This window comes from Lissotriton helveticus, chromosome 11 (genome assembly GCF_964261635.1).
Source record: "Lissotriton helveticus chromosome 11, aLisHel1.1, whole genome shotgun sequence".
Lineage (NCBI taxonomy): Eukaryota > Metazoa > Chordata > Amphibia > Caudata > Salamandridae > Lissotriton > Lissotriton helveticus.
Window position 1 is genome coordinate 158,702,019 of NC_136072.1, and position 243,793 is coordinate 158,945,811.

At 44.6% G+C, this 243,793-nt stretch overlaps 3 protein-coding genes across 4 annotated transcripts; 1 reads left to right on the forward strand and 2 right to left on the reverse strand.

Moving 5' to 3' along the window:
* Positions 1 to 3,649: 3,649 nt before the first annotated feature.
* Positions 3,650 to 4,777, reverse strand: LOC144791232 (actin-1-like). The gene has a single exon (XM_078665883.1). The coding sequence runs from the start codon at positions 4,775 to 4,777 to the stop codon at positions 3,650 to 3,652; it is 1,128 nt and encodes a 375-aa protein (XP_078522009.1).
* A 64,788-nt stretch (positions 4,778 to 69,565) lies between these two features.
* LOC144791134 (actin, alpha skeletal muscle-like) lies at positions 69,566 to 70,693 on the reverse strand. The gene has a single exon (XM_078665794.1). It carries the CDS (start codon positions 70,691 to 70,693, stop codon positions 69,566 to 69,568), a length of 1,128 nt encoding a protein of 375 aa, XP_078521920.1.
* A 48,266-nt stretch (positions 70,694 to 118,959) lies between these two features.
* MYNN (myoneurin) lies at positions 118,960 to 236,610 on the forward strand. 2 transcript variants are annotated; one of them, XM_078666013.1, is made up of 8 exons: positions 118,960 to 119,066; positions 156,119 to 156,415; positions 173,431 to 174,230; positions 176,873 to 177,032; positions 187,807 to 187,985; positions 206,804 to 206,887; positions 225,058 to 225,144; positions 236,099 to 236,610. In XM_078666013.1, the coding sequence occupies exons 2-8, from the start codon at positions 156,150 to 156,152 to the stop codon at positions 236,359 to 236,361; spliced, it is 1,839 nt and encodes a 612-aa protein (XP_078522139.1). In that variant the 5' UTR covers positions 118,960 to 119,066; positions 156,119 to 156,149; the 3' UTR covers positions 236,362 to 236,610. The 2 variants fall into 2 exon arrangements, with proteins under 2 accessions (XP_078522139.1, XP_078522140.1); XM_078666014.1 differs by lacking the exon at positions 156,119 to 156,415 and having other exon boundaries at positions 118,972 to 119,066.
* The last annotated feature ends 7,183 nt before the right edge of the window (positions 236,611 to 243,793 follow it).

The window sequence follows — 243,793 nt, forward strand, 5'->3', positions numbered from 1 at the left end:
TGGGACTTATGGTGGGCCGCTGCTTGCTCCCGCTTCGTTGGATTCGAACTTTTGTCCTGGAGGGGTACCTTTGTATTGTCGAACTGCGCACCTGGACTCCGGCCTGCCTTTGCTTGCCCTGTCGTTGCTGCTACAATTGACTTGCTTTATTGATTTTTTGTATTCCCTCCGTACGAAGGCTCTCCCTGATTTATATCACTGCCGTGACTCTGGACAACATTACGATTATTTTGTGCTGGGTGGTCCGCTCCACATTATCCTTTATTGGGTTGGTTTCGTGGTTAGGAAGGGTTGGGGGTGAGTTGTACGACATGATAATTTGCTGGTTTACCTGCCCGTTGCACTGATGTTTGTACTTCCGACCCGGTGAAACGTTACAATCTCCTCCTCCTCCCCCTCCCTGTGGTTTTTGCTGTATGTGAAGGTGTAGTATTGATTTGATACTTATTCATTCGTTGGTCGGGGGAGGGTCGTAGCCGAATTTGTTTGCTCATGTCCTCTGGCTCCTCCCTCACATTTTATTTTTGTTTCGTATTTCTTCTCCTCCTCTTTTTGTCTTCTTTCTCTACTTTCTTTTTCACTATATTTCGGGTTTCGGATTAGGGCGACAGGCACGCTGTTTGGAGGGTAGGCCGTAGCCTTCTGCAGGGGTGCGGGGTGGGACGGGTGGGCGGGGTCTTTCAGATGTTTTCTTTTGGTTCTATGGCCCTTTTCTATCCCTTAATAGCGGTGCCGCTTCTGTCCTCGCTTCTCTGGCATGAGTGGGTTGGGGTCTATTGCTGTGCCACTTTTATTGGTTTCGATGCTTTGTCGCGACTGCCATCCCCTTCTTTTCGCCAGCTCTTCACTTTCTTCTGTATTATTAGCCGCGGGTTGCCTGGCCCGGGGTGGCGCCCATCTTGCACGATTGTGTTTTTCCTTTTCTATTTCTTTTTTGCTCTTTCTTCTTTCCTTTCCCCCCCTTCTTTGTCCCTTCTTGGTTTCCTCCCCTCTGTTTCCCCCCCTATTTTTCCCCCTTTCCCTTCCCCCTTCCCCTTTCCCCTCCCCCCCCTTCCCCCTCCCCTCCCCCCTTTTTCCCAGGCTCGTATTGAGAGAGGGTGTTTCGGTTCGTACAGTTTATCCGCTCCCCTTGCCTCTGTTAGCGTGTTATTGGGTGGCGGTCATGAGATCTTGGTAGCACTTGTATGCTTCTTCACTATATTTTGCGTTTGTTTTGTGCTACGGTCGACTCGTGCCCTTACGACCTCCTCCTCTCATTTTGGCATGGGCGTATTCCTGTTTCTGGGGTTTCCCGTATTTGTGAGTCAACCATGAGCCTTGTCCCCATATTATAAAATAGACCTCATTGATCCTGATATTGGGCCGTTATTGCCGCTTATTCCATTTCTGGCTTTATTTAACTATTTTTGCTTGCCTGCCAACTGGCCTTGTGTCGCCTATTTTGACTCTTGATCGTCTTTGACTTGTGGCCGGCCAGATTGGTTGTAGGCCCACGCATGTATATCCTAATGATGCAAATAAAGGTCTTCAAAAAAAAAAAAAAAAAAAACCAATACAGCAATGGCATTACATTTGAGTATATTATTTCTTCCATTTTCACACTGGGTGATACTTCCTTGGCTAGAGGTGCAATAGCTAGAGAGTACTTTGGATGTAAGCTGCAAATTCTATCCAATACTAATGTAGCAGCTTTACGTGACATCACCACTCAGTTGGAAAGTATGCGAATATATTCGGAGCAGACCAGATATACAGTGGATTTTATTCTGGCTAAGAGTGGTGGTGTATACGCGGTAGTTGGCGATCAGTGTGTAGTTGGGATAACAAATATGGAAAAGAAAATCACCCAGCATATTTTGGATATCCTTGAGAATGTCAAGGGAATGGAAAGTAGGAATTGGAGTTGGTCACTCTTTGGAAGCTGGGGTTGGATTTTCGAAAAATGTATTTATCTTGGTGCGATGTTAGCACTCTGTTGTGTTTAATTCAGTGTCTCCCCCTCTGTTGTTCTTATTGTACCACTGTTCTCACCCCTAAAAGAAAAATATCGATTAATGATACAAATGCTGCTATTATGGTGCAGAAAGAAATTGAGGATCTTATGGATATAGACAAGGGTATTTTTTAGACTTCTTCCCTCCTCACTGTTTCCCTTCCTGATGCTGATAATACAAAATGGCCGTAATTGTTTATTTGTATAATTATACCCTATTATTTGTAGTTTTATTTGCTATTAGAAAATGCTTAGCTCATGCTCAAAGGAGGGTCTGTTAGAATAGAAACATTTATGTTTACGTATTGCTTTATGTAGGTTAGCATTCGCTGCACCATTTTCATTGTGGGCACCATTTCAGGCTGGTCAAAACTGATCTAGTTCACTTCTTAGAAATGCTCCACCATAGGTTTAATTTCTCCACATTAGACTTGTTTTGTAATGAGTGCGCTGTTCTTATTAGTGCATACCTTTCATTCTAGAGAGAGGCCCTCTCCCGCTTCTCTGGTGGCAGGAGCAGGGTGAAACGAGCTTGAGCTGTATTAGGTGGTGTGGAATATGAGAATCAAAACTTATTTTTTGTATTTCACTGTCCAGTTGCATCTGCTTGGAAAATTCCACTGTGGGTGAGCCTTCGCCCGGTTGTGAAATGTACATATGTATCTTTATGCTTGTTGATTTCAGTCCCCTCTGCAGCACTCCTAGAAACTGGGTAGATGGGACTCCACTCTGAGTGAATCTGAATAAACAATTATTAGCTTGTATTCTCTACTGGCTGACCGACTCTTCATTTAGTACCGAAGGCTGTGAGTAGACCTGGGTGTCCCGATATCTGGTCACTTCCTTCATGAGTACAAAACCCTAAACACAAGACTATATTTTAGTCAGGTTTTATATGTGTAGGTGTAATGGTATGATCATTGCCAATGGAGGTATGGACTATGCAAAACACGTCTGTTTATGAGCAATGAGAGAGAAAATCTTCCTTCTTGAACGTTGGTACTCATTGCACAGGACGATTAAAGGCAAATCAATTTCTTTGCATGGTGGCCAATAAGCAAGTGTCATGTGTGATACTTTGATGCAGTCACGGCCCACAGCCCAAGCAGGAAGAAGTCCCTTGAAGGGAGTAAAAACTGCTATATACAATTCATTTAATATAACCTAACACTGCATGAATGCAATCGGCCACACAGCCAGGACTTGGTAAAGGTGTCATGTGTCATGCAGAGGCACTTAGCAGCCTTTCAGAGACTTTGGAGCCAAGTCCATTTCACTGTCTAGGGCTGCAGTCAACAAATGGCAAATCATTAATAGTATTTTAATGATGGTTGTGGATAATATTTCAGGTTATTTGTCACCAGTGATCATTCCATTCTGCCTGCCATCAGTCACCTCATGGATAGAGCCTGTTTGGAAGTCGAATATAACCTCACAACATAACAATTCATATATTTTGTGGAGAAAAAACACACCTCAAAGTTTTCACTCATTGTATGTACATGTGCACTTTCAAAACATTTTCCCTGAAGACCAATTTGTAGACCTAAAGCTCCACTGCCTTTTTTGGTCAATAAACAGGACTTTAAGATTCTAAGTAAAACTATGATGTTTTATTTTCCACAATTCATTTTTAAATGTATTAACAACTGGAGTTTAGAAACACTTTCTATGGACTATGTTGGGTCCCACCTCTTTGTATTCGAAGGCTGTCACCCACATTTGCTGGAAGGCTGAAAGAGAGGAAAGGATGGACGCTCCCATCCACACGGACAGCTTCCGGTCAACTGGAGCAAACACCTTGACAGTGGTGTCACATGGTACGAGATTGCAGACCTCCTTGGTCAGTCGTTCATGCATGCCGGGAAAGAGGCTACTGCCACCAGAGAGGATAATATTACAGTACAAACATTGTCTAAGGTCGATGTCGCACCGCTGGATAGTGTTGTTGCATAACTCGTGAATGCCTGGTGTGCCCTGGCCAGTGTTCGCTGGACTGAAGAGGATCTCTGGGCAGCGATACCTCTGGTTGTACACCATAATCACATTGCCGTCTGGCAGCCGATAGTCCTTTTCAATTTCGCAGGGCCTCTTACACATCTCCATACCTATGTCCACAGCCACATAGCAGAGTCTTTCCTTTATGTCCTGGACAATCTCCCGCTCAGATGTGCTGACCAAAGACACCCCGATTTCAGACAGAATGTGCATCAGGTAGTCAGTGAGGTCATGTCCTGCCACATCCTGCCTGAGGACAGCCCGGGGCATGCAGTAGCCTTCAAAAATGGGCACAGTGTTCGTGACCCCAGCTCCACAATCCACCACACAGCCCGTGGTGCGGCCAGAAGCGTAGAGTGCCAGCACTGATTGGATGGCAACATACATGGCAGGCACCCTGAAACATTCAAAAAGTACCTGTGTCATGGCCTCCCGATTGCAGAGAGGGTTCAGGGGCACCTCGGTGACCAAGACGGGCCTCTCAGATGGCTGGATCCTCAGGTCGCACTCATACACATTCCTCCAGATGAGCTCCATATCAGGCCAGCTGGTCACTACCCCATGCTCCACTGGATACTTGATGGAGAGGATTCCCCTTTTGGCTTGGGCCTCATCCCCAATGTAGTACTCCTTTTGCCCGGCTCCAATCATCACAGACATGGCTCTAGCTCTACCTATGATATTGCTGTAAACAAAGCGTGGTAGCTTCTCCCCTGAAAGACCAGTTTTGATCAAACCTGACCCGTTGTCTATGACCACAGCGCTTTTCTGGGTTTGAGCAAACATATCGCTGGGCGTAGTTTCAGCTCTCCTTGACTTGAACAATTACTTGTACTACTTGTGTTTCCTATGCCCATTACTCTGTATGCAGTCCCACAGTTGTGTGTCCTTAATGCCCTAAACTAGTAAGCCTCCTCAAGGATGTAAAGAGATGAGGCTCCTCAATGCAAGAAAGTTATGAACTGGTTGCACAGTGACATGGTTACTTTGAGGTAACAATCCAATTGAGTGATGCAGTAAGTCTGACCCTCTTGGCAGATACTGGTTTTGTGTGAAAGATGAGTACAATTCAGTGCCATACATCTGACACCTTGCTATTAACGCATTCATTAGAAAGTCCAAACCGGTCTCTTTTGAGCACATAAGCATTTAGGAACCTTTTTGAGATCTGCCCAAGAATAACCTGGAAGTATGCCTGGGCCCTTTCAAGGTGAGTAATCACCACTTCCTCTTTCACATTGGCTCTACCTTGCAGAGGCAAAATAAATGAATATCTCACAAATTTAGATCTAGAGTGGAAAACAAAAATGGTCCAGTATTGAAACCCAAAGTATTGACACATCAATCCATCCCTACTAATGAAAGTGTCAGGCAGGCATAACACTTTAATGACCAAAACTAATCTCAAACTAATTTATCAAAGGGAACCAGGCATAAAATAAAGACGCTCTGGTTTACCTACCAGACCAGAGGAGATCATGGTATATCCAGCAAAGTTTATCCATGCCAAATGTTCGGGACAACTGCTAACTATGTAAATTAGTTTCATTTAGATCAGCAGTGTGTATGGTTATTTTGCTGGATATCCTAAAAAAATGTCATTAATATAGCCCTCCTTGACTTACATCAGATACCTCTCCTCTAGACCATCATGATGTATTTTATGATCTTATGGGGTCTCGGGTGAAAACACTGGTTTGGGAATTTTGTGCTGCACACACATCAGTCAGTCTTGTCCAATCAGACATGTCCTGGCATAAAAGCTAGTCCAAAAAAGAAAAATTATTATGGTCTTGAGGAGAATAGACATCTTGGGGGAATAATGTTTTTCCCCCAGAAGTTCCCCTTTTATAAAATAAATACCCCCGACAATCAGAAAAATGTCAAAAAACAAAAGTAGTACCTTTCAGATGAAAGAGAGCCAAAGTTCAAGTGCTCCTTCTGTTGGTGAACTACTTAGTAGGCAGAGTTCTAAATGGGGATTCTATTCTTTTATGATGCAGTGTACAGGCTGTCTTGTCGTGAGTTCATGACTGATGTTGAAGTAAAGTGAAATATAAAAGAAATCCTGCATTCTCAGGGCCATGTCATAACATCATCTGTCACAGGGAAAACCTTGGGTAAGCTATAAGACAGCTCACTGTCAGGGCTGGATGAGCATAGGGACCTCATCCCACCCACACCCTAAATCAACAATAAAGGACAGATTTATTAGAGACACATACAACATTAGCTACCATGATCCAGAAAATTGATAGCTTTCTACTTGGAAAAAATGTATGTAAAAAGAATGCTTGACTCCATTTAATTGCCCCTTACAGTATCTCATCTGGAGATGCTGACAACACCCTGCTCTTGACTTCCAAAACCCCTTAAGAGCATCCTACATTCCACTGTGTAGTAACCTATGTTGTATGTATCTGGTTACTTACTCCCTAGCTGCTCAGCCAGTGTGAATGTGATGCATGGAATGTTGGTGTGAGAGTCTTGAATGGAATGCTTGGGTGCCTGGATGTTTGAGTGTGTCAGTTGGAGTATGGGCTGAGCAGAAGGAAGACTGCTCCAGGTGGAGCTGTATCTCTACTACCTATCTCCATGTAACTGGTCTCAATAACTCTACGCAAAACTACATCCTGGCTGTGGACCTCGTTACTACAGATTTTTAGCAACGATTCTCGAAACGAAACTACGCTTGTTTTTAAAAAGGCCTCTGAAACAAGAAATCTCTTCAGGAAACCTACAGAAACTAAGAAGAAAACCTCCATTCTGAAGTTCAAGGCATGTCAGCCCCACCAGTCTCCTTTTCACCGGACAGCCCTTGCCTGCTTGTCCTTCTTTGAGCTAAAGGATTGCCTATTCCTGCTTCTGTGACGTCTTGTGTGATCCTGAGCATGTATCAACGAACAGCCCAGCATGGACAAGCTTTATTGGTCTACTTAAATGACTTTTCCAAGTGGATAGATTGTGTAATCCTGAGCACTGTCTACTGTGCACTTTCTTTTGTGAGAACTTGTGTGATCTTGAGCATTTCCCCTGCTCTTCGCCGGTCTTCCTCACACTGTGTGACCCCAGCACAAGTGTTGATTGCTCACAAGGAAATCCTGAAACCGCGACATGAGTCTTCATTCTACATTCCTGCTACTATGACAACTTGTGTGGTCCTCAGCATGACAGCTTGTGTGATCCTGAGCACTACGGGAAACATCCTTTACAACGTAACTGGTAAGACGCGGTCCCGTTACAACGCAGCTTTAACAACTAAAGTCGTTACAACGACTTTCGCTGGAGGGCGCTCTAGGCTAGGGGATAGTTTAATTTACTATCCAACACCTTCCCTACTATCCACGGGGATTGGTGTTGGAATAGTAAATTAAACTATTCACTATCAGTGCCCCCCAACGCAAGTCGTTGTAACGACTTGCGTTGTTAAAACTGCGTCGTAAAGGGACGCGTTGTAACGGTACGCGTTGTACCGTCATACATCCGAGCACTACACCAGACAGCCCCAGCCTGTGCATACTTTACTGGGGTAAAGGATTGGGAATGATTATTGTACATTGTGTTTTCGTGTTTCTGGTAATCTAGATCTGGAAAAGTTTACAGAGAAAGTTTTGTTTGCTGCGAGTTGGTGCAAGACAATTGTTGTGTACTCTCTCGCGGGAAGGTGTAAACGGGTGGCATCTTTGTCCATCAATGATGTTTGTGGTTTTCAATACCATCAAAAGTACAATCGTGAGGCACCCTTCATTGTATTGTACAGCTTTTGACCGGTGCATAGAGAAACATTTAGTCTTAAAGCTATCCGGCTTAAGGAATTCCAGCCTGTTTGGATTTGGGAGAGTTGTGTGGTCGGAGGTATTTTAGACAACGTGAGCAGATGGTAACTTTATTATTTATTTTTGCCTATCTAGCAAAATGACGTTACTTCTGTGAAGCTATTTAAACCTTTTTTGATGTGATTTCATGTACGAACTGTGCGCGTGCACCTTACCTGGTTTGTGTTCTCACGCTGTGCAGCAGTTTTCTTCAGTGATGTCTTGGTGATGTGATCAACTTTTGCTGCTGTGGGACTCGCCAAGCTGCACAGACATGCCATGAGCCATCCGGGCCAGCATCGTCAACGTGCCGCCATCTTTTTGTGGTGGTAAGCATGGATAGTGCGGACATCTTCAATGTTTGTCATGTTTCCTAAGGAACGCCGGTGCATCCGCTACCCAGGATTTCTTTTTTAAAGCAGCACAGATGACAATTCGGCATGCAACATCATGGCACAAGTCTGGGAAGCATGTTCATCCAGCGCTTCTAGTTTTTTTCTTCAAGAAGCTTTTCAAACTTATACCAGCGCGCTGCTACCTCTCATGTTTGGATAACCTACTGCTATAACTAAAATTGTGCCTTCCATGTACATCACCAAACACACCATCCTTAGGGAAACAGAGCGTGTCATCTCTCCTACTGATCCATGGTGACCCGCACACCGGTTGAATCTATTACATGTATATTAGGGCCTGGTGTGTTTTGTCTAGTTGACACACATACACGTTATTATTATGTTCTTGTCTCTGCAAATATTGAAAGGTGCTTATGTTCATCTTCACTTGTCCACAATGTATGTCTTATTTTTTGACACATGCAAGTGGTTGTTTTTTTTTGGTCATGCACTGTTCTTTCAAACAGAAATGTTTTAGGTTGTTCAGGTCCTCTGTCCTTATAGCTCTCTTTATTGGTTGTTTCCATAAAGTGCATGTTACATTAGGGGCAGTTAGTTGGGCTTCAGTCCCATGATTTGTTTTGCTCACACTACTAACCTCCACATAAGGTTTTCTAATGGGTACAAGTCCCATGTTTTTATAAGGGGTTTTAGTCCCATCTACGCAGTTTGTAGTGAGTTTTAGTCCCATCTACGCGATTCCAATTGGTACAAGTCCTATGTGTTACATTGAGGGTTTTAATCCCATCTACGCAGTTTATAGTGGGTTTTAGTTCCATCTACGTGGTTCCAATGCGTATGAATCCCATGTGTTACATTGGACTGGGCAAGTATCTAACCTTCAGACAAGGGGTTATTTCGGGTACAAGTCCCATGTTTTTTTGTGTTCTGTGCACGTAGCTAACCTCCACACAGGGGTTCTATTGGGTACGAGTCCCATGTGTTCAATGGTATGTTAACACTAACCTCCACATAGGGGTTCTAATGGGTATTTAGTCCTATGTGTTTTATTGTTCCTTACACTTTTCAAACCTTCATTTAGAGGTTCTAATGGGTTTGAGTCCCATGTGTATCATTGTATGTGTGTATTTGTGCACACTCTTTGATTGTCTGCTCCTAGGCCTGTTCAGCTGTATGCTTAGTAGTCAAAATGTATTTCCTCTTAACCATTTCATTTGTTGTTCTTGTTTGGTGTAGATGTTCCATGTTTCTGGTTCATTTATTCACCTGTATGTTGGGGAAAGTCAGTTTGGGTGTTCTTCACCCATTTCTATTGTTTTCTTTTAAACATTTATTGGAGGATGATGGGTGGGTAATTTATATATTATGTATATATATCTTTGCATCTCCTCTACATTGTTTATTCTTATTGCATGTACTTTTTGTACATCACATGTATATTGTATCTGTATTTTCCTTCCATTTCTCTTGTACTTCCATCTTAACCTTTTATTTCACTTACTCTTGCTTACTCTCTGGTGCTTTTTCTTCCTTGCTCACGCTTGATTTTCTTGGTATCTTTGCTATGATCCCTTTACGTTTGGGTTCACATTCTTCTTACTTTTTCTCTGCTTTTCCATTTTTCTATTTCCTGGGTTTCTCCTTGTTTGAACCTTCCTCTTCTTGGAGGTTGCTATTTTTTGTATTGTAGAAGAAGGGAAGGTATGTAGTAACCTGTGTTGTATGTATCTGGTTACTTACTCCCTAGCTGCTGAGCCAGTGTGAATGTGATGCATGGAATGTTGGTGTGAGAGCCTTGAATGGAATGCTTGGGTGTCTGGATGCTTGAGTGTGTCAATTGGAGTACGGGCTGAGCAGTAGGAAGACTGCTCCTGGTGGGGCTGTATCTCTACTACCTATCTGCATGCGACTGGTCCCAATAAATCTACGTAAAACTACATCCTGGCTGTGGACCTTGTTACTACACACTGCATATCTCATCCAGGGCCTGAAGAAACATGATCACATCACCCTTACGGAACTCCATAAGCTCGCCTTGCCGACCCACACCATCTTCAAAACCAGCTAGATCATTTATAAAGCCATCATGACCATCGACCCATGCTCATCTCTTGTGGTTCTCAGCACACCTGTAGTCGGGTTTCCATCAGATAACACATTAAGAAGTATAATAAAGAAAAAAAACAAGGTAATAGGGCATTTCCATCTATGCATGCAGGATCTGAAACAACATCCCCATATCCATCAGGACAGCCTCAATGCTGGTAAAACGTAAGAAAAATTTAAGACACGCCTCTTCAAAGAACACAACATCATAATGCATTAAAAGTCCAGAAACTTCTCCTATCATTTGTTGACATTATGCTTGCTTTTGACTCTGGACAGCGCTCCTCTGCATTTTGGTTAGGTTCACGCTATAGAATTACTATGTACATGCATATAGACGTGACCAGATCTTAACATTGCTCAATAGGTCCATATCTTGTAAAACGGGTTGCGCCTACATGTGGTCCTGCCAGATTTGCAGGGGGGGTTGACAGAGTTTAGGATTCTGAACACACCTGACACTATTTGACAGATGGAGGTAGCGGGCTGCAATCAATTGGTGCTGGATCATAGCATGGTAAGTAGGCCACTAGCACTCTGCTCTGCTTCAGCCTCTCAATCGGGGTGGGGGGGGGGGGGTGGATGCTTGGCAACATTTGCCCGGGTGCATTCATGAAGGCCAAAGGAACTTTGCCTAGCCATGATTTGGCTCACAATTTCAGAGACAAGCATAATTTTTAAGCGCCCTGGACAATGCTGGACTTAAATTAGTGGCAGAGCAAGGGGGGGCAGTCTGCCCTGGTTGGCACAAGTTTTGGAGGTAGCGGCCAACACGGGGGGCACACACAGGAAATGCCAGCACCCCACCCACTCTTGCATTCAGCCGCCACGGGCGGCAAAACCAGGGGCTGACACGGGCGGCAAAAGCCCTAGCTACGCCACTGCCTTAAATTATTCGGTCTGGGTGAATTAAGGGGCCGACTTGTCGGTGTTTTTCTCTAAATAATTACTTTGGCCAGAAATCTATAGAAATGTGTTCTGTGTGTTGCACTGACTAATTTTAAGAGATAGGAACAAGGAGTACAGAGCTAGAATGGAGTTTCTTTTTGTCATCGATTTCAAGACCTCTAACTAACAGGGCCATAGCTATGGGAGGGCATTTGAGGGAGAGGCCAGCACAGATTAATCTTTGGCTGCACCAAACGACAGAGTCTGCTGGCATAGTATTTATCTAATTGGAAAAATACATAGGCGCTGGAAGTAGAGGTATGGAGGTGGTGGTTGCTGCAGCAAAAAACTAAAATAACCATGCCAGAGTTCGGAAGGTGAATGAGCAATGAAAATGCCTTTACATTTTTTTTTTTATCTTGTTACATTTGTTGCGGGTTCCAAAGCAGATTAAATGTTGGGCTATGTCTTCTGATAAATTGTTGCTTATTCTTTTAATGTTGGAGACGTTGTTTACTTTTTTCTGTGACTGCAAAGTGAAAGGATTTTGTAAAGTCAACAATGTGACAATCTCACTGGGGCACTGGCAGGCCAACTGGAATTATGTGGCTTGGAAGGCCCAAATTAAGTGGCAAAGTTGGCTAAATTATGTAAGAAGAAAACACAAATTATGTGGCTCAATGCAGCACATTTTGTGATAGTTTTATTTCATTATTTTGTCATTTTTACACATTAACACTGTCTGGGCAAAGTTTCCACTTCATTAGTATCAGTTCAACACGAAAATACAGCTATAAGTAACTGAAAGGCGGCCAGTTAATCTTAGCTACTCCTAGGTGTGGCACCCCTGTGTGCACTTACCTACATGGGCAGCAAGCTATGCTAGATAGGGTGAGGTGTGGTTGGAAGGGTGTTGTCTTTGTTTTTTGATCCTATGTGGGAGGTGTTTCCTTGTTGTGCGTAATGGGTGAGGTTATCCTGTTAATAGTCGCATAGCGTAGCAGTGTGGTGGATGAGGAAGGATGGAGACACAGATGTGCTGTTTATGGTATGCTGGCAGTTTTGAACAGCTCTGCAGGTCCCTAAATTGTATTTCTTACGATTATAGTCTGATTGGCTGGTTACTGCAGTGGGTTGTCCAATCAGAAATTTTGTGTAACGTTATGAGCCAGAGTTGTCTCCTATTGCTGGCGCACGGTGTACTGCCTAGTGGCAGCGCCATTCACTCTTGTACCATTGTGAAAGGGTGACTGTAGTATGGGCAAGAATGTTTTTGTGCAGGTAGGTCCTCTTCCTGCAAACAAACAATCCTTACAGACATATTCCACTTTCTATGTGTCCTGTAGAATGCAGCACACATAGAAGAAGGGAGTAACAAGGAGAAATAAAGATATTTCTCCTCCTTACACCTCAATAGAAAAAGGCATATCATTTTCATGTGGTTTACTAGCTTTAGTAAATCTGTGAATGGGCCAAAATCCATGGGTGGAAGCATGAGAACACCCATACTCCACCCTTGGAACGCCTCCCGAATGCAAGGTAACGATTTGTAATGCCTTGATTTACTTTGTATTTACTAAACTATGCAAAGCCATGGGAAGTGACTTTGCTTGGTAAATACCAAAAATGATTTCACTTTGCGGATGTGCCACAAACGTGAAGCACCCTGATGCAAAATCTTAGTAACTCTGCCGCCTAATGTATCGTTCTGGGCCAGAGCTGACATTGCGGAGGGAGAGAAAAGTGGAGAGACCTGCTTGGATGAACATAGTTACTATGAACTCATATCTGAGTGTCATTGTGAGATGTAAAGAAGCAGCCATAGTGTATAGATATTTGAAGCTTGCAGTCATGGCCTAGATAAAAGTCCTCCAATTGGACTCCAGTGTGTGACATATCTCTTCAGTTATTCCATGCCTTTTCATTTACTGATGGCTTGTTTGTTGGCTCGTGATGGGTAACATTTGTAGTGGATATGTTTTAAGTGAATGTAAGGGGTGTAAGTTAGAGTTGGCTGCTAAACCGCTCAGTGTTATGGTCTTAGTATTAGTGTGGGCCAGATATGTTATGTGTAAAATTACATAACTAGAAAATACCCTGCCGAACCATAACTTACCTGCCTATCAAAAGTAGTTTGCTGCTTTGGTTATTTCAAATTTGTGGATTTTAAACTGAGGATTGCGCGTGAAGGTGCAAATGTTTTCTAGGGTCTCTTGCCAGGGGTGGGGGTGCAGTTATCTAGGAAATAGCCACATTTTCAACGGTCTTCGTATGTGCATATGGGTGCTTCTAATGTTGGCTGGTAGTGAGTTCCAGAGCTTGGTGGATGTTACTGAGAATGCAGTTCCTCCTACGGATTTCTTATGGTAAGGTATCATGATGATAAGTGGTGCATGCCTGGAGTGCTGTGTCCTGCTTTTTTTTTTACGTCTTGGATTTTACTTGTAGGTATGGCAGTCCTTTTCCTTAGGAGATTCTGTGGGAAATGCAGAGTGCCTTGAACATTGCCCTTATAACTATAGGTAGTCAGTGGTGTGATTGCAAGACTGGAGTCATGTGTCCTCCCGGGTGAGGGCCGAGAAGAAGTCTTGCAGGAGCATTTTGGATGAGTTGTATTTCACGCATAATGAATGAGGATGTGCTAAGTTATAGGCTGTTATAAGTCTGAAAATTACGAGTGTGAGGTTGGCTTGCAGTTTCTGTTGGTATCCAAGGTATGGGAAAATGCAACACAGTGTTTTTATTCTGTAAAAGGTCAAAGATAACATTGTATGATGTTGTATCAAATGTATATCTGAGTCCATGGTTACCCCAAGGTTTCTGGCTTCTCTTGATATTGTTTGAGGAGTTTCATGTTCCTGAGGGCATATGGCAGTAGGCTGGCATTTTTGTCATTGTCCGCATGTCATAAGCTCTCTCTTTGTAGAAAGAAGATTTATAAGGTTATTCATCATCCATCTGTTTATGGCCCAAAGACAGTTATCTAGTCATAGAGGTCTTCCATCTCATCTATTATTAAAAATGATTTGATTTGGGTGTCATCAACATAGTTGTAATGGGCAATGTTGATGGATTTAATCAGGTTTGGTAAGGGGGTTAGGAGGATGTTGAATAATAGTCGGCAATATGATGGGCCCCTGAGGTACTGTGTGAGGAGCTGGTATGAAAGGTGGGGCCAATGCTAGTTAACACTCACAGCTGAGATGCCAAGAATTCAATGGCCATTAGCTTAACTTTGTTCTCACGTTTCACATATGGTATGTCTAACAAGAGTTTGCTGTGTGAAAATTTGGCACAACTGTACAGGACATTGAGTCAAGTTGTTCTCACGCAAGCAACTTTCATGACATTTCCTATTTCTGATACATGAGTGATTGTCACTACTTAAACTGACAAGCCATTTAGAAGCAATGTCCAATTAAGAAACCCCAGATTCCAGTATGGTATGGTGCTTTGATTATCTTATTGTGCTGGGGCCGATATCACAAGTGAGGTACAACTTACATTTCCGTAACATTGCTGTAGCCTACACTGGCCTGTTGTTAAATATAGCCTGGTGAGATAATGTATCTTGTCTAGAGATCTTTATTTTGATTGCAGGAGCCAAATAGCTTGCTAGGTTAACGTACCTGCTACAGAGTGCTACAAGTAGATTAACTTGAAGTAGTGTGAATCTGGCTGCTATAACAGACTATCTATCTCTCAAAAATGGTTTAATATCCAGATAACCCTACCAGGGTCAACACACTAAGCTTTTATCTCCTTCAAACAAATATTGGGGAAACCATAATCTGAACATCTGAGGCTGAAAGCATTTGTATTATAATCAACCTCTCTAGACATCTCTGCAGAACATTGACTAACATTTTTTGATTTTGTATTTTGTAATTTAGTATCTTTGTAGTACTAATCTGCTTTTTGAAATGTGTTGAATCTTTTGGAAGTCTGCTTTATATTTAACCGATTTATGGTAATTGCAAACAAATTGCTGTTATGAGGTCCAATGCAATTAATGTACTAAATGCATAATAATTGGTAAACATTTGGGGTAGTGTTTTTATTGGCAGAGTCTGGGAACACTGAGTCGTAGAAATTGTATGGATCGTCTTCAGCCCGGCTTGCTTGAATCCAGTGACAAAGTGAGCAAGGGACTCACGTCTGAGCATGCTGGGTGTGAGTGTTTGATTGGTTCAGATGCTCCGTCCATCACCACCCCCTTTTGTACCGCTTTTGGCCGCCATAAGTGTGGCAGGGTATGCTCAGACGTGAGTCCCTTGCTCACTTTGCCACTGGATTCAAGCAAGCCGGGCTGAAGACGGCTGTAATGCCAGAAACCGGTCCTCGAAGCTTGTTTCCGGTCCAGGGAAGGCATGGCTTGGCAGTTCGGGCTGGACTGTTCCCATGAGGCACAGGGTCAGACTTATTTGCATATAGCCATGTCTGAACTGGGGTGGCAGAGTGGGCTAAAGAACGGTGATGGATTAAACCCAGATCTTTTGACTGGGTGTGAGTGTTTGATTGGTTCAGATGCTCCGTCCATCACCACCCCCTTTTGTACCGCTTTTGGCCGCCATAAGTGTGGCAGGGTATGCTCAGACGTGAGTCCCTTGCTCACTTTGCCACTGGATTCAAGCAAGCCGGGCTGAAGACGGCTGTAATGCCAGAAACCGGTCCTCGGAAGCCTGTTTCCGGTCCAGGGAAGGAATGGCCTGGCAGTTCGGGCTGGACTGTTCCCATGAGGCACAGGGTCAGACTGATTTGCATATAGCCATGTCTGAACTGGAGTGGCAGAGTGGGCTAAAGAACGGTGATGGATTAAACCCAGATCTTTTGACTGGGTGTGAGTGTTTGATTGGTTCAGATGCTCCGTCCATCACCACCCCCTTTTGTACCGCAGACCCACTAGCAGCATTTGATTTACAGGCCCTGGGCACACACGGTGAATGGTACTAGGGACTGACTAGTAAATCAAAAATGCCAATCATGGAAGCACCAATCCATAACACAATTTACAACAGGAGCACTTGCACTTAAACACTAAACAGCAGTGAGAAAGTGCCGGAGACACTGTGGAGAAGTGTGGCTCAGGGGTTAGAGGCAGCAGACCCGGAAGCTGAGATCGGTCCTGGACCAGGGTTCAATTCCCTGCCTCGGCGGGTCTTGGACTAAAAATTCCACGGACTCGATAATTCTCGCCCCGGTGCCTCCTCGACTCACGGGTTCACACTCTGCGACTCTGGGCAATAGCTTGCTTAATCTCCACAACGGCCCCTCGCGGCGGGATGCCTTACTTTCACCTTGTGGATACCCTGCTATCTCACAGGGGAATATCAGGAAGGGTTCCCTAAGCAAGCGCCGGGAAACCCACTGCGGGTAGCTGTGCGCTATATAAGCCCAACTACAACAACAACACTAAACCAGCAAAAACAGAGTCAAAACCAGGAGGTCAGAAAGCAAAAAGACGGGGGAAGCACGCCAAAAGATGCCAAGTCTAACACATGCCTACCTGTCTTGCTGGTCAATGTCTAACAAAAGGTCTCCTTTTGTACAACACTTTTCGCACAATCTACCAGTGACTATGAGGGGTGTTTGCGAATGTCAGTGCCTGCTTCAGGTCCATGCAGTTTGGACTGGTGCTTTTGCTCAAATGTAATTGAACTATACACCTTTTGTCAGAAACATAGAGTGACATTTATTGTAGGACCATACCAATTTCCCCAGTAAAATGGCTTTGAAATTCTATTTAGCTCTCACCATTGTTGCAGCCCTAAAATGTTTAAAACACACTGTTCACCAGTAATTTCCCAAAGTGTTCACGATGGATATGCTCTAAGCTCTTTGTAAAGTTGTTTTAAATTAGTGGCGAGGTAAATTAAAACTTCGCTTATGATCTTTTGAGGCGCCACGCTAGCAACCAAGATGGCCGCGTAGGCTCCCGGCTCCGCCGACCTCTTACTCCCGCCGGAATATCCTGATATTTATCCTGTTCTTGCACCCAGCCACAGTGTGTATGAACCTGCCGTGAGATTAATGGTGCTTTCCCGAGATCTCTAAATGCTCGGCTGACGAAGATATGTCGAGTGGAAGTTTGCGGCCTAGATTTGCCCAGAAGCCGCGGTCTCGAGTACTGGCCCATCCGGGTTTCAGTTCAACAACATCGGCTGTGGTGGTGTGATTGGGTCCGGTCTTACGAAGTGGGGGAAAGAAAAAATTTTCCTCGCTTTTTCGGATTGATGTGATGACGATTGGCTGCCTTGCTGAAAGTCGGAGGAGGGGTGAAAATCAATGCTTGCAGCTGTGGACGGGGGCCCTGCCCGGTGACCCGGTAACGGGCCCGCTTGTGTTCGCTGGGTTGGATCTCCACCAGCGTTGGCGGCCCTACGATATCATCGAAACAACCGATAAGTCTCCCTCTGCAATCGACCGTTCCCTATTCGCCCGTCCCCCTCTGAGACATGGAGCCTGCCGGAGGAAGCGATCATGATTGACACCGATCGAAGAGTGGTGGGACGGAATGTGGGTGATCCGTCGCTACGAACTGTGTTGGCAGCCATTGAATCAATTCATGTGTACGTTGAAGACCGCATTCAGACGATGATGGCGCGCTTGGCTGAGATGGAACGGACTGGACCTGACCCTACTCCACTACAAGAAACAGCGACAACCGAGACACCCAATATGGCCACTCTGATGAAGGAAATAGACCCCCTATCATGTGAGGTGTCGGAGCCTTTGACCAGTGTTTTCGACGATGTACACAAGCTTGATGCAACCAAGGGATTGTTTAACCTACGATCGTTGCCGACTATGGAAGTACTAATTGATGTTCCCACTCCAGAAACTTTTGACGAGAATTGTTATCGGAATGAAACTGCGCAACTTCCCTATGCATCTGAGCCGCTAAGATGGCGGACGATTCAACGCTGGGAGTTCATAACGGGGAAGGGAGTCTCTGGACCTGACGATGTTCACGGCACTATCATTCTACTACTTTGTCTTGCATTGAGTTCTATCACAGTCTTTTCATACTCGGACTGTCCTGTGGAAGAGGTGGTTTATCCAGAGGGGACTCATGTGTCTGATCGGGTGGGGCAAGGATGAGATCGAAGGACTGGGTTTGACTCAAGTATCGATGGGCACGAGATCTGCTAAACTTATGCAATAGTAAGGCTGGGTGGTGTTTGAAGATCCCCTTGTTGAGATACATATTTGCTATCTGATAGATTTCTTGACTTCACTTTGGGGATCCTTGGTTCTGGCGGGGGGAGGGGCGACCGGGAGCCTGTACGAACATGCCCTCCTCCATTTCTCTTCTCTACTTCGGTAGAGTCTTCTTTTAGAACCTTGTTAGTTGGGGCGACAGGCACGCTGCTACTGGGGGTTAGACGATAGCCGTTTGCAGGGGTGCAGGGTGGGGAGATGGGTTTATTGTTTTCTTTTTGTTATCGCCCATATGGTTTTTTCTCCTTTTTTTTCTCTTTCCTTGACTCGTACTATTGGCGAAATATTCTGACTTTGATCCTTAACCTCTAATATCTGGTTGCCATGATTCTCCTGCCGTTTCGATTTTATGGGTGGGAAGGTATTGAGGACCTGCAACTAAACTGTTAACCGATTATACTGATGCACATGTTGTTTTGTGCTTAATTGTGCGAGCCTCTCGAGTATATTTGTTGATCTACGTCTATCCTGTTTTTTTTGGTACCAATTCACCCTGTCATTATTGGATGTACGTATGGCACCGGATATGTCTGTTTATTTTTTATTTTTTTGCTTTAAAATAATAAAATGATTTATAATTTTTTTTTTTTTAATAAAAAAAACTTCACTTATGAAGCTGGGCAGAATTAAGAGACTGCACACTTTACGAAGCACATGAAGTTTCTAAAATTTACATGAGGCAAGGTAATCCTTTCTGGACCTCTAGTTGTGAGGATTTCTAAAAGCAAAATATCCCAGGTAGGACATCCTCCAGCAAAATAATTGTGTGTGTGGAGTCCGGGCATCCACCACCTGAGGTAAGAGGTGTGGGATGGAGGGCATGAGCTTGATATTTTTTGCATTTCACACAGCTTGAACAGTTTAGAAAATACACAAGCTGCAAGTCAGACTGCTTTACAACTTTATACCCTTCTACATCAAACCACAACTAATTGATTTAAATTTGGATTGTGAAAAGTTGCTTTAGTGTGCTTTAATATGTACCTTAGAAATATCCACATATTCCTCACCATAGAATCCCACGGTGTACACCTGAATGCCGAAACCTGAATATGGAAGGCACACAGCATCGAGGACAGAATATCAAATCCAATATATCAACAGGTAAGTAAGTATATATTTTCTCTATATTACCCCTTGTATATATACCTAAGCGATAAATATATCCTCAGGGTATGTAGATGTAGAGTTAGGAATTGTAAATCTGTACTTCTTTATATGCACTTACCTTTTCATACTTTGTCTTCGATATTCTTGTACCATGATATTCTGGTGGTCGATATTTAGTAGTATAAGTGGTTTGGGGAAATTATGCACCGATAGAGCACAGCTTTAATGTTTGCGGTAGCTGATGGACATGCCCACTAAAAATATACTTCGGGCTACGTGCCTGGGTATAAACCCATCCAAGAGGCAGGAAAGGATGATGGGGAGAGGCAGAAAGAAACAGGGGTAGGGTAAACCCCCCCCCCCCTTAAAAGTAAAAGCTGACAGCCTGGCAATGTTTCATCAGAATGGATCTTACAATGAGAAGCATGGTTTACAGTGCGTTTACTTCAGATTGGCTTAATCAGATTAGATTTATCAGAAGGAGGATCTCTATGTGATGCTGTTTGTCAGCTTAACATACAAACATGTTGTAGAAAAACATTGATCACACATGAGGCATGTAATCATAAGTGAGCTCTTATGAGCCTCTGATTCCTTCATTCCAGAGTTGGTCACTGTTGCTGTATTCCATTGATACTGCCCTCCCCCTAATTTCCAGAGTCTCCTTGTTGTCTTGTCCTGCAGCTTCTGCATTTCATCTTTGTTTCCTGAACTGGACCTTCCTTGTTTCCTGGACAAGCACCATTTAGTAGTGTACCCCAGTTTTCTAAACCACCTCTGTTTAATAATGGACCCAATAAATTAGCCCTATTTTAATAGTACATTTTTGTTCCCATAAATTCACCCCTGCATGTCCACTTCTGGAACCTCAATGCTGCAGGACCAGACCTCTCTAGCATACATCCATTTCATAGCACTATTTGGCAGTGTAACTCTTTGTCTTAAGATCCCACCCCTTACAGTTGATTCCTATTGACAGGCTTCAACATCCTTTTCCTACTTCCTTGTTTCCTAGTGGCTTTGTGTGCTTTGTTTGACTGCTTGCCGAAGAGTGTTTGTCAGTTTTGTCGCATCTTTCCTGCTCAACAATATTCCTTCCTTGTTCCTTGTCTGTTGTAGCTTTGTGTAAAGTTCTCCACCCATTCCTACTGCTGCCTTCCAAGTTCATTTGTGAGTGCCAGGATATGATTTCTCAGATGTGAATTTATTCTTTAATGTACTTTTTATATTCACACAAGCTCGCATACATATGTCATGTCCACAGATGTTTTGCTGGCAGTATCTTTAACAATAATATTGCAGGTGAAGATCTCATTGAGCTTGAGTTTGACCATGAAGACTTTTATAGCACGTTCCTTTCGGTATGAATCTTCTCGTCTCTATCTTGCATGTCATGAATGCCAGATGTTCTCTTTTCTAAATTGCCTATCAAGTGGCCCTCCCTAGTTTCAGTTGTTTTCTTGTCCAGGCATTCTTTGTTAAGTTTATGGTAACCTCTGACCATCTGTGTGATCCTGAGCAGCATTTACTTGTCAGAATTATTTTCCGCACGACTCCTATTATCCAAAACCTTTCTCAGTCTGTGGCAGGCACAACCGGTACAGGTAGGAGCGGTGGGGCAGGGGCAAAATTGACAGATGACGGAATAGGGAAAGCAAAATAAAGAAAACTCAGTGAGTGTAAGGTAAGTGTTTTTATTTTTTTTTATTTTACTTTCCCTATTCCATCGTCAGTTGACTCCCCCCACCCCCCGCCAGCCCCTGGCCCACCCCACCGCCTCACCACTCTTACCTGTATCAGCTACGGCTGGTCCCTGGACAGACCCCAACTCTCTCCTAAGCCTTCGCAAGTCAGATTCAAGACTTTTAAACTCGCCTTTTTTCTGGTTTGTTCTTTTTGCTCTGAAGCTCAACGCAGTAACCTCAAAACACACACATTAAAAGCATCCAAAATGATCATGTGGATGGCAATGCTTTGACTGAAGGTACAAGAAATAGTTGCATTTTTCTGCAAAAACCTCTCAGAATTTCTTGTGTAGTTCCAACCCATTGTCCATTTCTCACTATTGTGAACATTCAATAGTGTCAACCTTCAGAGAAGTAACGGAATGGTCCTCCAGGAGGTGGGCACTATGCTATGTAAGTAAAATATGAGATAGAATAGTCACAGCCTAACAGTTTATTGGAATGGGAAAGTCTTCTACATGGTAAGAGATGTGTACCCCTGCCCTGAGTGCTCAACTGTACTGTTGTCTCTATCCCTCGTGCTATTTTTTTGTCATAGGCAAACACAGATCATGTGTGGGCGCATGATAAAGGCCAGTCTCATGGATTGTGGTGTTGTTGGATCAGGAGGGGCACCCAAGGCGCTACCCTCATATTGGTGGAAGGCCTTTTACCAGGAGTTAAGCAGCACAAGCGTGGTAGTGGTAGCATACAGGTTCACTCACCTTTTTAAAGGTTCTACTGCTGTGTGCTTATCTCATGCTTGGCCTACATCAGGTTGATGTGGAGTGCTGCACAGTGCAGGAGTAGTGGCTCTGCACTTGATATATGTGTGTCTGGCAAGGGTACAGTACAGGGATAGACAGCGCTTAATTGGAGCTGGTGGGTTCTGGAGCTCGGCACCGGCACTTAATTGTCAACGCCGGCACTTATGACAGTCTGCCACATGGTGGTGATGTCTGTCTAATTTAGAAATGAGCAGAACAACGGATGTTTATTAATTCATACATTAAAAAGGACTAATACCTGCCACCCCCAAGCCATCCTTATAGTGTTGGGGCAACTGGAATTGTCTGAATTGTCACACGTATAGGGGTGTGATGGTTTGTAGTTGTGTGTGTACTGTCACAATGGGGGTGCAAGCTGCAGTGGCCTTCTGGAATGCGCCCTGGCACTTTTTTTTTTACAAACTAAACACTGAGAATAGAGCAGTACTGTGCAGTATATGTGTGGTTAATGCATGTACTGAATGTATATATCCCTTTTGGGAATACATTACATGAGAGATGTAATGCTGGGCAGTGCGTGCACAATGAAAGCATGTGCTGGGTGTATGTGTGCTTGCGTGAAGTACAATATATGAAGACTCAAACCCTAAATCATATTTGGTGTCTGGAAAAGGACTATAAGAAGGGGAGGTTGAGACCCCAAAATTGGACAGCTGCCTAGCAGCCAGATGGGGTTTGTGAGAAGGGGAAGCTCTGCAAGCCTTCTGCCTGTGACCAGGACTGGGGGCCCAAGGCCTGCTAGTCTCTCTGCTGAGAGAGGGGACATCACCCAGGGAAAACACAGATCACTTGCCCTGAAGCCTGGAGCACCAGCATCAGCCTGCTTGCCAAGACCATTGTGCCCTGTGAGGAAGATGAGAGCATTGGAGTGAGTGAGCCCTGAGGGAGCCCTACGGAGAGAATTCCATGAGTGAGGTGTGAGGAGAACAGCTGCGCACTGATAATGTCATTGTCCGTGTGCAGGAACGGTTCGGTGATCCCTGTTTCCCAAGAGAGGGCCGCTGTTACGTCAGCCAGATGAAGAGTGCCATGCGGGAAGCACCGGGCCCAAACCACCACATCGTGCTAATCCTGTATGCTAGAGGGGACCACCATTTGGATCAGGAGTATGACATTTGTGTCCACCAAGATTGGTGATCCTGTAATGCCAGGTAGGGCCGCCGTAGTGAGTGCGATTGTACTGCAAGAGTCTTCACCTGATTGTGAGTAACGTGGCAACCCCATACACCAGGAGGGGTTGCCGGTACTCCTGTGGCAAGTGTTCGGGTCGTGGCATTGACAAAGAGATTACTACTGTGACCGGTGGGTCAAGCTTGACAACCACACCTGACTGCTTCTCAGAAGATCCCAGGGCACAGACAAAGATGTTGCACCCTCGCCAGAGCTCCAGTCGTGAGCCAGAAGCCCTGCGCCACCCTGTTAGGGGACGAGTGACTCACCTCGTGTTGGCCGAACGGGGAGCTGCTCCAATTGCTGGACAAGCAGGCATCGCAGTTCAAAGGAGACAGCCTGCACCTGTGGGGGCTGCCAAGTGAACCGTACGTGCCTCCATCTTCGCCGAACAGGATCTAGACTCAAGAACGCCCATAGAACGGGTACTCAATGCACCACTGAACACTTCCATATCGCCGGAGCAGCTAAGACTGGAATTGGGCAAGTGGGGCTCCAGAGGACTCACTGGTAACGGTGCTGCTGCACCATAGACAGTTTTGACTATTAACTACAGATTCAAAGGGGAACTCTTGAGTACGGCCAGCTTGTATGCTTTCCCTGGATGCGGCCACTAGTGAATGAGGAATAACCCAGAACACATTACATGGTAGACGGTGGGACAGGGATTTGCCTGACAACTACTAGAGCCCCGACCTCAAGGGAAGTGTGTTATTGCATTCGAGTATTTATATTCCTTTACATGTGTACAGTTCAAAATAAAATACTTATTTTTCATATAAAAGTAGGTATTTGAGTGGACATTGGACATTGGTTTATTGTTCATATTGTGTGCACTTTGAGATATGAGGCATGCTCACTTATCTGTATCTACACTTTAACACACCCTCCCGAGGGCGCCTTTGACTGTTTGTCTAAATCTACCACTGAGAGTCAAGTGCAGAAGGGGTACTTGTCAAAGTTGCGCAGGATCCATAGTAGGTCGGACCCTGGAATATCTGGACTAAAAGGCCTCAACCACCACAGTGGGACAGAGTTAAACAATTTTTATATTTTCTGCTGAGTGCTCCGACTTTGTTCTCTTAAAAGTCCAATGAATCCATCCCATTTGAGTACCATTCTAAAAACCAAAATTGGGATTCCAATCTAGGTGGCCATAACATGAGAAGAGAGTACATTGGGGAAGGGGATTAACCAGTGTTTTGGAGTAGAAAATTATGGTCAAGGGAGAGATTTTAAGGTGCAGTCAGTTTTTTGGGGAAGAGAAGTTTCTTCATTTGCTTGATGGAGAAGAGAGATATCCTGAATCCTGCGTTGCAGCAGGAGAAGGCTTGCTTTCTTGGTTTTCAATCTTCCAGTGGTGCTGCTTCGGTAGATGCATGTGCTGCTCTGGTGCTGGAGATCAGGTAAACAGGAGTCTTCATGCAAAGTAATTTATAAATTACTCACTCTATCTTGAAGGAAACCCAGGCTGGCATTGCATCTTGGAAGGCATGTGGGATCCTGTCACTCACTCCGATTCCCTCGATCAGATGAGCTGCTGCAGGGGCCACGCGTTTTAGAGGGGCGAGGTGGAATTTTTGCGCTCATGTCTTCAGGATCCTGCTTTTATCATGATGTGATGGGACCAGAGTTTGAACACTAGATCTACCCTGCTTCGATTTGATTGATTTGATTTTGATATTTATATAGCGCAACAGTCACCCGAGGGCATCATGGCGCAATAGAGAGACTGCAAATAGTACATGTCCAGATGAAGAATGAGGGAGCTACAGCTCACCATTTGCCAGCGAAAAGCCAGGTCTTAATGGCTTTTCTAAACGGGAGCAGAAGAGGGAAGGAAAGGTTCAATTTGTGAAGCAGCAATAGTACTATTCAGCTTTCCTTGTCTAAGCAATGTGGGATTTGAAGCTGAGAGAAGTAACAATGTGCAAGTCAGGAACAGCCGGGTCTGGTGGCTCAGTGGACTAATGCATCTATTGCAGGGGCCTGTGTTCGACCTCATGGTCACAGGTTCAAATCCCGGTGGGTCCACTCAACTTTTCATCCATCTGAGGTCGATAAAATTAGTACCATTGAGTTGAGTAACAACAAACATCTGTTATTTAGCGCCAAGATACCCGTAGTGGTGAACGTGCGCTTTACAAATACACGTTATGTTGTCAGTGGAGTGGAACAGCTATTTAGGTGAGTTGATGGAACCAAACGTGAATTCCCTGTTTAGTCTCGAGCGAGAGGAGGGTGACTTCAGTTTTCACTGGACTGAGTAAGCTGTAGACATCTGGGATTTGATGCTGATGATGAAACTGCTGTTTAGATGGTCCAACAATGTCCAAGGATGACATTCTCAGGTAGAATTGTGTGTCAATCCCCTCTCAACACATCTGAATGTCCTTGTCAGCCAGTTGGGCTCAGAGGGGCTACACGTAAAGGTTGCAGAAACCTGGAGAGAGGACTGAGGCAGCCACAGATCCACAGAATTGGATCCATTCTACAGGTATCCAGGTGACTGAAGTGGACCCCCTTCAGTTGGTATTAACCTCTTCCGTGCTCATGACGACCCCCGGCCGTTATGAATGACAGTGGGCATGTGCACACAACGGCCGGGGGCCGTTCGAGCCCCTCCCGATATTGGAATGTCTCAGCACAGTGGCGGAATACGCGCCACAGCGAAGCGGTTAATATAACTACTACAGTGAAGTCAGTGGCAGCTCTCCTGTTGTGGTGGAGGAGCGTCGCCCCACTGCTTTCAAGCAGTATGAGACGAGAAGTAGAAACATAAAATAATAATAACTTTCAGTTATTATCATTTTATGTTTGTGCTGCTTTGCGGGTGGGTGGGGCTGCTCTGCTCTCGGACAGGGCAGGGGAGGAGTGGTTTGCCCACTCCTAAGTGCCCAGTGACATTTTAGTCGGCCCTCGGGAGCCGCCCAAACCCGTCATGCGTACTTTCCCCGTTCTCCACGCAGGCTGCATTACAGCCCATGTGAAGAACATGCCCAGGCCCCCATTCCCTGTTTGAGAGTCGAACCAGACCGCACAAAACCAATCACATTGCTGTATTGCAGCATTGTGATTGGTCAGGGGAGCCTGGGTGCCTACCAATCACAACACTGCATTCAGCGTTGTGATTGGTCAGTGGGGCCTGGCTGTGCTCCTGTTCCTCGAGGAGAGCAGGAGCAGAGACGCGGAAAGTTAATTTTTTATTTTTATTTATTATGCGCCCCCTCGCGCACCCCCGTGAGCCATGCCGGCTGCCACTGAATAAAGTCCATTTTGTTGGAGAAGGGCTTGTGCACAACAACAGTACAAAGGGTGTGGTGATGGACCTTCCCACCACCCCCTTTTGTACGGCTTTGTTCGCCATAAGTTGGCAGGGTATGCTCAGACGTGAGACCCTTGCTCACTTTGCCACTGGATTCAAGCAAGCATGGCTGAAGATGGCTGTAATGCCAGAAACCGGTCCTAGGAAGCTTGAATCCGGTCCAGGGAAGGCATGGCTTGGCAGTTCGGGCTGGGCTGTTCCCATGAGGCACAGGGTCAGACTGATTTGCATATGACCATGTCTGAACTGGGGTGGCAGAGTGGGCTGGAGAACAGTGATGGATTAAACACAGATCTGTTGACTGGGTGTGAGTGTTTGATTGGTTCAGATGCTCCGTCCATCACCACCCCCTTTTGTACCGCTTTGTGCACAACAACGTCAAAGGCTCCTGAAAGATAAAGATGAATGAGAAACTAGGGTTGCTTTTGTCTATAATCTGGAGAGTATCACTAACCACACCCACACAGATTGTGGGTGCCTCCCTGCAACACAATGACCTGAATCCCTGGTATTCATGTAGGTGGATGTTTGTCAAAAGAAGGGAAAGTGAGCAACTGAGTCCTCTTCAGCTAAATCATTTGGGTTCAGATTTAATTTCTTCAATAGAGGCAGAATTATCTCAGTACTGAGGGAGTCCAAGAAGATGCTTTGGGCTAGAGAGGTGTTTATGAAGTTGTGAAGAGAGGCCAGGTCATCATTTTATTTGGTTCTTCAAGGATGCAGGGCTGGTGATGCAGGTTCTGGAAATATTGGCTTTCAGAGGTTGGAGACAGGTGGTTAGGTCATCTGAGGAGAAGGAGGAATGTGTACGTTGTGAGGTAGGAATAAGGTTGAGTGGATTAGAGGCTTTAGCACCGCAAAAAAAAAAACAGTTGTGATGTACAAAATTCACATTGCGAGCCAGAAATGTCACTCTGCCTTTCAATGTGCACATTGCGACGCATAAGAAACCAATAAGGAATGTATTAATACTTTGGAGCCTCAATTGTGGTCCTAAACCAGTGATCTGATTCACCAGGCACAGTGAGTCACACCCTGCTCAATGTAGAAAACCCACCCTTGAAAATACATGCATTCCTGCCTGGAGGGAAAGCGTGTATTTTCAACATTTGTGAATATGTTTTAGATGTCGACGGTTAATACGTTCACGTAACAGTGTGAAGAGATGTGCATCTAATCGTTGTTCTCAAGTTTTGTTTCTTTTGCGATTGGCCTCAAAAGCGTGTAGCCAAGTGACGTCAGCACAAATTCTTCAAACTACAAGCATTTGCAATGCAATAGGTCTCGCAGCATTAAAGTTTGAGTTACTGGCATTGTAAATGACAATGCTTTGCATATTTTTTTTCTTTAATTTGCAATTGGTATATAAACATTGTTTGTGAATGGTTAGCTGTTGCTTATGCGAGTTAGTGTTAGTGTTTTCTGACTCTAGAGCAAGCTGTGATGGCGGACCCATTACCGTGCGCTGTCACTGTGCCCCTGTTCCATCCTCCCTGTACGTATATCAGGGTGTCTTTGCGTCTGCCAGAGCATGTCGGTATATCAACATGAGTGTCCGTTAGCGTCTCCTGTGTCGCTATCTACGGTCTCTGAATGAGCCTATCTCTTCCCTATAGTGTGCTGTCTCCCGACTCCCTGTAGTGTGCTGTCTCCCTGTAGTGTGCTGTCTCCCTGTAGTGTGCTGTCTCTAGTGTGCTGTCTCTAGTGTGCTGTCTCTAGTGTGCTGTCTCCCTGTAGTGTGCTGTCTCCCTGTAGTGTGCTGTCTCCCTGTAGTGTGCTGTCTCTAGTGTGCTGTCTCTAGTGTGCTGTCTCTAGTGTGCTGTCTCTCTGTAGTGTGCTGTCTCTAGTGTGCTGTCTCTAGTGTGCTGTCTCTAGTGTGCTGTCTCCCTATAGTGTGCTGTCTCTAGTGTGCTGTCTCTAGTGTGCTGTCTCTCTGTAGTGTGCTGTCTCCCTATAGTGTGCTGTCTCTAGTGTGCTGTCTCTAGTGTGCTGTCTCTCTGTAGTGTGCTGTCTCTCTGTAGTGTGCTGTCCCTAGTGTGCTGTCTCTCTGTAGTGTGCTGTCTCCCTGTAGTGTGCTGTCTCCCTGTAGTGTGCTGTCTCCCTGTAGTGTGCTGTCTCCCTGTAGTGTGCTGTCTCCCTGTAGTGTGCTGTCTCTAGTGTGCTGTCTCCCTGTAGTGTGCTGTCTCCCTGTAGTGTGCTGTCTCTAGTGTGCTGTCTCCCTGTAGTGTGCTGTCTCTAGTGTGCTGTCTCCCTGTAGTGTGCTGTCTCCCTGTAGTGTGCTGTCTCCCTGTAGTGTGCTGTCTCCCTGTAGTGTGCTGTCTCTAGTGTGCTGTCTCTCTGTAGTGTGCTGTCTCTAGTGTGCTGTCTCTAGTGTGCTGTCTCTCTGTAGTGTGCTGTCTCCCTATAGTGTGCTGTCTCTAGTGTGCTGTCTCTAGTGTGCTGTCTCTAGTGTGCTGTCTCTCTGTAGTGTGCTGTCTCTCTGTAGTGTGCTGTCTCTAGTGTGCTGTCTCTCTGTAGTGTGATGTCTCTCTGTAGTGTGCTGTCTCTCTGTAGTGTGCTGGTTCTAGTGTGCTGTCTCTCTGTAGTGTGCTGTCTCTCTGTAGCGTGCTGTCTCCCTGTAGTGTGCTGTCTCTCTGTAGTGTGCTGTCTCCCTATAGTGTGCTGTCTCTAGTGTGCTGTCTCTAGTGTGCTGTCTCTCTGTAGTGTGCTGTCTCCCTATAGTGTGCTGTCTCTAGTGTGCTGTCTCTAGTGTGCTGTCTCCCTGTAGTGTGCTGTCTCCCTGTAGTGTGCTGTCTCCCTATAGTGTGCTGTCTCTAGTGTGCTGTCTCTAGTGTGCTGTCTCTCTGTAGTGTGCTGTCTCTCTGTAGTGTGCTGTCTCTCTGTAGTGTGCTGTCTCTAGTGTGCTGTCTCTCTGTAGTGTGCTGTCTCTCTGTAGTGTGCTGTCTCCCTGTAGTGTGCTGTCTCCCTGTAGTGTGCTGTCTCCCTGTAGTGTGCTGTCTCTAGTGTGCTGTCTCTCTCTAGTGTGCTGTCTCTAGTGTGCTGTCTCTAGTGTGCTGTCTCTCTGTAGTGTGCTGTCTCTCTGTAGTGTGCTGTCTCTAGTGTGCTGTCTCCCTGTAGTGTGCTGTCTCCCTGTAGTGTGCTGTCTCCCTGTAGTGTGCTGTCTCTAGTGTGCTGTCTCTAGTGTGCTGTCTCTAGTGTGCTGTCTCCCTGTAGTGTGCTGTCTCCCTGTAGTGTGCTGTCTCCCTGTAGTGTGCTGTCTCTAGTGTGCTGTCTCCCTGTAGTGTGCTGTCTCTAGTGTGCTGTCTCCCTGTAGTGTGCTGTCTCCCTATAGTGTGCTGTCTCTAGTGTGCTGTCTCCCTGTAGTGTGCTGTCTCTAGTGTGCTGTCTCTCTGTAGTGTGCTGTCTCCCTATAGTGTGCTGTCTCTAGTGTGCTGTCTCTAGTGTGCTGTCTCCCTGTAGTGTGCTGTCTCCCTGTAGTGTGCTGTCTCTAGTGTGCTGTCTCTCTGTAGTGTGCTGTCTCCCTGTAGTGTGCTGTCTCCCTGTAGTGTGCTGTCTCTAGTGTGCTGTCTCCCTGTAGTGTGCTGTCTCCCTGTAGTGTGCTGTCTCTAGTGTGCTGTCTCTAGTGTGCTGTCTCTCTGTAGTGTGCTGTCTCCCTATAGTGTGCTGTCTCTAGTGTGCTGTCTCTCTGTAGTGTGCTGTCTCTCTGTAGTGTGCTGTCTCCCTGTAGTGTGCTGTCTCCCTGTAGTGTGCTGTCTCCCTGTAGTGTGCTGTCTCTAGTGTGCTGTCTCTAGTGTGCTGTCTCCCTGTAGTGTGCTGTCTCCCTGTAGTGTGCTGTCTCTAGTGTGCTGTCTCTAGTGTGCTGTCTCCCTGTAGTGTGCTGTCTCCCTGTAGTGTGCTGTCTCCCTGTATTGTGCTGTCTCTAGTGTGCTGTCTCCCTGTAGTGTGCTGTCTCCCTGTAGTGTGCTGTCTCTAGTGTGCTGTCTCCCTGTAGTGTGCTGTCTCTCTGTAGTGTGCTGTCTCTCTGTAGTGTGCTGTCTCCCTGTAGTGTGCTGTCTCTAGTGTGCTGTCTCCCTGTAGTGTGCTGTCTCCCTGTAGTGTGCTGTCTCTCTGTAGTGTGCTGTCTCCCTGTAGTGTGCTGTCTCTAGTGTGCTGTCTCTAGTGTGCTGTCTCTAGTGTGCTGTCTCCCTGTAGTGTGCTGTCTCCCTGTAGTGTGCTGTCTCTAGTGTGCTGTCTCCCTGTAGTGTGCTGTCTCCCTGTAGTGTGCTGTCTCTAGTGTGATGTCTCTCTGTAGTGTGCTGTCTCCCTGTAGTGTGCTGTCTCTCTGTAGTGTGCTGTCTCCCTGTAGTGTGCTGTCTCTAGTGTGCTGTCTCCCTGTAGTGTGCTGTCTCCCTGTAGTGTGCTGTCTCCCTCTAGTGTGCTGTCTCTAGTGTGCTGTCTCTAGTGTGCTGTCTCTAGTGTGCTGTCTCTCTGTAGTGTGCTGTCTCCCTATAGTGTGCTGTCTCTAGTGTGCTGTCTCCCTGTAGTGTGCTGTCTCCCTATAGTGTGCTGTCTCTAGTGTGCTGTCTCCCTGTAGTGTGCTGTCTCCCTGTAGTGTGCTGTCTCCCTCTAGTGTGCTGTCTCTAGTGTGCTGTCTCCCTATAGTGTGCTGTCTCTAGTGTGCTGTCTCTAGTGTGCTGTCTCTCTGTAGTGTGCTGTCTCCCTATAGTGTGCTGTCTCTAGTGTGCTGTCTCCCTGTAGTGTGCTGTCTCCCTATAGTGTGCTGTCTCTAGTGTGCTGTCTCTCTGTAGTGTGCTATCTCCCTGTAGTGTGCTGTCTCTCTGTAGTGTGCTGTCTCCCTGTAGTGTGCTGTCTCTAGTGTGCTGTCTCCCTGTAGTGTGCTGTCTCTAGTGTGCTGTCTCCCTTTAGTGTGCTGTCTCCCTGTAGTGTGCTGTCTCTAGTGTGCTGTCTCCCTATAGTGTGCTGTCTCTAGTGTGCTGTCTCTAGTGTGCTGTCTCTCTGTAGTGTGCTGTCTCTCTGTAGTGTGCTGTCTCTCTGTAGTAAGCTGTCTCTAGTGTGCTGTCTCCCTGTAGTGTGCTGTCTCCCTGTAGTGTGCTGTCTCCCTATAGTGTGCTGTCTGTAGTGTGCTGTCTCCCTGTAGTGTGCTGTCTCCCTGTAGTGTGCTGTCTCCCTGTAGTGTGCTGTCTCCCTGTAGTGTGCTGTCTCTAGTGTGCTGTCTCCCTGTAGTGTGCTGTCTCATTGTAGTGTGCTGTCTCTAGTGTGCTGTCTCCCTGTAGTGTGCTGTCTCCCTGTAGTGTGCTGTCTCTCTGTAGTGTGCTGTCTCTCTGTAGTGTGCTGTCTCCCTGTAGTGTGCTGTCTCTCTGTAGTGTGCTGTCTCTAGTGTGCTGTCTCTAGTGGGCTGTCTCCCTGTAGTGTGCTGTCTCCCTATAGTGTGCTGTCTCTAGTGTGCTGTCTCTCTGTAGTGTGCTGTCTCCCTGTAGTGTGCTGTCTCCCTGTAGTGTGCTGTCTCTAGTGTGCTGTCTCTAGTGTGCTGTCTCCCTGTAGTGTGCTGTCTCCCTGTAGTGTGCTGTCTCCCTGTAGTGTGCTGTCTCTCTGTAGTGTGCTGTCTCCCTGTAGTGTGCTGTCTCTCTGCAGTGTGCTGTCTCTAGTGTGCTGTCTCTAGTGTGCTGTCTCTAGTGTGCTGTCTCCCTGTAGTGTGCTGTCTCCCTGTAGTGTGCTGTCTCTAGTGTGTTGTCTCTAGTGTGCTGTCTCCCTGTAGTGTGCTGTCTCCCTGTAGTGTGCTGTCTCTAGTGTGCTGTCTCTAGTGTGCTGTCTCTAGTGTGCTGTCTCCCTGTAGTGTGCTGTCTCCCTGTAGTGTGCTGTCTCCCTGCAGTGTGCTGTCTCTAGTGTGCTGTATCTAGTGTGCTGTCTCCCTGTAGTGTGCTGTCTCCCTGTAGTGTGCTGTCTCTCTGTAGTGTGCTGTCTCCCTATAGTGTGCTGTCTCTAGTGTGCTGTCTCTAGTGTGATGTCTCTCTGTAGTGTGCTGTCTCCCTATAGTGTGCTGTCTCTAGTGTGCTGTCTCTCTGTAGTGTGCTGTCTCTAGTGTGCTGTCTCCCTGTAGTGTGCTGTCTCTCTGTAGTGTGCTGTCTCTAGTGTGCTGTCTCTAGTGTGCTGTCTCTAGTGTGCTGTCTCCCTGTAGTGTGCTGTCTCCCTGTAGTGTGCTGTCTCTAGTGTGCTGTCTCTAGTGTGCTGTCTCCCTGTAGTGTGCTGTCTCCCTGTAGTGTGCTGTCTCTAGTGTGCTGTCTCTCGTGTGCTGTCTCTAGTGTGCTGTCTCTAGTGTGCTGTCTCCCTGTAGTGTGCTGTCTCCCTGTAGTGTGCTGTCTCTAGTGTGCTGTCTCTAGTGTGCTGTCTCCCTGTAGTGTGCTGTCTCCCTGTAGTGTGCTGTCTCTCTGTAGTGTGCTGTCTCCCTATAGTGTGCTGTCTCTAGTGTGCTGTCTCTAGTGTGCTGTCTCTCTGTAGTGTGCTGTCTCCCTATAGTGTGCTGTCTCTAGTGTGCTGTCTCTCTGTAGTGTGCTGTCTCCCTGTAGTGTGCTGTCTCCCTGTAGTGTGCTGTCTCTAGTGTGCTGTCTCCCTGTAGTGTGCTGTCTCCCTGTAGTGTGCTGTCTCCCTGTAGTGTGCTGTCTCTAGTGTGCTGTCTCTAGTGTGCTGTCTCCCTGTAGTGTGCTGTCTCCCTGTAGTGTGCTGTCTCTCTGTAGTGTGCTGTCTCCCTGTAGTGTGCTGTCTCTAGTGTGCTGTCTCTAGTGTGCTGTCTCTAGTGTGCTGTCTCCCTGTAGTGTGCTGTCTCCCTGTAGTGTGCTGTCTCTAGTATGCTGTCTCTAGTGTGCTGTCTCTAGTGTGCTGTCTCCCTGTAGTGTGCTGTCTCTAGTGTGCTGTCTCCCTTTAGTGTGCTGTCTCCCTGTAGTGTGCTGTCTCTAGTGTGCTGTCTCCCTGTAGTGTGCTGTCTCTAGTGTGCTGTCTCTAGTGTGCTGTCTCTCTGTAGTGTGCTGTCTCCCTGTAGTGTGCTGTCTCTCTGTAGTGTGCTGTCTCTAGTGTGCTGTCTCTAGTGTGCTGTCTCCCTGTAGTGTGCTGTCTCTAGTGTGCTGTCTCCCTGTAGTGTGCTGTCTCCCTGTAGTGTGCTGTCTCTCTGTAGTGTGCTGTCTCCCTGTAGTGTGCTGTCTCTAGTGTGCTGTCTCTAGTGTGCTGTCTCTAGTGTGCTGTCTCCCTGTAGTGTGCTGTCTCCCTGTAGTGTGCTGTCTCTAGTGTGCTGTCTCCCTGTAGAGTGCTGTCTCCCTGTAGTGTGCTGTCTCTAGTGTGCTGTCTCTCTGTAGTGTGCTGTCTCCCTGTAGTGTGCTGTCTCTCTGTAGTGTGCTGTCTCCCTGTATTGTGCTGTCTCTAGTGTGCTGTCTCCCTGTAGTGTGCTGTCTCCCTGTAGTGTGCTGTCTCCCTCTAGTGTGCTGTCTCTAGTGTGCTGTCTCTAGTGTGCTGTCTCTCTGTAGTGTGCTGTCTCCCTATAGTGTGCTGTCTCTAGTGTGCTGTCTCCCTGTAGTGTGCTGTCTCCCTATAGTGTGCTGTCTCTAGTGTGCTGTCTCCCTGTAGTGTGCTGTCTCCCTGTAGTGTGCTGTCTCCCTCTAGTGTGCTGTCTCTAGTGTGCTGTCTCCCTATAGTGTGCTGTCTCTAGTGTGCTGTCTCTAGTGTGCTGTCTCTCTGTAGTGTGCTGTCTCCCTATAGTGTGCTGTCTCTAGTGTGCTGTCTCCCTGTAGTGTGCTGTCTCCCTATAGTGTGCTGTCTCTAGTGTGCTGTCTCTCTGTAGTGTGCTATCTCCCTGTAGTGTGCTGTCTCTCTGTAGTGTGCTGTCTCCCTGTAGTGTGCTGTCTCTAGTGTGCTGTCTCCCTGTAGTGTGCTGTCTCTAGTGTGCTGTCTCCCTTTAGTGTGCTGTCTCCCTGTAGTGTGCTGTCTCTAGTGTGCTGTCTCCCTGTAGTGTGCTGTCTCTAGTGTGCTGTCTCTAGTGTGCTGTCTCTCTGTAGTGTGCTGTCTCTCTGTAGTGTGCTGTCTCTCTGTAGTAAGCTGTCTCTAGTGTGCTGTCTCCCTGTAGTGTGCTGTCTCCCTGTAGTGTGCTGTCTCCCTCTAGTGTGCTGTCTCTAGTGTGCTGTCTCCCTATAGTGTGCTGTCTCTAGTGTGCTGTCTCTAGTGTGCTGTCTCTCTGTAGTGTGCTGTCTCCCTATAGTGTGCTGTCTCTAGTGTGCTGTCTCCCTGTAGTGTGCTGTCTCCCTATAGTGTGCTGTCTCTAGTGTGCTGTCTCTCTGTAGTGTGCTATCTCCCTGTAGTGTGCTGTCTCTCTGTAGTGTGCTGTCTCCCTGTAGTGTGCTGTCTCTAGTGTGCTGTCTCCCTGTAGTGTGCTGTCTCTAGTGTGCTGTCTCCCTTTAGTGTGCTGTCTCCCTGTAGTGTGCTGTCTCTAGTGTGCTGTCTCCCTGTAGTGTGCTGTCTCTAGTGTGCTGTCTCTAGTGTGCTGTCTCTCTGTAGTGTGCTGTCTCTCTGTAGTGTGCTGTCTCTCTGTAGTGTGCTGTCTCTCTGTAGTAAGCTGTCTCTAGTGTGCTGTCTCCCTGTAGTGTGCTGTCTCCCTGTAGTGTGCTGTCTCCCTATAGTGTGCTGTCTCTAGTGTGCTGTCTCCCTGTAGTGTGCTGTCTCTCTGTAGTGTGCTGTCTCCCTGTAGTGTGCTGTCTCCCTGTAGTGTGCTGTCTCTAGTGTGCTGTCTCCCTGTAGTGTGCTGTCTCCCTGTAGTGTGCTGTCTCTAGTGTGCTGTCTCCCTGTAGTGTGCTGTCTCCCTGTAGTGTGCTGTCTCTCTGTAGTGTGCTGTCTCTCTGTAGTGTGCTGTCTCCCTGTAGTGTGCTGTCTCTCTGTAGTGTGCTGTCTCTAGTGTGCTGTCTCTAGTGTGCTGTCTCCCTGTAGTGTGCTGTCTCCCTATAGTGTGCTGTCTCTAGTGTGCTGTCTCTCTGTAGTGTGCTGTCTCCCTGTAGTGTGCTGTCTCCCTGTAGTGTGCTGTCTCTAGTGTGCTGTCTCTAGTGTGCTGTCTCCCTGTAGTGTGCTGTCTCCCTGTAGTGTGCTGTCTCCCTGTAGTGTGCTGTCTCTCTGTAGTGTGCTGTCTCCCTGTAGTGTGCTGTCTCTCTGCAGTGTGCTGTCTCTAGTGTGCTGTCTCTAGTGTGCTGTCTCTAGTGTGCTGACTCCCTGTAGTGTGCTGTCTCCCTGTAGTGTGCTGTCTCGTGTGTGTTGTCTCTAGTGTGCTGTCTCCCTGTAGTGTGCTGTCTCCCTGTAGTGTGCTGTCTCTAGTGTGCTGTCTCTAGTGTGCTGTCTCTAGTGTGCTGTCTCTAGTGTGCTGTCTCCCTGTAGTGTGCTGTCTCCCTGTAGTGTGCTGTCTCCCTGCAGTGTGCTGTCTCTAGTGTGCTGTATCTAGTGTGCTGTCTCCCTGTAGTGTGCTGTCTCCCTGTAGTGTGCTGTCTCTCTGTAGTGTGCTGTCTCCCTATAGTGTGCTGTCTCTAGTGTGCTGTCTCTAGTGTGATGTCTCTCTGTAGTGTGCTGTCTCCCTATAGTGTGCTGTCTCTAGTGTGCTGTCTCTCTGTAGTGTGCTGTCTCTAGTGTGCTGTCTCCCTGTAGTGTGCTGTCTCTCTGTAGTGTGCTGTCTCTAGTGTGCTGTCTCTAGTGTGCTGTCTCTAGTGTGCTGTCTCCCTGTAGTGTGCTGTCTCCCTGTAGTGTGCTGTCTCTAGTGTGCTGTCTCTAGTGTGCTGTCTCCCTGTAGTGTGCTGTCTCCCTGTAGTGTGCTGTCTCTAGTGTGCTGTCTCTCGTGTGCTGTCTCTAGTGTGCTGTCTCTAGTGTGCTGTCTCCCTGTAGTGTGCTGTCTCCCTGTAGTGTGCTGTCTCCCTGTAGTGTGCTGTCTCTAGTGTGCTGTCTCTAGTGTGCTGTCTCCCTGTAGTGTGCTGTCTCCCTGTAGTGTGCTGTGTCTCTGTAGTGTGCTGTCTCCCTATAGTGTGCTGTCTCTAGTGTGCTGTCTCTAGTGTGCTGTCTCTCTGTAGTGTGCTGTCTCCCTATAGTGTGCTGTCTCTAGTGTGCTGTCTCTCTGTAGTGTGCTGTCTCCCTGTAGTGTGCTGTCTCCCTGTAGTGTGCTGTCTCTAGTGTGCTGTCTCCCTGTAGTGTGCTGTCTCCCTGTAGTGTGCTGTCTCCCTGTAGTGTGCTGTCTCTAGTGTGCTGTCTCTAGTGTGCTGTCTCCCTGTAGTGTGCTGTCTCCCTGTAGTGTGCTGTCTCTCTGTAGTGTGCTGTCTCCCTGTAGTGTGCTGTCTCTAGTGTGCTGTCTCTAGTGTGCTGTCTCTAGTGTGCTGTCTCCCTGTAGTGTGCTGTCTCCCTGTAGTGTGCTGTCTCTAGTATGCTGTCTCTAGTGTGCTGTCTCTAGTGTGCTGTCTCCCTGTAGTGTGCTGTCTCTAGTGTGCTGTCTCCCTGTAGTGTGCTGTCTCTAGTGTGCTGTCTCTAGTGTGCTGTCTCCCTGTAGTGTGCTGTCTCTAGTGTGCTGTCTCTAGTGTGCTGTCTCTCTGTAGTGTGCTGTCTCTCTGTAGTGTGCTGTCTCTCTGTAGTGTGCTGTCTCTAGTGTGCTGTCTCTAGTGTGCTGTCTCTCTGTAGTGTGCTGTCTCCCTGTAGTGTGCTGTCTCTCTGTAGTGTGCTGTCTCTAGTGTGCTGTCTCTCTGTAGTGTGCTGTCTCCCTATAGTGTGCTGTCTCTAGTGTGCTGTCTCTCTGTAGTGTGCTGTCTCCCTGTAGTGTGCTGTCTCCCTGTAGTGTGCTGTCTCTAGTGTGCTGTCTCTAGTGTGCTGTCTCTCTGTAGTGTGCTGTCTCCCTGTAGTGTGCTGTCTCTCTGTAGTGTGCTGTCTCTAGTGTGCTGTCTCTAGTGTGCTGTCTCTCTGTAGTGTGCTGTCTCCCTATAGTGTGCTGTCTCTAGTGTGCTGTCTCTCTGTAGTGTGCTGTCTCCCTGTAGTGTGCTGTCTCTCTGTAGTGTGCTGTCTCTAGTGTGCTGTCTCTAGTGTGCTGTCTCTAGTGTGCTGTCTCTCTGTAGTGTGCTGTCTCCCTGTAGTGTGCTGTCTCTCTGTAGTGTGCTGTCTCTAGTGTGCTGTCTCCCTATAGTGTGCTGTCTCCCTATAGTGTGCTGTCTCCCTATAGTGTGCTGTCTCCCTATAGTGTGCTGTCTCCTCTCCTAGAGTGTAGTCAGTCTTCCGTGCCCAAGTGTAAGTGAATGTCGGCCACTTGACTCAATGCCTTGCCATCCTAATGCACATAAGTGTCTCCCTAATTGAACATGTCAGTGTCTCATCTCCATTCTGTCCGTTTCCAATGTCCCAGTGTACTGCATGCGACTCCTGTCCTAGCGGTCACCGTCTCTTGTTCCAGTGTACAATGGTGTCTTATTTTCAAATGCTCGCACCAGACCTAAACAAGGAATGAAAGCAGATAGCTTTCTGTCTTGGAGTAAAATAATTGGACAGCCAGGCGCCTTATATTTCTTGACAGTACCCCAGTTATTTGTTCTGCGAAGCGCAGCCGGGGATTGGTGCAATATCCAAGCAGTAAATGACCTGTCAGTTAACAGAACACCCCAATGACTATTCCTCCCTAGGGCGGGTCCTCTAGTGAGGGCTTTGCTCCCCCAGTTTGGTTGTTTGAGCTGTGTCACAAAGTATCCCTAGATGAAATAGGTTTACTAAATATTCCCACCCGAGGAAAGACACACAACCTGAAAATGCGAGGATAGGGCACCTGTTCAGCAGCCCAGGGACTGCTGAAACAATGTCTCTCACCTGGTTCTCGCACGACAAATAACACAAGTAAATCATGAAATGATAGAAACCCCTATGAACTGCATTTAATACTGCTTCCTGCAGTGGGAAAATAACGATAATTTAGTACAACACCTACGAGGAAAAATAAATTATATATTTACTAAGTAAGCTTTACACACTAATCAGTACATAAGATGTGCATCTAGTATTTGTATACATTCTTGTTCATCAGTAAACTAGAGCCCAGTGAAAAGTGCAGTTCCGAGGTAGTGTCCCAAAGTTCCCTGTCCCCATTGTGCACCCCGGATGCAATACGTTGAAAGTTTGGACCTGTTGTTGCACTTACTACCTGATAGTGGAAGGTGCTGTAAAGTCTGCAGCAGAGCTAGCTCCCACAATGCAGGTTGGATGCATGGTTTGTAAAAGCTGCACTCTCCCAAGTAATGATGCTGTCTGCAGCGCACATAAAGCGACAATTTTACAGGCTGCAGCTTAGCACAGCAGTCACCTGCCAGACTATACCGCTTTTATCTGCATGATATCGCTGAACATACTGGGGGTGGCAGATTTCATTGGGGTAGAATTGGACGAACTGGGCATTGGTCAATGAAAATGTGAATGACCTCCATTATAGAATGAGTGTAGCTCTGATCAACATTGCTGGTCCTTCGTAAATAATAAGAAATTGTTTTATAAGTGTTACAAAAGAGAGCGGAGAGCATCTTTAGGCCGGGCATTCCTTCTGGCCGTGCTAGCGGTTCGATTCTGTTGACTGGAGATCAGAATCAGTCATAACGTTTGAGTTTTCAGTATATTTGTATTTCCGAAGGGGCAGTAGGTCCGTGGTTTCCTGTTGCTGTGGGCTGGAGTGCTGAAATGAGGTCTGCTGCTGACACGGAGGACGCTACTGCGCGCGCACTCCTAAAAACAAAACCTATGGTGGGGACGGGACTTCCGTTTTGTGAAGCCCGCGCCCACGGAGTGCCTGGAGGAGCAGTGTTGACGCGGGGCTCCCATGCCCAAGGGAGAGCCCCGCGGTCGGAGGCTGCACAAGTCCGGAGTGCCGGTGAGCGGGGAAGGGGGGATGCCTGTATGTGTGCGTGTGCGTGTGTCTGTGTGTGCGACGGCGGAGGCGTGGGGGGGTGTCTCTCCGTGCGTGTATGTGTGCTTGTGTATGTGTGTGCGCATGCGTGCAGGGGGAGGTGTGCCTGTGTATGTTTGCGCTTCCCAGGAGACAGCCACAGCGAGCGCGTTCGCGCGCGCATGGCCTGCGCCGATCGCCTTTTGCGAGATGCGCGCAGCCAGGTGCTGTCTCCTGGGAAGCACAGTCAGCAACAAAAGATCTCCTGGCGGACACCAGCGCTGACGCGCTGGTTACGCCACGAGACCTAAAAAAGCAGTATTGAAGAAACTTTAGCAAACACTTGTTTTTCCCCTTCGTGTGAGAATACTACCACCTTGTGGACAACATAAGAACTTATGCTTTGATTGGCATCTACCTTCCCATTCAGTGGATGTTGCAAATTTCTATACAAAGATGTAAGGATGGGCCTCGTATACACATGGTTTTAAGGCACTCCGAATATGTAAATTAGTGTTTTTGGGAATGCTAGAACCCTTTTTTAAATGCACTAAACCCATTTAACAATAGCTTAGGAAAACCCTTGGGAATCGGTATTTGAAAGGGGTGTGTTAAGGGCGTCCCTCATTCCTTATAGTATGTATTAATGTTTTGCAACTGAAATCCAGCCTCAGAACATTCATATTTTACCACCAACTCAAAGGAAGTGGTAACCCATTGGCAGATGGAAAGGGGTCTCCAAATGACCCCTTTCCATTTGTGAATGTTTACATGAACATTTTTGAAAGAGTAAGCAGTGGCCCACAGGACCACCCCTTGTAGTGTCTTGCGAGTTTTTATACCCTTTTGGTTAATCCCAGACTCTGTAGAGCTGTAATGTGGGTGTCAGAGGGAAATGCACTTAAAGCTTGGTTTAGAATATTGATTTTGGGGTTACAAGTAAAAGAATTAAAACATGTAATACTAAGCTCCGTGTGTATCATAGTCATTGGCGGGTATCCAAGCAGAGGCAAATTCTACAACTGGGGACAAGATAGGGAATAAGTATCCTGAAGAACGACCATGCTCTTTCACAGAGTTTTCCAGCCAGACTGCTTGTGCGTGTCATGTGTGTCGCTATGGAAGTATGGAATTGATGCTTCATGCATGTGTAGTCAAAGCATAGCTCTAGCCGAAGTGTAGCAGTTGAAGACTAGGAAAACAGTGTAAAGAATCTACACATCATTGGCCGTGAACCTGTTGGTCAAACCTTACATAAAGGTACTGCGCTGCCATGCAAGTCGAATTGTACATTTTATGGAGTGATACTTCTAAAGGGGATGTATGACGGTACGACACGTACCGTCACAACGCGTGCTTTAACAACGCGTCCCTTACAACGCAAGTCGTTACCACGACTTGCGTTGGGGGCGCGGATTGAGAATAGTATAATTTACTATTCTAACACCAGTCCCCGTGGACACTAGGGAAGGTGTTGGAATAGTAAATATACTATTCTTAATCCTCTAGCGCCCTCCAGCGCAAGTCGTGGTTACGACTTGCGTTGTAATAGACGCGTTGTTAATGCCTTGCGGAGTAAAATCCATCACCGTGGTAAAGGATGTTTCCCTTCTAAAGGTGGTTATATACCAACAGAGAAAAGAAGCGCTAAAGACTGTTGTAGTCAAATACTGACAAAATATGTAAGAGCGCTGGCTGACAAAGTAAGTAAGGAACAGGCACATGGTTATTGCACTCACCAGGGTCTCTGTAAGTGGAGCTTGCGACCTCAGCACAGCGTGAGGAGACCCCAGAAGAAGCCTGCGGTTGTGCTTACTGAGCCATCTGATACCTGAAGCAGCCCACCACCAAAGCTGCCAGTTGACGGCTCTGAACAACTCCAGATGTCTCTAAAACATAAAAGGGCTCTGATGGTGACCAAGGAGGAGGTCAGTGTCCAAGGGATTGCCCATGATGATGCTGAAGCTGGTCCATCACAAGGCTTCAGAAATAGAGCGAATGACTCCGGCTCTAATGGACAGCAAAATGTATAGGAAAGAGCTCCAACCTAAATGTCAGCCACTCCCATAATTATTTACAATGCTTCTGCCTTCCTAAAACCACCACCAACTTTTGATACCGCCAAAAAGCAAAATGTTGGCAATAGACGGACTTCTTTTATAGAGACATTTGATTATTTTCTCAATGCCCTAGAAGAAACTAATCATAAAAAGATTATCAAGTACTCAAAATCTGTCTGGGGATGGTGTGAAAGAAGTCATAAAGAAAATGTCACAGACTGACGAAGTAAGCACATATCATCAGATTAAAGAAACGTTGAATCTCAAATTTAATCCAGTACAAAATGTTGATTACAAAAGATATATTTTCAGTCAACAACGACAAAGGGTTGGTGAGAATCGGGTCGGCTTTGTTGTATATATAAGTAGTTTTGATTGTTGTGGCTGCAATAATTGTTCTACAGCAGGGGTTTGGTGCTTATGGCCCAAGTATCGGGATTCAAAAATCTCTTAACGTGCTCCGTTCGCCTCATCTTGAGGAGAACGGAGCATCTACGGAATCTACTTATATGTACAACAAAGCCAACCCGATTTTTAGAGAATAAAGAGCGTGTGATCCTTCTACCAAGAACACCGCCATCGGGCGGTTTATACATTATTTTCCCGCATGTCATCAATGGACACATCCCCTCACATGAGTTAGGAGTGAAGGGAAGTGCAGGAACATGTTGTGAAACCAATCAGTTGTCACAACATTTGATCGTATAGGAGTGGAGATTTGTCCCCTTTAATACATTTTCTATAGCTTAACACTTTTGAAGAACAGTGTCAGGAGGAAAATATTCCAGTGAAGAAAGCCTACCTGCTTAATTTGTGACAAAAGTGCTGGGAGATATTAGTAGTAAAGCCTGAAGAAGGAGGTTGGACCTGTGTATACCTCCGAAACGCATCACTTCTTGGTCTACTTGTAATAAAAGTTCTTGTGTACCATATGGATTATTGTGGAATATATCATAAGGATAACAAACAAGATGAAATGCTGAGTTGCTGTTTATGATCTTCCTTGTAATTGCACAGATCGATTTGCACTTTTTTCTTTATATGTGATGTGATTTTATATTGTGTATTTTTTTGGATATTGTTTTTTAGGTCTCGCCTACGCAGCACACCTACGCAGTGCGCATGCGCTGCTTGAAAAAAGACTTTTAGCCATCCATTCCTTGCTTCAGGCAAAAATGTGCATGCGTTGCATTGCTTTGAATGGCAAAGCGTGCACGTTTGGCGATTCCCTTGCGGGAGCGAGCTTTGAAACCATATGTTTGTAATTAACTTTCAAGATTCAAGATTCAAAATACTTTATTCGGTTAAAAAAGAAGAATAACCATAAAAGTAGCATGAAAGGTACAATTTACAAGGGGTTAAGTAAACATTTTTTAAAATCACAAAGAAAAAGAAGACACCAAAATTAAGTACATGTGTTCAACATAGAAAATTAATCCATTTGAATTGATTTTCGACACTTAAAAACTGATTTTAAAAATTCGGCAAGTGAGACTACCATAAAAACAGTTTCCATTTTCTGGCATTCTAAAAACGCTAGGCGGCATCTATATACATTTAAATCTTTAAGAATAGGGATGATAAGTTTCCTTCGGAAAAAAGTATAACATTTACAGAAAAATAATATATGTATATCAGATTGTGGGGATACATCATCACATGGACAAAAACATAGGTCTTTCGACCAACAATTCATCACAGGGAAAGATAATGTCCTAAAAACAATGTTAAGTCTAAACCGGGTCAAAAGGAAGCGTTCATGGTTGGGCATATGCAATGATAAATATGGCTGTAATTTCTCTCCACATAAAATATCCTGATGGGCAGAAACAGTCTTTTTTCTCGCCTCCACTATATGACTTTTTTCCCTGAGGAACGACATACACAAATTTTTCAACTCTCTTCTAGATATGTGTGACATTGAAGGTGGATCCTCAAAGTATTGGGGGCAACTTAATTCTTCAAAAAAGTTTCTGACATAGCATATCCATTTAAAATCATTAATATTGTCCAATGCTAAAATATCCTTTAAAATAGCCCGGTTTACCACACATTCATCATTTGTCCAAACCCTGTGCCAAAGAAGAATTGGCTGAATTTTGATGGTTTCAGTAACATACGGTACTCCCAATTCAGCGTGGCATATCATCGTTGCAGTACTTTCGGGCACGGACAAAATGTGACGTAAAAACTTATTTTCCATGGTTTGAATTGAACTAATATTTGAGTAACCCCACAATCCTGATCCGTAGGTAACTACAGATAAACAAGTCGCATTGTAAACAGTTAAAATCTCCTTTATGGGTTTTTTTCCTAGTTTTTTCATGCAACATTTTAGGGCCATAATAGTCTTAGAAAATAGCAAAGATCTAGCGTGAATTGCAGTAGTCCATGAGCCACTTTCATGGAACAATATCCCCAGATATGGGAAGGTGGAGGTCCTTTCTAAGGGATTGGAATTTATAAAAATTGGCTTCAGATGCTTGTTTGTTCTTGACCCACAATAAATAGACAAAGTTTTAGAACAATTGATTTTCAGATCTAAACCAAGCATGAAGCTGTTAAAAGATGTAACCAAAGTTTGTAAAGCCATTGGGGTGCGTGCCATCAAAACAGCATCATCAGCGTACATCAGGGCAGGGACCGGCCTACCACCCACCATAGGCATGTCCCTACCCTCCTGCACGAGGTGCTTCTCCATTCCATTTATATATAACAAAAATAAAAAGGGGGCTAAAACGCACCCTTGGCGGACACCCCGACCAATCCCGAATTGTCTACTGCATTCACCATTTTTCCCATATCGGACACTTAGCATTGTCTACCCCCAATTCAGCCATAATTGACCACAATTTATTATGTGACACACAGTCAAAAGCTGATGATAAATCAACAAATGTGAGGTATAGACGTTGTTTTTTCACCTTTATATACTTCTGTTGCAAGGTAAACAAATTCAATCCTTGCTCTATAGTCCCTAGACCCTTTTGAAACCCAAATTGGAAATCACTTAACACCCCATTATCTTCAGCCCAGCTTTGTAATTTAACTAAAACCACTCTCCCCAAAATTTTTATAGAAGAGTCCAATAAAGAAATTGGCCTATAGCAAGTGCAGTTTAGCCTGTCCCCTTTCTTGAAAATTGGGACAATTACCGATGTAAACCAAGTAGAAATTAGACTATTTGCCAAGGCAACATTAAAAAGCTGGACTAGCAGTGGCCCCCATAATTCGATGTTAGCCTTATAGAGGTCAGCTGGTATGCCGTCTGGTCCAGCCGCCTTACCCCCCTTGGTCGCCTTCAAGCTCGCAAGAACTTCAGGAAGGGTTACAACCAGGTCTTTAGATGTATCTAAATTTAACAGCGCAAGGTCCTGGCCTGTATCAAGGACTGGTTCCACGGCCCTATAAAGGGAGGAAAAATGAGCCACCCACTCATCTTCTGAAACGGCAATTTCCATGCGTGGTTTTTGTTCGTATAGGAGGGGGGTGTTAATAACCTTCCAAAAAGCAGCCGGATCCTTTGATTGTGACGCCGCACATAAGTTGTCCCATGCCTCCCTTTTTATCAAGGCCTTCCTGTCCTTTAATACAATATTATAATCCCTCCTTAAATTTCTAATTAAGATTACATCCCGTGGTCTTTTATGAATCGCTTGTCTAAGCTTTGTTAAAGCTTTAGTGCACTTGTTATCGAACCATTTCCTATTTGACTTTAGGGAATTTTTCCTTGCAACCCACAGTGCTTCCTTAATTGTAGTAGAGATGATATTAAAATGGGTTATTATTTCGCTACTCTCGGCATGTTCATCTAAGCAGATCAAAAAACTACTCATGCACTTATTCAATAATTTAAACAAAAAATCAACCGGGACCACTTTACTCCATTTAAGGGTATAACCATTTTGGGCACCCAACGTCACATCCTGAACCATTTGGTTGGGACATACTCTTTTATCGGGTACAACAAATAGGTTCTCCATTTTTAATACCTGTGGAAGGTGGTCACTCAGTGGTAAGTCCATGATACTCGAGCTAATCAATCTACCCGCAGAGCTGTGCGTACACAAACTAAAATCAATAATAGATGAGGCCCCCCGCCCAACAAAAGTTGGAACGAAAGACATTGTGTGATGGGCTAACTCATTAGAAAACCCAAAATCAAAATTAAAAATCATCTCATTTAATAAGTCACCTAGTAGGGTATGTTCAAAATGCGTCAGGTTTATATCCTGTTCCAGCATTAAACCGCAAATGCCCTTCTGACCCTTTTTACAGAGAGTACAATTAAAATCACCCCCCCATAATAACATAACTTCGCCCCTTTTACTCATATCAAGTTCATACTGCATATCTAAGGTTAGAGTAGCAAGTACGTCCTTAATCATGCTACCTGGACAGGTATTATAAAAGTTAAAAAGAACCATCTTTGGACCCTTCCTTGTGTCTATCGCTATTTTTTGATAGTAGCTGGATCCAGGGGAAAAGGAGATTTTATCATAAACTAGCAGATTGGATATATACACAGTCAACCCTCCCTTGGGTCTTCCGTGTACTCCCCCCACCGCAGGGGTAAAAAAAGTTTTATAGCCATTAAGATGTATCGGCGCGGTAGCCCAAGTTTCTTGAAGGGCTAATATACCCACGTCGGTAATGGCGTCATCCCAGGATGGATTGGAAATCTTCTGCTTTAACCCTGCCACGTTCCAAAAGATCACCTTGCAATAATCTTCTGTAGGTGGAGTGTCTATAATGACACCAGCTTGTCTAACCTGGCTCCCTTGTGTAGTCTCATCCCCCACTCGTGTTTCTTGTGTCTCTTCAAACCCGGAAAGGTTTATCAAACCCAAGTCCACAGATTTAGTTGTCTTCAACTGTTGTTGTAATTAACTTGCAAACATATGGTGCCCCTGCTCACTCCTGCCAGGGAAACTGGCGCAGGCCTCCTCCTCTCTCCCCTCCCCCGGCTGCCTCCTCCTCTCCTCATCCATGTGCACTTGTTTTAAACTTTATTGAAGTGCTCTCGGGCTCTGAAGAGAGACATGCAAAGCAAGAGAAGTCGCCAATTTCCCATGCACTGCGATGTTCTTTGCTGGAGATGCAGCGCTCAGCCCTGCCTGTCTTTCTACTTGGTTTCATGCATGAGATAGCTGGGTTAGTCTCCTGTTAAAGGTCTTAAATGGTGTCCGTAAAAAAAATGTATATGCGCCAGCCAAGGGTCCCCATTTGTTGTCCGATGTTAAAAATCGTTCAACATTGGTAGCTTACACACTTGTACTTTGGTGTGTTGATTTTTGTTTTGTCTTAAACAAATTAGGTTATGAACTGTGCGGTGTGTAGTCATAAGTGACCAATGTCGAAAGAAATCTAGACAAGAAGATGATGTTCATTGAAGCAGATCGAAAAAGAGTCACCCAAAAACAGGCTGTAGCTTAAACAATAGTGGGACTTCAAGGCAGCGCATTTCCAAGGGGAGCAATAAAGACAATAACAGAATGGTGTGTGCTTGGTAGGTGACGTGAGAGTGTCGGAGGTGCTTGGTTCAATGCCTGAAAGCTGGGCCACTCAGGCGGAATACTTTGAGTGGGAAGCTCGTGAGTTGAACAGGATTCGTGCTGTAACTGGGAGCAGTGACAACTGTTTGTCACCATGCAGATGAATTTATGTACCCACCAGCGATAACGAAATAGTATTTGCCAATTTTCTGAAGGGAAGATACTATTAAGAATCTCAGTGGTACACCTTTGTTTTTGAACTTGGAAGCCTGAATCCGCCTGTGATTTGAATGTGCGCACATTTTACTTATCTTTGAAAAGGTGACGGTCACTATAGTCTACTGACCTGATGTATCACACAGTGTGCGGGGCACCATGCCGGGATTAGCGCTCAAGTTTCCCAATTCATCTGTCAACAGTCCCTATCCGGCATCTAATTCCAGTGCCTACAGCCAGGCAGGACAAGCACTTAGTGAACCCCAGCCGTTTCCCACTAGGCTCAGCACAGAAAAGGGTCCAAACACCGCCCACCTCTCTTATAACTGCACTACTCACCGATAATCCACTATGTGTCTGCAAACTGGTCTTAACTTGAGGAAGCCGGTTTCAGGGTAATGGAAAGAAGTCCCATATACCATAATATAAACTCTTTTACAGCCAAAATTAAACCTAAAGTATTAACTGATCACCTTGTCATTAGGACCCCTGCACTCCAAGCTGAAGAAGAGGACGCATAATATGTGGCCATCAATGCCCACCCTTACTCTCACCCAAACACAGTTGTACAAACAGGGAATCTGTCCCATCTGCTCGATACCTGACCTATATACTTTCATGGAACATAAAATCGCAGGCAAACAAGAGTAGTGAGCGCCATCACCCCGACTGTCCTGACCAATCACAGCATTCGGTTCAGCGGAAGTGCCGAGGGATGATGCTACCTAAATTAATGCTTCTTGTGACATCAACTTTTAAATAAAGTATGGCCAAGTCATCTGAGTGTGCTGATTATCATTACTAACCAGCTCAGAGGTCCTCCTTTCATCATCCGGTAATTATAGACATTCTGAATCTACTCAGAGTGCTAAGGAGAACTGCTACTCGACTCCTGGTGCTAATTTTAGCAACAGGTAAATAACAAATGCCGAGTTGATTCAGCATGCTGATGACCGTTACTAGCCAGCTCAATGGTTCTCATTTCACTAACCTGTAAATAAAGATTGAGCCGGTTTAGCATGCAGATGAGCTTTAAAACCAGGCCCAGTGGTCCTCCTTTCATCAACCTGTAATAAAGATTGAGCCGGTTTAGCGTGCTGGTGAGCTTTAAAACCCGGCTCAATGGTCCTCATTTCATCAACCTGTAAATGAAGATTGAGCAGGTTCGGCGTGCTGATGAGCTTTAAAACCCGGCCTAGTGGTCCTCATTTCATCAACTTGTAAATGAAGATTGAGCAGGTTCGGCGTGCTGATGAGCTTTAAAACCCGGCTCAATGGTCCTCATTTCATCAACTTGTAAATGAAGGTTGAGCCGGTTCAGCGTGCTGATGAGCTTTAAAACCCGGCTCAATGGTCCTCATTTCATCAACTTGTAAATGAAGATTGAGTTGGTTCGGCGTGCTGATGAGCTTTAACACCCGGCCTAGTGGTCCTCATTTCATCAACTTGTAAATGAAGGTTGAGCCGGTTCAGCGTGCTGATAAGCTTTAAAACCCGGCTCAATGGTCCTCATTTCATCAACTTGTAAATGAAGATTGAGTTGGTTCGGCGTGCTGATGAGCTTTAAAACCCGGCTCAATGGTCCTCATTTCATCAACTTGTAAATGAAGATTGAGTTGGTTCGGCGTGCTGATGAGCTTTAACACCCGGCCTAGTGGTCCTCATTTCATCAACTTGTAAATGAAGGTTGAGCCGGTTCAGCGTGCTGATAAGCTTTAAAACCCGGCTCAATGGTCCTCATTTCATCAACTTGTAAATGAAGATTGAGTTGGTTCGGCGTGCTGATAAGCTTTAAAACCCGGCTCAATGGTCCTCATTTCATCAACTTGTAAATGAAGATTGAGTTGGTTCGGCGTGCTGATGAGCTTTAAAACCCGGCCTAGTGGTCCTCATTTCATCAACTTGTAAATGAAGGTTGAGCCGGTTCAGCGTGCTGATAAGCTTTAAAACCCGGCTCAATGGTCCTCATTTCATCAACTTGTAAATGAAGATTGAGTTGGTTCGGCGTGCTGATAAGCTTTAAAACCCGGCTCAATGGTCCTCATTTCATCAACTTGTAAATGAAGATTGAGTTGGTTCGGCGTGCTGGTGAGCTTTAAAACCCGGCTCAATGGTCCTCATTTCATCAACCTGTAAATGAAGATTGAGCCGGTTGGGCGTGCAGATGAGCTTTAAAACTCTGCCCAGTGGTCCTCATTTCATTAACCTGTAAATGAAGATTGAGCCGGTTGGGCGTGCTGGTGAGCTTAAAAACCCAGCCCAGTGGTCCTCCTTTCATCAACCTGTAAATGAAGATTGAGCAGGTTCGGCGTGCTGATGAGCTTTAAAACCCGGCCTAGTGGTCCTCATTTCATCAACTTGTAAATGAAGATTGAGCAGGTTCGGCGTGCTGATGAGCTTTAAAACCCGGCTCAATGGTCCTCATTTCATCAACTTGTAAATGAAGGTTGAGCCGGTTCAGCGTGCTGATGAGCTTTAAAACCCGGCTCAATGGTCCTCATTTCATCAACTTGTAAATGAAGATTGAGTTGGTTCGGCGTGCTGATGAGCTTTAACACCCGGCCTAGTGGTCCTCATTTCATCAACTTGTAAATGAAGGTTGAGCCGGTTCAGCGTGCTGATAAGCTTTAAAACCCGGCTCAATGGTCCTCATTTCATCAACTTGTAAATGAAGATTGAGTTGGTTCGGCGTGCTGATGAGCTTTAAAACCCGGCTCAATGGTCCTCATTTCATCAACTTGTAAATGAAGATTGAGTTGGTTCGGCGTGCTGATGAGCTTTAAAACCCGGCTCAATGGTCCTCATTTCATCAACTTGTAAATGAAGATTGAGTTGGTTCGGCGTGCTGATGAGCTTTAACACCCGGCCTAGTGGTCCTCATTTCATCAACTTGTAAATGAAGGTTGAGCCGGTTCAGCGTGCTGATAAGCTTTAAAACCCGGCTCAATGGTCCTCATTTCATCAACTTGTAAATGAAGATTGAGTTGGTTCGGCGTGCTGATAAGCTTTAAAACCCGGCTCAATGGTCCTCATTTCATCAACTTGTAAATGAAGATTGAGTTGGTTCGGCGTGCTGATGAGCTTTAAAACCCGGCCTAGTGGTCCTCATTTCATCAACTTGTAAATGAAGGTTGAGCCGGTTCAGCGTGCTGATAAGCTTTAAAACCCGGCTCAATGGTCCTCATTTCATCAACTTGTAAATGAAGATTGAGTTGGTTCGGCGTGCTGATGAGCTTTAAAACCCGGCTCAATGGTCCTCATTTCATCAACTTGTAAATGAAGATTGAGTTGGTTCGGCGTGCTGATGAGCTTTAAAACCCGGCCTAGTGGTCCTCATTTCATCAACTTGTAAATGAAGGTTGAGCCGGTTCAGCGTGCTGATAAGCTTTAAAACCCGGCTCAATGGTCCTCATTTCATCAACTTGTAAATGAAGATTGAGTTGGTTCGGCGTGCTGATGAGCTTTAAAACCCGGCTCAATGGTCCTCATTTCATCAACTTGTAAATGAAGATTGAGTTGGTTCGGCGTGCTGATGAGCTTTAAAACCCGGCCTAGTGGTCCTCATTTCATCAACTTGTAAATGAAGGTTGAGCCGGTTCAGCGTGCTGACGGGCGTTACTAGCCAAATGAATGGCTCTCATTTCCAGGGTTGTCAGCATTGGAACTGGGGAGCCAGACTGGAGTCCCGGCTTCGGGTCACGATCCTGTGATTCGGGGAAAATTATTTAGTCTCATCGTGCCCAAAAACGTGTACGGAATCTGGTTCTAGTGTAGAGCGCACTAAAGCCATTGAGCAGAGTTTGAGCTATAGTAAACTGCCAAAAAAAACATAATAATAATAAAAAGCAAATAAGGAAAGGCTGGGCCAATTAAGGGTGCTAATGGGAAGTACCGCCCTCCTCAGTGGTACTCATTTCATCAACCGTGAATAAAGAAAGGCTGAGTTCAGTTCACGCTGCTGGAGGACATTACTACCCAGCTCTGTGTTATGAGTTGCAGGGAGGTTAAGCCTATAACATCCGGGTCGTCCATAGCTCTCTTTAGTGGGAGCTCAGCACACTGAGGGTCTCATTTATAAGGCCCCTTGCGCCATTGGAACGTCACTTTTTGTGGCGTTCCGTGGCGCAGAAGCCTGCGTGATATTTATCAGGCAGCACTAAGCCACTTTTTTTGGCTTAATGCTGCCCCATAAATATCAGTCCCTTTAACGTAGTGTTCTGCGTTAAAGGGGTGCGCAATGGGTGTTGCTGAGGGCATTCCCAGCAACATCCATGGCCTTTTGACCCTGCCCCAGATTTACGAGAAATCGTAAATCCAAGGCAGTGCCAAAAGCTTACGCCTCCCCAGGGTAGGCGTGAGGGAGGCGCAATAGGGAGAAATATTTTTATTTCTCCTTGTTTTTCCTTTTTCTATGTGTGCTGCATTCTGCAGCACAAGTAGAAAGAGGAAAAGCCTCTTTGTTTATTTTGTACAGAGAGGTTTCCCTTCCTGTACAAAAATAATCATCCCCGCAAGGCAGGCACCCGTGCACCATTGTGCAAAGGTGCCTGCGCTGTGCGCCGGCACAGGGGAAAAGGACAGCAATGCGCCGTATCTTATATATGTGGTAAATAAATAAATTACCGGTACTATTTTTCTATGCATTAAATGAAAAGGATAGCTCAATAAATAAGAGGCAGAGTCCGTGGTATCTGAGTCATACGGGCTTTAATTAAGTGGCTCGAGCCAATGGACATCGTGTTCCATCACCTACTAAGGTTCAGGAAGGGACATTCTCGACCTCGATCTCAACATTTCATTAACAGCATACAATATATATAGTAAAACCATACAGTTGCATTGAATACAGTGGGCGTAACAAGTGACAAACGAAAGATAAGAACATATGGGCATGAAAAGAAGGCGTGCACAGGGCGTGCACGGAGGCATGTGATGTAGACGTCACAGAAGTGTCATAAGTAGGTGGACACATGGAGGGGGCTTCATGGGCAGCTGGAACCTTTAACCTACTGGTGCGCGCAAAACGAGACATGACGTGTAACTGGAGAGAGCTGGGGGGCGCTGACTCCTAGCACTAGTAGAGGAGACTGAAGTCTGGGATGTCAGAACGACCTGTACCTATAGCATATCTGATATCTTGTGTTTAGAGTACATGTTGCTTGATTCTAAAAGTCATCAGGACAAAGGCTACTTGTCACTAAAAGCTAGTGCATGCATATATTTCTTCATGTATTGCATGGACTATGGATCTTCTATGGATACTAGTTCAGTAGATCACTTGCATGGAGACAGAAAGACTAGACTGTAGATGGATATGTTTATGCTGTTCGTAAGCCAGGAATGTGAAGCCGGGGAGCTGAACTGATAACTATAGGCATAACATATTCTTGGCAGGCAGGCCAGGCCGAGCCGGGCACCGCGTTGCTTGGCAGGAAGTAAGGGAAGGGTCAGGGATGCGGGCGGGGCTGCATCTCTCGGAGTGTTTCAGGAGATTTGAGGCCTAGATCTGGTGTCCAGGCCCTGTGGGGCCTTAGAAACGGGTGTATCTTGATGATTTAACGTGCACCATGTAAATACGTTGGCAACATAGGCCTGAAAGCCTAATTCACGTTGCTTTCACGGAGGACTGGATAACTGACATACTAACGTTGGACGTAACTGTAAATGCGTCTTTATTTTCGGTCATGGAAGGAAATGCATAGAAATCATGCATATATATTACATGTTGGGGAACACGTAGGGACACATAACAGGGCAAAATTCAATTTTCCTCATTCCCTCCTTGTTCCCTACGTTCCCTTCAGGAAACATCAATATTCATGAGACCATCTATCTGTTCATACAGCATCATTTGCTCGTCTTTTTTCATTTGGGAATGGGATCGTGGACGTGGAATACAAGATGTAGCGCACAAGCCGCAAATCGCTGGGCCACATTGTAAACAGAGACAACAACTGAATATGATCATTACTACTACTCCTAGGAATGACAGTACTTTCCATCCCCAGGCAGATATTACACTCCAGAGCCAACCGGACCATGTCCAGGTGCCTGGATTCTGGTGTAGCTGATGGGCTATTTTATGAAGTCTTGTTATTGCTGAATATACAGACGGTGCGTTATTAGGAATGAAAACGCAACAACTAGATCCGATGACTCTACAAGCTCCGCCCCTATCGGCCAGGATGATGTCAAGGACAAGGCGGTTCTGAAGAACAACAAATCTCATAGCAGACTGCTCTTCTGTTAAGTTACCTAGGGCGGAAGTAGTCTCATTCACTACTGCTTCAAGGGTTCTGGTTAACCTGCGTATTAATTTACTATTCTGGACAGGACCTATGAAGAAAAAGAAACCTTTATTGAAATCCGTATACTGTTCCAATGCAGTTTCAGTCTGATCGACAATTGGGGACTCAATCTCCCTTCTATGTCTAATGTGTACTAGATGGGTATTTCGGTGATAATCGGATGGGGCTAGGAAAACTGGTGGCAGTAAGAATGCAATGTAACAGGTTCCATCCCAATCTAGGGGCAAACGTACATAAGCGGTCTGACCACATATAAAATAGGAATGACGTGAAGCTTTGAAAGTAGACTTCCCACTATCACTGTACTCGACCACAGTAGTACAATCACTGTGTCCTAGATGTACTGAACCATTCTTTCTGACACATAATTCGCCTTTCACTGGTAGAACTGTTATGGAAGGCAAGTCTGGAGTAGTCTCGGACTGAACATTCAAAACCATGCAGTTGGAGGAGAAATTACCTAGATCATATACTTCATTTTCTAGATCTAACCCTGTCCTATGGGAAAGACCTTCCTTGTCTGGGAAACAGGATTCATTCATAACTGTATTCAGAAGGGACTTATCGTCTAAAGATGACGCCAATGTAAACCATGCTCCACACGAACCATTGTGTGAAAACGGATAGGGAAAGAGTGGCAGAACTCCCTTCACTGTCTGGTAAGGGGGGAGTCGACCACATACCCAGCAATTAGTGGCATTGCTGGTTTGGTGCGAATAGTGTAACATACGAATAAAAGTATTGTTGCGCATTGCAAGTCGATGGGATAACTCGTGAGGGGGTAGTTCACTAAATGTGTGCTCTACAGTATCATTAGAGGAAAAGTATGAATGTGAACCAAGAGGAGGAAAAAATACATATAACATATAACTTATACATGTGATCGTAAGACTCAGAAATAACATAAACAATAACGTAACAATGCATCTGCTTCGCAGACTTTTACAGTATTTCATTTTCTTGAAGTTTCGTCTATCTCTCTCACTATGTGGGTCTATCTCATACATGTCAGGAACCTGTCTAACCGCTTCACCCGAGGGGGACTTAAACAATTAAACGCTGTCTGACTTACTAGACCTTAATTTCAGTTTATACTCCTGCTGCGGAGTTTTCTCTAACAGGGGAAGTTTAGAGTCAGTATCGGGGCAGTCCTTGAAAAAAATCTGTGGACACAGTCCATGGAACTGCTTGATGTGACTGGAATGGAGCCAGCCTTTTCTTCCTTCTAGCTTTACGGCGGTCCTTGTGGTCATCAGAACGAGTTTTGGCTCCTTCCAGCGGGGCTCCAGAGGGCTTGAACGATCAAAATTCCGGACCAGAACTAGATCTCCTGGAACGACCTCGTGCGGTTTCACCTGGGTGTTGTCTGGAAAGGCAGCCGCGACCTGTGAACGACAAGAGAGTAGTGCAGACATCAAGGAAGCTAGGTAATCTGTCAGCATGTTACTGTCAACATCGGTGATTTTACGAGGCATAGGTGTACCCCACATGTTTGGGGGACGACCGAAAACTACTTCGTAAGGTGACAAACCAGATCTGGAGTGAGCCACCATTCTCATATAGAAGAGGGCAACCGGCAGGGCTACCATCCAATCTACACCTTTTTCTGCACAGACCTTCGCTAATCGTATTTTCAGAGTTTGATTGTGTCGCTCGACGAGGCCAGCTGCCTCGGGGTGTCGCACACAGTGGAACTTCCACTGGTACCCTAACAAAAGTGATACTTGTTTCATGAGTTCGGACGAGAATGGCTGTCCATTATCTGAATACACGACACGGGGCAAACCATATCGAGGGAAAAACTCACGAACCAGCTGCTTGGCAGTGGTCACGGCAGTATAATCTGAGACTGGATATGCTTCTGTCCATCTGGACAAAGCGCATACAACTACGAGGACATACTTGAATCCTCGACATCGATCCATCTGGATATAATCCATCTGGAGGACTTCAAAAGGATGGTCAGGAGGATGAAATCCACCTTGTTCCACGGGAACACCTTTACCTGGATTGAACTGACAACAGATCATGCAGGTACGCACTTTCTGCTTCGCTGCTGCTCGTAAATGCTTGTTAAACCAGAGGTTCTGGATGCTGTCTAACATGGCTTTTTCTCCTAAATGTGCTGGACTATGTGTTGTATTAATAATGACTTGAACCATAGAGTCGGGGAGAAACCATGTGGCTTTTCCCTTCGTCAACCATCCCTGATCTGTCTGGACCCCTCCTTGTTCAGACCATCTCTTGATTTCGTCTGGGGTAGCATGTGTCTGTATGTCTAGTACATCTTGTGTAGGGTCCTTAACTGTCATACAAGTCGTCTGATCTGGAACATCTGTCTTTGTCGTGTTAACTGGGATGTCTGGAGTCTGAGCTGTAAGCTTGGCTGTTCGATCTGCTAGATCGCTACCCTGGGAAATGGTGTCAGTGACTCTTGTATGTGCCTTGCACTTCATAATCGCTATAGCTGTAGGTAAATGTATTGCTTCTAACAGAGCTTGAATGAGGGGGCCATGCTGAATCTTGGCTCCATGAGAGGTCATGAAACCTCTTTCTTGCCAGAGGACTCCAAAGTCGTGAACGACTCCGAATGCATAACGTGAATCTGTATATATGTTTACTTTCAGGTTCTTAGCTCGTATGCAGGCTTGGGTCAGAGCGATGAGCTCTGCTGCTTGAGCAGACAGGGTGTCAATACGATGTGTTTCTATAACTTCAGTTTCAGTAGTCACTGCATATGCGGCTACTAACTCTCCTGTACTCGTTCTCATACATGAACCATCCACGTAAAGTGTCAGGTCTGGGTCAGGTAATGCAATGTCCGTCAAGTCTTGTCTTGTCTTTGTCATGGTGGTAATAACTTCCACACAGTCATGTGTGGCAGGGTTTGATGTAATCGAGGGCAACAGTGTAGCAGGATTTAATATGTTGCAGCGTCTGATTTCTATGTGTGGCTGAAACAGTGTCAGTTCATACCCTGTTAATCGTGCAATTGTCAAGTGCTGAGTCTGTGTTCGGTTTAAAAGAACTTCCACGGAGTGTGGAACTTGTACTGTCAGGGAGTGTCCTAACACTATGGAATCACTTTGTCTGATAGCTAGAGCTGTGGCTGCAACTGATTTGAGGCACGCAGGCAAAGCCTGGGCTACTGGATCTAATGTGCTAGAAAAATAAGCACAAGGCTTGTGTTGTCCTGCTTGATCTTGCGTGAGAACAGATAATGCTGTACCATCACGTTCAGTGACAAAAAGTGTAAAAGGTTTACTATAGTTTGGTGTCGCTAAAACAGGTGCTTGACATAAAGCTTTCTTTAACTCATTGAAAACAAGTGTATGTTCCTGGGTCCAAGGGAGGACAGTCGATGTCGATGCCTCCTGTGTTGTCAACTGTATCAGTGGCTTGGCTAGATATGCGTACTGAGGGATCCATTGTCTGCAGTAAGAAGTGAGGCCGATAAAAGCTCGTACCTCCTTCTGTGTCTTGGGCTGTGGAAGATGTGCTATTAACCGGATACGGTCAGGTGTCAACTGTCTACCCCTCTTGGACAGCAAGTGTCCAAGGTATACCACTTGCTGGACACAGAATTGCAGTTTCGAAGGGGACACCTTGTGCCCCATCTCTGCCAGAAAATACAAGACGGTCAGTGATGCACATTCGCAGTCACGTTCTGTACGGGCTGTAATTAATAGGTCATCGACATACTGAAGCAGGGCAGTGTCAGTTGGCATGTGAATACTATCTAGCTGTCGTTTCAGTGCTTGACTGTAAATACTAGGACTTTCTGTGAAACCTTGAGGTGCACGTGTGAATTTATAGCTTCTTCCATTTAAACAGAATCCGAAAAGGAACTGGCTGTCTGGATGAATGGGGACACTAAAGAAGGCGTTCTTGAGATCGATGACAGTAAAGAACGCTGCTTCGGAATCAATGGCAGTCAATAAGGAAGAGATGTCTGGAACCACTGGGTACTGGGGTATGATACATTTATTAAGTTCTCGAAGGTCAATCACTAGTCGATAGACTGGAGGTGCATTTGGGTCAGTACGTTTAAGGATCGGAATGATAGGAGAATTACATACATTGGAGTCAGTTTCTACAACCACTCCTTGAGCAATGAGCTCGTCAATGATTTTTGATAAGGCTGCTACAGCCTCAGGTGGCAGCTTGTATTGTCTGATTCGTGGTAGTACAACTCCTTGTTTCAGAGTAACACGATATGGTGTAATGTGCATACAACCTACATCAGTTGGACCTTGCGCCCATAAATGCTGTGGTACATTCAGTAATCTTGGATCAAAATCTCTTAACACATAATGTCCTTTAAAATCACGTAAAAACAATCTCACTCCTTCCGGAGAACAGCAAATCACTGCACCTAGTTCTTTCAATGTTTTAATACCAAGTAAGTTTTCTGGACATGATTTCGTAAGTAACAAGTCTGTAGTTCGGGACAATGGACCAACTTCTAGGGAAACTGGTTTCGATATTTCATTAACAATAGGCTTTCCTGAAAATCCCAGGGAAACATTTCTTGAGCCTGAGAGAGGAGCCCCTGGAACCTCGTCATGACTGATGGTAGTCCTACTTGCCCCTGTATCAATCAGAAATTTTCTGTCTTTCCCTAATACCTGACTGTGTACATAGGGACCCTCTTGATCTACAGGAACTTCGATGAGAGGCAAGCCAACCTCCCTCTCTAGGCTGTTTCATGAATACTGCTGATATTCTGGATAATCTGACTGTGCGTACTGGTACATCTGCTGTGTAACGTGTTGTGTGGCAGCTATAGGCTGCGGTACTGTTACTGTCTGTTGTGTGTTCTGCGGCGGTTGCGTATTTTGCGGAACATGTTCCTGTCTAGGAGGACGCGGTCTTTCTTTCGTCTTACCAGTAGCTATGTTGTGTTTCAGAACTGCACATTCGTTTATATAGTGACCTGGCTGTTTACAGTAATTGCATGTCCCTTTAACGGGAGCCGCAGAATGAGTAGTCTGATTCGTACCCCTCTTTTGACTATCTGCTGGAACAGACTGTGCAACTAGTACTTTCATTTTCGTGTCTTTCATACGTCTCCTTTCGTGTTCTTGTTCTTCCCTGATTCGGTTCTGGTGGTACTGTAACATCTGTAGCATTTGGGACGGGGTATTAGCTTGCCAGGTACTCTCCACTTTCAATACTCGATTTTTAACTTGTGGTAAAGAATTCTCAACTAGTTTGGTAACAAAAAGATGTGGATACGACTCACTACTTGTTTTCAAACCGCTATTAATAATGAAACATTTCTCAAATCTGGAATAAAAATCACTAGTGTCTTCGTCTTGTTTCTGTTTACAGGCTGAGATGGCATCCCAGTCTTCCTTTTTCGTGGTTAGTAATCTTGGCAAGACTTGTATTAACAACTCGGGCAATGCTTTGGCTTTTTCCCCGAGACCAGTACCAGGAACTCGTGTGTTATCTTCGTTCTCTAATTCTGCCCAATCAACCTTTTTCTCTCCCACCTCCCATTCTTTTTCTTTGAGTTTTTCATATATGCCCGCAGGCAACAGGACCTTTAACATTTTAATGATATCGGGATACGTGTATTCTCCCATACGGAGCATGTCTTTTAATTCACGGTGGAACCCTGCTGGATCTTTATCGTGCCAGGGAACTAACTTTTTCATTTCCAGTAGTTCTATTTTCGTTAAAGGGGTGTAAACAAATACTCGTTCGAGCGTACCTCCCGTTCCCTTAACAGGATGGACTTCTCGCAAGGGATTCTGTCTGTCTATGTAAAATGTCTTCCTTACTTGGGGTGGAACAGGAACAAAATGTGGAGTCAGGAACGTTCTGTACTTGTGGCGTTGTTCTAAAATGACATTAATCAAATCGGTACCTAGGCCTTTCCATCTGTTTAGGAGTAACTCGTCCAATACATTATATAGGGGACCTGGATCAGAATGCTGACTTTCGTACAGTGTAATGAGGTGCTGGATCATGTACATACCCACCAGTCGCTGTTCGTCTGGGGATAGTTTCAGAAATGTTTGGGCCACTACTTCGTCGGAAAATGTGCTAGAATCACTAGTCCATTGAACTGCTGATCGGGCTAGTTCCTGTTCATGCATGGTACTAAGCTCACTGTAACCTATTCGTAGTTTCAGAACTCTATCGGTAGCTTGGAATAAATGCTCAAGAGAACACTGTTCTGGTACGGGAGGAGAAAAAGCTTTCTTGTAGTCTGAGCGTGTGTGTCTGTCAAATGGTCTCGTCCTACCTACATACGCTATTCTGGTGGGATTCTCGGTGTCTACATCTTCGTCTGAAGAGTCATTCTCTTTCTCGGCTACTCTCATTGCTTTCTCCCTTTCGTGTATGCTTATAATTTCTTTACGAATCTTTCTGTACATGGTTTCTATACAATTTTGTGTCTTGTGTTTTCCTTCTGCTATGTTGTCACTCCATCTTGTCAGGACTTTCATCTCATCTTTGTCTTTATCAGGATGATCCTGTTCTCTTATTAAACAATTTATTAAAAATTGCAAAATCATGCCTTGAATCTCAACTTTCCTGTGTGCCATAGCCTCGTGAATACTTTCTGGTTTCTCCCCTGTTCGGATGAAATGATATATACTGTCTAAATGTTCTTTCATATCTGATATGGTAATCAAAAAGTTTGCAACTCGTCGTAAACGTACGGAATATAATATCATGTGATCTTCGCCTGGCACTGGGTCATATCTACAATCCGTAAGGTATTGTTTGAGGGCTGCGTATGTAGCCATTTTTGGCGTACGTTGTAATGCTGCGTCTCTCAGCGTCATTCGTTTTACTTGAGGCGGGGTGATAGGGATACCTCCCCCTGCTCCTCCTGAACTTGAATCATCAACTAATACTGTGTGCGACGTTGCTGGTAATGTGACTGGTAAAGTAGGCAAACGTAATGTGGGTTGGTCCTGGGTTACTGGCGGATTAAAAGGATTCCCGGGACCAGTGGCTGGAGGAACAGTAATCGCGTTATTACCAGGGTTGTGAGGTTGAGCAGGCGGAGGAGGATTCGGATTTGTATATTCTGGGACAGTGTTGTCTAAATAGGAAGAAAGGAAAATTTCAGCTGCGGTCGGTTTATGACGTAGCTTAGTCGGGACCAATGGTGGCGGTAAATTACAGGGTGCTTCCGGGGTCGCCTTAGGCAGGCCCTCGGCGAGAAGGGGATACATGCCTTTAATAAGGGCATTTCTTTGTCTGTCTAACTGTTCTGCTTTAACTCGTTCACCTTCTTCTAGTAGTTCCCGTTCTTGGGCTTTTTCTGATGATTCCCTACTTAGTTCTGCTTTCCTGAATTCTTTTTCTGTTCTTCTATGCGATTCTTTACGCCACAATTCTATGGCATCTTTCTGGGATTGTCTGGCTTTCTTTTTCCATAATGCTTCCTCTACTCTCATGATGCATTCAGTATCCCAAGTTCCTGAAACAGGCCATCTATATTTCTCTTCTAGATTTTTGGTATAATCTACCCATAAGTCTAAGTACAGTATGGCATCTAAGCCATGTTTATGATACATGAAATGTCCAGGACTGTCCCTAGGAGGGACAGGAACTGATTCCTCGAGTATCCCTTTTCTGGTTCCTATCTGACGTAACTTTGAAAACAGAGGCATATTTGAACGTACTTGAACTTGAACACAATGAACACAGTAATGAATAGCAAAACAAATCATTCATACCACGACATCAAAAAAAACACATTAAAAACAGTTCGGACAGATACTACCTAGTACATTGAAAACATAATACATCGAAAACATAATACTGGAAATCTCGAGAGACTATACTAGAAAACAGAATTACTGGATGCACTGCTAAAACAGTACAGAACATACCGGTCTCTTAAAGAGACACGTCATACCGTATCCACCTAGGTGAACACGTCGGACCGGATCTGTGTACCCAGACCCGTCTGGACCGGGCACAAATTAATAGATGCGTTCCCAGCAATGGTACTCACCGGGAAGCAAAACTGAAGGCCTCGGAAACTGGACTGGACTGGACTGCTACGACGTCTGGTTACTGCTACGCACTACGCATGCGCTTCACAGGTGGACCTCAGGATACCTCGGACCTTGCTCTCTTGGCTTGGGCTCTGGTCGGGACTCGCCGCATTCCTCACCGCCTCGTCTGGATGCTGGACCGCAGTCTCTGTCTCCTCCGTGGGCCTGAGGGAGATTAAGCAGGAAAACCTGCAGGTGCGCTGAAGGGGTCCGTCACGGCTGTAGAAGGGTCAGGGGCCTGCGTTACATCGCCGGCGCGTGGGGAAGGGGCTCGTCCCTATTCGGGCGCCATTATGTGGTAAATAAATAAATTACCGGTACTATTTTTCTATGCATTAAATGAAAAGGATAGCTCAATAAATAAGAGGCAGAGTCCGTGGTATCTGAGTCATACGGGCTTTAATTAAGTGGCTCGAGCCAATGGACATCGTGTTCCATCACCTACTAAGGTTCAGGAAGGGACATTCTCGACCTCGATCTCAACATTTCATTAACAGCATACAATATATATAGTAAAACCATACAGTTGCATTGAATACAGTAGGCGTAACAAGTGACAAACGAAAGATAAGAACATATGGGCGTGAAAAGAAGGCGTGCACAGGGCGTGCACGGAGGCATGTGATGTAGACGTCACAGAAGTGTCATAAGTAGGTGGACACATGGAGGGGGCTTCATGGGCAGCTGGAACCTTTAACCTACTGGTGCGCGCAAAACGAGACATGACGTGTAACTGGAGAGAGCTGGGGGGCGCTGACTCCTAGCACTAGTAGAGGAGACTGAAGTCTGGGATGTCAGAACAACCTGTACCTATAGCATATCTGATATCTTGTGTTTAGAGTACATGTTGCTTGATTCTAAAAGTCATCAGGACAAAGGCTACTTGTCACTAAAAGCTAGTGCATGCATATATTTCTTCATGTATTGCATGGACTATGGATCTTCTATGGATACTAGTTCAGTAGATCACTTGCATGGAGACAGAAAGACTAGACTGTAGATGGATATGTTTATGCTGTTCGTAAGCCAGGAATGTGAAGCCGGGGAGCTGAACTGATAACTATAGGCATAACATATTCTTGGCAGGCAGGCCAGGCCGAGCCGGGCACCGCGTTGCTTGGCAGGAAGTAAGGGAAGGGTCAGGGATGCGGGCGGGGCTGCATCTCTCGGAGTGTTTCAGGAGATTTGAGGCCTAGATCTGGTGTCCAGGCCCTGTGGGGCCTTAGAAACGGGTGTATCTTGATGATTTAACGTGCACCATGTAAATACGTTGGCAACATAGGCCTGAAAGCCTAATTCACGTTGCTTTCACGGAGGACTGGATAACTGACATACTAACGTTGGACGTAACTGTAAATGCGTCTTTATTTTCGGTCATGGAAGGAAATGCATAGAAATCATGCATATATATTACATGTTGGGGAACACGTAGGGACACATAACAGGGCAAAATTCAATTTTCCTCAGTTTGAGCTATAGTAAACTGCCAAAAAAAACATAATAATAATAAAAAGCAAATAAGGAAAGGCTGGGCCAATTAAGGGTGCTAATGGGAAGTACCGCCCTCCTCAGTGGTACTCATTTCATCAACCGTGAATAAAGAAAGGCTGAGTTCAGTTCACGCTGCTGGAGGACATTACTACCCAGCTCTGTGTTATGAGTTGCAGGGAGGTTAAGCCTATAACATCCGGGTCGTCCATAGCTCTCTTTAGTGGGAGCTCAGCACACTGAGGGTCTCATTTATAAGGCCCCTTGCGCCATTGGAACGTCACTTTTTGTGGCGTTCCGTGGCGCAGAAGCCTGCGTGATATTTATCAGGCAGCACTAAGCCACTTTTTTTGGCTTAATGCTGCCCCATAAATATCAGTCCCTTTAACGTAGTGTTCTGCGTTAAAGGGGTGCGCAATGGGTGTTGCTGAGGGCATTCCCAGCAACATCCATGGCCTTTTGACCCTGCCCCAGATTTACGAGAAATCGTAAATCCAAGGCAGTGCCAAAAGCTTACGCCTCCCCAGGGTAGGCGTGAGGGAGGCGCAATAGGGAGAAATATTTTTATTTCTCCTTGTTTTTCCTTTTTCTATGTGTGCTGCATTCTGCAGCACAAGTAGAAAGAGGAAAAGCCTCTTTGTTTATTTTGTACAGAGAGGTTTCCCTTCCTGTACAAAAATAATCATCCCCGCAAGGCAGGCACCCGTGCACCATTGTGCAGAGGTGCCTGCGCTGTGCGCCGGCACAGGGGAAAAGGACAGCAATGCGCCGTATCTTATAGATGGCCCTTTTCTATTGCCATAGGGAAGGGCAGCAGGAAGGCCTGTTGCGCTTCCATACGGCATAACCTCATAAATGAGGCCCCCGCTTCTTACTGGTGCAACTACAGCTGTTCATGAACACTAAAACATAGGGGGGGCTCATTTACAAGCCCCTTGTGCTGCCGGTACATCACATTTTTCCATATTAACAGTGACGCACCGGCGGCACAATGGGCTTGTAAATAAGTCCCAGGGTCTTCAAAATTGACAAATGCCATTTTCCAAACTATCAATAAACATGCTGATGCAAACAGATGCATCACTTCCCTCCACTGCTTTACATTCCATACCTCAACAGAACATAAACACTAGTTTACAAGCAGCACAGCCCCCCTACCAAATAAGCCCCGGAGGTGCAGGGCTGTGCCAACGATAAAACTCGGACACTTAGAGAACCTGTGGCAAAAGAACCTAGCTCAGAGGTGCCCCGGGTCTGTGTGCGCGTCTTACACCGCAGGTTCAATTTACAGCCAAAACAGCCTGGATTTAGGTGTGCAGTGCAGAGTCACTAATTTTGGGGCAGATGTACAAGCCTCCTGCGACACCAGTACGTCACTTTTCGGGACGTACTGGTGGCGCAGGGGGATCCTCCATATTTACAAGGACATAAAAATCCACCCTGCGTGACTTTTCCTCTCCTTTTAAATACGACCCCTTCACACGCAGCAGTTTGCGTTGAAGGGGCGTTCCATGGGTGTTGCTGTGGGTGTTCCCACGCAACACCCATGGAACAAGACACATCTCCAGATTTACGAGAAATCGTAAATCTGGAGATGTGTCTGAATGCTACGCCACCCTAGAGGTGGCGTAGGGAGTCGCAACGAGGAGAAATGTTTTCATTTCTCCCCTTTTTTTCCTTCTTTCAATGCGTGCTGCATTCTACAGCACGCATTGAAAGAGGAAAAAGCCTTCAGTGATTGTTTTTGTGCAGGAAGGTGCCCCTTTCTGCACAAATACAATCTCCCCATGACACACGGCATCCTTGCACCACGGTGCAAGGGTGGCTGTGCCAGCGCATGGCAGCTGTTTGTGCGCCAGCGCAGGGGAGAGCACAGGAATGCGACATATTCTTGTAAATATGTTGCATCCCTGTGCTTCGGAAGTGCCGCAGCGTGGCGCAGCTAAAGGGCTTGCGGTGCCGTGCTGCGGCACTTCCTCATAGATCTGCCCCTAAAAGTGAGAACTTTGCACTGTCCAACCGCAAATTCCACTTCCAACCTTGAAATCGGTTCCCTATAGGATAACCCACCGACTTATTTCTATGCATTACATACTGCATATATCCACATGAACATCTCCAAGAAGCTTCTACCTGTTTAATGCTACAATCCAGTCCCAGTCAGTTTTGTTTGCTTTTGGTTGCGACTTGGAACTTACTATTCTCTGTAAAGTAACCGCAATGCCTCACATCAAACTCTTCTCAGTGCAGATAATCTGCGCAAAATAATAAGTGAAAGGAAGTCACAATGAGACAGCAAATAAAGCGGTTCATTTCGAAAGTTTGGGCCATATTATCAAGGAAGCTGCGGTAGTTTATCGCCGCTTTACCGGCAGGAAACTGCAGATAAAGCGGCGATATTGGGCTTGATAATATGCGATTCGAATTTCAATCGAAGCCAAGGTTAGATGTTCACACATCTAACCTGGGCTTCGATTGAAATTCGAATCGCGTAGTATCAAGCCCATTATCGCCGCTTTATCTGCAGTTTCCTGCCGGTAAAGCGGCGATAAACTACCGCAGCTTCCTTGATAATATGGCCCTATGCTTTTAAGTTTCTACAGCTCTATCCAAACATGCTGGAAGTATTGGTAAATCTGTGACGCAAAGATTTCATCATTTTTTTCTGAAACAGACCGTGGATAAATTATAAATAATTTTACAGCGGTGAGAGATGCCTGCATCCTGAGCATATCAAATATCCAGAAGACAAATAAAAACACAAGGGAACATATTTGCAAGTATATCATTAAAATGCCTAGTAGCACTTCTTTCAGATGCACTTTCATGCACGGAGCAGCAGATGAATTACCCAGTACTGCTTTCTTTGACTTCAGAAACAAGCATTGGCATCGTCAATAGGTCTCGCCTTTGGGACCGTATAAGTTTTTAGTTATGCAGCACAATATCCCTGGTGCAACTGTTGCACGGCTAAACACTTATAAGGTCCCAAAGGCGAGACCTATTGGCTATGCCACTGCTTGTTAACATTGTAAGTGATTGTCAAAATATATGTACACATTTTTTTTTATATATGAAAGAAGAAAAAAGTTATTAAACCAAGCAAATAAACATTCTTATACTGGATTTTTTGGGCTTCTGTGATATTAACTTGGTGATAGTTGAATGTTGAATGTGGTGTGACATGACACCAGCATGCATATATAATTTGCTACCTCATGATTTCTTGCTGCAATGTGGTGGGTTTGTTTGCAATTTTTAAAACCTCAATGAAATGCATTTTTTATCTGTGGTCATTGATAAATTATGAAAGATTTTCTTCTTCTCATTAATGTTTTTTTTTCAATCATTTTACCCAAATCTTTTTAATTGTTGACATGAAATGCTCTCTTTTATGGTTTCATAACCGAAATAAAGATTTTCAAGAATGTGGTGAGGGGTGAGGTATTACCATTGTTTGCTATTGAAGTATCCCAAAGGGAGTTTATTTTAGACCTAGTGTACGATTAAAGCGCCAAAAAGAGGTAGGTATATATATATATATATATATATATATATATATATATATATATATATATAAGTGTGTGTGTGTGTGTGTATATATATATATATATACTGATCTGTAAAGAAGAACATTTTACGTTTTTATTTAACAGAGGGGAGATGTAGTGTCTAGCGAATTTTTATCACGGAACCCTCGCACTGTCATCAAGTTTATTATGATATGGAACTCCTACGGAGGTCCACGAAATTACACACTACAGATAAAAGAAGAAATGCATTTCATTCAATAAATAGCCCTTCCTTTGAATGAAGAGGCCTCCTTAACATCTAATATCATACATACTGTGCGAAATGCAGAGGACGATAAAACAGTCATAAGAAACAACAAAGTGCAAAGTATCACATACAAGGAGCGAAATAGAACAAAGTACTCCTATAAAGCAAGAAAATAAATATTAAGACACATATACAACCAAATAAACAACCATGAAAATATTACAGCGTGAGAAATAGCATTAGAATTACCTAATAAACAGCCCAGAAAGTTTGAAAAATTGATAAATCCTATTACAGACCATTTCATTTGGTGGGGACAAGAAAAATAGACGGGCCTCATGGGCTGAATGAATGTTGAATTTGATGTATGAAGATCTTAAAAAAATACGCCTAGCCTTTTGTAATCCCGGACACACAAATAACACGATTAAAATCTTGAACTTGCAAACAACACATTTCACAAATTCCTCCTCCTATCATGAAACCCTTTTGGTTACTCCCGGACTCTATAGAGCTGTGACGTAGGTGTCAGGGCAAAATGCACTGAAAGCTTGGTTTAGAATGTTGAGTTCACGGTTGCACGCGGAAGAATAAAGCTGTGTAATACTAAGCTCCGTGTGTAGCATAGTCATTGGTGGGTACCCCGCCTGAGGTAGGCGCTACACCCCTTACTATTAAAAAGATATGCCACACTTTTCTTTGCAGAACTCAGCCCCTGTAGTGCAGTTAACTGTCAAAGCAAAAACAAGAGCTATGTGAGAGACAGAATTTGGCTACTTCTAGCAACCAAGAGCCCTTGGCCATGACCGTCTAGTGGCAGATGATACCAACCTCATTTCTGCTCTCCCAGAAACCCTGGGAAGAAATCCTAGATGACGCACTATACACAGTTCTAAAAGACCTTATATTTTGAAGAAAGGTTGGGCTTGACTAGTCCTGGCTTCCCATCAGAGAGCCTCTAAGGCAGTAGTTTTACTTTTTTAGCTATCGATGTACAGCAGCTCAGGGGTATGTTTGCCAAGAACTGTTTGCTGAAGGCCGGGATCAGATTTAGCACTCTCGAAGAGGCCATGCTGCTCAGCCTGGTTGGAAGAAGAAGTTGTGCTGCACTTTATGTTTGGACAAACAGGCCCTTGATCAGGAGGGTCTAACAGCAAACCCGATTGATTGACACCCACTTGGAGGTCAACTTAAGGATGTGAGTCACTCAGGAGCAATAAGAACCTTGTAACCCAACTGGCAAAAACTTGAACATCTTGTGTGACAGAGTGCCGGGGACCTGCGCGGAGCGTTCCACAGCTGCAAGTTTGATGCGCACCTACTGTATCCAAACTGCTCCAGAACATCCCTTACTCTGTGGCAGTCGCTACTTGCCCATTTGCGGATAGAAAGAGACGTGAAGGGTTTTTGCATCACCATATATTGAAGGGTAATACCCCATTGGGTGTGGTTAGTCGTCCTGATTGAAATTTAAGATCTTTCTTCTCATCTGCAGTTTTGCAGATCACAGTTTGAAGTCATGGTTTCATCCTGAACATAAAACCCTGAACCCCAGCATCTGCAGGTGACCCTCTAGACGCCCTGAAATCTTTTACTGCCCCACTTAATTGTAAAGCCTAATTGTGATTGCCAGTGTTTTTAAATAGGCCCATTATCTTTAGTAACCCTAGGGGGTGAATTTATGGTTCTACTAAATGAATATGCATGTTTACTTTTAGTGTTTTGTAAAGCGCCAAATGTCTACTAGTGGTCACTTCATAGTGCTAGCCTGTCATGCAATGGCTAAACAAGTGGGGGACTAGTCCTGAACCAAAAGATTATTCTCTGATTGCTAGAGCTTAATTCATCACAGATGAGAGTGACTGTTCCCAGGATGGCTGTCTAGGAAGTGGAGATCTGTTTATGAGAGCATGGAATGCTAGCAGGCTAAACCCTAGTATAGGATCAAGCAAGTGGAAAACTGGCTTTTTTCCTACTAGAAATTGGCAGACATAAGTAATGTTGGTCCTTTCCTTCCCATGTTCTCCATCATGCCTACTGTGTTCATACTCTAAACGCTCCTATACCTCCTGATGTGCTGTGCTTCAAAGTCCAAGAAATCCACAAATACCCAGACTCAGTAGATTCCTTGGGGAATGGGATTAGGGACACCCAGTAAGGTTGAAAGGCCTCAGTCTGTGTGGTCTTTGAGTACAAAGCCCTACAACAATGCAATCTTTTATTTATGTTTTTGATGTGTTTGTGTAATGTTATGAGCATTGTCAATGGAGGTATGGATTTAGCAAAACACAGTTATGTATGTGGCATGAGAGAGAGAGAAAACCTGCCATCATGCAACTCGGTAATCATTGCACAGGCCGAATACAGGCCCATTTGACTGTCCTGAGCCTAGCGCTGCAGGCAGCAAAAGGCGAACTGGCAATAATATTTTAATTACTGAAAAAAAAGGAATGTTGGGTGTTTGTGGATAATCATTCGAGTTATTATTTCTCATTGGTGACCATTGCATTATCTCTGCCATCAGTGGATAAAGCCTGTTTTGTAGTTGAACATAACCTCACAACAATTACATAACATGACAATTTATGCATATAAAAAAAAATACAGTGAGGACTGTACTCATACTATTTACATGTGTACTTTCTAGTCTTTTTCAGTGTGGACCAATCTTTAGCTGTAAACCCGCACTGCCTTTTTGGGGTCAATAAACAGGACTTTAAAATTCTAAGTATAACTATGATGTTTTATTTTTTACAACTCTTTTTTAAAATTTGTTAAAACCGGAACTTAAAAACACTTTCTATGGACTATGTTGGGTCCCACCTCTTGGTATTCGGAGGAAGTCACCCACATTTGCTGGAAGGCTGAGAGAGAGGCGAGGATGGATGCTCCTGTCCACACGGACAGCTTCCGGTCAACTGGAGCGAACACCTTGACAGCAGTGTCACATGGCACTAGTCTGCAGATCTCCTTGGTCAGTCTCTCATGCATACCAGGGAAGAGGCTGCTGCCCCCCGAGAGGATGATATTGCTGTATAAACACTGCCTAAGGTCGATGTCGCATCTCGTGATGGTGGTGTTGCTCAACTCATGGATGCCTGGTATGCTCAGGCCGATGTTGGAAGGGCTGAAGAGAGTCTCTGGGCAGCGATACCTCTGGTTGTACACCATAACCACCCTGCCATCGGGTAGCCGGTAGGCCTTTTCAACGTCGCCAGGCTGCTTACACATCTCCACATCTAGGTCTATAGCCACATAGCAGAGCTTTTCCTTCATGTCCCGGACAATCTCCCGCTCAGATGTGCTGACCAATGACAGACCGATTTCGGACAGAATGCGCATCAGGTAGTCGGTGAGGTCATGTCCTGCGACATCCAGCCTGAGGACGGCATGGGGCATGCAGTATCCTTCGAAAATGGGCACAGTGTGTGTGACCCCCGCTCCACAGTCCACCACACAGCCCGTGGTGCGGCCAGAAGCGTAGAGTGCCAGCACTGATTGGATGGCAACATACATGGCAGGCACCCTGAAACGCTCAAAAAGTATCTGTGTCATAGCCTCGCGGTTGCAGAGAGGGTTTAATGGCACCTCGGTGACCAAGACAGGCCTTTCCTCTGGCCTGGTGCTCAGGTCGCACTCATACACATTCCTCCAGATCAGCTCCATGTCAGGCCAGCTGGTCACTACCCCATGCTCCACTGGATACTTGATGGAGAGGATTCCCCTTTTGGCTTGGGCCTCCTCACCGATGTAGTACTCCTTTTGCCCGGCTCCAATCATCACGGACTTGGCTCTAGCTCTACCTATGATATTGCTGTAAACAAAGCGTGGCAGCTTTTCCCCTGACAGACCAGCTTTGATCAAGCCTGACCCGTTGTCTATGACCACAGCGCTTTTCAGTTGATGATAGAACATATCGCCAGTAGTTCCAGCGCTCCTTGATGGAGACCAATTACTTCCACTGCCTGTGTTTCCTCTACTCAGTGCTCTGAAAGCAGTCCCACAGCCGTGTGCCCTCACTGCCTGCAACTGCTAATCCTCCTCACTGCTAGAAAGTCATGAACTGGCTGCACGGTGACATGGTTACTCTGAGGTAACAATCAAATTGAGTGATGCAGTAAGCCAGACCCCCTTTGGCAGGGGCCACTTTTGTATCTAGAATGAATATACAGCAGTGCCATTCATCTAAAACCTTGCCATTTACACTTTCATTAGAAAGTCCAAACCATTCTCTTTGAACACATCAGCATTTAAGAACATTTTTGAGATTTACCCACAGATGACCTGGGAGTGTACCTGGGTCCTTTCAAGGTGAGTAATCATCACTTCCCTTTTCACCTTGGCTCTACCTTACAAATGAATACCTCACAAATTGCAATCCAGAGAGGAAAACAAAAATTGTCCAGTATTCTTACACAACGTATTGGGTCAGTTTATTAAAATTCACCCCTACTAACAAAAGTGTCATGCAGGAATAGCACTTTAATGGCCAACACTAATCGCACTGTAATTTTGAAAAGGAAAACAGGTGTAATAAAAAGAAGCTCAGGTTTACATAGTAGACCAGCAGTGTCCAAGGTAGAATGAGAAAGGTTTATCCTTGACAATTTTTCAGGATAACTGCTAACTATGTACATTTATTTTATGTAGATGTGTACTGTTGACATATATTTTATTGGATATCCTAATATATGCTGTGAATACGGCCCTCCTGGACCCAACATCAGATACGTTGTCTAGACCATCATGGCGTATTTTAGCAACTTGAAGTCTAGGGATGAAGAAACTGGCTTGAGAATAGCGATTCTCCCAATTACCATGCAGAGAGAATCTAGATTTCATTAAAGACACAGAGGCTAACATTATGCATTAGCCAATCGGCCATATCCTGAAACGACTAGCCTGGAAGGAGTGTTCGTCCACAGAAGAAAAATTATTATGGCTTTGTAGAGGTCAGGCCTGGAAGTATGGAAAATATCTTTCCCTTGGAAGTTCCCTCTTTATCATATAAAATAGCTTCACCACTCAGAAATATGAGAAACTCAAAATGAGTACCTTTCAGATGAAAGAGTGCCAAGGTTCAAGTGTTCCCTTTGTTGGTGAACTAGTTAGTGGGTGGAGTTCTAAATGTAGATTCTATTCTTTTATGATGCAGTGTACAGGCTGTGTTGTGATGCGGTCATGACAGATGCTGAAGTAAAGTGAAATATAAAAGACATCCTGCACACTCAGGGCCATGCCATAAAATCCTGTGTCACAGGGAAAACTCCAGGTAAATTAAAAGACAGCTTACTGTCAGGGCTGGATGAGACGAGGGACCTTAACCCACCCACACCCTAATGCAAAAATGAAGGACAGTATACAGATTGCTTAGAGGCAAATACACCATTTGGAGCCATGAGCCGGAAAAATATATAACAAGGGCTTCTACTAAGAACTGAAAGGAAAACCGATAGCTTTTTAGTTGGAAAATTGTATGAAAAAGGAATAGTTTGACCCCATTGAAAACAACATTTGAGAAGGGGCTCCCATGCACCTCCTAGCATCTCCTGTCTGTCAGCACCCTCTGTTTCCCAGAGATGGGAGTCGTGCTTTTCTGCTGGTGCTTATCAGCCTTGATCTACTACACTTCTTTCTGTTATGATAGTGATGTAGCCTCATCTTTCTATCTATCACCTTATGCTATCAATGTCCTTATGTCTCTGGGATGAAGACTCAGGACAGCAACAGTGGCATGGGGGGGTTTTGTGGGAAGGAGGTCAGAGGAAGGTACTGATGGAGAACAGCACGGAAGAAAGAGAGAGATGGGGTTGGGGTGAAGGTAATCCCCTGTCTTGATCTGCACCGAGGGGAGGCCAGAGAGAGGATGTGACACATAGAAGAACAGTGGTGAAAGGGAGAAAACTTAATGCACAGTGATGAAACTTGAGGAAACTAGAAGGGACAGGAGTGGGTCCACAGCTGGAGAGCCCTGAAGATGCACATTAGATAGCACCCAGAGCAAAGATAGCATTCCTGTAATTTGCCAAGAACAACAAACAAGAAAAAGTTACGAACCTGGATCAATAACATGAGCCTTGATGGCTTTGAAACCGAACATTCACTGAATGCCAAGTCACTTTCGCTCACCCTGGGCACAAACCTCACCCTCAAGGAACACGTTTCCAAAATACTCAATGACGACCTGGTACAAGTTCTTGCTTCTAAGTAAAGTGGAACCGTTTCTTCCCGAAAGCGACTTCAGAAGTGCTGTTCAGTACTTTTTACTTTCTCATCTGGATGGTGCTAATGCCCTGCTCCATTACCTCCCAAACTCCACACTGACACCCCTTACAAGCATCCTACAAGCCACAGCATGACTAATCCAGGGTGTCACGAAATATGATCCCAGTACCCCATCCTAATGGAGCTCCATTAGCTCCCTTTGCCACCCCACACCATCTTCTATAAAGACACCACCGATTACCCCCTCCCCTTATCTTGTTGCCAAGTTCACAATGTCTGGTGGTTCTCAGCACACCCGTAACCAGGACACCATCAGACTGCAGACTAAGAACTGTCAGGAAACAATATCAAGCAGTAGGCCTTTCTACCTATGCACCCAGGATCTGGAACACCATCCGTATATCCATCAGGACAACCCCAACTCTGCACACATTTAGGAAAGAGTTGAATACACACCTCTCTAAATAAAACTACATCACAATTCATTAACAGTCCACAAACCAACTACCTCTTCTAACACTCATTTACTTCATGCTTCTCTTTGACCCTGTACAGCACTCTGCTCCCTTTTGGATAGGTTCACACTATGGAACTACCACATAAGTAGATTCATAAAGCAGAGAGAATATCTTACTATTGCTCAACAGGCCCATGTCTTGCAGAATGGGCAGGTCTACATATTGTCTTGCTGGTTTTGGGGCGTGGAAGGTGATAGAGTGTAGTACGCTGAGGACACCTGGCACTATTTGACGGTGTAGGAGGAGGGCTGCAAGCACTTGGTGCTGGTCAATGTCACAGGATGTAGGCCACTAGCACTTGTCTCTTTGATCACTGAAGGCATCTGGTCTCAGTATTGGCAGGTGGACAGTAGGCATCACTTGCCAAGGTGTGCGTGCGAAGGGATATAGGGCTTTGCCTGGGCCTGATTTTGCTTGCCAGTTCAAGCAAAAACTCGCAATTTCAAGCCCTGAAAAATGTTAACCATAGATTATTCAGTCTGGTTGAATCAAGGGGTCAAATTATCTCAGTCTTGCTCTAATACAATGACTTTAGGTAGAACTCTATTGAAATATGTGTGGTGCACTGACTACCTAGGTGATAGGAATAAGGATTATGGCACAGCAATGGAGTTCCTTTTTGTCATCGATGTCAAGACCTCTAGGTAATATGCTTAGTAGACTATCCCAACAAAAAAATCTACTAGAAGAGCAGAGTGATGAGAGAGTGGAATGAACCACATAGGAATATAACAATATCTCTCTAGAGCCCTATACAGGCAAGCCTGCACAGTGGCGCCACAGTAATGGAGATTCAGAAAACATGTCTGTGGTGCGAGGGACAACTTAGGGAGTAGAAGATCTTGCTGAGTAACAGTCCAGAGGAGGTGATTCCCCCTTGTCTCGATAGGCTGACTTGTGCGAAACTTAACCAAAAAGAGCACAGAGCTCACAGATCCTACAACTCGGCAAAATCAGTGCTACGGGTTTGTATTTCTCACCACCAGTGCACTTAGGCCACAATCTGAAGTTGAATCAGAAATAGGGAGTGGATCAGGCCTGGCAGTGAGAATAGATATAGAAAATGGAAGAAAGCCACAAAACTGAAGCCAGTATAGTGGAACAATGGTCCCAGAAAACAGTTTATCAAAACATAAAATGCATAAATAAGAGAACATTATTTAGAAGACACGTATTATAGTAAACATACAGTGTTATTTAATCACACTGAACATCCATTGATTTGTAGGGTTGTTGTAACAATGCCAAATATATAAAGTGCCCCTGGGAAGGAAAGGGGAGCGCGGGGAGATGGAAGTGTTTGTGATTAAAGAGAGTAGGTGAGTAGAAAGTAGAGTGTGAATCACAAAATGTGTTTCTTAAAATACATAAGGCTCCTATTATAAGCCAAGAGATTCACAGTGTATCAAAACAATAAATAGCCATTGTTTGAAACAATAACATAGTGATTAATCGCTGTTGGTCAAGCTGGCTAATAAAACAGATGTCGACGTTTCGACCACTAGAAAAGTAGGTTGTTTTGTCCCTTATGTCGGGGACTTCCTTGGGACAGGAGTGGAAGGAAGGGGGTGGTTTACCATGAAAGGGCCCTTCACTGTGGGCTGGGGGAAGAGTGTGGGCGCGTAGGCTCCAAAACGACAGAGAGCGAAGGTAGTCACTTTTACTGATCTCAATCCAAAGAAAAACCTCCGGAATGGAGATGATAACTACTAGCAGTTACTGTGAACAAATATGGAGCACCTCTGCCCGCCATTAAAAGTCCATCAGAACAGAACATAATGCAAGGCCCAGCAGATTAATGCAGCTTGGTTTTTCTTTGGATTGAGATCTGTAAAGGTGACTGCCTTCGCTCTCGTCGTTTTGGAGCCTACGCAACCACACCCTTCCCCCAGCCCACAGTGAAGGGCCCTTTCATGGTAAACCAAACCACCCTCCCCCTTCCTTCCACTCCTGCCCTGAGGAATACCCCGGTGTAAGGAACAAAACAACCTACTTTTATTGGGGTCGAAACGTTGTCATATGTTTTATTAGCCAGCTTGACCAACAGCGATTAATCACCTTGTTTTTGTTTCAAACCATGGCTATTCATTGTTTTGATGCACTGTGAATCTCTTGGCTTTTACTAGGAGCCTTATGTCTCTTAAGAAACTAATTTTGTGATTCGCACCCTACTTTCTACTCACCTCCTCACTTTAATCACAAACACTTCCATCTCCCCGTTCTCCCCATTTCTTCCTAGGGGCACTGTAAATATTTGGCATTGTTACAACAAAGCTACAAATCAATGTATGTTCAGTGTAATTAAATAACACTGTATGTTTACTATAATACGTGTCTTCTAAATAATTTTCTCTGATTCATGCATTTTATGTGTTTATAAATTGTTTACTAGGACAATTGTTCCAATGTACTGTTCGACACCCAGGTCCCGGTGATGTATTTTGGGTTTACCCTTTTAGGTAACCAACAAAACTGAAGGCAGCCATCATTGTGGCGCGTGGAAAAACCATGTACTAGGCACATTGGATCCTAAACTGGAAAGCAAGGTATGTGATCTGGTCTAACGGCAACCTTTATATAATACAATACATTTTCAATGCGACGGGAAAGTAAGCATGCTGGTTGTGCATCCATTTCATAGGAAAGTGTCAATAAAAATGTATGAGAAAGAAGCAAAACCAGTCCTCATTTCAGCACTGAAGCGCCCCTGTCACCTCTTTAGAGGGCCCCCTAGTTTGTTTGTAAACCCATAAATGACAGCTTCTTCTTTGCCTTTTTTTTAATACCCATATTTAGTTTTTGTTACAATCATGGTGTTCTTGGGTAGCTAAGCCGTCCAACTTGGGAATTATTTTAGATAAAATAACTCTACGTTATTCAGAGTTTATGCTTGCATTAGCGTCACCTACCAAGATCAGAGCCCTTTGGCTCCAACCCCTAAGGAGAGGGACGTCTACTGGATGTTGGTTCAGGTGGTATTCTTCAGCCATGTCGATGATCCTAGCTAGGGGCCAATTAGGTCGAGGAGAAGGTCTTGGCACGCCTTTAGAGACCTCTCCATACGCTTTCTAGGGTCTCTGCCCATTTTGAATAGGAATGTTATCAGTTCTGGGTCAATGTTATGGGTTAGGCATACTTTATCCAGAATGACAGGTCTAGAGCATTTAGTTCATAGGCGATTGCATGTTTCTCTTTCCAGTGGGTTCCTTAACCACTTTTTAATAAATGTGCCCACATAGTCTTGGGGGTCACCATTCCGCACTTCTAGTGTTTTTAATGTTATTGGGCGAGAAAATTTCTTGACCTAGAGGGTCCAGTATTAGGTCCTTAGATGTGGAGGGGATCTCTTTGTTAAGGAGACCGTCATCATCCAGGTCCCGCTGTTCTAGATCGAATATGTATCAGTGCAGTAGCTCCTCTTTTGAGAGTTGGTTTCTTCCAGTGCATTTTCTCGAGCCTTTCTTAGGCTAGTGCTAGTAACCGTGAGGCTTTGTGCACTCATTAGGTTTGTGTCGCGTAGGACATCAATCATATTTGAGGGGCTTAGACCTCCACTGTTTCTTGAGGTGCTTAGACCTCCTTTTAAATTTGAGGTGCTTAGACCTGATCCAGCGGGTTACCAGCAACAAGTAATCTAACACCACATACTCACCTGGGCCCATAAATTCATTCGCATCGCACTGGGAATAACCACTGGGGTAAAGTTTTGTAATTCTCTAGATTAGTTATCTCTAGTCCCTAACTAATCTTTCACTGATCAGAGTTCTTTCCTCTTGTCAATGGACCAAACTAGTTGATGGCGAAATTACATAAAGATTTCAAATATACCTACACATTCAAAATGATCACAGAGTCAGGATGTAGTTTAAATTTTATCTCAGATTTATTCATGTGAAGCACTTACACAGTACAGTACAAACTCCATTTCTCAAAAGAAGGAAGATTCAAATAAACAATTAAAATGCATTCATTTATACTTTGTAATGACAATGCATGAAAGGGAGAGGATAGAGAGAAAATTACCTAAGCGCATACACAGATATATTTATAGTTACCTAGAATGGTGTGAAAGCCAACTCCCAGGCCTAGGAATTGGAAGGGGTTCCCCAGGAAGTATCTGGCGAACAAAGACTTCAGGACAGGAATTAGGACAGGAATCTGGGACAGGACAGACGACCTCTTTATCACCGACGCTTGCGTAGCACCTCTCTCTGACACTCTCTTCCTCCTCGAGATTCTTCCGAGATCTTCTTCTAAATTAATTTGCTTATGATAATTGGTTCAGCAATTCGATTCTTCTTCAGCATCACTCGTCACTCCGACAGCATCCCGGTCTCAATGCTCTGTGCTTCTCAATGCCCCTTCTCACTAATAACTAGTTCTACCACAATTATACCTTTCTGTATGCTGGTACCACCCATTAATGTTTCAAACTTATGAAAATACTAACTCTGATTGGTCAGTTAAGATAGGGGTTCATCACACCATGCTTACAGGGAGGGGGGGGTCAGGAAAAGGGCCGGAGACCATAGATTGGAAGCCTTTGTCCTTCTACACTTTAAAGGGAACCTGAAATATGTTAACACCAAAGGAAATTTAAAACCAGTTAATACAATACAGGATTGAATCAGGTATACTAATATTATATGAAAAATAAGAGATAAGTTGAATTATATATTGTTAGAGTTAAAGGTCTGTTACTTAGGCAAAGATAAGTGTAGGTACTCATCTGTGTGGAGCTGCATTTAAAAGAGGAAGTTTGTACTGAATGCATGCCTATTATAACCTAGCTGGACTATGTTCTAGAACAAATCTATATTGTGATGTAATACTTTAAAGTGGCTGTGGGGAGTTGGCATTAAAGGATTAATGCATATGGGTAGCCGCCGGTCTTGTAATGAATCCTAACCACTAACTTCAATGAGAAGTGATGGAGCGAGGTTCAGAATAATATTTTGTTCTGACTCGCGAAGTTAAACTTCCATAATATAATAGTATTAATCAGTGTGTGTTGAAATGTACTAATCAACCTAGTTTAAAATGCATTACATGACACAAGGGATTAACATATGTGCTTTATGTTGCAACTGCAAGTTCGTAAAAAAATAATGAATTAACTTTGTCTATTGTCTTTGTCAGTATTAAATGCGGCTGTTTAAATATTAGCATGTACTTATTTTGTGTGCCTATGTAAAGTCTTTTTGTCTTATATGTGGCATGAGTTTGTAAACTCTATGTGCTTCAGCTTATGCTAGGTAACTTTGATTAATGGGTTAATGATTAGTAAAGGGGGTGGGTAACAGAAGGGTTATCAATACTCTAATTAATTGATGTCTTGTGTTTCTTTGAATACTAGTTTTCCCTGAGAGGGGCCTAAGGCCTGAGGCCTAGTGTTTTGAAAATGGGTGTTTGGAATCCTATCGTGAAGAGCTGAGCACAGTGAAACAAATAAATAAATTGGTTGTGCAAGATGAGCTCTGCAAGTGACAAAATCAAGGACACACAGGATGAGACAGACCTGCCAAGCCAAGGAAGCAACGGACTGTTTCAAATTATTGTTGCATTTCCGAGAAAGTTAATGCTCCCATGAGAAAGTGGACAATGGTGTCTTAGAAAAGTTTAACTTTGGATTGAAAAGGAGGTGACCTCATCTGGACTGACATCTGTCAGCCAATCCGAACTCTGGATGGTTGAGAAAGAAATACTTTTCGGTGAGATTAGCTAGTTAGAAAGGTATAAAAACTTAGCCATAACATGGGTGGGGGCTGCTCACTTACCGAATCCAGAAGGGCGTGACGTGCTGACGGACATTTGGCGCACGTAAGAATAATAGGCTTAAATGACTTTAACTTTTAGATGGAGTGAGTTTAGACAGGGAAAAATAAAACTTAGGGTTTGAGAAACTGATCATTTACTTTAACTCATGCTGATTAATGATTCTTTAATTGTCGGTCTAATATGCTTTTCCTCTTTTAATGCTGCTTTATTGTTAATAAAATTGTGATTTATTAAAGAAGATGCTTATTCTTGAAAAACAGAATTAATAAATTAGATTTTGAAACGACAAGCTGGTCTTGTTTATTCATGGTCTAGTTACCATCAGATTGATCCATTTACCTAAGTGACTTAATTAAAATGTTATTTGCATAAAATCCATGGTAAAAGATGATAAACTGCAGATGTATATAAACGTGTAAATAGTTTTTGAATAGGTTCTGTTTAATTAGGTCACATGATTCAGCTGCCCAAAGTTTGTCTCAGTAGTTTATGGGCCTTGTGAGAGTTTTAAAAATAATGGTGAGTATTATGGTGAAGGGTAATGTTGTTGAGACAGATTTTCTTTAGGGGCGCTGCATCAATTTCTTGGTAGCAGAGGATGGTTACTATGGTAACAGACATGCTACATGGTAATTACATAGGATAGATATTTGGATGGATAATTGGATGGATTATACCAAAGATGATGGTGTTTTAGCATGGCCGGAAGACGGATCATTTAATATGAAGGTTTTGAAAAACTTGAGAGAAAAAATGATGCCTCTTGTGCCAAAGCCTAGACCTACTCAATTTGAAGCTTTAGTTGAATGGGAGGATGAGATGTTTGAACTTGTACGAGAAAACAGTGGTATAACAAGAAGTCCAAAGTTAGACATTAATAGGGAAACCCATGAAGATAGAATGCGTTGTTGGAGACAAGCGGACATGTGTGATGGTTTGTACCCAGTAAGAGAGATGGTTACTGAAGTACAAGGTCAAAAGAATACCCAAAAGAAAAATAATAATGTTGAAGAAAGTGATTTAGAAAATTCTGTTTTAGAAAAGATTTTAATTACAAATCGGAAAAAGCCTCCTCCTTATCAACCAGCTTGTTCATGGTCTTCCCCAATGATTCCTCCAAGAATTACTCCAAGTGCACCACCTAGAGAAGTTAGTAATGAAGGATCTCCTAGATTATACCCGAATAATGCAAATACTCCTGAAAGAGTAGAAACCAGAACTAATTCTAGCATATCTGGTGAAAATAGTAATATTGCTGAAACTCCAGTTCGCAGAAATGAAAACCCAAGAAAGGTAATAAGTACGGAAGGTTTTGGGGAAATGCCAAATACTTCAGAATATTTACGAGCAAAAGAAGAATTAATACAGCAGTTAACTAAAAGTATGGAAGCAGTAACAGTTCCAGTAACAATTGGTCCTGTTCAGCCAGTGTTTGATCAAAGAGAAGTTAGACACTCAGCTTTAACTATTTCATTAAATGCAGAAATTCAGAAAGTGGCTGGAAAATTTTATTCAGATTTGTCAGAAATTCACCGAGACAGGACAATGATGATGCCTGATTTAACTTTTAATCAAAGTCCGTTATGTAGAACACCAACTGGTGCAGAATCTGATGCAGAGTCACCTGAAAAGAGTATAAATAAAATAGATTTAACGCATACCCCAAAGACTCCAGAAACTAAATTACTTGATGTTGCAAAATTAACAGCAGATTTGGAGGAATTCATTATTGGCACAATTGGACCTGACAATTTAAAGCAATATCAGGATGATGAATTGTTGTTTATTTGCAAAAGCATACAGTGGAAAACGAAAACAAAGTATGATCAATTAGAAGAATTAGCTGTTGAGTTGGAGATTGATTTGAGTAGACAGAAAGAGTTATAGAGTGGATTTCTCTGAAAAAGACATTGAAAGCATGAATACCAATGGAAGAATAATTCATATAAAAGAATTAATTGTGTATTTAAAAAGATTAGGAGATTTAAGCAAATGGAGAGTAAAATGGACAAAGAAAAGAGAGGAAGAAAGAAGAGAAAGAGGGGAAATAGCAAATCAGTTCCCGATGAGAGAAATAGCAGGAGGTGGGTATGTGCATGTCCCTTGGACAAGACAGGACATTTTATTATTCACTAATGATTTCCCTCGGTTGAGAGAAAAGCCTGTAGAATGGTATCAACAGGTGGATAGATTTATCAAAGTTTCTAAGGTTCTGTGGATTGATCTTGATGGATTCTTTGACATTGTTGTCCCATCAGATCTATGGACAGAATGTAAAGTTTCTGTAAGTTGACCAAAAGTGGAACCTGCACGAGATAGTGTAACAGGTGCACCATCATGAGATGTTATGGAGTTGTATGATAAAGTAATTTATTGGTTGAAAAACAAGATTCCCCCGAAAGAAGTTGAATGGGTTAAAATAGATAGAACAAATCAGGAACCAAAAGAAACAGTACATTCATTTTATGAAAGGTTACTGTTGGTTTTTAAACAGTACAGTGGCTATGACAAATTAAGTGAAAAGGACATGAGCCACTTTATATACAGGTTTGTTTATGGTTTAGGACCTGAAATTGGTGATATGATTAGAAACGGTATAGTTGGTTGGCAATCACTTTCAGTTGATGACATTTTGAGAAAAGCAAAATACTGTAGTGATGAGATAGATGCGAAGCAAAAGAAGTTAAAAGAAAAGGCTATGTGGGCACAAGTAAAGGTAGCTGAACAGCAGATTGCAAATTCAGAAAATAATAATGTTAATCAGAATCAAGGTAAATTTAAAGGTAATTATAATAAACCAAAGTTTAATGTGAACATTGAAGAGCTCAAGCAGAAATTACCATGTTTTAATTGCGGCGAAATTGGACACTGGAAGCGTGAATGTAAAAATCTGCCCAGAAATTTTAAAAATGCATCATTGAATCCACAGATGCAGAATGAGATAAAACTGCAGCAACAGCTACAGCAACAGCTACAGCGCAGGTTGTGAATCAGCAGAGTCAGATTCCACAACCACCACTTCCAAATTGTGTGAATGTGCAGAGATACAATACAGAGACGGGATTCTGAGATGGTGATCAGGTAAACAGGTCGCAAAGAGTGAATGTGCAAAATGTTTCTCAACAATATTTGCTGAATGATAATGGAGGGAGTGATTTTGAAGATTACTTATGACGGTGCCTGAGAGAGGAGGAAGAGTGTGTGCTTGGAGCCACTCTTGAGGTAGATCAGTCTGGTCCATTTGTAAATGGGAAAGTGAATGATGTAGAAATCACTTTTCTTGTGGACACAGGTGCTACCCGTTCTACTGTTAGATCAGTGGAAATAGAAAACCTGCCTCTCTCTGGGGACACCATCCAAGTAGTTGGTGTAGCTAATCAGCAAATTAAAACAGATTTAACAGAACCTGTAAAAATTGAAATTGGTAAATTTAAAGACAAGCATAGATTTGTAGTTTGTAACAGCAGTCCTGTAAACCTGTTAGGGAGGGATATTTTGTGTAAAATGAATTGCAAAATATATTGCTCACCGGATGGTATAGAGCTACAAACACTTGAAGAAGATGGGTTATACACGTTAACAATGTTAATGGTTGAAGCAGAGGAAAGTAAATTATTTCCTGCATTTGATAAAGATAATCTTCCAGAAGAGTTAAAAGAAACAGTTAATGCTAAAATTTGGGATTTGACAGGATGTGAAATGGGTTTGATGAAAAATGTAAACCCAGTAAAAATTACAGTAAAACAAGGAGTAGATTTTCCAAACATTCCTGAGTATAAAATGAAGGCAGAGACTATTGAAGGTGTCATACCTGTGATTGACAAGTTCATAAATCAGGGTGTTTTAAAAGAGATTGAAAGCAGTCCATGTAATTCACCGATTATGGGGATTAAAAAGCCAAATGGAACTTTCAGGATTGTTCAAGACCTGAGAAAGGTTAATCAAATAGTTGTTCCATGTTGCCCAGTTGTTCCAAACCCTGCAGTAATTCTTTATCAGATTCCGCATGATGCAGAATGGTATACAGTCATTGACCTTTGCAATGCGTTCTTTACTGTTCCATTGCAGCCAGATAGCCAGCAAATTTTAGCGTTTAGTTTTCAGGATAACATATTAGCATGGTGTCATATCCCACAAGGGTATACAGAGAGTCCATCTATCTTTAATCAGTTGCTAAAGAAATCCCTGGAAAATCTAGATTTACCTGGAAAATCAACATTGGTTCAATACATTGATGACCTGCTAGTAGCAGCAAAAACACGAGATAACTGTGTGACAGATACCATTACTCTTTTGAATCATCTGGCAGATGAGGGTCATAAAGTATCCCCTGCAAAATTACAGTTTTGCAAACAAGAAGTGAAATATCTTGATCACAGGATTGCAAAAGGAATCAGGCAGGTGACAATTGAGAGAATTAAAACGATTCAGGGAATGCAACCACCAAAAACACAGAGACAGATGAGAATGTTTTTGGGAATGATTGGTTATTGTCGCCAATGGATTAGTGGGTTTTTAGTAATTGCAAAACCACTTCAGAGACTGACAAAGGCAGACATAAAAGATCCAATTATTCTGACACAAACTGAGTTAGAAACTTTCGAAAAGCTAAAAAGAAGTCTGTGTGAAGCTCCAGCTTTGGGTATGCCAGATTATGAGAAGGGATTTGAGCTGTATTGCAGTGAAAGAGAAGGTTGTGCATTGTCAGTTTTAATTCAGAGACATGGAAAACTGGGAAAAATTGCCTATTTCTCAGCAGTTCTTGATCCAGTTGCAAAAGCATTACCAGACTGCTTAAAAGCAGTGGCTGCAACCAGTGTAAGTCTTGAGCAAAGTGAAGGAATCATAATGGGATTTCCTGTGAAAGTCTATGTATCTCATTCGGTTGAAATTCTCCTTACTAGAAGCAAAACACAGCACCTGACAAGTAACAGGTTAACTAAATATGAAAAAACTATTCTGGGATCAGATAATGTCTCAATAGCAAGGTGTATAAATTTAAATCCTTCCACATTGTTGCCTGATGGAACTGTAACAGAAATTAGAAATGAAAATGACATTGATCATGAGTGATTGGATGTTTTAGAATATTGTACTAAACCCAGGCAGGATATTAAAGATGTTCCATTGCCAGAGTCAGATTTTATTTACTTTGTTGATGGATCGTGTTTAAGAACTGAAGAATGTGTTTTGAGAGCAGCATATTTTGTCTGCACAGTTGCAGATGTAGTTGAGGCTTCCTGTCTCGAAGGAATTCGTTCAGCTCAAGAGGCAGAATTGATTGCTTTGATTCGTGCTTGTGAAAGAGCAAAAGGAATAAGAATCACCATAGTGACTGATAGTCAGTATGGATATGGTGTAGTTCATGACTATGGCCAGCTTTGGTCACAAAGAGGTTATCTAACTTCTGCGGGATCTCCAATAAGAAATGCAAAATTGATCAAAAGATTGATCGATGGCATTCAGTTACCAGAAAAAATTGCTGTCGTGAAATGTGTTGCACACAAAAAAGGAAATGCTTATATAACGAAAGTAAATGCTTATGCAGATATAATTGCTAAACACTGTGCAATACACAATTATTCAATCAAGCGGGAACAAATGATGAACATGTTTTGAATTCACTTATGCTAACATCTGTAGTTGAGACATGGCAAGGAGTTAAAGAATTGCAAGATGAGGCAGACGATGAGGAGAAAAACTCATAGTTAAGAGCAGGTTGCAGACAGCGAGAGGAAGATGAGATTTGGGTTTACAAAGATGACAGGCCAGTTATGCCAAATAGCATGATTGCTGACATGGCTAGAATGTATCATGGTCCAGGACATATTGGAAGGGATTCTATGATCAGGTTATTTAGGCAGACATGGTTCACCCCAAAATTCAGAATAATTGCAGAATCTTTTTGTCAAAGATGCTTAGTTTGTCAACAAATGAACCCAAACAGAAAAATGGTTGTGAGCATGGGAACCATAAGACGGGAGAGTGGTCCTTTTACCAGGTTGCAAATGGATTTCATTGACATGCCACCCCACAACAAGCTGAGGTATGTACTTGTAATAGTCTGTTTGTTTTCAAGATGGGTGGAAGTGTTCCCAACACGTCACAATGATTCAGTGACAGTTGCAAAATTGCTTTTAAGGGAGATCATACCAAGGTACGGTTTTCCAGTGACTGTTGAAAGTGATCGTGGGACGCATTTTGAAAACAGATTGTTACAAATGATTTGTGAAGCATTGAATATAAAACAGAAGTTACACTGTGCCTACAGACCGGAAGCATCAGGAGTGGTTGAGCAAGTGAATGGTACTATCAAGAATAGAATAGCAAAAATGTGCTTAGCTACAGGAGTAAAGTGGACTGATGCACTCCCACTTGTTTTGATGTCTTTGAGAAGTACTCCTGATAAAAAGACAGGTTTGAGTCCTCATGACATTGTCATGAGTAGAGTCATGAGACAAGCATTTGTACCTGTTGGAAAGCTAATGAGTATAAATGATAGCGTCATCTTGGAATATTGTAAGAACCTTTCTGACGTAGTGACTTCTGTGTTCCACCAGGTGGGAACTGATGTAACTGCAAGAGACAAAGTAAAAGCTCATGATCTGTTACCAGGAGACTGGGTGAGGACAAAAATACACCAGAGAAGAAATTGTCTGGTACCCTGGTGGCAAAAAGCAAGACAGGTGATTCTTGTCACAACAAATGCAGTAAAGTGCAAAGGATTGAAGAGGTGGATTCACGCTAGTCACACCATTCGTGTGCCAACACCTGAAAATCCTGATGAAGGTGATACTACAACTGATTCAGATTCTGAAGAAGAACATGAAAGAAATCCAGATCCTGAAGATTGACAAGAAGGTCGACATCTGGAAAGTTCATCTGCGAATGAAGCATTAAATGAAAATTATGTAGAAATAGTGATACTAGACTTGGATGATGAAGAAAATCTGCTAGAAAAAGAAGCAGAAGAGTCTGATCAAGTGGAAATTCAAAATCAGGAGAGTATTGAAAAGCAGATTGGAAACTCTGAATGCAGGAACGGAATTCCTGAACCTGGGAAGTTGGAAGACATTGCAGAAGAAGAAGAAGACGAAGTTCCGAGTACCAGCTATAAGGATGATGTTCCTAACAGAGTGAAGCTGCCGAGTAAAGAAGAGCCTAGATTTGGAATTGAAATATCGGAAACAGATTCAGATGAGAGTGATGAAGATTCTCAAATAAGAAACTTTAGAAAAAGAGCTTGGAGAACAGAGTGTAACACATCTGAACCAAAGAAGAAATTACCAAGAAAAGGTGATAATTGGCCTAATGAAAATGAGGGCCTAAAATTCAAATTTGTGAACAGATCAAAAGAGCAGGTGAATGAAGTCACTAGTCAGAAAAGTGATTCTGATTAGAAAATTCAAACAGGAAAGAAAATAGAAGTGATCAATAGTAGAGTAAAAAGTTTGTAAAGCCAAATCAGAAGTACAAGTCCCCTGAGTGGACTTATATAATCATCCCACCTGTGGTGGAGGTGAATAGTAGTAGTCAGGAAGATTTAGATGACACGAGTGGGAATGATTAAAGTAATCTCTGTAAAATTTTGAGGATTTGTTTTTGGCATAAGGCTGAAGAAATTGTGTTAGGTGACACAAGGTCGATGAAATTGTGTTAGTTGAAAAAATACATTTGATGTAAGACGCAAGGTCGAAGAAGAGCTGTTAGAAAGTAGGGTTTTCTTTTAAAAAAATTAAATAAAATCAAAAATAGGGGGGTGTTGTAGAAATATTTAGAAAATTTTGAAATTAAAAATTTTTGATTTTTGTTTTCTTTGAAAGGCTCTTATTCTGAGTAAATAATAACTCAAGATGTTCTATTTTGAGAAGATGTTGCAAGATGTCTTTCATTTGTGTGGTTTTATTAATCCTGGTCTGGTTAGTTTTAGCTGTCATTTTCCCTTTTGGAATTGACAAGGAAGTGTATAAAGTTAATATGACAAGCAAAGCTAAGGCTAAACAAGATAATCATGGTACAGCAAGGACAACTAACAGAGTTATTTATCACAAGCCAGAGATCCACCAAGATAGATCTGTTGGTGATTTTTCCAGTAATACTTTCTCAAGACTTCTTTCTGAATATGTTAGAGTAATGGATGTTAAGGATTGCTACAATTGTGTGAAACTACCTGCTTCTGTTTCGGAGGGGGTGCCTTATAACATGCTTCCCCTTACTTATGGCATCACATGCAGTGTAATACCTAGTCTATTTTATCAAACAGGTAGTTTAGAGTACTATTATTCCAATTACGATGAGATTTTTGCAAATTTGAAAGTTGCCAAAAGTTTGAATAAGCATAAACAAGCTAAGTAGATAAGGGAATTTTTCATTGTTACAAATGAACTAACATATGAATATGCTTTTAGAAACAATTTAACTTGTAAGTTGAGAACTGAAGAAAAGTCTTTCTTGAATTTGGTTGAAGAGAGAAGAGCAATTTATAAAAGAAATGAAATGTTGAAGCAAACCAAATCAAAGTTTTGGCAAGTTGAGGATGAAAAACTTAATGATAGATCATCAGAAAATGTTGCTATTCATATAGATAAACCAGTTAGTGGAAAGCTTTGCATTAGAAGAGACAATACGCTCTTTGACAATTACTTTGTGGGTGCAAGTCAGTGTGAGGATACTTTTGGGTGGATGGGGATTCAAAGGTGGCAAAAATCCAATTTTTCCTGGAATTTATTTTGTATGTGGAGACAAGGCTTACTACAATCTCCCAGACCACTGGTATGGGACTTGCTTTGTTGGTTTAGTCTTCCCAAAACATTTTCATGTAGACTGAAATGAAAAGGGTTCATTTGAGATAAGCAATGATCTGAGTAGATACAAAAGAGAAAGTTTCTCAGAAATTTTGGGAGATATTTTTGGTGCAGTAATACCTTTTGTGGGTATAACCCTGAATGCAGTTAAAATCAGAAAATTATCCACAATTGTTGACAGACTGTCCACTGATACTGCTGGTGGTTTTCAGTTGGTGGATACTGAGATTATTGCCATGAGAACGATGGTTATGCAGAATCGTCTTGCTTTAGACATTCTCCTAGCAAAAGAGGGAGGAGTCTGTGGAATTTTACATGTCCAGCATTGCTGCACATATATTCCAGATAAGAGTCAGAATATTGAGATGTACATTAAGAACATTACAGAGCTTCATTCAGAGATAGTTCCTTCAGAAGATGAGGATTTTTCAGAACGCCTGAGCAAAAGATTTGCAGCAATCAAAACCTGGTTTCAGGAGATAGGTAGTTCAATTTTAGGCAAAATACTGACCTTTATTAGTCATAGTCTTTGTGATACTTTTGTTGAAAATCAGTTGCATGTTACACAAGAGAAAGAAATATCTAAGGGAAAAGAAGAGGATTTACAAGCTCAGAAAGGAACAAGAAACGGAGATTGAATTAGAGGAGTTTTTCAGATCACAGTATGAGAGTTACAAGCAGAAGCAGAATCAAGACTCTAGAGATACTAATACAGTGAAATTCAAAACATGTTTTGGGATTAAAAAAAAATTGAAATTTTGGGTGTAGTTTGGTGATTTTGAAATCACCAGATGAGGGAGTTGATGGAGCGAGGTTCAGAATAATATTTTGTTCTGACTCGCGAAGTTAAACTTCCATAATATAATAGTATTAATCAGTGTGTGTTGAAATGTACTAATCAACCTAGTTTAAAATGCATTACATGACACAAGGGATTAACATATGTGCTTTATGTTGCAACTGCAAGTTCGTAAAAAAATTATGAATTAACTTTGTCTATTGTCTTTGTCAGTATTAAATGCGGCTGTTTAAATAATGGCATGTGCTAATTTTGTGTGCTTATGTTAAGTCTTTTTGTCTTATATGTGGCATGAGTTTGTAAACTCTAAGTGCTTCAGCTTATTCTAGGTAACTTCGATTAATGGGTTAATGATTAGTAAAGGGGGTGGGTAACAGAAGGGTTATCAATACTCTAATTATTTGATGTCTTGTGTTTCTTTGAATACTATTTTTCCACGAGAGGGGCCTAAGGCCTGAGGCCTTGTGTTTTGAAAATGGGTGTTTGGAATCCTGTCGTGAAGAGCTGAGCACAGTGAAACAAATAAAATAAATTGGTTGTGCAAGATGAGCTCTGCAAGTGACAAAATCAAGGACACACAGGATGTGGCAGACCTGCCAAGGAAGCAACGGACTGTTTCAAATTATTGTTGCATTTACGAGGAAGTTAATGCTCCCATGAGAAAGTGGACAATGGTGTCTTAGAAAAGTTTAACTTTGGATTGAAAAGGAGGTGACCTCATATGGACTGACATCTGTCAGCCAATCCGAACTCTGGATGGTTGAGAAAGAAATACTTTTCGGTGAGATTAGCTAGTTAGAAAGGTATAAAAACTTAGCCCTAACATGGGTGGGGGCTGCTCACTTACCGAATCCAGAAGGGCGTGACGTGCTGACGGACATTTGGCACACGTAAGAATAATAGGCTTAAATGACTTTAACTTTTAGATGGAGTGAGTTTAGACAGGGAAAAATAGAACTTAGGGTTTGAGAAACTGATCATTTACTTTAACTCATGCTGATTAATGATTCTTTGAATTGTCGGTCTAATATGCTTTTCCGCTTTTAATGCTGCTTTATTGTACTGGGGTGAATGTATGACATTGTTCTGCATTTTGTCCATCAATTGTTCTTTTTGGAATGCTTGTCAAATTTGATTTTTTTCCGGAAAATAAAATGCCAACTCAAAATGTTTTCATTTTCTTTTTTTTTATTATATTTTCTTCAAAGGTAATTACTTGTTTTTACTTATGCAAATCTCTTGGCAGATCCTAATCTTAAATAATAAAAATGTTTAAATGTGCATTATAATGGCCGTTGGAAGCCAAAAAGTGCATGACAAACGAATTTATCTAGAAAAACTATGGCAACATAATAAATATTGTGTACACTACATAAAGGAAATACTTACTGTGTATAGATGGAACTAGGTGCTAAATAAGCACCATAGGATTGCCATATTCAGCCAATGCTCACAGAGGATTACAAATAATAGGAACAAACCATAGAGGATCAGAAGAGCAGCAGCCATATTACACAAATAAAACAAAATCCTACCTGTGTGTTTGAGCAGCGCATCGGCATAAAAGCTAAACTGACTAGAGAAACTCAGAATGCATCTAAAAATTGCCAAATCTCACAACAGTTTTCACAAACTTGTAAGTTAGGGAAGGAAACAGAGGATGATTTCAACAGCAGCGATGCCCCACCTGTTTTAAGGTGGCAGGTGTATACCACTGTAAACACTGGCAGTGTCAGGGCCTGCAGGCTTTGCTCCTCCATTAGGGAGGTTACCCTGGAGCTCCTTGGCTCGAGTCACACGCTATGGGAGCCTGTAGAGTTAGAATGCAGAAGGGAAGCTAAAGGTAGGCAGGAGAGTAAGCAATGGGAGCAACACATCTGGGTGAGACAACAGGTCTGTCAAAAGACAGCTGAGACCCCTAAAAGAAAGCTGCAATATCACTGAGATATTTTTCAACCCAAAATCCACCTTTAAATGTTTCATCAAATGTACGTAAAGTCTGAGTAATGATAACGAGCTGAGTAAACACAAAACAGGTGATAAGTGCTTTGGAAGGCCAAGGGGGAGAGCAATAACCTTGAATACTTTCCCTTCACCCATCTCTTTTCTCTTGAAATGCGGGGGGTTGAAAAAGTATATTATTTAAAACAATGGTTGACCTCATCCCTTGCTGCAGTTCAGTGGTGGACAACAGCAACAAACCTTTTGATGCTAAATCCCACGAGGAGGTGGGGTGAAGTAGAGACAGACCCCACTTCCTCAACCAGGAAAAATATTGAATGCCCTCTCCACAGGGGGTATTCTGCCAGGACCTTCTAAAATGGTTTGAAATGTATGTATTCTTATCGCTGAACATTTGTTTCAAACACCAATTAGCCACAGTTGAACGTCCTTGCGTTGTCCCACCATTTCTGGATCTGAAATATATTCTGGGGTCAATGCAATTATCCAATCGAGAATGGATCATAGTAATTGAGTCAACTTAGGTACACCAGAAATAACTCATTCACAGCCATACTAACTAATGGATAGAAAAAGTGGGTACATATTTTCATCACTATCAACTTCACTTGTTACTTATCAGCAACAGAATTGTGTTTGAACATCGTATTCTAGCTGTAAAATCCAAATGGTATTCACATATATGAAACATATCATCAAACTTATTTCTGTTAGTCATCCTTCACCTGAGTAATGTAAGGTCAGGGACCAAGGCATTTTCTGTGGAAGCACTCAGACCCTGGAATTCTATTCTATTTCAACTATGCTAACAGCCATTGCTGATCACTTTTAAGGAAAAACAAAAAGGCTGGCGGTTCCAGCTATGGTGTAGCAGTGTGATCAAAGGGTTGTGTGATGTTCCTTTTTCGTCGGAGTTTTATCTAGCGCAAACTTGATCCAAAGGTATGAGAGCTCTTTACATAAGCACCAGTTGCGATTCATTTTTGTTGGGCATGGAAAGTAAAGTGTTGTATAGCGTTTAAGGACCCTAGTGTAATTTTCCCGATTCATGCCCTTATATAGGTATAAAATACCGTATCCTTATATAGGCATAGAAATCATAACCATATTAAGACATAGCTCAAGTAGTCCTAATACGGCTTGGCTACTTTCACTAGTTCCGAAAGTCTACAATGAATTCTTGGAAAAACCCACCTTTAGCAGTCAGGGACTTCCCCCTGCATGAATATTAAGTTATCCAAGAAATCATGGAGTTTTCAGAGAATTAAGTCTCTGCTGACGTTTTTATGCCCAATCTTACGTCAAACTCGGCACCTTCAAGGTATAAATATGCCCACACTTGTCCAAACAAACTAACGGTGGTTTGGAGCAGTTCGACTATCTACTTGCCCGACACACCCTGCTGCAGCAAGTGCCGAAGGAAGCCGACCCTCCAGCTGACGCACTGAGAGACACTGTACTTTCTCCTGCCGAAAAATCCAGCTCCAGTGTTTCCAGGCTACACTTGCGGGTTTATTTATTTATTTATTGCATTTATACAGCGCAACAGCTACCCATAGGTTTCCCGGCGCTAGGGAACGCAAAAGAACTGAAAAAACTAAAGGAATTATTGATTAAACAACCACGTTTTTACATCTTTACGAAATTTGAGGTAGTGTTGTTGAGTGCGTAAGTGATCGGAAAGAGAATTCCAAAGTGAAGGTGCCAAACAAGAAAAGGAGTGTCCACCCATTCTGACTCGTCTAATCCTAGGGATTTTAAATTGGCACTGATTAGATGATCGAAGTAGGCGGGAGGGTCGATAATGATGTACCAAGGCCTATAGGTAATGAGGAGCTTAGCCAGAATTAATTTTGTGCATATAGCATAATGCTTTGAATTTGGCACGGTTGTTGGTCCGAAGCCAGCGAAGATCACGCAATGAGGCTGAGATGGAAGTTCTGGCAGGGAGTTTACAAAGCAGTCGGGCAGCAGAGTTTTGAACAGTCTGTAACCTATGTAATACTTCCTTGCTTGCACCCAGATATAACACATTCCCATAGTCCAATCTTGATGATATAAGAGCATGGACTACAGTTTTCTTGCTGGGAAATCGAGTCCTGAGAGAGAGATACAAGACCTCCTACATTCTACAACCAAGGTACGGAGCTGGTTAGATCCTAAGAAAATTCTTGGAATAGATTCTTGGGAAATAATACTAAAACTAGGCTACACCCTACTTACTTCTTCCCTTGTACTAGACCTTGGTTAGGTACACCGGGGTAGGCGGATTTTAGAAGCACCAGTTGAGTACTTTTAGTCCTTATTTATCACTGTATGTATTTTATGCATTGTAGGTATCTTATGGCTTAGAAACCATATCATGCTTTTACAATATTATTTTATAATACTCTTCGTACTGTACACTTTGTACTTTACCGCAAGTATTACGATCGCAGCAGTTCATTTCTTATGCTTGAGAAAGAAGACTGTTCAATAAATACCCTTTTATTGAAAACGCCCGTCTCTCTATTTCTCTGCACCCCATGTGAAACGAAGCATGCACGATTGACTGAGTGAAATAACTATCTATTGTTTCCGCGACTCTAGAGATATATTTCTTATTCTTGGGGAACAAAGTTGTCATGTTTTAAGCAGTTGTCAGAAACTAATCCCTTCTTGTTGATTCGAGAAAGTTTCTAGTGACCTCTGAGCTAGCTGGCACACACACAATTAAGTTGAGTATATTCAGTAGAGACCTAGTCGACTTCAGTCCTACGTCTAAACTACAGGATACACTATTCCAATGTGCAGAGCCTATTGGGATCATAGGAACTACACTACAAAAGTGATTTGCCAAGAATCACAGGATGATGAGCGTCCCTGCTGATACTGGTACCTGGTTCTCCAGCTTCGAGGGCGACAGCTCTAGGCGCAAGGCCACATCCTGCGTAAACCATTGACCATCACCAGGTATAAAGATCCTGCAGGAAATTAGGCAGTCAATGGAAAAACCTCTGCCTATATGGGAGTTACCGTACACAGTAAAAATAGAATATTTTGAAATCAGCAACATCCTCTACTGAACAGAATAGGCCGTTACCAGCCAGAGGTCATCACCCCTAAGAAAGTTGCTATTATACATAATTGAACAAATCACTTCATCTTCCCTGCCTTAAAAATAAAAATGTATGTGAAGTTGTGTAATATAACTGGTTCTCAAGTAAAGTGGACATAACTTCCAGTCGGGTCTAATTCATGCTATTTAAAAATGCAAAAGAAAAGGAAATTGTACCTCAATCACATCAAGAGGCGCAGAAAGAGACTAATTAAGTTAAATTAATCTGTACTTGGGCCATGATCCACACTGAGACAAGGAAGTGACAGCATCCCAAGGGCTGCCGAATTAGAAGGCAGACAACAAGAGTGATAATAGTACTAAAAAATAGTAAGTGATGGGCCCCTTTTTATATAGTTTTTATTTTTTCAGATACAATAGATTGTCGCCATAGCACGCTGCCTGCAGGCTAGACTAAATGGACTACCAACCCCCCCTTAAAACGTATTCCAAATAAAACTGAATTTCTTCTAAATCTCTCCAAAAAAGTCCAACCTCCCTATACAAGAGTGGCTGGTATCTGTCTCATCCCTGAACTGCAATCAGCCATTGTGTTGTATGCCAAATTAATGGCTTCTATCCTTGACCACCATCTAGACCTCCACATGCAAACCTCAACAATAGTCAAAAGCGCAAGCATCATCTAAGACTGCTCTGGATCCCTGAGCAGTTAATTCCTGAGCAAGTCATGAAACCAGTGTTCCAGGCACTTGTTCTTTCTAAACTAGATTATGGTATATCACTCTTCTCTGGTCTCCCTAAAGTGCATCTAGCGCCTGTGAGAGCAGTGTTGCACACATCTACCCATTTTGTGAAATTCAACCACATCTCTCTTATTCTGTGCACCCCGCAATGGCTCCCCTTAATGCAAGAACCCTCATTTAAAACTACATGCATTACTCAAAGTCCTCCACAACTCCACTCCCTCCTACTTGGTTAGAAAAATTAAATTCTTTGAAGCTAATTGAGAACCAAGAAACACTGAGTCCTTTCTACTTGACTCTCCAATATGTAGGCAATAATGTTACCAGAGACAAGCACTCTCTGGTGTAAAACAAGACTGGAACTCCCTCCCACCAGCCATTTGCACAACCTACTGTTTGTCTACATTCAAAAGTGAACTCAAAATCCTCCTATTTAGGAAACATATTGGTTAAAGTGTAGATCATTGCCCGCATCTTCTATACTGGCTTGATATCTCTTTCCAGTTACATAATATTTGCTCTCCTGCTCACTTGGTTACTTGTTGCTGACTTACTGTGAAGGTAACCTACTTCTGATCCTTTAACATCCCTGCTGGTATGAGCTGTTTGTACCTTGCTTTTCTTGTGTTAATACGTTGTTTTATGATGTTTGTTAACCAGAACTCTCTTGTACAGCTTTAATGCCTTTGGGTGCTATAGAAAAAACACAAAAATTAATAACATAGCAATTCACTGTGAATAAATGTGAAAGGATGTTTTTCCATATTAAATGTTTCTATTTCATTGACATTAATAAGTAAACAAGCAAATGCTATTAATTGTATATTAGTAATGTTTAGATTGAATATAGTTCATGTAGGCCTATGCTTAGTATGGCTAATGTCTGGGTGCCACCTTGTTTCATGTCATGTGTATTCTAGCTCTAGATTAAGCTGAAATCCAAATTAACAAACGTGATCAGTCTTTAGTTTCTTTCCCATGTGAATTGTTTTTGTTTACATGATAACTGTAGAATGTCCTAATTAATTGCAACAGAACACATACACTGACTGGTCTGATGTAACCCGTTTTGTTGCAGATAACTGTAACTTGAAGTATGCTTAGAAAAGCTGTAATGGCAGAAGTCATAAATCCGTTGGCGAACCCAATTTTGAACCTTTCGTTGAGTCAGGGAGTGGTCCCGCAGGCCTGGAAGCAAGCAATGGTCATTCCTTTGCTTAAGAAGCCTGGGCTTGACCCGGAGGTCTTGGCCAACTACAGGCCTATTTCTCTCCTCCCTGCGCTCACAAAGATTCTGGAGAAGCATGTACACATGGAGCTCTCTAATTATTTAGAATCCCATAATGTACTACACCCTACTCAATCTGGCTTCCGCCCTAACCTAAGTACCGAGACGGCGCTCTTGGAGGTATCGGAAGCCATAAAGGAGGTTCTTGATTCAGGGGGCAAAGCCATGCTTGTCATGTTGGACCTGTCGGCGGCCTTTGACACCGTCCCCCATGAGGGTCTTCTCGCCAGACTTCACGAGATCGGTCTGAGGGGGACGGGGCTCAGCTGGTTTAGATCATTTTTGGCTGGCCGTCGACAAACGGTCTGGGCCTCATCCAGCTCGGCCGTGATGCCGTCTTTGGGAGTCGGAGTTCCGCAGGGTTCTGTGTTGAGCCCGACTCTTTTTAACATCTTTATGACCCCTTTGGCGGCATTGGCAGAGTCTTTTGGGGCCCAGATCGTTTCCTACGCCGATGACACCCAACTCCTCTTTTCTTGTAAGAAAGGAGGGGATTTCGATGGAGAGAGTATCCGGGAGTGCCTTGGGGCTGTTTTCAAATGGTTCCAGCTGAACAGCCTCAAGTGCAACTCAGACAAATCTGAGGTACTCTTCTTCGGTTGTCTATCGGATCCGGACTGGCAGGCATGGTGGCCTGCTAATATGTTCCCTCCGTCTTGTTCGTCCCAGATGGCTAAAAACTTGGGGATCAGGATGGACAAGGGTCTTACGTTAAGATCCCAGATCCTTGGCTTAACGGGAACATGTTTTGGCCTTCTCAAGATGCTCCGGACGTTCTTGCCTCTACTTTCGGAGGAGCACAGGAAGCTGACAGTGCAGGCCATGATTGGCTCAAGACTGGACTACTCCAACGTCCTTTATTTGGGCCTGCCGGAATATCTATTGCGCGGCTGCAAGTCGTCCAGAACTCGGCTGCGAGGGCCATTTATGGCCTAAATAGGCGAGCCAGGGCTGCTGGTCTTCTGCAGTCGCTCCATTGGCTGCCCATCCGGAAGCGGATAGCATTCAAGGCCTTGACCTTGGCCTACAAGGCTCTTCATGCTGTGGGAGCAAAGTATCTCCAGAGGAGACTTGTCTTCTACCGCCCGGTTCGATCTCTAAGATCTGAATCTCTGCTTCTTGCGGTGGTTCCGCGGGTAAAAAAGGCTCGTATTGGAGGCCGCTCCTTCAGCCTGTTGGCGCCACAGCTGTGGAATACTCTGCCGTTGGCGTTGCGAGGCGCCACTAGTTTGTTTACTTTCAGGAAGGACCTTAAAACCTGGCTTTTTGCCCTTTAGCCTTTCTACTTTGTTTTTCTCTGCTTTTTTCTCTGTTTTTATATTACTGTGTTGTGTTCACTCTGCCTAGGTTCTTAATAAAAGCGCCGGGACACTCTTTTTGAGTAGCCGTGCGCTATATAAAACAACGTATAACATAACATAACATAATGTAAAGAATATTGGGAAACTAATGTGCTCTAAAACGTATCTTAATGGTTAAACCTGACTGGAGCTTTTTGTGGGAAATACACGTAGGTGCAGCAATGCTAGAATTGTGTGATTTATGCTAGTGCATTATAGACAGAGTTAAGAACCTTTTCAGAACACATTTAAAATACTTATTGAGCATAGTAGGAGATTTGGGTTGCTGTCTTTATGGGAGAACTTATTTATTTGACTGTTCCTTTTGCGGCGACTTTATATTTCGTCTTCTTACTTATATAACTTTTATTCAAACTTCATAATTAGAAATGTATTCATGTATTGATTATTGAGCAACACTAATTTGAGGATGTTTAATATGTAAATATTTTAACCTTTTATTAAACCTTTATCGTTTGACAACGTAACCACTCTCTGTCTTTCTTGTGGAGCCTAAAGTGCTTCATTTTATTTGAATTCATTGATTTGATAACTAGTCTTAGTTAAGAACTTCTATTCATCAGATAATACTGTATGGGCCCATGCTTTACAGACCCAAAATGTGTATTAGCGAAAGCACTAACAAATGAAGAAATACCACATGTGCCTTAGTCACCTACCGGCAGAGACGTGTTAAGGCATGGACAAAGTAGGTAACTTCCAAAGGGCCCATGCTTGAGTGGGACTGTTGAAATTCCTGCCAAAACTTTGCTGACAAAAAGCAGCTTCATTTTCTAATTTGAGACTCGAATATACTTAGTAGAACCGTAGGGTCCGATTTTCTAAGGGTTTGAGCAGCAAAAAGTCAACCAAAGTTACAGCACAAACAAGGTGGGGAAAGGGTTTTGCACTACTTTACTTCAAAAGGCTGGGAGCATTACTTGGCTGTTAATTGGTCTGATTAGCACAAGCCCCTTTAGATTTTGATGCACAGCCCAATCTACTGTTATGGCTTTGTAAAAATAACAGATGATGGACAGAATGATAAACACAACAAACATTCATCCCCAGTCACAGATCTGGGTTTAATCCATCATTTGTTTGCTCACCACGCCACCCTAGTTTGGGCCCAGCCATATGCAAATCAGTCTTGACGCTGCTCCTCATGGGTACAGTCCAGCCCGAACGGCCAGGCCAAGTCCTCCCAGGACCAGAAACAAGCATTTTGGGACCGGCTTTGTGTCAGAAACATTACACATACTTGACATAGGCGCCAACATGGAAACAGGTTTTTATTTCTATAAACATTCCACACATCTGCATCATGATGCAAAGATTGTACTTGGCTCTAGGCAAACTATCTGTGCACCAGTATACAAGAAAAAGGATAACAATGGTGGTCAAGATGCTAGCACTTACATAAATTCAGGGAGGTTTTAACATTCAAAGTAAACAAGGCGTGCTCAATGAAAGCAAGGATACTATGTCATCCTAATAGTGTCACATGTAGGGGGGAAGCCATACACATGAATTAGAAGTACCACCACAAGAAGGCAGTGCCAAGCCGTGGCTCTAGCGGGTCCTTTCAATTGCATTCAGCAGCATGCAGCAAAGAGTACATAAAGACAAAAGGATGGTTCCATATTGTTTATTCCCAATGTTCAATAAGGCTATTGGAGCCATCCTTTTGTCTTTATGTACACTTTGCTCCATGCTGCTGAATGCAATTGATAGGACCCACTAGAGCCACAGGCCTTGACACTGCCTTCTTGAGTTGTGCTCTGAAAATCTTTTCTAATATCTGTGCACCAGCACAGGGATATTGAGCATCAGCAGACCACTATTAATAATTACTGCTCTACAATGCTTTGTCTCCATTATGTGATACAGCACACCACATTTTAAGTTTTTGCAAACAGGAGGCCACTGAAATATATCTTGGCAGGAGCCCCACAAAAGCTTAAGATGTCACTGTTTCTTCTGGGTCACAGCTAGGGGTGCCACCTTTCACAGGAAAAAATAGTGCCATTTGTTGTTGTTGTTTTAAGAGTCTGCAAAAGGCCAGAGTGTTACTAAATAGGACTTTAGACAAAATCGCATGTATTAATTTGTAGCATAACTTTTCTGTCCTTGCGTACTTAAATAATTGCCATGGATCATTAACTGGTTCCATGTTGAAGAATGGTTCCGTCCCCAACTACAGTGGTCGTGTGCTAGGGACGGAATGATTCCATCCTCTGCACACACCCAAGAAATCCCTCTGCTGTTTACAGCAGAGGTGTTTTCCTTTTTATTTTTCAGCCTCAGGAGGTGGGGAAGAGCTTGCCCAGCCACCAAGGCATTTTTTTCTCAATGTAATGGCAATGCCACGCACCGCGCGCTGACCTTATTACACTGAAAGTGAAATGAGACAATCGGCTCATTTCACTTTCATAACTTCAGTGCTTGCGGGGCTATCTCAGCCCCCCGAGCACAGAAACACACAGAAGAGGTATCACTGGACTGGGGAGAATCCCTTTGCTAGTGGATCCTTGCCGCAGAAAGGCAATCCCCAAGCAGGGATCTATCATTAGACACCAGGGAGGAGGGAGTGGCCCCTTGGGCAACAGCCTTTGGTCCCCTCAAATGTTTATGGGCATATTCAGTCTTTCTGCCCCCCAAAGGGGGCAGAAAGCACACTAGGCACCATGGATTTCTTTTAATATGTAGGGGTGGGGCAGCCCAAAATGGGCATACTAAGGCCCCCACTCCTCCAAACACAAAAAAGAGTCTTTCTGCCCCGTTGGATGGCAGATGGGGGTTATTACCCCCGATCTGTCCCCTGTGGTGCAGAAAGTCCACTAGACAACAGGGATTAAAAATATTTTTTATAAGAGGGGTGGGTGGTGCCCACCCACCCCTCTTTGTATCGCTTTGTTCGCCCACAATGGGCAAGACCATGCCCACTCTCAGAATAAATTGAAACTAAAGTCTTTCTGCCCCCTGTGGGGTGGGGGGGAGGCAGAAAGCCCATTAGCCACCAGGGATTTTTATTTTAATATGTAAGGATAGGAGCTGCCCAAAATGGGCATGCCAATGCCTCTACCCCCAAACACAAACAGTAGTCTTTTTGCCCCTCCCCTCGAGGGGCAGATGTGTGTTGTTACCCCTGGGGGGAGGCAGAAAGCCCATTAGCCACCAGGGATTTTTATTTTAATATGTAAGGATAGGAGCTGCCCAAAATGGGCATGCCAATGCCTCTACCCCCAAACACAAACAGGAGTCTTTTTGCCCCTCCCCTCGAGGGGCAGATGTGTGTTATTGCCCCTGATCTGCTCCCTGGATGGGCAGAAAGCCCACCGGACAAGATAATTTTTTTTTATATAACAGGGGTTGGGGGCTGCCCACAATGGGAATGGCCATGCCCTCACCCCACATAAATGGGGATTGAAGTCTTTCTATCTCCCCTACGGGGCAGATGAGCAATATCCCCAATATGCCCCCAGAAAGCCTACTAGACACCAGGGATTATGTTTTCTTACTGTAGGGGCGTGGCTACCCACAATGGGCCGGCAATGTCCTCAACACCCCCCCCCCCAAAAAAAATGGGCAGCCTTTTTGCTCCACTTGGGGCATATGGAAGTAATAGCCCCCGATTATCCCCCTGGAGGGTGGGGGCAGAAACCCACTAGGCACCAGGGCCATATTTTTTTTTCTTGCGTGGGTGGGCCAAGTGCCTGTGACAGGGAAGGGCAAAAATGTTTTGACACTGAGGAGATATCACAGCGTGTTGATAACTGCAATTTCTTTTTTTATATGTTTTTAGTCTGACTCTGCTTTGGGCACCCACACAGGTGAGGTATTATTTTTATCTGTAGAACTCGGGGAACGCTGGGTGGTAGGAAAATTGTTTCGGCACAGTTATCCCACAACTTTCCCACACAGAAATGTGAGGAAAATTCTGATATCTCTGCAATACATTTTGGGTCCTTCCCTGTCATGGGTACTTGGCCTACCCACACAAGTGAGGTACCATTTTTATCAGCAGACCTGCGGAAACGCTGGGTGGTAGGATATTTGTGTCGGCCCAGGTGTTAGACCTGGCATCTTTGGCGTGGTTTCCCCTACCTTTTTGCCTCTACCTCCTGTATTTTTGATGCTGTGCTGGATTTCGTTTTTGCTGGTTTAGATGCTTTGGACACTCTGCCACTGCTGATCAGTGCCAGAGTGTAAGTGCTCCCTGTGTAAATTGTTATTCTGATTGAATATACATGTTTGGCATATTTGTATCACCATGAAGTCCCTAGTAAAGTGCACTGGGTGTGCCAGGGCTGGTGATGACAAATGCTACTAGTGGGCCTGCAGCACTGATTGTGCCACCCACAGGAGTAGCTCTAAAATGGTGTCTCAGGCCTGCCACTGCAGTGCCTATGGGCAGTTTAGAACTGCCATGTCCTCCTGGTCAGTGTCCCCACTGATCAGGCCTAACCCTTCCCTTTTCGTGCACATCAGCCACCCCTATGGAAGGCCCAAGGTACCCCCCTGGGCAGGGTGCAGTATATGTGAAAGGTAGAGCATGTACTGGTGCAGGTCACATGTTCTGGTAGTGAATTACAGCCATTTTCGTTTTTCACTATTGTAAGGCTATCTTGCTCCATAGGTTAACATGAGGGATGCTGGCTACAGTGGTTAACAGCATTTCTTCTCATAGGAACAAGATAGAACATAAGTATCTAGTATCCCTGAACTCAGAATTTAATAACACATCTTTTAGGAAAGATTGTTTTTAGATCCTGTGTTTGAGAACAGCACTTTTAGAAAGTTGCTGTTCTCTTGTCTAACCCTTCTGTGTGCCTGGGCCTGTTTGTGTATTGACTGTCTGGTTTGTGAGTGACAGGGGCTGGGGAATTCCCCAGCAGGATGGATGAGTCAGCACTAGGCTGAATGACTGCAGTTGCAACTGGAGTGGTGGGAGGAGTTAGCACCTGGGCTGAATAGGGCTGTGCCTGCCTTCCACAATGCTGGCTCCACCCCCCTGCTGGGCGGCTGAGGACCCTGCCCTCACTCTGAAAGGAAAGATGCAGCCAGCAAAACAAAGTGCTCAGGATCCACCCAGAACTGGTTCAGACCGGGCTCAGGGCCCACATGCACAGAGAGAACAAAGACTTTTGGGGTATAAGTACAGGACCCCTGACCACAGAAAATTAGATCATCCTGGAAATCAAGAAGGAACCTCTGCCAAGGAGAAAGCTGAAACTGAAGAAGGAAGATTGTCCTGCTGTTGCTCTGCTGGACTGACCTGTTGCTTTGCTGCCAAGGAGAGGGGAAGGACTTTGCTGTGTCCCCTGTCTTGAAGGAATCTCCAAGGGCCTGAGAAGAGCTGGCTCCCTGTTTTGAAGTCCCAGGAACAAAAGGACTTCACCCCCAGCTTCCCTGAACTCTGCTGAGAGAGTTCTGTCCTTCCTAGAGTGCTTGATCAAGTTGTGGGGCCTCTGGAAGTTGTACCTGAGCTGGGAAGCTTGAAACTGAGCTTGAGTGACTTTTGAATCTGAAAAGTGTCGCATCGCTAGCTTGCGGAGCGCATCCCCGACAGTGCGAGAAGTTTCCCGCCGCTACGGAGGTCGAGATCGTCGCAGCGCCTGACGCCGCTGCCAGAGCCGTCGCATCCTTCGTTTGCGGGACGCACCAGACCGGTGCGGGAGAATCGAACATCGCTGCGAGTATCGTCGCAGAGCCTGTTGTCGCTGGGTGAGATCGCCGCACCGCTTGCTTGCGGGTCGCATCACGTCGCTGCGAGTGTCGTCGCAGAATCAACGCATCAAGGAGCTGCGAGAGAGAGGATCCCCGCTGGACCGCGCATCGTCGCCCCGGAGATCGTCGCAACCCCTACGAGATCGTCGCATCGTGCCTTTGCGAGAACAGACTTCCTACGGAACCTACGCACCGGAATCCATACAAGTGGCCTTCCTCCCCATACAGACCGGATTCGTCGCAACACGCCCGCTACTGCAGCGGGGCTGTCGCATCGCCTCCCCAGGGTCTCAGGAGCAACGCATCGCTTGTTTTCCACCGCACCAGCTTCTGCTTTTGGAACTTTGTTGCAACTAAAGGTACTGTGAGTAAATGTGACGCAACTGTGAACTTTTCACGCATCAGTAGAGAATTCTATCGCAACGTAGAGAATTCTATCGCAACCTAAGAATTTTAACGCAACCTTAAGAACTCTTTTTGAAACCATATTCTTGAACTGTGTATGTTGGATTTTTGTCGTTTTGGTCTTGTGTAGTTTAGATTAAAAATACCTTTATTTTTCTAAACTGTTGTGGAGTCAGTTTGTGGTGTTTTCACTGTGTTACTGTGAGTGTTGGTACAAATACTTTACGCATTGCCTCTGGTTAGCCTAGACTGCTCGCGCCAAGCTACCTAGAGGGTGAGCGAAGGTTATCTCAGAGGGTTATCTCCTTGCCCTGACTAGAAGCAAGGGTCCCTATTTGGACAGTGGTACCTACCTCTGCCAACTAGAGACCCCCAGATCTAACATTGGTGGCAGCGGTGGGATTTGAACTTGTATTTGTACTTGACCCACAGTAATTGGTGTACATCACTAGTGAGTGCAGACCACTACGCCACCGCATACTACTGGTTTTTGGTTTTGATTTTTCTATTTTTGAGTAACTCTTCAAAGCATCATGTCTGCAAAAGGAAAGGCACTCAGTGAGGGGGCAGAAGCAGAATTAGAGTTTTGCATTGAGGATTTGTGTTCATACAAAGTTGAGCAACTGAGGAAATTCTGCCTTGAGTTTGAGTGCCCCATAAAAAGCGCCTACAGAAAGGAGGAGCTGCAGAGAATCTTGAGAGCCCATTGGGAGGCACAAGAGGGAAATGATGTGGATGTAGAAAATGGTTTTCAAAGCGCAGATCTGCCAGTGGGCAGAGTAGGCTCAGGAGCTGGCAGCAACCACTCCGGTAGGGGCCTCTCCCCAGAAGAGTTACAAGAAAATCAGAGAGTAAGAGAGTATGACTTGGAAGTCATGAAAATGAAACGGAGGCAATTGGAATTGGAGAAAGAAAGGGCAGCGGAAGAAAAGAGAGAGGCTCGTGCCCTAGAGGAAAAGAAATTGCTTTTGGCTCATGAGTTGAGCATGAAAGAACTGGATCTTGAAGCCAGGAAGGTGGATGCCAGTTCAAATGGTGGCAGCGCGCAGCCAGTGCATGGGGGTAAAGTATATATTCCCAAGGACCTGGTACAGAATTACCATAGGGGTGAGGATATTTATGCCTGGTTCACTTCGTATGAAATTGCATTGAAGATGAATGGTGTGCCTGATAAGCATTGGGGGGCGGGCCTGTGGAAACATTTTGAGGCTTCTGGGAGGAGTGCTCTAGAGCCCTTAGAATTAGCAGGTGCCATGACCTACCCCAATATGAAGGAGGCCTTATGTCTCAGGTATGACCTTACCCCAGAGCAGTACAGACTGCAGTTTAGGAACTCCAAGAAGAGAGAGTCTGAGACTTGGATGGAGTGTGTGAATTTGTACTTGCGTGCACTGGAAGGTTGGAGGAAGGGCAGTAAAGTAACTGATTTTAAGGGGTTGTTGCATTTAATCAGTTGGGAGCACTTGAGTAGTCTTTGTGTTCCAGAGCTGCGCCAGCATCTTTTAGACAGCAAGCTGACAGACCCCATTGAGCTTGCTAACGAGGCGGACCGCTGGACCAGTACCAGGGTCCACAGAGGAATTGTGGGTACCACAGCCAAAGGTGGGCAGGGTCCCCAGCAGAAGAGTGGGGGGGGACAAGGGTAATCAAAAGGAGTTCTCAGAAGGGCCCCAAAATAGTTCCCAGGGAAAGGAATCCCAACCCCCCAAACCTAAACAGCCATGGCCCTCTAAGGGCAGGCGGGACAATAAAGACAACAGGGGCCCACCTACCTGCTATCACTGCAATGAGGTGGGCCACATAGCTCCAAAGTGTCCCAAGAAGAAGCAAGCACCCACTGGTGTCCCCGCCCCAGCGTTAACTAGTGTAGCTTTGGGAGGGGATTTGGTTTCTAGTGATTGGGGGGAGCTAGCAGTCATGACCCTTGTCTCTCTAGGAGACCAAGAGATGGTCCAGGAAACCTTACTGCCCTCTAACACTAAGAAATATGGGCAGAAGGTGACCATCAATGGGAGGGAGATTGAGGCTCTGAGAGACACGGGAGCCAGCGTGACATCCGTGAGGTGCCAGTGGGTGTCTGAAGACCAAATCATCCCTGGTGTACTCCGCCCTGTAGTGGCAGCTGACAGCTCAGTGCGCCTCTGCAAGCTGGCGAAGGTTCCCTTTGAATGGGGAGGGGTCTCTGGTCTTTTGGAGGTAGTTGTCAGTGATGCCTTGCCTGTAGACTGTCTGTTAGGCAACGACCTGGAGAGTTCTCCATGGAAGGATGTAGAACACAGAACTCACTTGGAGATGTTGGGTCTGCCTGCGTGGATCTGTGTGACCACGCGTGCTATGGCAGCCAGTAAGGGTGATTCAGCAGAACTGGAGCCTGAAACAGTGGCCCAGAGACCTGCCAGGAGGGGAAGAGGCAGAGGGCGCGGGAAACCAGCCCCCGCCGTTCCCACGGTCCAGGAGGGAGCAGAACCCGAGGGGGATGCCCTGGAACCTACAGGGGAACAGGTAGCCGACTGGGAGACTTGCCTGAGCTGACCCATTGGCAGCAAGAAGGTGGTCCCTCCAGGGAGGAATTCTGCCAGGCGCAGAAAGAATGCCCTTCCCTCGAGGGTCTGCGGCAACAGGCTGTAGACCAGGCAGCAGGTGGAGCAGCCAGAGATCACTTTATCTACTGGGAAGATGACTTGTTGTATAGTGAGCCTAAGTTTGCTGAGCCCGGTGCAGCCCGTGTGCTGGTGGTACCCGAGCGCTTCAGAAACTTCCTAATGGGTCTGGCTCATGACGTGCCTCTTGCAGGACATCTGGGGCAAGACAAGACCCTAAACCGGCTTGTCACCCACTTTCACTGGCCCCAGATGAGAAAGCACGTTGGTTCCTTTTGCAGATCTTGCCAAACCTGTCAAGCCAGTGGCAAGACTGGAATGAAGCTGAAGGCCCCCCTTCAGCCCTTCCCAGTGGTGAGCACCCCTTTCGAGCGGGTGGGCATAGACATCGTAGGGCCCCTGGACCCCAAGACGGCCTTAGGCAACAGGTTCATCCTGGTCTTGGTGGACCATGCCACTCGGTACCCGGAGGCAGTCCCTCTCAGGACAATCACAGCACCCGTGGTGGGCCGTGCATTGATGGGGATCTTTTCCCGTGTGGGGTTCCCCAGAGAGGTGGTCTCCGACCAGGGTACCAACTTCATCTCTAAGTACATGAAGTCTCTGTGGGAGGAGTGTGGGGTAACTTATAAGTTCACCACTCCTTACCACCCTCAAGGAAATGGGTTGGTTGAAAGGTTCAACCGGACCCTGAAAGGTATGATTATGGGACTAGCGGAGCCCATGAGACGCAAGTGGGACGTCTTGTTACCATGCCTGTTGTTTGCCTACAGGGAGGTGCCTCAGAAGTCCTTAGGGTTCAGTCCCTTTGAACTCCTGTATGGCCACCCTGTTAGAGGACCTCTCTCACTGGTGAAGGAGGGTTGGGAAAAGTCCCGTGGGAAAAACCCCCAGGATGTGTTCAGCTATGTGCTGGCCATCCGCAACCAGACACAACGCTTCAGGAAGCTCGCTCAGGCGAACCTGGAAGCAAGCCAGGAAGAAATGAAAAGATGGTATGACCAGAATACCACTCTGGTCGAATTTCAACCTGGGCAGGAAGTGTGGGTGATGGCGCCAGTGGAGCCTTGTGCGCTCCAAGACAAGTGGACTGGGCCATATGAGGTGGTGGAAAGGAAGAGTGAGGTAACCTACCTGGTTAACCTGAAGACTCCCAGGCAGCCCCTGAGAGTCTTGCATGTGAACCGCCTCAAACCACACTTTAAGAGGTCTGAAGTAACCATGCTCCTGACTACAGATGCAGGTATAGAAGAGGATAGTGATCCTCTCCCTGACCTCCTGGCAGTTAAGGAGCAAGATGGGTCAGTGGATGGTGTGGTCCTCTCGCCCACCCTGACCCCAGAACAGCAGAGTGACAGTCGCCAAGTGTTGGGTCAGTTCTCCTCCCTGTTCTCCCTGACCCCAGGAGTCACCAACTGGTGCGTCCATGATGTGGACACTGGAGACAGTCTGCCTGTGAAACAGAAATTTTACAGGGTAGCTGACAAGGTCAGGGCCAGCATCAAGGAAGAGGTTTCCAAGATGTTGGCGCTAGGGGTGATTGAGCCCTCCAGCAGCCCCTGGGCTAGCCCAGTGGTCTTGGTACCCAAGAAAGCTGCTACCCCCGGTGGCCCTCCAGAACTCCGGTTTTGCGTGGACTACCGTGGGCTCAATGCGGTCACGAAGACTGACGCACACCCCATCCCCAGAGCTGATGAGCTCGTGGATCGGTTGGGAGCTGCCCAGTACCTCAGTACATTTGATTTGACTTCGGGGTACTGGCAGATTGCCTTAACCGATGGGGCCAAAGAGAGGTCTGCATTTTCAACGCCAGAGGGGCACTTCCAGTTCCGTGTCATGCCCTTTGGGTTGAAGAATGCCCCTGCCACATTCCAGAGGCTGGTTAACCAGGTACTGACCGAGCTGGAGGAATTCAGCGCCGCATACCTGGATGACATTGCTGTGTTCAGCTCCACGTGGGAGGAACACCTGCAACACCTCTGCGACGTGTTGAAGGCTCTGCAAAGGGCAGGCCTCACTATCAAGGCCAGCAAGTGCCAGATAGGGCAGGGATCTGTGGTGTATTTGGGACACCAGGTGGGGAGCGGCCAGGTGGCGCCCCTACAGGCCAAGATTGATACCATTCTGGCTTGGGAGCCCCCCAAGACCCAGACAGAGGTGAGGGCCTTCTTAGGACTCACCGGGTATTACCGACGGTTTGTCAAGGGATATGGCACCATTGTCGCCCACTTGACAGAACTCACTTCCAAAAAGTTACCCAAAAGAGTTGACTGGACTGACGCCTGCCAAACTGCTTTTGAAACCCTGAAAACTGCTATGTGCACAGCGCCGGTGCTTAAGGCACCTGACTTTTCCAGTGAGTTCATAGTTCAGACAGACGCTTCAGAGCATGGTGTGGGAGCAGTACTCTCACAAATCACTGAGGAGGGAGGAGACCAGCCGGTAGCCTTCATTAGCAGGAGACTACTCCCCAGGGAACAGAGGTGGAGTGCGATTGAGAGAGAATCATTTGCTGTGGTCTGGGCTCTGAAAAAGTTGAGGCCCTACCTGTTTGGGACTCACTTCCGTGTTCAGACCGACCACAGGCCCCTCAGATGGTTAATGCAGATGAGGGGTGAGAATCCAAAGCTGTTGAGGTGGTCCATCTCCCTACAGGGAATGGACTTTACGGTGGAACACCGCCCTGGTACAGAACACGCCAACGCTGATGGTCTGTCCAGGTTTTTCCGCCTTAGTGAAGAGAACTCCCAAGAGGGTGGGTAGTTCTCCCCACTTTCAGCTGGAGGGGACACGTGTTAGACCTGGCATCTTTGGCCTGGTTTCCCCTATCTTTTTGCCTCTACCTCCTGTATTTTTGATGCTGTGCTGGATTTCGTTTTTGCTGGTTTAGATGCTTTGGACACTCTGCCACTGCTGATCAGTGCCAGAGTGTAAGTGCTCCCTGTGTAAATTGTTATTCTGATTGAATATACATGTTTGGCATATTTGTATCACCATGAAGTCCCTAGTAAAGTGCACTGGGTGTGCCAGGGCTGGTGATGACAAATGCTACTAGTGGGCCTGCAGCACTGATTGTGCCACCCACAGGAGTAGCTCTAAAATGGTGTCTCAGGCCTGCCACTGCAGTGCCTATGGGCAGTTTAGAACGGCCATGTCCTCCTGGTCAGTGTCCCCACTGATCAGGCCTAACCCTTCCCTTTTCGTGCACATCAGCCACCCCTATGGAAGGCCCAAGGTACCCCCCTGGGCAGGGTGCAGTGTATGTGAAAGGTAGAGCATGTACTGGTGCAGGTCACATGTTCTGGTAGTGAATTACAGCCATTTTCGTTTTTCACTATTGTAAGGCTATCTTGCTCCATAGGTTAACATGAGGGATGCTGGCTACAGTGGTTAACAGCATTTCTTCTCATAGGAACAAGATAGAACATAAGTATCTAGTATCCCTGAACTCAGAATTTAATGACACATCTTTTAGGAAAGATTGTTTTTAGATCCTGTGTTTGAGAACAGCACTTTTAGAAAGTTGCTGTTCTCTTGTCTAACCCTTCTGTGTGCCTGGGCCTGTTTGTGTATTGACTGTCTGGTTTGTGAGTGACAGGGGCTGGGGAATTCCCCAGCAGGATGGATGAGTCAGCACTAGGCTGAATGACTGCAGTTGCAACTGGAGTGGTGGGAGGAGTTAGCACCTGGGCTGAATAGGGCTGTGCCTGCCTTCCACAATGCTGGCTCCACCCCCCTGCTGGGCGGCTGAGGACCCTGCCCTCACTCTGAAAGGAAAGATGCAGCCAGCAAAACAAAGTGCTCAGGATCCACCCAGAACTGGTTCAGACCGGGCTCAGGGCCCACATGCACAGAGAGAACAAAGACTTTTGGGGTATAAGTACAGGACCCCTGACAACAGAAAATTAGATCATCCTGGAAATCAAGAAGGAACCTCTGCCAAGGAGAAAGCTGAAACTGAAGAAGGAAGATTGTCCTGCTGTTGCTCTGCTGGACTGACCTGTTGCTTTGCTGCCAAGGAGAGGGGAAGGACTTTGCTGTGTGCTGTGTCCCCTGTCTTGAAGGAATCTCCAAGGGCCTGAGAAGAGCTGGCTCCCTGTTTTGAAGTCCCAGGAACAAAAGGACTTCACCCCCAGCTTCCCTGAACTCTGCTGAGAGAGTTCTGTCCTTCCTAGAGTGCTTGATCCAGTTGTGGGGCCTCTGGAAGTTGTACCTGAGCTGGGAAGCTTGAAACTGAGCTTGAGTGACTTTTGAATCTGAAAAGTGTCGCATCGCTCGCTTGCGGAGCGCATCCCCGACAGTGCGAGAAGTTTCCCGCCGCTACGGAGGTCGAGATCGTCGCAGCGCCTGACGCCGCTGCCAGAGCCGTCGCATCCTTCGTTTGCGGGACGCACCAGACCGGTGCGGGAGAATCGAACATCGCTGCGAGTATCGTCGCAGAGCCTGTCGTCGCTGGGTGAGATCGCCGCACCGCTTGCTTGCGGGTCGCATCACGTCGCTGCGAGTGTCGTCGCAGAATCAACGCATCGAGGAGCTGCGAGAGAGAGGATCCCCGCTGGACCGCGCATCGTCGCCCCGGAGATCATCGCAACCCCTACGAGATCGTCGCATCGTGCCTTTGCGAGAACAGACTTCCTACGGAACCTACGCACCGGAATCCATACAAGTGGCCTTCCTCCCCATACAGACTGGATTCGTCGCAACACGCCCGCTGCTGCAGCGGGGCTGTCGCATCGCCTCCCCAGGGTCTCAGGAGCAACGCATCGCTTGTTTTCCACCGCACCAGCTTCTGCTTTTGGAACTTTGTTGCAACTAAAGGTACTGTGAGTAAACGTGACGCAACTGTGAACTTTTCACGCATCAGTAGAGAATTCTATCGCAACGTAGAGAATTCTATCGCAACCTAAGAATTTTAACGCAACCTTAAGAACTCTTTTTGAAACCATATTCTTGAACTGTGTATGTTGGATTTTTGTCGTTTTGGTCTTGTGTAGTTTAGATTAAAAATACCTTTATTTTTCTAAACTGTTGTGGAGTCAGTTTGTGGTGTTTTCACTGTGTTACTGTGAGTGTTGGTACAAATACTTTACGCATTGCCTCTGGTTAGCCTAGACTGCTCGCGCCAAGCTACCTAGAGGGTGAGCGAAGGTTATCTCAGAGGGTTATCTCCTTGCCCTGACTAGAAGCAAGGGTCCCTATTTGGACAGTGGTACCTACCTCTGCCAACTAGAGACCCCCAGATCTAACACCAGTGATCCTACAACTTTCCCACCCAGAAATGTTGGGGGATCCTCGCAAGCCACGCCTCCCTGGACTCCCCCGGGTGTCTACTATTCAGTAATCCCATGTTTAGTAGGTTTCCCTAGATGTCCGCCAAGCCCGGTACTAAAAACGCAGGTTACTCCCTTACAAAACCAGGTTTTTTTTTAATAGATAATTTTGATGTCTCTACGGTACATTTTGGGCTGTTTCCAGTCACAGGCAATAGGTCTACTCACACAAGTGAGGTACCACTTTTATCGGGAAACTTAAGGGAAAATTGGGTAGGTGAAATTTTGTGCCTCCCCACTGACTCCAGAACCTTCCATCACATTAATTTAAGGAAAATGTGTTTTTTAGACAAATTGTGAGGTTTGCAAGGGATTCTGGTTAACAGAACCTGGTGAGAGCCACACAAGTCACTTAAGCCTGGATTCCCCTGGGTGTGTAGTTTTAAAAAATGTACAGGTTTGCTAGGTTTCCATAGGTGCCGGCTGAGCTAGGGACAAAAATCCTCAGCTAGGCACCTGGCAAAAAAAAAGGGTCAGTTTTCCATGGAAAAATGTGATGTGTCCACATTGCATTTTGGGACGTTTCCTGTTGCAGGCACTAGGCCTACGCAAACAAGTGAGGTACCATTTTTATCGGGAGACTGGGGGGAATGCTGGGTGGGCGAAAGTTTGTGGATTCCACAGATTCCAGAACTTTCCATCACAGAAATAGGAGGAAATTATATTTTTTAAGACACATTTTGAGGTTTGGAAGGGATTCTGGATAACAGAACCTGGTGAGAGCCGTACAAATCATCCCACCCTGGATCGTTTAGTTTTCAGAAATGTACAGGTTTTTTAGGTTTCCCTAGGTGCCGGCTGACCTAGGGCCCAAAATCAACAGCTAGGCACCTTGGAAAAAAGGTCTGTTTTCAGTGGAAAAATGTGGTGTCTCCATGATGCGTTTTGGGCCATTTCCCTGTCACGTGAACTAGGCCTACCCACTCAGGGATGTGGAATTCTTATAGTCCGATGCCCAGGACATATTGTTTGGGGTCAAAGGCAACAAGAGTTTTCATGTGTATTTTGTCCTTGGGACAAGTAGGCCCAGCCCCCACAGCACAAACCCTTTGGCTGCCAGTTTGCAGTACCACATTGTGGATCAGGGAAGGTCATTGTCTGCAGTTAAGGTAATATTTTTGTCGATATGTTAATGCTGTTCAAACTTGTGTTTATGGTTCATTAATTGAAAGCCTTTATCATAAAGGTGAGCGCTCTAAGTAAATGTAAGCTCTGACTGCACTAGTGGCAGTGGTTCAAGTATAACAAGCATTGGCATAGCCAATAGGTCTCACCTTTGGGAACTTAAAAGTGTTTAGCCAGAGATATTGACTTTACCTATGTCTTTAAGCTGTGCTGAACAGAAGTTTGCAGCATGCTGAAAAGTTATAATAAAGAAGTGTCAGAAGCATTTTTGTTACCTTAGATATGACCAAAAAAGGACTATGTACAACTAAACGACCATATTAAAAAAGTATTAAAAATAATGTTTTGAGGTTTTTTTGTCCTTTGAATGACGGCAACTTGCATATGCCTGTCCCAAAGGTTGCTTGTTGTGGTTTTTTTGTTATGAGGGGCCTAAATAACAGGAGGGTGAGGGTCAGTCAGTGAGAGTGAGTGAGAGAGTTAGTCAGTCAGTGAGAGTGAGTTAGTCAGTCAGTGAGAGAGTGAGAGTCAGTGACAGAGTGAGAGTCAGTCAGTCAGAGAGAGTGAGTCAGTTAGTGAGTGAAAGAGTGAGTCAGTGAGATAGTCAGTCAGTGAGAGTGAGTCAATCTTTCAGCGAGTTAGTCTTTTAGCGAGAGTCAGACTTTTGGCGAGAGTCAGACTTTTGGCGAGAGTCAGACTTTTGGCGAGAGTCAGACTTTTGGCGAGAGTCAGACTTTTGGCGAGAGTCAGACTTTTAGCGAGAGTCAGACTTTTAGCGAGAGTCAGACTTTTAGCGAGAGTCAGACTTTTAGCGAGAGTCAGACTTTTAGCGAGAGTCAGTCTTTTAGCGAGAGTCAGTCTTTTAGCGAGAGTCAGTCTTTTAGCGAGAGTCAGTCTTTTAGCGAGAGTCAGTCTTTTAGCAAGAGTCAGTCAGTCAGTCAGTGAGAGAGAGCGTCAGTCAGTGAGAGAGAGTCAGTCAGTGAGAGAGAGTCAGTCAGTGAGAGAGAGTCAGTGAGAGAGAGTCCATCAGTGAGAGAGAGAGAGTGAGTCAGTCAGTGAGAGAGGAGTGAGTCAGTCAGTGAGAGAGAGTCAGTCAGTGGGAGAGTGAGTGATTCTGTGAGAGGGAGTCTGTGAGAGTGTGAGAGTGTGTGTGAGAGACATAGAGTGTCTGTGAGCGAGTGTCTGTGAGAGTCTGTGAGAGTGTCTGTGAGAGTCTGTGAGTGAGTGTCTGTGAAAGTGTCTGTGAGAGTGTGAGAGTCTGTGAGAGAGTATCCGTGAGAGTGTCTGTGAGAGTATGTGAGAGTGTCTGTGAGAGTATGTGAGAGTGTCTGTGAGAGATTGTCTGTGAGAGAGTGCCTGTGAGAGAGTGTCTGTGAGAGAGTGCCTGTGAGAGAGTGTCTGTGAGAGAGTGTCTGTGAGAGAGTGAGAGGCTCTTTAGTGGCGAGTAGGGTCAGGATTCAATTAACAGTAATGGATGGAAAGCCTGAGTGCAATATGACAATGCCCAAAAGCAGGTAGCGCTCAAGATTGCTATTGATAACTCAATTAGCAAAAAACACCAAGTAATCACTCAAAAACAATCACTGAAGTTGCATAAATAATTAAAGATTATATGTCTTTCGGTAATATATGCTAAGTGACATCATAAACCATGAAAGACCCATCAATTCATGACATCACAACAGAAAAACATATATTATAATTGAGGAGATAGGAAGGCGATGTGCGCCTGCAGGAGCTTTATTGGGAATCATACATGGCTAAGCTCGGTCAGCCGAGAAGCGCTGGAAGGGAGGCAGATGACGGCTGCTCGCGTGAACGCAAGCGCTAGGCCACCAAAAGCCTGCTGTGGCAGCACTTTGAAAACCCCCGATACTAAATGCCTAAGGGCACGCATGCGCTGGCTCAGCGAGACCTAAAAATGTGTACACACGTTTCAAAGTTTAGCAATATGAGGCTATGTATAATGCTCCCAAAAGGCTCTCTGATTTGATGCAAATATTTGCAGACACTTGAAAGCAAGATTAAGGACTCTTTGCTTTCAAAATAAAATGTTCATAGATAAATAAAGGCAGGAAAAAAAAAACATTCTGCTAAATTTCTGTAAAATGTCAGGTACCATTTCTTTGCAGCATCATTTAGTAACACATGTTGATGCATGCTAGTATTTCCCAAAAATATTCATAATGGAAAATCAGTGTAACCAGTTTTAATAAGATTATGGGAAACTAAAATAAACAAGCATTGGCAAAGCCAGTAAGTCTGAATAGGTAGTCAGCTTTTTAGTCTTGTCAATGTGAACTTGTTTTGGCATGGTTTTTGTAAAACCTTATTGGTATGGGAGTTGCTGGGCCCTCACCATTATAACAAAAATTGGCAAACACAAAAATTGTTTTTGATCTAAAAAAACACACACTGCCACAGTAGTTCCTGGCACTGAACAAAACTAAGTTGTTGCCGAGATGCTCCTTGTGAAAGAGCAGAATGCTGTCACTCACAGTGAAGCCAGCCAATACAGAGAAACAGAATTTTAATAAACGCAAAAGGTCATGGTCAACGCCAGACCAAATTAGGGGCCCAATTATTAAAGAAAGTCTCAAAAGTGCACCCATGGTATATGTCCTTGCATTAAGTGCAGCTATACGGCTTCGTAAATTCCCAAGAATTTACAGAAGTAGGACAAAAAATAGTACTCCTAGAAAATATTTGTGAACTGCATTTTAGCATGAGCAAATATGCATGTGTAGATTTGCTCATGGTAAAATCTGTTTGCAAGTTCACTTTCCCTCCAACCACTTTTTTACCCAACTCTGTAAGACGGTTTATATCTGTCATTGTCAGGAGTAAATTTCTAACATTTCTCAGTATGGGAAAAGATTAGAAAAAGAATTGATGACAACCCTTAAAACATGCAAGTTAGTAGGTTTGCACAGACTCAAAAGGGTATCCTAACCCCGGAACTATTGCTTACCACTACCTTCAGCCCCAGTATGTAGATCTGCGGAAACGTGGCAACATAAGGGGATTGCAAGTATTGAAACACTACTATAGTATAAGCCCTAGCATAATCAGAGAGGCTACATCAGAGCTCTTGATGTGAGATTGCTGCCATAATTTGTCACCGCATTACATGGCACCAACGGGACAAGTGGATTTTGTTACAGGAAAAGTAGATTTATGAAGCACCTTGCCCCATGGACAAGTATATATTTTATTAAATTCCACACCCCTGCCACACAAGTGAGGTACAATTTTTAGGTCTCGGCCTGCGTAGGCTGCGCTTGCGCAGTCTTGCCCTGAGACTTTATGTCTTCGAGATTGGGGCTTGAACCCGCCCCTCTTCTCCATTGGCTGGCTTCCTAAACGGAGGCCAGACATTGGAGAAGAGGCCCAAGTGATGTCATTCTTTTTATCTAAACCCCGTCCTTTTGCGATTGGGGGTGTGTTTTTTGACTTTCTTTCTCGTCTATAAACAACAGTCAAAAACACGCCCCCCCCCCAGTCTGAAAAGGACGGGGCTTAGATAGAAAGAACCATTTGTCTGTAAGCCCCGTCCTTTTCAGACTGGAAGGCGTGTTTTTGACTGTTGTTTACAGCCAAGAAAGAAAGTAAAAAAACACGCCCGCCAATAGCAAAAAGATGGGCTTAGATACAAATGGCAGTGCTTGTTCATACAGCAGAGACCCAAACGAGTTGCAAAAATCCTCCCTAGTTTATCCTAAAACCAAGAGAAACAAGTTTTACACATTCAACAATGACACTAGGAAAAAATAATAATCCATGGATGTTTTATAACCTGTGCCTGGCTTCCTAGAGTCTGGAAATGCCAACTCATTCTTCCTGCGTCTGTAAAATAGGCACTTTTTGAGTGGCTAATAGAAGTATCATTTTACGGCGCTTAGACACTCTAAATGTGAGTCAAGAGGCACTACATTAGAAAATAGATTGCTCCTCATCCTGCTGTGACCCTGTGGCTAACCTCTTCATTCCGCTGCCTAGTTTTGTATTGCTCGTCGGTGTGGCCCGTCTCCCGCACCTCATTACTGTCCCTGTTACGCAATGCACCGGGCGGCTATCCGTGCTTGCTGCAGCAGGCCTCTGTAGAGGTGCATTGACAGAGCCGCTTGTACAGTCAAGTACTAGAACAGACAGCTTGTTGCTGCAGATTATAGAGATGTCCTAGTAATGGAACAGTTTGGGTGTAGGTTTCAGAGCAGAAATGGCAGAAGCAAAAGCAGATTGAGGTGCGTTGGAAGAGCAGAGTTCAGGTGTCAGGCAGAGTAGCAAAGGATGCTGGAATTTATGTGTGTTACATCGGCACCGCTGTGCTCTGATTGCGGGGCAGGAAGAGATGCCAATAGACCGGCTTTGGCTGGAGAGTCACGGGTTTAGGAGAGGATGTGGCACAACAGCTAGAGTGGCCGACCTTGAAGCTGAGGAACAGGGTTTGAGTCTGCTGGGAGGCTGAAGCATCTTGTAATTCTGGGCAAATAACTTCATCTCTCCGTGCCTAAAAAATGGCTTAATTTTAGAAGTCTCCAACCTGAAATAGCCCCTGTTTCGATAGAAGTCAATGGGAAAAATATATTTCCCCCGATTACTTTTCACCACCTCCCACCTTTCTGTTCTTAAATGCTGGCATATATGGGAATAGCTCGGGTCGTGTAAAACCTAATCGAGGTGTCTTGGCAAAGCTATGAGAAGAACACAGTGGTTTACAGTCTTCTAAGCCACCATCTCATAACATGGGGAAAATGAAGCATACAAATAAGAAATGATAATCTGCAACAGACACCCCGGATTCGAACGAACCCGTCCTTGAGGTCTCCAGACCGCTGGCACGAGACAACCCGAGCTGTGAAAGTGGATCTCTCAGAAGCTCTGATGACTGTTTAAATGAGGCCTTCAAGTCTCCAGTGGTCAGTGCGCAGTGGAATGAGTTACTCCACGAAAAATCCCCGGGGTGTACTAAGTTTCATGACCTATGTGTGTGTGCGGCTCTGTGTGTGTGTGGCTCTCTGTGTGTGTGTGTGTGTGTGTGTGTGTCTGTGTGTGTTTGTGTGCAAATGCAATAGGTCTCGCATTTGCGAGAGATTAAGCTATTGGTATTGTAAATGACAATGCCATTTATGTATCTGTTTTCGAAACCAAGACATAAATAAAAAGTTTGTCATTTACAATGCCAATAACTCTAACTTTTGCAAGGCGAGACCGTTGCATTGTAAATACTTGTTATCAGGAGACTTAGGGTAATGCTAGGCGGGTGGGAGTTTGTCGCTTCCCATAGATTTCAGAAACTTCCATCACAGAAATGCGAGGAAAATGTGTTTTTCAGACCAATGTTAACGATTGCAAGAGATTCTGGGTAGCATAACCTGGCTAGAACCACACAAGCCACCCGATCCTGGTATTCCCTTTGGTGTCTAGTTTTAACAAATGTACAGGTTTGCTAGGTTTCCTTAAATGCAGGCTGAGCTAATGCCCAAAATAGACTTTTATTCGTTTATTTAATGTGATTTTATATAGCCCGAACATTACCCGAAGGTGCGAAGGTGTCAGAGCGCTTTACATAAGAACCAGCAGGGGCGGCCTTAGGCATGTGCAAGCTGTACACCTGCACAGGGCCACCAAACCCCAGGGGCCACCACACCAATATATATCCTTAATATAATAATCCTCTGAGGATGGATACATATTTGCGTGGCGGCCCCTGGCAGGGATTTGGCGGCCTCCGGCTCTATACCACTTCTAAACACCGTGACCCCCCTCTTTACTGGCCTCTGCGCTCCGCCCCGCCCGGACCCCCTCTTCTGGGGCCCCCTACCTACGCTCTCTGCCCAGGGCCACCATGAGCCTAGAGCCGCCCCTGGAACCAGTTGCAATACATGGGGACTTGATGATTGCATTGAAAAGAAGGTTTTCTGTAGAAAAAATGTTGATGTCCAGGTTGCAGGAATTAGGCCCGATGTGTACTTCGTCATCCATAGTATTCCATTGAAGTCGCCGAGCGCCTTGGAGTCCGAAGGTGGTCGCAAAAGTTCTATCCGGCTGCCAACATTCTTCAGAAGGACAGATCCAACCACTGCTCGGTTTCCTTGCCTGGAGTCCTATTCTCCGCTACTCGCTTTCTCCTCCCGTCCTTTTCTTTCTTCCTAACCATAACGGGAAGCAAGGTAATTCAGCCAGTCCACCCTACCCGAGAAAGGATAGGACCGTCTCAGACAGACCGCTGCACAAGTCCAGCTCAGCTGATTTGAACGATAAGCTGCATTCTAGTACCGACTGAGTAAGTGGGCGGACGGGACAAATGCAAGACAGCCTCCACAGCCAATCACCGCGTAGGAATTCTTCATTGTGAGCTAGGAGAGGCCGAGGGAGGTGGACAGGTATTCACTCAAGCTCCAATCCTAGGTGGCTTTACACATTTGCAGTACCGCCCAATCGCAGACGACTCTCAAAATATGTTTGGCCATGGCATTGGTTGTTATGCAACCCGGAAGTGCTAGAATTACAACAAATGCCCATCCGTTAAAAAGCTCAGCTACGGACGACGAACATTAGGCTGAATTCACAGGAGGGCCGTGTAAGTAGCGGACAGTTGGCCTTCGTACTGCTCTTGTATGCCTAACATTTTTTCTGCCTGTGAAGAAATTGTAGTTGGTGCGAGGGCCACTGTTGAAAGGTTCCTACGTCTTTTTACAATCAATGCAGGCAGCGTCCAAGGCAGATGACCCCCTTTTCCCTTCCATATGTTGCCCATTTTTATAAAATCATACCAAGCATTTTACCTATGTCTTCATACATATACTCCAATGTTGCAATTATTTTTTCAAACGGTACACCTACTGGTATGTTAAAGGGGGAACGTATATGAGCTGTACTATTCTATATTTTTTCCAAGTTTATGGCTCTCTATCCCTCACTCTCAGATTTTTACATATCCTCGTGTCTACTAGAGGCACTCCATATGATGTTCTAACGTGCATGCATAGTTGCAAAAGCTTCTGGAGAACCCTACAAGTTGAATCCTACCTTTACTGTGATATACCACTACCTACCGAGTTTCCCAGGTCCAAGTGTGGTGTTCTGCTGCAGTCCGGGTTTTTTCTTTGAATTCTGGAACCTACAGTCCCGTTTTTTCCGTTTTACAACGGGACTACAAATCCCAGAACTCAAAAAAAAATCTGGAAACGAGCCGCACATCACAGATGGCCCCGGGTCCTTACCAGGCAATAAGGTCATTGACTGTTAGTGGAAGTGCTATGTAGGCTACAGCTACATGCTTTTTCACCAACGCCTAATAAACCAGCTCCTGATCAATCCCGTGGTGCCATTTGTAGAATGAAGCCTTGTTCTGTCCGGCAGCCTCACGTCTTTGTAAAGGATTTCTGTGCTCTGAAGTTCAATCTGCCGCCGGACATTCTCTCACTCGCCCTCTCTTACTATACAAAGCACAATAAAGCAACTTCTACAATGACCCTGTTCTTAATTTACCGAGGAGTACAAGCCTTAAATTGGCATATCTTTTTTTTTTTTTGGACACTGGCTTCCTATCAGCATCCCAAATGCTGCCCTCGTATATAACTGACTTGAGTAAGACCATGGGAGGGCTCTGTTGTAATTTACCATGGAGGCACTTTACTTTGAGTTAATGCATGTTTGAATGGGGACGTGACATGGCTTTCTTAAATAAGCTATATATCGAGCAGCTAATAACGTCACCCGAACACGATTAAATGGGAAAATCAGGCCTTTCACGAAAGCCTTGGGTGTTCCTCAAGGCAGAAGGTTTCTTCGTTTTGCACAGGCGCAGATAGTGACCTTACATTGTATTGCGACGCAGGTACACCGGGAAAAAGACCAGAGGTTGGGAATGATGGAGCTTGCTGAAAGCCCTTGCTTTCAGAATATGATATAGTTTTATCATCCCATTCCCGGTTGCTCCAGAAATCAGCACACAATCGGGCCTCTTTATGTCAAACTCTTCCATAAGTCTTTTTGCCTCATCGCCGTGGCTGAGTCGATGAGATATTAGTAACATTTGTGTCCAGTTAGCCTTCCTTGTCATGTGCATTTTAAAAAAAAGACACAATTCAAGTATGTCAATGATTTTCATTCATGACAGTAAACGTGGTTCTTTTTCGAGCTGTCACAACAGTCTCAATATTAGTTTGGGCACACAATTGATGGATCTACTCTGGGTGTATTCCGCTCCATAATTTTTTAGCTCTGCTATCACATTACCAACAGGAAGCAGACATTCAAATCACCCTTACCCCCATCCATGATGGCTTTTGTTAACGCTCAGAGGGGATGTAGCCTACAGTGCCACGACTGAATTGCATTTGTTTGGCCCTTGTTTGGTGGTATACCTCCGAGGATAATTATCAGTGGTTACTAATAATACAAACATTTCTCATATTTTGATCTCTTTTACTATTAAGTAATCTACTTTGTTGTGTTTGACATTCTTGTTCCCCTTGCAACATTCAACCCTCCACAACAAATTTGAAGTCCTGCTCAGTTCTTTTTTCTGATTTTCTGCCCCTGTTGTATTTTTTGGCTTTTTTTTTTTAGATCTTCTGATTTATTGGTTTCTTTCCTATATCAAAAGTAGCGCTCCAGTAAAAGGTGGGAAAGCATAGCCGTCAAAATTATCGCACTATTTTGCCAATTTTATCACTCACCTTTTTTTGTACTAATGCCCTTTCCTCATATGACACCTTTTCTTGTAGAATTCTGAGTTCCTGGGCTCTTTCCTATACTATATCCGGCCCGATTTGGTCTACTTACATATGTTTATCTCATACTTAAATGCCATGTTATATAGGCGGTTTTGGGATTCGCTTAGTTTCGTGTCTTTGTTTCCTCACAAGACCCTTTAAACAGTTTGGCTTGAAGTAGCAAGAGAATGATTCACAGGTGACTCACGTGAAGAATTCATTGTGGCAGTTAGTTCACAAGACATCTAGGGTATGATTATGATTAGGGCTCCCGGTTTTATGGTATTTATTTTTTTCACATTTCCGTCTGTATTTATCCATATTTTTTTACCATTTTATCTGTTTTTATCTGCATTTATTTTTGTGGCACGCAAAAGAAGACGCTGCAGCTAGTATTTTTTCACATTTATTTAAATAGACAATGCACTCTTTTTGCCGTTTTTTTGTAGTGTGACTTTGCACCAAAGGTACTGAAGTGCTTAACATGAGCAACAGTATGATTACACGAGGTCATTTTGATTTTTACAGACACTGGGAAATTAAGGGAATTGGCCAGAATCATAGGATCGTGAGCCAAACCCGAGACTTGAGCCTATATGTTCACATCCATGGTTGTTAATTCACCCCAGTGCTATGGGTAGTGAAGGTGACATCGCAATCCTTTTGCCATCGCAGGGTTACATCCACTCTTAGCCCCACATAATTCACTCAATTCCTGCTGTGAGGCTAAGAAAATAAAGCTGAGTGATAATCAAGGAACATAAACAGGGCTCTTAGATTCCTGATTTCTTCCTGTTTTTCCCACAGCAGTGATTACCAGGCAAGTCAGGTGGTTCACTATCTGTACTCCTCACTAACGCTAATTGACCACAACATTCAAGTCCCTCGAAATCAACTACTACCATTTCCTCCACGCACCACCTTTATGGTTGATGTATACACCCATTGCCACATAATTAATAAAATAAATGTAAATACAGATTCTACATGTTGACACTTTAGGACACCAAGATTAATGCACTTGTAAGGGGCTCCAGCTTTCTCAATACAATTAGAGATCGGGCTACAGAAATGTGGAACAGCAACATTTAGACATCTATGCAGCTTTTACATGCTGAGTGCTACTCAACAAGTCACCCTCGTGTGCTTGTGCCCCCACACCCCTTCAGTATTCTTGTGGTTACACATGTGTACTAAAACGCTACAGTTAGCAGCAAGTCAGACTACCAAGGTCTGCAAAGTACTGTGACTTAAGATTGTCCATTTATTTGAAAAGAAACAACTACGGCCTGGGCTCGCATTAACAGGTGATCATTGCATCGTTGGAATTCCGGCGTCTTGGGCAGAGCGCTGCACCTCGCTCCACCGGTATGCCAATCAGCCTGAAATGCATGCTTGCCTTTGCCACCCTGTAATTCACCTCGGTGTTGTGTTTGGCTCTAGGCTGTAGCTGTGAACCAGGCGCTGCTGTACATCAGATGTGCAGATGTTCACACTCACTTTAAGATGCGTAATGCTAAGACAAAAAGAACATTAAAGTCCTGCTGCTTGCCCATTTCTTTGCTCCTTAAACTGTGCCTCCGGACATGCAGTTACTACAAGATGATAGTGATACAACAGATGACCAAAGTCATGGTGTTGACAAGATGTCTGGGGGCGTTGAGGGGTCAATTAACCCTGTGGCATGGTCAATAGCATGTGATTTATTGTTAAAGGCAGATAGGCGCTCTCGATCTGCTGCTGTCTGGGAGGTACAGAGGCTCGCTCATTAACTAATCAGACTCCCTTGGCAGCAGAGTGCTTAACCCAGACTCGGGAGGGCGGGGTGATTTAGAGGGGAGAATAATCTGCAGGACATCCCAGTCGCAGTTTCAAATTTCTTTCCTTGGCCCCTGTGTGCTTCAGACAATCATTTTACAGAGGCGCACATAGACACCATAAAGCCAGTTGATAAGTATTTTTCCGTTTCTATTTATAAATACAAACAAATGAATAAAAGTTTTCCGTCTGTATTTATATGTATTAATCCGTTTAAACGGAAAACCGGGAGCCCTAATTATGATTCATTTCTAGCCAACATAGAAACATGGCTGTAGCAGTATGACCAGCATCTGATCAACATGGCTGCTGAGCAGGTTTACAAGGTAAAGAAAGCTTTCCTCCTTGAAAACAATACAGAGGTGGACCATCAGATACTCTTTAAGAGTATGGAGACTCTCAATGAGACATGTCGGTTACTTGAGTGTTGAACGCGCACCTTCAACTAAATACTTGTTACCTCTTGAGCCATGCTGTGACTTCACCTCACAGCAGGAGAATATACTGTGTGCCAACCCGGCTAGACTGTCAGAGCATACTCATTACCAAAGCCCCTCTTAGTGAATGTGACACATTTTTGAAGCAGTCATGTTGCTTGAGCCTCAATCGACCTTTGCCCTTGCAGACCACAACTGAGAACAGACTCTTACCGCTAGCTTGACAAAATGGCTCCAACCGCGCAGTTTGAATTTTCATAAAGGCGTTTATATTAGCGACAATGTTATTCTTTTTTTATATCTAACAAAACCAGAAGATCATGTAGTGTCAGCTCAAATAGATTTGCGTCACAAATCTGCTTTAACTGCAAAGCACATAAGTTAGAGGCATGTAAAAAACACAAGCAGGTGGCTTATATCTGACATCTTAATTGTGTAGAAATCGCTCAAGACAAGTAAGATGCACCTAAGATACAAACACATAAGATGCATTTGTGAATAGGTTTTCTTTAAGTGTCTCTTCTAAACCTTTACAGTCTTACTAAGCTAAAACATAGAGAGCACTATAATCCAGCATGCTGTAGCTCTGTTGTGATCCATCAAGATACATCAATCTGTTTCTCTGACCTGGCATCTTGCCCTACCTCATATTTGCACTAACTCTAAGACACCGCATCAAAAATAATACAGGAATACACACTAGCTCTTGGAAGCTACCAGTAATGCAGATTTATTGTGAATACTTTTTTAAACCTATTAATGCACCCTGGGCAGTGCCACCTACCATTGAGAACTTTAACCATATAAAGTAATGCATTGTTGATACACAATGCTTTATTAGCTGGTGCTTATGTTATGTTATACGTTGTTTTATATAGCGCGCGGCTACTCAAAAAGAGTGTCCCGGCGCTTTTATTGAGAACCTAAGGCAGAGTGAACACAACACAGTAATATAAAAACAGAGAAAAAAGCAGAGAAAACAGGGCAGATAGGCTAAAGGGCAAAAAAGCCAGGTTTTAAGGTCCTTCCTGAAAGTAAACAAACTAGTGGCGCCTCGCAACGCCAACGGCAGAGTATTCCAAAGCTGTGGCGCCAACAGGCTGAAGGAGCGGCCTCCAATACGAGCCTTTTTTACCCGCTTAGTTGTTGACTCGGTGTATCATGTGTTTTTGGACAACCAGTAAATACAATATATCTGATCTAGAGTAACCCCTTGCTGAATTCCAAATTTTCTCGACTTTTTCAGAAATGGTTAGCTTTCCAGTTTCACATGTGAATTTCACATCTCTTTCCACCATAAACTGAAAGCTAGAAAATTGCATAAAACTAGATTTTCTTTTCTGCCTGTTTTTGAAAGTGATAAATATAGTGATCTTAGCAGGGCAAACCTTTTATTAATACCATTTTTAGGACAAAAAATGTATACACTTTCTTGGACAATATTTTTCCCCCCCGTCTCTCTTTAAAAACAAAAAAAAATACTCCATTGTAGCTATTTTCTTGGTTCTCTCCTGGGGAGTCAACAAACATTGGGTACCTTCTAGAATCCACAACATGTGGGGAAAAAAGCACATACATTTGGTATAGATACTTTTTCCTGGTAAAAAGTTATGAAGGATTAGGCACAAACTGCCCTAACAATCCAGAAAGGACAAAGCAGTGGTGATGGGGGTGGAGCTTCAGAGGTTAGATACATAACTTTAAAAATGATCTTAGCCTTGAATAAATGATAATGTCTTTTATGTGGCATTGTGGACCTTAAATCCCATCTGTTTATCGGAGGACTATTTGAACTCGATCTATGAAAACCCAAAATATCTTTTTATTATATTATTAACCGCATGCGTGCGGGCGGAATTCCGCCCGTACGCTGAGATTTACTCATTCGCATGTTACGTGACGAGCTGGGGTCGTCATCAGCGTAGCAGGAGGCTACCTCATGACGAGCCCAGCTCGTCATGAGCGTCGAAGGGGTTAAAGCCTAAAGGTGTTCCCCAATCCTAATGGCCCTTTCATTTAGGCAGGGACTTACTTCGAAAACATCTTTGTGAACTTTCATCAGGCATCAACATGAATATCATTTTAATATTAGGTGCCGGTAGATGTTTTCCTTAAAACACCAACATGGTCAGCATGCTTCATTTATCTTAAACAGACCAACTTACAACTTATTGCTGCTTTAGCTTAGCAGTAAAGCATATGCAAACAAGTACATTTCTTCCGCTTGTATAATTCTGATAATTCCCCTCTCGTTGCTTATATGATTACGTTTACCTCAAATAAAAACTGCCTTTCACAATAATCCACTTGATCTTCTAAAAAGCAGAGTGAGGCATATAGGAGTAATACATGGCTCCTTTCCACTTGTATAGCTGATTGGAAGCACCTACACTCACTTTTTCTGCTAGATCCTGTTATAGATTTCCAGTTTCGGGTTACATAGAGGGTCATACCAAAAAGGTAGCCACCTGCCCATTAACTGTACTTTTTTCCTGGTCTTGTCAGGGTTCCATAATGGCCTTTTTTTCCTGTTTTCCTTTTTGCCAATTTCCAAACCCAAATTCAAGCCAGAATGGTACTTGATAGTTAACCACCCACTAACCATCAAAGTGCCTTCCTATTCTAGGTTCCAAGATTGCATTGCCCAGTTATTGCAAGGCTTCTCTGTAAACCACATGCTGCCCCAAATCCATTCCATTGCAGGTCTGGGACCCTTTCCAAGTAGAATGCCATATTGGATTAGTGGCATGTTTCTAAAAAAACCTCTATATTAAATGCTCTAAGTTTTATTTATTTATTTATTTATTTATTTATTTATCTATAGAGTTTTATATAGCGCTAACGTGACCCAAGGGTATCAGAGCACTTCACAGTTCCATGAGGTACAGTCTAGAGTACAGCGGGTATAGCAGCATTAATATATATAAGATTCCGTTACATGTCTTTCTTAATAGTTTCAACAATAAACATTTTAGCATCTGTTTAGTGTACAAATGTGTAACAATATTACTATACAAATGGTTCCGATGTGTACTTTCTGTATGTTTTCCATCAAAACTCCAGAGTAGTACTGTACAGTTAAAGAAGTATTCGCAGCTTAACTGGTGATTTTATCGATACATTCGTTGTTGGTTTGTAGAGGTAACACCTACATCAGCTCTAGCTGGCAACAGTCTTTGGTTAGATTTTGTGTCTTTGTCGTTATTTTGTGCAGGATGTATCCATAACTGACTGGACTATGCGACGTCTGGCTATTGATCACGATGCCGATGATGAGCAGTCTTGCCTAAGGAAGGAACTTGCTCATTAGGAAGATCTTCACTTCCCTCTTGAATGTTGCCGTGTTTGGAATTTTTCTAATGTTTGGAGGGAGTGAATTCCAGATTATGGGGGCCGCTCCGGAGAATGCTGTCATAGCTTTTCTTCTTCCGAAAGATGGGTGGTTTCAACAGCAGCTCTCTGGCACTCCTGGCTGGTCTGCTTCCCCCTGATAGCTCAATTTTCTGGACTAAGTACCTTGGTGTTTTGCAGTGGAGCGCTTTGTGGTTAATACATGCCAGCTTAAGTTGAATTCTGGCTTCGTATGGTAGCCAGTTTAATGCTTTCAGGTTTGGGGAGATATCGTATTTTCTAGACCCTGTGATGAGTCTTGCGGTCGCATTGAGACAGGATTTTAGTGGTGCTGTTGAAATTTTTGATAGACCTGTTAGTGTTGTACATCCTTATTCAATCCTTGAAATAACTAAGGACTGGACTGCCAATTTGCGGTCCACCGTAGTAATGAGTGGTTTCACTTTCCTAATATAGTTCAGGTGAAACCGTGCACTTTTTGCCATTGAATTGATGTGGGCTTTCATGTCTAGGTTCTTATCAAGCGTGATTCTCAGTGATTTCGTCGAGTCAACAAGGGTAGAGGTGCAGTTTAGCGTGCAGTTTAGCTCTGTGATTAGTTTGGTCCATTCCTTCACATTAGTGGTGTTCTTCGACAGTGATATTAATAGGAATTCTGTTTTTTGTGCATTTAATCTCAGATGATTGCTTGTAACCATTGTAATAACACTTTTAAGGTCTCATTCATTGTCTTGATGTCTTTCTGTGACGCGATCTTGATGTAGATCTGAGTGTCATCTGCGTACATGTGATAGGATATGTTTGAGTTTCGGAGAATTTCTGTAAGGGGTTTGACATACAGGTTGAATAGTGATGGAGATAGTGTTGCTACTTGAGGGACTCCAATCGAATTCGGGCACGATGGGGATAGCGTCTGGTTGACCAGGAATCTTTGTGTTCTGTTCTGATGGAAGGATTCAAACTCTTTCAGAACATTTCCAGATAGTCCCATCCTGTCTCGAAACCGGGCCAGCATTTTTCATGATTTACCGTGTCAAATGCAGACGACCGTTCAAGAAGGACTAGAATGGCATGTTTGATTGTGATTTTGAGCCTGTAGCACATCAGCCACTATATGTAAGATTGCTGTTTCCGTACTGTGGCCTGGTCTGAATCCCGTTTGGCAGTCGTCCAGCAGATTGAAATTAGTGATGTGGTTGCTCAGTTGATTTTGCACACATTTTTAAATTAGTTTGGCAAGTAATGGAATATTGGTTAGTGGCCGAAAGTTATTTGGGTCTGCCTGGTCCGCTGTAGGTTTTTTGATGATGGGGAGGACTTGACCTGTTTTCAGGCACTCTTGTAGGACCCCTTGAGATAGTGAGGCATTGATTAGTTTAGTCGGGACGACGATATGGTTGATTCTTTTTAGGCATGTAGAGGGGAGTGGGTCATTGTAGTGGGTATTTGGTTTGATAGCCGAGAGAGTTTTGGCAATGGTATTCTGGTCATATAACTCGAAGGTTGATCATTGTGCTTTATTTTTTGACCTATCATGATCATTCTCGTGGTAGCATCGTTTTGTTGTGGTAGTTGGCTAGAGAGGTTGTCGGCTGCCATCCTGGACTCTCTAGCGTGTTGGCCTTGTCTGTAAAGAATGTTGAAAATTCCTCATAGCTCAGTTGAATCTTTTTTTAAAAATATTTTTATTTATCAGTTTTATTCCATACAGTGAAAAAAAGAACAGATTGTACATCAGTCACATGCATTTAGTATGCAAATCTTAAAATTACAAAGGTGGATCTAAAAAGCAAAGCACGAAATTAGCACAGCATTACAGGTGCGTCTAAGACACATACAGTATAGGCAGATCGCAACATTTAACAATATCAGATATTAATATATATATTCAGTACATGGTAATAGAAGCCGTTTTTGTCAGATCTGGATTTTCACGCAAGTACTCAGATAGCGGTTCCCAGATATTCGATGGTTTAGAGACAGCAGGCAGTTCCTCAGCGTATATTAAAAAGTTATCCCTGCAGTAAACAGGGTCTTCTATCCAGTTCTTGAGCGCCGGGGCTCGCCTACTATCCCAGTGTATGGAGATTCTGCGTTTCGCAAGTAACAGTAGAATGGCTACAAGTTTCTTACCCTTTGCTCGCACCGGCATATCAAGGCCAAGCAAGCATACTCTAGCTGTGCAGAGGACGGCACAGGACATCATCCTCGCTAGATGATTTGTGACTGCTATCCAGTACTTCTGCACTTTCTCATAGCACCATGCTAGGTGTGCAAAGTCTGCCTGGTCCGCTCCACATCTCCTGCACCGTGCATCATCTCGTAGTTTAATTTTAAATAATTTCAGGGGAGTATGATATACTTGATGGAGATATTTATAATGAATAAGACGCAGGTTTCCATTCGGAGTGAGAAGTGTGATCAGTGTGCAGCTAGTCGTCCAGTCTTCCTCCGTGAGGGGGTTATCCAGCAGTGTGGACCATTTGTCTCTTGCTCTAACTGTGTCAGTCCCAATCTCTGACTGCGCCTGTCTGTACAGTTTGGATATGATGTGTGCATTGTCAGGTAATGTCAACAGAAGTTGCAGTGAGTGTAAGGTGGGGTAGCTCAGTTGAATCTTAGTTGCTTCTTGGGCAGATTTGGACATCTTATTGGATTGGTGCTTTAACATCTCGAAGAGTTTCCGTGGTCTGTTTTTGGCGTTATCCAGTTCTGATCTAAAAAATTACTTTTTGGAATTGAGTACACTTTTGTTGTACTTGTTTCTGATTTTTCTGAGAGTTTTTAGCTGGCGGATGATGGGTGCTGTCTCCATTTTCTTTCTGCAACTCTCAGCTTCTGCCTGTCGTCATTCAGTGTCCCACTAAACCATGGATTTTTATCTTTCTCTGAGACTCTTTTCAGTTTTAGTGGCATGGTGGAGTTGCCTATATTCGTCATTGCCGTAGGGTAGTGATAAGTGAGTTTGTTAACGTTCAGCAAGTTGTTAGGTGGATTTAGATCCTTCTCACATCTTGCTACTAGTAGCTCAATACTAGGTTCTTTGGTGTCCCGTGTCCACTTTTTAAGTTTGACAGGTTGCATGGTCTTGTTCTTTTTTATGATGGGTATTAGGAAGGTTATGGCATGGTGATCCGACCAATCACAAGGAACAATTGAGTGGATTGTAATATCCTTGACTCTTGAGATTACCCAGTCTATGGTTGCCCCTTTCGAGTGTGTTGGCTGTGTGCAGGCTTGAGTAAGGTTTAGATCTGTTAAAAAGTCTTTAAGTGCGTTGACCTGTTTGTCATTATTGTCGTCCCAGTGTAAATTAAAGTCGCCTAGGAATATGTTATTAGTGTGACTATTAGAGTTAGCCGTGATGATCTCCATTAACTGGTCTGTGAAAATGGCATTATTGCCTGGTGGGTGGTAGAGCGCATGCAAGTTGCACCTTTGATTATCTGCAGTTCTTTTACCGAGACCGAGGTATTCACAGGGTTCAAGAGGATTGGATTATATTTGGCTGGCCTCGATATCAGATCGGTATATGCATGCTATACTGCCTCCTGTCTTTTTTAGTCTGTCTAATCTCACAATGTTATAATGAGGGGGCACCAGTAGATCCATGAATGGGGAAGAAGATTCCGTAAGCCATGTTTCTGTTAAGATTGTCATGTCAGCTTCCTGGCTAATGATGAGGTCAACGATGTCTGAGGCATGTTTTGCTGCGGACTGACAGTTGAGCAGTAGGCACAGCAGTGGTTTCCCTGAGCTACTAGAGTTCATCTCTTGAGTACTGGCGGTTAGCTGGACTTGTTTTAGGTTGTTAAGGTTGGGTTTTCTGTTCTTAGGCCAGGACTGCATCGATCAGGACTGTTCTAATGTCCTTACCTCTGCTGCTGGCTTTAGACTCGTATGACCAGAGTAGGGTTTTGGTTTCATCATCCGATAAATATTTGTAATTTAGTTAGACTCATTTGTAGGCTTACAAGTCAATTTTTACATCCATGATAAACTCAGCCTATATCAATAAAATATACTATCAACTATTGTTACCTAATTATTATTAGCAAACATATTTGTTCCGAATAACCAGCACATGGACTGTTATATTTAAATGGCCGCTTTTCTTTCTTAGGGATTCTAAAACGTCCAGAAAAATTAGATAAAGGCTTTATATCCTAGATATTCAGGAAAAGTGGATACATATCTTATCTCTGGGCTTTTCAAAAGTTTTCACACATATCCCAATACATTTAGTAATAGAATGTCTATATTCTACTGATATATCTTTTTATTTAATTTTTTTATTTTTAGAGCTTACATTAGAATATATTTAAGTGCCTTACATTAGTTTGACACAGTTCAACAACAAGAATCTGTAAGGAGCAGCACTGTGTGGACTTTTTCATTAGACTTTAAACTCTCAGTCACAGCTCCTTTCTTCGGAAGAACAATCAGGCATTACTCTCTTGTCCTCCATCAACTGCCTTCCTGCGTGCCTTAGAGTACTCCTTGTAGCAGCCATGTTTTACTTTGCTCTCCTCTTCTTTCTAAATATTTCCCCCACCCACTGTATCCCAACAATACCACAGTGTTGTTTTCCCATACCCTAGTCACCGTTTATCTCTTTGACACTATGCCTCAATTCCCCATTTCCCTCTATCGTAGTCTACTTTCCAATTTATTTTGCATGCTCCCTGTGCCCCTTTTTAGGTCTCGCTGGCGTTGCAGCGCAAAGCGCTGCCGCCAACGAGACTTATAGTCGGCTTGCTCTCTCCCAAGGGAGACAGAGCTGTGCACAAGCCGATCCAGACCTGGGCACGAGCGGACTCAGGTCTGTGAACGCCAACGTGCACGCTCACGGCGTCACGCTCCTGCCCTCCGGCGTCTCTTCCGAGGCGCGCTCCAGGCCGACGGGCTCCACTGCAGGCTCCAGAGCGACGTCAGTTAGGCTGTATTTCACCCTTGTTTAAGCTTGTTAATGTTGTAATTTATGGTTTAAGAACAGTCTTTTCCCTCAAATTGAAATGCTCCAACCTTGTTTTGTGGGGTTTTATTGTTTTGCTTTTGCACAGTGTGAACGTTGTATATCGATCGTTTGCTACTCTCGGATGTTTTTGAAGGTGTGCCGGTTCCACCAGGGTCTTAATCCACCTCTTAGTTATTTGGACAAATAACAAACGACGAAACTGAAATGGAGAGAGAAAGGCAACATGTGCGAAAAGACTTGAGTCAATGTTTGCAGGATGTTTTTTTCTGAGGCTGCTTGAGAGAAGCTGAGAACAGGATGTGGTCGAAAAAAGTCTACAGGGTTACGAGCATTGGAAACGCCACCAAGTCCTTGCAGTGCCGTGTTATTTACATCCACAGATAGTTTGGGGTCCTTAAGATAGCATGACCACATGGCTGCCTGGCGCCGGGACACTTCGTTTCGTAACGTAATCTTACTCTGGGAGTTGGTTTCTTCGTTCACTGCCCGTGGATTAAAATTGAAGATTGCACAGGTTTGTAAAATGAACATTCATGCCTGCAAGATGTTCCTATCACGTGAATCTTTCTAACCCCGTTACACTAGGGTCACTCTCAGCTTGATCTTCCTGTTACAGAGGTGCCATCAGATGTGATATAATAAACACTTCGATGGCTGCTGTAGGCCTTAATTCTCTCTTCCAGAGCGAGTCTGTTCTCTATTTCTATGCAGCATATTTACGCCTCCCCGCGCTTGCAGTGGAAGAGCATGGAGATCTTGTGTCCTGGCTGCTGCTCTTGAATTCTGTGCCCATTTTAAGATAACATAGTCTTTTTTGGGGCATTTATTGGTATTGTATCAAGCAGCGATGAGGGCGTCTTGTGACAGACAGGTGGGCAGCACTGGCAAACTCAAATAGTGAGGAAATGCATAGGGGAAACTTCCGGTCTCTAAAAGTCCCTGTGTCTTAAACGTGCCAAACACGATTGTGTAAATCAAAGTTTGACTAACCATAAAATATGGGACATGCACTGCGGCAGAAAACTGTACTTGGATAAACACCCACCACTTGGAAGCAGTCGGCATGTGTGCTACATTTTTATAGCAGCCCTCTTATTTATGGGTCGATTTTTAAAAAGTTATGATATTGATCGAACAGAAAAATACATGGAGTTGCTTATGGTTCACACTTTCACCTGCAGCATGGAGTAGACAATGTGATATTAGTAGACAACTGTGCATTGATTCATTACTTCTTGAATGTTGGGCAGAGGATCTTTTCCTGGGGCAGTGGAGTCTTTAACCACCTCGAAGTTTAGAACAAGATATCTGGACACTGCATTAATAATCCAGCACTTGGCGCAAGTGAATTTGTATGAACAAGTTTGGCTTGCAATTCTCCTTGAGGTTCTGGAGCATGTTGCGATGCTGCCTTTGTGCTTGACAGAGCTCAACCACTACAGGTTGATGCTCGACGAGGGGTTTGCGGGACCTGAAGCACTGCTGCTTGTGTGCTTATGAGACACTGATACAGTTGGAGAGCACCAGAGCTCAATGACTCAAGAACATACAGTATTGATGTGTGCTTGTGAGTGAGTACGCGGGAATGAGTGCGCTCTGGAACCTGCAGTACTGCCATCTGTGTGCTTTGGAGAGCTAGTGTTCATTCATTCCACATTCTCTCCCATCCTGCATGTGCTTAATTCACCAAGGGTCCTGTATAGTTAAGTGATCTTGTCTACAGCTTGCCCAGTTAAATCGATGTGTGCTTGGCGTATGAGAACAAAGCCTTCTATTGAATGTGGAGAATAGATAAACTGCTACAGGAGTAAAACGTGCATACGTTCACAATTACCTCCATTGCTCCGCAGAGGCGGTATCGCTATTGTCAGATTGCGTGTGTTCTGCCTTTCTCACCCTTTTGCTCTGTTTATTGCGTTACTTTGCAAAGAAGCAGAACTGCACACCTCGTTTCTTGTTTTTTTTGGCCTCCCATTCAAACAGTCGCTTTTCATACCACAAGGTTTCTTTACATGTACATACCAAGTCAACCTGTGCTTTCGTCACAGTGCGTCACCTAGGGTTTCCACTTGTTAAGGGTGATACGAATCCACGTGCCTTTTGATGTTTTATTTTGGTTCCCACCAGCAACAAAAGTGTTGCTTAAGTATTTATTTGGGTACTAGTTCATTTTATTTCGAAGCTTTTCACATTTTTAAAGGCACTTTGTCATTTTTGTTGGCTTTCTCCAGAAGAGGAAGGTGCTGCACCCATCAGTCTCCTCAAACACTATTTTTTGCTGTCAATACTGTTCTTACTTTCCTTTATTAAGTTCAAAGCATTATTGCCGTTTTTTATTTGGCCTGGTGCACAACATTACAGTAAGTAGGAAGTATTTACAGCCCTGTTTGATTGAGGCCTTCGTGATAGACCCATCTTTTTCTGAAGTCCATCTGTCGCTCCTCTTAATCGCGTCTATCGCCCCTTTCTTTCCCTTGCCTTTGATCCCTTTATGCCCTCTCTATTCTTCCCGCCACTTTGCCTCCCCTCTTCTCTCCTCTCTCCTCCTTTATTGCCTCCTTTTACACCCCTGCCGTTCAGCTTGCTTCCTTACTTTCCCATGCACTTTTTCCGTCTTTTCCCATGACTCACTGCAGCGTTTCATTCGTCCTTTTCTGCATCGATTTCTCCGTTCACTCTCTTTGCTATATTTCTTTGTTCCACTGTTCGACCTCCCTTCTAACACCCTGTGGCTCTGTGTATTTTGTCGCTGGCATTCGTTAGTGAAATGTAGCGCACATTGCCCATATATATTTTATTTTCTGTGTATGGCGTCTTCCCAGCTCTTATTCTGTTGTTCTCATTCTTGTTATTCATGAAAGCAAGATACTTAGTCTAGTGTCACACTCCAATCCCTTTCAGGGTCCAATTTGCACACATATTTTAAAATATACATATTTCCCTGCCACACTGACCCACCTCTCTTTGGTCTTCCCTCACCGTACATTTCCCAAAACGTCAAGATATATCTGAGGTAGCTCCTACCTCCTACCCACTTCTGTCTGGGAGTGTCTCCTCCTTCCTTCATGAGGGATGTGCTTTTGTTCTCTGTGAGAGTGAAGTGAGCAGACATAGTGCTTTCAGTGGCTGTTACAATGGCTTGATGATGAGTATGATAGAAATCCACTATCTACTGAAGGTCCATGTAGACGGTTGGGAGACCGAAAACATGACAGCACCAGCCACACACACAACCACACACACAACCACACACACAACCACACACACAACCATACACACAACCACACACACACACACACAACCACACACACAACCACTCACACAGACACACACAACCACACACACACAGACACACACAACCACACACACACAACCACACACCCAACCACACACAACGACGCACACAACCACACACACAACTACAAACACAACACAAACATCCCCACACAACCACACACACACAACCTCAAACACACACACACAACCACACACACACAACCACACACACAACCACACACAACCAATAAACACACAACACACCCAACCCCACACACCCAACCACACACACACAACCACACACACAACCACAAACACAACACACACACACAACACACTCAACCACACACACTCAACCACACACACACAACCACACACACAACCACACACACAACCACACACACAACCACACACACACAAACACACACACACAACCAATAAACACACAACCACACACACAACCATACACAACCATACACACACAACCACACAAACACACACACAACCACACACACACAACCACACCATCAGTGTACGCTTTCACCGGGCACAAACACCACCAGCTGTCAGTGCACGCTTTCACCGGGCACAAACACCACCAGCCGTCAGTGCACGCTTTCACCAGGCACACACACCACCAGCCGTCAGTGCACGCTTTCAACAGGCACACACACACCACCAGCCGTCAGTGCACGCTTTCACCAGGCACACACAAACCACCAGCCGTCAGTGCATGCTTCACCAGGCACACACACACTACCAGCCGTCAGTGTGCGCTTTCACCAGACACACACACCACCGGCCAGCAGTGCACACCTCCACCAGGCACATACACCACCAGCCATCATTGCACAATTTCTACAGGCACACACACCACCAGCCATCAGTGCACACATCAATTGTTAACGCGTCCACAATTAACTATTGTAGCAATCGCAGTATGGCGCACTTTAATTTTACACATATTCATCTAAAGCGCAGCATGCCACCATTGCTACAAATATAAATAAAACAATTTCTGGCCTACAATGTGGACTTTTGTTGCAATTGGTGTTGCAATATTTAGCAATGCCAATAGCTTAAACTTAATTAATGCGAGACCTATTGCATTGCAAATGCTTGTTATTGTGTTGAAGTCTTCAGTTTACTTTTGCTCCTGTCTTTTACCCATCCCCTTCTGCCATTCCAATTCTTCTCTACTCAGTGCAGTGCTCCATTTCTTCTTTGGCCTCTCATACCCCTCTGTTTCCCCAATAAGACTATATCCTCAGGTATTTCTCACTCCACCCCACCAAGACAAAGCAGCCTAAACGGGAAGGTTGAGATATCAACAGAGAAGTTGTGGAGGTGTTACAATATGCGGAAGTTAGACATCACTATTGCCAACACGTAGATGCTAGTACGTTCAGAGCAAGGAGACAAACATGTCCACCGAAAGCAGAGGTGCCTAGTCACTTTAAAGATGACAATGAGGAGGTGGAGCAGATAACAGGAAAGCTGTTGCTGCAGACATGCACAAGTGCCTCTTTATAAGTTTCTAAAAGTTTCTATGTAAGAGCCACAAAGGATAGAGGATGTGATGTGCTGTCAAGAGATGTTGCATTTAATATCTTTGGGGTAGGTGATAGTTTAATTCTTCATTTACCTCCTCCATGTGGATAGTGGACTACCGCTAATCCCAAAGTAGATGAAGGTTCATCTTTTATTTATACATTAACAATATCCACTAATATATTGAGCACATTTTGCTTAGTCAATTTCCTGGTGTTACTTGCATAAGTACAAATTATCTTTCTTAAAGTAAGTTCTTTACGTTTTTTTTGCTGATATCAGGAGCGGGGCATGGGTTTAATATCTATTTTATAATGACAATTGGGGACATGGCGGACAAGAAATTTTAGAGACTGATTTCTTTGGGTAAATTAGGAAGGTTATGACAGTTCTATTTATTGTGACCCTGATGAAAGTGAAGTAGGACAGTAAAACCACTGGAACGTGGCATCAACCTGTGTATAATTACCAATGGTGTTCCAGTGTATAAAAAATAGATAAATAAGGACTGTTGAATAATATAAATGTACGCAATATAAGTGAACCAGGCTAGATGAGTGCTTGATTGGATCTGTGTGGTAGTTAGAACTTCCAATAATCGTTATGCATTTCAGTCCTCTGAACATTGTGAATGTCTTTTATTACAAAATATTACCTTATGAAAATGTGTTGTAATTGTTTGATATATGGTGTGTTTAGTGTATGAAAATGAAACCTATATTTTTGATTGTTGTGGGCCTTTGTGGTTATACTTACATTATGTTCCTATAATGAAATTTTTTCTGGTTCCTTGCAAAGGTCTGACTGAGAAATATTACAATGAAATATACTATTTGAGCTTTAATTAATACAGTACAGCAGAGGTCTTCAAACTTTTTTAGGTTGAGCCCCCCCAGCGGAATTTTTTTAGATGTTGGGCCCCCCACCTGACAGTAATTTCGGGAATCTGGTACACTACATGATCGACTGCCACGTGCATATTACGGGCCATATCCGGCAAATAATGTTCAACACAATAAGAGTGTTTAGTAAACTGCAGGTTTGTGAGTGGGTGTGGTGAAATGACAGAGGCGTATTACACAGCTCAAAACATAATTTTCCAAGATAAAATGTGCGCAGATTCTTTTTACTAGGATGCTTTGTTTTACACAGGACATAGATTAATAATAACACCACCAACATGAATGTGACGGGTGTGCCGGTGTTTAGCCACATTTAGACTCTCAATCTGTGGGTGGATTTTTGCTACTGCCATCCTCAGGTTGTGCTCCACATCCAGTCTTGAACGGTACTTAGTCTTTAATACCGCAAGTGCTGAGAACACAATCTCGCAAACTCCTTAATAAATAAATAAATACATTGTAAGATGTAAAGCACCATGCATAAGTGAACTAAAGGGAGGATTGCTGTGATGAACCCACTATAGGGAACACATTATGGGTGTTTCATTAAGTGGAACTTAAAATATGGAACCTGACTTTGCTTATGGGGGCTTTGCATTCAAGTAGCAGTTGGATGTCACGCGAAATGTCATATGCATGATGTATAGATCCCACACATGAGCACACATAGAATACAGAATAGTAACACATAGGCAAGGGAGTAGCCAAACAATTTAAATACCTCCCACTCTGAACTACAGCTCTTATGGCACCAAGAAAGCAAAGTAAGTCATCACAACCCTCCCCATTTATCATGTACATTTTGTCATCTATTAACTCTTTCACCATTCATTCTGTCCTTCCATCTGTGTCCCATCCATATCCAAACATTTTCAACAGTTTGCAAACCTATCCATCATCTATCCTTCCATCCATCATTTCACTCATCCATCCCTCCATCCACCCTTTCACTCATCCATCCATCATCCATCCATCCTTTCACCCAATCCATCCTTTCACTAATCCATCCACTCTTCCACCCATCCATCCATTCACTCATCCATCCAACCATTTACCCTTTCACCCAAGCTATCCTTTCACTCATCCATCCACTCTTCCACTCATCCATCCACTCTTCCACCCTTCCATCCATTCTTCCACCCATCCTTTCACTTACTCATCCATCCACCCAGTCACTCATCCGTCCACCCATTCAACCTTTCACTCATCCATCCACCCATCCATCCTTCCTGCTCTCCACCCTCCCTTTCACTCATGTATGCATTCTTTGACTCATCCATCTTTATGTTCTTCTTTTCACTCATCCATGCACACATTTGCCAATCCATTCTGCCAATCATTCATCCATGTTTTCACTCATCCATCTATCCATCCTCCCTTCCTCTCTCCATTCCCCTTTCACTTAGCCACCCATCCTTCTATCCACCCTTCACCCATCCACCCACTCATCCACTCATGAATCCATCCATTGACCACTCATCCACCCTTTCACTCTTCTATCTATCCCTTTGTCCATCTACCCTCCTCAATCACTCATCCATCCTTACATCCACCCTTTCACTCATCCATCCATCTATCTATTCATTCATTCACCCTTTCACTTATCAATACATCAATCCATCCATCATTTCTCTCATCCATCCACCCATTAACTCATCCATCATCCACCCGTTCATTGATCCATCCACCATTTTACTGATCCATCCACCCTTTTACCCATCCATCTACCCTTCCAACCACACAAACATCTATTTACTCTCATCCATCCTTCCACTCATGCATCCATCCATCCTTTCTCTCATTATCCATTCACCCTTTCACTCATTATCCATCCACCCTTTCACTCATCTATCCATCCACCCTTTCACTCATCCATCCACCCTTTTACCCATACATCCACCATTTCACCCATCCACCCATCATTCCACCCATACACCCACCATTCCATCCATACATCTATTTATTTATATGGTAATATAACGGAAAACGTCTGGTGGTTGGCTTTATTTGACATCTTTCACACATTTGATGATTTAAATTTGAGTTTGCAGACTAATATTTTTGAACATTGACACTTCGGTGCTTACACAAAGATATTCATGAGATGAGGACTGCAGATTAGAGTTCACCGTCCTGATTCATGGCTCAAACCTGGATTGTAACCTCTCCTTCCCTTCCTAAAATAATTGAAGGATTCCCGCCCCCACTTCACTCCCACCCCCTTTGAAAGGCTGGGGCCCTGGGCCAGAGCCCACTTTGCCCGTGCCTTAAAACTTCTCTGGAAACGTTCTCTCCTTTCTGGGAAGAGCTAACTCTCCCAAGAGGGGGTTAATTCACGGAGTTGACCGCTTCAGCTGCAGTGGGAGGCAAGGGGTCTCCTCTGCTAAAACTGAAAGTGTCTGTTTGTTTGCTTTCGTTTTTAGCAGAGGAGACTCCTTGCCTCGCACTGCAGTCTAAGCTGTCAACTCCGTGAATTAACCACCGCCTGGGAGAATTACCCAGACAAAGGGACGGGCACATAGTGCCCCATCGAATTCCCCTCGCACCCCCTCCAGCCATAACAGAGTTCTCCAAATAAAGGGAAGATTGGAGTGGAGTGTGCGCCCCCCCTGGGATGGTGTCGCGCCCCCCCCACAGATTGAAGAACCCTGCAGTACAGTGTTGTAGTTTGGTTGAGAGTTTTTGGTGGGTCAAGCAGTAGCGGCTGCTACCGGATTCGGGTGGTGGGGCAGAGAGGGAGGAGACAGGCAACGATGGTTGTGAGAAAGTGGCTCTATATATACTGTATATACTGGACAATAATGAAGTACAGTGTGTATAGAGTCCACAAACCCCAAAGGTATAACAGAGGTTAAAGTCAGGACTGACCTTACTCTCAAAAGTGGTAGCTTGGTCGAGCAGTAAGGCAGTACCAGAGGGCAGTGCAAAGCATTTGTTGTACACATTCAGTCAGCAAAGGATTTCACACACTCAAAGACTGAACTCCAGGCCAATGGTTTTTATATCCAAAGATATAGTTGTTTTATTTTTAGAACCAAAAGGCATAAAAATATACTTTGCTAGATATGAGAACTCTCATGTAATTACTTTGCAAGGAAGCGATAAAGTTGGTGAACACAATAGGTACAGGAGTTGCTGAAGGCAACTCAAGTCTAGACACACTTTATCATTGAGCTCAATGGATTGTTACCTTAAAAGTACAGTTGATTACAGTACAGATTACTTTAGTAGTTCCAGGACTAGATCCTAGATTCAGTCCTGGGGTCTAAGCTGAAACCAGATTAGCAAAAACATTTTAGTTACTGTGGAGAATTTTCATGAATATAAAGCAGTTTTAAAAGTTCACACTTAGAAACTTTTCAATGACAATCTGGAAATGTTATTCAATGGGATAAAATTCAGGTTGCAGGTAAAGTATGATCGCGTTACTTTTGTAATCCAGTACTGGGCTTCTAGGGCCAGCACTGGGGTCTGAACTTAAAATAGGTAGGTAATTGCGTTTCAATATTTCGTATGATTTTTAAAGAATATTTCAAGTTTTCAAAAGTAGGCACTTAGAAGAAATTTCATAGAAAAGCAGTCAATGTGTTCCTATGGAGAAAATACAGATTACTAGTAAACCCGGTAGGGATTACTTTTGCGGTTCAGTACTGGGCTGCAAGGTACAGTACTGGCATCTCGCCCGCTTGCAGGTGAGTACTTCGGAATTCGGACTTCGGCTGATTTTATATGAATATTTGCAGTTTTCAAAATTTCACACTTCGAAAATGTTCGTGTCAAAATGGGTCAATGTTCTCCAATGGCAGGTAAGTGAGTTACTGGTGTCCAGGTGAGTGCTTGGCTGGTGAAGTTAAGGTTCCGGGTATAGACTCGGGGGGGGGGTCCACCAGGGTCAGGTAAGTACAGTCGGTTCCGCCCCAGCAGCGCAGGGCCGGCCGGGTGCAGAGGTAGGTAAGCCCAATGATATCCATTGAGGGAAAGGGGGCCTTCGGTTGGTGACTGCTGGCTAGCAGGCCACGCGGCTGTGGGAGCTGGGCTCCTGGTCACTAGCTCAGGGCAAGGGGGAAGTAGGGTAGGACAAAGGTGGCACAGCCAGCGGCACTCGGGCGGGTGGGTGCAGGGTGCTCTTGAGCCATCGGGCGCTCAATGTTATCCAATGGGAAAGGTCAAAAAGGAACAAAGGCTGCAGGCTCGGGGACGGAGACTCTACAGGAGCGAACAGCACTTCGAGAGGTAAGTTGGGATCTTGGAGCACAGGTAGGTACCCCAAAGGGAGGCACAGGGGGCTGTAGGGCGCCGGGTGTAGGGTTGTCTTTGGGTGTCAGAAAAGCTTACACTCGGCTGGTCGCGGTTGGGGTGGCCCCTGGTTCTGAGTCTGCAGATGTCGGCTGGTTCGTCGAGGAGGGTCTTTGGGCACTGGACTTCGAGTCCCAGTCGCCGGGGGGACGTCCTTGTGGTCTTGGTTCGGTTGGGCCCCGGCCTCGGCGGGTGCAGAGTGGGCTGGTCCGGAGCTTCCTGGTTGGCACCAGGTGGGTTGTTGAAGCAGAGCCTCTGCTGATGGGAGTCCCAATCTTTAAGAGGGTCAAGGCAGGCAGGTCCTCCGGGTGTCCCAAGGTTGCTGTCCGCAGGAGTCGCCGGGATTAGGCAGGAGCAGGTTCCAGGATCGACAGGCCGGTAGGGCTGGGGCCAAGTCAGTTGTTGTCGTCCTGTTGTTAGCAGCTGCTCGGCGGGTCTTCTTCTTGATCTTCTTTCTTCTTTTCGTATCGGGATCTGAGGAAAGAAGGTTCGGGGAGCTCTAAATACTGAATTTAGGGGCGTTACAGGTAGGGCAAGGACAGGGACCAATGGGTCCCTGTCCTGGGGTGAGTACACCCCCTAGCCTGCTCCTCTCCTGTGGAAGGGGGGCAGGAGCCTAGCTGGGATTGGGCAGGGCTCCCCATCTACAAGATAGCCGGAGCCCGGGGTCGTTCTTCACCTCGTCTCCCCCACCTGAGGGGTGGGGTTGGCACAGGCTGGCACACCTCCCTTCCTGACGTAGTTTTTCCCGCCAATCTTCCCGCCAGAGTGGGGGTAAGAACTGGTGGGGGCCAGTTGCTGGGTACAGCAAATGGTCTGGAGAAGCTCACAGAGGCGGCATGGCTTTGAAGCTTCCCCCTGCCCATCCTGGGGGAGGAGACCTAGCACCTCGCCCAGGATGTGCATTGTTGCAGGCCCAGGAGAGCGGGGGGCTGTCCACCCAGGGGTCCAGCAACATGTCTGCTGTGTGGCAGCCTCTGCAGCTACTCAGCCCAGACGTGGATTGTAGGTTAGGATTTCAGAGGGCATCTCTAAGATGCCCTCTGGTGCATTTTACATTAAATCCCACACTGGCATCAGTGCGGGTTTAATGTGCTGAGAAGTTTGGTACCAAACTTGTCAGTCTTCAGTGTAGCCATTATGGTGCTGTGGAGTTCGTAATGACAACCTCCCAGCACCATGCACTCTTAATGGCATCACTGCACTTACAGTGCCCAGGAATGGCCCTGGGTACTGTAGGGGCACAGGGCTCATGCACCTGTGCCCACACCTCTGGCATAGGGCACCCAGCTAGAGGGGTGACTGAAGTATGCTAGGGCAGTGGGTTCTGTTGACTGTTGGTTTAGTTCTGTACTTAGGCACTTAGCCTGCAAAGGCAGTGTGTGGGTGCCAGGGTACAGGGCCCCTGAGGGTGGCACAATAAGTGTTGCAGCCCTCAGGGGTCTTCTCGGGTCACCATGCCCTGGGTACCTAGGGTACCATTTACTAGGGGCTGACAGGTGGCCAGAGATGCCAATTGGGTTTTTAGTTTCAGCACAGTTTTAGGGAAGGAACACAGGTCCTGGGTACCTGGTTGGCAGGAACCCAGGGCACACTCAGTCAAAGCACATCAGCAGTTCAGAAAAAAGTGGGGGCATACCAAGGCAAGAAAGGTGGCACTTTCTCACAATGGTCCACTGACAAAGAAAAAATGAAGAAAACACTTACCTGAAATGCCGGCCACTGCCTCTCTGTTCTGTCTTCTTCCTTCCTGCAGTCCTCGCCAGCTGCAGGAAGCTCCCAGGTTCCCCTGAGCCAATCACAACTCTGCAATGCAGCGTTGTGATTGGTCTGAGTGCCGTGGATTGGCGCTCAGATGGGCAATGGAGGGCTTAGCATGTTCCTCACCAGGCTGCATGTAGTCTGGTGGGGAAGATGCAAAGTGTGCAGGACTCTCGGGCCGGCCAAGCAGTCATGCCCACTTAAGGAGTGCAAAGCTCTCCTCTACCATGCTGTGCCCAGCCCCACCACCCCAGAGAGCCACTGACTGCAAAGAAAAATTAAAATAATAATGATGATAGTTATCATTTTAGTTTTTCTTTTGTTCAGTGGGGCAACGCTACTCCGCCATAGTGGAGGAGCTGCCGCTGGGGTCATGTACATTCCATGTCAGAATGTTCCACACAAGGACCCCAATTTGTTTGAGAGTTGATTAGATGCCCTCTCCCCAAGTGATTTTTATTCTCAGTGTAGGCACACCTGTGCATTCCACAAAGCCATTCGGGAAATTGTTGGTAAACCATTTACATACGATATCTGGTGCAGCAGTCAGACCACCCATCCTAATCAATCTGCGTTTGTATTGTGTACCATTCTAATCTTCCAGATTGCTAATAATGTTTGACTCTTTTCAACAAATTCTATTCAGGTTTTTGGCTCATCTCCCTAAGATTCTTTATTTCAAATTTGGTACATGTCAGTTACAATGGTCAAATGGTACTGGGGTGCCCTTTTTTGGATGTGCTTGCGAAATTCCCACATTGATTTTTTCTTTTCTATAGAACAAAAACCAATGGGTATATTTGTACCAATTCCTGCAATAAGATAGAGCATGTTTAAGAAAATACACTTAATGCAGCTTGTCTAAATCTATTAAGTCATTTTATAGTTATTACAAAATTATTTAAAAAATCATTTTCTTAATCATTGACATTGTGTAAGTGTATCTGTAAGTTTATGTACTGATTTGTGACTGTTAGTAGTGGATATTAAAATGTTGGTGCCCAAAATTGCTCCTGGTCTGCAAACTAACAGTTCCATTTACCGAGATTTTGCTTTTAGTAATCTTATTTATTGATTGAGTTTTGTATATCACAAACCTGGCCATAGGCATCAGAGTGCTTTACAGAGTTGGCACAATAGCTGTTATCTGAGTTGCATAAGGACTGCACTACATACTTTAGGTCTTCGCTAGGGATAAAGGGTTTGACTTTTTTTAAGGTGTTTCAGTATGTAGAAGGCACTTTCAGCTGAGACATTAATATGCTCTTTCATGTTCAAGTTTGTATCAAGTGTACTCCCCAGGGATTTGACTGAGTTGAAGATGGATAGGGTGTATTTTAATGCAGTGATGGTGTCAGTGATGTTGTCAAGCCAGATATCTGCGGGAAAGGACCTTTTTTCGGTTGGATTAGGAGGAGTTCAGTTTTGTTGAGGTTGAGTTTAAGGTTGTTTCTGGTTAGCCAGAATTGATCAGTGGAGAGAGTACAGTTTATGTGCTGGATGTCTTCAATTGAGGAGAATTTGCTGAAGAGTTTAGTATCATCTGCATACAGATGATAGGGAATTCTGGCTTGTTTCTGGACCATAGCAAGGTGTTCCATGTAGATTTTGAATAGTGCAAGAGATAGGATCACTCTATCTATCACCCTCACTCTATCTATCACCATCACTCTATCTATATATCTATCTATCTGTCTATCTATCTATCGATCACCCTCACTTTATCTATCTGTCTATCTGTCGCCCTCACTCTATCTATCTATCTGTCTACCTATCGCCCTCACTCTATCTGTCTATGGCCCTCACTCTATCTATCGCCCTCACTCTATCTATCTATCGCCCTCACTCTATCTATCTATCGCCCTCACTCTATCTATCTATCGCCCTCCCTCTATCGATCGCCCTCCCTCTATCTATTGCCCTCCCTCTATCTATTGCCCTCTCTCTATCTATTGCCCTCCCTCTATCTATCTTATCTATCTATCGCACTCTATCTATCTATCGCACTCTATCTATCTATCGCACTCACTCTATCTATCAAACGCATCACCACAGCATCACTCAGGGGCACCACAACATCACTATGCGCTACCACAGCATCACTGAACGCCACAGCATTACTCGTCGCCACCACAATATCACTCAGCGCCACCACTGCATTAATCAGTGCAACCATTCAACTACAACTGGTTCAAATATGCTCTCTCAATGTTTCAAGCTTTATTACAAATGTCACAAAAAGATGTTAATATTTCACTTCAGTTCTTGGATTTTCGTCACAATAAAATACACTGAACATAATCTTCACAAAAGTTATTTACAAAAGCCATTGTTATTTGTAATATCAATACATCTGTCACACAAATACAACACATATTGGATTACAAATGCTATAGGTGTCACATTTGCGAAAGTTAAAACTATTGGCATTGTAAATGACAAAGCTTTTAATTTCGCTATTTTCAAAACCAACACATAATAAAAAAATTGTCATTTAAAATACCAATAGCTCAAACTTTCCTAATGCGAGACCTATTGCATTGCAAATGCTTGTTTTTTCCTTGTTTTTGTGCCCTTCTGCCCTCTTTTCCACTCGTTTTTTGTGCCTTTCTGCCCTCTGTTCCACTCATTTTTCCCTCGTTTTTTGTGCCCTTCTGCCCTCTGTTCCACTCGTTTTTTGTGCCCTTCTGCCCTCTGTTCCACTCGTTTTTTGTGCCCTTCTGCCTTCTGTGCCATTCGTTTTTTCCTTGCTTTTGTGCCCCTTTTGCCTTCTGTTCCACTCATTTCCCCAGCCGCTGTGCCCCCTGCAGCCCCACCCCCCTGACTGCCCATTCGCTGCCCCCGCCTCCCGATTGTATTGTTGTGGTCTCGCCGCCCCTGCACCAACATTCACAGCTCTTGTGTGCTTTGAGGACACATGGGCGTTTCATTTTTCACTACGACGACAGGCACTCTAGTGCTGTTGTGGTCTCGCCGCCCCTGCACCAACATTCACAGCTCTTGTGTGCTTTGAGGACACATGGGCGTTTCATTTTTCACTACGACGACAGGCCCTCCAGTGCTGCGGACCCCCTGGGAATGTCTCACAGACCCCTGGTGGTCCGCGACCCACAGTTTGTGAAACGCTGGTATAGAATGTCTGTGTCCATTTGCCAGAGCCACCGCACAAGCTCGCACTCCGAACCCTTCACATCGTCCAACCACTGGCATCTACCCCACGTTCCTCACACCGTCTATGCGGTTTAAAGTCTGGGACTGTAGATACACACAGGCAAGCACTACACAGTGGCCACGCGCACTAGGCTTTCATCTTACTTCTGGGCCGGTAAAAAATGCCTATATTTACACTGGTCTCCTCAGTGTCTGCCCAGGTGCCCGCGGCTCTTCATTTGATCATCTCACGTTCGTCACGTTTTGTTGATGTGCCCCTGTCTGCGACGCACAGATTGGGAAATACTCCTTTAAACTACTGAATTCTGGACTCAAAATGATTCACGAATTTCACGCTTGGAGTGTAAAATTGTATTTTATTATTAGAAAAATGCCTGTACTACACAATCTTGTGCTCAGTCTATGGAGGTTTCTTCAATCCATCTCGAAAGTATGACTAATGGCTTTTAATTGACACTGGAAGGATGACATGCCGACCTGGCCATACTAGGTTATGATGGAAATCTGCAACCTACAGACAGCTGGTAGAGATTCTGCAGCAGGTGCCTTGACCAACCATGCTGTTGTACAGTTTGGGATTAAAGGCATAGCACTTTAGTTAAGCTTTTGACTTGCACCTCGGATGCTACACTATTGCTATAACTAGTTTTATAACCTGCGATGCATGTACACTAACCCCTGCAGCGACATACGGTACTAGCCAGGGCTTTAAGTGGGATGAAAAAACTTGGAGGGTCTCTCAAAGTGTATGGCCAGTGTAATTAGGGGCGTGGCTTTAAAACACTTACTCTAAAAATCAGTGTTTAGCATAGTGTGCCGCCCTATTTGTATTTTGCTGTTTTTGTCATTGCATCCAGATATGTGAGACAACAAGTAACATCATACCTACAACAAGGCAGGACTATTGGCTTTGTCAATGCATCTTTGAGTGGCTGTTTGAAATAGGTGAGAAAGAGGCGTGCCACCCTTGGGAGTCAGTGTGACACTTAATGATAATGATAATGACATTTATAGAGCGCTCAAATACCAAAAATGGTGTCTCGGCGCTAGAACCATGAGCAGAACCTCGACCGACTCCCCTTACTGGAGCAGCCAAGTTTTCAAGTTTTTCCTGAAGCTCAAAAGAGAGCTGGACTTCCTAATTTCAGGTGGCAGCAAATTCCACAGCTTAAAGGTACCATAGTGAAAACTCCGACCTCCCCAGTGCAAAGTCCGAATTTTTGGCGCTGTTAGAAGATTTGCACCAGTGGAGCGGAGTGGCCTACCTGGCTGGTACCACATAAAAAGCTCCTGCAGAAACAACGGACCCTTTTGTGTCAAGGCTTTAAAGGCCACACAAAGCGCCTTGAATTTGATCTGCTGTACCACTGGGAGCCAGTGTAGCTTCCGAATTTCACCAGCGATGGGTTTATGCCGGGGAATACTCAGCAAGAGGCGAGCCGCTGAGTTTTGGACTGCTTGGAGTTTCCTCAAGCACTGCTTTTGGACATTCAGATACAGTCCATTGCAGTAATCCAACTTGGACTGTATGAGGGAGGTGATAACCACTTTCTTGGTTTCTTCAGGGATATAGGGAAGAACCTTCTTCATTTTTTTATCAGGAAATAGGAAGCCGAGACGATGGCATTGGTTTGTTGGATAAATGTTAATCTGTTGTCAAACAGGATGCCCAAATTTTTGGTCTTATCCGTTGGAAGGGGCGGCAATCCCATTTCTGCAGGCCACCAGAGATTGCTCCAAGCAGGTTGTAAACTGCCAAAAATCAACACTTCCGTCTTATCGGAGTTTAACTTGAGGCAGTGTCTGTTCATCCAGATGTTAATGGCGGCCATGCAGTCATGGAATTGCATAGCAGGGGAGCTCTGTTTTTTATGAGCTGCAACCACGATCTGGGAATCATCTGCGTAAGATGTTAATGAGAAGCCGTAGCCTCTAATTAGTGACGCCAATTCAGTGACATAAACATTAAACAACAATGGACTCTGCGAACTACCCTGCGGCACCCCACAAGGCAGCACATACGGCTCCGAATTGAACCCGTTGAGCGACACCGTTGATCTCCTCCCCTGTAGAAATGAGGCCAGAAGGGCCAGCGCCATGCCTTCTACACCTAAAGTTCTTAATCGGTGAATCAGGAGAGTATGATCAACGGTGTCGAACGCGGCAGAGAGATCGAGCAAAATTAATGCCGCGGTACCTCCACTGTCCATAACAGCTCTAATTTCTTCGGCCGCCTTAATAAGTGCCGTCTTGGTACTGTGCTCTTTGCGGAAACCAAACTGAGAATGGTCCAACAACCCATTGTCACCAATGAACTGGGTCAGTTGTCCACAATTTTAGCTGGGAGAGGGAGGTGTGCAATGGGGCGATAGTTCGATGTCGTAGAAGCATCTAGAGTGGGTTTCTTAAGAAGCGGGAGAACAGAAGTCTCCTTCCAACTAATAGGGAAATTGCCTGAGGAAAACATCCTGTTAAAAATGTCCGTCAACACAGGACTCACCAGATCAGCTAATTCTATCAGGAAAGCTGGAGAGCACGGGTCCGATGGCGAGCCTGATTTAGAGGCCGAAATATAGTGGTTCACTGTGTCGGCTGACACCGGGAAAAATTCAAGAAACCTGCACGTACCGGCCTGCAAGATCTGTGTATTGGAAGTTGGCTGGGCACTTAGGCAATCTTTGAAATTGCCAACAATATCCAACACTTTACATTTGAAATTAGACGCCATGTCATCAACAAACTATTGACTACCTAGTTTGTTCAAAGCCTTGGGAACCGTAAGTTTATTTATAATTGAAAACAGCTCTTTTGAGGAATGTTTCGCAGAGTCAATCTGAATTTTGAAATATTTACTTTTTTCGGTAACACCAAGCGCTTTATAGGATCTGAGAGCTGTCCTGTAACTCTGTTTATCGGTATCGTGGTAATACATACGCCAACGACGTTCCATACAACGGCATTTCTGTTTTTCCACTCGAAGGAGATCAGAGAACCATGGTGCAGAGGGTGCTGCCCGGTTAACTGAGGTGTTCTTGATAGGAACCGCTGCGCTAATGGCATCAAATAACTAGCTATTGTAATTATTGACTGCTTTATCAACGTTGGCACAGCCTAGAGGAACAGAGCGTGTTAGGCTTGTTTGGAGAACAATTTTGTCCACTTTACTCCAGGCTCTGCGGGGGGCTGCCTTTGGTGTAGCCGTATTAACCTGCCGGTAAATACTCTTAGGGAAGGAAAAGCTAATGAGCAGATGATCCGACCAGGGTAGAGAAATCCCTTCTGTCACTTAGAGCCCATGAAAGGAAGAGAAAATCCCATCCAGCGTGTGCCCCGCTTCGTGAGTGGGAACACCAACCAGCTGGGCCAACCCTGCTGCACTTAAAGTATCCAAAAGCACAGCAGTCTCTTTGTTCGTGGGATCCTCCAAATAAAAATTGAGAGGCACGTTAGTCACACAGGACAGGTTCCCTGACGGTGTGCAGCACAATGGGCATAGCTCACAGGTATGCAGCAGGCATGCAATTTAAACACGGTTATATTTAAGCAAGATTCCTGTTAAAGACGTCTGTGACCGTATTAAAGATTTAACGCCACCCCGTAACAGTCTCCTGGTCGTTTCCTCTTGTTTAGGGCGGACCTGCGTGGCCGCAACTATAACCGGGGTATCTTCACTTGACCAAACAGTGCGATCTTCGGTATAACTTTGTGGGCCTTGAACCTTGTACGTACCAAAACCAGGAGCAAATGAAAGTGTGCCTACACCTGCATTACTTGCTATATAAAACCGGGTACATGGCAAAACGCCCTAAGAAGATTTAGCACTTGAGGATGAGGTTTAATTATGATAGTGTCTTGTTGGCTTCTTCGCCGACCCTGCAGACTATTTGATCCGCCCTGGGACCACCCTTCACGAGGGCCCCATTCAGTCTATGATTATCTATGACCTAGGTGAATCTCAAGGGCCCGATCAATTTGGGTTACATCACTGACTACAAACAAACATAGCACTCGCTGGCTCTGGCCTATTATACGCATTAGAGTGGAATGGTGGGGTAGGGGTAGGAGTACAATTGAGAATAGGATATGACACTGGATTTGAATAAAAAGTAAATAATGTGACGCTCAGCAGGACTGACAAGAGGTCTGTTTTCCGGGGTACCAAGAACATGTAGTGCTGTAAACCTGGCCAAAAACAAGTGAAATATTAACAACTTGCACAGAAACCCCACCGCTGGAGTAAATCTGCGATGTTGGATTAATGCACGTATGTGTTAATGAGGCCCTGTAGCGCTGCTTTCTCTTCTCTCTCTTCCGCTAGGTTCCCTCTTTAGCTCACCCCTTACGTTCACCCTTCCAATCTCTCTTTAACTCCTACTTTCCCCTGTCTCTGCCTCCCTCTCTTCCCATCTTTAACCCTCTATATATATATATATATATATATATATATATATATATATATATATATATATATATATCTCTCTCTCTCTCTCTCTCTCTCTCTCTCTCTCTCTCTCTCTCTCTCTCTCTCTCTCTCTCTCTCTCTCTCTCTCTCTCTCTCTCTCTCTCTCTCTCTCTCTCTCTCTCTCTCTCTCTCTCTCTCTCTCTCTCCCTCCCTCCCTCCCTCCCTCCCTCCCTCCCTCCCTCCCTCCCCCTCCCCCTCCCCCTCCCCCTCCCCCTCCCCCTCCCCCTCCCCACGAGCCGTTCCTTGTTCACGCGCTTCCTTTTTCCGTGCCATCCTGTCTGTACACAGCTGGCTCTCCCTGGGCGTTTGGGTATCCCAGGCAGTGCCCTGCCTCGGCCTGCTCGCTCCAGTGCTGCCTGCCCCGCTCCTGGGATCCCGTGTTTGTCTTGCTTACGTCTCCCTCTGGAATGGCTTCCAGCTGCTTTTTGTTTACTCAAGAAAAGTTTTGAAGAGGCGTCCACCGTGAGCAGATGCTCTGACACCGAGCCTGGCGGAGTGAACTTACAGAAAGCTGGGCAGGCTATCTTAAAGGGGCACGGAGCACTGTCAGAAGGGTAGCAAGAGTGCCATGGGCTCTCATGCACGCAGGGATGACGGGGGGAGGGAAACTGAAAGCGCGCCATGCGCAATCTACCAGCGTCCGGGGACAGGAGATGTGCACGCGTACCGAGTGCACATCTGCTGTCCGCGCGTGCCACCTCCTGTCTCCCTTCGGGAAGGAAAGCGGCAGCAATAGTCTCGCAAGCGAAGCAGCATATGCGCTGCATTCGCACCCGAGACCTAAAAAGGGCATAAAGCAGGATTGCAATGGGAGGTTATCATAACCGGAGCAAAAAGTTCACCATATAGACATGAATTAGCAGTGTGAGCTGATAGTGTAAGCATAGAGACACAATATTTGCTCAACCCCAACATTCATCATATAGACATAAAAACCAGTGTAGACTGGCAGCGTAGGCATAAAGACACTATCTGTGCACAAGGAGACAATGTCGGCGTACAGTACCAAGTTCTGATATAGATATGTTCACATTTCCACATGGGGGTAGTATGAAATCGTGCTAACGTGGGCAGGGTTTATTGAACGCGTGCGGGGGTTGATAATGCCAGGAAAAAACAGATCAGTCACAAAAGACATACCACCCTGTTCCGAGGCAGGCATGGTCATCATGGGCACCAGTTTCCTAGTTCAAGAGTATAACAGAGGATCACACACACCGAGTAGTACCAGTTTTATCGCAGCGGCATCAGAAGACACAGTGAGACGCATTTGGTAGAGGTTTTTTGAGAGGTCAGACACATGTTTACTGTGTAGGAAGTAGCCCGAACAGAATTGTGTTGATGTGGCAGCCCGAGCAGTCCTACTGAGTAGGTAGCCCAAAACAGAAACAATGAAGTTCAGATAAGTACCTTATCAGAGCAGCAGTGTGGTCTGAAGGAATGCTCAACAATACCCCTCGCTGTGCTACATTTTCCTGTGGAGTAATCTATATGATGCCTCCCCTAGGCTGTGGCATGCAACAAGCGCGCTCAACACCCCACGCTGTGCTACAATTTCCTGTGGAGTGATCTATATGATGCTTCCCCTAGGCTGTGGCATGCAACAAGCGCGCTCAACAGGAGGGGGGGGGGGGGGAGTGTGCGCTGTGCACATTACTAGCTGCTTGCCCGAGTGGGGGTGTGGGGTGCAGCACCATTGGGAAAGCCACCCGCCCTCCTATGGAGAAGCTGGGGTGTCGCCAGAGGATGAGTGCTGTGGAGGAGCGCTTGTTGGGCAGGAGGGATCTCGACCTCTGCCACTAGTTGCAGCCGCGTTAGCAATGCGGCAGCACCAGTATTGCATGCTCCTCTGGGAGCAGAGGATCACCTTAAGCTGCCAGTTTCAGATTACTCTCTCACCTGCAATCAGAGAAGCAATAGGGGTGGGGTAGTGGCATTGTGGTTTGTGAGCCATTTTACAGCTTAGGACAGGTGGTGTGAGCTGTTGGGCATCCAAGACCAGGGGCAGCAGCAGGCTCACCTCTGAGCATTTTGGTTGCCTCACATCCGAGCAATATGGCTGCCTTCTTCTCCCCGTCCACAGGTCCACTAAGCCACACTTGACGAGGGCGGGCCCGCTGTTCACGAAGCTACCAGAGTTAGGCTCTTTGAACGCCCGAATTCAACGCAGCAGTGTGGGGGCAGTTAGGTGAGGTTGTGGTGGTGAGCCTCAGCAAGGCCTACCAGTGCTAGGGGTTCTCCTTTCTCTGCACAGAGTCCTCAGACCAATAGAAAGAAGTTGGCACAGAAGCTGGAATAGAAAAGACAGAGTTTATTAAACCTCATGAGGTGGAACTACATTCACACAACACCCTTCAGTAGTGTATGAGGTAGCACACTGACTGGAAGGAGCTTGGTCCTTTTATACCCACACAGGGGCTCAAATGAAGGCGGTACAAGTACAGAATGCTGGTTTCAAATACATTCAAGGTCATACAGAGAGTGCTGGCAACCAGTGGGAGGGGCTGACAGTTAGCTAATTCTGGTGGACACATCCTGACAGTTACAAGTTGGGGACAGCTGTAAGCTCAACTAGGCATGTGCAAAGCAGAAGAGGCTAAATATATCTCGTCTCCAGGCAGATTTCAAAAGCAGTTAACATGAAGGTAGGACAGAGCACATGGCGAGCAGATGGCAAACAAAATGGCCGATAGAAATACAAAATGGATTCCGTAAAAAGGACAAGATAGTCTCTAAATACAAGATGTCTTTTGCTAATGCTTAACCTAATCGCTGCTAAATTACAACAAGGTGAGCTGCTGAGGTCATCAGCGGGCTCACCTCTGTGCAATATGTCCGCCTCCTTTTCCCTGTCTCCAGGTCCTTCAGGCCGTATGCACGCTGAGGGCCAGGAGGCGAGTCAGTGAGTTTTTGCCACTGGTTCTGGTTCTCTAGTCGTCCTGTAACCTGAGATCATTTCTAGGGGTGGATGTCTGTGAGAAGGCATAGAGTGCAAAAAAACCCTGGTGTTCTCTTGTCACTACACAATCTGTTCATTGTTCATCCTCTGGTCTTCACCCCTGCTTGGCTCATAGATTCTGCTAAAGTCTGCTAATTCCTCTATACTTTTTCTCGATGAGCTGTGACTTGATGGCAGGGCTTTGCAAATTATTTATGCCATGGCGATCCCTATCCCTGGGAGCCTCCGGCAGGAGCTCTTCAAAGGGATCAAAAGTTACAAAAAAATCAATTATGAAATTAACGACTGGTAACCGCCATTCATAAACCCCACACTGCATACATGTTTTGATGAGGCCTTTTTAGGGCAAGATCACATACATTAAATCATGGAGAATGAAGGAACACCCTGCAGTAGTAGAAATGTCCTTCTTTCCAGAAAAAAGTCTGAAAATGAAGCAGCATTCATTAACCTGTACCTTGGTTTATTAAGATGAGAGGGAACATAATCACTGGTTCTGAAATGCAAAAAAAGTAATACAAAAAATAATTACAAAACATCAGTAAAACAATTTTTAAGGGATGCTTTGTCAATGCATAAAACCCATATATGTACGAAGGCTCCCTGCACATTAAGCACCTGTGCCTTCCACACCATTTTCCCCTGTGTCTCTGAAGTTCTTAGTGTCTTTTTGTTTTTGTTAACTAAGAATCACTTTATCCTGATGCACCCCAACCTACAAACGGATGCTCTACACAGTTACCCCTTTTGACTACATCTTAAGATGAAAGATCCTCAATTGGTCTCCTAGGGCTGTTACTTCACCGTTGTAGTCGCCCATTATCACTCTGCATGAGCCTTGACTTGTGGAAGCTTAATTGTTTTTGGGGTGCACTAGGTACACCCAGGGAAGTTGCTGTCCTCCATTTGAAAGTAAGTCCCGAAATTTGGGGCAGGCGTGTGCAAATTTCTATTTCTTTGTTGTTGGTGTTTGTTTGTGTAAACTTATACTTGCAAACATTATACATCATCGATGTCTCAAACCAACCTGACTGGTTGAATATTTAGTTTTGGTGCTCTGATTCAATTCAGTAGTGGGGCAGGCAAACACAGGGTTAAACAGCCTATAAAACTGGGGCACACTAAGGGCCCCATTACGATGGCGGGCAAACTTTGTCCGCCTGCCACGTAACCGTAAATGGGACTGACCGCCAGAGGTGCGGCGGTCTCGCCAGGCCCATTAGGATGCGACCGCCACCCTGGCGGTCGCATCCCGCATATTTTACATTGTGGGGGCGGCGCTGTAAAAAGCATCCGCCGCAATGTAAAATATGCATGTTGTGCATTGGCTTGCACAACGTGACAGGCACCGCGCGGTGCCTGCCACCTTGTGTATGCCCATGAAGGGGATTACCATAGTTACCCCCCAAGTGCAGCGCCCACCTCCCCACACCCCGGGGGCCCGTAATGGGCCCCAAAAGCATTTTCCCCCAGCCTTCTATGCCGCCATGGAACGGCCTTTTCAATGGCACATGATAATATGGATGGCGGTGCCTGCAAGGCACCGCCACCATATTATCTACCTTTTCTGCCCGGCCGGCAATCCGACCGACGCAAAAGTGGCGGATGATCTTTCCGTCTGGCAGGGTGTCCTAGGGACATTTGGCGATCTGCCCGGGATCATAATAGGCCCTTAAGTTTAAAGAAACCCGTTGACCTATGATTGTGAGGGTCAGTCGGTACCCTTAGCATCCTGTCTTGTTTTTAACTTTGCCCGAGGGAACACAAATATAAATCTTAGTTCACCTACATGTTCTTTTATTCCGAATACTTCAGATACTGCCTGATGTGCATATTGCATTATCCTTATCAGGGAGTAGGCACACACAACTACTGTGGCGAATTTGTTTATAATGAATATTTGCCTCTGTATTTGAACAGTAAATGGGGAACTGTTGTTCTTATTTTTAGGTCCTGATAAAGTTTGTCTCTGTTTGCGGCCATGCAGTACTATCAGCACTGTAAACATCTCTTGGACAAGCTGAACCAACAGCGAGAGTCCGGTTTCTTGTGCGACTGCACTGTGGTTATTGGCGAGTTCCAGTTCAGAGTCCATCGGAATGTACTTGTGTCTTTCAGCGAGTATTTTGGTGCATTCTACAGGTGCACAACAGACAATAATGTCTTTCTGGATGAAGATCAAGTTAAAGCTGCAGAATTTGAACAGATTTTGGAATTTATATACACGGGGAACATAAATCTCGACAGGTAATGTAGAAGCGACCTAAACTTGGATTATTCAGCTTGTCTATATATTTGAATATTACAGGATATTACAATGAAGAGTTATTTCAGTGGCTATACGCTGTGTATTATGATGGTATTCTGCATTATGTTATAAGAGATTCCTCTGGAAATTCACATGGGAAATCAATGTTTTAGGACACCCCCCCCCCCTCTTGTTTTTGGGCCCCACTTGACAGATTGGGGCAAAATTTTCCATTGAGGAACCATAGTGGATGACACCGTTTGACAAATCTTTACAAAAAAAGTTAATCCATCCCCCAGCTACTTCAGGGGAAACTTTGATGATCCATCAAGCGGGAGCTGAGAAAAAGGGGAGGTCCTAAAATGAAATATTCATAGGAATTTTTGAACAGCGCTACAGTCAAAATGGCATGACAGAATAACACCAAATTTGCCAGAAATCATGCATTTTGTAATTTGATGTAATTCCTTTCAGTAGTTTGTAAGAAATTAATATAAAAAATGTATAGATATCTGGACTGCTGGGCTGAAATTAAAAAATTAAAGCATTGTAATTGGCTGAGGGGGTTTCTTCAGAGCGAGTGCTCTTATTAAAGGACATAAGGGCCCCCATACTAGGATAATGTTTATATTTGCGTACCGCAGTGCTTAATTTGAGCAGGGGCTTTCAGGTGCTCAGCACCAGCACCTAATCCTCAGCACCGGTGCTTATAGCACCAATTAAGTACCCACTCATTTGGAAAGCAGGCAATTTCTCCCATAATCACAGGATTTTGAGCCACGCCACGACTCGAACCCGGTTTCCCTGTTCCGAAATCAGCAGCTCTAGCTATTAGGCCCAGTCCTCTCCGGAACGATAAGTACCAGGGCTCTTGTCAGGAGGCAGTTTGCACCAGCCTATTTCTCCGGATAGCGCTGCCTCCTGAGGAGAGCCCCGGCACTTTTTATTTGACAAATTAACCACTGGCGTACCGGCATGTTGGCTGCTTCCTCCTGCCTGTATCTTGGGACAGAGGTCACTTGCCGCTGAGTGCCGAGCCCGCCCTGAGCACAGGGAGGGTGGTCAGGGAAACACTATTGTGCTTCTGCCGGCAGGATCAAGAAGAAAATGCTTCTTCCCTCTGGGGCGGGCACAAATTTGAAGGACAGAAGATGCCTGCAGGGATAGGGTGACCAGAATTTGAAAGTCAAAAACCGGGACATTGCCCCAAAATAGAAGGACTACAATTTTACTTCAACCCAGCGCATAGAACGACAGTGCTCCTTGGCAGAGAATTACAGAAGCGGAAGTAAGAACATACATAAAATGGCATTTGTAAAGCCAGTAGCATGCCTGTTAATTAAATTGCTTTCTTATAACAGCTACTAACTATCCCTGCTTTACAAAATATAAAAAGATACCTCTGATAGAGGGCTTACAGCACTCTAAATTGTGTGGGTGCAATATACTCATGGTTTAAACACACTCACACGTATTTTTATCATTTGCAGTGTTTCACGATTGCTAAGATGTATTTATTCAAAGTTATTACCGCATTGAAATGTAGTGTGCACATTTAAATAGGACTTTGTATGTAATAAAGAAACCTATAATCCCTGTATGTATAATTTGCAGGACAAAATATTATTTGTGTAATGTTATTTGTGTTTAGTTTAAGTTGCCTGGATTGTAGGCCCAGATTGCAGGTTGTTTTATAGTTTCTATTTTTCTTTGGTTGCTCAAGAAATAATTAAATGAACCCTTTTTGTATTCGAAGATAGCATGTTCTCATCCTACTGCTGTTGCAGGAATTCGACCTTCGTTATTCTTAGATTTAAGGAGATTCCCGGAATGTCTTTGAAGAAGACTAGAAGGCGAAAAGGGATGACGCCTTTCGGGTATGGCTGATCAGGGAACCAAGGCCACTGGAAAGAAGCTTAACAAAACGGCTTCTGTAGAAAAGTACAGAAATGTTGCAATTGAAAAGTTTATTTTGTGACGTATTGGGGGGCTGAACATTGTCCTTTTGTATGAGGTGCAGGGACAAATTTGAGAGACTTCTACAATTTTCGGAGGAGAAGGAGCATCTTAGAGCGAGCTCCATAGCCTTAAGCTTTCAAACCTATTTGACGTGAGTACTTAGGAAGTCAACACGTGCTAACATCTTTGGGGTATGATACAAGGGAGTTTGGCAGAATCCACATTGAGAGCAGAGTAGGGAAAGATACTTTTTGTTTTCTTCTCAATGAAAAGAGAATTGAACTCGGCTTCGATTCTGTGTTGCATTTTGATTTTGGAGTTCATCACATTATGCCTTTTATGCTGAATGAATTATGCTCGTAGACTCAGCTCTGTATTGAATTTCATGTACCTATATACTCTGATATTGAGGTGCGTTTATATTTAATTATTTTTGGCCTTATTATAAACCCATCAAATGAAGTCCAGAGTCTGTGGTCCTTTAACCCATGACTAATTTGTAAGTATAACCTTGAATTGTTTAGCTCCCCTCTACCACTTTTAGCAGGCAAATAAAAGACCCTCAGTATTGGATTCAGTAGGTAAGGCAAGGAGTAAATTCAGTGTAATCAAATGGTAGCAGAGGGTGGTTTGCCTCTAAATGAGAGGGGAGAATGAGGAATTAAAGTAGAAACTGAAGAAAATTGCGCTCTGGACTTGGAGTAGACGAAAGCGAAGACGAAGATTGATGGAGGTTGGCGGATACTGATGGTGCGGCGGAAAAGGTGTTAGCGGGAGTATGAAAACGTGTGGTGTGTTAGACTGCGGTGATGATGTCTTGTGAAGTTGGAATGTGTGTTAAGCGAGTGTGGGTTAATCGGTTTACTGGTCCGGACACGTGCGGGTCAGGAAGTTTGGTGAGCGGACTCAAGAGAAGTCCAAGATCCCAGGATAGTTTTGTATATGTAATTGTCTGATCAATATTGTGGGCGTCGTGAAGCGCTATCGACGATCCACTTGTGATAGGGAACTTTGTGTGAATGCAGGAGTACGTCGCGGTGGAAAGCCTCGGGTACCGGGGGTGGACTACGGCGATTGAGTGACCAACGCAGATGGGAACTCCGAAAACACAGAAAGAAGTCCGCATGTTTTTGGGAATGGTCGACTATTGTCGGCAGTGGATCAAAAATTATTCCTTACAAGCAAAGCCACTGTTGAGGTTGACTCAAAGGACATTAGTGATCTGGTACCATGGGATAACGATTGTTTGAGAGCCTTCCACGAGCTGAGAGAGAGAGCATATGTCGCGCCCCAGCTCTGGAATGCCAGATTACAACAAAGCGTTTTCACTCCTCTGCTGTGAGAAGGAAGGATGTGCGTTATCGGTCCTTGTGACCTCTCCTACCACGTAGGAAGCGGCCGCTCCCCTTGCACCCTGCCCGACTGCCACAGCGCTTTGCAGAGACTGTTACTGGTATCGTAGCGCTATACGCCTGCCTGCCATTGCTTTGCCTGCCACTGCTGACGCTTTGTATACCTGCACTTTGTGTGTTTAAAAAATTGCATTGTGTGTGTAATTCCGATTGGGTAAACGTGCATCTCGTCATTTTTTCATTTATTATCAGCTAGCGCTCAGCTTGCACTGTTGATTGGCTGTACTACTCACTTTTCAGGTCAGAGTTGCGCCGGTGCCACTGCCCTCAGCGTCTCTCCTCCCTGCGCCCCAACCTCGCCCAGGCTGAATTTCGATCCCCCCACCATTTTGTTTGTTGTGCCTAACCAGCACCTACAGCCCACCTCCCGCCTCCCAGCTGCCCCTCCCCCGCACGGACTCGGAAGGCTTGCCCTGCCTGCTGTTCCTCTGTGACCTCTCCTACCACGTAGGAAGCGGCCGCTCCCCTTGCACCCTGCCCGACTGCCACAGCGCTTTGCAGAGACTGTTACTGGTATCGTAGCGCTATACGCCTGCCTGCCATTGCTTTGCCTGCCACTGCTGACGCTTTGTATACCTGCACTTTGTGTGTTTAAAAAATTGCATTGTGTGTGTAATTCCGATTGGGTAAACGTGCATCTCGTCATTTTTTCATTTATTATCAGCTAGCGCTCAGCTTGCACTGTTGATTGGCTGTACTACTCACTTTTCAGGTCAGAGTTGCGCCGGTGCCACTGCCCTCAGCGTCTCTCCTCCCTGCGCCCCAACCTCGCCCAGGCTGAATTTCGATCCCCCCACCATTTTGTTTGTTGTGCCTAACCAGCACCTACAGCCCACCTCCCGCCTCCCAGCTGCCCCTCCCCCGCACGGACTCGGAAGGCTTGCCCTGCCTGCTGTTCCTCTGTGACCTCTCCTACCACGTAGAAAGCGGCCGCTCCCCTTGCACCCTGCCCGACTGCCACAGCGCTTTGCAGAGACTGTTACTGGTATCGTAGCGCTATACGCCTGCCTGCCATTGCTTTGCCTGCCACTGCTGACGCTTTGTATACCTGCACTTTGTGTGTTTAAAAAATTGCATTGTGTGTGTAATTCCGATTGGGTAAACGTGCATCTCGTCATTTTTTCATTTATTATCAGCTAGCGCTCAGCTTGCACTGTTGATTGGCTGTACTACTCACTTTTCAGGTCAGAGTTGCGCCGGTGCCACTGCCCTCAGCGTCTCTCCTCCCTGCGCCCCAACCTCGCCCAGGCTGAATTTCGATCCCCCCACCATTTTGTTTGTTGTGCCTAACCAGCACCTACAGCCCACCTCCCGCCTCCCAGCTGCCCCTCCCCCGCTCCGCCCCCTCCACTATCCATATATGACTGATGTCCCATCGCGCAGCGTCCACGCGCTGCGGCCGCGCCGAAGGTGCGCCAAAGGTAAGCCCGTCTGCGCCTGGACCGCGCCCAGCGCCAGTCCCCCTGGTCCCCGCCTCACCCATCCTCCTCGCGTTATATACGACGCCTCCTCCCTCCTTGCACTCAACCCCGGCCGACTCACTAACTGCGCCCAAACAGCACCAGGACACACCCATGGACCCTTCACCTGCAACTCTTGCAAATTCACCTGCGTCAAGTCCCAAACCAAATCCACAAAACACCAAACAGAGAGCCAACACCAACCACCTCAAATGCATCCTTCTCAACACCCGCTCGGTTCACAAACACGCCATCGACCTTTGGAATATACTCGACACCATTTCTCCGGACATCGCCTTCCTAACAGAAACCTGGATGAATGCCTCTTCAGCTCCAGACATCACCATAGCCATCCCGGACGGCTACAAGATCATCCGTAAGGACCGCCCCATCCAAACAGGAGGAGGCATCGCCATCGTCCACAAGAACACCATACGCGTCTCAACCAGCTCAGATGACAACCTCGCTATCGCCGAACACCTTCACTTCCAGATCCACACCGACCCCAAGACAACACTTAGGGGCACCCTCCTTTACAGGCCACCAGGACCCCGTACAAAATTCAGCGAAGACATCACTGACTTTATCACCCCACACGCCCTCCCTTCGGAAGAATACATTCTACTTGGAGACCTCAATTTCCATCTGGAAAAAAGCAACGACAGTAACACCACCACCCTTCTGGACAACCTCGCCAATATCGGACTCAAACAACTTGTTAACACCCCCACACACTATGCAGGACACACACTCGACCCTATCTTCACCTCCAGCAAGCATATCTCCTTCACTCATACCACACCCCTCCACTGGACGGACCACAGCTGCATCCACTTTACTTACAATAAGACCTCGATCCACAACCACCCTCAACCAACGCTGCGAAGAAATTGGAACAAAATCACCATCGACCAGATCTCAACATCGCTTCTTCAAAAACCCCCTACCTATTCAACGAGCCCCAACAAAGCCGCCATCAACCTCACACAATGGTTAACACAAACCGCCGACAAATTAGCACCCGTTAAAAAACATCAAATCAAGCAAAGAAGCAAGAACACCCCCTGGTTCAACGATGAACTTAAGATATCCAAGAAGCTCTGTCGCTCCCTTGAGAAAACTTGGAAAGCAGACCCAAACACTATCACCCAAGCCGCCTTCAAAAACGCCACCCGCAAATACCACCAACTAATCCGGACAGCCAAGAAATCAGCACTCAAAGACAGACTAGACAACAATGCCCCCAACAGCAAGGAACTTTTCAACATCATCAAAGAATTCACCAACCCCACCGCCAGCTCTAACGACATCACCCCCTCTCAAGTACTCTGCGACTCCCTTGCCTCATTTTTTCATGACAAAATCGCCGACATCCATAACAGCTTCGACAACCAACCTGTAAACCAGTCCACCCCACTCACCTCTAAACCGTTACCTCCTCCGAATATCCTTTTCGAATGGAACCCAATGACCACAGAAGAGACCATTCGCCTGATGAACTCCATCCACTCAGGGTCCCCTACAGACCCATGTCCCCATCACATCTTCAACAAAGCAGACACCATTATCGCACCCCATCTCCGAGATGTCATCAACTGCTCCCTTAACTCCGCCACATTCCCAGAAAGCTGGAAACATGCCGAACTCAGCGCCCTTCTGAAGAAACCCACAGCTGACCCCACCGAACTCAAAAACTACCGTCCCATCTCGCTCCTCCCATTCCCTGCCAAAGTCATTGAGAAAGCTGTCAACAACCAGCTCGCCGCCTTCCTCGAAACGAACAAATCACTCGACTCCTCACAGTCTGGCTTCCGAGCCAAACACAGCACCGAGACCGCCCTCATCGCAGCAACAGACGACATTCGAACACTACTGGACAACGGAAAACACAGTCGCCCTTATCCTCCTTGACCTCTCCGCAGCCTTCGACACAGTCTGCCATAGCACCCTGACACAACGCCTCAGAAACATCGGAATTCAAGGAAAAGCATTGGACTGGATCATTTCGTTCCTCGCGGGAAGAACTCAGAGAGTCCGCCTCCCCCCTTTTAAGTCAGAGGCCACCGAAGTCATCTGCGGCGTCCCGCAAGGATCATCTCTCAGCCCCACCCTCTTCAACGTCTACATGAGCCCCCTCGCAACGATTGCACGTCAACACAACCTCAATATCATCTCCTACACTGATGACACTCAGCTGATCCTCTCACTCACCAAAGACCCAACAACCGCCAAAACCAACCTACACGAAAGGATGAAAGAAGTAGCCGAGTGGATGAAGCACAGCCGTCTGAAACTGAACTCGGGCAAAACGGAAGTCCTCATCTTAGGCTCTTCCCCTTCCGCCTGGGACGACTCTTGGTGGCCAACGGCCCTAGGAAAAGCCCCCATACCGACGGACCATGCACGGAACCTGGGCATCATCCTGGACTCCTCACTCTCGATGACTAGACAAGCCAACGCCGTCTCATCTTCATGCTTCAACATCCTACGCATGCTCAAAAAAACATTTCACTGGATCCCCACCGAAACAAGAAAAACGGTCACCCACGCACTGGTTACAAGCCGTCTGGACAACGAAAACACCCTTTACGCCGGTACCACCGCAAAACTACAGAAAAAACTCCAACGCATCCAAAATGCTTCAGCCAGGCTCATACTAGACATCCCCCGCACAGACCACATCTCCGTTCACCTGAAAGACCTTCACTGGCTCCCCGTCAATAAGAGAATAACGTTCCGTCTCCTCACCCACGCACACAAAGCCCTATACAAACTTGGACCTGATTGTCTCAACACACGTCTTTCCTTTTACACCCCAACCCGCGAGCTGCGTTCGTCCAACCAAGCCCTCGCCGCTGTTCCGCGCATCCACAAAGCCACCATGGGAGGAAGATCCTTCTCCTACTTAGCAGCCAAGTCCTGGAACTCCCTTCCCATCCACCTCCGCCTTACTCAGGATCACCTATCCTTCAGAAAACAACTTAAAACATGGATATTCGATAAGTAAACCTCCCCCCCCCTTCCTCAAGCGCCTTGAGACCCCATGGGTATGTAGTGCGCTATATAAATTCTGACTTGACTTGACTTGACTTGTACAGACACATGGAGGTGCCCGTAGACCAGTGGCTTCTTTTTCCACTACATTTGTTGCAGTAGCTTCTGCGTTGCCCGGATGTCTCAAATCCTTTGCTGCAACAGGTGTCAGCATTGAAAGATGTGAAAGTATAGTGATGGGTCACCCACTGATTCGGTAGAACTGTTAATAACAAGACCCAAGACACAGTATTTAACGAATAACAGACTTACAAAGTATGAGCAGGCTATATTGGCCTCCGAAAATGTTACTCTGAAGCGTTGTGCCACTTTGAATCCTGCCACATTGTTGCCTCTTCCGCAAGAAGTAGAGAAGTGTGAAGAGCATGACTGCCTGGATGTTACAGAGCTATCTACCAAACCCAGACCGGACAAGCTAGATGTCATGCTTCATCATATGGGCTCGCTCCTCGTTGAGTAGATAGTCCATCTAGTAAGTGGCGGGAGTGCATGCTCGCTGCATATTTCAGGGGTAGGTAGGAACCTTGCCTCCTGACCACATTGTGTAGATAGCCATTTTTAGGTCCTGAAGAAATGCAATGTATCACCCTGAACACACAGCATGAAACATGTCAACCGCTAGTATAGAGTAGAACATTGCTCCCCTGGACCATTGTGCCAGCGAGCAGCCTCTCTTTTCATATTGTAACAAGGTGGATTACCACGTTATTAAATTTGCACTGTGGACTATCTAACCTTCCACATCTACACTCTCCCCTAGGGCCCTCACCCCCAAGGCACCATACGGCAGGAACAAAAGATCTCCGCTAAAGAGCCCCTTTATGGGTGCCAGTCAGGTATTGCACCGCGACCCAACGAGGAGCGAGCCCATATGATGAAGCATGACACCTAGATTGCTGGGTGTGTGAAGATCCTAGTTCCGTCAAGGAGGATCCCCCTCCTGTGTACATCCACCCACTTGTGGTTCATCCTCCTCCCCCCTCTCTTTTTTTATTATTCACTGGGGATCTGCGTACCCTCGTTTGTTTGTTTGGACAGTTATGATCACAAAGGGGATTTTTGACATCCTCAAGGTTCCCCTATCCGTAATGGAGAATATATGCGCCAATTGCTAGAGGCTTTGCAGAAACCTAAAGAGATAGCTGTAGTAAAATGTGCAGCTCATGGAAAGGGAGAAGACTTTGTCACAAAAGGAAATAACTATGCTGACGAAGTAGCTCGCTTTTTAGCTATATATGTTTCTATTTTTAATGGTGAATATGTAGGAGAGAGCACAGAAGAGACCGAGCTCAGCAAAATGTTAGCTGTGCCGATACTTGGGATGAGGTGAAGAGGCTGCAGGATGAAGTCCCAGAGGAGGAAGCTGCATCATGGGTTAGAGCAAGCTGTGAAAAGAGAGAAGATGGCATTTGGGTGTCGACTGATGACAGAGCAGTACTACCCAAATGTCTATTGAGCCCAATGGCAAGGCAGATTCACAGAGCAGTTAATCTTGGGAACGATGCCATGGTGCGAGTGTTTAGGCAAACGTGGTTTAACCCACGATTTCGTATCCATGCAGAAGCAGTGTGTCACAGGTGTGTTACGTGTCAACAAACGAATGTTGGAAAGAGAACTGTGGTTGCAGTGAACTACATTGGAAGATCAGGAGGTCCTTTCAATAGGATACAATTGGACTTTATTGAGATGCAATAGGCTGAGATATGTTTTGGTGGTGGTGTGTATCTTTTCACGATGTGTTGAGGCGTATCCAACTAGACGATGTGACAGTCTCACAGTGGCAAAACTGCTCTTAAGGGAACTAATACCACGGTTTGGATTTCCAACCTCAGTGGAGACAGAGAAGCACACTTCCATAATGAAATCATGAAATTATTGTGTACAGCCTTGAAGATGGATCAGAGATTGCACTGTAGCTACAGGCCTGAGGCTTCTGGTCTTGTGGAACAGATAAACGGCACAATCAAAATGAGGGTGTCAAAGGAGTGTTCGTAAACGTCATTGAAATGGCCAGATGCGTTGCCGTTGGTATTGATGAGTCTGCGTAGCACTCCTGTTAGGAGGACAGGGCTCTCTCTCCCCACAAAATATTGATGGGAAGAGCTATGCGATTGCCTATGGTGCCAGCTACAGCATTGATAAACATCACAGATGATTTGGTTATGGATTATTGTAGAGGACTGGCTGATGTGGTTAATTCTGTGTCCCACCAGGTCGAGGCTGCGACTGCATCCACCTCGAGAGACCTGCTGCATGATCTTAGCCCTGGTGGCTGTAAAGTGTGGAGGATTGCCAAACTCGATTCATGCTTCACATACTTGTAGAGTTCCCGAGCCTGTTGAGGAAACGACTTCCCTTGTTCCGAGAAGCGCAGCTGAGAATGCAACAGAAACAGAAGGAACAGGTCAAATCGTGAGAACTCTTGATGAGGCTGAACAATCAACCGAACAAGAAAGAATAAATCAACATGCTCCAGAGTTGAATTCAGATTCTGAGATAGACGAAATTGCAGAAGTAAACTTTGAACCACAGCAGAGTGAACAGCCTGGTGCAAAAATATCAGATCGAGAGGAATCAATCTTAGCCACTGGTAATTAGTAAGTAAATCTTACAGCTTGTTCTTACTATGCTTGGATCTAATATCATATACGATGAAGCTTGAACTATGAAAGAAGAACTTATTAGCCTTAGAAAGACAACCTAGGCCCAAGTGGAAGAAGATTTAAAGTAGGGACTTTCCATAGAAGAAGAACTGAGGACTAGGGCTGACTATATCTCTTTAATAGGTTTAGTATTGTTGGACTGAAAATGGCAATAATCAAATGGAAAACAGAAAATACCAAGACATTGTAAATAGCAGGATAAAACAAAGAAAAGAGACTTTGTTGATTTCATTTGCGCTTCAAGAAATCTAACTGTGGTTCAACATGGAGTCTGGGAAGTCAAGACGCAAACAGAAGTGCATCATTGGTACCCTTATTGTTGTGGTGCTTATCGTCACAGTTGTGTTGATTGTTGCATCTTTGGTTGGTTCTCACGATGATGAAAAGAATGGAAAACAGGTGACACTTACCCCATCTGTTTCAAATGAAGAAGGGGGTATTTCTGCAAAAGATAGAAATATGATTAGGGAAACTAGTCGGATATTACATGTAGATTTGTCAAAAGATGATTTCACATTGAATGCATATGCTCGTTTGTTGTATGAGTATGTTGATACAATGAAAGCGAAAGACTGCTATGTGTGTATGCAATTGCAGGCATCAGTAGAAGAGGGAATTTGATATCATCACTTACCCTTGACATATGGCATCACATGTAGTGTGTTGTTAAGCATGTTTTATAGTAAGGCACATTTTGAGTACTACTTCTCAAAATATGATGTGGTACTTTCAGAAGTTCCAGTTCTTAAGTACATGAATAAATATGATTACTATAAGGAGGTAGAGAGGATGTCAACGTATTTTGTGCCTACTATTACTTGAGATACATCATATGCTCCTAGACACAATTTGACTTGCATGCTGTCTGTCATTGAAAATAAATTTGTAGATCAGATAGAAGATCGGCATAGGAAAACTTTATTTAGGCCAGATCCAAAGCATAAAGTTATTCCCTGGACACAGGAAGAATTTGATCATAAGGCAAAGGGAAGTTTTGGTCCAATAGCTTTGGACTTTCAGCAGAAAGGGAAATTATGCATTAGACACCCATCAACATATTATGACAAAATATTTGTGGGTGAGAGTGATTGTGAACACATTTTCTTAATTGAGGAGTCAATAAGGAAAGCGCTATTGTATAAATTAACCATAGTGCCAAATGTGTATTTTGTGTGTGGAAAAAGTGATTATGTAAAATTGCCTAAGAATTGGTATGTTATGTGTTATTTAGCTGTAGTATTTCCCAAAATCTTTGATGTAGATGATTTATGGCCTTTGGAAGGAAAAGGAACTCACAGAGGGAAACGTGGTGCTAGTGCTGGAGAAATTGTTGGAGATGTATTTGGAGCCATAATACCTAGTGTGGCTGTGATTTTAAATGATGTGAAAATTAGAAAGTTGGCAACCATACTGGATAAGCCCAATTCTTATTACTCGTTGATGGGGAGATGGTCTTGATACTACTATGGTCTTTCAAAATTGTCTTGCTTTAGATGTGTTATTAGCAAAAGTCGGAGTAGTCTGTAAATTATTGAAAGTTCAACAGTGCTGCAAGTATATTCCTGACAATAGCCGGGATATACAGAAATGTTTTAGTAACATCTCAGAGATACATCAAGATTCACATGATTTGACTGCAGATGGAATTTGGGAACAAATTGGTAAGGGATTTGGGAAAATTGGGAGCTGGTTTGGAAGTCTGTGACAAGGAATAATGGGATACATCTTGAAGCCTATCATATTAGCTATCAATTGTATAATCATACTATTGGGAGTCATTAAGGCTTATAAATGGCAAAAGGCACGTCATAATGAAAACTCTTTGAAGAAACAAGAGCAGCAATTAGAACGACTGCAGGACAGTCATCTGCACCTTAAAGGGTTAGAAAGATTTAGACAGGGATGGCAAGCTACAACTTCTGTTTAGGTAGGTCTTTTCTACAAGGAAAAAACTGTGAGTGGGTAAATGTTGGTGTTATGACACTAGTCATAAGAGGGGGGAACTGATAGAGCACTTACAGCACTCTAAATTGTATGGGTGCATTATACTCATGGTTCAAATGCACTTACATATATTTTGTCGTTTGCAGAGTTTCATGATTATTAAAATGCATTTGTTCAAACCACATAAGCAGTTGTAATGTTGTATGCACATTTAAATAGGATTTGTATGTATTAGTACGTTTAGTATTCCTGTACGTATAATGTGCATTATGAAATTATACACATATAATGTAACTGTGTGTAGTTCAAGTTGCCTTCATAGTGGTCTCAAATTGCAGGTTGTTGTCAGTTTCTATTCTCCTTGGTTGCTCAAGAATTAATTAAATGAATCATTTTTGTTTTGGAAGATAGCATGCTCTCATCCTACTGCAGGTGCAGGAATTCAACCTCGTTATTCTTAAATTAAGGAGATACCCGGAATGTCTTTGAAGAAGGCTAGAAGACGAAAGGGGAGGACGCCTTTCGTCTCTGGCTGATCTGAGAACCAAGGCCACTAGAAAGAAGCTGAACCACACGACTCCTTTGGAAAAGTACAGAAATATTGTGATTTAAAAGTTTATTCTGTGACATATGGGGGCTGAACATTGTCTTTTTGTATGATGTGCAGGGACAGATTCGGTAGACTACTGCTTTTTCGGAGAAGAAGGAGCATCTTAGAATGAGCTCCATAGCCTTAAGATATCTAACCCATTTTTGATGTGAGTAATTATTAGGAAGTCCGTGCTGACACCTTTGGGGTACGATAGAAAGGAGATAGACAGGAACCTCATTTAGTACGGTGTAGGGAAAGATATTTAGTTTATTCCTCAATGAAAATAGAATTGGACTCAGCTTCTATTCTGTGTTGCATTTTGATTTTGGAGTTTATCATATTATGCCTTTTATGCCGAATGAATTATATTCGTAGATTTGGCTCTATATTGATTTTCATGTACCTATATTCACTGATATTAAGATGTGTTTCTATTCAATTATTTTTGGCTTTATAATAAATCCATCAAACGAAGTACAGAGTCTCTGGTCCTTTAGAGCTGACTAATTTGTAAGTATAATCTGGAATTGCTTTGATCCCCTCTATCACTTTTAGCAGGCAAATAAAAGACCATCAGTATTGACTTTAGTATGGAAGGCAAAGAGTAAATTTAACGTAATCAGACTCCTTCCACAAGGTGGCTGATAGGATGCTCTTGGCTAGTTAGGAAGACTGGGCCTTGAAAACCAAAGTTATATTGAGTGTCTAGTATGGATTCAGAAAGGGAATCAGCACGACAGAACAGTGTCTTAATTTGGCACTGATGATGAAAATATGTTGGCCAAGAAGGGGCACTTTACTTGTCTTCCATGGACCTCTCGTCCGTCTTTGATTTAGTCAGTCACTCGCTATTGTGGGACATTATATACTTTATCCGTCAGTTTTATGCTGACACTGTGGCCTTGTTTCAGTTTGGCCACGACTAGACATGAATGCATATCAGCCCCTTTCCTATTCACCCTTTATTTAAACGGAATAGATACATTTCTGATAGCCAAATCACTGGATGGCCTATACTGGTAATTCATATCTTTTATATTGTTTTGTTATTTTTTATTTGTTTTTATGGAGTGTTTGGGCTTGAAATTTAATACGGCGAAGTGCTAGGTAGGAAAAAGTTTAGGTCATTTTTTATACAGGGTGGACAAGTCATGCAGACAGACAATTTTACATATTTGGGATTACCTTTAGCTCCATAAACCTATTGTCCAAGCCTGCTGCTTTTAAAGAACTGTACTTTGAGAGAACAGTTTATAAGGTTGGACAGGTTTGCTGCCAGATTGGGGCTGAAACCAGTTAGAGAAATCCTGAGCCCGTGAAGTGGTTTCCAGTGTTTGCTACGGATCGGGTGTGTGGGGTCACTCTTTTGGTGTTCCTCTCAAAAGAGTGTAAAATGTTTTTTCAAAGAGACTGCTTGCGCTATCATCTAGTTGCAGAAGTTATGTGTCTCACAGAGAGTGGGGAATGCCTTTTATTGAGGATTTAATCGTAATTCCCTCCCCCCTTCTACTGTGGCCTGCTGTTTGGTCTAAACCGGCAGTGGAATTAAATCGAGATCTAATTAGAGATTGTTTGCCTCTGGATGACGGTGCTACCCATATTTCATGGTTTAGCTCTAAAGGATTCTCTGTGAAAGGTTGTGTAATATAAGCTACTTTACCGACTCTCAAGGACTCTAGAAGATTGATGGGAAGGAACTGAGGAGGTCGTTGTGAAGAAACGTGCAGAGGTTGAAATGGAATAAAAATGTCTACGCTCTGATGCCATTGTACTGACCCACCCCGGGTGTTCAAATGTTTTTATGTTGGTTCAATAATGGGTATCACCGTTTTCTGCTGAATAGATAAACGTAAATATAATACATATGCATGTGGCTTTTAATGGAAAGGGGGGGGGGGGGCGGCGTTGTGGGTTGGGGCTAGGACCTGCTTCATTTACCAATGTATCCCTGTGACAATTTCTCTGAACAATCACTTTGACACCTTTTATCTTTTTGTAATTTTTATCAGGCGCTGAGGAAAAAGTATATTTTACCTTTGTTGAAGGATTTAGCTTTTTGCCAATGCAGTCCAGCCCTATTATATATACCATCCATTAGTTGCCCTGGAACTTTATCTGTCTCTCTGTAGCCAGTTATTTAATGTGTGTTGTTTGGATATTGAAATGCACTTTTTGTTTAGAGACCGTTCATGAATTTGGTTTGTAATGATCTTCTGTGAGCCTAAGTTGCTAACTGTTTTATCGCAATGGATATTTACCTTTTTAGGTCTCGCCCTGGAATTCGCATCCGAAGGATGCGTCCAGGGTCGGAGACTTATAGCGAGCTGACACGGGGGAATGACGGACAAAAAACTGTCACGCGCTTCTCCCCGGCTGGATTCAGCTGCTTGCACGCGCACCAACATTCACGCATGCGCACATCACAGGCACACGCATACACAGCACTCACGCATGCGCACATACACACGCGCTGCTTACTTTCACTTTGCAACCCCCCCACCAGTCATCGGATTTTTTTACGCACGCATGCATGCATACATACACACACACAGACACACGCGCACGCACAGGCACACACGCACACACAGGCACACACACACACAGACACAGACACACACACACACACACACACACACACACACACACACACACACACACACACACACACACACACGCGCGCGCGCGCGCACATGTCCCCTCCCCCCCCTCACACCCCACTCACCGAGTTCTTTTCGTGTGTCCCTCTCTCCTTCCCTCTCTCCTTCGGCAGGCAGCGGCAGGCAGCGGGTCATCCTCAGCAGCAGGCGGGGCTCTCCACGAGCACAGGAGCCCCGCTAGCTGACACGCAAATCTTCCGGCAATCTTCCGGCTGACGGGCACAGGAGCGCGGGGTAGGCTCCCGTCTGCTTCCTGTCTTTTTGCGGCCCCGCCCCCGTCCCAACACAGGTTGCCTGGCTTCCTGTTCGAGCCGGGCTGCGGCGGTGAGTTTTTGCACAGGGCACACGCTAACCCATATACCCGGCTGTAGCTACGCCCTCTATGCACACCTCATCAATCAATGAAAATGTACTTAGTTGGATATGGTTGTTGAAAAGATTATGCAGAACGGTGCAGTAAAGTGTTCGGTAGAATGTCGCCTTCAGTAAATTGAATGGAAACGAGTGACGAATCTCTGTGGGTGTGCGCATTATTTTGTGCCAACGTTTTTTTGTCTTCAAATAGCCTTTTTAAAAATGCGCTCATCTGCAAGATTGGGAATTTTAAAAAGCTGCTCTTTGTAATGTTTATCTATTAGTCGACAACTGCTTTTATTGGTGGACTTTGGAATGTCGCTAGAATTATGTAATATCAATCAAATATCCAAGAAACAAATCAAGGGTTTAAAGTGAAAGTAACCGCAAGTAAAACATTGCGCCTAGAATCCTGAATGTCTAATCTATGAGCATCGAGGTCTCGGTTTGCATAGATCGGGTTATAGCCATGTGTGTTCCATCACTTGGCTTAACATAGAATGAATATTCTTATGCTGCGCATTCGCCTTTTTATGCAAAGAAAATTAAAATAGCGCATAAATAAAAATAAAAACATTGCCATTTACAGTACTAGTAGCTTAAACTTAAATAATGTGAGACCTATTGCATTGCAAATGCTTGTTAGTTATTTGTGGCCTTATTGACTCTTTAATGACTGTTTACAATTTTTGTAAATGTGTTGCAGCTTACCTGTGGATATTTGCATCTTTTATAGAGAAATGTTTGCACCTAATAAAGATCATTATGATGATGATAACTCATTTTCACAGTCTCCAGTCCTTCTGAACACAAACACGACAATCAACAAAGAATCATTTTCAGGCATAGACCAGCTAGAACTGTTAGTTTTGCCAGTGCCTGTTTGAATAATGATTTGTTAACTTTGTTTTGTTTTTAGTTGTAATGTCAAAGAAATCCACCAAGCCGCTGAGTATCTAAAAGTGGAAGAAGTGATCTCTAAATGTAAAATGAAGATGGAAGCCAGTGCTGGGATTCCCATCCATACCACCCCTGAGATGCCTGAGCTTGGAGCTAGCGCCGACTTGCCTCAGCAGCCTTGCTTTCTCCATTTTGGAGATCAAAATAACAAGAAGTTGGACGGTGCTTGCACAGATGTCCTTCGCTTACAAACAAAGAGGCTAATTTGGAAGAAAAAATCGTCCCTTGCCCGGAAACGAAAAAGACTCTTCAGTGTTCACAAAAAGCTACAAAACAAAATTGCACAGCACCACCAGAGGGAAACACATAAAAACTCATCGATAGAAATGCTAATGGATGCCAACAAACTATCCTCCGAGATAACTGAACAAGCTGCACAAGTGAATGACGACTTGGAGTTACAGTTCGCATCTGCGTTTGAAAGTGAAGCTTTTTTAACACCAGACATTGCAGGTCACCCTACCGCAATAAAACACGAACACGCAAAGCCACAGAGCTGTGCTCTGAAGGAACACTGCTTTTCAAACACAGACTATGCAGAAAGCGTCTTTGACCTGGAGGGCTCAGAGAAGGACATAGAAGGAAAGTACTCAAAGACAAGGCCCATATGCAACACCTGTGGCAAGGTGTTTTCTGAAGCCAGCAGCCTACGACGGCACATGCGAATTCACAAGGGAGTGAAACCATATGTATGCCACCTCTGTGGGAAGGCTTTCACTCAGTGTAACCAACTGAAAACCCATGTCCGAACTCATACAGGTGAGTTCTCTGTGTGCAGCCACAACTTGAGCCTGATTATGCATATATCTGCTGTAGTGTTCTAAAGGATAATTATAAGTGAGAAGCCAGATAGTTAATACCTTTCCCAAAAATTCACTGATTGAAAGGTAAGTTACCATAGTCATTTTACAGACATCTCGTGAGTGCATAGACTTAATCTTTAGACCACACTTCTCGTCCAATTATTTTTCAACTTTAAGAAAGTACATCTTTTCAGAGTTTAAAAAAAAACTAGAACATAGTTTTATTCATCCTACAAGCGTTGCATATGTCGAGTGAAATTATATACGTTTACTAGTGTAACAAATAGTCTGTGTTCATTGCAGAAAATAGCTGGTGAGTAAAAACTGTACTGCATTTAATCCTAGATTAGGTAATCAATGTTTTCTTGCCCCGCATCACTGTCCACTTTTGTTTCAGAAGTGACTAGGAAGAGAAATTAAACAAAATATGCACCCATTAAAATATTTACTTCTCATGTTTAGTTTATGTAATAAGACCAAGAGAACAAAACATGTAATGGCTTGTCTTGGGTGTTGTTTAAATGACCCTCACACTTTCTGTAATTGAATTAGGTAGTTTGGTGCTTCTACAAATTTTAGGAATATGGTTAAATCCAGATATAGTAGTCTTCTAATTCAAATGAAATTGTAAGAAACTCAGTTAACAGGCTTAAGATGAGAGAAAGCCTAAAGTCGTCTTATGTGCTGTAGTTGAACAACCGCATATTCTGATCCAGGGACGCTTCATAGGCAACCTAACCTATGCCCTTGGTCACATTGGAGTAGCTTCACTTAGCTTCACTGTGCACATGCTGCTCTTTCAATGAAGACTACCCATTTAAAGAAGCACAATGGGGCACAAAATCACAATATTTATAAGGGTCACAGAGATACTCATGCTGTCTCCAAGCTCTGCTTATTCCAATTGTTACTATTGCCCATTGTAAGGCTTCTCTTTTTACAGAAGGATTGAAGTCTGAGTGGCTTTGTTTGGATTCAAACGTTTGGCCTCCTTAACATCGCTTATTTCAGTGGTAACTGTAAACTCATTGACCTGACCTATCAGTAGAGATAGAGTTTAACAGTTCAAACCAAGATTTCTTTAAAATAATAAAAACATAACTGGAAACTTCAAGCATTATGTCATTGAGGCAAAAGTAAGGTAAACTATCTCCTGGGGCCTTCAGTAGGCTCTCTCTCTCACTATTTCTCTCTCTCATACATTTTGCCATCAGACTTGGACTTCAGATTTGAGGGAAACAGAGGTTGAACTAGATGAGGTTGTGCGTTGTATCTGTCCAGAATGTAGTGGTTGGGTGAAAGCCATGGTTGACGAGAGACATCTTAAAGAAAAATACTCCAAATGGGGTAGAGGATTATTTGACATCCATTTCTACATGCAAGTTAGCTGGATGCTTCTAAAGCCATTCCTGTTTGGGTTTTCATTGTGTGATCCTGAAGCTTGTATAGTTCTAGTATCAAGAAGATTCAGCTCGGCACCATTCAGTGGGGAAGCTTGCATTCACTGGAGCTCTTGTTAAGGATGTTTTGCAGATGGCGACATGCTGACCAATGTAGTGCATGATTTTACGACCAACATATTCAGCTGGTGGTATAAGTTACTACTTGAGTGTTTAGCCTTACTACCTAAAGGAGTTTCTCGGACTGTTCATGAGGTTTCAAGCTGGTTTTATTCAGTGGTGTCTCACTTTAATTTTAAGAAGATGCTGCGTGAATTGAATTTGAATTTATACATCTTAAACCGACAAAACTACAGGTGCCCTAGTTTCTGGTCAGCTATCTACATCTTATGCCAAAGTTGGTTCTCCACTGATAATTGGTGGAGGTATCTGGTTTTCAGACCGAAAGTTAATTTGAATTTTATTTAGTAGACAATTTTAATGTGATTTAAAGTGTCAATATCAAAAGGCATCACTCTGGAAAAAAGAATATTGTATTTGTAAGATGAACACTGGACACAAGACGGTCTGTTGTTGTATTAGCCAGTATTTAAGATTGACTATCATGGTTACCTTGGCAGAGTAATGAATCAGAATGAATCAGACTCCAGAACCGCACAGTGATTAGACAGACTCTTCCGGGCTCAATGTACTTAGGCTTCAGGCACTCCAGCAAGACGGGCGATTTTGGGCCTCAGGTCACGTCATGGACTAGCTTCTCTACCCCGGGTACTGAATGTTAGACCTTTAGGTACTTGATCAGGTGCGAGGGGAGTTCTCTTTGCTTTCTTTAGCAAATGATGATTAATCGGCTTCTTCCAAGGCTTATGATAAGGCGGCAGAATAAGGTGCTAACTACAGGGAAACCTGGAGAAACACGGGAATGTAAGAAACTGTAATGTTTTTGATCTAGCCCATAACATCCTCCAAATACCACATCTTGTTAAAAAAAATCCTCACATTTGCATACTGGTAAACACTATATGTACTTATAACTTTGAAAATATGTTTTTCTGATTGTGTTTTTTGCGAGAGCTCCAATAAATCATTGATGTCAAGTAGAAAGGGGTAGGATGTCTTTTGGGCAAATATGTTTGCTACACTTTGTATAGTTATTTCAGCCAAAGTACATAGTTATGTGCTCTTCTATGTTTATTAGGTGAGAAACCATACCAGTGCGACTTGTGTGATAAAGGCTTTGCCCAAAAATGCCAGCTTGTTTTCCATAGTCGTATGCACCACGGTGAGGAAAAGCCATACAAGTGTGAGGCATGCCATTTGCAGTTTGCAACATCAAGTAATCTAAAGATCCATGCCAGGTAAGATCAAATACCAAAGTAATAATTGAAAACTGTGGCTCCGTTTTGTTTTTGCGTGAAACAAACGGACTACAAGTTTATTCAGACTTGATTTTAGCTAATATTTTTCTTTTATACACATCACAAAATGATGCGCTTGTAGTATACTGTGAAGCATTTTTTGTCTGCCGATGATGATACTGGACATGAATAAAAATTGCGGTTCATATATTGTACATATTGCTTGTGCTACAAAAGACCACTGTCAAAGGGTTTCAAGGCCTGGAATTTACACAGATGCTCACGCTCAGGTGTCCGCACTAAAGTAGTGGCAAAAAATACTTTCCAATCCCCTCGAACTCTTTTAGTTTCACTTTCAGTGCATCATTTGTCCCATGTACTTGGGGCATCATTTGGAGTACACACACTAATCACGATGGAGCAGTATCTGCATTTACCGACCTCGTCAGAAAAAGATGTGGTGTTTCACCCAGAGACTGTGGAAGCACCGGTTCCCACATGTTACAAGCATGTAATGGGAGTGTTTTGCTGGATGCCAGTTCAAATTCTGCCTGACTCAAAATCACACCCTCTGTCTGCTTTTTTTCCTCCCAGTTGACTGCCCTTCTTGCTTCTGTTTCTTTTCTACCCAACTACATGTACATATTTATGTTTTCATGTATAAGTTATATTATATATACGCTGTGGACTTAACCAACGATGGTTTCAGACCACTTTGCATGTCATGAATGAAAGTAGCTCAAATTTCCCTTATTGGAAAGACAATATATAGGATGCATTTCTATTTACAGTGCTGTTTACCGGCCATCATTTCTTTTCTGGACACAGTGTGAGTCCATTTGCACGTTTCCATCTCCATTTGCACATTTCGGATTTCAGAATACTGTGTAGTCTATAATGGGCAGACTATCTGTTTCCCGGTCTTATTTCGGTACCTTGCAGAAGTAGTATCTCATCCGTGTTGTAGTTATTGTCACAGTACAATTTTCACTTAGAAGGGTGAGTGTCCGGAACTGCATAGTCATCTTATGGATAGGGCCTTGGTGCCCCTGAAAAGTAAAAGACTGAGGTAGATATTTACTTTTAATGGGGATTTTCGGTTTTGTTTTACAAATGTAGAATTCAGAATTGTACTGGATATCATTCCAGATTTTTGGGGCATGTCCTTAAAAGGTCAAGGAAATTATTGTTCTTTTCTTGATGCGCAGTGTGCCACATATGAGTTCTTTCTACTCTTAAGTATGCTTTATATATCTGAGATCTTGACTTTATTCAGTTGTTTTGGGATATTGAGATGATTTTTTTTTTTTAGTGTCTGCCTTATAAAGGTATTACAATTAGACTTGATAGGGCAAGAGTAATAAACTCATTTTTATTGTAGGTTATTAAGTCGACTGCTACTTGTAGAACAGCTTTTAATGGAGGGAGTTGATTTATTTTAGAAAACCAATCAGAAGGGCTCATTTCTGGCCTAAGCAGGAGATGACTAAAGCTTCAATTGCAAGTTAAAGGTCTTTTTGGTTGTAGGTTTTGTTTGCGGTCTCTTATTTTTTTGTATGTTAAATCTCCTCGATTATGACTTTGCTTGTTTGTCCTTTTTAGGTCTTGCAGATCTGAAAGTGCAAGCAGTTTTTTGGCAAAAATATCTACTGTGAGCTCACAGTGGCCATAGAGCACGCCCATTGATTACCATTAGTTGGTTTTATTGTCACTCTCATTTGGTTGCTTTTTAGTCACCAACTTGTGTGGGCTTTACTTCTTCTCGCATTTGGTCCTTCCCTAGAGCATGGACACATCACTTGTGTGCTTCCATTGCTTACTTTGAAGCACTACTTTTTTCTGGCTAATGCATGAGAGTGCATGTGTCTTCCACCTGTCTAACTCATCTTCTACTCTTCCCCACCACTGCAGTCTGTGTTGCTCTTTCTCCCCCATTTCCTTGACCCATCTAAGTGTTGTGTTCGCCCTCGTGTGCTTCTCCCTCGGTTGCTTTCTCGTCTGTGTGCTTCCCCCATCAGCTCCACATTCCTCTCTCGCAGGTGTGCTTCCCTTGCTCCCACACACTGACCCATGTTGCTTCTATACCTCTGCCCTCCATGTTGCTTTCCCCCACTGGTGCCTCAAAAAAAAGAAAAAATCTTTGCAGCTGTATTTTTTTTATGCTGATCCAACTAGGATCAGTAAGAAAAAAAAGCATGCATGTAATTTTGTAGGCGTATGCATGCGAGTTGCACGCACCTACATAATATAACTTTTTAGGTCGAGCCTAGCGGAAGTGAGCATGCGCTGCTCGCTTTGCGAGACTGCTGTAGTATAGTATGGGAGAGAAGTTGCGCCCACTCTCCTCCCATATTTTTCCTTGGCTTATGTCATTGTCTTTTGCAAATATTGGCTTCGGATCCGTTAATAGGCTTGTTAATCCCTCCTTAGTGCTGCCTTGTCTTCATTTGTACCATCCCATGGCGACTGGCCCTTTTACTTTGGTTGTTACACGGGACCTGTTATTTAGTCTGTAAGCACTATTTACTTTATTGAGTTTCTCCTACTGCAGGCCGGATATGCACTGCTTCAGCTGAAACCGCTTGTGCTTTTTTAAGCAGCACCCCCGCCTGCTTTCAAACACTTTAACCCAGCATTATCTCCTGTTTCAACCCCCATGCCCCCCAAGTAAAATGGATTTAGAAATAATTAGCGAATGAAGTCATGTGAATTCCAGGTAGCACATAATCCTGTGCTAATGGGCTGAAGCTAACAACAGCACATCTGTGTTACATGTCATCTGTACTAAAGCCACCTGACAGGTTGTTTTCAGAAGCCAGTTTTATTAACACCACCACCAGTATCACCACCAATACCACCACCGCCACCACCAATACCACCACCACCACCAATACCCACACCACCACCAATCCCACCACCACCAATCCCACCACTAATACCAGCACCTCCAATACCACCACCACCAATACCACCACTACCACCACCACCACTAATACCACCACCACCAATAATACCACCACCACCAATACGACCACTTCAGCGCCTCTCTCTCACTAGTAATAGCAGGGGCACTGTACGAGGCCAGAGCTGCAGCCAAGACCATCCCTCCCTCCCTGCCGTAAAGCACAGCCCGCCCTGCACCAGGAGGTGAAGCCAGGGCCCTACTACAGCTGGAGTGTTTTTTATTAGCCCAAAGATAGCACTGACATTATGCAATGCCACACTGCACACTCAAATCGTGAAGAGGGCAGGAAATAACCCCCCTCCCGCTCTTCCACCTGAGCCGCACCAGTGTAATCACAGAGCGAAAGGTGTTGGAGCGCTTTGTTAGTGTTTATTGCTCAGATCATATGTAACTCTCAATTCAAACTTTGTGTCTGTGTAATTTACAACACTTACACATCTAAGAATGAGTCGAGAAGGCCCTTTATTGCAATGCAATAGATCTCGCATTTGTGAGATTTTAAGCTATTTGTATTGTAAATGACAATGCCTTTTATGTATGTTTTAAAAACAAACCAAAACATAAATAAAAGGCATTGTCATTTACAATGCCAATACCTCAAACTTGCGTGCATTCGAGACCTATTGCATTGCAAATGCTTGTTTGTTTACGCTTGAGGCATGCTGCAGGCATCGGGAAAGCTGTACAGCATTGTTAAAAACTATTGACAAAACCAGTAGGCCCCAAAGGCAAGGCTTGTTGGCTTTGCCAAGCTTGTTTGAAGTTGAGAGTTTCCCTATGTAAGAAGCCTAGGGATTTACATTTTTGGGTGTGATGTTGGCATTGATGGCTTTTGCCCATGATTGTGCAGTGGCTTTATTTTAACTAGGAATGTGAGGGAGAAATTCTGTTTGCAGTGTTGAATTTGAGTTCTCTTTTTCTGTGTATTGTTGTGGAGAAGTGCAAGCTCAAATATGTTAAACATTCTGTGCAGTTTAGATTTGGACACAGTTAAGTATAGTCTGCATACTGGTGAAAGTACCTTTCTGATAGATTCCTCACCTTGTGAATATCCCCTGCGCAGCAGCCAATCGAAAACTTTTGTAGCTCTCCACGCCGGCGAGGTCATGGACGACGCCTCAGAGGGTACGACTCCGCTCGCGACCCCGCTGACGTCACTGGATCCATAATATGGCCTCGTCGGCGTGATGATGTCAATTCCCTTTTTTCTGCGCTGTCGACGCCAACGGTTTCTTGGGACTCTCCGTAGTTACATTGTTGTTATAGTTGTTCTTGTCTGTTCTTCTCGTTTCCTTCTAAGATATCTGGGAGGAAATCTGGTTTCAAGCCCTGCAGGGAGTGTGGGAAGCAGATGTCCATCACTGATTCGCACGAGGACTGCGTTTGGTGCTTGTCTTCCGATCACGCCGTCGATGGATGTGCGTGTTGCAGGAAGATGACCTCTAAGGCTTTAAAGGAAAGGGAAGCGAAGTTGTTCATTGCTAAAATGAAGAGTAAGAAGGCGAGTAAAAGAAGATCGAGGTCGAGATCGAGATCTCGTTCCGAGTCCAGGTCGGGCTCGAAGTCGGCGTCGGGACATTCGAAGTCGAAGAGGCATAAGAGAAAGAAGCACTCTTCACGGCGTCACTCTGATAAGGAACCGGCGCCGAAGTCGTCTTCTCCTTGACGTCGCAGTAGTGATGTCGATCCTTCGCATTCAAAACCGGGTTCGCCAGAGAAGGAAGTGTCTCCTAAAGTCGAGGTCTCTCGTTCTCCGACGCCGGCGCCTTCGGATTCGGTCCATTCTTCGGACCGGGTGAAGCCAAGCCAGAGCAAGAAGATCAGGAGCAGCCTGAAGAGGTTCCTTTGTCGGCACCAATGGGCCCGACTCCAGGTACACCGGCTTCGGAGCCGGCGCCGGGAAATTATCCCCCTTTTCCGGCTTCAGGCCAAGACCCATCACACTATCTGAACGCAATGTATGGTGTCTTTGCGAGGGCTATGTACCCCTCTGGTGCGCCTGCGGGCCCCATGGGTCCGTTTGCCTTTAATTTGGGTGTCCCTCAGGCATATGCCCAGGCTCCATTTATGCCCTTTCTTCCAGCGACGCCGTCCTGGAATTTTCCGGCGCCGAGGGCCCCGGCGCCGTACCGAGAATCTCCGACGCCGTACCGAGAATCTCCGACGCCGTATCGAGAATCTCCGGTGCCGTATCGAGAATCTCCGGCGCCGTCTGTTCGCCCTCGTTCGGCGCCGTCGGATATGCGTTCGACGCCGGTTCCGAATCCGATGGAATCGGTTGTGGATCCATATACTCCGGTCCCGAGGATCCGCTCCAGGAGGGAGGCCCAAAGAGCTGTGGAAGAGGCACGCTATCAGAAAGACTTGGAGGAAGGTGAACTTCCTGATTCTGAGGACTATTTTGCGGAATTGAAAGATGCAAGTGGTCTTCCTGTCTCCCCTGAGTGGGATTTTTCTCCTGGATCAGATGCTCCTTCAAAGGTGGTTGTCCCATATCACACAGTCGTGAGAAAAGCTGCGGAGTTATTGGACATTACTCTTCCAACCACTGAATTTAAGTCCAATTTATTGACTGAAGTGTTGCATTCTCCTTCCTCTGTGACTGAGCCTTTGTTACCATTTAATGAGGCAATTTTGGAGCCGGTGTTGGAGGTTTGGAAAAAACCTTTATCTGCTCCTGCTGTCTCTAGGACTGTGGCACGGAGATATAAAGTGACACCGGAGGATCCAGTATTTTTGTCAGCTCACCCTTCACCTGAGAGCCTTGTGGTTCAGGCGGCTTTTTCTAAGAAGTTTTCTGGAGCTTTTCCGCAGGTTCCAGCTGACAAGGAATCAAAAAGGATTGATCAATCCGCTAAGAAGGTGTTCTCATCAGCGAGCATGGCACTGAAGTCTTCAAATGCAACTTGCCTGATGGGAAGGTATATTCATGCGTTGATGGATTCCTCTAAACAGTTGTTGCCAAAACTTTCTGATGATGACAGTAAGAACTTTCAGGAGGTTTTTGATGATACCCAAGCTGCTGCGCGCCAGGTCGTTCAAAGTGGCCTGGATACAGCCGACTCGGTGGCTAGGATTATGGGCTCTGCAGTGGCTACGAGAAGGGCGGCTTGGCTGAAGTCTTCAGACTTTTCACAAGATGTGCGGGCTACCTTGTTGGACTTACCATTTGACGGTACGGGTCTGTTTGGTAAGAAGGCTGATGCCGCACTTGAGAGATTCAAAGACAGTAAGGCCACGGCAAGATCACTTGGCTTGCAGTCCCAGTCTAGAGAATCCTTTCGTAAATACAGAGGATTCGGGAAGTCATCCTTTCTTTCGCAAGGGCAGCCTCGTCAGCAGCAACAGCAGCAGCAACAAAATACGCTGTATAAGTCTTATAGAGGAAGAAACAGAGGTCGTCCACGAGGTCGCCAACCCTCCTCCTCCTCTTCCTCTACCTCTCCTCCTATCACCGCAGCAAAGCAGCCCTAGATTCCCCATTCCCAGTCATGTTGGTCCTGTTGGGGGTCGGTTTACCCATTGTCTGCGGGATTGGGAATCGGTCACTACAGACCAATGGGTTCTCAATCTTGTGGCAAATGGGTAAGCTCTTCCCTTCAGGGAATTCCCTCCGACTTACCCTCCTTGTCAAGGGGCTTGCTCAGAGGAACATCTCCGTCTCCTTCAGGAGGAGGTTCTTACTTTGTTACAGAAAGGCGCGATAAAGGTGGTTCCAGAGCAGGAAAGGGGTCAGGGATGCTACTCCTGGTATTTCCTGATTCCCAAGAAGGATGGCAGGCTTCGTCCAATCCTGGATCTCAGGATCTTGAATCTTTATCTGAAACAAGAGAAGTTCAAGATGCTTACTCTTGCGCAGGTTCTTCAGGCGCTGCTGGAAGAAGACTGGATGGTGTCGCTCGACTTGCAGGACGCGTATTTTCACATCCCAATCCTGAAGTCGCACAGGCAGTAGCTCTGTTTTACGGTGGGGTCGCAACACTACCAGTTTGCGGTCCTTCCGTTTGGTCTTACAACTGCGCCTCGAGTCTTCACCAAGGTGGTGGCAGCCCATCTCAGGAGGTCGGGGATTCCTGTATTTCCCTATCTGGACGACTGGCTGATCAAAGCGGAGTCTCCAGAGAAGGTGCTCCATCATCTGCAGGAGACAACTCAGTTGTTGTACAGGTTGGGTTTTTCGATAAATGTACCCAAGTCTCACCTGGTGCCCTCACAGCGCAACCTGTTTATAGGGGCAGTACTGGACACTACTGTTTGTCGGGCATTCCCTCCTCCTCAAATGATTCTCGACATTCAGGAAATGATTCCTTTGTTTTACAATGGAGCGGTGGTTCCAGTCCTGAAGATCCTTCGCCTGCTCGGTCTGTTTGCTTCCTGCCTTCTGCTGGTCAACCATGCACGCTGGCACATGAGGGCGCTCCGGTGCCTCCGCAGGCAGTGGTATCAGCACAACGGGGATCTCAGGGAGTCTGTGAGGATCTCCAGAGAAACTGCAGCGGATCTGTCTTGGTGGAGCGTGGAGGGCAATCTGTCTCAAGGAAAGCCCTTTCATCTGCCTCCATCGGTTGCCACAGTGTTCACGGATGCCTCCACTCTAGGGTGGGGTGCTCATCTGGGGGATCTGGAGATCAAGGGTCTTTGGTCTCCAGAGGAAAGGTTGCTTCACATCAACCTTCTGGAATTGAGGGCGATTCGTTTGGCACTCAAGGCCTTTCTCCCTTCCCTTCGCGGTCGGTCGGTTCAGGTCCTGACGGACAACACGACTGCGATGTGGTATGTCAACAAGCAGGGAGGAGTAGGGTCGCAGTGTCTCTGCAGAGAGGCTCTGCGTCTCTGGTCCTGGGTTCAGGACCACTAGATTTGTCTGATGGCAAATCATCTGGCCGGAGTTCTGAACGTTCGCGCAGACAGTCTCAGTCGGCAGTTCTCAGCCGACCACGAGTGGAGGCTTCACCCAGAGGTGGTTCGTCACGTCTTCCGGACGTGGGGAACTCCTCAGGTGGACCTGTTCGCCACTCGCGAGAACGCTCACTGCCCTTAATTCTGCAGTCTCCAGTATCCGTTGCAGGGGGCTTTGGGGGACGCGTTTCAGTTGAGTTGGGGCTCGCAACTCCTTTACGCTTTTCCTCCCATACCCTTGATTCCTCGGGTTCTGAGGAAGATTCGCCAAGACCGGGCCCAAGTCATATTGGTCGCCCCGGATTGGCCAAGAAGGGTGTGGTACACAGATCTTCTCCACCTCTCCTCGTGCCCTCCGCTCCGTCTCCCTTTCAGGGCAGATCTCCTCTCTCAGGTGCAGGGGCAGGTTCTACACCCCCACCTCCAGATCTTACACCTTCATGCCTGGAGATTGAACGGGGCAACCTGTATTCCTTTTCTCTCCCGCCTGATGTGGTGGATGTAATTCTTTCGCCCAGGCGTCTTTCCACCAAGTCCATCTATTCTTATAGGTGGTCCAAATTTGTTTCCTGGTGTGGAGAGAAATCTATTGACCCCTTGAGAGCTCGTTTGTCTAATATACTTCAGTTTGCTCTTTCTTTGGCCCAGCAGGGTTTTGCTGTGGCGACTGTAAAGGGTTATTTATCGGCCTTGTCTGCTTTCCTTTGTTTGCCTGACCAGCCGTCATTATTTAAGTCACCTATTGTATTACGCTTTATAAAAGGTCTTACCAACAAATTCCCTCCAACTCCATTTATTGTGCCTCAATGGGACTTGAATCTTGTTTTGACCTACTTGATGGGTTCACCCTTTGAACCTTTACACAAGTGTCCCATGAGACTTCTGTCTTTTAAGACGGTCTTCCTTGTTGCAATTACCTCGGCAAGGAGGGTAAGTGAGCTTTAAGCTCTTAGTTCGAAACTCCCGTTCCTGACCATTCATGCTGAGAGAATGGGACTTAGGACCAGGGCTGCTTTTCTGCCTAAGGTGGTAACTCCCTTCCATCTGGGGCAGTCCATTAACCTCCCTACCTTTTATCCTCCCCCTCACCCTTCCAAGGAGGAGGAGCGGCTTCACCGCCTAGACCCTAAGAGGGCGGTGAGTTTCTACCTCGATAGGACTAAAGACTATTGTGTGGACGACCAGCTTTTTGTTGGATTTGCTGGCTGTAAGAAGGGGAAAGCGGTGCACAAGCGCACGCTGTCGAGATGGATTATCCTGTGTACAAAGATCTGCTACGCCCTGGCTTGTAAGGATCCTCCAGAGGGTATAAGGGCTCATTCTACTAGAGCAAAGTCATCAACATCTGCTTTGGCTAGAGGTGTTCCTGTAGAGGATATTTGTAGAGCCGCAACTTGGGCCTCCCTCCACACTTTTGCGAAGCATTACTGCTTGGATACTGAGGTGAGGAGGGACGGACACTTTGCGCGCTCTGTCCTCCAGGATTTCTTGGTATAGCAGAGTGGACACCCTCCTCCGGGAGGGGGGACTGCTGTGGGATTCTATTCACAAGGTGAGGAATCCACTGGCAGATGTATCTATCAGAAGAACAAGTTACTTACCTTCGGTAACGCTTTTTCTGGTAGATACAGTATCTACCTGTGGATTCCTCACTGACCCACCCGCCTCCCTGTTGTCCACTCTTCTATTCCTGCTATCTGTATACTTGAATGTTCTTTATAATGGATGTATTTATATGTTCATACATATTGCATTGTTTTCACACTATGTGTGTTGGTCTGAATACTGTGTACTATGTATACTATTACTGTTTATGTCGGTCCGTCCGTGTGCCTCGGGGGCACGGAAAAAGAGGGCGGAACTGACGTCATCACGCCGACGAGGCCCTATTATGGATCCAGTGACGCCAACGGGGTCGCGAGCGGAGTCGTACCCTCTGAGACGTTGTCCATGACCTCGCTGGCGTGGAGAGCTACAAATGTTTCCGATTGGCTGCTGCGCAGGGGATATTCACAAGGTGAGGAATCCACAGGCAGATACTGTATCTACCAGAAAAGGCGTTACCGAAGGTAAGTAACTTGTTCATCAGGCTCTATTTGCAGGATCAGCAGATAAATAGATGAGTGGTGGTACTTAAATGGTGTCGTAGAAATCAGTTACCATTTTGACACATTTGGATTGGTTCGATTGGTAGGATTTAAAGTAGAACAGTTCTGAGTATTTGGAGACTTCTTCCTCCTTGCCCCCTGGCAAATGTAGCACTAGTTGCTCTGTGGATGCATTATCTTTAGCGTTATAAAATATGGATCTTTTGTCAATCTGTATGGGAAGGCAAGAGGACATGATGAAAGAACAAGGAAAAATTACCTTCTTTTTCCTTGATAATCTTGCTCACCCTTCTTCAAAACACCTGCCCACACATCCTTCAGGTATTCACCCATTGTGTATGGCCTTCCTTGTGTCTTGTGAAATGAAATGTGACCACTAATTGGTTCCTGTATTTAAAACAAATTGACTTCGATGGCCATATGAGATAGTCTGTGGTGAAGATGATGATAATATTAACCAACTAACAAATGAACATAAATAATGGATATTGTGATTCCATGGCTTAAAAGTGTGGTTCACAGGGTATTAGCACTATAATAAATATATAAATGTATAAGTACTCACATATTCAAACTTTAGACTGATTAGATGGCAAAATGAATAGTTTGTTGGCATGAATTGTGTGAAAATGATTTTCAAATATCTACCACAAGTAGGTATTGTATTACTTCTAAAGATCTTTGCATTTTTAAATTCCAATATATGAACCAGAACATGGCAACGATTTTACAGCTGTTGAGAGACCGTTCACCAAGTTCTTCTGTTCTGCCTTACTTGACTAACATTCCTGTTCCTCACTAGAAAACACAGTGGTGAGAAACCGTACGTTTGTGATAGATGTGGACAGCGATTTGCTCAAGCTAGCACCCTGACATATCATGTTCGAAGACACACGGGGGAAAAGCCTTACATATGTGATACATGTGGGAAAGCATTTGCGGTCTCGAGCTCTCTTATTACGCATAAAAGAAAACATACAGGTAAGAACCGAAACAATGCCACCATGTTTAAGTGTTTAGCATTGTTTGTCTGATTAACTAGATCAAGCCTCTTCTGCACAATGTTTGTATGCATTTGTGATCTAATTCTCACAGAATCCAAGTCCAGCTTATAATCAAACTCTAACTCGCATGGTATAACTAAATCTGATTTCTTTCAGGAACCCGTAAATATAATAATAGACGTATTTTCTTTAATTTTCTTTATGCATATTAGCAAACAAATATATGTCATCTTGTAAATGTAGATTGATGGATGGATTTACCATTTTTTTATTGTCGTAAAGTAAATTGATTCTAGAAAAAAACTTTAATTTACTTTTGCATAATATATGCAAGATTCACAAAAGAAAACAGAAACAGTATGTGTGTTTGTCTATACATGGTTTATGTGCTTAATTTGCAAAAGTATGTATATAATAGATGCAGAGCCATTTGCAATGGGCATTAAGCACGGCCATGTGCGAGGGATCATCAAAACAAGCAGTTCAGATTTGGATTTGGTTCACACTCACAAAATAGTAACTTTGTGACGTTGGCCTAGGGTTTGAAATGCACAGCGTACCGTTGTCCAAGCACCTACCCTGATCTCAAAGGAACCTGGCATAATTTGGGAATAACATTGAGTGAAGTGAATCTATCAGTCTAGTAATTTGCGTAGGAAGGTTTAGCATAAGAAAGAAAAATATTTTGGGGGGAAAGCACAATTTGCCAGGATATACCCAACAAAATGTGCCTAATGAAAAGAGGTTGAAAAGAGGGGAAATCTATGGAAATCGGGTGTGACAATTTGTATTCAGCACATCATCCCCCAATCTCACTTAAAAAACACTCTGGCAGTAAATTCACCCTGTGATAAACCACAAGTTAATGTATTGCATTATCCATGGGGCTTACTGTACAGTACGTTCTGCGAGGTTGTAACCAGGGCCTTATGGTATGGGATAATTGCGCATACCGGTCTGTGAATTAAAATACATTTGCAGGTGAAGCTTATACATCCGCTTACTTCGTTATTAGTGTACCTTAATAATTATTTACCAAATCTTTGTCAATTTCTTCCGTAGTGTGTCTAAAGAGCAGATTCTTTGTATGAATGTGTGCAGTTTCATCACGTATTTAGAAGTGAAAATACTAATGACAAAAAAGAAAGTAATAATTGTTCATGCTAAATATTTGCAAATGTTAGAGCATGTTTTAACAAAGGTAAATTTCAGAATTGCTTGGAAATCCTCTTAACAGAAAGCCCTTCATTGTACTGAAATATGCCAGCATCCACATCTCCATTGATTAAGTTCAGTATTGCTAAACCAGCCAGAAGTCTACCACTGCTTTAAGAAATATCAATTTCTGTGGAGCACATCAGGTTTATTATTTCAGTGCTCCTTTTGGCCCAGGTGACTAACCAAAGAATTGTGTCGGTGTTTGAAAACTCTTTGCATATGTCTTGAGATTGAGAGAGGATTGGAATTACTATGGTTCTTAGGTATGCAGAGCACTGCTTTTTCCACTCCCAGGGCTCGTAGCCAAGCAAGACTGTCCCTTCGGATCTCTCTCCCCCACTTCTTCATATCTTTACTGTATCTTCATTTCTATTGCCATCCGATCTCACATTTCCTATATCTACACGAGCTTAGCATTCATCCACTTCCACGAGAAAAGTTAGATTTTTCAACAATAGGTTTGGTGACAATGTTACTCATTGTCTTTGTATTCCAATGAAACTATGGCATTTGAAGTGGTGAACCATGCTCTGTATTATCTTCTATCCCTCCCTGATCTTCCCTGCAAGAATAACCCCTGTTTTCAACCGAACGTCCTCCATCAGTCCTACTTACCATCAAACAGAATATTTGTAATGGTTTCTTCTCTCAGCCACTGGTCACTCCTCCTTCTATTTTGGGCCGGTTCCTTGGCAATACAGAGGGCACCCCATTTCTACTTTCTCTAGGTTCAAGGTTTTGCTACTGGGAGTCGTAATGCTATGGTCAGCCTTTTCTCGGGTTTGGGAGCCTTTTGTGGCATCAAATTCTAAGTGGTTGGGTTTGGATATAGGCTATTTCTCTCTCGAGCTGCATCCCTTCTCTTCATGGCACACTCCTCTCACCCTTTCCGGTCCTATCTTTGCGCTGCAGCTATATTCTCTATGGCAATAATTGTTCATGGATGCAGCAGTTAGTTAATTATGGCGTTGAAGGAGGCGTGGCCAAGCAGCATGGCCGACAGGACGTGAGCTTCACCAGCTCCGTCCGAGGACCCACTGAATCCTGCATAAAAGATCCTTGCTGGACCCTCCAAAGAGGTGCTGATGGTCCGGATCCTCTCTTGATGAGCCTGGGACCCCCACATGGCAAGGAGAACCTCCGGTGCCCCGGCGACGCCACCGAAGACCGAAGCGGCGATCTAGGGGCTCCGCCTGAATCTACGCGAGACCGCGGACTGGGCCTGCGCGGGGGAGTAGCGGTCCATGCGGCCCGCTCGGAGAAGGCGTCCTGCGGCTCCGGGGTTGATCGCGTCCGCGGCTGATCCCCCGGTTGTTGGCGAGGAGTAGCGAGTGTCCAGCCCGACTGGTGGAGGGCCGCTCCGAGGTCCGGTGACTCCCGCTGACCCGTGAGAGGGGTTGTGGTGCCCGCCCCTCCCCCCACCGATCCTCTGCTGCGCCGGAGCTGCCGGCTGCGGGGCGCAGCCCCGGGTGAGTGCTTTCCTGGTCCCTGGGGCTTTGCGGGACTATTGGAGGACTGGGGCAGTGTGAACGCCGTGGGCTCGACGCTGGCCTGGCCGGAGCTGTTGGCCTGGGCCTGCACGGAGCGCCCCTTCTGGTTTCCTTGCGGCTGTGGGGTCTGTGGCCTCCGCCCCCTTTACAGTGACTGTGGCGGCCTTTACACGTGGAGCCTGCGGTGGGGCCGGGACCTGCGGCGGTCTGCCGTGCTGACCTACGGAGGGCCCAGACGGCTTGGAGCCTCCCCCTGGACTGCACACCGTCTTGCCCGACGGCCGGGGCGGCTTCCCTCCCGAGTGGCAGCGGCGTGTGGATTGTGGTGCGCCTGGCCCGCGCCTTACCCCTAGGCCTCCCCCTGGACTGCACACCGTCTTGCCCGACGGCCGGGGCGGCTTCCCTCCCGAGTGGCAGCGGCGTGTGGATTGTGGTGCGCCTGGCCCGCGCCTTACCCCTAGGCCTCCCCCTGGACTGCACACCGTCTTGCCCGACGGCCGGGGCGGCTTCCCTCCCGAGTGGCAGCGGCGTGTGGACTGTGGTGCCCCTGGCCCGCGCCTTACCCCTAGAAGCTCGAGCATTGTCCTACTGCTCCTGGAGGGTGGAGAGGCTCGCCCGGGGTGCACTGGCTGGTGGGGCTATCAGTTGGTTGGCTGTTCTAGACTTGATCACCGGAGATCCTCCCGCCCGGCGAGTGCGTCGTGAAGTGCTGGTTTCCGCAATTTCCCTTTTTTCGTGGTGGGAATCACCGCCTGGACCGTGTCTACCTGCCGCCGCCTGCTGAACTGTCCTTTCTTAGCTTTGTTGCTGGACCCTGTACCTGACCGGTGGGGCTCGGCGGGACCTGGCCCAGACGCATCGGGGGGGGGCTGACGTCCTGCCCGCCAAGATGGCGACCCGCAAGGATAGAACTGCGAAGTCCTCCCAGCCCAACACCATTGTGCAGTATACCACTCCACGGCTGCCGTCGCAGAGGATCACAAGGCAGACGGGACCGGAGGATGGGGGGGTTGACCTGCATGAGCCTTCCCGGGCGGAAATCCTTAAGGCTATCCAGGGATCCCATTCTGCCTTGGAGAGGCAGATCGAGACTGTATCGATAGATGTGAACCTCCTCCGGACGGATCTCCGTAAGGTGGCAGACAAGGTTTCGGATGCGGAGGGCAACATCGCACAACTACAAACTGAAGTGGCTTCCTTGCAAAAATCGGTCACACACCTGACGTCCGCTGCCCGCGCACTGGAGAGAAGGGCTGAGGATGCGGAGGGCAGGGCCCGTCGGAGTAACATCAGGGTCCTGGGCGTCCCGGAACGCCTGGAGGCGGGAAACGCTGAACGCTTCCTGGAGACATGGATCCGAACCCAACTGTGCCCGACCGGCCTGTCCAGTGTCTTTGTCATTGAGAGGGCGCACAGGGCCCTGGTCCCCCCTCCACGCCCGGGCGATCCCCCTAGAGCCCTCATTGCAAAGATCCTGAACTATAAAGATCGAGATTGTATTCTGCGGGACGCGAGGGAAAAGGAGTCCATCACCATTGAAAATAGCCGGATTTCCATCTATCCGGACTATACTCAACAGGTGCAGGAACAACGGAAGTCCTACCTGGGAGTGAAGCAGAAACTTCGGGACATGAAGCTCCAATACATGCTCCTTTACCCAGCCAAACTCAAGGTGCTCTCCCAGGGACGCGCTCACTTCTTCGAATCCCCGGCGGAGGTGTGGGAGGGGCTCGAGATACGAGGTGACGACCTACCCCCTGGTGAGCGAGGCGGCCCCCGTGAGACCTGGGGAACAAGGCCCCCGAGGCGCCGGCTAGGCAGAGGGAGACGCAGATCTGGATCTCGGGGTTCTGCCGAGCCTCGTATTACCGTGGGGGAGGATGGAGCGCTTCACGTGAGAGTATCGTCGGCGGGAGCCACTCCAGAGTCACCTGTGGCGCCTGCTCCTAGTGAGATCCTAGTCCCGGATACCCTGCAGGACACTTTGCCAGACGCATGCCCCGCTTCTCCGGTGATACCGGAAACTGCCCTCTCCGAAACGCGTCCTGAGTGAGCTCTGACATGAGGTACTGTCTTGTTAAAACGTTGTTGCCCTCGGAGGTTGGGTGGGCCTCCCTTCCTGGTTATTGTTAGACCGGGGCTGTCTACCCGGTGCTGGGAACCCTGGTTGGCTGACTGTGCAGAGGTTTGATGCTCCGTTGGACGGGGTGATGTGACGCGGGGTCCAAGAGTTTATGGCGTACCGTCGCCCAGCATTGAAACTGTTTTTCATGGACATTCCCGGAGACTGTCCTGGAACATTGGGTCCTCGGGGAGTTGGGGGGGAGGGTGGGTGGTTTAGGTTGGTTGTGTGTGAGTGTGGGGTGCGTGGGTTGTATGGGGTGGCTGTGCACGTCCTGGCAGGGGGAGGGCAGGGTGGCCTTTTTGGTTGTAGCTGTCCTTTTGCTCGCGGGTGGGGGGACTGTTTCTGACGGGGTGTTGAGCCCTACTGTTTTTGGATGGCGTTGGCAAGGGGAAGGCGGGATAAAGTGTTTTCTTGTTGCACCATTCCTGCTCATGGGCGGGGGAGGGGGGGGGGATTTTTTCAGGGGTTGGGTGGTTGGGGGAGATGTGGGGTTGGGGTGAGTTGTGGGGGGAATTTGTTTTTGGCATAGAGTGTACTGCGGTTCACGCCCCTGGGAGGCTGCTTGCAGAGGTTGAACTTGGGTGCCCGGATGGGCAGGACCAAAGCTTATGGGATTCAAATTTTTAACTTGGAACGTGCGTGGCCTGGGTACTTGCTCCAAACGACACAGGGTGCTGTCCTTCCTTCGCCGCCATGGTGTTTCAGTGGCGTGTTTGCAGGAAACGCATATGAATGAGGAGGGTGCTCTTAAGTTGGCGAAGAAATGGAGGGGTCAGATGTTCCATTCCTCCTTCTCTACTTATGCTAGGGGGGTCCTGATCTGGTTGGCACCCGGGGTTCCCCTGGCGGTCCAGTATGTCGAGGCGGATGTTGAGGGCAGATATATTCTTATACGAGTGAAGCTTGATGGGAGGGACTTCCTGCTGGTGAACTCTTATGCACCTAATGTAGATGACCCGGGTTTCTTTACCGGCTTGCAGGAGCTTATAGTGTCAGACTTAGATGCTCCCCTCCTCTGGTTTGGAGATTTTAATTGTGTACTGGATCCACTGCTGGACAGGCATCCCCCCCGCGCGGGTACGAAGCCTCGGATGACTGCACGTCTCCGAGAGGTGATGGATAATCTGGGTGCTGTCGATGTCTGGCGCCTCAGTAACCCGGGACAGAAGATTTACACTTGTTATACCCCCACACACAACACACATAGTCGGCTCAACAGAGTCCTTGTTGCCAATCTTGGTGCGCCCCTTGTCTTATCGGTCACACATCAGGCCCGGTTTTTATCCGACCACTCGCCCGTGACGTGTATGGTACAATGGGTGGACCGGTCCTCCCGCCCAAGGACCTGGCGGATGCCGGGGGATCTTTTACAAGATCCGGTGGGCCGGGACCATGTGGAGACGTCCCTGCGTAACTATTTAGACTTGAACTGGGGAGTGGGTGATGTTCCTTTTGCGATCAAATGGGATGCCCTAAAGGCAGTCGTGCGGGGCGCATGTATGGGGCTGACATATGGAGTACGCAAACAGCTGCTCCGTGAACTCACGTGTGCTGAGGAGCGCTTCAGCCGCTGCCAGTCCTTACTGGACCCGGATGGGCTGAACCTGGACTCTGAACGGATGGCCCGTGAGGGCGTTCATGATATCCTGGACCGGCTGGATAGATTCACTCTTGGCCGCTATCGACAGCGTCTCCACCGTGAGGGGGGACAAGTCGGGCCGATTGCTGGCCTGGATTCTCCGCAGGGAATCAGCCCCTGCACGAACCGTGGTGCTGAGAAACCCCGCTGGGGACCTGGTGCACTCGGAACGAGACCTCCTTGTGGTGCTTCGTACCCATCTACAGAAGGTCTATACCGCCGACCCCCTGGTAACGGAGGCATCGTATCAGCCATACCTCCGGGACTTGCCTCTTCAGGCCCTCTCTAAGGAGGATGCTGAGGAGATGGACGTTCCGCTGACGCTTCAAGAGGTCAAGGTGGCGTTGGCCGCCCTGCCGCGGGCTAAGACACCGGGTGGCGACGGTTTCCCCCCGGAGTTTTACCAGGTGTTTGCGGATACCCTCGCGCCTCACCTCCTGCAGGTTTACCATGAGGCGATGGAGCGTGCCATGCTCCCGCCCACCATGCAGAAGGGTGAAGTCTGCATGCTCTTGAAACCGGGTGGGGATAGCTGTGACCCCGCGGCCTACCGGCCAATTACTTTAATCAACACCGACGCGAAAATCCTCACTAAGATCTTGGCCACCCGGCTGGCGCCGCATATGGCGCGCTTGGTTCATCATGATCAGTGCGGGTTCATCCCGGGCCGCAATACCGCCATGAATCTCCGGCGCCTGAACCACGTACTACATGAAGTGCGCAACAGGGAGGAGCCACAGGTCCTGGTCTCGATAGACCTGGCTAAAGCCTTCGATACAGTTTGCTGGGGGTACCTGTTGGAGGTGCTCCGGTTGGCGGGGGTGGGGCCCCTTTTCTGCGCCTGGATCCGTATTCTGTACAGTGCACCCACAGCCAGGGTCAGACTTGGAGCGGCCCGCTGGGAGGAGTGGCAGTTGGGCAGGGGCACCCGATAGGGGTGCCCCCTGTCTCCGCTCCTATTCGCTTTGGCGATTGAGCCCCTGGCGGTGTCACTCCGCGCGGAGATGGCGCCCTGGGGAATACGTGTGGGAGATGGGGTACACTTTGTCTCGCTTTACGCGGACGATGCACTGTTCTACCTGACCTCCCCTCGGGAGTCACTACCGCTCCTGTTACGCCACTTAGAGCGCTTTGGTGCAGCTTCTGGGCTGCGCCTTAATCCTGAGAAGTCCCTGATCTTTCCCCTTGTGGGTTGCGGTGAGGACCCCAGTGTGGGTTTCCCGCCCCTGGGATTGCGGTGGGAGATGGAGGCCTTCCGCTATCTGGGTGTCCAGGTGGCAGTCTCTGATGAACAGTTGCTTGCCCGGAACGCCGACCGTGTCCTTACTTCCCTACAACAATCTGTAGCCTTCTGGAATACGCTTCCGCTCTCTCTCATGGGACGGTTGGCCATCTCGAAGATGGTGATGCTGCCTAGAGTATTGTATATCCTTCAGAACACCCTCTGTCCTCTTCCCCCTCGTATTTTCAACAAGCCTAATACGATGCTCACCTCCCTGCTATGGGCGGGCAGGCGCAGCAGAGTTGCCTTGCGCAAGGTGGTCAGACGCTGGGAGGAGGGGGGCCTCTAAGCCCCGCGCTTTGATTTATATTATTACGCGGCCCAACTTCTACCTGCTGCGCGCTGGTTCGCGGGTACGGACAATTGGGAGTTGCAACTCCTGGCTGGTAGCGCAGATGAGAAGGCGTTGCAAGTGGCTCTAATGCGTGGCAGAGGAGCGGATGACGCGCTGCCGTACATTGTCCGACACACCGTGGGACTTTGGCAACGAGTTGTGGAAAGGGTGCTGAGACGGGCCCCTTTTCATAGGGAGCTACCACTATGGATATTAGCACCGGTCACACTAATGGAGGAGCACATGTCGTTTCGGGAGTGGCGTGAGGGCGGCTGTGACACCTTGGCAGACCTGTATCCAGACGAGTCCTTCGTGACCCTGGAGAGCGCTACGGAGGCCTTCAGTCTTACTGGGGGTCAATACCTTCACTATAGAGGCCTGCAGGACATGGCGAGGGCGACCTGGCCCCAGTTTCCTGAGGCGCCCCCGGTGTCCCATACTCTGAATATCCTGCTGTCGTGCGGCACAGGACGGAGACTGATAACGCTGTTATATACGGCGTTAAGATGTAACTCAGCCCCCCCGATTTCCCCGTCCTGGGCGGCATGGGAGGCGGATCTAGGGGTTGCCTTAGACCCGGGACAGCGGAAGCGGATAGGGACGCTTACCAGGAAGGTGTCGTGTAATGCACGTTTTAAACTGATCCATTTTAATTTCATGCACCGCACTTATGTAACCCCAGTTGCTTTGCACCGCATTGCTGCGGATAAATCGGATGCCTGTCCTAGGTGTGGTTCAGTCGGAGCCGGATTTCTCCATTTGGCCTGGGAGTGCCCTCTGGTGGGAGACTTTTGGAGGGTAGTGGTGGTACACATCCGGAAGGTCACGAGTCTGAGTCTTGACCTAACCCCGCTCCATTGCTTGTTAGCCCTGGTCCCCAGACCCAGGAAGAGGAATCTGTCATATAAAATGCTACAACTGCTCTTGGTACTGGCTAGAAGGAGGGTGTCTATTACCTGGATGGGACAAAGGGCGCCAGACATGACACTGTGGCTTCGGGATGTGGGGGAATGGACATTGGCTGAAGAAACGCACATCAAGCATACGCGTAGAGATGAACGGTTACCGGAGGACTTACTTGCATGGCGTATGATGTGCGCTGTGGGGTCGGCTGACAGCGACTCCGATGCAACTAGTGCAGCATTGTTCTCCGAGGAATCGGGACCTGAGGATGGGGCGGCGGGAGGTGGGAAGGGAGAGTAGGTGGTGGAGTAATACCCTGTTGACTGCGCACAAGTCACTTATTGTCAGTGTCTATACTAGCATTGCATCCCGAGGATTTGAATCTAGCATCTCCTGTTATATCTGCTACTGTTGGAGCCATACTAGGACTGTGAACTGTGTACACCTGTATCTATCTATACTGATGCCAATTTTGGGGGGGACTGTATTGTTTATTTTACTGAAAAAAAGAAAGTTTAAAAAAAAAAGAATTATGGCGTTGAAGCGAATGAGAGGTGTGGTTGTTGCTCCGTGTGAAATATGGAATCAAGTGGCAAGTGGCGGGAAGGGGTCAAGAGTGTATTTGGGAATGGTGAGAACTTTGCACTACTAGGTAGAGGGCCGGGCGTCTGCATATTTTACACATATAATGGAGGCAAAAGTGTGAGAGGGTTCTGAACTGAAGGCTGAGAAGGAGTGATCATAGGGATGGCTGCAGTAATTGAGTAAGGTTATCTTGGTCACTTTAACACTGATGCTTCTCTGCCATCCAGCTTGCACCAACGTTCTATGTCTGACCCTTTTCCCTTGCTTCCATTGAGGATGGGTGGGAATAGTATTGATGCCTGTATTTAGCTGATTTGTACTCCACATCGATTTGCAACTAGGTTCTAGGCTCCCTCTGTTTTCAAGGGGATAATGGCCATTCATTTACTTCAGTAGGTGCCACACATCCCAAACACACTCTCAAATTTCTTGATCTTTTGGAGTACCAAGATCTTTGTTCATTGTGTGAGGACAGTCCTAATTTACTGCTGTTGGCGACGCCTGTTTTTAAGATCACTTTTCTTTCTGTGTTCCGCATACTTGCACAATAAAAGATTTTATACTCACTGGAACTTTGTTCCACATTTCCTTTTATCTGCAGTCTTGCGCCGTGCCAGGGCAATACTCTATCCCTGTGACTTTCTTTTTAGCCTTTAGGGAGAACTGCACCCTTGAGACTCGGCGCCCTCCCCTTCTCTCGCTGTCATTGCGGGATAGAGGAAGGACTTTGCCGGCTTCCAGGACGCCCCTCCCGCACTGACCGGCAGGTATTTAAACCACCGGATGCAAACGCGCAGCGAGGACAGTCCTAATTTACTGCTGTTGGCGACGCCTGTTTTTAAGATCACTTTTCTTTCTGTGTTCCGCATACTTGCACAATAAAAGATTTTATACTCACTGGAACTTTGTTCCACATTTCCTTTCATCTGCAGTCTTGCGCCGTGCCAGGGCAATACTCTATCCCTGTGACTTTCTTTTTAGCCTTTAGGGAGAACTGCACCCTTGAGACTCGGCGCCCTCCCCTTCTCTCGCTGTCATTGCGGGATAGAGGAAGGACTTTGCCGGCTTCCAGGACGCCCCTCCCGCGCTGACCAGCAGGTATTTAAACCACCGGATGCAAACGCGCAGCTTGCGCGCGCAGCGGGGGCGCCGATGGCACACCGGAGGCGCGCCAGAGGCAAGCCCGTCTGCGCCCGTCAGCGCTCTTCAGCGCCCTGCGGCCAGAAACTCTGCCCTAGACGTGGCAGAAACTTGCTGCCCCGTCTCATACTCTGCCGAGGAGCTGCGCAGGATGGGAGGCAACCCCCCCATTTGTCCGCTCCTTGACTTATCAGCTAAAGTCCTGGCGATATGCCCCCACTGTCACCTTGCTCTTAGCCATGTAACTGAGTATGTAGCGCCATCAATTCAATCCTACAAGTTTTGGAGCATTAACTGCCGCTCATTGTCAAAAAACAAAGATCACATTTTCGACCTCCTTACTTCCGCCCAGCCAGATGCTCTGTTCTTAACAGAAACCTGGCTTCATGCCAGTTCTGGGCCGGATGTGGCCAGTGCCTTACCCCCCGGCTATGTTATTATTAGACAAGACAGAGGCACTGGGAAAGGTGGAGGGATAGCGATCGTTTTTAAGGCTATCCATTCCTGTCACCTTGAAGCTCTCCCTTTTCCTGACTGCGAAGCCGCTCTGTTCAAATTAGCGGTGTCCCATTCAATTGACACTATCAGGTATATTGATTTATAGCCCCCCAACAAACCTACCCAGTGGCTATCAACATTTGCGGAGCTAGCAGCCCCATTCGCTCTGAAGTCAGACAATTTCACTATTTTGGGGGATTTGAACCTTCATTTAGAAGACACCCAAAACAGCGTTAGCAGCATGCTTCTATCTGACTGCGAGGCCATCAACTTAATACTTTGCAATCAAGGCCCAACCCACCACGCTGGACACTTACTTGACCCCATCATTTCTAATATCTCGTAGCGTCCCCGTTCTCCCCCTTGACTGGTCAGACCACTTCGCTATTCATTTCAGCTTGGCTGTTGAGAGTGCCAAGAAAGCAACTCTTTCCGGCGCTTTGGGTAGCTACAGGGCCTGGGCCAAGCTGAACATTCCCGCGTTTAACGCCTCACTATCGGCTAGCCGCCCTGACACCAAGCTGAAGTGCACTACTTTGAATCAGAAAGTTTTTCACTGGCTATCCTCTAACATTAACCGTCATCTGCCACTATGCTCTAGACGTCCCATCACACATCTCCCTCCAGCCCCGTGGTTTACAAACGCCCTGAAAAAACTGAAGTCCAAATGTAAACATCAGGAGAGAATCTGGAGGAAAACATACTCCCCAAGTGATAAACTGAAATATCGCTCAACGCTCAGGCAGTACCATCGAGCCTGCAGAAAGGCGAAAGCCCTATATGTTTCGGAGTCCATCAATAGTGCTACTAGCCGGCCGAAAGCCCTCTTTTCAATGGTGAAGAAGCTGGCGGGCTCAAATACCTCCCCTACCCCCCCGGTTCTGGGGGAAATTCAATGTAACGCAATTGCTGACTTTTTTATATCTAAAGTCGATACAATCTACAACTCCCTTTTGTCCGCCCTCACTGGGATTCCTCAGGATCCTTCCATTTCAGGAACACATGGATCTCCATTATTTATGACACAGGTTATGGAGTGGCCCCAGTTAGATCAGAGCTCGCTTCGTGATTGTATGGCCAAGGTAAACTCAGGCTCTCCCTTGGATCCAATCCCTATTGACATTCTTAGACAGCTATCGCCTGATCTACTTTTGGTCATTCAAGAGCTCCTTAATTCCTCATTACGGGAATCTATTGTCCCGGATGAATGGAAAAGAGCCATGGTGGTTCCACTCCTGAAAAAACCCGGCGCAGATCCTAAGATGTTTTCTAACTACCGCCCCATCTCTTTGTTGCCAATGTTCTCAAAGATCTTGGAGAGGCACATTAACACACATTTAACCTCCCACGTGGAGATTACAGGATTTTTGCATCCGTCCCAATCTGGGTTCCGCACCCATTTCTCCACGGAGACCACTCTTCTGGGGGTTACCGAGAGCCTACGCTCTCGCCTCGATCAGGGCGAAACCTCGGCGCTTATACTTTTAGACTTAAGCGCCGCATTTGATACGGTCTCGCACCTTGTCCTCCTGAACGCACTAAAGGCGGCTGGGGTGACTGGCTCTGCGCTGGCCTGGCTGTCCTCTTTCTTGAGCGGCTGATCATTTCAGGTTGCTTCCTCTAACTCCTCTTCCTCTGTCCGTTCGTCTGCGCATGGGGTGCCCCAGGGGTCCTCACTGAGCCCTATGCTCTTTAACATCTATGTGAGACCCCTGGCAACCATCGTGGAAGACACTGGACTCTCCCTCTACTCCTACGCAGACGACACTCAAATTATCTTCTCCCTTTCCTCGGCTGAGCCTAGTGCTCCTTCTGCTCTTAAACAGGGACTCAGCCGAGTGGCAGAGTGGATGCAGGCGAATCTCCTGAAATTGAACGGCGATAAGACGGAGGTGGTCATCATGGGCAAGCATAAACATCTCTGGGGCCCCCAACATTGGCCTCCGGAAATGGGCCAGTTACCCCTGCCTGTTGCGCAGGTGCGAAACCTTGGCTTTGTTTTGGACGATTCACTCTCTATGCGACACCAAGTGGTTAGAGTGGCAGCCACCTATTTCTCCATCTTAGGGTGGCTCCGGAAAATCCTCTGGATGCTCCCGGACTCGAGAAGGTGGACTGTAGTCCAGGCTTTGGTCACCTCTCGCCTGGACTACGGTAATGTGCTTTACCTTGGAGCTACCGTGGAAATCCAGAGGAAACTCCAGCTTGACCAAAACTCAGCCGCACGTCTTCTTTGCAATGTCCCCTGGAGATCCTCTATTTCCCCTTATCTAAAAGATTTACACTGGCTTCGTATCGAAAGCTGAGTTAAATTTAAGGCCCTCTGCTTCATGCACAAGGTCAAGCAGGGGTCTGCTCTGGCGTACCTCCAGTCTCTGGTCCAAAAAATACTCTCCACCACGCCTCCTAAGATCTTCATCCCTAGGGAATTTTCGGATTTTACGTTTTAAACTGACGAGAATGGGCGGACGCTCCTTCTCTTGTCTGGCTCCTAAACTGTGGAACTCTCTCCCTGCCGCGCTGAAACTCGAACCATCTTGGATGAAATTTCGAAGAGATCTCAAAACTTGGCTCTTACCTCAGTGATAGTTGTTGGGCTTTCAGTGGCACCTCAAGCGGCGCCGGTAGACCCCATGTGGGTAGCTGTGCGCCTTATAAGTCTAACTACAAATACAAACTACAAATACCTCCTGAAGATTGTGAATTCTCTTCATGAACTGCAATGTGTTTGACTGGTGAGTTTGTACGAGTTGTGGCTGGGTCCCAATGCTATTGCAGCTTTCCTCATGCTTCTGTGTCTTTCTAAGGATTTTCAGCCACACTTCCCGAAGATTATGCCTTTGATGCACTGCGCTCATGACCAGCAGTCAGTAAGCTCTTGTGATGAAGGAAGCGTGTGCAGGCCTAGGCAGGGACATTGTTGCATGCTTCTCCTGGTGACAGAAACTGTGCCTTCCCACTGCTGATACTGGGTGTGTGTACTCCAGATACTGTTACCAGAGATCAGACTTCAGTCTGGAGATGGCAAGTAGGGGCAAAACGTCGTGAGCAAGCTCTGCAATCTAAGAAGGCACATGATAAGTGCTAGTGAAAAGGAGTGTGAGAGAAATTGTGTGTGTAGGTGAATATTTAAGAGTTGCGAGAAGAGTACAATCGCACATGGTAATGTGTATGTGTGTGAGTGATCGAGCTGCATGTGCCATATCACTTTTTAAAGTTATGGAGTGTATAATGAGTATTTTTCTTTTTTCAAAAGTATACCTACTTCGAAATTATTAAAATTGTGTTCTATACATGTAGTGTCTGACCTAGTCTTCTACTCCACACTATCCTCCAAGAGTAAGCCTGGATCATTCAACTTTGTTGCCCTCTGAAATTGAAGGCCTAAATAGGAGGTACCTTTCTGTTGAGTGAAGTCACAGTAGTGCCTGGTTCCTTTGTCTCCAGAAACAGAAGTCGTAATTGTTACAAGGACTGCCTAACTGCCTTTGTGTCACACATGCCCCAGAGATCTGGCATGACACTGGTAGAAAGCAGTTAGAGAACTAGACTCTAGATATCAGATGGGGGACCCTAGACAAATCCATACGTACACGCCTTAATTATTAAGTGCTTAGTAAAGAGGGCAGAGCACCAGTATTTAGTGCACCTGAGTGGTCACCTATTTCTGTATGCGAGTCCAAAGGAGACCCTAGACACACAGCACCCTTTTTTGCCTGATAAGCTGTCTCCCACAGGACTAGCTTTATCCTCATTCCAGAAAGCTCCGCTGAAACTCACTTAGATGCAATCTATTTGAAGACTGCTTATCTCTTAATTTGAATCAGATAATTACTCCACATCCACAATGAAAGGCACACTTTGGAACTTAATTCCTGCTACTCTGGTTCCTCACACTCAAACTCTACCTGTCATCTCTCTTGGATGGATCATTAGCTCTTCATTTTTCTTCATAATGGCCATCTAAAGACGCCAGTAATGCCACTCTCTCCCTCTTAAATCAACACGTGCCTTGCCCTAAATTCACAAAGTACCATTTTGTCTGCTGCACTCTCTGATGCAACTTCCTGTGTATCAACCGTCGCCGATGCAGCGTCGACTGTACAACCGTAACATTGTTAAAAAAAAATTTGTTGCAATCTTCCCAATGTCTGCAGCACAAAGGAGGGTGGTGTTGTTTCACTGGGGTTTAATTTAGGGTTGGTTGTTTTCCGTGTTTTCCTAAAAAGTTATGGAACCCTGAGGTGGTTTTCAATCGTCGTTGTTTGGGCAACAGTCTTTTATTAAAATGTAGGAGTCATATTTAACTTTTTCTTGAAAGATCTTTTACTACTGTCTTAAACCCTGTCCGATCAAATATAGATAACATTTACACGTTTGTATTATTATAACTCTAGACGTCATAGCGACTTCAATATTAGCCAGATGTATTAAGTAATTTGGCCAGTGCAAACCCTGCAAATCAATGAATTTCGTGGTGGGCGACAGTTAAATCACTTTTCCTTTTTTTCTAAACCCATTTTGTGAGTTGGTTGTGCCGAAGTACTCATGTTTTTCCCCGCATATGTGTTTTAGGACCCAGATTGCAATTTAGATAATTTTATTTAAATGAATAGTTTATTTTAGTTGAAAAAGCACATAAACAGCAACATTCAAACACATATATACCGCTCTGCATTCAGATACTTTGTTAATTACATATATATTCCTAAAATGTGTAATTCGTTACAGAAACCTGATTAAAATACGTCCAAAATGTACATATTGTACTCGTGATTGTTTTGCCACAGATATGCAAATTCCACTTATAACTGGCAATCACTTCACAAATTCGATGTGGAAAAAAAAGTCTTAAAACAAGGACAGAGTAAAAAGTTTGCTTCTGGACTCTGTCATGGGAGTCACAAAAGTTTCATAGTCAGTCATCCTGGGAAGCGTCTACCCAAGCTTCCATCAACTTGTGCATTTTGACCAGACCCAAGTAAATCCGCTTGAAACTGATTCTGGTAGCAGGCATTAGGTCGGTTACCATATTGGCAGGCAGGTGACAAGCCAACACCAGACGAGGAGCTTTGATATTGCCAGGTTAGAGACTAAACTTGTCAGGAAGAAGAAAACTTTCACAGTCTACGTCCACAGCATCTTGTACAATATTTTCCCATTGCTTTGCTTGCCCCCTTGCTTTGCAGTGTTATACTTGCCCCCTGTCCTGCGCTTTATTGAACACCAACAAGGTTTGGTTGTAATAAATCTTTATTGCTTGATTACTTAAAATCATTGCAATCACAACAACTTCACATTGCAATCATAATAACTAGATTAATCATTAAAAAATTCCTTTACAAAGACATATTCCCATCAGATATAATAAAAACTATCCGATATATACAATTTTAAAACTTATAAAAAGGATAAGATCCATTCACATAGCATCAATAATTACAAGATAATATTGCCCACCAACAAGGTTTTTGGTTTAGAAATTCAAAGAGACATATATGCATACAATGATGAAATGAGTGTATTGAATATACCCACCTTTAACAACTGTCAGACAAGTCTGCATTCTTGCCCATGGCCCTAAGTTTTTGTTCAATTACATTTTTTTACTTGTAACTGTTCATACCTTGATCCTAAAACAGTGCATTAAAGACAAGTTGCGTGAACCAGTTTGTGCAAATGAGACAAAGTTCCAGGAATGTGAGGACTAAAAAGTGATAATTGCACTTTAGCTGCTTTGAAATTCCATTTGAGAGTGGCAACATTTACAAAAGGCGCAATACTGATGTGAAATTAGGTTATATTTGTAACATTTCAGGAGGTCGAATGGAGGAAGATGAAACATTTTTGTGAGAGCTGTTGTTTCCAGTTTGTCAATGAATGAAATAAGGAGAGTAATCATACACGTGAGGCACAGGAGAGCGAAGGGACCAGCATACTTAGTACTGAACCAGCAGAGGCCCAGGCCACTAATCTTTCCTTTGTTTTTTTCAGTTTCCCATTCTGTCCCCATCTCAGCCTGCCACTAAAATGTCCAGAGTCCTATAATTCAGAATATATTGGATCTTGAACCTGTTGAAATATCACTCTTTCTCCTTATCCACTTTGTTGTAATACACACCATGGGTACCATTACTGTCAGTGCCCTGTAGCTAGTGTGTTAAAAAATAAGAGTTGGTGTGCTTCTTAGGCCCACAAGAGTGCTATCTAGCGATGCCATTGACCTATCCAATTATGAGATTGGGAGAAGTACTTTATTTCGGAGGGAAGAGACGAGCAGGCAGGAAGTTGTGATTTAAACCAAACATATAATATTAGAGGTGCACGATCAGAACTTTGCCTCACGTCTCTGTAGATTTCATTAGTTATAGGCATCAATTCTCAGGAAACACACAAAAAGTAATGGGAGAAATGTTTGCAAATAGTCTAACCTTTACCCCTAGTAATCGCCGGGGTAGCATTCCAACCCATCATTTTTGTCAACTATGAGCCTCATATTAGACCCAGCTGAATGCAAATCAGCCTTGGTCCTGCTTCTCCCTGAACCAGAACACAAGCAACCCAAGACTAGTCTTTGGTTGCTTGTGATACAGTTACTGTTCCGGTTCTACCGTTTTTTTTTTTTAGCAGGACCGACATTTACTTCCATATGGCTAAGTCTAATCTGAGATGGCATGGTGGGCAAAAGAATGGTGGGTTGGAATGGTACCCCGACTAATCACCAATAGTTAAACTTGTTGAAAACACATCACCTTTTGTGTGATTGATTAATTCTCAAGGTCACCTGTAGTTATTAGTTTACAATTGTTGGTATCAAATGTACTTGAGTAGTTAGGAAAGGCCAATGCCATGGCACTACTCCCCTAGGGAAGGCCCATGCTAGCCATTGTAGTTTGTGCTTTTACCCCGTGCTCTGTGGATATATACCCTTTTGAAACTAGACCTGGTTAAGTCGGAGGGAGCCTGTATCCAGCACCTGTTGGTTTAATTTCCATATCAGCATCCTTGCAAACATCTTTCATGAGAGTATTAGCCCTGCCAGTATTCTATTTCACCCCGGGAGATTCCGCTTAAAACTTAGTGATTTCTTCACAACAACATATGTAAATAATTGCCTTCTTTTAAGCTTTTAATGGATTTGTTTGTATTCCTGCAATGTTTGAAAGAAGACAAAGAAATATCAGTGTCAGTAGCTGCACTTAAATGTGTCTAACAAAATTATAAAAGTTGCTTAAAGCACATCTCTGTTGCTGCGACTGAATTAGTCGCTGCAGGGCTTAGGTTAGTTTGTCTAAGAACACTTGGAAGCCCATGCCAGGTAGATGCTTCTAAAGACGTATTTACACATACAAAAGATAAAGGTTTGCTTTGGAAATACTTCAAAGTCTAAAACTGGTTTGGTTTTTCTAAAAATAAAAAGGTTTAATGAGAATAACGAGATCTGACTGTCAAACAAACTAGCATGCTGTGTGATAAAACAAACTGTTCTTTTAAAAGTAAGCAGAATACATTGGGATTTACTACTGTACTACCGACCTAACAAAAGTTTCTCTGTCTCATTGCCTCTATTCCTTTTTATAGGCGAGAAGCCATACAGTTGCAGTGTTTGTGCGAAAACGTTTATTTCTTCTGGAGAGTTCAACAAACATTTTCGATCTCACACAGGTCTGTGCAGCGCAATTACCGTCATCCTGCTTTTTGATAGATGTTCGCTCAATTATACGTTTGAAATAAGAATTGATGTTTTTGTAAAATGCAATCCCTGCATCCTTATATATTTCTTAGCTTTATGTGGCATATGTTTTTCAATTGTCCCAAAGTTAATTTCACCAGTTGCCTCTATGCCATTGTGTAAATAATCATTACATACCATTATTTTACTCCAGTGGTGGTAAACCAGTACTAAAATGCGCATATTGCTATATGTTATTAAATGGAAGCCAGTAACTGGAGAGTGAGGCTTTCATGACATGGAGCCATCTGATAACTCCGCCACTAGTAGTTCCTTGGTGTCTTCTGGTCACATGTGTTAATATCACACATCCAGCAGGACAAGACCGAGTCACAATGTTGCCATACAGCAAATGTTGCCAGTACAGTCCTGACTCTGTACGTGGAATCCACCCCATACATACAAAGGTCACCTCACCACTCTCTTATATTTCCAGAGACTTAGGAAGATTATACCGCTCGTCACAGTTAATTCTGAATATGTTTAGACATCAATGTCTCCCATCCTGGCTTTTCTTTCCACAAAAGGAACGCTTTTCTTTTCTTTTTCTTCTGTATACAGTTCCCAGTAATGCCTCTTTAGCCAGTGTAGAGGGCCTGGATCTCTGGCAACAGTTTTCTGTGTTTCATCCTTGGAACACATGTATCTGTTTAGGTATTTATATCAGGTATACCAGCAGACCTAGTGGATCCTGCAGTACAACACTCTCAGCACAACAACCATCAGCAGAAGAGGCATTGTAGTATGGTGCACTGTGAATGCATGAGAGTTGTATTGGCGTGAGTATTGATAAGTGATTGGGTGGACATACTTTTGCAGAGTAGAAACTGCATTTATATTTACTAGGCTGATTAGGAGCCCTGGAGCCTGCTTTAAAGTGGGAGTAGCTTTCATTCTGTGGTTCTTAAGTCATAGATATGTAGACTCTGTATGTCTTAGCCTCAGGAGTGACCTGTAGCCAGTGATACCAGAACGGTTGAGGAATTACATTTTGTAATATAGATGTATGTAGATGGATATCAGTAGATTTCATGTCCCAATCTGAAAATTAGCGAGGAAAGGACTTTCTTGCATATTTTCAAAGCAAGATTTAAAATTGGTTAGTCAAGTCAAGATACGCTTTATTCGATTTAAAATGTCAAATTATAAAAGCACAATACATCACAATAGCGAGAATATATCAATTCATGTAATTGAAATTTGACAAGTATGTATTAAAAATAGCATCTGTTAAAAATTACAAGCATGTATTAAAAATTGCACCTGTTAAAAATTACGAAGAGAAGAACTGTAAGCTAATTTCAGTGCACAGCCATGCCATAGATAAAAACCATAATCATTTAAGCGAAGGAAGGACCTTGCATAGGTTTCCTAGTTCTGACCACCCCTTTCAGATATTTTACAATGTGGTTTGTAAAAACGTCATCATCTAAGAATTGTAGCTTAATGAAAGCAGGTCGACATTGTCTTAGTCCTTTCGTTTTCAGAGAAGGCAGAATCCATATTTTCCCGATTAAAATATAAAACTTGCAGAATAATAGAATGTGGATTCTTGACTGTGCAGATATCTCATCGCAGGGGCATGGGCAAAGAGAGCATGACCAATCATTCATCTGAGGGAATGTAACCAAGTTATGGAAATTGCTTAGGCGTAGGCACGTCAACAAATAATTTCTTGTGGTGTATAATAGATGTGGTTGTATCCCGGTTTGAGTCAAGAGCATTTGATTAGCTCTGACTGATGTTTTCATAATATTAGAGGACAATATAATCGTCTCCAAGTGATTGATACATAGGGCCCCATTAGGATGGCGGGCGGATCGCTCCCGCCGGGCCGGCGGTAGCCACCGCCGGCCCGGCGGGGGCGATCCGCCCGCCATCCGTGCAGAAATGACCCCCGGACATATTATAATGGCTGGGGGGTCTACGACGGACGGAAAGACCTTCTCCGCACGGTCAACATGTCGACCGGGCGGAAAAGGATTCTATATGGTGGCAGTGTCTGAAAGACAGACACCGCCAGCCATATTGGAATGGGTTTACAGATGCCTTTCCGTGGCGGAAAAGCATGCGGAGTCTACTTGGGGGCCCGTTGTGGGCCCCCATGGACTCTTGGGGGAGGGGGGGGGGTGCACATGGAGTTCCATTCACAACATGGCAGGCACCGAGCAGTGCCTGCCATGTTGTGCATGGAAGAGCACAACATGCCTCCCTGGCATGGTGGCGGGCAGTGCTGAGTGCACCGCCCGCCACAATGTTAGGGATGCAGGATGCGCCCGCCACTGTGGCGGGCGCATCCTACTGGCACACACGGGACCCCCTTTTTACGACAGGATGACGGGCGGACTTTGTCCGCCCGCCATCCTAATGTGCCCCATAGTACCTTTAATTCCTTCCTCATAATAAGATACAGGCAATCAGGGTTAACAAAGTACTCAGGACAATCTAAGTCATGCATTAAGATTTAACATATGCGAGCCATACATTGTACCCGTTGCAAGTTCAGATAATCTTTTATAACGTTCTGGTTGAGACCAGTGGTAACGCCTGTCCAAACCTTGTGCCATAATAAAATCGGCTGAATTCTAATTAGGCCGGACAGATGTGAAAGTCCCAGTTCAGTGTGACAAATATACGTGGATGTGCTATTTGGGACAGATAAAAGATATCTTAGAAACCTATTCTCAACCTCCTGGAGAGACTCTACATTTGCATAACCCCAATAACCAGCTCCATACAGAGCAACTGAAGTACATTTGGCTTTGAATATTATCAACAGGTCGTTAATAGGACACTTTCCTCACTTCCTGGCAAAGTTGATCAAAGCACCCGTGTCTTTGGCAAAAACCAATTTTCCAAAATTGATGGCTTTTGCCCATGAACCCCTTCTGTCGAAGACAGTTCCTAAGTATGAGAAGTCGTTGGCAAATTCAAGTTTTTTGTTGTTTATAACCAAGCCTTTGCGAAAGCAAGAGCCTTTCCCGTAGAGGTGGCGAGGACTGAGATCCAAGCACTGCAATATGCTGATGATATTATAATATGAGACCAGACTCCCACAGAGCTCCAAAAATTACTGGATGCACTTGCTTCCTACTATAAAATCATTACAATCGAAATTAGCATTTCTATAACCAAGTTTATAATTCTTGGCATAAAATAAATTAAAAGGGACAATTTTGGGGGGGAGGAAGCAAAGCTGGAAAGGTAAACCGCCTACAAATATCTAGGCTTTGGATTGATGAAACAAGGGCGCAGAGAAGCCCACCTGAAAGTCTTGAAAGACTCAGCCCAGGCACTAAACACCACTTCCCAAAGACTGCTCAACAACATGACAGCCCCGGACACAACAATACTTTGCAAGTTCACAGGGCGCAAATTAATGTCAATTAATGTCAACCCTTGTATATGGAATGATTGCGTTCATATGCCAGTTTTGTAGCTGGCTGGAGAGAGCACACTGCAGCTGCTACCACGTTGGCAGGGGGTGGAAGAGAGCTCTTTTGATGTTTTCATAAAGGAGGTCATCTCCGCAGTTAAAAAATCGAACCTAATTAGGAAAAAAAATTCCCTCCCAAAAGCGGTTGTTTCCCTCAATAAGGAAATAAACAAACTGGTGAGGGAACAATATTTAGGTGGTGCAGTAGAAAGATCCCAGAAAATATCTCTTCTCAAAAGGAGGAGGTGCAGGTTAAAGAAAAAAATGAAAAGAGAAAAAGAGGACCTGTTATGGATTGGATTGCGTGAAGCCGCCGTCCATGGGAACTCTAGACAATTCTGGACCCTTATTGGGGAGGGATGTGGTTCTAGAGTGCGCCCATCTCCAATCCCTATCTCCGAACAAACCTGGGTCAACTACATTTTAAGTCTGTATGCAAAAAATGATCGGCAGGTGAAACTTAGGGGAATTGAGGAAAATACCACCCTTATAACTGAATACCCCTCAGAATTATCCATATAATTAGCTATAAGAGACATGCGTTCTTCAGGTGCCATGGGCCCTGATGAACTCCCGATATCAGTCTTAAAACAAAATCCAGTAGCTTGGAGTAAAATCCTATTTCCTCTCTTTAGGATTTGTTACCTTAAAAAATATATTCCTGCATCCTGGAAGGGGAGCATTTTGGTTCCGTTGTTTAAAAAAGGTGATAAGAACTTGCCTATCAATTATCGCCAAATAGCTCTTCTAGACGCTATCGGGAAAGTGTTTTGTAAATGTCTATTATCGCTGATTAATGATTGGGTGGAGTTAAATCAAATCCTTCCCTTAGAACAAGTAGGTTTCCGTAAGGGCCACGGAACGTTGGACAATCTTTCCGCTCTTCAGTCTATTACTGACAAATATATAGGGGTACGTGGCGGAAGAGTTTACGTGGCCTTTATTGACTTCTCCACAGCATTTGACAAGGTTGACCGTCCACTGCTGTGGAGAAAGCTCTCGGTCTTGGGAATGCCGCCATATCTATTAGATATGATTCAGTTGTTGCACACAGACACCTGGTGCCAGGTGTTGCAAGGAGGTGACAGGGGGCTCTCTAAGATCATTCCTTCATGTAATGGTCTTAAGCAAGGTTGTTTGCTTGCTCCGCTACTCTTTTCGTTATATATTGCTGATTTACCCGCTTCTCTCTCCTTGTGTGACGGGATAGCCCCAATACTGGGCGGAAAACATATCTCATGTATGCTATATGCGGATGACATCATAATAATGGATCTTATGCCCAAAGGTCTTGCTAAACGCCTCCTCGCTTTACATCAGTATGCAGTTGTTCATTTCCTAAAAATTAATGCAAGTAAGAGTAAAATTATGTGCATCACAGGCCGGAAAAAACATAAATTTAAGAATTTCACCTGGTCTGTGGGAAATGACAAACTGGAGGTTGTAAAGAATTATGTTTTTCTTGGAAAAGTAATTTGTGATAATTTAAGTGCCAAACCCCACACCGATAATAGTGTCCGTAAGGCATTAGCCCAAGGAAGAAGTTTAAATTCATTATATTCGGCACTGGGAAAAAGGCATTTTTCGCATTTACTGGAGGTCTTTAGGGCAAAGGTCCCATCCACCCTTCTATATGGCTTAGAATTAATTGATCTTAAGCACTGGGATTTTTTAAATAAGGTGGAGGGGAAATTGCTAAGAAGTATTACTTCAGTCAGTTCTGCCTGCTCCGTGGCAGCTTGCAGACTTGAGTTCGGTCTGCGCAGCAGCTGGGTGCAGGGCTTGGCAGCTGTGGTGCGCTGGGTCGCAAGTATAGCCAGAGGAGAAGAGGGGACCATGAGGTTCCTTCTAAGGACTGAACTATTGGGAGGTTTAGGGGAACACTCCTTGATAGTTAGCAATTTTAGAAAGGCCGTATCCCTCCTGCAGTTGGATGAGAGTACTCTCTTCTCTTTATCTGCATCCCAGTTAAAGTCTGTCCTGAAGGAAGCCACTTGGGACCTTAGTTACAGATTAGACTTTACTGCTATTTCTGATAAGAAGGGTGTTAATCTACTTATTGATTCATTTGCAAGAAAATCCGCCCAACTTTATGCCACTTGGAACTTACCCCATAGTATTAGGAGATTTTGGTTTTTACTGAGACAAGATTTGTTACCCCTAAACAATCTTTTGTCTAAATGGCACGGAGTATCTGCAACATGCAATTTTTGTCATCAATCTTTTCAAGATCGAATACATGTACTTCTGATATGCCCAGTGCTGCGCCCCTATCGCAGCAAGTGGCTAAGATATATATGTTTGCAAATGGGTATTCTAAATGTGAATTCCTTTATGTGTGCTTTATATAATCCCCCTAATGAGAGATTCTGTTATTATATTTTTAACTTTTTCAAATGTTTTTTAGAAATCTTTTGAAGATCGGCATGCTTATTAATGTGTCACTTTGTGTTCTAGTAATTGTAACTACTATGATTCGTTTATTTTTTGTGAAATGATTCTTTTTATATTGTATTTTTCCTTTATGTGGACCTCTAAGGAGTTCCAAATCATAATAAAATTTGAATTGAATTGCTACCACGTCATTTTCCACCTCCCAGATTCTACGAATCCGCCTGGAATTTAACTTAAAAAGGCAAGAGCTGATACTTTGTGTCAGGTTTATTTCTTACTGTCTGAAATTAAAGGAGGCAGAGCCGGACTCCCTGAAATTTCCACTGTGTCAGGTATTAAAAAATAAAGCATCCACGTGGAATAAATACCTCAGACTGGTGCTTCAAACCCTTGAAGCAGTTGAATTATGGGAAGCCAATCTAAACAAAAGTAAACACCTGACATAGGTTTTAGTGAAGCAAGCCACACTCATATTAGTTATAATGTACAAACAAGATCTCAGTTGGAAAGCAAATGTAAATGTTTAACTAAGTTTCCCCCCGCCTGAACGTGACCTATGTATCTTAAACAATCATTATCATTGGAGTTGAAAAGACAACTAATTGGATTGCGATGCAGAGTCATACTTAAGGGGGCACTGGTATGGGAGACTGAGTAGTAATACTGGCCAGAGTGCAGGGTGTGCAGAGTAGCCCCCAAAAAATTAAGACACATTAGTAGCATTTGGAAATAAAATGCTTCCATTCAGGAATTATTGGCTGCACCCGATCTTTGCAGTTTTAAATGTAAGATCTTGCTATGAGGCCTTAGCGATCTAATTGAATGGGGTCTCAAGCCAACTGGCAGCACGCTTCTTAAAATAGATCAAACAGACCATTAAAAAAATGAATCTGGAGAAAAGCCAATCGCAGCTAAACAATGCAACTGATGATAAATGATGATCAAAGCAGAGAGACTACATTTTTTTAAATGACTCCTACGTTTTAAGGTGCAATCCGAACTTACATTTTTTATTGAGTTAGTTTTGTTTTATTAAAAGCAAAAGTGCTACACTCTTTTACGCTTTTTATCCTGTACAACATGTGTATCAGTCATGGTTACTGATAAAAAAGACAATTTTAAGAATTTGAATCCGATGAATAATAAATCTATCCATCTTTGAATTAAATTATATGGGGAATCTATGTTGAAATGTGTAAACCAGGATGCACCAAATATTGCAGCTTCTGTAAAGTTCACTCTAGGATGGAATTTACACTTCGGCATGCTTTGGTCGTGATCCTTACTCAGAATCCTGGGTTCTCTTAGTTGTATGCATTGTAACACAGTTAATAGATTGGATTGCTTCCAGTCTGTCTCAGGATGTTAACAACAGCTCTTTTCTTTGGCTCAAGTGGGGTGACCTTTCTGTGCTGTCGCTGTCAACCTTTGTTAGGTTAACTCAGTCGAGGGTGGAAATCCTAAGGCTCATTGTATTGCTATTCATCTCTTAGGTTCCTGAAAGTGGTGTACTCTACCCAAGAAGAGCTGCAGTGAAGATGAAGGGGGCAGGTAGCAAAAACAAAACCGAATTGATGATGGAAATAGTTGCATTCTGGAACCAAGAGTATCTGCAGATCTGAGTTCAGCATGAAGATTGATACACACTCAATCCATAATGCAGATCGTCTTTGCTATAGATGGATATGGTATACATCAATACAAACTTGCCTGTTGACACATGAAAGACCGTGACCACCTCCCCTTTTATTCTCTTAGACATTAGGCAAGTTCAGTGCATGACACTTTAAGTATTACAAGTGGATCTTTGGTGGAATCCCACACTCTTGCCTAGTCAGGGTTGGATAAGCAGCTGCAGAGTGAGCCTAAACAAGAGGATGACTTGAACTTTAAAAAGTCTTAGAATGGTAGTCCTATACCCTAATAGCCATCTACTGTGATCAACAGAGCCAGAAATCAGACAAATGGTAACTGAAGTATCTGTTTTGTATTGTGGCCAGCAGATGAAAGACATTAGTTTGTGCAGCAAAGGGGTGATGTATATTCAGAAATCTATTCTTCTTTGTATAAAAATAGAAACTGAGGGATTTGGTGTGACACATGAAATAGGAGACATTTTAGAAGATGCATTGTTGGAGACCTTTGATAGCTATAGGGCTCATGTATCTATGAGACACAATGAAGTCGGGATGGGAGAAAGAATGTATTTATATTACCAGAGAATGATTTTGCCTCAGGGGTTAAAATTTTGATGGAGGACATGTTGCAAAAACCAAGTAGACTTCTGAATACCTCTTCTGAGATACCTTAAATACTTCTTTCTCTGTAAAATTTGTAATGAATAATCTGTGTAGATTGGCACTGTTTTAGTTAGTACACTATTGCAACCTGCCTACACCTAGACTGATTGCATCCATTCCAACACTGTTGGAGTTAGTATACTTTTGCTCTCTCACTTCACATACATACATTTCCAAATGATTCATGTGACACAAAGTTATTTAGTTTAGTCAATTGAAGTAGCCCGCCTTTACGACTATGTAGTCCGAGTTGACAAACTCGAGCCTGGCCTGTCTGGGATCAAAACAACAGCATCAAGACGGGTCTGGATCTACTTGCTGAATCTACTATGCCATGCAAATTTTGTCTCCTAACCATGATTTACAAAGAGGCTTGTAAGGCATCTTGTGAGCATTTGCTTGATCTGGACAACTCATAATGAATATTCATCCTTAATTAACTTGACAGATTACAGCCACTCAGCAACATATTTCAGATCTTGAACATACAGCAACCTCCCAGCTGTTCTTCAGAAGTAGGAGAAAGATTTAGAAGATGTTCACATAGATCTAACATGAAATTGTAAGGAAGCCAGAAGTTAAAGGGTTAGTAATCATGATCCTTAAAAAAAGGTTTTCAGTCCTTGCTGATTTGGACTTATTAAAAAAAATAGAAAGGAAAAACATGATTCTCTGTCTTCAGGCCCACGTAGATGAGGCCAGTACCCTACCCCCATACATTGTGGACGTTTCCTGTTAAAAGAGCAGCAGCTTAAGTTGGTACATCCCAACAAGGCCATTCATTCATGATTAAGAACTTTTCTGCTTTCTGTTGGTCCATACAAGCACATCACTGTATCTAGAAGATGGGGATTTTAAAGAAGTGATTCTTAGTGCTGAAAGAATTTACAGTTTATTTACAAGACGTTTGCAAACTTAAAATTCTTAAGATTGGGTGAGAACATATCCTTGGGGAGATCGTGAAAGAGCCCCAAGTATGTGGTCCCATCTTCACCCGTTGGCTCCTCTGAAATAGGAGTGAAGCAGGCCATTTCAGGACTTGATCTCTCTACAGCTGCTTAAATAATGTGATGAATATCATCTAACACTTTTAAAGTAGCAGGTTCTGTGCTCAACCTTGCTTGAATCTCTGACTAGTAGGCTGCCAAATATATGATTTTCATTGATATAATTAGTTATCTCACTAGAGACAGTTTGCTTTTCCAAGCCAACGTAACTTGGGCACTAGTCTGAAGTTTAAGAACCGGTATGGTTCTAGGTTGTTTTACTTTAATAATTGAGTTTTCATAACATTTTTTATGAGCTTGGGAATGATTCCTTGCTTTAAAGTTAAATTAAACAGTTGGGCCCTTTCTTGTCAAAGAAGTAAAAATGCAACTAAATGATGTTTTGTCAGGAGGGCGTCTAAGAAGTAATTAGTAGAAAGTTGTTTGGCTAGTATGGGTAAGGACTCCGAGGCCGTTGGGATGAAAGTGTTGCAATTCTCAAACGTTTTTGGTGCACGTTGTGTGAGATACAAGAAATTAAGAGAGAACCTTTCTCTGAAAAATTCAGGAAGTCATTTCGACTGTGTGTGACAGGTGATAGGAATCTATTGCTTCTTGGTGAGATGTTAATGCATTTTAAGGAAAGCTCGCAGGGTTTGTTGAGCACATGATTTATTCTTGGATGTAGACCACTTTGGCATTTTGGATGAATAGTTTGTATTCTTTCCTTAGTTCTTTAAATGTAGTTAGGACGGGGGAAGATGTAATAGCTCGCTGTTATTTTCCTGCTCCTCTGAGTAGCCTATCTTTGCCTGTAGAGAGAATTATTGCACTATGATTGACTGGGTTTCGGTCTAGTTGCTCTAATTTTGTGGAATTGTTTTTAAATGCATTTATTAAAGTACCCACAATGTACATTCAGAAGAAAAAAACACAAATTACAAGCAAGTCGAAATTTATGACACTAGCTCCAAAAGTCAGTAGAGGTATGAGAACCTGGACAATCTCCATTGAAAGGCGAGGGAAGGCAGAGATCCCCCGGCCATTTTTTAGTAAACAATGTCAGTAAATCCACATCTACAAGAACAGTCATAGAAACCATGGCAACAGCAGTTCCTCAGCTGACTCGAACCTTAAGTGGGTCAAGGCCCTGGAGAAGGAGTCCTCACCGTCTGTCGTTCTGGAGGCCATATATCAATGGAAGGGTCCCCAGATATCTCTAGGTCTTATTCTAGGTGGTTTTATAACGGGGTAGGTCTCTGCTCCCTCATTACAAAATACCACATCCTGGAGCCAAGCCTGGAATCCGGGGACTGGGCCGCTCAGCCGTTGTCTGATAACCCTGCCCCAGGCAATTCCCAGCAGGAGTATAAACGCTTTTCGCTTAGGGTGGAGGATATTGACACCATATCCTAAAAGTAAGGGAAGTGGCCTGCATTGCTACTGCATGGAAGCTATTTAAATTATCTTGTGACCAACCTTCAGGCAAAATCATGTGTAGGAGGGTAGTGTCAAGCCAGGTGTAAATTCAGCCAGGTCTGTTGAGCATCTAGGACACTCAGAAGAGCGTGTCAGATCAAAACTATGAAGTCCTTGTGCGGTGTAGTATATTTTATTCATAAAGTTAAAATGTATCGCTCTGTGTCTCTGGTTGGCAGATACATGTTCAGTTAGTTTATTTAGTAGAACTATATTATGGACAAATTCCAGTAATACCAGATTAGATTGTTATAATTATCGTATATGTTTTCTTTTAGGCATCGTCTTGAATGACATATTCTATTTGTTTAGGTATAAATGTCAAGCTTAAATGCACATTTATTCGTCATTGTTCAATGCAACATATTGTGCTAATCAAGGCTGCTTGCATATATTCATGTTTTTCTATACGTACTGAATTCCCATTTCCTGTTTTTAAATAATGGACATGGTTTCATAGAAGCTGATAACTTCCCTTCTAATTTGTTTTTAAACAATAGTCAAGGTTTCACCGAATGTGAGTGAAAGGGTACTATGGCCTTTCTGATAAAAGTTTATTCTTAAATTGTTCATCAATATTTACAGTGCATTATATAAACTAAGGCAGAGTATAATTAGATAGAGAGGAACTTCATACTTGAGGCAAAGGCCATATGGAGGTGTTATTCATCTCTCGTTCCTCAAGGCTACCCAGAGGCACATCTAGCCTTTGTTTGTTGGCTTATCTGCCTGCGGATACAGATGAGAATAGCAGACGCTGTTTCTTAGCTGAACATCAGTTCTGTTGTTCAGAAGAGGTATGAGGGTGTGCACTGTCATTTGAAAAAGCTTGGTGCTAAAGCTTGGCTTTATTTCTTTACATTTTCCTAATAGTTACAATTCATATTTCATACTAGGCTAGATCTGTGCTTTTAAAATAAATCTTTAAAATATATTATTGGTTTCCTAGTGTTTGTAAGTGTGCCTTTCCATGATGAAAGAGGATTTGGGTTCCACTTGCAATCCCAATAATATCTCACAAGGTTGATCATTACCTAGAACATGTCTCACTCAAGTAGTGCTCAATAGGTTGTGGGGGGTGCATTCTAGCTGACTTTCTGTCTCAGATTGGCACGTTGACAAATTCCTGGAAAGAACATCCAGGAAAGTAATAGTGGGGAAAGCCATTTTGAAGGTTCAGTTGGCCTAATGACTCTGTCATCCACTAGTCCGTTCAATTCATCTTCAAGAAGTTTCATCAAGAGAAAGGAAATTGGATGTACTTTATGTGCACAGGGAATGGCATTGTTCTTCAGTTTAATCCTGTGCTGAAATGTTTCTAATAAACCTAACTGATCAGAAAATATCCTAGAGAAATATTTACATATATAGTCACTCCCTAAACTTTGTTCTACCAAGAGGACAGGATCATCAGCATTGGGATCTAACTTGATCCCTAATTCCTTTTGGTGTCTCGACCCAAGGAAGTTGGACCCCCGTTCTGTGATCTGAACTTTCCCAACTGTGGATCTGTTTTTGAAACTGATGCACATAACTAACATCCCAATGAGGGGAATGAAGGTCCCTAATAAACCCTACCACCACTCCCTCCGGTGATATTTCAAGGCTATAATCTTGGTTGGGGAACACATCATAAACCTTTTTTGTCAATGAAAGTAAAAGGTGAGCAACAACCAGCAAACACTTCTACAGCATTTTCAATAAGGAAAATTTCACATTTATGTGACTTCACATTTTCAGTATTGTCTGTAACCTGGAAAAAAGCTTGTTAATCCCTTTAATTCAGAAGTGTTAACTAGGCCTCTGAGAATAGCAACATAACGTATTGTTATGCTTTCATTTTTTCCTTGAGCCCCACCAAAAATGTGTGACGTTCTAGTTTGCTCACCAAATTTTTCCTCCAGTTTCTTTAAAGCAATCAGGAAGCATTGCCTTGCTCCCCCCTCCGTTACCAGCAACAGAGTCAGGCAAATTGTCAAAAATTCGTACTTTGGTACCGAGATTGTGAAGCAAAACTTTTCACCTCCTATGGCGATTGAATAAGATTTGAATAATTTTATCCATGGCTTCCACAGTAATGTAGGTTCTCAGCAGTCATTTACAGCCTCATTCATCAACGGGCCGTTTTGCGAGCCCCTAATAGCGATTCATAGCGAATCGCTATTAAGGACTCGCAAAACGGTATTCATGTAGGAATTGCTAAATAAATAGCGATTCCTACACATTCCTTAAGGCCCATAGGAATGAATGGGGAGTTATTCCTTATTTGCGATTAGCAATTTGCTACTCGCAAATAAGATAGCGATTTAAAGGGTGCCAGGGGTGTCCAAAGGACACCGTGTAGCACCCCTTAAATGCAAATTGAAACTGGTGTTGCGCACACACATGTCCAAAGGACATGTGTGTGTGCAACATGCAACTTAGAAAAATGCTTTTAAAAGCATTTTTCTAAGTTTTTGCTATTTACCGAGAGGTCTGACCTCTCGGTAAATAGCGGCCCGAAATTGCGAATTAGCAATTTAAAAATGGTTGATGAATTGCATTTAAGGAATCTCAAATAGAGATTTCTTAAATGTAATTCCTCGCAATTTAGCGAATTAGCAATTACCGATTTTTGCATTTGGGATGATGAATCCCAAATGCAAAAATTGCGCTCGCAATGGGCCAGATTCTCAGAATCTGGCCCTTTGCGAGCGCAATTCGGCTTGATGAATCAGGCTGTTAGAACGGGAGGTGGCTGCGACATACTTGCAGCTGCCATGGTGAGGGGTTAAAATGAAAATAATGTGGACATGAAATGGGTTACAAGGGGAAGATGAAGAAAAAAAACAAAAATTCTGCCGCTAACAGAATATAAATGCTTTTAAAAACGGCAGTGGCAGTATACTAGCGATGCAGAAAATGGGCACGTATAATCTGTAGCCACTAGATGGCAGTAAAGACTGTACAGTTACTTTGACTGGAAAAGGAGCTTTTCATACGAAGTCATCTGTCTTTTAAAATACTGACAAAGGCTTTGCGCATGAGGCGACTGGAAGCCCCAATCGATATCTATCTCTGGACACTCGGGGGAGCCGATTAGGAGGTGAGAGATTATCCAGACACGATAAAATAAGGTATGTCATTGCCACATAAAAGCACTAGAGCAAAAGGTTTTCAGCGTTCGTTAGAGAAAATAGAGAGTAGGCTGTGTGACTCTTGTATGACTGCCCTGGTAAATTGAGGAAGAAGGAAATGATAGACGGCTGACGTGTTTCCACATATATACTGGAAAGCATGAAAGAAATGCTCCTCTTGACAGGAGAGGAGGAAAGACAGCACAAGCACAGCGGGGATAAAGTGCTTCTAATAAAATGTGAAACAGAGGAGAGCTTAGTTCTGAGGTGCTCCTGCCCTATCTTCTTAGAGACAGCAATTAGCAGGAACAGGGAAACATTTTCTTTAGCCCAGAGCTCTCATAATACATAGCAGAGCTGACAGACAGTTTTCAAGGGGCCACAATCCACTATGCTCCCATAGGCAACTCAAAGCCTCAGGAAATGACAATAAAATCACTTCAGTCTTCAGTGATTTCATGAAATGGCAGCTGGATAGTTCAGATAGCACCAAGAGGGTTCCCAGTTCCACAGTGCAACTACTAGAGCTTCATAGCTAGGACCATACGAGCACCAGGGCACTTAGCCGGTTTACTCCCTCCACGGGGACCACGGAATTGAGTATATGGACACAGTCTATAAATAAACTGCAGAACACCTGAGGAAGTACATCAAGAATCCCATTTCTTCCTTGAACAGGGGTTAGGTGAAAAGCTGTACCCTGCGCAGCCTGGCTGCTGTTTGTTGTAGCTCGTCGCCAGTGTTGTAAAGTAGGCACTGGAATATTGACTGAACTAAAACAATCTTCTTTATTTTACAGTCGAAGCACCTCAGGAACACATAGCTCAGAAGTGTCCCGCGGGAAAGTTGTCACATCAGCAACTGTCAACATTCTCCTCTAGCCAAGAGGACTGAACCATGGGGAAGAAGGACAAGCATCTGCAATGCAATAAGTCTCACGTTTACGCGAGTTTAAGCTATTGGCATTGTGAATGAAAATGTCTTTTATGTATGTTTTAGTTTTTAACCCGTTGCGTCGGATGTTGGCCGACGCGAGCACTACCTCTGGGGTGCTGCGCACGACCAACGGCCGGCGCAGCCCCGCCCACTCCTTGGAACACCTGCACCACTGCGGAATGTCTGCCGTGGTAAAAGGGTTAAAACATAAGTAAGAGGCATTGTCATTTACAATGCCAATAGCTTAAACTCTTACAAATGCTTGAAGGCATCGCTGGGTTGCCCCCTTCTGTCTCCCACCCATGAAGAGCTCCCCGTTTACTACGATTTAAATAAACAAACTGGTGGTCACAACTGCCCAGGAGAGACCCTCCTGCAGTAAGAAAAAGTCATTAAAGAAAATAGTGCTTAAAGACTAAACAAGACGCAACGTGTAACAGAAGTAAAAGGGCCAGTCCTCATGGGAGGTTATAAATGAAGACAAGGCGGTACTAAAGAGGGACTAACGAGCCTCATAACGAATTAGAAGCCAGCATTTACGAAGGACAATGATAAAAGCCAGTGACAAATGTGGGCAGAGAGTGGGAAGGGCTTCTATTACGTACTCCAATACTGCATGCCTCGCATCAGCACATGCGCTGCCCAGGCTCGACCTTAAATGGGGGGGGGGTCAAGAAAAGGGAGAAAGACAGAAGAGAGTCAAGGGTAAAAGGAGCAAAGTTACAAGTCCTAATTGAGAGTGGTTTTCATTTTAGTGTCCTAGAAATGACTGCAACACCGCCATTTAGGTTTACATTATGTTCTTTTCCGCAATTGTATTATCTTTAGAGCACTAGGGAATCAATTATTCATCGAGGATGTGGGTTTGACCGGTTTTCTGTGATGCTGATTAGGTCTAGCCTAAGTCAGGCCATGTTGGCATGATGGGCCTTTGCAGATCTGACATGATAAAGTGTGCATAATAAATTGGATTTAGGTAGTTCAGGAACAAAAAGAGGCATCCTGAAGCATGTTATGTGTTAATGACAAGGCATTTGGGGTGGGATTACAGAAAGTACCCTGAACACAGCTTCCCCTCGAGGTCCTTCGGTGTTATAGAAGAGGCCGCTGATGCTTGTGCTTGTTGGGAGGCACATTGACTGTTCTGCACATGGAGGTGATGTACAATCAACAGAGGGAGGGGTCCCAGACTCGGCACCCAATGCCGGTGTGAACTGTCAGAGTTCCCGCCTGTGCTCAGGTGGGCTTACTTTTTCTTGTAAGCAAGTGTATTTTCCTGGTCTGTGCTGAACCCACTTAATTCAGGGTGTGCCGCAGCGCAAAAAAAATAGCGTGCTTAATATTTAATTTGGGCTCTGTTAGGTATAAGTTTGCTCAGATTTATTTTGTAAAATAAGAATTGGGCGAATAGTGAGCGAGTCAGATATTTTAGATTTCCTGTGGATGACTGAAGGTGAATTGTGTCTTGTTTCTATACTATCTATCACAGCTGCTAAAGTGAAACAGTGAGGACGAACCGTGAGTAATGAGGCAGAGTGGAGGTTGATTGAAGTAAGATTAAACATTATTATAGTTGGGGAGGTAGAGAGGTTGATGGTAAGTAAAGGTAAACACTGTTTGGGAGTTTGGATAGAATCACAAGAGGTCGTGAAGAATAATTTATTACAACAGCTTGTTACAATATGACCACCAATGGGATCATTAAAATGAGCAGGTCTATATAATGAAGAAAGCAGAATAACATCATTTTACTTCTAGTCTTTGAAGTGTAGGCCTCTTGCATGCTGAAAACTAGAGTTGATGGAAAAGATTATCGGAGGTGACACGGAGAACTATAATCGGCTCACAAAACACTGAGATGAAATCCAAGCAGCTTGGATTCAATATCCAGCCACCATAACTGAAAAGGAGTGAGCTTCTGTAATTGATGAATGATGAAAGGAGTCAATTGGACTAGACAGTTAAGAAAATGCTTACATTTCTGCCTGTATTTTGTGATGAGTTCCATGGCCTGGGCTGGGAGATTTGTATTTTTCAATGCTGCAAAGTGAGTTTTCAGTATTGTTCATGATAATTGCTAACTTGATACCAAGTTGTAGTCAGTGATTGAGTAAGCCTTTAGCTTGTCTGGTGGTGATAGAACGTGTGGATGGTGGTATCCGCTGTACTGTAATTGTATTGTAATTGCATTTATATAGCGCTTACTACCCCTGACGAGGCGTCGATGCGCTTTTTCAGCGGGTAGCACGCTACTCCGGGACCCACAGAGTATTAGTGTTGAATTAGTATAGTGAAAAATGCAAGTACATTTTAAGTGGTAGATAGGTTAGTCAGTTATTTGGATTTGGAATGATAGCAGAAGGATAGAGTAGGACAAAGGTTTGTATTTATTTATCGCTCGCTTGTTGACGCATGCTATTCAGGGAGCCTATAAAGGATTAGTGGTGAATTAATATGGTGAAATATGAGGTAATTTCAGTGGTGGATATTAGTCTGTTACTTGGAGTGAGAAGGATAGCGGATGGATAAAAGGGTAAGAAAGATTTGCATTCATATAGCACTTGTTACCCCTGATGGGTGTTGAAGCGCTTTTCTGGCGAGTAGCACGCCACTCCGGAACCCATAAAGGATTAGTGCTGTAGGTTTATTCCAGTAGTAGTAAGGGAGTATACACAACATAAGTGCCAGATAAAATAATCTTCCTTGTGGCGGGATGGCCCAATCACAATACCATTCTCAACCTATGCAAATTTTGTGCCAGAGATATTGGAGTCTGAAAGTCATACTCCTAGTATTTTTTTTATTCTTTAATACAGCAAGCTGGTTTATTATGGGTTAGTACAACGCATTGCTTGCTTCCAGTGTCTGCAGCAACCTCCCAACATTGTATACAATGTGTAGATAATATATGCACCACAATCAGGGAATCGCTTGACATATGTGGCTCATGTTGAACACAGTAAATAGTCCTATACTTACAGTCACAACACACTACGAGCAAGTGATCTTTTTAGCCCCCTTTAAAGTCTGCACCATTTTAAATCCTCTTAAAACATGTTCAAAACTTCAATTCAAAGCCAATGAATTTCTTGTTCTCAGTGAATCATGCTTGTATGTTGGATAAAAATGAGAACCTTTGTATTTCCCAGTTTAAAAAAACTTAAGAGTGTGTTCTGGTGTTGAAATTATTTTTGATGCTCCTCAAAGATAGCTTTAATGACTAGCTCTCCAGTACTGACACTGATAACTCTTTCAAATGCTTTTTGGTGTGATGCTGAAATTATATATGATGCCTTATAGATACGACTTTAATGATGAGTTCTCCAATATTGAAACTGACAACTCTTTCAAATACTTGTAGGTGAAATGCTGAGATTATATATGATGCCTTATAGAGATGACTTTAATGATGAGTTCTCCAATATTGACACTGACAACTCTTTCAAATACTTTTAGGTGAAAGACCATTCGTCTGTGACTTATGTGGAAACTCCTACACAGATGTAAAGAGTTTAAAGAAGCACAAAGCAAAGATTCACAATGGTCAGTTTCGGAATTGAAGCAAATACGTCACAGATTTATGTACAGCATATGATTTGGTTATACATGTAATTGGTCTGTTTTTTTATTCCATGTCTTTTACACAGTGTTCATTCAGTAAGTTCAGTTCAGTAATCTTTATTCGGCCATTCAAGGCCATAAAAGCACATTCAGTAAAACATTTAAACCTAAAATCAAGTAAAATACATAAATATTTAGAAACGAAGTGCATGTGCATTTCCAAGTTAATATGGATAGAGGCTTGCTAAAACCTTCAGTAAGAGGGGTAAGTAAATACATGACATTAGGGCTAAAACAAGAAATCACAGGATCAGAAGTATAAATCTAAATATTGGGCAAGTAAAGTGCGAGTGTGGATGAACAGGCATAGGAGAAATATCGTCGGAAACAGTATATAAAGCTTACCATGATTAATAATACGTGAATGATACATCTAGACACAATGTCAAAACGGGAGCTCTCTATTCCTTGAAAAGCTTCTTCCTGTGTCTTAGTTGCTCCTGAGAAAAATCTTGCAACTCCGAAGCAAACCGGGGGAAAGACAGCATTTGTAAATAGATCAGGTCAGACCTCACTTGTACACAATTACAGTCCCTTACCCAACTGTAGGATAAATTGTTTCCGTAAAATACTGTAAAAATCACAGAAACATAAAATGTAAAGTGTCCTGCTCTGAAAAATGATCACAGGGCTTTAAAGCACTTGGCTTTTAAAATCCTCTGGGAACAGCTAAAAACCAGTGAATAAAATTAAATCTGAATCTGGTCAGCAGGGAACGATGGTGGGCGTTATTAATAAGTGACAAATAAGGCTGCCTGAGTGGACTTGCGCTCAGTATGATGTATCGTCTCACTGTGGGCTTAGCGTGTTCAATACCTTCCCTGTCCCCCATGCACCTCTCCAGGTACATGTTTTTGAGAACCCTCAAAACACTATGGAGTAATGGCCTTGTATTCGTGAACATGTCGGGGTGGTCTATCCTCCTCAGCTGCTCCAAAACATAACCAAGCCAGGGAATGCTCAAGGGCCCCTCAAGTGCAATACAATCCTCTAAAACAAGTTGATTTTATGTGGGAACAGGGCTTGACCAGATTTTCAGCTATCGCATTAATAGGTCAACTGCAATATGGTCAGAAATGTAACCTTGGCCGAACTCTTCATGTACCATAAAATAGGGGGTGCAAGTAGGAACAGCGAGTAGTCTGTGCAATAATTTGTTCTTGGCCACCTGTAGTTCATTAACATCTTTATATCCCCACACATCACATCATAAGTGGCCATAGGGATGCATTTTTCTCTATAGACCTTTATTAGATCGGGTTACGGGGTTAGCCCCGAGTCTCTTGGCAAAGTCCATGGTAGCACTCGCTGCCCTTGCCTTGATGTTCTTTTTAAGTTCTCTTTGGCCACCCATGACCCTCTTTCCTCAAACAGCATCCCAAAGCAAGGAAAAGTAGAAACTTTGGTGAGTTCTCCCTCCCTACAGAAGAACTTATGGCTAAAGGACTTCATACTGCCAGTAGTCATTGTGTGCGATTTGGAAAAAATTATTGAAACGTCTAGGGAGTCCATTAAGTCAGCAATGAAATTTAAAAGACTTTGTAAACATTGCATCATCTGCATACAATAAGGCAGGAACGAGTTTGGTGCCGACCCTAGTTGATGTCTCTACAGGCTGCTGACAAATCATCCCCCAGCTTGTAAATATAGAGGGTAAACAGCACAGGGGTCAGGATACACCCCTGCCTAACCCCTCTCTTGCCCTCCCAGGAAGCCGATACACAGCTATTCTCATTATATCTCACCGAGGCTGTAAGGTTGGTGTGAGAGCTGTGTAAGGAAGCCACACAATCTGCTTCCTTACCCATATCTAGTAAGGTGGGCCAGAGCTTGGATCTGTTTACGCGATCTAACGCCGAAGTTAGGTTCATAAATGCAGTAACCCCTTTTGGCTATTGTGTATTTCCCCATGACCATGTGCAATTTAATGCATTGGTCCAGTGTTCCTCTACCTTGCCTGAAGCCACACTGCAAGTCTGAGATGACATTGAGGTTATCTAACCGAGAGGTTAAGTGACCCAGTACCACCTTACCCATCAATTTGGCGACTGAGTCCAATAGAGAGATTGGGCGGTAGCACTCTGGATCATCCCTCGCACCTTTTTAAAAAAAAAAAGGTAAGATGATAGCCATGGACCAGGACGGGGACAAGCCACACAAGCAGGCTGCATTAAAAACCTGGGTCAGGATCTTTGCCCAGGTCAGCGGATCAGCTTTGTAAAGATCCGACGGCACCCCTTCTGGGTCCGGCGCTTTCCCCCCGGCTGTGGCCACAATAGCTTTATGCACTTCTTCTACCTTAAAAGACAATGGGGAAATTTTTAGTCCAGGCTCCCCATACTCGGCCCTGCAATAGGTCCCTTCAAAATGTTGAACCCATCTCTCGGTGGGTATGGTGCAATCCAGTCTTGTGTTTGCTGAGTCAGAGAAGAAAGGGCGGTTTACCTCTTACCAAAACTTGGAGCTGTTAGCCAGTACCCTGGCCTGACATAGGGCCTCCCACACCCTCTCCCGGATTAACTTTTTCCTCAGCTGGGTAGCAAGTTTGTATGCACTCCTGCAGGCACTGACCCTTTCCTCAACCCTGGGTTTCTGCTTAAGAGCTATAATAAAATTCTTGTGTGTTTTGCTACAGTCGCTGTCAAACCACCTTTTCCCCTTTGTGCCCTCTGCCTTACCATGAACAGATAAAATAGCTACAATCCGCCTGGTTAGTTTGTTAAAAACATCTAATACCAATCTGGGCTGCGTTCTAATATCAAAACATAGTGCAATGTCGTCTGTGCCTTCTACGTACAGATTTTCTAACAAGGCCCCTAGTACCACCTCCCATTTGAAACTACGAGCTTGGTCTCTTGTACTAATAGCCCTATTCAAGACGCTCCTCCCCATCTCCCCCCCTCCCCTCCTCCCCGGATAGATCTTGGGTCCAAGCCAAGTCTAGTATTAGAGGATTATGGTCACTGAAGCCACTCCACCAAGTTTTCAAATTATAAACTGCTGGCACCAAAGGAGCATATAGGGTAATAAAATCGATAGTGGAGTAACAGACCCTGCCTGAGAACATTGGGACAGAATCAACTGTTCCCATCTGTTCTAGATAATACAGATTATTGGCAGCGAGTAGCCCTTGTAGACGAAGACCTTGTTCCGTATGTTCAAAATGGGAGACCGATGATATTGCATCCAGATGGCCTTTTATGAGGGTGCTGTTGAGCGAACAAAGATGTGTATTAAAATCACAGAGGACGATAACATCATAATAGCGACAGCTCCTCTCCCCATAGAGTTTGAGAAAACCCTCCATTGTGGCAATATGTTCAGTGTCAGATTTTCAACAGAAAGACTTATAGAAAATCACTACCAACAGAGGAGAATAATTCATAAACATCAGTTCTACGCTAACAAGTGGGGTGAGTGACAATCCACCACCTTGGCAGTGCAAAAGATTTTAAGCGACACCAGAGTAAGCAGACCACCCTTTGCCCATACCGCTGGAGAGGGGGTGGCAACTGAAAGAAATCAGGAGAATCCATCCAAGACAAAGGATCCATGTGTCCCATGTTTCCTGCATTGCACCTATATGGCAACACTCAAAGGACCTCAGCCACATAGCGTTGTCTCTCTTGACCCTCAGATCCGCAATATTCCAGGTCATTATCTTCATTCATTATCTTCATAGTTGGAGGAGTGGTGAAAATAGAGACCACCTGGAGAGGTGAGGTAGGCACACAGATTGCTGAGCCCACAGACTTTGGGCTCATCTCACCCTCCTGTGATGTTGTTTGTCAATCGATGTTGTCTAGGCCTATCAAGGGTTCAACCCTGTTGACAAGGGGAACATCTATCCTAGTGTTCATGCCCTGTGGTATCCTTGCGTGCAAGGAGACCCTGTAAAGAGGGGGACCAGCCGGGAAATAAGAATTGGTGGGATAAAAGTAATTGAAGGGATCAATCCTTATTGTTATATACAAGTCTTGTATTAAGTGACTCTCAACCATAGCTTTCGTGTGTACAGGATATTTTAGGTTAACCACGACGCAGGACCCCCCCAATGTTCTTATTCACCTTGGAGCCCACCCTACCCACTCCTCTTGCCATAATAATGTGAGACAGATCGCACCCATTTAGTATTGTGCTGTCACACCAATGGATGACCTTGTGCTTCAGGTCTATTGTAGATTCCCTCATACCCTGCTTAATGGGAGGGACACCCATCAGGTGGCAGTTTAAGCACTTAGATTGTCCAGCTTGATTTTTGAGAGGTCTGAACGTGTTAGCCGTGTTCACTCTGGTCCCAGTAGATCGTTTTCAACTCAAGGGGCATCACCCAGGCCTATTGTGTGCCTTGGAGAGGTTATGTCTGTGGCCTCACCTGTAAGCTCAGTGGCACCATTAACCCCCGGTCACCCCCTTGAAAGGATGATGAGGACATCTGCCCCTCCTGCGTTTTGTGGCTGCACCCATTTGAGTTCCTTCCCTCATTTAATAGGCCTGTGGGTGTGAACCCAGCTGCACGACTAGTCCCCACAGCCACAGTCCTTGTTTTCACAATTGAGGCTCTGGATTCAGGGGGTATAAGATGACTGAGTTTCACTTCTATTCCAGCGAGCCGCCACACAATTGGAGCAAGCAACACTTTCAACAATGATTCAAACCTGGGGATTAATTTGTCCTTAACCTGGTCCAAATGAGTATTTCCTCGCATTGCAGGAAGGGCTGCCTTCTTGGGTGGCTGGTCTATCCTTCCCCCCCCCCCCCCCCCCCCCCCCCCCCCCCCCTCATGGTGCAACAGGCGTCCCGCGCAGAGGGATCCCCTGCCAACAAAAATAGGCATCTCTGGGCACGAGCCGGGCAACGTGGGCAGCATGTGTCTGGGGCCTATGGTCCTCCTGCCCCCTTCTCACAGTGTCATGTACCTTGCTGCCACTTTAATGTGCTTTATCACAAATAAACATTTAGATAATGGATGCAGCTGGATTTGCTATACGAATAAAAGTGTATGAATTGTGTCAGCAGTCACAATAGGTGAAGGGAGGAGAGAACACCAACAATGGCCATGCTGCCAGGTGTGCAAGGGGCAGAGGATAGTAGAGAGCCATATCCAGTGTCAATCAATAATTGTGGTTCACTATTCCAAGGGTTGTTAGAACAGCTCAAGTTTCAAGAGTTTACATTTGATGGTTTGGTTCTGCGATCAAAGGAGTCAGTGACAGCACTTATAAAGTGCACACAGATGCCTCAAGGCACTGGCTTCCTTAAAACTGTCCCTGTTCTGAGAAGCAGCGCATCCATGAGTGGTAAGGTAGTGGGGGGCGCCTGTCTTTCTCGTTTTTGCTAAGACAGTTACAGGTGAGTACTGGGCATTTGATTTTGTAAAGTAGCTGAGAGGTTGCTGGTAAACACATTTAACAACCCACTGCCAGATAAGGAGATATGATCCCTAGCTCGTAGCCACTGTACCATTTGAAGTACAAGAGAGATATGATACCCATGTATAAAGGTATTTAGCAGTCTTAAACGCTGCTATACGTTAATTACCTTTTGCATTGTATCTAAGCTGTTTTATGAGTTGGTGTGACTATGTTGTCAGAGGAGCTAGTGAGTGATAGCACTTATAAAATACCCACCACCACAGATGGGTCTCGTGACACTGGTCCTACGAGATCCAACCTCAAAAGGTATTTTACAATCCATTGCAAATCGCAAATAGGAAGGGTGTGAAAGAGGAGGCCTCCTGCTTGGTATACGCAATCAGCGGTTTCTGACCGCATAAGTTACTGACCCATGAGTTGGGCTGGTAACTGATTGCCAAAAAGGAAATCGCTCCCCGTAGGAAAGATTCCCCTTTGATAATACTGTCAGCAGCCTCTGGGGAAGTACCTGTTTTCGCAAGTGTGTTCCCCCAGGATTTTTTTTTTTAATACAAACTTCCCCATTTTTAGAATTCAAATAGTGTGATGTAAGTTTCCTGTGCCTTGCAGGCTTCCATTTATGTGTTATCAGCCAGCCATAGGAGGTCGCAAATAACCTACAGAATTCATTAGGTGGCCCATTTTGCAACCCACCGCAAATGAAGTTTGTGGTATGACCTGTTAGTACATAGGTTGCATTGCAAATTACATTCCCATTTCCAAACCAGTTAGTGTGCATATTGCATATCCCTAGCATGCGGCACTAACTAGTAAATCAGATCAGGCCCGAGGTCCCTTCTCTTGTACCCTAAGCATTTTATGCTTTTCACAGCCTGTCTGCCAAGTTGCTAGGAATCCCCTATAGGGTGTTGCAATGACCTAAACTGGTATTAATCGCTGTCCCAACTATTAAGGAGCGGTTCTTGTACAAGTTCCCAGGTAGCTAGGATTGCATTTGCATGATGTTGTAAAAATAACTTTGCTACAGCTTGAATTTGTAGTTTGAGAGTGACTTCTGAATAAAACACAAATGCTAGATTTTTAGCCTTTCCTAGGGGGACAAGGGTGCTTATTTTTCATTTATTTTAAGGACATTTGGTTTTCTAGTTGAAGACAAGAAATTCATTTTTGGAACTGAAGAAAATGAATTCTATTTTACATTATGTAGATAATTAAAATGTATTTACACTCGTACCTTCTAAAGCAGGCATGATCGATTCTAAGATGGGCTGAAGGGTTGGGGAGAATGACAATTGTCCCAAAGATAGAGGGCCTGTAATATGAAGGCCCTGCGGTCTTATTAGGTCGCACCTAGACAGCGCAATCGCTGTCTCTTTGAGACATGTTGTATCTAGAATATAGGCTTTAAGCACCACTCCATTTTTAATTGGCTCCTTTTACTGTCCTTTCTAAATGCCTGCTTTTCAATGGTTAATATACTTAGTAGTCCCTCTTTTTCTTCTTTTGTAACCTCCCACGAGGACTTCCCCTATTACATGTGCTCTTACTCTTCATGTTAATTTATAGTACTTGGAGAGCACTCTTTTCTTGTTGTTGGCCTGCCTCTGCTCGTGCGTGTTATCTTTACTTCGTGCAGGCTGCTGAATCATTTACTAGTGCTTCGTTTCACTGTCACTGCGCATTCTGCACACGCTTTGCGGGAAGTCATTTTTCTTTATTTAAGCTTTTACTTTTTTCCCCATCATTTTGGAGATGCTCAGCACGGAGCCAGATTTATTCTGTGTTTCAGGGAGGGTGATTTTAATGTGTTTGAACAGTGTTTGGTGCATAAAACTGACTACAGCCAACTGGACTGGACTGTAGCTTTCAATGCATCACGTTATTGAGAACACTGTGCAGTCCTTTAGTGAGGGACGCTGTGCAGAGCTTCAGTGAGGGCACTGTGCATTGCTTTAGTGAGGAGGCACTGTGAATTGCTTTAGTGAGGGGCACTGTGAAGTGCTTGTGCTCTAATGAGAGACAGTCTGTGCAGTGCTTTAGTGAGGGATACCATGCAGTGCTTTAATGAGGGACACTTTGCAGAACTTTAGTGAGGGAAACTGCATGGTGCTTTAATGAGAGAAACCTTTCAACAATGTGCAGGGCTTTTGTGAGGGACACGATGCAGTGCTTTAGTTAGACCTGCTCCGTGCAGTGCTTTATTGAGGGACTCTGGGTACTGCATTAGTGAGGGATTCTTTTTAGACATTATTTTTACATTTTGGGGCTGCCCGCCAGCCGACACGCATTCTGCTCACACTTTGCACAATGTTATTTTTCTTTAATTAAACTTTTACACGCTTCGCCCAATATTACTTTTATTTATTTACACATTGAAATGCTTAGCGTGGCACTAGGTTTTTTGTAGGTTCCAGAGCGGGTGCTTTGAACGTGGCTCTAGCGAGCCACTGTGCAATTGAACAGTGTTTGGTGCATAAAACTGACTTCAGCCACCCACACTGTACTCTAGCTTTGAATACGTCACTACTCCGATGCCATCAGGAAAGTAATGCCTCAAATTCAGAGGACTAACATTTTCCTTTCAACTGGACTCCTGATCTGAAGAACCTACGTATAAGGTCAAAGTTCAAACCTTTACTAAACTGATCTGCCGCTTTTATTTTTCATTCTTATGTCACATAAGCCGAAACGTACATTAAAGCCACAAACAAAATGTGAGGCATAGTCATGGTGAACACTTGTGAATGACTTGGACTCCCGGTTTAAAGCACTACATACAAAGAAAAAACAATATAATTTACAACACCAAAAGCTCTAACTTTCACAAATGCAAGACCGATTGCATTGCAAATGCTTGTTTTTATTATTTGAACATGGCTGGAACAGCAGGGCATAACTCTGGTGATTCAACACCTGGCAGGTTCTCTGAATGCCAGGGTGGACAGAACTCTGCCATCGATGCCTAGCAGATCACAAATGGGTTCTCCTGTCTGAGGTGGCGTAAGATGTCTTTCTGCATTGGGGAAAACCTTGGTTAGATTTGTTTGCCTCCAAGGAGAACGTGCAGTATCAGCAGTACTGTGCATTGGAGTTTCCAAGGCGGCTATTGCTCAGTGACGCTTTTCGTCACGAGTTGGGCTCAGGCCTGCTGTACGCCTTTCCGTCCATAACACCCCTGCCCAGGCTTCTGAACATCAGGAGCGACAGGGCCCAAGTCATTCTTGTGGCTCCGGAATGGGCAAGGAGAGGATGGTATCCAGAGCTTTTGAAAATGAGCATTGATCCTCTGATCAGGCTGCTCCTTTGGGAGGATCTTCTGTCACAGCAGAAGTGGAGGGTCCTGCACCGAACCTGTCAAGTCTGCGCCTCTATGCGTGGGGATTGAGTGGCGGCAGTTGAAGACTTTTGGCCTTCCTCCTGACGTATGCAACGTTATTTTGGTGGCCAGGCGACCTCCGCTAAGACGGTATACACCGGTCATTGGCAGACATTTGTATTATACTGTACAGAAAAGTCTATTCACCCTCTTTCTGCTTCTCTTTCTACTGTTCTTTTGTTCATTCTGACCCTTGCCCAGATTGGCTCTGCTTTGGGAACTCTCAAGGATTACCTTTCTGCTCTGTCTGCTTTTTGCGGCTGCCAGACCAGCCCTCTCTCTTTAAGTCTCCTATTTTATATAGATTTATAAAAGGGCTGGCTCTGTTTCCACCCACTCCCTTTGTTATGGCACAGTGGGACCCTAATTTGGTCCTCAGCTACCTGATGTGTGATCCCTTTGAGCCTTTACACAACTGTCCCCTCAGGCTGTTGACCATCAGAACAGCCTTCTTATTGGCCATTACATCTGCCCGAAGTGTGAGTGAGTTGCAGACATTATCTTGCTCGCCTCCCTATCTGATATCTTTTCCAGATAAAGTGGTGCTTCGCACCTGGGCTTCCTTTTTGCAGAAAGTTATGACCCCAATTCCATATGGTTCAATCCATCACATTGCCCACCTTCTTTGCTCCCCCGGATCCTTCTAAGGAAGAGGAGCGTCTCCACCGACTGGACCCAAAAAGAGCGCTGTCGATCTACCTTGACCCCACTAAAGAGTTTCGGGTGGACGACCAACTCTTTGTGGGTTACGTGGGAGCTAGGAAGGGAAAGGCAGTGCAGAAAAGGACCTACTCACGCTGGGTCGTTTTCTGCATTAAGACCAGCTATGCCCTGGCAAAGAAGCAGCCCCCGGAAGGATTAGGGGCCCATTCCACCAGGGGAAAGGCTGCGACTACGGCCTTGGCTTGGGGTTTTCCTGTCATAGACATCTATCAGGCAGCAACAGGGGCATCATTGCACACTTTTGCAGAACATTACTGCCTGGACAATCAAGTCTGCAGACGGGCATTTTGCCTGTTCAGTCCTACAGGACTTCCTAGTTTGGGGTATTGGTCCTCAACCCATTGCCATGAAGGTATGGCTTGGGTATCTAATTCAAAGGTAAGGAATCTGCAGCTAGAAGTCCATGTCAGATAAACAAGTTACTTACCTACAGAATAATGTTGTAGAGCTAGGGTTACTCCCCTGTTCAGGGCCCTAGTTTCACTCACAACATCAGTTACTTTGTGGCTCTGCTCTTCTGGTGTGGCGCCTATATAGGTACTGCATCATCATAACCGAGGCTAACGACGTCACGCGGAGCCGCATGGAGCCACCCAACGGAGCGCTTAAGGTTTATTGCTCAGCAAAAGTTTCCGTATCCAGCCTGACGCCTGGCAAATTCAATGGTAAGGAGTATGCAGCTAGAAGTCTCTATCAGATTAGCACGGAATTCGCTGGGAACCAGAAAGCAACCTTCCACTCTTAAAATAGGAGCGCCATTGTGACACCTTGCTAAGCTCAAAGTTGTAATTGTGGGCATTTTGCAATTCTTCACGCAAATGAAGGAGGCTGGGACTCTCTTTGACTTGATATATTTTAAATATTAATTATGTGACCAAGGAAAATTGTGGAAAGAGCAGTGTGCTGTTCTTTGGAGGAGTGTTTAATTGTCTTCCTTCAGCTGCACTGTTCTATTAGTGGCCTGGGTGGAGCATGGGAGACATAGAATTGCTAAATTACTGAGGAATACGAATATTTATTTTGAACCCTCCATTGTGATTCACCCCTCCTATAACCTGAACTACCAACTAAGGATGTTGATAATGTTGTATGTGGTGTCACCAATTATGTCATTTTTAATGTCAACTCTGAGTTAATTTCTATAAGGAATATTTGGGAGGATATTTTATTTGCTTTGCCTGGAGAATTTCAAGATGAGGCTGTTTATCCAATACACTGCTACTACGACTGTGTTTTTGTTGTGCTGCTTTGTCTGGCTGCTTCTAACATAACTTCAGTTTAACTAGATATTTTTTTAGTGCGCATATTTGTGTAAATATTTCCTTTGTTTTTGTGTTTCTTGCCCTCACCGCCATGTACAGTTATGCACAGCTCACTGTTTTCCCACATCTTGACTTTTTAGGGGCAGAGAAAAACACAGAGTCCAACACAGTTGAATCCTCTATCAATATTCAAGAACCTGTATCAAAGAGTCCTTTGCCAGGTCCAATAGACCTCAAGCCATGTGATATATCTTGCCCGCTTTCTCTTCCACTGGGACCAGAGGATCATCAGATGCTGCTGCCTGTGACTGATAGCCAATCGCTTTCATCCGAAACACTGCTTAGGCCCTCTGGGAGTGGATATACAGAACCACACTTTATTTTTCTGCAGCAGCTATATTGACAAATAATGAAGACATTTTTACATGACTGCAGGAGTTCAATCGTGGTGGGTCGTCTTGTGTTTCATTGTCAAAGTAAACCTAACCCATTACAAAAACATGCTGTATTTTCTCACCAGCTAGGTGGCTTGTGCATCAAAGATGTGCAACACTGATTCTCACATTTGTAAATTTGTTTGTTCCATCATAAGTGGTGCAAGTGCCAACAGATAACTCAAGTAAATACATGATTAAATGGTGTACTTTACAAATGATTTGTTGCATTATTGAAAGCATGAAACTTTCAAAGAGAACTGAAGATGGCGTAGGTTTGGTTGCATTCTATTTCAGTCTTAAGTATTGCAAGAAAGTACAAAAAAAATCCATTCTGAAGCAAAGTGAAAACGGTGCTCAGTGTAGTTCTTTTAACTTTCTCAGTTGTCTTTTGTAAATTGTATTATATGAACAGCTAACAAATATTTGAGTCTAAAAGTTAATTACATAAGCTTTTAATGTGGCGCGCCCCAGTCTAGACATTATTCACACTGTAGCACACCTTACACTGATTGAGTTTTAGCCTATTGTTAAGCACCTAAATTTAACACACATTACACAGATAATACATTTTGTGTTGAGAAAAGATATTAATATATAGGGACGTCAAAAAGTATATTTTTGTAACATCTGCACAGCAGCTCGGCTATTTTCCTTTTTCAGATTTGCTGTACTGCAACTGGACAATTTTTGTGATCGTCCAATGAGGAAATACAATGTGATATCCCACTTTTATTCAATTTTTCCACATCATTAGAGCTTGAGAGTTGCAAGTAACATGGGTATGTATAGTGTAAATTAGTAAGAGAGGCAATATATATATGCTTTATGGTTTGATTATTAAAAACCATTACAATAATGAGCATACAAATAGGAAAATGTATAACAATTAGTGATTAAGATATTTACACACAATAAAAAAGAAAAACACAAGGGGAAAAAATTAATTTGTTTCTAAATCTAAACTGCATAATTTCCTCGCATTCTATGGGAATCCTGAAGAAGGCCCATAATCCAATAATGGAATCACATTTAATAGCAAATTATAAAAAAATAAATAAGATATGTAATGATAAGTAATTGCGTAAGATCTGATCCACAAGTATTAAGACTGTATTTCAAGGCTATCACAGGATTAGTTCTAGGTTAGGGCCCCTTTGGTTAAATCACAGTTAAAAAACAACGATCGATTATTAATTTTTACCATCGCTCTAAAGGAAGGGGACAGGACTCTGATTATTGTTAAAAACCTACTAGTAATTCCACTGGCTTTGCGGCTCTATTTGTAAGGGGATAAAACCCTAGAAAAGATAAAAAGAACTCTACATTCATAAGAGACACAAAACCTTTAAGAAAACACATGATGAATATTGGCTCACTGGCTCTCCCACTGAGTAAACCCTTTTGCTGCTCTTGTAAGAAACGTAGGGGCATATTTAAAAGGGCTTTATCTCCGCTTTTTTGGCTTACAAAGCCAAAAAAGCTGAGATAAACCCCCCTGCACATTTTATTAGTAATACATTTTGTCAAGGATGTGTTGACTACCTGCTTTAATGTTCCAAGCTTTTAACAACTTTCAGTATCTAACAAACTCGTTAGGTTTGTAAGGAGGAACCAGGGAATAGTGTTATACAAATAAATAACTTGGTGAAAGAAGCTATTCGGTGTGATAGAATGTTAAACTGTATCTCCTGCTTTACAGCAGAAATGATAAAATGACATTTTGAGGCCTGAAAACTGAAGCACCTATTTTCTGCAGGACTGCTTGGCGACAGGAGCTACTAGGCAGGATACATGGTGATTAAGAAAAGCCATTCACTAATCAAGTGATTTGTGGCTTCAGAAATGCATTTTTAATTCCTTGAACACAATTACAAATGATACAAAACATACTATTTATTGCACATTTCTTCTAGACATGCTCACACATTAGGAATACTTCCGCATAAATAACATGAATTTAATACCCAGGATAATGCAAATGTTTCTCCGTGATAGTTAAGGAAAGCCCTCAATATGTTGCAGAGGAGAGTATTTAGCTTCTTAAGTTATTATTTAAAAGAAGTCAGTTTTGATTGAAAACACCATATAAAATGGCATCAGCCAGAAAACCTTGGAGAAAAATTACTTATCAAGTTTATCTAGCATTGCCTGCGAGAGTCCTAATTAGTATAAACTCGGAGTCTTTTCTTCATGTAAGCAGCGACTGCTTACATGAAGAAATGACTAATTTCACCGTTGAGCAGTAAAATGACAGAATGTATCATGAAAAAGAAAATAAGTCTCTAGCCAGCAAGAGCATGTGCATCCTCAGGCTAAAGCTGGGAATGTCATGATTGTTGCTGTAAAATAGAACTTTAGAATTTATATATGATTACAAAATATAAACAAATGGGTGGGGAAGAAAATCTTTTCAATAATGTGCAGAAAAGAGACGGGATAACACTTCCCCCTTGTCTTATTAAAACCAGGACTTTCCATTACCATCAGATAGTGAAAGCTGTATTTGATGGCGTAAATGGAAGTTCCTATTATGCCTGTTTAAAACATAGTAACCAAAGTAATCAAAGCCTGATGAATCTGTTTGCAATAAAATATTTTGAAAGTAACCAACCCACTGCTCTGAGAATGTCTTTCAACCTAGGTCTGGCCCAAAAGGCACATGGAAACCATGGAACATGTAGAACACTGTGCTTTAAAATGTTTTACATTCATGCTTGCTTGTTAGAGTGGAAGAAGATAATGGAACAATGGGATTTCTGAACATGGTAAGGTGTTGGAAACCAGAAAATGCTCTCTGAGCCTTTATATTCAATTCATATTATTTAAAAAAATCTAACCACATAAAGCTTGGGATGGTCCGGTAAATTGGGACGGTCTAAACAAGTACTGTGTACTTGTGAATGTAACCTGCTGGTGCAAACTGTCCAGAGAAATATCCAACACGCTAACATCAGATACCTTTCTGAAAGAAGTAAGGCATTAAGAAAAGCATATAATCTGGGCATGTTTTAAACGTTTGTAGGACTAAATTCACATTCTAAAATAAAGAATATTTAGGCAAGGGCAGTTTTGGAAAGTCTAATACCTCTTGTGACAATCTAATGATTGTTTGCCTACAAACATATTCATTTATATTGCTATGCTGTAAAGAAGCAGCTGCCCAATGTGACTAAACAGTGTTGTATGCTTTGCCTGACACGAGATGAATTAGAAAATTAACTATGATTGTTACATCTGCAAAAATGTGCATCTATCCACCTAGTGACACCATGACGCCCACACTGATGTATATGCCATAGTGGCATTTGGAGTCAATGTGTTTTTTATTAAAGGAGACGGCTCCAAAAAAAGTCCTAGAGTACGAGCTGAGCAGAAATATCCCAAACCATGAGTTCTAGTGTTTCTTAAAGAACTAGATCCTGAAGGTTTATCAGTAGTTCTGGGAAAATTGATAGAAGTATTGGTAGGTCTACAGATAAGCCCCTCCACTCTGGCAACCACACCAGAGACATACTAAACAGAATTATTATCACAAGTCCTTTGAAGTCTGAGATGCGCGAAACATCTCAAGATCAAAATTACAAATAAGACCCACTGGTCAGTTCTGCAGGAATGTGTCTCTCACTGTTACAGCAGGGTCTGACTTCCAGATGAAACATCTTATTGATTGAGTTGAGATTAGAGGAAAAAAGATGAACATATAAAGAGTATCACAATTGGCGGAAAACTAATAAAATCAACTTGTGGCGGTTTCAATCCCTGTACAAGATTTCTAGAGCGCAAACCGTCTAAAGTGTTGTGTATGCCTAAGCTGTATTTCCCCGGACTGATACGTTCTTAATCTGACAATACCCCAGAAACTTTGTTTAAGTCGGCTAAATTGATGAACTGGTACCTCTGAGGTGGTTGGTGCAGCATCCCTCTGTGAGATTGTCCATGCGAAGGAGTACTTAACAATTGTCTTTTGTGAAAGTCTGAATGCTGAAGCAACTGATACACAGTTATAAATCATGTAAGTTCCTTTTTGACTCGCTCTGAGAAGCTAAAGCTCCAGGCAAAAACTGACCACACGTGATTCCCAACCTAACAATCTTGCATCAGACTCTAGTAGGTTTTGGAATTAAGTATGTATTGCTGTGTTGCTAAAATGTTTGACGTGGTCTAACCAGCAATGCTTGTCTTCAGTTCTTTCTTTATCTGAAGAGATTATGTTCGCACTCATATATCATGGTGTTGGAATTTTAATCTCTGTATTTAGTGGAGAGTGCCTGGGAACAAAACTTTAATGAAGGTAGCCAAAAGCCCCTCAACCCTTGAAATACCCGTGACATCTGATTGTCGCATAGTAGAGCTTGAAGTTGCTGCAGTACCAGAGCTATATTTGTTTGTTGCAATTGAAAAGTATATGTTGGAGAGTTTACTGTTAAACTGAGTAATTCCATCCGAGTGGATGCAAGGACGCAGGTTGTATCTTAATTTATATTGAAACCTAGATGATAAGAAGAGATATAACAGCCTGGACACTGGTAAGCAGTAGATTTGTTTTGTGCCATACAAAACATGTTGTCTAAATTAATAAGCATGTGTATTGCCTGGGTTCTGGAATGGGTCGTGGACGAATTTCAAAAATTTGCAAAACGCCAAGTACTGATGAAAAGCCTAAAGGAAGAGGTGAACTGGAATATGTGTCCTCCTTAGAAGAACTCAGGATTCTTTGTGTCATCTTTCTGAAAGGGAACAAAAAATACACATTTTATAAATCTAATCTGACCTTCCAAATCCCAAACTGAAAAGCATCCCTGTGATCGAAAATTGTTCAATTTTGAAATGTCTGTAAAGAGCAGCTAAGCTGTTGAATTTGCGGAAATGACCAACCCAAACGTTTGTGTTTTTATTCTACAAGAAACACGTTGCTCAAGAATACTTTCGACTGTAAAGCAGTGCCCCCTCTAATTATTTCTGTTGGTGTGCGCCGTGCAGTATCTATGTGCACAGCCATTTGAGTTGTGTCGCAACTAAAATATAACGAGTTTCTACGACAACAAGGGTGCAGACTTTTTTAAGGGTGGTTTTTTTTTTTTAGGCGAAATGTGGTGAGTAAATGTTAAATATAATTATTACAACTATATTGGCTGAGCAGGAAATAGGTTTCAGAGAAAGTCCTGAGGAGGGTGGTGGTGCTCACTAAATAATACAGGAGTTCAAGATTTGCCACTGCACAGATAAATGATATTGCGCTGAGGCAGAAGCTCTTTCACATTTTTTAAGCAACCACCCTTGATATTTCCCTGGCAGTGTATATTACCAACATCCCTGCCTGTTTAGGGTATGCATTCACAATATTAACAAATGTCAGTTTTGCAGGTGTATACTTTAATCTGTGTCTGTGCTTTATGAGTGCTTGGTAAAAGGGGCTCCTGGCTGAGGGTGTATGTGGAACAATCATTGGCAAAGGCAATATTTGAGAGCTATTGGCATTCCAATGCGTTTTAGCCATGTTGTACACCATTGTGGCTAAATGTTAGTGGCAGCATAGAGAGGCGGAGTGGTGTAGAATGGAGTGTTGTACAGTGTCTTGGTATGTTGTAGAGTGGAGTGGAGTATGTCAAGGAGTACATACAATACGGCAGTGCCAGGAGCCAGAAATTTGCCACGGTTACATCAGCCATAGTCCTCGGACCTCTAAAAATTCCCTCCTGTATACAAGGGTCAGCATTTTGCCATTGACACCCCTATAAAGCAAGTGCGAGAACTCTTTTGACAAGAATTACCTTAAATAGCAGTTCCAGCATTTTGCTATTAATCCACCCTATTATTTTAGGCATTATGTGCATCATGTCAGGACCTTTGGCCAGGTGTGGCGGCGCTTGTTCTGAGTCTCTGCCGATGGGTGTGGCTAAAATAGCTGGCTGCTTTCTCAACTAGGCAGTTCGAGACCCCACAACTAATGATGGTGTCTAATAAAAGCATTTCAGGGCCAGCAGTTTGCGATTGGTAACACCACCCATTCATATGCCATTAGTGCCCTTATCCATAAGGCAAGAATAACCTCCAGTATTTCAGACCAACAACACACTTGCAAGCATAACACACATACACTCACACACATTCTCTCACAATCTCTTGCACTTTCGTTCATTTTCACTCTGTCACACACAAACACACACACTTCCATTAGCCAGTCTTCTTTTATGGTGTTAGAAAAGTTTGCCTTGCTGCTTTTTGCCATACCTGTCTTGCCTTTTAGTGAAGCTTAATAAAAACATTTCCTTTACACTATTAAAAAATTATAACATATTGCCATGTCAATGTTTGTTACAAGTATGATGTGATTGAAAAGTGCACTTACTTAAAATAGCTGTACGGGGTTCCTAATTGGTTTCACAAGTGGATGAAGTAGTTACAGTATTGGAAATTAACTAATCTACCTTTTAACATGTAATACCACTGTATCCAGTTGATCCTATGAAATGCTTAACTTTTTCAGCAACCATGGATTTTATCCAGTAACACTTTGCGATTTTCAAACTCAACGTAGGATGTAAAAAAAAAAAAAAAAACAACATGTCCCCGAATGAAGCATTGCGATGAATGGAAAGCTGGGACTGGTTGAAGCTGTCATACAATTTTCAATCCGGCATCATACCCCAAAGCCTCAGCCTGGTCTCCCTCCTCGCAGTCCCACTGCCTCATTCCACTCTCCCCTCTTCCACCAACCCCGTTGTTTCAGATGGAATTAATTAGGCATCTAGTGCTACGTAAAGAGCAGTTATTCTGTGGATGCCGTTGTAGAAACATGTATATTCATGAGTTGTGACATTGTTATATGTGCCGCATAAGAGGTGTGCTCATGTAAGTGCTGGGTGATGGTGCGTGAGTGCAACAGGAGTGGTGTGCGTATAGGGTGAAAAATGGGAGTATAGCGTGAGCTGCATGAATGCAACGTAAGAGTAGGGCGCATATGAGTGCTGGGCAAGAGGAGTGCATACAGAGTGAGAGGAGTGAGTGCAGGGTGGTGTGATCTGCGTAAATGCAGATTGAGTGGTGCGCCTGTATGTGAGTGCAGGGTGAGCGGCGAGAGTAAAGGGTGAGCTGTGAGAGTAAAGGGTGAGCTGTGAGTGCATGGTGACAGGAGTTAGTGCAGGATGAGTGTTGTATCTCTGTGAGTTCCCTGTGTGCAAGCAGGGTGACCAGAGTGCATGCTGAGAGGTGTGTTTGTGTGAGTGCAGCGTGAGAGGAAGGACTGCAGGGTGAGTGGTGTGACTCCAGGGTGAGAGATGTGCCTGTTTGTGTGGTGTGTATGCAGGATGAATAGTGTGTCCACATGAGTGAAGCATGAGCTGCGTGAGTGACAGGTGCCTGTGTGAGTGCACAGTGAGTGATGTGCCAGTGTGATAG

Bases quoted from the DNA above. Each gene is read 5' to 3' on its own strand.
- LOC144791134 (XM_078665794.1), bottom strand. From the start codon at position 70,693: ATGTTCTATCATCAACTGAAAAGCGCTGTGGTCATAGACAACGGGTCA.
- LOC144791232 (XM_078665883.1), bottom strand. From the start codon at position 4,777: ATGTTTGCTCAAACCCAGAAAAGCGCTGTGGTCATAGACAACGGGTCA.
- MYNN (XM_078666013.1), top strand. From the start codon at position 156,150: ATGCAGTACTATCAGCACTGTAAACATCTCTTGGACAAGCTGAACCAA. The intron at 177,033-187,806 runs GTAAGATCAAAT...GTTCCTCACTAG, and splicing joins AATCTAAAGATCCATGCCAG to AAAACACAGTGGTGAGAAAC. The intron at 206,888-225,057 runs GTCTGTGCAGCG...AAATACTTTTAG, and splicing joins ACATTTTCGATCTCACACAG to GTGAAAGACCATTCGTCTGT.